This window comes from Mercenaria mercenaria, chromosome 15, assembly GCF_021730395.1.
Source record: "Mercenaria mercenaria strain notata chromosome 15, MADL_Memer_1, whole genome shotgun sequence".
Taxonomy (NCBI): domain Eukaryota; kingdom Metazoa; phylum Mollusca; class Bivalvia; order Venerida; family Veneridae; genus Mercenaria; species Mercenaria mercenaria.
The window spans coordinates 14413459-14687389 of record NC_069375.1 but is presented as its reverse complement, the minus strand read 5'-3'; the positions used below and the strand labels follow the sequence as shown (position 1 = coordinate 14687389).

General features: G+C 35.8%; 10 protein-coding genes and 3 long non-coding RNA genes across 16 annotated transcripts; 6 read left to right on the top strand and 7 right to left on the bottom strand.

The window, feature by feature from the left end:
• Positions 1–24298: 24298 nt before the first annotated feature.
• LOC123541656 (1-acyl-sn-glycerol-3-phosphate acyltransferase alpha-like) lies at positions 24299–52662 on the bottom strand. 2 transcript variants are annotated; one of them, XM_053524606.1, is made up of 6 exons: positions 52432–52662; positions 43090–43223; positions 41319–41494; positions 34739–34834; positions 31018–31090; positions 24299–26077 (listed from the first exon to the last, which is right to left on the bottom strand). In XM_053524606.1, the coding sequence occupies exons 1-6, from the start codon at positions 52644–52646 to the stop codon at positions 25905–25907; spliced, it is 867 nt and encodes a 288-aa protein (XP_053380581.1). In that variant the 5' UTR covers positions 52647–52662; the 3' UTR covers positions 24299–25904. The 2 variants fall into 2 exon arrangements, with proteins under 2 accessions (XP_053380581.1, XP_053380580.1); XM_053524605.1 differs by lacking the exon at positions 41319–41494 and adding an exon at positions 38925–39100 and having other exon boundaries at positions 52432–52654.
• Positions 52663–60520: 7858 nt separating this feature from the next.
• On the top strand, positions 60521–64592 carry LOC123547215 (uncharacterized). The gene is made up of 3 exons (XM_045334142.2): positions 60521–60706; positions 63257–63377; positions 64202–64592. Exons 2-3 carry the CDS (start codon positions 63269–63271, stop codon positions 64456–64458), a joined length of 366 nt encoding a protein of 121 aa, XP_045190077.1. The 5' UTR covers positions 60521–60706; positions 63257–63268; the 3' UTR covers positions 64459–64592.
• Positions 64593–66257: 1665 nt separating this feature from the next.
• LOC123560090 (uncharacterized) lies at positions 66258–67643 on the bottom strand. Its single transcript, XR_008367351.1, has 3 exons — positions 67492–67643; positions 66847–67126; positions 66258–66405 (listed from the first exon to the last, which is right to left on the bottom strand). It is a non-coding gene; the product is annotated as an uncharacterized LOC123560090 (long non-coding RNA).
• A 1010-nt stretch (positions 67644–68653) lies between these two features.
• Positions 68654–103277, bottom strand: LOC123547198 (neuroendocrine convertase 2-like). Its single transcript, XM_053524604.1, has 21 exons — positions 102935–103277; positions 102118–102213; positions 101317–101439; positions 100275–100403; positions 99687–99754; positions 98946–99031; positions 89476–89657; positions 87921–88142; positions 85895–85995; positions 84543–84646; positions 84117–84234; positions 83549–83832; positions 83041–83112; positions 82535–82666; positions 78605–78727; positions 77958–78089; positions 76452–76601; positions 75970–76104; positions 75598–75732; positions 72300–72431; positions 68654–71897 (listed from the first exon to the last, which is right to left on the bottom strand). The coding sequence occupies exons 1-21, from the start codon at positions 103166–103168 to the stop codon at positions 71680–71682; spliced, it is 2976 nt and encodes a 991-aa protein (XP_053380579.1). The 5' UTR covers positions 103169–103277; the 3' UTR covers positions 68654–71679.
• Positions 103278–103797: 520 nt separating this feature from the next.
• Positions 103798–138060, top strand: LOC123560080 (neuroendocrine convertase 2-like). Its single transcript, XM_045352343.2, has 21 exons — positions 103798–104151; positions 114961–115053; positions 115279–115392; positions 117045–117173; positions 117676–117743; positions 122271–122356; positions 122691–122863; positions 123844–124062; positions 124378–124478; positions 124958–125061; positions 125689–125806; positions 126854–127137; positions 127404–127475; positions 128634–128765; positions 129032–129160; positions 129453–129584; positions 129855–129992; positions 131704–131827; positions 132915–133049; positions 133510–133641; positions 134221–138060. Exons 1-17 carry the CDS (start codon positions 103894–103896, stop codon positions 129914–129916), a joined length of 2274 nt encoding a protein of 757 aa, XP_045208278.2. The 5' UTR covers positions 103798–103893; the 3' UTR covers positions 129917–129992; positions 131704–131827; positions 132915–133049; positions 133510–133641; positions 134221–138060.
• Positions 138061–140944: 2884 nt separating this feature from the next.
• LOC128548674 (uncharacterized) lies at positions 140945–145593 on the bottom strand. Its single transcript, XR_008367222.1, has 2 exons — positions 144091–145593; positions 140945–141759 (listed from the first exon to the last, which is right to left on the bottom strand). It is a non-coding gene; the product is annotated as an uncharacterized LOC128548674 (long non-coding RNA).
• A 3787-nt stretch (positions 145594–149380) lies between these two features.
• Positions 149381–162193, top strand: LOC123547188 (proprotein convertase subtilisin/kexin type 6-like). Of its 2 annotated transcripts, XM_045334100.2 has the most exons (14): positions 149381–149588; positions 149975–150073; positions 150284–150406; positions 150756–150893; positions 151293–151387; positions 151647–151735; positions 152074–152279; positions 153688–153879; positions 155771–155871; positions 156152–156261; positions 156450–156564; positions 158206–158398; positions 159003–159108; positions 159386–162193. In XM_045334100.2, exons 1-14 carry the CDS (start codon positions 149418–149420, stop codon positions 159757–159759), a joined length of 2112 nt encoding a protein of 703 aa, XP_045190035.2. In that variant the 5' UTR covers positions 149381–149417; the 3' UTR covers positions 159760–162193. The 2 variants fall into 2 exon arrangements, with proteins under 2 accessions (XP_045190035.2, XP_053380578.1); XM_053524603.1 differs by lacking the exon at positions 150756–150893.
• A 1696-nt stretch (positions 162194–163889) lies between these two features.
• On the top strand, positions 163890–187807 carry LOC128548703 (proprotein convertase subtilisin/kexin type 4-like). The gene is made up of 13 exons (XM_053524071.1): positions 163890–164221; positions 166112–166216; positions 166613–166750; positions 167163–167262; positions 169190–169295; positions 170171–170270; positions 170722–170916; positions 175071–175171; positions 176004–176110; positions 176534–176648; positions 176896–177082; positions 178235–178331; positions 187158–187807. The coding sequence occupies exons 1-13, from the start codon at positions 164003–164005 to the stop codon at positions 187340–187342; spliced, it is 1755 nt and encodes a 584-aa protein (XP_053380046.1). The 5' UTR covers positions 163890–164002; the 3' UTR covers positions 187343–187807.
• Positions 187808–198806: 10999 nt separating this feature from the next.
• On the top strand, positions 198807–202448 carry LOC123547162 (uncharacterized). The gene is made up of 2 exons (XM_045334062.2): positions 198807–199367; positions 200966–202448. The coding sequence occupies exons 1-2, from the start codon at positions 199238–199240 to the stop codon at positions 201454–201456; spliced, it is 621 nt and encodes a 206-aa protein (XP_045189997.2). The 5' UTR covers positions 198807–199237; the 3' UTR covers positions 201457–202448.
• Positions 202449–205748: 3300 nt separating this feature from the next.
• On the bottom strand, positions 205749–209185 carry LOC123547156 (uncharacterized). Its single transcript, XM_045334052.2, has 2 exons — positions 208077–209185; positions 205749–207518 (listed from the first exon to the last, which is right to left on the bottom strand). Exons 1-2 carry the CDS (start codon positions 208525–208527, stop codon positions 207004–207006), a joined length of 966 nt encoding a protein of 321 aa, XP_045189987.2. The 5' UTR covers positions 208528–209185; the 3' UTR covers positions 205749–207003.
• A 4497-nt stretch (positions 209186–213682) lies between these two features.
• Positions 213683–231653, bottom strand: LOC123547153 (proprotein convertase subtilisin/kexin type 4-like). The gene is made up of 14 exons (XM_053524602.1): positions 231336–231653; positions 229563–229661; positions 227977–228075; positions 227515–227652; positions 227152–227246; positions 226697–226785; positions 225611–225816; positions 225154–225345; positions 223077–223177; positions 222260–222366; positions 221113–221227; positions 217765–217957; positions 216876–216981; positions 213683–216376 (listed from the first exon to the last, which is right to left on the bottom strand). Exons 1-14 carry the CDS (start codon positions 231549–231551, stop codon positions 215895–215897), a joined length of 2238 nt encoding a protein of 745 aa, XP_053380577.1. The 5' UTR covers positions 231552–231653; the 3' UTR covers positions 213683–215894.
• A 3284-nt stretch (positions 231654–234937) lies between these two features.
• Positions 234938–236672, top strand: LOC123560072 (uncharacterized). The gene is made up of 3 exons (XM_045352335.2): positions 234938–235207; positions 235922–236007; positions 236493–236672. Exons 1-3 carry the CDS (start codon positions 235012–235014, stop codon positions 236670–236672), a joined length of 462 nt encoding a protein of 153 aa, XP_045208270.2. The 5' UTR covers positions 234938–235011.
• Positions 236673–247053: 10381 nt separating this feature from the next.
• On the bottom strand, positions 247054–259471 carry LOC128548917 (uncharacterized). 2 transcript variants are annotated; one of them, XR_008367350.1, is made up of 4 exons: positions 259357–259471; positions 250613–250736; positions 250239–250300; positions 247054–247858 (listed from the first exon to the last, which is right to left on the bottom strand). It is a non-coding gene; the product is annotated as an uncharacterized LOC128548917 (long non-coding RNA). The 2 variants fall into 2 exon arrangements; XR_008367349.1 differs by lacking the exon at positions 247054–247858 and having other exon boundaries at positions 249484–250300.
• Positions 259472–273931: the final 14460 nt, after the last annotated feature.

The following is a 273931-nucleotide window of genomic DNA, read 5'->3' as shown; positions in this document are numbered from 1 at the left end:
TTCCGTAAGCCAGCCATCCACTGGATGATTCCTCACATGAAGAATTCAACGTCCCGAGTGAGGAACTTATATTTAGGACAAAGTACAGCAACGTTTCTAAAAACCAGAGCTCCACTTTAAATGGGCAGAATATAATTATGTACGTCGCTTGTAAGCAGAATAGAATATGGAAGTGAAACTGGCCACCAAAACAATAATTACTTTGAATTTAGTGTTTGGGGACGGGGATGGAGTGCTCTATGGATGAAAGATACTAAGAATACCAAGAAATTTAGCAGAACGTAAAAAGGGCGGGTAACATCCCTGTAACCACAGGCGCTTGAAGCTCTATCAATAAATATAAACATACATATATACCATATCCCACCCACCTAATATACTATGAAATAGTACAGGATCTCTTTCAGAGATCTACGATCTCTTCAAGAGATCTAACCTTCGTATACTTTTTATTGATTGAGCTTCAAACACCTGTGCTGTAACCTTGACATGCGAGTCACTGACCCTAAGATCAAAAAGAGACTTCGACAAAGGATACTTCTTATTCATTGGAAACAAACAAATTACCAGACATCGAGTCAGGTCCCTTGATATTTGAGCCACTGATCCCAGAAGCGACAGGGATCTTTCTGTATTAGAAGTAGTATTGTCTTTGTGAAGGTTGTGGCTATAATAATCAATATTACAGTCCTGAAAACATTTTCAGTCTCCTGGTTACTGTGGCCTTAAACTTTGACCTGCTAACACACCCTTGTCGCCGCCTCCTCAAAGTGTGTTAAGTCAACAGTTTGAAAGTTGTAGTTGATACACATGAAAAAAAAAAAAAAACAGAAATTAGGTCAGGTCCTTGTGACCTCGACCTTTAGGCTATTGACCCCAAAATCTTTATGGATCTTCTCATAGTGATATTTTATGATGGCTGATTTCTGCCTTTTCGTGTTGTCGTGTTTTCTCGCCCTACCTAATTTGTCGAGTTCTTGTGCCAGTGGAGTGAAACCGCTAAACATTTTACGCGAAAACCCGACGGCTAGAGAGCGCCGACACGCCAAATTTATGTCGTATTTTCGTGTTGGCGGGTATAAATATGTCGTGTTGGCGTCCTCTATTTTGCCCCCCCCCCCCCCACCCACACACCCTTTCGAAGAAGGAGGGGTATATTGTTTTGAAGATGTCGGTCGGTCGGTCAGTCGGTCGGCCTGTCGGCATGTAGACCAATCCGTTTTCGGATGAAAACTCAAGAACGCTTGGGCCTAGGATCATGAAAGTTGATTTGGAAATTGGTCATCACCAGCAGACGACCCCTGTTGATTTTGAGATCAGTATGCTAAAGATCTCAAGGTCACAGTGACCCAGAACACTAGATGATGTCACATACCAAATATCAAAGCCCTAGGTCCTGTGGTTTTTGACAAGAACATTTTCCCCCCTATATGTAGTCTATGTTAACCATGTGACCCCCAGGGCAGGGCCTAATTTGAACACTCCTAGTAGAGGACAACTAGATGATGCTACACACCAAATATCAAAGACCTAGGACCTGTGGTTTCGGACAAAAAGATTTTCAATGTTTTCCCTATATAAGTCTATGTATACCATGTGACAACAAGTCGGGGCCATATTGGACTTGAACAGTCTTGGTAGAGGACCACTAGATGATGCTACATACCAAATATAAAAGCCCTATGAACTGTGGTTTTGGACAAGAAGATTTTTTAAGTTTTTCCTTTTGGTTACCATGACAACCAGAGTTCTACTTTGAATTCAATTCTTTGAACAAATTTGAAAGGGGCCATTCGGGGATCATTCCTGTGAAGTCTGAAGTAATTTTGCCCAGTGAGTTTGAAGAAGAAGATTTTTTAGTAATTGTTGGCGGACACACGACGGATGACGCACGACTGAGACGGACGACGAACATTGAGCGGTCACAAAAGCTTAAAACGTGGCATCTAGAATTTAAACGAACATTTTCTTTGACTTGACCTAGTGACCTAGTTTTTCCCCCACATGATCCAGATACTAACTTGTCCAAGAATTCATGATTACAAACATTCTGACCAAAATTTATGAAGATAGAATTAAAAAAATTTGCCGCATAGGAATTAACAAGCTTATTCTTTGATTTGATCTGGTGACCTCGCTATTGACCCAACAAGACCCAGATAAAAATTCATATGCTATCTCATGCAGACAAACATTCTGACCAAGTTTCATGCACATCAAATGAGCAAGAGTGTGTTAACACGCTTTTCCTTTGATTTAACTTGATGATCTAGTTTTTGACACTATATGACCCAGTTTCAAACTTTGCCAAGGACCAATCAAGATAAACCTTCTAATCAAGTTTCATGAAGATAAGGTCATAAATGGGGCCTCTAAGTTATTAACAAGCTTTTCCTTTGATTTGACCTGATGACCTAGTTTCGATTCAGGCCTAGAGATCATCAAGATAATCATTTTGTGCAATTTTAGAGTAATAATCCATCAAAACAGAAGAAAAACTAACTTTTGGTTTAAACTTTATTTCAGCAAGTTTGACATACATGGTATACAACAATAAATACATGAAATTAATGGATCGGAAAACAAGCTATGTAAAACTTATATAAATTCCTCTCCATATATGAAATACATGTAACTACAAATCATCAAATACCACATTGTCAGGAATCATAGCTATATGACAAATAAGAATTATATAACATAGTTGTAATGCTATCTGTTTCTACTGAATTTTGTAAAATAAAAAGGAGTGTTGCTTGAACCAAGTATATACTCACGGTACCGGGGTGCAAATCAACAGAGCAGGGCCGAATTAGGTAGTAATCCTTTTTGTTGCGAGAATGTAACGCTGAACATCAACGATTAGAGATTTATTCTGCTCGAAAGAAAGCCTATCGTTGCCATTGAGATGATTGTTTACTGACAATGGACATGGAGTATTTGAGAGAAACCTTTCACGAATTGTTTGATATTTACGACAACGAAGCAGGTAGTGATCGACAGTCGCAGTGTTTCCACAGGTGCAAAGAGCGGATTCAGTTAAAGATCTTTGGATGTCATAATTCAGAGAACTGCACCCAAGACGCAATCGAGTATATAGAATTTGTCCCTTTCTAGAGCCGCAGTTAAACAGAAGAGAAGATTTAGATAAGTTTTTGTTTAGTGCTGATTTGAAAGCTGTTAGGGTAGCTGCTTCTTTTGTCGTTTGTGGTAATGCATTCCTGTTACGGATTGTTTTGGGCAGAAATGAAGAATTGTAAGACTGTGTCCTGGAGTTTACACTTTTTATGTTTTTTAGATTGTAGCCTTCATCGTTTTTTTGATCACGACCTGGAATGAGATCAGACATGTAAGATGGAGATAGACCATAAAGCATTTTGTAGAATAAGATGAGACGATGTTTTTTCCTCTGCTCTGCGAGGGTCTCCACTTCAAATCATGTAATAGCTTCTGGATATTGCATAATTTTGTTGCACCGGTTACTATACGAGCTGCTTCGTTATGAACTGCCTCAATATCATTTTTCAGAGCTTCACTACAGTTGTCCCAGACAACATCTGAGTATTCAAGGAGAGGGCGAATGAATGAATGGAAATTTGGGTTGACCACTTTAGGTCGATTGAGAAAGTTAGTCCAAGATGTTTGTGAGTAGATACCTCTGTGATTGCTGCATTGTTCATAGATAAGATTGGATGATGCGGTTTGGAGTGTTTGCGTGAGAAGACCATTGATTCAGTCTTTGATGGATTGAAAGATACTAACCAGGACTCAGACCAAGAATGAATACTTCGGAGATCTGAATTTAAGGCAGTTGATGCCTGATTGGGATTTTCGACTATTATGTACAGACTGGTGTCGTCAGCAAAAAGACGAATGTTAGATTTGGTAATAGAGAAAATGTCGTTGATATAGGTCAAAAACAGAAGAGGACCGAGTATGGACCCTTGAGGAACACCAGCATTAATCTGAGACCAACTAGAAGAGGCGTTTGCATAGACGACACGTTGTTTACTGGACGACTGATAGGAGGAAATCCACTGAATAAGTGAACCCTTTACACCCAGTGAAGACAGTTTCTGTAAAAGTCCACGATGCCACACCCGGTCAAAGGCTTTAGAAATATCGCAGAATACTGCACGTACTTCCTTTCCTTCATCAAGGGCTCGGCAAATATCATTGTAGATAAATGTAAGTTGGTTGACGGTGGAGTCGCCCTTAATAAAACCAGATTGAAAAGTTGTGAGGAGATTGTTGTTGACAAGGTAGTTGTAAAGGTACATGTATTTATGGACACAGCGCTCCATGAGCTTGCCAAGACAGCTGAGTAGTGATATTGGACGGTGGTTAGATGGTTTTGACGGATCTGACTTTTTGAATAACGGTGTGACATTTGCAAGTTTCCAAGAATTTGGAAAGTAAGATTCCATCAATAGTTTGTTAAAAATTTGAAAAATGGTTCGGATAGTGCTGATGCGCCTTCGCGTAGAAGTTTTGGACTGACAAGGTCTGGACCACTGGCTTTTAATGGGTCTATGAGAATAAGAGCATCTTTTACATCCTGGGGAGTGACAGTAATATTAGACAAAGATGAGTTTGTTAACATTTGGCTATGCGGTAAGGGACGATTTTGGTCGCCAATGGTAGATTGTGAGCAGAAATAGTGGTTAAGAAGTTCTACTTTTCCCTGGTCTGTGGACGCTTCCATGTTGCCTTCGTATAAGGTTGGGATAGTTTTGGATGTTTGTTTGTGTGTAAGTTGTTTTGCTGTTTTGAGCCATAAAAAAATATACAATTTGGCTGAAATATTGGATGAGTTAACTTTTTCAATTAATTTATTTTGATAATCTAGTTTTGCTTTGTGTATCTGATTTGTGACCTCGTTACGTACTTGCCTAAATGTAGCCCATGATTCAACTGTCTTAGACTTTTTTGCCCTTTTATGTATTCTAATGAGTTTACGTAATTAAGTGTTTAGCCATGGGATGTTATTTGGTCGGATGGTTACTACTTTATTTGGTATAGATTCTGATGTAGCTGATAAGATACTCTCTGTAATGTCTTGAGTAACCTTTTCGAGGTCATTTCTGTCCATCAGAGTCTCCCAATTAGTTGCTTGGAGTTTTGCTCTGTAGTCATCATAGTTACCTCTGTCGTACAGCCAAATCTTACGCTTAAATGAAGTATGTTTAGGTTTGTCTAATTTTAGAACAGCAACGACTGGACAGTGAAAACGAGTGAAGTTTGGAATAAAAGGGTCAGCAACAAAGCTAGAAATGACTTGGTTCGTGTTCTTCACAAACATAAGGTCAATTAGAGAATTAGAGTGTTCAGTGAAGTGGGTAGGGATTGTTATGAGTTGTTCTGCATTGTACGATGCCATTAGATTTGTTATTTATTTGAAGTGTTGGTGTTAAGAACATTGATGTTAAGTCTCCTGTAACAAGTATGTTATCACACGACGGTTGAAGCTTGATCTATGCTTTGTTCTAAGAGAAGCAAATGGTTATTGTTGAGTCAGGTGGTCGATAGATACCTCCCAAGATATTTTTACGTTTGTTAACAATAAGTTCTAACCAAGCGCCTCAAGACCAGTAATAGCAAGATCTTACTCTTTCAGAAGCAATGATTACCCTCTCGGACTAAATGGCGACACCACCACCAATACGGTTCATTCTATCACATCGAAAGGGTGGTAGAAAGTTTGGCAAGGGTAGGTCATCAGATACAGCAGACATATTCAGCCAAGTCTCCGTGAAAACTAAAATGTCATATGATTGTGACTCGATTTCAAGGATCTCGATCTTGGGTTTCAAGCTCTGTATATTTAGATGCAAAACACTAAGACCACTGTTCAACACCTCACTGTATCCAGAAATAGATGATGTATATCTGATACTGTAGCGTCAGGGCCAGGATTGGGTTGAACATCTCCAGAGATTAAAAGAAGTACATTATATACCGAAGTTAATATCAGTAAGAAATCGCTGGTTATTACAAGCTACGGTAACAGGTAATAAGACTTCAAAATCAATGGACGGCGCGCACAATGGTTAAAGGACATACACATAATCAAGGCGGATCGAATATCATACATACTGTTATGTGCTGCGCCGCCAGACAGTAATAGACAACAGGACTACCTAGAAGGGAAATCATGCTTGTCGGTTCTAACACCCCGCCAATACCGTGAACAATACAAAGAAAACAAACGAAAAAAGAAATAAAACAAAACATGATTTGAATGATAAAACTAATCAGTATTTGAAATTCGACTAATGTTTTGAGAATAAGATATGTAGCGATTAATGGTAATAAGATTAATAATGAACTGTTAAAATTTCATCGTGCATTAAAAAATAAGAAATAGAGACTTAATGAACTTCTTTATGATTTTGAAAGATTAGTAACTAAGCGTAGCGAAATAATGTTTGATATGTTTTACGAAGTAATACATTTCTTATTTTCATGGTTTGTTAGAAACCTAGAGTACGGTATGATAAATTCAAATCGCGTGCATGCTAACATATAACGTGTCATGCAGATATAAAAAATAAACATAAACATAAGAGCCGAGTCTGCTTTTGTTAACACTAAACAGCGGCTTACTTTACAATACAAATTCTAGGTTATAAATAGTGTTGAAAGTTTGGATTGAATATGGCATAAAATAACCTTCAACAACAAAGCGCAATACGCAACACCGAAAAAAGCTCAAGCTCGACCAGGATATAATATCACAATGAATTTCGCAGAACAGTAACGGGTATTAACAAACAGTATTTTATTTAAAATAGTTCTACAAATATCTACATTGTGAAGTAAGTCTATCTTGTACTCCAGTTGCAAATTTGAAACTAATTGCGAAAATGCCGACATAAAAGTTCAAATAGATTGTCTCATATAAGAGTCGACATAAAAGTTCAAACAAATGATTTCATTTTAGAACCGACATAAAAGTTCAAGCAAATGGTCTCATTTTAGAGCCGAAATAAAAAGTTCAAGCAAATGGTCTCATTTTAGAGCCGACATAAAAGTATAAGCAAATGGTCACATATGAAAATCGACATAAAAGTTCAAGCAATGGTCTCATTTTATAGCCGACATAAAAGTTCAAGCAAATGGTCTCGTTTTAGAGCCGACATAAAAGTTCGAGCGAATGGTCTCATTTTAGAGCCGAAATAAAAAGTTCAAGCAAATGGTCTCATTTAAGAGCCGACATAAAAGTTCAAGCGAATGGTCACATATGAAAATCGACATAAAAGTTCAAGCAATGGTCTCATTTTATAGCCGACATAAAAGTTCAAGCAAATGGTTTCGTTTTAGAGCCGACATAAAAGTTCCAGCGAATGGTCTCGTTTTAGAGCAAACATAAAAGTTCAAACAAAAGGTCTCATTTTTTGCGCCAATTTTATACCTTTTAAATGGTCTAGCTCGAACTCTCGATCTGCATATATACATGCATTGTGAAGTAAATCAGTTATTTTTTTTCTGTTACGATTTCGAAGCTAACTGAGTATCATGCCTAAATAAAAGTTCAAACTAACTTTTGTTACCGTATATTTTCGGCAGTATCTCACTGCCTTCATCAGCGATGGTGTACTAATTTGCATCACGTGACGATAGAAGGTCACGTGACTGAAGGAGAGATTGTCTGGTTGTCTTAGAGCAGAAGTTGTAAAGATCTTGAAAGACAGGAAACCACCTAGAAGTAACATTGTTATCACTAACAAAGAAAGAACAGCCTTAAAAAATCATGGGAAAGATGACTCCGTGGTCATTCTTCCGGCTGATAAAGGGAGAACTACTGTAGTCCTCAATCGCTCAGATTATGTGTCTAAAATGGAGAAACTTGTGTCAGATAAAGATGCGTATGAGATGCTCAAGGGTGACCCTACGAAAACTGTTAAGAATAAACTGATCAATAAACTGAAAGACCTAAGGAAAAATGATAACATGTCAGACAACTTATATCGTAGACTTTACCCAACATCTAAAAATGTCCCCAAGTTATATGGCCTGCCAAAGATACACAAAAAAGATGCTCCACTCCGTCCCATAGTCTCAAGTATTGGTAGTGGCATGTATCCTGTAGCCAAGTACCTAGCCACCTTCATTGGCCCCTTAACAGGGAAAACAGAGCATCATATCGTGAACAGTGTAGATTTTGTGCAGAAAATTAAAGCGCTCGAGGTACCACCTGGAACGAAATTAGTGTCTTACGACGTGTCCGCATTGTTCACAAGTATACCAGTGAAAAAAGCAATGGAAGTCATCCGGGGCAGAATTAAACAAGACTCTGATTTAAATTCAAGAACTGAATTGTCAGTAGGAGCCATATGTGAATTACTTGAGACTTGTCTCAACAGTACATACTTTGTTTATAATGACCAATACTACCAGCAAAAAAGGGGGCAGCAATGGGGTCACCTGTGTCCCCCATAGTGGCCAATCTTTACATGGAGCACTTCGAGAAAGAGGCTCTTGACACAGCCAGGAACCCGCCTTCGCTATGGTTCAGGTACGTTGATGACACCATGACGAAACTACACGAGTACGACGTAGATGAAATTTTTGCAACACTTGAACCAAATAGATGAACACATCAAGTTCACGTCTGAGAGCGAGGGAGATGGAAAAATACCATTCCTAGACACGGACGATGGATCCACCAAAGTAACTGTCTACCGCAAACCAACGCATACGGATCAATATTTGAACTTTAATTCCAACCACCATCTTGAACATAAGCGATCCGTAGTCAGAACGCTTCTCAATCGTGCCGACAAACTAATGACAAATGAACAAGACAAAAAGGAAGAGGTTGCACATGTTCGAACAGCCTTGAGAGCTAATGGGTATCCAGAGTGGATGTTCTCAATTCATAAGAAAACCAAACATCAAAAAGACACTAACAAGAATAAAGGCAAAGAAAAAGCACCTAACATCGGCATGCCTTACATACGTGGTACCTCGGAGACTTTGCATAGAATCTTTAAAAAACACGGAGTCAACATGTATCATCGCCTGTACAATTCTATCAGATCCCAACTGACCAAATAAAAGACAAAACTGAAAATGAATAAATGTGGCGTTATATACTACTCAAAATGTGAAAATTGTGAACAAGACTTTGTGGGCGAAACTGGAAGAGCTTTAGACATTCGTATGAAAGAGCATATGGCTAGATTCAACTCGGCCATAGATCTATATGAACATTGTCAGCAAACTGGACATTATTTCAAACCAGAGAACACACAGGTCATAACATCTGAGGACCATCACATCAAACGACGTGTCAAGGAGGCTATTAACATCAAACAAAGGCGACCATCGCTCAACCGGGACGGGGGGCTGGAGTTACCTCCAGTTTACAGCACTCTCCTTCAGTCACGTGACCTTCTATCGTCACGTGATGCAAATTAGTACACCATCGCTGATGAAGACAGTGAGATACTGCCGAAATATACGGTAACAAAAGTTAGTTTTTCTTCTGTGTTCATGGATTATTACTCTAAAATTGACAATCCAGAAGAAGAGATCAACATTCATAGTTGCATTCACAGGAGCTAAAAAAACAGTATACCCGAGTTTGTGAGTAGTTTTTAAAAGTTGAGATTATGGGAAATTTAGATCATATCCGTAAAGGCCGAAAGCTCTGTAAATACATAAAGGCCGGATAAGGCAGAAAAATCTGCGTTCCCGACCTCGAGCTCCTGTGGTTGCATTCTGTGCAAGTTTGTATCAAATCAAAGCCACAGGTGCCAGTCCAGTCTTGGTGCTCATATGGGTGCCGCCCCAGTGCTTTTAATTAATTTATTTTTTGGAGGTGGCGGCACCCATATGAGCACCAAGACTGGACGGGCGCCTGTCCCTTACAGAAACATGAGGACCATGATGGTCCTGAATCGCTCACCTGCCCCCACATGAACTGAGTATGACGTCGTTTTGTTTCTATTATTTGACATAGTGACCTAGTTTTTGAGCTCATGTGACCTACTTCTGAACTTGACCTAGATATCATCAAGATAAAAATTCTGACCAATTTTCATGAAGATCCATTGAAAAATATGGCCTCTAGAGAGGTCAAAAGGTCTTTCTATGTTGAGACCCAGTGACCTAGTTTTTGACCGCAGTTGACCCGGTTTCAAACTTGACCTAGAAAACATCAAGATGAACATTCAGACCAACTTTCGTACAGATCCCATGAAAACTATGGCATCTAGAGTGGTCACAAGGTCTTTGTATTATTTGACCTACTGACCGCATGTGACCCAGTTACAAACTGAACCTAGATATTATCAAGATGAACATTCTGACCAATTTTCATGCAGATCCCATGAAAAATATGGCCTCTACAGAGGTCAGAATGTTTTTCTATTATTTGACTTACTGACCTAGTTTTTGACCACACGTAACCCAGTTTCGAACTTGACCTACATATCATCAAGATGAACATTCTGACCAATTTTCATACAGATCCCATGAAAAATATGACCTCCAGAGAGGTCACAAGGTTTTTATATTATTTCACCTAATGACCTAGTTTTGGACCGCACTTAAACCAGTTTCGAACTTGACCTAGATACCATCAAGGTTAACATTCTGACCAATTTTCATGAAGATCCAATGAAAAATATGGCCTCTAGGGAGGTCACAAAAATTTTATATTTTTAGACCTACTGACCTAGTTTTGGACCGCAGTTGATCCAGTTTCTAACTTGACCTAGATATCATCAAGATAAACATTCTGACCAATTTTCATACAGATCCCATGAAAAATATGGCCTCTACAGAGGTCACAATGTTTTTCTATTATTTGACTTACTGACCTAGTTTTTGACCGCACGTGACCCAGTTTCGAACTTGACCTACATATCATCAAGATGAACATTCTGACCAATCTTCATACAGATCGAGTGAAAAATATGACCTCCAGAGAGGTCACAAGGTTTTTCTATTATTTGGACCGCACGTGACCCAGTTTCAAACTTGACCTAGATATCATCAAGATGAACATTCTGACCAATTTTCATACAGATCCCCTGAAAAATATGGCCTCTACAGAGGTCACAAGGTTTTTCTATTATTTGACTATGACCTAGTTTGGATCGGACGTGACCCAGTTTCGAAACTTGATCTAAATATCATCAGACAAACATTCTGACCAATTTTCATGCAGATCCATGAAAATATGACCTCTAGAGAGGTCACAAGGATTTTCTTTTATTTGAATACTGACCTAGTTTTTGACCGCAGTTGACCAGATTCAAACTTGACCTAGTATCATCAAGATGAACATTCTGATCAATTTTCATGCAGATCCAATGAAAATACGCCTCTACAGAGGTCACAAGGTTTTTTTTATTATTTGACCTACTGACCTAGTTTTGGACCGGATGTGACCAGTTTCGAAACTTGACCTAGATTACATCAAGATGAAAATTCTGACCGTTTTCATGCAGATCCCGTGAAAAATATGACCTCCAGAGAGGTCACAAGGTTTTTCTATTATTTGGACCGCACGTGACCAGTTTCAAACTTAACTTAGATATCATCAAGTAAAAATTCTGACCAACTTTCATGAAGATCTTGTGAAAAATGTGGCCTCTAGAGAGGTCACAAGGTTTTTCTATTTTTAGACCTACTGACCTAGTTTTTGATGGCACGTGACCCAGTTTCGAACTTGATCTAGATATCATCAAGATGAACATTCTGACCAACTTTCATAAAGATCCCATTAAAAATGTGACCTCTAGAGTGGTCACAAGCAAAAGTTTACGGACGGACGGACGCACGGACGGACGGACGACGGACGCAGCGCGATCACAAAGCTCACCTTGTCACTTTTCGTCTGTGGTGAATGGATGCGGCGAATGGTCGGCGAAGATGGTTAATGAAAGTGAATGAAGTTGGGGACCATTAACTTTTCACATGCAGTGAGGTCTGCGGTGAATGGCCGCGGTGAATGATCTGCGAACAGTCTGCGGTGAATGAGCTGCGAACATTCTGTAGTGATGATCTGTGAACTGTCTGCGGTGAATGAGCTGCAAACAGTCTGCGGTGATGAGCTGGAACAGTCTGCGGTGAATGAATGCGAACAGTCTGTGGTGAATGAGCTGCGAGCTGCATGTCTGCAGAAAGTTTTCATCTTGTAGGTTCAGAAGAGACTTATTTTAAGAAAATATATAGTTGATGTATGACTAGAAATGTGTCCAAGGGACATAGATGCCCACTACATGACAAAGGACAGATCAACTTGGGAAACAATATGTTGCTATTTAAGAAAAAATGCAAAAAAGTAAAACCCTTTTATAATGTGCATATAAACATATACGCTTTCTTTAAAATGGCATTTTTCTAGGTCAGGGGCCCATACTCCTACAATACTGAATGAATCTGGACGCGAAACCCAGGTGCACAACTGCACATGCTGACCAACATTCCTGTAAACTTTGGTGATCTAGGTCAAATACTTTTGGAGCTACGCGAGGCACAACATTAAAATGCCCAATTTTTTACTAAGTCAGGGAACATAACTCCTACACGACTGAATGAATCGGGACGTGAAACCCCAGGTGCACAACTGCACATGCTGACCAACATTCCTGCAAACTTTGGTGACTCTAGGTCAGATACTTTTGGAGCTACGCGTGACACAACATTAAAACTAGAATGTGTCTGTAGGACACAGGGTGTGCCCCCCACTGGTACATTTGTCACAAATAAGGGGCAATAATTCAAATATTTGCAGTCTCAGTTTGAGGTATTAGCTCAACAAACATTTTATGAAAAGGATCATTATTCTAGACCATATACTTTTTGGCTATGGCATCACAAACAAAAATTCATTATTTTGGCTATTTCAAGGGCCATAACTCTGTATAAAAGCTAAGATTCTCAAGAAGGAATGCTAAGTGTGCAAGGTCACATCACAATAAAGACTCCAGCAAGGTTCCTGAATTTACATCTAATACTTTTTGAGCTGGCACATAATTAGGTAAAAAAGTGCATAATTAGGTGAAAAATTGCATTTTTTTGCTATTTCAGGGCCATACTTTGAAATAGGGGGTGGAGCAGCCAAGAAATTAGAGGTGTGCAGTTTATATCATGATTAAGACTTATGCAAGTTTTCAACCATTTATACTAAAAACTTTTTGAGCTAGGTGCGTCACAAGGTGAAAATGTACTTTTTTTGAACTATTTCAGGGGCCATAACTCTGAAATAGGGGGCGGACCCAAACGAAAAATAGGAGGTGCGCAAGTTCATTCATGATTAAGACTCATGCAAAGTTTCATGAATTTATATCAATACTTTTTGAGCTAGGCATGTCCAAGGTGAAATGTGCATTTTTGGACTATTTCAGGGGCAATAACTCTGAAAATAGGGGGCGGAGTCAGATGAAAATAGGAGATGCGCAAGTTCATATCATGATAAGACTCATGCAAGGTTTATGAATTTATATCAAATACTTTTTGAGTAGCATGTCACAAGGTAAAATGTGCATTTTTGACTATTTCAGGGGCCATAACTCTGAAATAGGGGGCGGAGCCAGACGGAAAAATAGGAGGTGCGCAAGATCATATCATGATAAAGACTCATGCAAGGTTTCATCAATTTATATCAAATACTTTTTGAGCTAGGCGCGTCACGAACTTCGGACGGACGGACGGACGGACAGACAGATGGACGGACGGGCGGACGCACGGACAGACGGACGGATGCACGGACAAGACCAAATCTATATGCCCCCACCACTCATGGGGGGCACAATGACCAATTTCTTACTAAGTCAGGGGCCATAGCTGCTACACGACTGAATGAATCCAGACGCCAAACCCTAGGTGCACAACTACAATGCTGACCAACATTCCTGTAAAGATTTGGACTCTACGTCAAATACTTTTGGAGCTAGTGTGCGACACAACACTAAAATGACCAATTTTTACGAAGTCAGGGGCCTTAACTCCTACACGACTGAATGAAGCGACGCGAAACCCAGGTGCACAACTACAAATACTGACCAACATCCTGTAAAGTTTTGTGACTCTATGTCAATACTTTTGGAGTAGGCACGAGACATTCCGGAAGGACGAAAGGACGGACAAGGGCAAATCTATATTATCTATCTATTTTATTCACCAAATCATGAAATTAAGTTTCTCGGTGAATAGAAAGTGAATTATGATACAATATATAAAAACCAAGTCCTGCGGTGAATAAGAAGTGAACACTGGAGTCTGCGGTGAAATATATGTTAAAAAAGAAATTTGATCGCCAATCATTCACCGGATGTGGTGAATGAACAGCGGACTGCTTGCGGTGAATTGCCTCCATTAACTTTCTATTAACTTTCTATTAGCTTCCATTCACGGAGAAGGCTTGTTCTGTAAGGGGTGCTATATGGCTGGAAAGGCCAAAATATAAATTTGCCAGATCAGGGGCAAGTAACTCTAGAACCCATGATGGAATCTAGCCAGTTTTTGAAAGGATCATATTGTGACTTAAGTTGTGTGTAAGTTGGTTAAATCAAATATAAAATGTCATTCTGTCGTATTCAACAAGGTAAAAATTACCAAATTTTGGCTCTTTTAGGATAAGTCCGGGGCGTAACTCCGGAACCTATGATTGGATCTGACAGATTAATCATGGTTTCCAAGATTTATTGTTGTTGAAAATATTTTGCAAGTTTATATAAAATCAAAACCATAAATGATGTCTCTATATGGATGGCTGCAAAAGCCAAAATAGCAAATTTTGGACCTTTAAGGGGCCATAACTCTGGAACCCATGATGGGAATTGGCCAGTTTTTGAAGGATCCGAGATATTATGCCAATACAAGTGTGTACAGTTTGATTACAATTGATTGCAAAATTTGTCTCATCGTTTTCACAAGCCAAAAATAGATATTCTGGCCTTTCAAGGGGTCATAACTCTGGAACCATGACGGGATTGGCCAGTTTTCAAAAGGAACCGAGATATTATGCCTTTACAAGTTGTGTGCAAGTTTTATGAAGTTGATTGCAATATGTGGTCTCTATCATGTTCACAAGCAAAAAATGGCAATTTTGGTCTTTAAGGGGCCATAACTCTGGAACCCATGGCGGGATCTGCCAAGTTTTCGAGGAGTTCACAAAGAAATTGTGGAGGGACGGCAATTGACGATCACAAAAAACTCACCCTGTCACTACGCGACAGTCAGCTACACAAAAACTGTCAAAAACATAGACTTATCAGATTTGGTCTTACCAAAAATGTTCTTATCATTCTAGTAAGAATAGGTTTGATATATTATGAGAAAATACATAAAATGTAGGTGAGGGTACAAAGGCAGAATGTAACTAGTTTGATAGTCGCGTTCGTCTTCCGATTATAACAAAATGGTATTTGGCTTATAACGGAATAGTCATTTTTTTTTCTAACTTACATTCTCTATGTTTTGCATATTTTTGCGTGGTGGTTATGTTTTGTTCAGTTAAGTAATTGTTGTGCACATGTCTGACTGAAGACGCCAGAACGAAAACTCAAATGTATTTGTCTGTTTTCATGTCGCGGGGTGAAAACACGAAAAGCACGATAAATAAAAGGCCCGCCAACACAACATATTCATACCGCCAACACGAAATGGCAGAATCAGCACCATTGATATTGGTTTGATAGCCGTAGCTGTTACACGTTATGACTTAAAGAGTCCAGAATCAGGATCTTCAAACAGGCATACAGGAACATAAAAGTACCAGAAGGGGGATACCATTTACCACAGATCCATTACTTTTTGTTGCCCAATGGCCATCTCCTTCAACAGCCTTAAGAACTTGCTAGACTTTGTTAACAAGTGTTAATGTCACAATTCAAGGTTCACACTATGGTAAAGCAATAATTATTCAGACAATCTTCATCCCAAACAAAAATGACTCAAGAAATAACTGACTTCTTGGACTTGATCTTGGTTTTTCTGACCTTTGTTTTGTGCAAAACATAGGACTGTCACAAGGTCATTTGTTCAAATTTTATAATAATGAGACTTACGGCATAAAAATTGTTTGTTTCCGGTATCCCAACCATACCTAAATTTTGGTCAGGACAAATGTTTTTATGGCCTTGAAGAATATTTTTTTCAAATTTTCAACAAAAGTACAAAAACGCATGTTTTATGCTTTTAAACATGGTCATTGATGTTAGAAATCAACTTACTGGTGCTCTAAAGGCAAACCCCCCTTATTTGTATTCATTTTTGACAAAAAAACAAATTCCGAAAAATCTCACTTAATAAAAAAATCCCCCCAAAAATGTTTACAAACTACCTACCCTAATTTTTTTAGCATGTTACCGGAAACAAAGAATTCTTTTTAGGCCTTACCATGTGGACAAGTATATACATACAGAATCACAGATGAAAGACTACTACTGACTGATGGATAGGAGAAAGCAAACATCTGCCTAACTCTTGTGAGAACAGGGATGACATCAAGATTTGTACTCATAAAGAAACACACAATTGCACATAATTAGATTTTTATTTATGAAATAAAACCAACAGAATCAAAAATGAAATGATGTCGCACTTTGATGCCCCTAAACATAAAATTAGCGTACACATATGTATTAATTGATAAGTGATCTTTATCACTTCTAACACTGAACTAAGCATGAAACAGTCAAAGACAAGAGAATACTCTAGCCCTGGACTGCTCACCCGAGTTTCACTGCTCAAACAGGTAGTGACGCATGAAACATTTCTTCCAAATTACTTTAAACACTGGCCTCAAAGTTCAGAGATTTTCAAAGTTTTCTATAAACCCATAATAGGAAAATATTTTCCAAACCCATAAACAGCCATGTTTTTGACACTAAGCCTAATCAAGGAATTTTTGTTTAAAAGCTTTTTTTCTAAATAGGGCAAGGAGTTTCTTAAAGAAACTTTTAAAGTTCTCACTAAATTAATATGAGAAAAAGTCACCTGTGATGGCCGTGTTTTAGTTGAATCAGATTTTTTAATGACCTAAGTACAGGCAAAGTTCCCAATTTATCAAAAGAGGGAAAAGTAACCAATCCTTCTGATGATCATGGTTTTCTGCTAAACTGGAAAAACGTTTAACAGTATTGGTAAAGGGTCACATACAGAATATTTGTGGGAAATTCTTTCAAAATCAGAACAACATTTTTGACAAGATTTTTGAAGTTACCACTATCTTCATCAAAGGAAAAGTGACCATGCCCTCTAGCTGCCATTCTATTTGACTAGCCTAAAATATTTAACTAATTTTCCCTACAGAGAAGAGTCTCCAAATGAACATATCTGTTAAACTGTTTTAAAATTGCTCAAGCACTTTTGGAACTGATACTGTTTGAAGATTTCTCTTTTACAGCTTTGTGGGCTCCTACCTGAACAACTTTGGTAGAGGACCATACAAGGCACAAGATTTGCCAAGTTTCATCAAATTCATCTTTTGTTTGTTTGGTTCAATGACGCAGTGACACAATTATTGGTAATATCATGACTTTCCAGCTTTGATGGCGGAGGAAGATCACAGCTTTCCCTTCGTGCATTATTTCATTACAGGTGGGCACCTAGGTAGAACCACTGGCCTTCATCACATGAAGAATTAAACATCCCGTGTGAGGCTCGAGCCTGCATCGGTGAGGGGTAAATGAATAGTCAATGCCCTTAACCAGTCAGCCAGAGAGGCCCCCAATAGTTTCAGATAAAATACTGTTTGAACAAAAGTCAGGATGGACAAAGGCATATAGGGAAGGAAGATGGATAGAGGTACCATGGAAGAACAAAGAGTGATCACAACGGCATAGCCTGAATACTTTATGCTCAACCGAGTTAAAACAAACAACTAATTAATGACCATTTTAACACCTATAATTTTCGAAAATGGGCATATCTGAAGTTTCTCCTGCAACATTTTTAGCTTTATGAAAAGAAAGGAAAAGTGGGGAAGAATATAACAAACTTATATGACTGCCCGTGTAACAGTACAACAGGGTTTCCCCAAAACTGAAGAACAGTGTGGCATGGAAAACCGAGCGCTAGCCATGCTGTCCAGAGGGTTGGGAAACACCTACCTTACTCAGGCAAACATGTAACGTATTTCCTTCCTACCATTATTATTGGAATATTTTCAAAGCTATTGTAAATTAAAAATCGCTGATACACTATGATGCAATAATATGATGTCAAATTATTATATGGAGGTCCTACCAAGATAGTCTTGTCTTTCCCCGCTAGGTAGGCAAGAACATATTGGTTTACAGACAATTTAGGTTCATATTTACATGAAATAACGCTACAATTATATATCTCTCATTTAATGACAAAATAATTTAGCAATGTATCACTAATCACTAAAAGAGGTGTCTAATACTGCCTTTTACTACACTGTCATGTTATGATAAAAGACAAAGAAATGCAAATATGTACATACATGTTTAAATTGCCTGCTTGTAGACTATACTACTGAATGCATGTTCAAGAACTTTTTGGCATGAGAAAATGGTCATATTCTTCTACATGCTAAATTTAATCAGTTTCCTCTTCAAAGGTTATGCCTTCATATAGACATCACTAAAGTGCTGTGAGAGGAGAGAATAGAGCAAGCTTACATGAGGAAAAAGGCCAAATACCAGTTGCTGATAGAAGAGTGCCTGCAGGAAGGACGGAATACATGGAACTTGCCTATTAGACTTGGTTGCTAAGGATTCGTGAACAAACTTTGGCTTCCTTTGTATTATAGGGGTCTTTGGATGAAAGGTCGTCAGTAAAATCTGCTGCCAGGAAGAATAAGCCTCATAATTGATGACAGAAAAGGAAATAGCAATTGTCTACGTTACCAGCCTCTGGTCAAGCATTACCACCTGATGCATCTCTTCAGCACGTTGTGGAAGACACCAAACATCAGAATGATGTGTGACTTTCATTAATTTTGGTTTTTATAGTACATCAACACAATACAGGTTATATGGTGTCAAAAGACAAATAAAATTTTTTGTTTCACATCTCATTTACAACGAAACAACAATATGACGTATGGACTCCAAACCATTATACGTGTCTACAAGAATCACAGAGATACAGCAGAAGCAAGTGTCCAGACCCTATTATTCAGCTCTTATAATCATTCAAGTGTAAGACCATGGTTCCAATTCTTTTCATATAAAAGTTTTCCCAGTACTACTTGAGACTCTGGTGGTGTTCTTTGCCAGATGTTGGAACTCAATGGCAGTGGGTTGCAACTGTATAAAGGCAATGAAAAATTTCAGAAAGACTCAAAAGAATTAAGAAGAAAATATTTTACATATTTCAACAATGACACAAGTACCAATAATGTCACTAGGTACATGCATTATGATTAATTTATTTAATTTTCGATGCATTCAGACTTTAACCTTTATCATACTGAACACAATTTATTCTGCCATTGCGACCAGTGTAGTCTGATCATGATCTGCACTGTTCCCATTCTCAGTATCTTTTTTGTATGCACCCCTTTAAACAGTTAATGGTACTGTCCAAACTGAAAAATGGATAAGTTCATTATAGAAATTTAGCAGGGTAAGGGTTAAGCAACCACTTTCTCATCATTTTACATGAAAAATTCTTGAACAAGGCATATATAAACTACGTTTTGTAGCATGAAAGCACCAAAAATCACAGATATATTTCTAACCTTCTATAACAAAGGGAACATCTTATAGCAAAACAACTGTAATACAAAACCTGTATTTTCAAAAAAGAACTGAATTCAAGCATCAGAACTGATTTAAAACGAGAAACAAACTCATTTCCCCAAGGTATTGTCAGTTACAAATGACCCAGCACAAGTATATACATTTCTAGTCACAGTATAATACAGAATAAACTGTAAAAGGTGCATAACAGCATGGTCAGAGTAAACATAAAATCCAGAATTGACAGAAGAAAAGTTGAACAATCACATAAGCAGATTCTCAGTGACCTTACGTATAGATCATTTTCATTAATTATGTTGAAAAATAGGTTGACTTGGAAATACAGTCCACCATTAATACTAAGTAACAATAAACTTTTGCGACAGTGTACATTGTTTATACATCTCTTTACTAATATCATTTAGGTTCCAAAATACAAACATTTTTTTTATCATTTTTATTGCCAACCACACAAAGGGGAGTAAATTATAACCATAACTGACTAATCTGAACCTGCTTACTGCAATGATTTTGGGAACGCAACCTAATTACTAATTGTCTACTCGTTTGTTGTTTGGTTTAGTGCTGTTTTCCAGCAGTACCGGTATTTTAGAAACGTAACAGCAAGCAGTTAAACTAATAAGTGTCCCTGGATTCTGTACAAGTACTAACATGTTCTCTAAATTTTTAACTTCCAATTTCTCCACATGAATCAGATGTGAAGGATGACTGATTACAGTCACAATGTCTTACATGTATATCTAACTGTCACAAACAACATATACCTCATCTAGAGATTGTCATTTTACTGCTTTAGAGTTAGCTAAGTAAATGTCCACAGCAACTAAACATAAAAGCTAACAAGAGTTATACGAAATGCCCCCACCCACCCCCTCTTGATGCATTCAGTAATTGCACAAGGAACAGAAATTATTTGCTCACTTTAAACAAAAGTTCTTCTGTTCTGAATCAATGTGACATAAACCTTTGACCTACTGATCTCAAAATTAACTGGGGTCATCTGCTGGTCATGATCAACATCCCTATTAAGTTTAGTGATCCTAGGCCCAAGTGTTCTCAAGGTATCGTTTGGAAAGGGTTTAACTGTTCCAGGTCAATGTGACCTTGACCTTTAGCCTACTGACCTCAAAATCTAAAGGAGTCATCTACAGGTCATTGCCAACCTCCTTATCAAGTTTCATTATCCTGGGCCGAAGTGTTCTCAAGTTATTGTCTGTAAACAGTTAAAATGTTCCGGGTCACTGTAACCTTGACCTTTGACCTACTGACCTCAAAATGAATTAAGGTCATCTGCTGGTCATGATGAACCTCTCTATCATATTTTATGACCCTTGGTCCAAGCCTTCTCAAGTTATCGTCCTGAAATTATTTAACTGTTCCTGGCCAATGTGACCTTAAACTTTGACCTGATGACCTAAAATCAGAGGCCATCTGCATGGCTCTGATAATCTGCCTTCAATCCTGTATCTAGCCCAGCGTTCTAGAGTTCCTGAAAATAATGTCTCGGTCCTACGACGACAGTAACTCAAACAAAGGGGAATTTCATCCAACCAATAACGTAAAAAAAAATTCTTATACACGGTTAACCAGGTCATGTGATCAATAATACAATCCAAACAATGGGCACTGATGTGTAACCTTCCAACATTTGACCAGCCCAAGGTCTTGGTTCATCGCAGTTGTTATAAGCCCGACGTCAAAAACAAAAACCTTTGAGAATAAAAATTTAACTATTATATAAATAACGTCATCAAAACCAATTGATATAAAAAATTTATACTCTAAGAAACCAAAAGAGACTTCGAATTAAAGTTGTTGAAATAAAGAAATATTTAAGCGTCTCACTGTTTAGGAAATTAACCCATCTTTCTTGAAAAGCAGGTAATATACAAAATATCAGTCAAATCAAGATTTGTGGTAGATACAAGTTGCAAGTTTGTTTAAAAATCGAATACATGAAAATAACGTTCTATGTACAGAAACATGTACACAAGCTAAATTTTGACCTATTCATTCCATGAACAGCTTGGAAACACCTATTTGAGCAGTTGCCCGCAAAATGTCTCATCACATATGGCAATTCAACTGATCATCAACTGTCGCACAAGTTATTGGATGGAGTATAATTAAATGAAGTCAAATGAAGTTATTAATCAATTTGTCAAAATATCATTCCTACTTACAAGGTCCATACTTGGACAATTAAGAATTGAATTATGCCTATTCCCAAAAGGAACCAAGATTTTGGTGAAACTAAAGGTTGTGCAACGTTTTGGTAAAATCTCAAAAAATACTGGCTGCGATATTGTCACGACAAGGCAAAATACAATTCTGCCTTCTATGGGACATCAAATCGGAAATCATAAAGGAATTGGATTTACAAAATGGAATTCCCAAGATCTTTGGATGAAGCAGTTAGTGGGGGCTTCGATGTGGTACAAAAAATTCAAAATCATAAATAAAGTACCATGAAACTTAGTAGCAACAATTGTCCAAAACAATTTTTGGCCTCTTTTCAGGGGCCATAATGAAATAATGGAACAGGCCACGTACTTATTGAAAGCATATTTGGAAGCCGAGATTTATGTAGATACCATTTGGCTCAACAGTTTTCGTTCTTCAATAAATTAGTGTAATGAAACCTATCGACAACAAAAATGAACGGCAATATAAGACACTTAACGCACAACTAAGGCATGAAGAGCCCTTAGGTGATGACACATAAAATCCACATGACATAACTACAGTGTGCTTCAAATTTTCTATATTTGCGCGATGTCATCTGACTGGTCATATCGATTTCCTATGCAAATTTCTGATCTGCCCAAGCGTTTTTGAGTTATCGCTGGATGCCACGTTTTAATGTTGCCTGGTTCTACTTGACATTGATTCTTTACTATACTGTCTTCATATTCAACCTGTTTTCCTTTGTTGTTTCATTGCCACTCTCCAATCTATTTAATGTCCTACCAGTGTTTTGGTTTCATCTTGTTTCCATTTAAACTTGTTCTAGTGTACATAGACTGCTGACCTACATACGATCTCAAAATCAATAAGAGTTCATCTGCATGTGATGACCAACCTTCCTAACAACTTTCATGATCCTAGGCCCAAGTGTTCTTGAGTTATCATCCGGAAACAGTTTGGTCTACATACAGACCGACCGACGTCAGCAAAACAATATATCCCTCCTTCGAAGGGAGGAATATTAAAAGAGACCTGTAACTTTTTACCTATGACCCCACATTCTAACTTCACTTCCAACCCAAAGTCATATAATAAAATTATATCACTCTAAGAAAACCTAACAGCTTTTGAACTTCAATGAATGGTAAGGTTTTCTAAATAAGACATTATATTTAAGGTCTCCACTGTCTTAGTGAAACTTCAAGCTACATCTACCTTAGAAAGCACTGGTAAAAAACAAAATATCATACATTCAAATAAACAGACAGATTAAGTTGTAAAATATCAACATCAAAATATTGTTTAAAATAAAAAAGATACATGAAAATACTGTTTCTATGGTAACAGAATTATACATTGTACACCAGCAAAACATTTATACCTATATAACATTACCCATGAAACAGCACCTTGGTTTAAATCACCTAAAACTTTGAAAGCAAGTTGCCCCAAGCAAAAATGTCTACATCACATATGTGCTAATCCAACTGATCATCCAACTGTCAGCACAATGTGTACTTGGATAGGAGTATAATTAAATGAAGTCAAACTGAAAGTTTTAATCAATTTTGTCCTTAGAAATATTCAATTCCTACTAACAAGAAAACAGTATACCTATACTATGACTAAATGTAAGATATATTGAAATGTTTTATGGAATACACTATATACCAAAAGAGCTATTCTGTCTTACTCAATGTTTTGTTTCATGAATCTAAAAGGTTTGCAATAATCTTTTTGGTAAAATCTTGCTAAAACAATACTGGCTGGTGCACAGATAAAATTGTCACCACTTAAGTACAGCAATTAAACATTTTCCTTCTACTGGAACTTATCAAAATCGGTAAGTTTTTAATATATTTACAATGATTCTGAATTTTGTTTACAAAAATCGCTTTCAGAATGTCAATGGATTCTGTTTCCGGCATACATGCACAAGCAGCTGTCTAGTGAGGGGCTTTCTGAAATGTGTACAATACCTACTTGACAAGCAGCCCTTCAACAAGCCCAGTCATAACATATAAAGTACCAATGAAACTTCATACACGTAAGCAACTATTTTTTCCAAACAATCTTACTTGACCAAATGTTAGCATGTTAATAGTGTAACAGGCTCTATAAGCAAATAAATGGAACAAAAAGGTAACCACTGTAAACAACTTATTTGAAAAGTCATATTTTGTGATGCTAGAAGACAAATTTTATGTAGCTACCCATTTCTGAGCTCCTTAACAGATTTCTCTTTTCTTCATATAACTTCAGTGGTTTCACTAACTTTTTCACAACAAAAACAAACAGTAATTTATAATGAACACTTTATATGGCACAACTTTAAGGCATAAATGAGCCTTCTTTAGTGACTGACACATAAAAATACCACATGACTAACTACATGCTGCTGCTTCCATTATTTGCCATTGTTTTCCTTATTTATTTTTGCTTTTGCTTTTTGCCATTGCTTTCCTTATCTGCCACTATGTTCCTAACTAATCTTTGATTTCCTTATTTTGCTTATTTATATTTGTTTTCTTTATTCATCTTTGCTTTCCTTATTAGCCATTGTTTTCCTTATTTATCTTTGTTTTCGTTATTTGCCATTGCTTTCCTTATTTGCCATTGGTTTCCTTATTTGCCATTGTTTCCTTATCTATCACTGTTTTCTTTATTTACCTTTTTTTTCCTTATTTATGTTTGTTTTTCTTATTTGCCACTTCTTTCCTTATTTATCTTTGTTTCTGTACCTACCACTGTTTTCTTTCTTTATCTTTGTTTTCCTTATTTATCTTTGTATTCCTTATTTACAATAATTATTGCTTACCTTATCTATCTTTGTTTCTGCATCTATCACTGTTTTCTTATTTATCTTTGTTTTCCTTATTTATGTTTGCTTTTCTAATTTATCTTTATTTCCTTATTTATCTTTGCTTTCATTATTTGCCAAGGTTTCCTCCTTTGCTTTCCTTATTTCTTTGTTTTCCTTATTTATCAAACTGAAGAAGCTGAGTTTACAGACTTTTCTGAAAATTTCAGCAAGTGACAGGGCATTTTTAAAGTTTTGAAAATGACCAATGTCATGATTACTTCAAGCTTCATAATCTTTGGAGTCAGAATGCAAGGTTGTGCAGTATTACACAAGAAGCAGTGGCACATCATATTTTTTTCAGAATTACTAAAACAAGAACATCAGTTCAGTACAGAGTTTTGTTTTCAAAAATGTTAAAATAGTGTTTTATCAATGGTTAGCAAAAAAAGGCAAATATTTTCTTAAATAACTAACAAGTCATATCCCTATATGGCTTAGACTATCTACTAAATGTTACTGTTTACGAACATAAAAATGCCCTAAAATTGACAAATGGTAGTACATAATTATGTTAATTAATCAATAAACATCACAATCGTGAGTCTGAAGTAAATTTGTAGAGTAACAGTAGTTCTAATTAAGGAGCTTAAAGTCAGAAACATGCATTATAGTATATGCATACAGTAAACATAATTTGCTGGTTTGAACACACTGAAGGAGGTAGAGCAGTATTGTCAGACATATTCATAAACACAACAAATTAGCATAAAGTCAAAGAAACAGAACAAAGTCATTCACACTGGACAAAAAAATATTTTGAAAAATGAAATAAAAAAATTCTAACCATCTGCACAGTACATAACAAGCAAAGCCTTTGAAGTATGAAGTAGAAATAACCTCCTAAAGCCAATACCCTAAACAATTAATGACTTCTTAAAAGTTTGTTACAAAGAAAATCTCCTAATTATCCAATGGTTTATTGTTTATCAACAAAATCTCTATAATTGCAACATACATTGTGAGAGCTGAGAACGAAACTATTGTATCTTGTTCTTTATTCATACAAGTTACAATAGTTTCATGCTCAGCCCACCAAATATGGTAATCTGTAACCTTTCATTAATAAATCAAGATGAGATTAAGTATGTGACATTTCTGCTCGTAGCAACTTTCAATACACAAACTAAATGATATATACTGTATCTATTATAGGAACACTATTTTGTTCCATTTGTTATTTTGCTTGCAAGTTTATTTTGTGTTGCTTCAAATGATGTTTGGTTGAATGTGTCCAGCATTTGTTTACGCACGTTTTCTGTGAGATCTGTGACGTCATTTGAAGTCAGGCCACGTGTGGACACACTTGGCAGGCAAGTGATTATGAATTTCCCTAAAAACAAGAAGAATAAAAGAATGATGGCAGCATAGCATGACACTAGACCCCTGAAAACATTTGACAGAATAATACCATCTAAAAGTCCAACAAGAGCTGTCACAGGAGACAGCGCGCCCAATTATTTCAATGCTGGATAGTAAAAATGGGCACATTGGAGTGTTTAATGACTCCAATATGGATGAAGATATTGGATAACAGCTTAAGTCTGTATCAATAATATCAAGTAATAACAGAGATAAAGTGTATCAAAACATTAAGTAAGTATAAAAGGGAGATAATTTATGGATAATTTCTGCAAGAGTAATGCACCATGTGTCATATCATGCGACAAATGATGCAGAATAATTATCTTAAATTTGAATCCAATATATTTATTAATAACTTAGATAGAGTGCAGGTGCATCACAACTTGAACCTGAAATTCAAAATAAAGTAAAAAGAGGGCACAACTCATAATATACTGGTGCTAGCATTATGGAAGTAGAAAGGGGCAAAATTCATAAAATGTTGGTGCAAGAGTTACGACTCTTGAATCTATGATGTGCATAGTGATGTGGAACAACTATTTGAAATTTCTGTCATAGTGAAAATGCATCAAAATTAACCTGAAATTTTTCTAAGTAAAAATGGGCGATAGTTCATGAGAAATTGGTGCCAGAGTTATGGACATTGTGTCATATGATGTGGACAACTATTTTAAGTCTAAATCTAATTGATACAGTAATAACTGAGACAGAGTGAAAGTGCACCAAAATTTTAACCTGAATTCTAAGTAAAAAGGGGGGATAATTCATGTAATATTGAAGCAAGAGTAATGACCCTTGTGCCATATGATGTTGGTGATGATGAGGAATAATTATTTTAAGTTTGAAACAAATCCATCTAGTAATTACAGAGATAAAGAGAAAGTGCATCAAAACTTTAACCAAGGTGCAGACATGGAAGGACGCCCACGCCGGGTTGCGTAGGACAGCTCTCCATACTTTGTACAGCTGAGCTAAAAAGGGGCATAAATATTCAACAACTTTTTAAGCATGAAACTCCCCACAAACAGCATATGTCTACTTAATGCTAATAATGTTTACCAAGTTGCTTTTGAACTTGAGAGAAACTGTGAGAGGAGTTGCTTACACAAGTTAGATGTTGTTTTAATATTTCAAAGTCCAAAAAAGGGCTATCACTCAAGTAAAGAAAACTGGACATGAAAGTCTTGAACATGCGGGCCATGAAGGCCCTGTATCGCTCACCTGATCTACTGACCTAAAGATCAAGATTAACATTCTGACCAAGTTTCATTAAGATATGGTCATACATGTGCCCTCTAAAGTGTTAACTAGCTTTTCCTTTGATTTGACCCGGTGACCTAGTTTTTGACCCAACATGACCCAGATTCGAACTTGACCTAAATGTCATCAAGATTAACATTCTAAGTTTCATTAAGATATGGTCATAAATGTGGCCTCTACAGTGTTAACTAGCTTTGCCTTTGATTTGACCTGGTGACCTAGTTTTTGATCCTACATAACACATATTCAAACTGGACCTTGAGATTATCAAGAGTAACATTCTGACCAAGTTTCATGAAGATACAGTCATAAATGTGCCCTCTACAGTGTTAAGAAGCTTTTCCTTTGATTTGACTTGGTGACCTAGTTTTTGACTGCAGATGACACAATATCGAACTCATCCAAAATTTTATTGAGGGTAACATTCTGACCCAGTGTCATTAAGATTGGGCCAAAATTGTGACCTCTAGAGTGTTAACAAGCTTTTCCTTTGATCTGACCTGGTGACCTAGTTTTTGACCCCAGATTACCCAATATCGAACCCGTCCAAGACTTGATTGAGGGTAACATTCTGACCAAGTTTCATTAAGATTGGCCAAAACTGTGACCTCTAGAGTGTTAACAAGCTTTTCCTTTGATTTGACCTGGTGACCTAGTTTTTGACCCACAGATGACCCAATATCAAACTCGTCCAAGATTTTATTGAGGGTAACATTCTGATCAACTTTCATTAAGATTGGGCCAAAACTGTGACCTCTAGAGAGTTAACAAGCTGTTCTTTGATTTGACCTAATGACCTAGTTTTTGACCTCAGATGACCCAATATCGAACCCGTCCAAGATTTTGTTGAGAGTAACATTCTGACCAAGTTTCATTCAGATTGGGCCAAAATTGTGACCTCTAGAGTGTTAACAGTCAAATTGTTGACTGACGACGACGGACACAGGGCGATCACAAAAGCTAACCTTGAGCACTTCGTGCTAAGGTGAGCTAAAAAGGGCAATAATTGGGAAAAATAATTCGACGTGGAAGTTCCTAAACAATGTTCTGATGTAACTGTAATATTTTAAAGACTGAAAAAATGGTAATCACACTAGAAACAAGAGGGTGATGATGACCCTATATCGCTCACCTATTAAACTTGGCCTTGGAATCATCAAGATAAATATTCGCACCAAGTTTCATGAAGACAGGATCATAAATGTGGCCTCTACAGTGTTAACAAGTTTTTCCTTTGATTTGAGTTGTGACCTAGTTTTTCACCCCACATGACCCAGTTTTTAACTTGGCCTAGGAATCATCAAGATAAACATTCTGACCAAGTTTCATGAAGATAGGTGGCCTCTAGGGTGTTAACATGCTTTTTCTTTGATTTGACCTGGTGACCTAGTTTTAAACCCATCATGACCCAATTACAAACTTGGACTAGAGATCATCAAGACAAACATTCTGTGCAAGTTTGTATGAAATCAAAGCATAAATGAAACCTCTATATGACTGAAAGGGCCAAAACAGAAAATTTTGCCCCTTACAGGGCCAGTAGCTCAAGAACCCATGATGAAATCGAGCCGGTTTTTGAAATGAATTGAGATCTTATTGTGACTTAAGTCAAATGTAACAAGCAGGCAAAGATGGCCATAGATCGCTCCTCTGAGAAACACACCATAACACACCATAACAGTGTAAACATGTTTGACCTAGTGATTTCATGGAAAAAAATATTCTGACCAATTATCATTAAAATTGGAGCAAAAATCTTCAGTATAAACAAGTATTTTCTTTGATTTGACCTAGTGAACTAGTTTTTGACCCAAGATGACCCATATTCAAACTTGACCTAGATTTCATCAAGGCTATCATTCTGACAAAATTTCATGAGAATCAGTTGAAAAATACAGCCTCTAATGCATACACAAGGTTTTCCTTTGATTTGACCTAGTGACCTAGTTTTTAATCCTAGACAACCCATATTCGAACTTGACCTAGATTTCATCAAGGCAACTATTCTGAAAAAAATTCATGAAAATCCAGTGTAAAATGCAGCTCTTATTGCATACACAAGGTTTTGCCTTGATTTGACCTAGTGACCTAGTTTTTGAACCCAGATGACCCATATTCGAATCTGACCTAGATTTTATCAAGGCTATCATTCTGACAAAATTTCATGAAAATCAGTTGAAAAATACAGCCTCTATCACATACATGAGGTTTTTCTTTGATTTAACCTAGTGACCTACTTTTTGACCCCAGATGACCCATAATCAAACTCAACCTAGATTTCATCAAGGCAATGCAATCATTCTAACCAAAATTTCATGAAGATCAACTGAAAAATATAGCCTCTATTGCATTTACAAAGTTTTTATTTGATTTGACCTACTGACCTACTTTTTGAACCCAGATGACCCATATTCAATCTTGACCTAGATTTCATCAATGCAATCATTCTGACCAAACTTCATGAAGATCAATTAAAAAATACAGCCTCTATCACATACACAAGGTTTTTCTTTGATTTGACCTAGTGACCTAATTTTTGATCCCAGATGACTTGTATTGGAACTCAGCCTAGATTTCATTTAGGCAATCATTCTGACCAAAATTCATGAAGATTAATTGAAAAATACAGCCTCTATCGCATACACAAAGTTTTGCTTTGATTTGACCTAGTGACCTAGTTTTTGACCCCAGATGACCCATTTTCAAACTCGGCCTAGATTTCATCAAGGTAATCATTCTGACAAAATTTAATGAAGATCAGTTGAAAAATACAGCCTCTATCGCATACACAAGCTAAATGTTGACAGACAGACAGACTGACAGACGACAGACATCGAGCAATAACAAAAACTCACCTGAACAGGTGAGCTAAAAATGTCACCTCTATCATGTTCACAAGGTAAATATTAACAAAGTGGGCTCTTTCTGGGTTTTCAGGGGCCGTAACTACAGAACCTATGATCAGACCTATTGTTGTTGAAGATATTTTGCAAGTCTGTATCAAATAAAGCCATAAATGAAGTCTCTATATGGCTACAAAAAACGAAATAGCAAATTTTTGCACTTTAAGGGGCCATAACTTTGGAACCCATGACAGGATTTCGCCAGTTTTCGTAAGGAATCGAAATAATATGCAAATACAAGTTGTGTGCAAGTTTGATTAAAATCGATTGCAAGATGTGGTCTCTATAGTGGTCACAAGCCAAAATAGCAAATTTTGGCCCTTGAAGGGGCCATAACTCTGGAACCAATCACTGGATCTGGCCAGTTTTCAAAAGGAACAGAGATATTATGCCAGTACAAGTTGTGTGCAAAATTGATTAAATTGATTGCAAAATTTGGTCTCTATCATGTTTACAAGAAATTGTGGATGACAGACAAAGGGCGATCACAAAAGTGTGACAGGTGAGCTAAAAATAGGTTGACATAAAAATTCCAAAAATATGCACATGTCCACTTCATGCTGATGCTGTATACCAGGTTTCATTTGAACTGGATGGAAACTGTAGAAGTTGAGTATACAAGAGAGTGAATGCCATTCACTGAATGGACAGACAGTTCAAACAGTATATGTCGCCCAGAGGTCCTGAACACTGGGGGCATAAATGCAAAATACATACTTTAATACTTTCACAAAAGAATACAAACCTGTAGTGAATTTTTTGTCTTTTTTATTGTAGAATTCAGAAAATGAAGAAAACACGACTGGTACCACAGGGATCTGTAACAAAGAAACAAATACATTTCTCAAACTGCAACAACTAATGAAATTATGCAAATTTAAAGCTTCACTTCTTAATATGTCTCAAAATAGCCTTGGCAATACGAAAAGAATGAGAGGCCTGCTTACTTTCTGCTTTGATATAGAAATTAAATACCAATTTCTTTCCAAAGCCTAGATGCCATCATAGAATGCCCAATTGTTATTAATGGGAAAACCAACTAAGCCTCATTTTTATAGGTTGGATACACGGGCACATTTAAATGTGTGTGGAGGCAGAAGGCACAACCACAAACTTTGGAAACTACCATGCACAACCACAGTTATAATTTGTTTACAGTTGCTTATTTTTTATGATATCCAGTTTTGCATACTTTTAAATTTATACATCTTTAAAACATCTAATCCTCTACTGAAAGAAGTTTTCTGAAGAGAGATGTCACATAGCATGTTTCCCATGGGCAATGTCATGAAAATTCAGATTTGAAATATTTGAGTGAAATTATTTTGAACTCAAGCCAGCAGTTTCTGACTAAAGCAACTATAATTTTCAATGGATGATCTAGATTTGAAGGAATCTGAAAGAGGTTCACCCAAAGAACATTTATGTAAAGTTTGGTCGAACCTGGCTTTGTGGTCAAGAGATGTTCTTTAAAATTTGGACAAATCAAGAGATGTAGTACTGACATCCCAATGATGATGATCTTTAAAATAACATGAACATCTTGTGCCAAGGTGAATGAATAAAACAAGAAGGCCAGGAACACCCTATATCACAACCCTGACTGAAATGGGTTTATGATTCCTGGTACAGCACAACTACACAATGTTTTATGCCAAACATCTATGCTTTAGACCTTCAGCTTTTAGATAAGACTTTTGAAACAAAAAATCCTGTATCAGTCTTACCATGAAGAAGTCCAAGTGACCCTCCTGGGCTGGGCCAATTCTGACCCCAAGGGGATGATAGGAAGAAATTTGGTCGGCACCCTATAATGCTTCACATCTAGTGTCTAAGCTCTGTGTTTTGCAGCTTTATTTTTTTTTTCTGATATAATCTTTGTAAAACAAGTGACCAAAGGACAGGTTCAATTTTAACCCCAGAGGCATGTTTTTAGCAAAATTGGTAGAGGACCAATATACAAGACTATCAGTCAAATATCTAAGCCCCAGGGCTTAAGGTTTCAGATAAGAAGATTTTTATATTTTTTCTTACAAACAAGTGATCTCCAGACGGAGCCAATTTTACCACAGAGGCATGATTTGAATAAATTTGTAAGAGGACTACTACACAAGCCACATGCCAAATACCTAAGCTTAGAGCATTCAGTTTTTTAGACAAGACTTTTGAAGTTTTTCCTACATACGTAAAACAAGTGAACTCTGTGGGTTGAAAATTCTGACCACAGGGACATTATTTGAATAAATCTGGTAGAAAACTACTACACAATGCTTAGAATGCAAAATATCTAAGCTTTAGGCTTTGAGGTTTCATACAAGAAGATTTAACAAGAGGACCATGATGGTCCTGAATCGCTCACCTCTTCCCACATGACCCAGTTTTGAGTATGACGTCGTTTTTTCTATTATTTGACATAGTGACCTAGTTTTTCAGCTCATGTGACCCAGTTTTGAACTTGACCTAGATATTATCAAGATAAAAATTCTGACCAATTTTCATGAAGATCCATTGAAAAATATGGTCTCTAGAGAGGTCACAAGGTTTTTCTATTATTTGACCTATTGACCTAGTTTTCGAAGGTACGTGACCCTGTTTTGACCTTTAACTAGATATCATCAAGGTGAACATTCTCACTATTTTCATGAAGATCTCATGAAAAACATGGCCTCTAGAGAGGTCACAATGTTTTTCTATCTTTATACATACTGGCCTAGTTTTTGACCGCACATGACCCAGTTTCGAAACTTGACCTAGATATCATCAAGGTGAACATTCAGATCAATTTTCATGAAGATCCATTGAAAATATGGCCTCTAGAGAGGTCAAAAGATTTTAATAATTTTAGACCTACTGACTTAGTTTTTGACCGCAGTTGACCCAGTTTCAAACTTGACCTAGATATCATCAAGATGAACATTCAGACCAACTTTCATACAGATCCCATGAAAAGTATGGCCTCTAGAGAGGTCACAAGGTTTTTTTTATTATTTGACCTACTGACCTAGTTTTTTAAGGCACGTGACCCAGTTTCAAACTTGATCTAGATATCATCAAGGTGAACATTCTGACCAATTTTTATGCAGATCCATTCACAAGTATGGCCTCTAGAGGGGTCACAAGGTTTTCCTATTTTTAGACCTACTGACCTAGTTTTTGACCGCACATGACCCTGTTTCGAACTTGACCTAGATATCATCAAGAAGAACATTCAGACCAATTTTCATACAGATCCCATGAAAAATATGGCCTTTAGAGAGGTCACAAAGTTTTTCCATTATCTGACCTACTGACCTAGTTTTTGATGGCATGTGAACCACTTTCGAACTTGACCTAGATATCATCAAGACGAACATTCAGACCAACTTTCATACAGATCCCATGAAAAATATGGCCTCTAGAGAGGTCACAAGGTTTTTCTGTTATTTGACCTACTGACCTAGTTTTTGAAGGCACGTGACCCACTTTCGAACTTGACCTAGATATCATCAAGGTGAACATTCTGACCAATTTTCATGAAGATCTCATGAAATATATGGCCTCTAGAGAGGTCACAAACTTTTTCTATTTTTAGACCTACTGACCTAGTTTTTGACCGGACGTGACCCAGTTTCAAACTTGACCTAGATATCATCAAGATGAACATTCAGACCAACTTTCATACAGATCCCATGAAAAATATGGCCTTTAGAGAGGTCACAAGGTTTTTCTATTATTTGACCTACTGACCTAGTTTTTGACGGCACGTGACCCAGTTTCGAACTTGATCTACATATCATCATGGTGAATGTTCTGATCAATTTTCATGAAGATCCATGAAAAAAATGGCCTCTAGAGAGGTCACAAGGTTTTTCTATTTTTAGACCTACTGACCTAGTTTTTTATGGCACGTGATCCAGTTTCGAACCTGACCTAGATATCATCAAGGTGAATGTTCTGACCAATTTTCATGAAGATCTTGTGAAATATATGGCCTCTAGAGAGGTCACAAGGTTTTTCTATTTTTAGACCTACTGACCTAGTTTTTTAAGGCACGTGACCCAGTTTCAAACTTGACCTAGATATCATCAAGGTGAACATTCTGAGCAATTTTCATGAAGATCTTGTGAAATATATGGCCTCTAGAGAGGTCACAAGGTTTTTCTATTTTTAGACCTACTGACCTAGTTTTTGACGGCACGTGACCCAGTTTCGAACTTGACCTAGATATCATCAAGATGAACATTCTGACCAATTTTCATAAAGATCCCATGAAAAATGTGACCTCTAGAGTGGTCACAAGCAAAAGTTTACGGACGGACTGACGGACGCACGGACGGACGCACGCACGGACGGACGACGGACGACGGACACCGCGCGATCACAAAAGCTCACCTTGTCACTTTGTGACAGGTGAGCTAAAAATCAATTCTTATGTAAGTCTATGTAAGGCAAGTGAACCCTGGGGTTGTGAAATGTTCTTATCTAACCTGTGCTTGGACAGCTAAGTGAAATGCTCCTTTTTTAAATGGCATCATGCTACCATCATGATTTCTGGTACCTTCTGGAAAAACCAACAATTTTACCTGAAATAGATACCACATATCAATTCATCATAACAAAACAAATATCAAACAGCATTTCCATTTAAATTTGGATAAGTCATTAATGAGCCGCAATATGAGAAAACAAACATAGTGGCTTTGCGACCAGCATGGATCCAGACCAGCCTGTGCATCCGCGCAGTCTGGTCAGGATTCATGCTTTTCACTAACGGTTTCTCTAATTATAACAGGCTTTGAAAGAGAACAGCATGGATCCTGACCAGACTGCACGAATGCGCAAGCTGGTCTGGATCCATACTGGTCGCAAATGCACTATGTTGGTTTTTCTCATGGTGTGGCTCATTTTTTATTAAATCTTATTAACCAATTGCAAAAAATGTTTTATCACTACATTGTAATGAGAAAAAAATGTCAGCTTACTAACTTTCAAGTCTTACTAGAAAAGGCTTAAAAGTGATTAAATTTATAAAATTTTGTAATAGATAATGAAAGTTCTAAGCTTATACACCAAAACATAAGATTCGTCAAACATAAAGAAAATTAAAAAGCTCTGAAATTTTATAACAATACATTGTGCACTGTAATCAATAAGCAAGTTTTACACCAATCTCCTTTACAGTGTTATTGACTGCGTCCACTTTTACTTCAAAAGTCTTCAACACTGAAGGTCAATGCGATCATTACCTTTGACCTTCAGACCCCAAAACAATGGAGGTGGGGTCATTTTCTGATCACAGTTTATCATCCTGAATTTTGACAGTGTAAGGTTAAACATCCTATGATATTTGACATAAGTGGGTCAAAACATTTTTCCATTATGACTGTTGATATAAATTTGTTTAACCTTTAGCCTACTAAATTTCTAAAATGCACTGGTCCTTCATTCAATTTGGGCAATAACATTTACTTTTAGAAAGGGTTTTCACTGAAAATTGACAGACTGAGTAGAGAACAGTGCAAGCTGATCTTGGTTTTGCACTTGTTGCAAAGGCAGAATCACTTGCAGGCAGCAGGCTAAAGATTAAAAACTGACTGGAAAAGTTGTCCTGCACACTCAATCAATCCTCTTTTGAAAATTATATCATTTTGTTGTCTTTCAATTCTTTAAACTTGGTGTAGTGCGTTTTATTTGACCTGGCAGGGCAGAGTTAATCTCTAGTTTATGCAAATAATGGCAATCTAAACAAGAGCTGTCACAGGAGACTGACAGCGCGCTCGACTATTTCGATGCTGGATAGTCAGAAATTAGGCACATCTGGGGAAGCTGGAACTGTCACTTAGAGTGTTTAATAACTCTAATAGTGGATGAAGATTTTAACCTGAAATTCTAAGTAAAAAGGGGGAATAATTCGTGAAATATTTGTGCTAGAGTTATGCATCTTGTGTCATTTGATGTGGGTGATGATGTTGAACAGTTATTTTAAGTTTGAATCAAATCTATTAGTAATAACAGATATAGAGTGAAAGTGCATCAAAACTTTAACCTGAAAATCTAAGTGAAAAGGGGAGATAAATCATGAAATATTGGTGTCAGTGTTATGGCCCTTATGTCAGATGATGTGAGTGATGATGAGGAATAACTATTTTAAGTTTGAATCAAGTCCATCAAGTAATTACAGAGATAAGAAAAAAAAGAGAAAGTGTATAAAAAAATTTAACCATAGTGGGGATGCGGAAGGACGCCAATGCCAGGTCAAGTAGGATAGCTCTCCTTATACTTGGTATAGTCAAGCTAAACAACGAACGAAACAGTGGTTACAGTGTAAGGTAGATGGCCAGTGAATAAGAAATCAGGTTGCCGAATATACTACATATCCTGCACAAAATGCAGTGGACTGTCGCGAAACGTCACCCCGCCAGGTCGATTGAAATAGACTAAATCATCTGCTTCCTCAGTTATATCAATAAGATATCTGATGTTCTATAGTTGTTGCATAATTTGTAGATGCTGACAGAGACAGAAGTGAGATCAGCAGCAACAACAAGTCTTTAAGAGAAACTGGCTTTTAATTAATATAATTTTGGGCATGCAGTACATGTAAGCTCTAAACTATAGAGGAATACTGTGCGTATATGATTTCTAAGGGAACAGTGCTTCTATTACTAAGTTCTAAATATGTAAGACTTATTTCTGAAACAGTACAAAGATTTCAGCTTGGAAGTGTCTTTTTTTTCTTATGCAAGTGACATGCATGCAAGTTCAGAATATATTCTGGGCTGACACAAAGTTTTACTTATCAAATACCTACTTTAAATTTGCTTTAAGGAATGTACAGGAATGTGATGGCCCTATATCACTCACCAGAGTGTCACAACTCTAACCAGTATAAAAAGAAATGTTTCTGTCAAATTACTTTGAAAACTAGCCTGCAGGTGCAGTAAAGATGATTTTGAGGTTTTCCAATGAGCCATACTGGGAAAACAAGACCCGGTGTAATGGCCTAAAGCAGTCATGTCTTTGTTTTACAAAACAAGATAGCTTTTAACAACTACAGTAGAGGGTAACTGACAGAACATTTTTGTGAAATCATTTCAAAATAAGACCAGCAGTATAGGAGATGGCATATTTTTCTTTTATAAGCTCCTGTGGCAATATTTCTTGACACATCAGAGTAATATGAATAATCTTGGTACAGAGTTAACCAGAGAAAATTTTCTGTGAAATTATGTTAAAAAAGACCAGCATTTAAGAAACAGATGTTGTTGGAAGATATTTCTATTTTCATCTTTCGGCTGCCATGTTTATTGATGAATCGGAATACTTTGAAAAGTCTTTGGGTCACCCTAAGATCATTTTGTGTAAAAATATTTTAGAATTGGACAGGTACTTCTAGATAAGATGATTTTTAATATTTCCATTATAACACATATACTGGGAAGTGGCATACACCCTTTTGGCCATAATTTTTCATGAATCCCAATAATTTGAAAGTCTTGGTACAGGACTACCAATGAAACATTTGTTTTAAAATCATTTCAGAATTGGATCAAATGTTGTTTGAAGAATTTTCAACTTTTAGTTGCAGCAGAATCGTTTGAATCACTTTGTAAAAGAACTAATCCAAATTAAATTCCAGAAATTTCTGCCTAGGGGTTTCAGAGGAAATGTCCTTTGAACAAAATGCTGGCAGGATGCCGGATGGTAAGAGATCACAAAAGCTCATCTTAAAGTATGTTGGGCTCTGGTGAGCTAGAACAACCTTTAATAGACTTTGATAATATTTTCTTTTTAATAAGTTCTCTTAAAAACTCTTTCGTTTAACAAAGCCAGCAAGGAAGTCAGGAATATAAATAACAAAATTCTAGATAATATGTTCAGTTAACATTTAAAAGAGAAGAGTACCGATACTTGAATCCAGAAATTTAATTAAAGACACTTCCTAAAATTAAAACTAACAGTTTACTTTTCAGCACAAACTCTGGACGCGGCTGCACTGTTTAGTATAAACCAACATTTAGAAAATAAGTCTTATAAAAGCATTATGTAGTAAATGTGTATCACAAAGCTTTTGTTCTCGACTGCGTAATTTGTAGTTAGTAATTAATTTCATGGTGGACGGATAGCTCAGTGGTTTGCACACTGGCCTTCCAATCCTGAAGTCGGGGATTCGATCCCCGGCAGCTACTCGGGAATTTTCAGAAATGCTTTTCAGTGTTTCCCACCCGACTAGAGGTGTACTGGTCAGGAACCCAGGCAATCCTGGCGTGTATCAGTGCTATACACTGGGCACATTAAAGAACCAGGCTGTCTATTCGAAACGAGCTAGGCTAAATTAGCCGGACAAGCCTGTATCTGATTTCTGATCTCTCTGTCGTGGGGGCTTTGTCTCACTCTGTCCCTCTGGTCAGATCGCTCTGTGTCTGTACTAGTAGAGGATGAATTATGCGCCCTGTGTGGCTGCATTTGAACTATGTAAAGCGTCTTTGAACGTGAAATCGATCATGAAAAGGGCGCTATATAAATCTGGTATAATAATAATAATAATATAATAATGAAATGCAATTTCAGCGAGACTGCTTTCACCACAAGCATTAACTTTCAACAATCATTTTCAAAATGTCACATTCCTTTTTCTGGAAGTACAATGTGACAATTTTTTGCCAAACTTACATTCCGACTTTTTATATCTCCAACAGTTTTTTTCATAGTGTCAAGAGCTTTTTCCTTGTTAAGTCGATCAATGAACACAGTTCCACATAATAAAGCTGCTAATCCAAACGGTCCGGCATATTTGAGCTCATTCTTTACCAAGCAGCAGCATCTGCTAGGCCATATCTGTGTCATACCTAGGCAGGGATACAAAATCAGGCATGCAAAGTAAATTAGCCAAGTTCAACTAAAACTGTTCACTCTTTATACCCTGGAAATTAACAATTTTACCTAACTCCGTATCATTTTCTGCTTACCATTACTTTTTCTTCAACAGTTACTGCTTTGTATGCCAAGCTTAAGCAAGAAATATGTTTGTAATTTTTCCAGGGTAGAAAGAATTCAATTTGACAGAATCTTTTCCATTTAACATGACCATTATCTAAGACTTCTCATTTTACATGTGATATTAGAGCAACTTTAGCAGTAGCCAGTTAAATAAACTGGTATAAAAAAGAAGAAACTGGTATGATATATATCATTCTATAGACCAGTTCAATTTGTGGTAAAGATTCTGTCAAGTTGTACCATACCAAACTTCCAATCAAAATAGCCACCAAACCATATTATACACCATTATAATACCAAATCGAAATTGGTTATAATATACATGTGCTGTAAGTAACATTTGACAAGAATACCAATATGGGTACTTTGTACCATATGCCAAATTAAGTAATTGTATAAATAACATTATTCTATTTTTACTACTACATATAACATGATAAATGAGCCGTGCCATGAGAAAACCAACATAGTGGGTGTGCGACCAGCATGGATCCAGACCAGCCTGTGCATCCGCGCAGTCTGGTCAGGCTCCATGCTGTTCGCTTTTAAAGCCTACTGCAATTAGAGAAACCATTAGCGAACAGCATGGATCCTGACCAGACTGCGCGGATGCGCAGGCTGATCTGGATCCATGCTGGTCGCAAACCCACTATGTTGATTTTCTCATGGCATGGCTCAAATGTTTTATGTCATCCTGGGAATAAATAATGATGCTTTTCACAATTACTCAACATTTTGTACTAATGATAAAAGGGAAGGACTGGCCAGCTGTCACCAAGTCTCCTTATTTTAATGATACCCACAATTGAAAATTCTCTATTCAAATGTTCCTTGCTTTCCTTGAATATAAATTAATAACAATAATAAAACTGTATCACAACAACAAGAGCACCGCCTTGCGGGTGCTGACGCTCATCTGATTTTTTTTGTGTAATAGAAATATTGTCCTACCCATGATTTTCTAAGTCTAAAAAGGGCCATCATTCTTGCAAAAAGCAGGATAGAGTTATGTTTCTTGATGTACAGTGTCCACTTATGATGGTGAAAAACTGTTGCAAGTTTTAAAGCAATAGCTTTGATAGTTTATGAGAAAAGTTGACTTGAACATAATACTCAACCAAGAAAATGATTTTCTAAGTCCAAAAGGGGCAATAATTATTGCAAAAATCAGGATGGAGTTACGCTGCTTGCTGTACAGGGTCAGCTTATGATGGTGAACAAGTGTTGCAAGTTTCAAAGCAATAGCTTTGATAGTTTTAAGAGAAAAAGTTGACCTAAACATAAAACTTAACCAAGAAATCTGATATTTTCTAAGTCCAAAAGGGGCCATAAATCTTGCAAAAAGCAGGATGGAGTTATGTTTCTTGCTGTACAGGGTCAACTTATGATGGTGAACAAGTGTTGCAAGTTTTAAAGCAATAGCTTTGATAGTTTAGGATAAAAGCTGACCTAAACATAAAACTTAACCAAGAAAACTGATTTTCTAAGTCCAAAAGGGGCAATAAATCTTGCAAAAAGCAAGATGGAGTTATGTTTCTTGCTGTACAGGGTCAGCTTATGATGGTGAACAAGTATTCCAAGTTTCAAAGCAATAGCTTTGACAGTTTGGGAGAAAAGTTGACCTAAACATAAAACTTAACCAAGAAATCTGATATTTTCTAAGTACAAAAGGGGCCATAAATCTTGCAAAAAGCAAGATGGAGTTATGTTTCTTGCTATACAGGGTCAGCTTATGATGGTGAACAAGTATTCCAAGTTTCAAAGCAATAGCTTTGATAGTTTAGGAGAAAAGCTGACCTAAACATAAAACTTAACCAGGCAACGCCGACGCAGACGCCGACACCGACGCTGACGCCGACGCCGACAACCGCTCAAGTGATGACAATATCTCATCATTTTTTTTCAAAAAATCAGATGAGCTAAAAATGGGTTTAAAAAAAATACCAATATTTATTGTAGTTTGACTGGAAGTTTGGTCACAAGAAATGCAGGTGGAAAGTTGGTTAGAACTTTCTATAGTAACGTATAATCCACTAGCAGCATGCCGAGAATGGCGAGATCACTTACATTTCTCTCATGAATAATCTTGGCAGTGTTTTGCATTGTGGCCAAAGCTTTTTCCCGGTTCAATCGGTCTATAAACACTGTGCCACATAAAGTAGCAGCTAGACCAAATGGCCCCGCATACTTTAAATCTTTCTTGATAAGTGCACATCCTCTTTGTGGCCATATTACAAACATCCCTAACAATAGTCAGCAATGTGTAAGGGCAATACAAGTTCTTTATTTCATTTAAAAACTTCAAGAAAGAAAGGTTCTATTATTTATGCTTAATATTTACTGAGACATCAATCCTGCTTTTAAAAATATTCAATTAATATTAAACAGTAATTCAAGTTTCAATGAAAAACTGATACATTTTTCTATAAGTTCAGTGGGATATTGCATAATTAAACAATTTGATAGTTCTTTTTCTGTCACATTCATTGTTTAATCTTGAGGTGTGTCATTGTGTGACATTTATTCTTATTTCATGACTCCTTTACAGCATCACTAATGGCCTATAAGCCAAATTGTTACATACTCATTTTTAAACTAAGTTAAGTTACAGTGGAACATCAAATACCAAACTTTTCATATCAATGATTAAATATCACATCTGGAGTTTTTTATGATTTGTGAAGTCAGTTTCATAACTGTTGCTGCATTAAAATGTTCATTAACACTGTTATTTTCAATTCTACTAAGGCTACATAATTAATCTGAATCATTTATATATAATGGTTATAACTGTAGATATATAGGGAAATTATACACTCATTCTTTTGGGAAATAATTTCGAGGTCTAAAGGCTGTGCAATATTCTTAAATATTTCCCAATACAAAGTTAAAACCTATAAAAATTGGTATAAATATTCAATAGTTCTCTTAACATGTGCATCAAAACTTTAACAAATACATGTAATTACAGTCTATTTTCAAGTTTACAAGCCAAAAATGTTATTTTCAGTAAGGCTTTCAGTCTAAAAACTGTGTATGTATAAAAGTATTATTCATGAAACACTGAATAAACCCTTACCTGGCTAATTTCTATAATGAATTGTCCGTCTTTCAATTTGGACAGTACCATTAAATGTTAAAAGGGGTGCATACCAAAAAGATACTGACTGAATGGCAAACAGTGCAGATCATGATCAGACTGCCTGGATGTGCAGGATGATCATGACCTACACTGGTTGCAAAGGCAGAACCAATCTTGTCCAGCATGATAAGGCTTAAGATAAGATCAATTTTTAAATTTTATCACATTCACAAAAATTAATTAAAACACATCAATGTAAATAGCTTATTGTGCCATAACAGAGACAGTTATTTTAAAAGACATTATGATATTCCACTAAATAAAGATTAATATGACTATAAAATTCAATTACATTTTGTAGTTGGCACTATTATATTGTATTTGAAGAACCTTAACTGTGCAGTGCTACAGATACAATGCTGAACATTCAGGCCAGACTCAAATTTAAACTAATTAAAACCATTCAAAGCATTCATAACCTTATCATGCTTGTCATGATCCTTATCATGCTTGTCATGATTGATTCTGTCTTTGTGACATGTGTAGATCATGGTGTATATTCATGCAGTCTGATCAAGATCTGCACTGTTTGCCATTCAGTCAGTATATTTTCTGGTAAGCATCCCTTTTAACATAGGTTCGATCCAAACTGGAAGACTGACCAGTTCATTATAGAAATTTAGCAGAGTAAGGGTTAAACCTGCTTGTATAACGTGTATACAATAAACAAATAATAACAAAAGGTATATGACATACCGATACAGTCGAGAGAGCTTTGATGATTGATAACAAGTATGAAAGGTTTGTCTGACTTCAGGTTTTCCTCTCCCCTCACTTCCACCTCAATACCAAATAAATTCTTCACATGATTCATTGCCCATAGAATAAACCTGTAAAACAATACAAGGGATCTGTAAATGATACAATTCAGTGGGATTTTTTTTTCTGGTCAATTTAAGGCCAAAGTTGGGCCCTTTTCCCAATTTTAACTCTAAAATTCCCAACTGAAAGTTGGATAAAATGCCTAAAAATGTGTTCATATTACACGAAAATTGGGGGGGGAAGGGGTTCTGAAATCCATTATGTTGATATTATGGTATGGTATTGGTTTTGTAATATTGTTATATTATCGTAGGAGGACCTGTTTCAGTGAATGACCTGTTTCAGTGATCTTCTGAAAATCTGCTGCCATTTCTAAGTGCAATATTTTAGGTAATCAATTATAGTAAGCTTGCTAACAGTAACATTTCAGCTTTCGATATGCTCGAAGAAAATGTTGTGCTGACAATGACAGTTTGGTGGCATTGTTATTTCCATGGTAACCCCAATTATGAGACATTTTTCTTATTACTTTTTTATGCTCTCAAATTCTGATCAAGCTCTTCGGTTATAAGGAACATTTTGATTTATTTTATGTTTTGTTGCAAATGTCATCTTGTTTTCTGTCTGATTTTTATGCAGATAGAACAGTCCAACAATTACTTTTAGGAAATATACAGCTTTGAAATCAATGATTGGCTTATATCTTTTAACTGGTAATTATAGACAATCTGAAAAATGACAACTAACTTTTGCTTCCTATACTGTTGACATGAGGTGGCCTGTGTTTCCATATTTTATCAAATGAGATAAACAGCATCTTATTGAATAATACAACACAGTATGTTTGAATATTACCAACAAAAGTGCATTATAATGCCCAGTCTTCCAAGCCCACCCCCTTATAATTTACAGAATTTTATGCCGCATAACCAGTATAACCGTTTTGCTCTGTACTTAATTATGAACAAGGCCTAACATTGTTTTTACTTGTTTTATTGTTCAGTTTGTGAAAGTAAACATTGACAAAAGGCCAATTACTGGCTAACTGGACTAGTTTAGAAATAAGGTAGGGGTCACTGAAACAGGTCCCACAGAAAATCTGTAAGGCAGATCAGGGTCGGTTGTGATAAACAGTACCAAATATTTTTGCTGAAAGATTTTCCTTCCTATTTTACATCATCTGAATTGTGGAAAGGCTACACTATAGTAATCCATAAATGAGATTAGTTCTTCTCCAAGAATTTATCTAATTCTGATAGTGATATTCTTAGGGTCACTGAAACTGGTACCTCAACGATATAATCACTTCCCCTTAAACAATGTCATTGATAGGCATGAAAATGTAAGTCTCTTGAATGTAAACATGCTGTCTACAATAGAAAGTATTATACTAAGAAGATCAATAAAAATGACGCTAAAAGTATGCCAAAAATTAATGTTTTGTACGTCAAACAGACTTTAAAACTACAGGTTTGTCTGTCGCTCAAATTACCACACCTAAAACAGTCAAAGTGGAACAAGTAAAAACAAGAGCTGTCGGAGGACTGCAACACTCGACTATTCAACAGCCTTGTCAATTGAATGAATACAAAAGTCAAAAAGGGGGCATAATTTAGTAAAAAAGCAAAACAGGGTTATGGATCCTGCATAGTACTTATCAGCTCATGACAGTGGACAAGTGTGTGAAGTTTCAATCCATTCCCATTAGTGGGTACTGAGATACCAGCTTACATATAAGAACTTAACCAAAAACTCCTAAGTTGAAAAGGGGGCATAATTTTGTAAAATGCAAAGTAGAGTTATTGACCCTTTGCACTGCATGTCAAACCATGACAGTGAACCAGTGTGTGAAGTATCAATCCTTTCCTATTAGTGGATACTGAGATACCAGCTTACATAAAAAAGCTTAACCAAAAACTGTCAAGTCTTAAAAGGGGCATAATTTTGAAAAAACAAGAGCTGTCACTATGGTGACAAATGCCCCCGCAGCACCTTGACCTTTGACCTAGTGACCTTGACCTTTGACCTGGTGACCCCGATGTCAATAGGGGTCATGTACTCAATAAGTACTATTAGCATGTGAAGTTTGAAGGTCCTGCCCGTCTCTAGATTTGCCATGGTAATAAGGCTTTTGCTATGGAATTCCATGGAGTTCCGTGGCAATTAGCATGGAAATCCATGGAATATTGAAATTTTCCATGGACATTGAATGGAACAGCAAGTCTGCCATGGATTTCCATGGATTACAGCTGAAATATTGATCAATTTCCATGGAAACAGGAGCTTTTGCCATGAAAAGTTGGACTTAGTAAAATTTTGGGATGGAAAATAGCATAGAAAATAACTTAGAAAATTTTTGTGATGGAAATTGATGGGAACTGTGGACTTAGAATTTTTGGGAGGTATTTCTTGTGAACATAGAATATTTTAATGGATTAGTATGTTTTATGACCAATAACTACAACTAACTTAATTAGATAGGTAAAACAACTAATGGAATTACAGTAAAACCTGTCTTAAGAAGCCAGCCAAGGCAGTAGGAAAAAGTGGCTGCTTATGGCAGATGGCTGCTTCATGCAGGTAATTTATAGCATTTATGACCATTTTGGGAAATGAGACACTGGCTGCCTAAGACAGGTTGGCTGCTTAATAGAGGTGACTGCTAAAGCAGGTTTTACTGTAAAACATTTATTGTAATGCAACTTGTCATATAAACTCACCTTGCAGATAGATTCATTTTGAACTAATCTTTAAACAAGAGCACCGCCTTGCGGGTGCTGACGCTCATCTGATTTTTTTTGTGTAATAGAAATATTGTCCTACCCATGATTTTCTAAGTCTAAAAAGGGCCATCATTCTTGCAAAAAGCAGGTTAGAGTTATGTTTCTTGATGTTCAGTGTCCACTTATGATGGTGAAAAACTGTTGCAAGTTTTAAAGCAATAGCTTTGATAGTTTATGAGAAAAGTTGACTTAAACATAATACTCAACCAAGAAAATTATTTTCTAAGTCCAAAAAGGGCAATAATTATTGCAAAAAGCAGGATGGAGTAATGTTGCTTGCTGTACAGGGTCAGCTTATGATGGTCAACAAGTGTTGCAAGTTTCAAAGCAATAGCTTTGATAGTTTAAGAGAAAAAATTGACCTAAACATAAAACTTAACCAAGAAATCTGATATTTTCTAAGTCCAAAAGGGGCCATAAATCTTGCAAAAAGCAGGATGGAGTTATGTTTCTTGCTGTACAGGGTCAACTTATGATGGTGAACAAGTGTTGCAAGTTTTAAAGCAATAGTTTTGATAGTTTAGGATAAAAGCTGACCAAAACATAAAACTTAACCAAGAAAACTGATTTTCTAAGTCCAAAAGGGGCAATAAATCTTGCAAAAAGCAAGATGGAGTTATGTTTCTTGATGTACAGGGTCTGCTTATGATGGTGAACAAGTATTCCAAGTTTCAAAGCAATAGCTTTGATAGTTTAGGAGAAAAGTTGACCTAAACATAAAACTTAACCAAGAAATCTGATATTTTCTAAGTACAAAAGGGGCCATAAATCTTGCAAAAAGCAAGATGGAGTTATGTTTCTTGCTATACAGGGTCAGCTTATGATGGTGAACAAGTATTCCAAGTTTCAAAGCAATAGCTTTGATAGTTTAGGAGAAAAGGTGACCTAAACATAAAACTTAACCAGGCAACGCCGACGCAGACGCCGACGCCGACAACCGCTCAAGTGATGACAATAACTCATCATTTTTTTTCAAAAAATCAGATGAGCTAAAAATTATTGAAATATCATGACTTTTTCTCCTAGAATAAGTATAGGTAAGAGGTTCTGATAACCGGGCGAAGCCCGGTTATCAGAACTTCTTACCTACTTATTGGCAAATATGTGGGGGTGAAGAAATCTGACCTTCCTATAATTAACCATGAAATTGCTGTTGTCAAACAAATTTGTGTCTTCAGAGGTATGCTGAGTGCGAATTACATCATTTATTTTGTCTGTAATTTTTGGAGCCAAACATATGTGAAAGTCTAGCAAAATGATGGACCGTTTTCAGTTTGTTTCAAAGGATTATGTTTAGGAAGAATTAAATGTTTAATTAAATATTTTCACACTTCATAATATCAGTATGTCACTTCATTCCTGTAAAGTACACCCCAATAAATTAGTTTGATAAATAAATTGCCTTTATCACCTGATTGTGGTCTTATCATGACCTTCCCAATTAAACCTGTCAGTTAAAAATTATGAAATAAGAACCGGGTTCTTACTGAATTTGTGGGGAATCATGAAGAACGCACCATTAAGAGGCAGTTTGCCAATAACACCAAAAAGAACAGCACTAACAGTAGTTACATATATGATATTACAATTCTTTACACCAAAATTCATTAAAAGTTACCTGGCCAAGGGATTCTTAATCGATTATTCAAGTAATAAATTATTTGGTTCTTTTAATCTTCTGTAGTGTACCTGTTGCTTGTCTCACAACAGGAGATTATCCCAGACTGCATGATAAGATATTGTCTGCTTTATATTTAGAAACTCATAACAAGAGATCAACCAATGAAAATAAAGTCTATGAACTACTTTTGGGGGCTGTAAATGTACCCAAAAAGTAATCCTGAACTTTTTTCTGTTTAATATCAGGGTAAACTTCAAAAATAATGAGTATGTAAATGGAATAAAATCAACCTGTGGTACAAAAATATTTTTAACATCCTAGATGTATCCTCCAATAGCTGACTGTAAATGACACATTTGCCCAAGAATATCAAAATTTCAAATCTACACAGGAAGTTCTTTGTTTGAGAGCAGGATGGAGTGGAGTTATTTTACTGTGTTTACATGCAGCTTGGAAGTTAACAATAACTAAAAGAATACACCAGGTGAGTTCATAAAATTTATTCATGATTTTCCAACAGCAATGTAGAGTACCTATAGCAATGTAACAAAACTACTAAATGGATTCAAACTGGAAGCAGGCAGCTTAGCTTTCATTGTGTTATTGATCAGGTCGGCGTGACGTCACGATTATGCAAATTACCTTGGAGGTGAAAACAGGACCTCGCAATTCGTAGCGAATTAACTAGCGGTGTGGGTTGTGATGTTTTAATTCTCAAATAAAACAAATCAAGAGTCATCATTTTATCATCTGCAGTCCTTACGCTATGGTACAATCTATATATTTTTCAAAAAAAGTAGGGTTTTTGTGATAATTGAATTTGTGGCATTTTAAAACGGTGTGGAAAAAGTGACAGATTATGTGTTGTCTGCTTTTGGCGCTACGGATCAGATATAATTAAAACAAGTTCCCAAGCTTATTCAACATTTTCTCAGTTTGCTATATATATATTAATCTAATTTAAAACTAAATATCTGAGAAGTAAACATTTTTTTATTCAACTTCTTTGCTTGAAATCGTAGCAGTTGTTTCTTTGATCTCTTTCAAGTGTCTTGATTTTTTTTTTCTTTTTAAGAAAGAACAGATCAAATAAATAGTAAATTAATTTTCTGATATTTTTATGTCTTTTTTAAATAAGCTGATTTTCTAAATGTTTTAATGCTCTGAAATAATTATATTGTTGCCATTTTCTGAAATGTACTTTGTGCGATATATTTTATTTAGTTAATGTAAAATGCTATAATGTCGAAGTACATTAAGTATGAAAGTCATTTAAATAAAGTTGAAAACTTATACTTTATTCTATATGTAATCTTATTGCAGACATTTTTTTTTTTTTGAAGAAATGTCCTTCCATCCAAAAAATAGTTTGGTGAATTAATTTTAAAGTTTCAAATGAACTAAATGTTCGGGCATGTGTATTGGTTAAAGTTTTTTTTATGTAGTAGCTCTATTAATCCCTTTGTCAATTGACATGCAAATAACAATAATGTGCATTTTCCAAATATCATAAGACCCTGAAGGCATACATCAAACGGATAAGACAGGAAATTACCATAAGGCCCCGAAGGGGTACATCAGAGGGATAAAACAAACAGGAAATCAATCTATTAAAAAATGATAGTAATTAGGAACTGGTCAAAACTGATTTTCATCAATATACCACATACTGATTGGTTTCCATAGTGATTTATGACTGGAATGAATGCTTTAATTTTGTGGTATGTGGAAGCAGTCAATTGTGACAGTCTAACAATTAACAAAAAAAATGGATATTGAAAACTACAAGATATGACTAACATTATTCTAGACAAAGCTTGCAAATTATCGTTCTCAGTTTTAAATAATTGACAAAACAGAGATCAGTATTTTTTTTAGTATTTTCGTAATTGGAAGTCATCAATTTATTGATACGTCCTGGCTTTTCGTAAAAAAGAAACTAGCATGCAGTTATTATATATATCATTTTATCTCCGCGTGTAACACAGTAGCTCTAGATGTCATATTACATTTAAAACAATTGTAACATATAAAAAACCGCTTTGTGTTATAAATGCTATTGTGATCCTGATACCCTTCGAGGGAGAAAAAAATCCCTTCTCCAGTATTTACGCATAATGTGCTATTAAGCTTTAAATTATGACACCTCTCATTAAATTTCATACGAATGAGAATTTAGGTAAGAGGTGTTGATTTGATTAAATTTGGAGTGACTGAATCACTTTTGACACCACAGTATAAGCTATATGGCTTTCAGAACTATTTTAATGGCAGGCTACTAAACAGAACGAGAAACGTGAAACGAATGGAGAAACCTAATTAGATGAAATAGATTTTCTGTTTTATTTACTTTAAAAAGACCTCCGATTTTTTAAATTATAATTTTCATCCAGTCCGTCACAAATATGAGACCTTGCAGCTTACACGGATCAATGATGAATATCACGTCTGAAACCTAAAAAAGAAAGGTTTCTTTCTCGGGAGTGATTTCTCGAACATCATGCTACATTATAAATTCACTGACTTATTAATATTGCCCAAAATTTTACTTTAAGCAAAGAAAAACAACCAGCACTAGTGAAACATGAAACGCTTTTCAATTACAATTTAGCATTTGCTGTCACCTCCGCTTGTTGCTACGCAACGCGATACGCTGAAGTGCCCGGATATCCGACCTGATCAATGCAACAAATGATTTTGCTTCATATATATTTTTGTTCATTTATTTAACAGCTTTTGTTTTGCAAAGTTCTATTGAGCAGCTGCAATTTCTAGTTTATCATGCTTTTAATTTACTAAAAGGAAAATTGGACACTTTTTAAATGAAATTATTCAATGGGTTCAATAAAATTTAAGCCAGTAGAGTTATCTCCACAGGTGGCACTGCTGTATTACAGGGTAAACAATGCTACCAGTCAGCTGACCACTGTTTACTAAGTAAATTCAGAGAATTATAATATGTGTTTTTAACCTGTTATTAAACTGGTTTATTGGTGTTGCACACATTTATGTTAAGGTAATGAAAATTATGTTTTTAGTAGAAAGAAATGTTTATGGATTATTTACTTGTTATTAATCGATGATTTTGCACTTTATTGAAAGTGTTTAACATTTTTTCGAAAATTTAGCAATAATACACATATTAAGCAGCTATTTGTTATTTAGGTACTATTACTTTTTCTTTTGAATTCTGATATATTCAACTTCCTAGTTGTTTTCAATATTAATATGATTTTTAAATTTAAAAAAAAAGGGAGAATCTTTCAGTGAAGTTGATGTCTGGTCCCTTGGCTCCAACATTAAATTACAGGGGCGTCGGAAGGTGTTTGATATTGGGGCCGCGAGGGGGGGGGGGGGGTAGGTACGGGAGGGGGCATCCCCCTCCCGTAAGGGGGGTAAGGGGGAGCTCCCCCTGAATTTTTTTTAAAACAGGATCATAAATGGCGAGTTCTGGTGCATTTTAAGGGTACTGAATCGCATCTCAAGTCTCCAGTATTTTCTTACTATTTACATGACTATAAGCAAAATAAAGTTTAATAAACTCTTATCAGAATTAATAATGTATAACGCAATACAAAGAATGCATGTATGTTTTTTTTTGTTGTTTTTTTTTGTATTTAATGTATTGAACAATAATCATTCATGCTTACATTCATTTCTTATTTTGGTTTGAAATACCATTTTTTGAGTGAAAACAATTCATGTAATTAATTCATTACATCTTAGCGATGTGATAAATCTTAACACTTACCTCTTTCATTAAATAAAAACATGATAATTATTTTTCTGAATTTTATAAGTTAATACCTTAGATCTTTGCGGCTGGGTATAGCTTAAACGTTCCATTGACTAAAGACATGCTGATTTGTTCATGTGTAATTAAGTCCAATCACGGACACGTGTATATGACTCCAATTAACACCCCCGATCGTGTTACTGTCATCACGGTAACACACTAATCTGGACAGCGTGTATTGTTTAACGCGAAGCAAAATTTAATATACTATACAAAATATTGGGTCCGCGGACCTGCGACTCCAACTTATGAATTTACAAAAAATCGTTTTTGGGAAAATTATTGGGGCCGCGGTTGCGGCCCCTGCGGCCCCACTTCCGACGCCCCTGAATTATTAAGGAGCTTACTTATGAAAATCTATGTCTAACATTTAATATAAACTGGAATGTACAAGTAAATGAAAATTGGTTATAATGTACAGATGTATGTGTTCATTTAAGAGGAGTCTTACAGAATACTAGTACATAATTATATATTTATGATGTTCAGGGAGATTATTTTAGAAAAAGATATTTTTGTTAATGTAATATCAAACTTTCCATGAAATTAAATAAAATAAAAAGTTAACATTATACACTTAAATTGTATGTAATACAAAATTTGTATGTTTTAAATGAGTGCCAAAATTCAAAAACAAATTTTTTATATAATCTTATCCAAAGCTAAAGTTAGAAATTTTGTTAAATGTGCAGGTATTTATGCTGATTAATATGTAACCCTCAATTTGCCACATCTGGAAAAAGCTGATGATAAGATATTTTTGGCCCCATTATTCATCATGATGTATAGTTTTAATTTCAGACATGTATCTTTTGAAGGGGGCTCATATTTTACAGTATATTTTTAATTTTCGACACATTTAGGATGAAAACGATCAATCTGGTCATATTTTTTGTCGCAGGTCTGATACTCGTGCCTGTGTTCCACCAGTGTCTGTGGCATTCCCAAATTGATGAAAAAAAGGCCTGGAAATAGTTTGCACTGAACCTAACTAGAATAATTTTTCTGCCCCCTTAATTACTAAAGATAAATAATGTATGCTGTGCACAATAAAAAAAACAACATTTCAGCATTACCAATGGTTGTTAACATCCCCGGGTCTGAGCCATCCATACAGACACACTACAGTCGCTATCCCGAAGATACATGCATAATAGAGTGCAAACTTTGCGTGGTACCTGAATGTACCACTTAATTCGTATAAAATTGGCAAAATAAGGAGAAATCCTATGATAAACCAGTGAAATAGTTCTAGAGCCATGTTGGCCAAAGTCCTTTTCGTCTGTATCATCAGACGCTTATTATAATGTATTGAATCAGCCGCCGCTGCGATTTGGACTGTTTTTGGTAGTGAATAGGTTTTACTGTACTATTGCAGTGAATAGATTTATCTTACCCTTCTTGTTTTTTTTTTTTTTGTTTTTTTTTTTTCTTTTTTGCTAGATTGGTGTTAATTTGAAAAATTTGGATCCATACAAGTTTTCATAATGGGCACCAGTATATGAAAATCACTAACGTTTTCGCTACCAAAATATTTTCTACAATGTACCAAATAGAAATTAAAATCTAGCTAGATCTAGAAATTTTTATAGAAATTTTTATATCGACTTCAATGAAATTTCTCACAGTCTTAAATAATAAACATAATTATGGTCTGTAATACGATGAAATAAAAGGTATAGGTCATTGTGATTTTTTCTAGATATCTGTCCATGCTTATTATTATGTAGGCCTATAGCCTACAGACATAGACAAGAAGACCTGAGAAAACTATCAGAATACGGAGCATGTCCTTCCATCTGGACAATGCACATTTATTCTCTGCATCACTAGAGCCAGGAACCCCATCATAACTAAAGTACAAGTCGAAATATTTCCTGTGGCCAGAAGTTATACAGACCAGAAATTGTTGACAGTAACTTATGGATGGATAATGTACTTGTTATTTTATTAGAGACTCGCGAATCTTGGAGAACAAAACGGCAAGTGCATGGTGATGCTTAGTCCCAACCCGTCGTGACTCTAGACGTAGGCCTAATATCAGACTGAAATGAAATGAAAGTGATAATTACGTCACGAGTTGGACTAATATCAGACTGAAATGAAATGAAAGTGATAATTACGTCACGAGTTGGACTAGGTAATGCTATACAAGGTGGTCAAAGACTATATCGACATCCAGGCCAGTACGGCTGGAACACTTTACCAGTAGCCATTGCTGAGGCCCCTGATCTGGTGGGTTATCAACCAATACTGAAATTACGGTGAGATAGAGCTTATAATGCCGGTGAAGTGAATTCCCAGGGGTCGCTGCGGTATAGTCTGATTGGTCTCAGCCCGAGGGACGGAAAGCTGTCAAGTCAATCTATAGGTTATATTTCTGTCTTTGAGCTGTCTCTATTTATATGTTTTCGTTAGTGTTTTTTTTCCTCCTTTCTTTTAAGACACTTTAGACAGCGCCAAAACTTAATGGTTTAAGTCATTGGCAGAAGTTCCGCATCGATGTCGGTAGATACACAATTTACTGAGTCTGGTTATAAGACTATTGTAGTTGGTGGAGATTTAAATCTTGGTGATGTAAACTGGCAATCTCTCACAGTTAATGCTGGGGCCACCCATGCTGAAGAAAGTGTTAAACTCCTTGATCTAGCGGATTCTTATGGATTCGAACAATTGATTCATGTACCAACTAGAATCACTGATAAAACTCGTAACATCCTTGATCTCTTGTTCATAAATAACCCATCCTTGGTTGATAATGTAAAAGTCATTCCTGGTGTTAGCGACCACTGCATTCCATTTATTGACATAACTTCAACACCTAGGATTAACTATAAAGAAAAAAGAAAGATATACTTGTTTAATAAGGCTGACTGGAATAGTTTTAAATCAGAACTGATACAATTTGACATTGAACTAAAAAACTTGTCAGATAAACTCAATGTTCAGGTCCTTTGGGAAAAGCTCACATCCAAGCTGGAGATTTTGACAAACAAATATGTGCCTACAAAATCTGTAAATGGCAAACAACATCTGCCATGGATAAATGTAGAAATAAAAAAGTTAATTAGAAAAAGGGATAGGTTGTATGCAAGGTTCAAGAAAGGTAAAGATAAGTACTTTGATAAACTTAAAAAAGTTAAAGCTCTTATACAAATGAAAACAAGGAAATCATACTGGAACTACATAAACAACATTGTATGTGACCCAACTGAGCACAAAAATGGAACCACTAAAAAGTTTTGGTGTTTTATTAAAAGTTTAAAAAATGATTCATGTGGAGTAGCTCCTCTTAGAGAAAATGGCATTTTAAAGTCTGACTCTTGTGATAAAGCAAACATACTTAATCGTCAGTTTTCATCAGTTTTTACTAAGCCAGATGCATCTGAGCTTCCAGACCTTGGTATCAGTCCCTTTCCTGACATGAGAAATATATCAGTTTCGGACAAGGGAGTCTCAAAATTGCTCAAAGGGCTAAATCCCCATAAAGCAGCTGGGCCAGATTGCATAAAACCCCGAGTCCTTAAAGAATGTGCTGATGAATTAACACCAATTTTTTCCCATATCTTCAATGAGTCCTTAAAATCTGGAACTGTACCATCTGATTGGAATCAGGCAAATGTCACTCCTGTCTTTAAGAAAGGTGAAAAATTTAAACCAAGCAATTATCGACCAGAGTCCTTGACCAGTATTGCCTGCAAAATATTAGAACATATTGTAGTCAGTAGCACTCTGGATCATCTTGATGCAAATAACATACTGGTGGACAATCAACATGGCTTTCGGGCACGCAGATCATGTGAGACCCAACTTGTGGGTTTTGTTCATGATCTGGTCACATCTGTAAAGGAAGGCCAGGTTGATGTCGCCATTATGGATTTTAGCAAAGTCTTTGATGTTGTTGACCACAGGAGACTCCTCCACAAACTGAAACATTATGGTATAACTGGTAACACTCATGACTGGATAAGAGCATTCCTACTAAACAGAACGCAGAAAGTTGTTGTTGATGGGGCTATATCATCAGAAGCCTCAGTTGAGTCTGGTGTACCCCAAGGTTCAGTTTTAGGACCTCTTTTGTTTCTTCTCTATATAAATGACCTACCCTCCAGTGTTTGTTCAAGTGTTAGGCTCTTTGCCGATGATTGCATCATCTATCGTGTAATACGCTCCGTTAGGGACCCACAGGCCCTTCAGGAAGACTTGAACAAGCTGGAGGAGTGGGAGAAGAAATGGAGGATGTCCTTCAATGTGGACAAATGTCACATCATGCACGTAACTGCTCCCAAAACTAAACCAGTCAAGACTGCTTACATTCTGCACAGCCAGCCTTTGTCCGCTGTCCAACAAGCTACTTACCTTGGTGTTGATCTTTCATCTAATCTTTCCTGGACACCACATATCAATAAAATAACAAGCAAAGCAAGTCAAAGTCTTGGTTTCATAAAACGTAATTTACATTCATCTAAACCAGAAACAAAAGAGGCAGCATACAAATCGATAGTAAGACCTTCTTTGGAGTACTGCTCATCAGTTTGGGATCCATATCATGTAAGTGATAAACAAAAACTTGAAAATGTTCAGAGAAGAGCTGCCCGTTTTGTCACTAATAACTACTCCAAAACACCGGGTACAGTAATGCAAACACTAAACCAACTTCAGTGGGAATCATTAGAGCGCAGAAGACAGATTGCACGCCTCAGTCTCTTTTACAAAATCCACTATGGACTTTTTGCTATCTCACCGCTGCAATACATGACCCCAATTACAAGACCATCCAGACACCACCATCATCTGGCTTACCACATTCAGCACACTTCAACAGATTATCTCAAATACTCTTTTTTTCCAAGGACAATAGTTGAATGGAATTTACTGCCGGTATACTTGGTCAATGCTGACTCAAACTCTGCGTTTAAGTCAGGATTGACTAGTTTGCCCCATATCCCCTAGACAGTACACATGCTTTTATCTTTTAACAGTACTAACACTCTATTTCTTCACCATGTACATAGTGATTATGCAATGTATAGGCTATTAGGGCTAAAGTAGGTTTTTTTCTTTAATGCACATATTTTTTATCACATTGTCAATGTCCAACAGGGTGGATTGAGTAGCTCTGGAGGCTTGACAATTCTTTTACTTTACTAACCCCCACGCATGGCCATTATAGTCCAGGAGGACTGTTTGCCATTACTAAAGAAGAAAAAAAAAAGAAGAAGACACTATTTTGGAATTATTTAACGTATTTAAAGTTATTTAAATACCCGAATTGTACTGCACATTCGTACTGGTTCATAAACATACCCGAATTGTACTGCACATTCTTACTGCTTCATATACATACCCGAATTGTACTGCACATTCGTACTGGTTCATATACATACCCGAATTGTACTGCACATTCGTACTGGTTCATATACATACCCGAATTGTACTGCATATTCGTATATTCGTACTGCTTCATCATTTGCATATTTGGCATTTATAATCAAATCTCTGCTATCATGACTTTTTAACTGATTATACTAGAGAACCTACATTTTTTGTTCTTTCTGAAAGTTAACAGGATCTCGAAGAATTTATAGCAATATTACAAGACTAGTGCATTAAGGGATGTGTATACTTCATGCATGAACTTAAAGAAATATTGTTGATCGTTTAAACACGTGGAAGGAGATTGTTATGAAGGGTATGGTGCCGACTGCGAACAGGAGATGGCTTTTATATTACCTCGAGCTCCCAAGACTGATAAAATATGTATCAGAGCAACTTATATAAATTCTCATAGATATAGAATAGGCGAATCAAAAAATTAAATTTTAAACATGTCAGTGCAGTCACTGACACGTGTCTGTAACAAAGATGGTGTATTTCTATGGGATCGTTTAACTTATTATAATTGTATAAATATCTTTTATATATCGGATAGGATATCGCTTTGCCCATGACTGATGTTTTACAAATCATCTATCCGTCACTGGCCCGACTTTTTTACTTTGACGATAAATGATACTGTATATGACTTCTTACATGCGGAACAATTTGTTGACAAAAATAGTTTTATCAAAATCTTGGTTCGAAGATTGAAATCGGGATGCTGATCTGCTTATTTTGCTTTTTAATATTCCTAACAGAGGTCCTTTTGTATATTTTTTTTTCATGGATTTCAAACGTTTTTAAACTGTATTAGTATTCTTTACTCTAGATAAAATATTTAGCAAGGCAATGTTATCAGGATATATTCTATATGCGTATCCCAGTATAACAATATGTCTATGTCAGTTTTTTTCTTCAGATTTCATGATTTTGGCTCGATTTGAATTTGTATGTTGGGGCACTTCCCTGTGCATGTGTTACCTCCATTTCAAAGTTGATGGTATAGGAGAGGTACTACCTGACTATACTACTTGATCTCTTACCCATACGGTACCATGAAAGTGAATACCAACCTTGGTGACCATGTGGAACACTGTTCCCCTCCTCTTAAGAAAATAAAAACCACTAATTATAATGCGAAAACAAATATGAGCCGTGCCATGAGAAAACCAACATAGTGGGTGTGCGACCAGCATGGATCCAGACCAGCCTGCGCATCTGCGCAGTCTGGTCAGGCTCCATGCTGTTCGCTTTTAAAGCCTATTGGAATTGGAGAAACTGTTAGTGAACAGCATGGATCCTGACCAGACTGCGCGGATGCGCAGGCTGGTCTGGATCCATGCTGGTCGCAAAGCCACTATGTTGGTTTTCTCATGGCACGGCTCATATACTGATCTATGATTTAGTATGTAATATTTTTTTTATTGTAACAATGTAGCTAGTGGCTTTTATTTATTCATTCAAAGTTCATTGGGTGGAGGGAGGGGAGGGAGGTAGGTAGGAGGTTCGTGGGTATCATACCATATGAGCAGAAAGACTGGACGAGCACTTGTGGTGAATATAGCGAAAACTTTCAACAAGTCACACTTAATGTTATATCAACTCCTTTAACAAATCTGTTAATTCATTGATAATAAAACATTCGTGATTTTTTTGTCAACATTTCTTTGGTTTGTATAAAAATATATTACTATAAAAGATAATAAAGAATGTTTTGTCTGCTTGCACATTGCTTTTCAAGCTTATTTTCTTTGTATAAAACAGATTAGGTGAATGTCAGGTTCAATTTCAGTTCTTTATTAAAGATATCGAATATTACACCCATGTATATATTGACTCTTAATCATAACATAATCTTCTTAATTGTCCGTTGTAAGCTACTTGATCGATTAATTTGCCCAATTTAAAGGTATTTCGACAGTTATTTTAGTACCCAGTTTTGCCTTTAACACGTTTGAAATTTCAAAAAAAAAAAAATGCATTCTTCCCAGTAGTAACAGGCCCATCTTGAAGCTCATGTAAATAAATCGCGTATTTTTTTATTCCTAGCTCTGATAACTCATTCATACAACAAATAAGTGCAGTTATGAAATTTTAGGTGCCCGCTCGTGATAAAATAATGCACGGAGGGTCACCTGGGGTCTTCCTCCACCATTAAAGCTGGAAAGTCGCCATATGACCTATCATGTGTCGGTGCGACGTTAAATCCAACAAAAAAAAAAGAATTTGAGAGAGGTCTGTGCAAGAATACAACATACCAAGTTTGACGAAGATCAACCGTTGTCTTTATGGGAAACTCTTCTCTTTTCTTTTTTTACTCTTTTTTTTTCTAATTATAGCTGAATAGCACCCACTTCCTACAATATTGAGGAGTCTGTGCACAAAATTCCTATATAAGGTTTGGAAAAAAATGATGTAGTATGTTCTTAACAATGTTTATAAAAGTGCGCAGCGGAGCAGAATTTTAGTGAGTTTCCTGAAAAAAAAATGCTGCATATAACTTAGGATGATACAGATTATTAAGCTAAAGATTCTTAACGTATAGTATCGGTTTAAGGCTCTTTTTTTCTCCATTTTTAGCTCTTGGGACACGTTTTTGCATGTGTAGAACCATTTGTAAACTTCAGACCATTTTGAAGTTCTTCCAAGCGGTCTGTGAGGATAACATTTTTACGACATACACCTATAAAATGAGCGCGGAGTCGTTCAGTAGAGATAACGGGCTACAACTCTACTGAATGCATTCAATAGTTTTCATGAAAATCATTATTTAAGCACGCGTATTCATTAGTTTTATTGATAATTTCCTATTTATTTATTTGTTGATGAATATAGCAAACGTGCTAAGCGCCAATTGTCAATGAAGTGCAGTGTTGAAAGAAAATAGTAAATTTTCATGTTTCTGCCATAAATCAACTTTGGCGCACATAAAAAAAAAACTGGTCTCTCTTCTCTCAGACTCTTCTCTCAGACCCTCGTAGTGACTTCTCGTGACGACTTTTCTTAGATATTCGTGGCAACTTTTCTCGGGTCCCCTTGGCTGCTTCTCTCAGATCCACGCGGCGGCGGATACCATCAAGAATGAGAGTGATTCATGTGAGTGTATATGTTAGTTTGTCTTGCCGCTGTAAATGTATTCACATACATGTATATGCAAAAAAAGCCTACACATTAAAAAAAATATAAAAAAAAACATTCACGAGCATGGCGCATGCAAGAAAATGTGAAAATTGTCTCACTTTGAGTTAAATTTTTAAAAAATAACAACACATTTTCTTGACGTCTTGTGACGTTACAAAGACGCACATGGCATATTAAGTTCCATTTCACTCTATTTCAATTAAAACTTGCTTGTTTCACAATCAACCTAAAACAAAACTATATAAAATCTGTGTTTGAAAATAATGTATATTCAAAACATGTAAATATTGCTCAGAATTTAGAGCCCAACGCAAATATAAACGGTTAGATGATAATTAATCAAATTACTTATGAGGTTGAATAGCGAATCATCTGCTCCCTTCCCCTACACCCCCCCCCCCCCCCCCCCGGAAAAAAAGAGAAAGAAAAAAGAGGAGAAGAAAACCCAGACAGAACTTAACAAAGGCTTAATACCTTTAAATATAAGAACCGCATTACATTGATCTTAGCTATTTTGAAACTACCAAGGACAAGAACGTTTTTATACAGACAGCCGAATTGTTTTAACTTCGGATATCGTAAATAAACTTCAACGGTTCAATTGATACCAATAGACCGAGTGCTATTGTTTTAGCAACTAGTATATTTATAGCTTTGATTAGGTTTGTTTACAGTCTGCATGTACATAAACATTAGCAGTTAAAAAAGAAGTGTTTGTTGAATTAAGATAAGAAAGATATTCATTTCTAAATGAAGTGAATTTCAATTGCTTATTTGTATTGTTGAAACTGGAATGCGTGTACGTTATCACTGAGTGGGTACGGCAACTATGTAAGTAATAATTTTCTACTTTTTTCCTCAACTATTCTTTAATTTGCAAAAAATAAAAAAAAAATAAATAAATAAAAATAAAAATAGAATGCGATACACTACATCAAGACTACTGTTCCTGTTTAAAACGTGTTAACTGCTTTTAATAATTGATAGAACACAACAGTTTAATAATTAATGCTTTATTGCTAATATATACAAAGACTTTTAAAGGCCCTCGCATTGCTTTATCACTAGCGAAGACAGCTTCTCTATAGGAAGGCGAGAAATACTGACAGTAACTGTAATATTCTGAGCTAAATTCATAAACATATTGACATCCCGAGGCAAAAATCACACAATGATAACATCTAACCAAAATTGTTTACCGGTATTTTGGAGGAAAGATAATATGTAGATACAAAGTTCGTTGTTTTTTTCTTTTAATGTAAGAACGAAATGTTTTTCATCGAATGAGCATAAAATGAATTATTGTCATGAAAATGTATGATATCGCATTCACAGATAAAAGGTATTTAGATTTTGTATACGAAACAAAATTTTCCTTTCATTCCGATGAATTTAATGATGTTTCAGTCATTTTATATTTTTTACACTGCAGAATTACCAGATACATTACACTGTAATATTTCAATATTTGAGCCGCGCCATGAGAAAATCAACATAGTGCGTTTGCGACAAGCATGGATCCAGACCAGCCTGCGCATTCGCGCAGTCTGGTCAGGATCCATGCTGTTCGCTAACAGTTTCTCTAATTCCAATAGGCTTTGAAAGCGAACAGTATGGATTCTGACCAGACTGCGCGGATGCGCAGGCTGGTCTAGATCCGTGCTGGTCGCTATGTTGATTTTCTCATGGCGCGGCTCAGTTCTATTGTATATACTCGAGATCTGTTCTCGGTAGCAGAAACACAGAGATCATATTCCTTGAATAATAGACAATGATCACTGAGCTAAAATTGGTATGAACAAAAGAAAGTGTTAGCAACAAATTTTGGAAAATAATCTGTCTTAAAGGTTGTTAATCATACGTTGGCCGCGAGACGGATTTGTTCAAGACTTAACATCTGATCATTTACACTTATTTGTAGATTTTCTGTGGTGTTTACCTTGTTGCCCAACCAAGATAGATTTGTTTTAAAAAGTATGATTGTATTATATTAAAATGTTGCTTTAATGTGACTGACAACCTTTTAATAATAGCCTTTAATATGATAAAGCTACCAACTTTGCACTCACGCAATTTGACGTCATACGCGTTTCCTGTACACTTACACTTTGCTTCTTGTTTTGTTCAGTGTAATCTTTTTAACTTTTGTGATAATCTTGTTTTAACTTTTACCAGTCTAATTATTGATACGAATTTAAGCAGTCTTTGTGTACCCATTGTGCATCAATTACACATCAAACGATGTGCGTTTTTACCGACATAGCACTGTCCCACAGTATATAGTACTGCAATACAATGCATAAAACGCATGCATAATCCAAGATTATAAGTTCAGCAATTGATATACTGTATTCGTGATATATTTGTCTCCAGTTAAAACCTAGTCGTGATTTAATCAATAGATATAAATCTTTGTTTGATAAATAAATGAAAGTTTTCAAGCCAGTCGCGATAAGATTTTAATTTTCAAATCTTAATACGGCATTATCTTCAAACAAACATTAAATCTTTCAACATGCACATGTAAAATTCGTTTGTCATTTTGTTTGCATACGTGTACCTATATTTTATAGAACCAAACTTGTTTCAAATTTAAATGAACAACGCACGAGTTCCACGAGTCTGACCAATTTTATTAAGTGTTTCCTCTGTGTCTGGAGTTCCTCCAATCTCTGTTGCTTTTTTTTCAAGTACTCGTGTATCACATTGCAGTGAGTTTAAGAAAATGTCCTTATAAATGAGCATATTGCATCGTTCATGCTGTTGCCGGTCACTGTTATCATTACATGATATCTGAGAAAATTTAAAGAAACAGTTGTGAAGATTGCTTTCTACAGACTTGTAATAAAACACCGTATTAAACGGATTGCCTATCAATAGTCAAAACTATTTACCCACGGCCTTCGGTTTGGGTGATAGTTTTGACTATTGCCCGACAAACCATTCAATAAATGTATACTAAGCTATTGGCCTTAATATTTGCTTGTTTGTAGTAACTGTATGTAATTAGATTTTTTTTTTAATTTTCACATAATGTTTGTTTGTTTATACAGTGTTTACTTGACTTGAATATAATTTACATATATTGTACGACTGAGAAGATAGCTTTCGTCTTGTGTGAAACTCTCTCCTCACATGAATGTAGATTTTTTCCAACGTAATAATGTTAGATATTTGTACCAGTGACCCATTTCCCACTTGGTGGCTCATGCTAATACAGATTAAAAAGATTAACTAAAGCATAAAAACGGCCATTAAGTTTATGAACTTAAAACGTACACAGAACATTTTTACACGTATCAGTACACTGTAAAGGTATTTTACATGGGCATCTGATAGAGAGCCATTTTGCTTATCAATGCTTGATCATTTATTTTGCAGCTGACCTTAAAAATGTCCGTGGCAGCTATAGGTACCTCTGTACAGAGGGTAGGGGGAGCTAACTCAGCCTCCACAATGCAGCAAAGAATGATGGACGCACGGCCGAACACCGGTCAAACTGGTATGTATTTGAATATAGTCATGAAAAATGTAGCAGGAAAGGAAAAACAAAAAAACTTTTCCTAAATAAAGTTACAACAATAATAATTCATTTAAAATAATCGGCAATTATACGTAAAATTGTTCTCTAAAACAAGAGAATAGTCTTTGTCGTTAAATTTCGAGTGGGGGTTGTTTCTGTGGGCAAACTCAAATGGCAAAATAAACAAAACGGGTTCAGAATGAGTGCTTTATATTATTTATTATCCTTAACAAACTTAATTAAACTGAATAAACGTCCGCCATTCGCTGTATTTACTGATTTTAGCAAAGTGTATGATTCTGTCTATAGTCTCTGGCAAAAGAGGAGCGGTGGTCTAGTGGTTAAGGTTTCGGCCGCTCAACTTAGAGGTCTTGGGTTCGAGTCCCATTGGGGTCACGACCATGACTTCTCATATGACACCAGTACTGGATTTTCCAGGAAGCGGATTCGAGAATGGTTCAAATAAGCTTAAAGCTTTCACCAGAACCGAGCTAAAATAAATTAGTATAAACTAAACTAAAAAGTGAGCAATACAGATATAGTTCTAGATCAAAGACATTCTATAATGGTACAAAGTGTTTGGTGTTACATAATTTCATTTATACCGTTATCGTTATAAGTACATTTCCTATCATACTTCGATTTCAATTCTCGTAGATAAATCAACATGGCTTGGAAAGGTGTTGCATATTTCATTACCTCTCATGAACAGACTCAATCAAACCGAGTCTGCTATTATTCTGCTTGGTTGCATTCTTTGGTTCCAAAGGATCTTTTTACAGATTTTATTGTTACCATTGCAGGGGGAACAATGTACAACAACCTATTTCGGGGGATGCCTGGTACCCCTCAGAAGCTTCCGGTCAGTAAAATACCGGATATTGTACAGAGAATGCAGCGTGAAACCAAATCCAGCAGTGCGAAGAGAGGGAAATGGTATAAAAATGAAACTTACATTGATCCCAAAACCTATTCATGGAAGAACTTAGCATTATTTAGCGACTATCAGGCACATATGTGGACAGACAACGGGGGTATTAAAACCGCCTACAAGAAATAGCTTAATTATAGTGTAGAAATATCATTTAGGGATCATTTGTACAACTTTTTTCTTTTATTTGAAAAACATACCTTTCTGTCTATAACGTGATAAGCCGAAATATTGTTTATGTTGGGAGTAAATTCTTGAAAGGATTTTAATCTCGTATTATATGACGTATGACTTCGAAGAACTCACAACATTGGGGATTGATCGCAAACGTATTGTGACTGCGTGTAAAAAAGTATACATTTACAATAAATCCTCGACATATCAATGCCATTTATAAAATGAATGTTTTTTCTTTATATGGAATAGGTTGTTAGGTTCGCGCGGGTGAAAGAGGCCATGCTTATCTAACTTCTACGACTTTTGTTTGTATTTTAGGAGTACCATAAACTCCTTCTTTCCAATGCATTAATGCAACATAGATTTCTCTACAACTTACCGGGGGATGGGAGTATATAGATCATTTTAATGCTCATTATACATTACATGCTTTCCCATATATGAGCCGTGCCATGAGAAAACCAACATAGTGTCTTTGTGACCAGCATGGATCCAGACCAGCCTGCGCATCCGCGCAGTCTGGTCAGGATCCGTGTCTGGTCAGGATCCATGCTGTTCGCTAATGGTTTCTCCAATCCTAATAGGCTTTAAAAGCGAACAGCATGGATCCTGGCACGGCTCATATCACCATTGCTTAATTCTGGATTCGTTTTCCTACATAAAAACCGTTTGTTACCACACCAGTATTGAATAAAATAGCTAAATTCTGGATTCGTTCTCCTACAGAAAAACCGTTTGTTACCACACCAGTATTGAATAAAATAGAAAAAGGAAGACGGCAATTATTGTTTATGTCATCCATTGTAATCTTCTGTAATAAAACAGGAGTTTTAATATGACTTTAAACCAGCGTTTTAATATAATTAAACAGTATTTGGTCGTGCCTAGCTCGAGTCCGTCAGATATTGCCAGCGTTATAGCTCTGACATGCAATGCACAAATCTGAAAATATTTGGTACAGAAGTTTCCTATGATGAGACAAGGCCCTAAACAACTTAACTGTTCATTTCCATCCTTGCCCTTTTCACTTCTGTCTGTCTGACAAATGGCAAGCTCGGCATAACTGGACGTTAGGTATAATCATTATCTTACAATTAATATCATTCTGAAACTTCATGGAAAAAGGGTATGTTAAATGGTACGTAGTATAGCAGATTTACTTACCATAATACTCATTACACATGCTACAATATGGAAAGAATCGAACACGAAAACGGAAAAGTCTATGACATATTGAAAATTCATTCCAATGATATATAGAAATGCGACATAAGTATACTCGGATTTCATAGCAAAATATTCCACAGTCAGACTTTTGCCAAATATAATATTAGCTCGATCTGGGATGCTGTATTCGGCTCGAGTGGATTTTTGGCAGATCGGATCTCACGAGGCGCGTAAGCGCCGAGTGTGATCCGACCTTGCAAAATCCACGAGAGCAGAATACAAATTCCCAGATCTAGCTACTGTTATAATGACCATTTTGTTATATACATCTACCTTTTAGTTTGTTGTTTTGTTATTAAACGAAATCTTTAATGATTATCGATATTAAAATGAGACTAAGTTTTAATGTGTACTATTTATAGAACTGTGTCAATTAAGACTGGCATTTAAAGGTACAATACGATTTTTTCTGCCCCTGTTCATATTTAATTGTGAAATACAGGCCGATTTCGTTTTACAGAGTTTATATAGGTATATAATAAAGTAATGTATTCAACTAAAGATAAATGAATATGTAAATTTTATTCAAGTATCTTACACGACAAAATGTGGAAACTAATTTTAACATGTAGCAAAAATATCGTATTCCACTAGCAAAGGGCAGTGTATATATATTCAAGTCAATCACAATGCGGGGCTGTGTATGTGGCAGTGTACAAATCCATTCTTCACCTTCAAAGAAAAAAAATGACGACGTAAACGATTCATAAACTGACTGATCAAGATACAGGATTTTCGATAAATATACCATGCTGTCTGGACGAAATATGAATGTTGACTGTACAATCTAATATCAGTTATAAATAGCAAAAACGTTAGAAATGTACTCAAACATTACGCCCAGGTTATCAAGATACGACTGAACTTACTGGTTCTGAAAAATGTGCTGACAACTCGCATATCTTTGAATGTGAAAGCCATCTTTCATAAATATTGCACATGTGTACGCATTTGCATAGATTGGACCCTGTTGTCACTTTGTCAATTTATTCTAGCTGCTGTGTTCACAATAAGTTTTACAAGGAAAACATGTAGGCCTGGTACAGCATAGCGAACTGGTACTAGTATTCCCATGAAAGCGAAAATGTGTGCAAAACGAGCAATACAATTTACCAAAAGTACTGGTTTTATGAAGACTTCCGTTCTTCACATCCGTTGAATCCCGTGTGTCAATAGATGGACGGGGAAAGGCATGACAACATTGAAACGGGTCTTGAGAGCGAACACGGAGCTTGAAACCGTGTTGCAAGACTTGAGGCACACGGTGTTGCTGCAGGTATTTGGGCTCTTGTTGGTTATATATGCCGACAGTGATCCAGATGCGGAGGGATTAATGTTTATCATCCCATGTGTACAATCCTTGCCGATGATAAAGTCGATTTCAGGAGTTTTTCTGTAGCAAATGAAATATACCACGTGTATAAAGCAAACATAGATCCCGCAGATTTAGTTTACTGTTGAGTTAAGAACAGAATAAGAACATTCTGTGGGTTTGAGATAATTTTTGTTGTTTTTTTTCGATCGAGCGGGTGTAACGGTATGTCAAGAATGATATATTCTTAAACCGCACACACAGTTTACTTCAGTCCGATACGGAAACAACCGAGTACTGAGATATCTGGACAAAAACATTGCACTCTGTAGACTGTAATCTTTATTTTTACCATGAACATTGATAAAGTTTAGCGAAGTAAAGCAGTCACTATATATCTGACCATCTTTAACATTTCATCGCACAGTAAATTTTCTTTTCCTTACATCGTCCTGTTGCAGGGCTCATCAAAAAGGAACGCGTCGTAAACATTGCAAATAATCCCAAGGATGAAAAATACTTTGACGTACATCACTTATATAACAAAGTACTTAATATAAACAGAATGTTTGTGTGTGTTTTGAAAGTTCAGACTAAAATGTGCTGTATTCAACCTTCAGTGAAAATATTTACAAGTAGACTTTAGATAAGAAGTTATTTATATACAATATGTAAGACTTTTATTCACTCGCTATTATATAGACATAAAAAGTTGTCGTCTGAATTACGGAAGACACGTACCTATTAGTATTTCTATGCTCTCGAGTGTCTCCCACCTAAGAGGCCTGTACTGGTTCTTGATAGGAAAGACGGCTTCGCGTGTATCAGTGCTATACACCGGGCACGTTAACCTTCACCCTGCTAAATTTCTAAAATGGACTGGTCCATTATTCAATTTAAGTGACTCCATTTATTATTCAAACGGGTGTTCACTGAAAATTTACTGACTGAATAGCGAACAGTGCAGACCATGATCAGACTGCACAGATGTGCAGGCTGATCTTGGTCTGCACTGGTCATAAATGCAGAATTACTTGCCACCAGCAGGCTAAAGGTTAAAGAACCAGGCTGTGTATTCGAAAAGAGCTATGCTAAGTTAGCCGGACAGGCCTGTATCTAAAAAGTGAGATCTGTTCTGGGGGCTTTCCCTGGTCAGATCGCTCTGTGTCTGTTCTAGTAGATGATGAATTTCGCGGCCTCTTTGGCTGCGTTTGCTATATGTAAAGCACCTTTGAACGTATTTAACATGAAAAGGGCGCTATATAAGTCTGGTAAAATAACATAATATTTCAGTATTTTCCCCGGATCTGTTATATCGGTGACAGTTTTGATATGTATAAAAATCTGATACATGTGCAAGCACCATGCATTCATTGGTATTTTATTTTGATTCACCAGGATGCGTCGATCAAAAAATTGTTCTTATAGTCTACATTTCGCGTTTCTAATTAGAAATATCGTTGAAGCCTCTTTTAGAAACGCATGAATTAATGCTGAGCCTTCTGATATCTCTTTTAATGAGTCAGACATAAAGATGAAAAGATAAAAAAACAAACAAACAAACAAACACAAAAACAACAACAATACAGCAACACACAAAAGACAAGATCATTGAATGCAAAACCTTTATTAAACAGAAAAATTTTCTGCCAGTCACATAAAAACTACACTTTTACCGGCGTACGTACGTAGAACTAAATAAAATGCGTAACACTAACATGAGTTATCAAGCACTACAACTAATCACTAGATACATATTGTATAATTATACTTCACTCTTACATTTCTTACTAATGTCAGTTTTTTTTAAATGGTTAACACTTAATACTGAAACTTCATAGACATTGTCACAGGATTAGTATTTAGATTTTACTTACAAAGTGAATCTGAACAATCAAATAATTCTTATACAGGAATAAAGACTATGCCTACAGGACACAGCTATACCAATGTCGACTTAAAGATAGTCCATGCCTACAGGACGCAGCTATACCAATGTCGACGTAAAGATAGTCAATGACTACAGGACGCAGCTGTACCATTGGCGACCAGAAGATAGTCAATGACTACAGGACGCAGCTGTACCATTGGCGACCAGAAGATAGTCAATGACTACAGGACGCAGCTGTACCAATGTCGACTTAAAGATAGTCCATGCCTACAGGACGCAGCTGTACAATTGTCGACTTAAAGATAGTCAATGACTACAGGACGCAGCTGTACCATTATCGACCAGAATATAGTCAATGACTACAGGACGCACCTATACCAATGTCGACTTCAAAGATAGTCCATGCCTACAGGACGCAGCTGTACCATTGGCGACCAGAAGATAGTAAATGAATACAGGACGCAGCTGTACCATTGTCAGCCAGAAGATAGTCCATGCCTACAGGACGCAGCTGTACCATTGTCAGCCAGAAGATAGTCCATGCCTACAGGACGCAGCTGTACCATTGTCGACCAGAAGGTAGTCAATGACTACAGGACGCAGCTGTATCATTGTCAGCCAGAAGATAGTCCATGCCTACAGGACGCAGCTGTACCATTGGCGACCAGAAGATAGTCAATGACTACAGGACGCAGCTGTACCATTGTCAGCCAGAAGATAGTCCATGCCTACAGGACGCAGCTGTACCATTGTCAGCCAGAAGATAGTCCATGCCTATAGGATGCAGCTGTACCATTGTCGACCAGAAGGGAGTCAATGACTACAGGACGCAGCTGTATCATTGTCAGCCAGAAGATAGTCCATGCCTACAGGATGCAGCTGTACCATTGTCAGCCAGAAGATAGTCAATGACTATAGGACGCAGCTGTACCATTGTCGACCAGAAGGTAGTCAATGACTACAGGACGCAGCTGTGTCATTGTCGACCAGAAGATAGTCAATGACTACTGGACGCAGCTTTGTCATTGTCGATCATCATCATATATATTGTATACAATATCATCAATATAATAAATGATATGCAAACGGCCATTCTTTTACAGAATTACAAGAAACATACATGTACAATATATCAATGCCATTTACAATCAATATCCGGTCATATTACATATTTACATAAAAAAAAGCAAAAACAAACAACCATACAAAAGAAAAAATACACAAATACACACTATAACTCAAATGTTAATTCTACTGGAAGTATCTATATAACAGCAAATAAAAGCTCACATATATTTCAGTAAACATTATGAAAAATTATTATTTAAGTTGGAAGTTAGGGGGCGACCGGGTAAATTCGGACGATTTTTAACAGTTCGAGTTTGACAGGTTGCTGTGAAGGTAATTTTGATTCGCTGCTTAACAAACCCAAGCAGTAAGGAGAAAGAATATCTGAAGATGCGATATCCAATCATATTTAGGTTTGTAACCTTAAAATGTTGTCACACAATCGATTTCATTGGCCCTGCTCTCAGTCGGCATAACTCGGACGAGGTAGGAAAATTCGGACACAATGTAGGAATAATTCGGACATAATAAAATACGTAGGAATAATTCGGACACTAAAACTGTATTTAAAAAGTAAAATTCAAACATAGATCTGAAAAATATAGATATTCATCATTATTTATATGCACTCAAACCTGTCTATAAAGACCACCCTCGGTAGAGTCTTTATTGAGAGGTGGCCTATATTCACAGGTTAAAATACACTGAAAATTTTAAAATGGGAAACAAAATATGCGGTCTTTATAGCCAGGTGGTCTTTAACAAAGGTTTGACTGTAACTGTTTTGGTCAATATCGGAAACAACATAGTACAGGGAGTCTGCACTGACCCTTAAAATTGCATGTTCGATTTTTTCTACTATAAGAAAACAGGTGTTTAAACTCGGACACTAACACTTTTGCCTTATTTTAGACAATCCTTTGATTTTGGAGGAAAACAACAGATATTATTTAGTTTTTAACATATTTATCTTCCATTTTGATTTCAAAGTTAAAAGCAATACTATGAAATCATGCCTGATACATGAATTGAATCCTCTTTGAAAAATTCCCGCTTTCAAAGATATCTTTGTTGTTCGCAGAAAGAATGAGAACTACGTCATTACCTCAGTTGTTACGTTATATCCGATGTTAAGATGTTTGGTGACTTGATTGTACTTTAACGGAGACATACCAATTTCACAAATTTAAAGAGACATAAAATAGCTTTATCGGATGTGGGAACATATAATTACAGATTTGACTTTAAAACTGTACGAATTATGTCGATGTCCGAATTTACCCGGACACTCCCCTAAAGTAAACTAATGTAATACATTAAAAAGCTGTCTATTAATACATTTATGCTTATATATCTTGTAAACTGATTACAGGGCTATATACTCTCATATATATATTTAGAGATTTGGCAGATAAAACGTGTAACAGTAGTGTTAATCCTACCGCAATTAAGAGTCTGTACTAAAGTATCGACTTACAGACCGTAGTTTCGAAACAATACAAAAACGATTTGAATTTTGCTGACCAATAGAAGACATAAAAATATTGAGTACTGGTTTTAACATGATATATTTACTACAATATTTTGTTCTGTTTAGAGAGGTGTTCGGATTAGAGGGATTCGGATTATGGAGGTTCCACTGTATTATCATAGAAAATTTCCGTAGATTTGAATACTATTTAAACAGATTATTTCGAAACTGTAAAATGTAAAGAAATTTGTCTTTCATGGTTTTAGGAGCGTATCCAGTCTTGGCTACCAGGGCTTTCTGTAGTGCTATGAGAAATACAATGCCGTTTATAGTCACTCCTGTAATAAAGCCGGCAATGACGAGTCCTGCTATTGTTCCGGCGTGCGAATTTTTATCAACAGTTTGAGCTTCAGGAGCATCGTCTGAAAGGAAAACATAATTTGTTACATTTCCAGTTATACTTTAAAGTTTTGTTGCCTCGTTACACGTAATTGTCGGCACACTTACAAATAATGAGTGGATCTTTGAAGTTCACACGTAATTTCTTGCTAAGGTACCAAATATAGTAATAATAAATACCAATCCGTAAAGATCACGACTAATTATAACTTTGAAATCTTAAATTAGTTTTGCCTTAAAACGATGAAGTTATGTATTAAGAATTACATGTATAATAATTATCTGTTCGAAGAAATGTTATTTAGTCAAGTTCATGCCATTGGATTTTAAATTTTATAGGAACTGGAAGCAATGTTTGACTAAAATTACGAGCATATCGCATCTATATAAGCGTATATAATTATGTGTACAAATATTATACAAACCCTCAATGCAATAACCACCAACTAATGTATGTCCAGCGTAACAGATGACACATATATTGAATCCGGGCAAACAGCCGGCAGAAAATGTCACACATGGAATCTCTTCATCACAGTATCCGTCAATCAAACCGTCTGAAAGAATCAAGCAGCGCCGTTACAAACCACTACATAAGAACTGACGAATTGTTTGTCTGTTTGTCATGAAATGTTCAAAATATTTAGAGAGCAAAGGTGTGGCTATGATACTTATAAGGAAGTTTGAAAAGCAATCAGTAAATTGTTGAACATATTTCTATTTTTATAACACAAACGTCATCATGTGACTCACGAAACATATACAATTCGTATACATCTTGTTAATTGTGTCGACTTTGTCTACAGTAGTCATAAGGTAAAACACAGTACCCTGTTGATGAACAATTAAAATAAATCTTGTCTACATTGTTAATAGAAAAAAACGCGGTTCCCATTAATGAAAAGTCTAAAACCTCAGGTTTAAAAACGGTATCCTGGATTTAAAATTTTAAAAACCTTGTCTACATTTTGCATAGGTAACACGGTTCCTTTGATGAAAAAATCTCAAAACTTGTCTTTAAAAAGCCATCAGGTTAAACCGTTCCGTTATGAAAATCCATACAATCTTGTCTAAAATAGCCCCAGGTTAACCGGATCCGTTGATGAAAGTCTATAAAACCATGTCTACAAGATCAGGTAAACACCGTTGTATGAAAAGTCTGTACAAACCTTGTCTACTATAGCCATCAGGTTAAACACAGTTTCCTGTTGATGAAAAGTCAATACAAACCTTGTCTACAATAGCTATCAGGTAGGACACTGTATCCTGTTTATGAAAGGTCAATACAAAACTTGTCTAAAATAGCCATCAGGTAAACACGGTATCCTGTTGATGAAAAGTCAATACAAACTTGTCTACAATAGCCATCAGGTTAAACACTGTATTCTGTCGATGAAAAGTCAATACAAACCTTGTCTACAATAGTCATCAGGTAAAACACGGTATCCTGTTGATGAAAAGTCTATACAAACCTTTTCTACTATAGCTATCACGTAGGACACGGTATCCTGTTAATGAAAGGTCAATACAGACATTGTCTACAATAGCCATCAGGTGAAACACGGTATCTTGTTGATGAAAAGTCTATACAATCATTGTCAACAATAGGCATTAGGTTAAACACGGTATCCTGTTGACGAAAGGTCAATACAGACCTTGTCTATAATAGCCGTCAGATAAAACATGGTATCCTGTTGATGAAAAGTCTATATAAACCTTGTCTACAATAGATATCAGGTAGAACACGGTATCCTGTTTATGAAAAGTCAATACAAACCTTGTCTACAATAGCCATCAGGTTAAACGAGGTATCCTGTTGTTGAAAAATCAATACAAACATTGTCTACAATAGTCATCAGGTAAAACACGGTATCCTGATGATGAAAAATCAATACAATCATTGTCTACAATAGCCATCAGGTTAAACACGGTATCCTGTTGATGAAAAGTCTATACAATCATTGTCTACAACAGCCATCAGGTTAAACACGGTATCCTGTTGATGAAAAGTCTATTAAAACCTTGTCTACAATAGCTATCAGGTAGGACACGGTATCCTGTTGATGAAAAGTCTATAAAATCATTGTCTACAATAGCCATCAGGTTAAACACGATATCCTGTTGATGAAAAGTCTATACAATCGTTGTCTACAATAGCCATCAGGTTGAACACGGTATCCTGTTGATGAAAAGTCTATATAAACCTTGTCTACAATAGATATCAGGTAGAACACGGTATCCTGTTTATGAAAAGTCAATACAAACCTTGTCTACAATAGCCATCAGGTTAAACGAGGTATCCTGTTGTTGAAAAATCAATACAAACATTGTCTACAATAGTCATCAGGTAAAACACGGTATCCTGATGATGAAAAATCAATACAATCATTGTCTACAATAGCCATCAGGTTAAACACGGTATCCTGTTGATGAAAAGTCTATACAAACCTTGTCTACAATAGCCATCAGGTTAAACACTGTATTCTGTCGATGAAAAGTCAATACAAACCTTGTCTACAATAGTCATCAGGTAAAACACGGTATCCTGTTGATGAAAAGTCTATACAAACCTTTTCTACTATAGCTATCACGTAGGACACGGTATCCTGTTAATGAAAGGTCAATACAGACATTGTCTACAATAGCCATCAGGTGAAACACGGTATCTTATTGATGAAAAGACTATACAATCATTGTCTACAATAGCCATCAGGTTAAACACGGTATCTTGTTGATGAAAAGTCTATACAATCATTGTCAACAATAGGCATCGGTTAAAAACGGTATCCTGTTGACGCAAAGGTCAATACAGACTTGTCTATATAGCCGTCAGATAAAACATGGTATCTGTTGATGAAAAGTTTATAAACCTGTCTACAATAGATATCAGGTAGAACACGGTATCCTGTTTATGAAAAGTCAATTACAAACCTTGTCTACAATAGCCATCAGGTTAAACGAGGTATCCTGTTGTTGAAAAATCAATACAAACATTGTCTACAATAGTCATCAGGTAAAACACGGTATCCTGATGATGAAAAATCAATACAATCATTGTCTACAATAGCCATCAGGTTAAACACGGTATCCTGTTGATGAAAAGTCTATACAAACCTTGTCTACAATAGCCATCAGGTAAACACGGTATCCTGTCGATGAAAAGTCAATACAAACCTTGTCTACAATAGTCATCAGGTAAAACACGGTATCCTGTTGATGAAAAGTCTATACAAACCTTGTCTACTATAGCTATCACGTAGGACACGGTATCCTGTTAATGAAAGGTCAATACAGACATTGTCTACAATAGCCATCAGGTGAAACACGGTATCCTATTGATGAAAAGACTATACAATCATTGTCTACAATAGCCATCAGGTTAAACACGGTATCTTGTTGATGAAAAGTCTATACAATCATTGTCAACAATAGGCATCAGGTTAAACACGGTATCCTGTTGACGAAAGGTCAATACAGACCTTGTCTATAATAGCCGTCAGATAAAACATGGTATCCTGTTGATGAAAAGTCTATATAAACCTTGTCTACAATAGATATCAGGTAGAACACGGTATCCTGTTTATGAAATGTCAATACAAACCCTGTCTATAATAGCCATCAGGTAAAACATGGTATCCTGTTGATGAAAAGTCTATATAAACGTTGTCTACAATAGATATCAGGTAGAACACGGTATCCTGTTTACGAAAGGTCAATACAAACCTTGTCTACAATAGCCATCAGGTAGAACACGGTATCCTGTTGATGAACAATTTATACAAACGTTTGATTGGAAATCACACCCTGTCCCGTCATTACAGACCAGACTTGTGTCACAATATCCGTCAATTACACCATCTGTAAGTAAATATTAATGTCATTTCTTTTTTAAATGAAAAACAATCAACGTGACCTACATCAAACTCATCCCATTCAGTCATATTCTACACAAATCTAATAAATAAAAATGATAAACAGAACAAATTATGTATATTTAATCTTCATTGTGATCGTATTTATTATCTCACTGCCACACATTTTAACTATGAAAATTATTCTTTAAGTATAAAATAACTGAATTGTGAAGTGTTTTACCCCGCCTGCAGTAGCCGCTCACACTGCGATATCCATTCATTGTGCACGTATTGCACGTGTTAGATTCAGGGTCACAACCACTTCCGGTAATAGTGCATGATATTTCGCTGCTACAAAATCCTCCAATTGTTCCATCTAGATATTGCATGAGAAGTGTATACATGAAGGAAATAAAAATATTGTAATTTAAATACCAGAAAAGCTCCTTTGATAAAGAACGTGTTGTTATGATGTTAAAAATTCTTTCTGCAAAACATTGTGATAAATTAGTAAACGCAACTTCACAAAATATATATAACACGGAACTAAAATTTAAAATTCCATCAGATGCGAAGTATCTGAAACTGCTGAATTATGGTGTGCGTGCTATACGACATATTTTACATATTTTCATAAATATAATTATAGTGAGAAGTATCAAATTTATGTTGCGATTTCAAATACAAAGATGAAATTATGTAGCGTAATTTGATTTGATATACCTTCGATACAAAATCCATCTAGGACACGATGGTTAACAAGATAGTAACAATCAACACAGCTATTTGAGCTAGGATCGCATGCTGCACCAGGAACGTAGATTGTAGTAAAACATGGAATCTCCTTATCGCAATAACCCCCCTGTACACTATCTGCAAAACAAAACTCTTTATCACAGTGACATTAATCGGCCTATATCATAATCATTTGATATCTTAACCACCACATATATCATAATTACGAAAAACAATCAAGAGGATCTCTGTATATTACCGCACAGTCTAGGTATACCATCTGTTAATCCTCTGTATCTGAGAAACTTCCAGTTTTAGTACTTGTCTAGTATTTGTAAAAACAAAATATCACAATAAAGATGCATCGGAGTAACCTCCAGGTATACAACCTCTAAAACAAAACATAGGCTCTCCGCATCAATGTACCCTCCATGTACACCGTAGGTAAAGCACAATATCACAGTAAACTTGCATCATAGTAACATCCAGGTATACAACCGGCAAAGCAACACACAGGATCTCTGTACCACCGTATCGACATAAAGCATTTGACGGTTGTTTCTCTGGCATAAAGATAGAACTTAATATATTCTTCCTGATGAGTTCAAGATTTAAGAATCAAATTCAAAATCGGCAAATAGTAAACTGTAACTTAAAGCGCCAGTAGGTGAAGAAGGCTCCTTGGGAAAAACTTATAACACTAAACCAGATACTTGCACGGGTATTTCACCTTTCATCCTACGAAAAAGGGTAGATAGAGGTGACTGATCGGGACTACTGCGGCATTTGGAAATTAATAAATATCATAAAGTTACAAAAGCGAAACACGGAAGAGTATAAATCAAATCATATTCTGACGTTCAAAGTTTAAAGACAAATCATTTACCATTTTACAGAGATAGTTTAAATACAATACATTTACCATTTTACAGACCAATGAAAGAAATATGATCATGACCGTCTTTGAAAAGGATCCCAGTTAGTGTAAAATTTCATTTAGCGTCGTTACCAGAGTTACTACTTCATTTAAAGAGGGATCTCTGTGGCCGAGTGGTTAAGGTTCTGATTGGGATCAGTTGCTTTTCGCTGTAGTTGGATCAAAACTTTGCTGTAGATTTCTTTTATGTGTAGAAGCCACCTAGCTGACTTCTGGAAGGTTGGTGTTTCTATCTAGGTACACGTCCTTGCCTTAAATAATCAAAACCCACCTAAATTGGAGGGTCGTAGAATGGATGAAATTGTGACGGTATGAAGTTAAACTCAGCAACAAAAGGATACATCAGTTTAAAGTTCTATTCTAACATAACGACTTTGCAATGATAAATCAAGAAAATAAAAAGTACAAGAACGTAGGTTGACCAAAGATAAAAACATTATGTACGATTATATTTTTGTACGAAAATGAATACTGACCACTCAAATTTAAGATATTTTATGTTCTAAAATAAACATGACATCTGTATCAATTAATTCAAATATATTAATTAGATTTACCTTCAATACATGAGTAACCAACTATATGATATCCATTTGTACAGCTGACACAGCGATCTGTGGCAAGATCACAGGCCACGCCTGAATCTACACAAACTGCCAAAGCATCACAGTAGCCTCCTAGCGCACCATCTAAAAGAATAGAAAATATCATAAATACAGTATCACCAAGCTTACAGACTTTCCTTTATTACAGCTGGTTAAAAAAAAATTTGGCAAAGTTTTCGATATATCTAGAATAGTAGAAACTTTTATGGGTACTGGTACGTACTGGATTTCATTCTTCCGGTAAACATCTGGTAAGGAAACACTCAATACATTACCTTTCTTACATAATTTAGACTACAACGCTTGAAATACTCTTATATACACTTAAAACTTATAAAAGCTACATTCTGCATATCGAGAAATAGTACTATTTTACGGAATATCAAATCGTCACCTCAACGTAAGTGGATAACTGCATTGGTTTAAAGAAGGACTTATTCACTTTTTGTGCTTAGGTGACGAAATGTATGTGTAGTAAAAATAATTTGTAGTACCTTGCCTTATCAATATTGCTTAAAAAGTCAATATTCTGGCAAAGTTGTGGACACAAATCTTGTACTAAATCCTCTAAAGCAATGTGAAACACTGTTCTGTTTTACCTTGTTTACATACTCCGTCAATTTCATGGTACCCAGTTCCACAACTTTCACAGACGTTTTCAGCATTGCACCAGGCGTTGTCTGTTATGCACGTTACATTCAGATCGCAATATCCGTATCCATCTATACAGTGAAATATAAATTTGAATAAGTTATTTTGTCAAAAGTGTGCACTCAAGCTTAGAATCTTTAAGAGATAATTAGAGATAATCTGTAAGCAATGAGACAGAAGAGGCTTTAATCCCCGCCAACGTGCTAAGTTTTCATTTAGGGTATAGCATATAGATGATAACTGGTCGCCAGCAAGCAAACGCACGCACGCACGCACATGGTACAGACTGGGATTTTATTTTGGACAGAAATGGGGCTTCCAACATATCTTCATACACATTTAGTTTTGATCAACCGTAAACTTTAAATAAGTAAATCAGAATGAATCAGAGTATATGGAGCTACCGAATAAAACAAACATTTTCCCGTTTTTGTCAGACTGAATATTCTAGATGCCCACTGTTTCAAGTCACAATCAGATACAAAGAAGCCGCATGCCAATAAGTAAGAACCAACCAAACATTGGTACTCAAAATCGAGCTGGGCAAAAGGGCACAGTTTAACAACTTACGGGTAGTTTTGGGCCAGCATTGGTGCATGATATGGAGCTGTAAAAATTGACACAGTTATGCGACATAAGGCAGAGCAAGTCTAAGTGGGGATAAATGTTGTTGTATTTTCTGCAAGAAGTCGAGACATTTTCTTAGTTGTAAGCACACTAGCGACATTACCGATATGATAGTTTCCACAAATGAAATAAATTCCTGTTTTCAGACATTTTGTAGGTGTACATAGCAGCATTTATTTTATACAGAAGTTATTCACAATTCTGTGCCCAGCTACAGAACAGTAAACATATTTTATAATACCGGTCATCTGAAGTTGTTCACAGTATTGTGATCAGCTACAGCACAGTTCAAGTAATTATTCAGAATCCTGTACTTAGTTACCGCACAGTTCATTCACAATAGAGTACATTTCATAATGAGGTTATTCAAAGTCATATGCTCATTTTCTGTACAGTTCACACACACGAGAGTGCATTTCATACAGAAGTTACCAGGCTGCTACAACATAGTTCACACACACCAGAGAACTTCTAATACAGAGAATACGCGGCTGTCATCGTACAGTTCACACACACTACAATACCTTTCAACAGAAGTTATCTGGCTGTGCTGCTGCAGTAAAGTTCACACATACAACAGTACCTTTCATACAGAAGTTATCCGGCTGCTGCAGTACAGTTCACACATACAACACTACCTTTCATACAGAAGTTATCCGGCTGCTGCAGTACAGTTCACACATACAACAGTACCTTTCATACAGAGGTTATCCGGCTGCTGCAGTACAGTTCACACATACAACAGTACCTTTCATACAGAGTACATTTCACGCATACAACAATACATTTCATACAGAAGTTATCCGGCAATTACAGTACAGTTGATACACACTACAATACCTTTCAAACAAAAGTTATCCGGCCGTTATAGTGCAGTTGACACACACTACAGTACCTTTCATACAGAAGTTATCCGGTCGTTACAGTGCAGTTGACACACACTACAGTACCTTTCATACAGATGTTATCCGGTCGTTACAGTGCAGTTGACACACACTACAGTACCTTTGATACAGAAGTTATCCGGTCGTTACAGTGAAGTTGACACACATTACAGTACCTTTCATACAGAAGTTATCCGGTCGTAACAGTACAGTTGACACACACTACAGTACCTTTGATACAGAAGTTGTCCGGTCGTTATAGTAATGTTCACACATACTACAGTACCTTTCACGCATACAACAATACATTTCATACAGAAGTTATCCGGCAATTACAGTACAGTTGATACATACTACAATACCTTTCAAACAAAAGTTATCCGGCCGTTATAGTGCAGTTGACACACACTACAGTACCTTTCATACAGAAGTTATCCGGTCGTTACAGTGCAGTTGACACACACTACAGTACCTTTCATACAGAAGTTATCCGGTCGTTACAGTGCAGTTAGTTATCCGGTCGTTACAGTGCAGTTAACACACACTACAGTACCTTTGATACAGAAGTTATCCGGTCGTTACAGTGAAGTTGACACACATTACAGTACCTTTCATACAGAAGTTCCGGTCGCTACAGTACAGTTGACACACACTACAGTACCTTTCATACAGAAGCTCCGGTCGTTACAGTGCTGTTGACACACACTACAGTACCTTTCATACAGAAGTTATCCAGTCGTTACAGTTACTTTAACAGTTGACACACACTACAGTACCTTCCATACAGAAGTTATCTGGTCGTTACAGTACAGTTGACACACACTACAGTACCTTTCATACAGAAGTTATCCAGTCATTACAGTGCAGTTGACACACACTAAAGTACCTTATATACAGGAGTTATCTGGTCGTTACAGTACAGTTGACACACACTACCTTTCATACAGAAGTTCCGGTCGTTACAGTGCAGTTGACACACACTACAGTACCTTTCATACAGAAGTAATCCGGTCGTTACAGTACAGTTGACACACACTACAGTACCTTTCATACAGAAGTTATCCGGTCGTTACAGTACAAATCACACATACTACAATACCTTTCTTACAGAATTTATCCGGTCGTTACAGTTCAGTTGACACACACTACAGTACCTTTCATACAGAAGTTATCTAGTCGTTACAGTACAGTTGACACACACTGCAGTACCTTTCACACAGAAGTTATCCGGTCGTTACAGTGCAGTTGACACACACTACAGTACCTTTCATATAGAAGTTATCGGGTCGTTACAGTACAGCTGACACACACTACAGTACCTTTCATACAGAAGTTATCAGGACGTAACAGTACAGTTCACACACACTAAAGTACCTTTCATACAGAAGTTATCCGGCTGTTACAGTACAGTTCACACATACTATAATACCTTTCATACAGAAGTTATCCGGCTGCTGCAGTACAGTTCACACATACTACAGTACCTTTCATACAGAAGTTTTCCGGCTGCTGCAGCACAGTTCACACATACTATTTTATCTTTCATACAGAAGTTATCCCGCTGCTACAGCACAGTTCACATATATTACAGTACCTTTCATACAAATGTTATCCGGCTGCTGCAGTACAGTTCACACATATACAGTACATTTCATACAGAAGTTATACGGCTGTTACAATACAGTTCACACACACAGCAGTACCTTTCATACAGAAGTTGTCCGGCTGTTACAGTACAGTTCACACACACAGCAGTACCTTTCATACAGAAGTTATCCGGCCGTTACAGTACAGTTCACACACACTAAAGTACTTTTCATACAGATGTTATCCGGCCTTACAGTAGAGTTTACACACACTATAGTACCTTTCATACAGAAGTTATCCGGCCGTTACAGTACAGTTCACACACACTATATTACCTTTCATACAGAAGTTATCCGGCCGTTACAGTACAGTTCACACACACTATATTACCTTTCATACAGAAGTTATCCGGCCGTTACAGTACAGTTCACACACACTATATTACCTTTCATACAGAAGTTATCCGGCTGTGACAGTACAGTTCAGACACGCTATATTACCTTTCATACAAAAGTTATCCGGCCGTTACAGTACAGTTCACACACACTATATTACGTTTCATACAGATGTTATCCGGCCGTTACAGTACAGTTCACACACACTATATTACGTTTCATACAGAAGTTATCCGGCTGTGACAGTAGAGTTCATACACACGATACTATACCTTTCGTATAGAAGTTATCCGGCTGTTACAGTATAGTTAACACACAAGATTACTTTTCGTACAGAAGTTACCTGGCTGCTACGGTACAGTTCAAACAAACTAGTCTAGAGTACCTTTCACACAGAAGTTATTTACAATCCTATGTCCAGCCACACTACAGTCTACACAGACGTTGGAATCCTGAAGACACTTTGTACCATTAGTGCAAATTACACTATCATCACAATATCCACCAATCGTCCCATCTTAGAATATAAAGGAAAATAACGATTATTGTAGTTTAGGTTTCGTTCATGTCTAATTTTTATTTTTTTGAACGATTACTATTAAATATGGTTGGTATGAACAGTTTTGATAAACGACAGAATATTTTTCATAAATTTTCAATATTTTAGGTTTTGTATTGTAAGGACTAGTGCATTAAAAACTTACAATCCGACAAAATATAACTGTTCAACGTTTCTTAACATCGTTGTTATCAAGCTATCAAATATGGCATAAACTAATCATCAAGTGTGTCACCATCAGGTTGTCACGTGTCACATTAAATAAGTTAAACTTCAACAAGTTATCAAGTGCTACATCAACAAGTTATCAAGTGTGACAAGAACAAACTTACTTTCGGGTAATCCGTCGAGAGGGTTGGTTACTGTACCATACAATGTTAGAGCCCAGCTGTATAAGTGCATCTCTATATATCAGGTTAACAATAAATGAATAAAACAAAAAATAAACATCTGTATTTATCTATTATTGTGATTCCGTCCAAACCGGCTAAAAGGCAGTATTAAAAATAATTCGAAACAAGGACTAGTGCATTAAAAACTTACAATCCGACAAATACCGCCTCTATGATACTGCAGTAGAATAGAAACAATGCTTGATCAATAAAAAAAAAAACAGTTTTGAATGACGCTTAAACCACCTTGGTGTAAAAACTTTTCATTTTGATTTTAACACTTTTGGTTCGAAACTTTGAATCTTTGAATTAATTTAATCTATTCTCAAAATGTTTAATTTCATCATTTCGACGAAATCGAACTAGATATCTTCTAAATATACTCTCAGTAACTGCTTCAGTTCATTGCACGCGGGTGATATTGAATTAATCTACACATATACTATACCATTATCACAGTTTAGGAAGTCGTCCATTCTGACAGTCCAATTTCCCGCTGGATTTTCACCCCAGTTATGGACAGACATAAAGGTCCAGTCAAATCTTCCAGTTTCATAATCTAGCTTACGCTGGCGTAGAATTCTACTATCTGTTCCTTGGGGTGAAACAATGTGGATCTCTGTATGTTCCCTCCAGTAGGCTTCACAAGATACAAATATCTGAACATGCTCCAAATACTGTATATGACAGTCGTCGACAAAATATGACGCTTCGATAGACCTTGTGCAACATCTATATATTCAAGGGGAGCTGAGCTTTCATTTATGTTTTAAGTGAAGACTGCACTATAAAGTATGTATGCATCCCATTCTTATATTAGTTCAAGCCTTGAAATATCGCCGTATCTGCACATCGTAAATACTGTTATATTTGTAAGAAAAAAAACTGTTAATGTTTTCAAAAGTATTATAATTGCGTACTTATCAATTACTACTTTAATGTGACCAGTAAAATACTACACGCATGATTAAGCTCTGCTTGTAAAATGAACGTTTGTATGAGATATATCTCCTTACTTGTTTACTTCCAACGTTCCGCTGCTGCACGATAATCTCTCTGGAACTGTCGTCCATGTGGATGCGGTTTTAACCATTCCCTCTGCGTTAACCACTCCAAATCCAAGTGTATTACTGACTGAATACAAAAAAAGTTGATTTAGATGAGATACTGAATATCAATGTCAAGACCAAATCAATTGAATATGTTATATGTTCTATGCAACCAAGGATATCCTTGTATATCTAATAAATGTGTTCTAAAATTAATTAAAAAGAAGAACCATTTATATGTTCTATGCAACCAAAGATTATCCTTAGAAGTTTGATAAATATGTTTTAAAACTACATGTAGTAAAAAATAAGAACCATTTATATGTTCTATGCAACCAAAGGATCTCTTTATAGATTTGGTAAATGTGTTTTAAAACTAATTAAAAGAAAAACCATTTTTGCCAGCAGCGTTCAAGTAGAAGTTTCCTCCAGGTACGCCAACAGAGGTTGAAGTCTCCGCTAGTAAATGCTGCACATCCCGCCACGTCAGATCAGGACTGAAACATTGGAGAATACAGTAAAACAGTAACTGTTCTAACTCTACTCATTGCTTGTCTTTGTTGTTATTTCTACAAAACATCGAAAGAAATCAATGCAAATTGAACAAACTGTTAAATAATTGTTTTATTCTGATAAAACATAACATAATTAAGATTAGGATGTATATTCATTGAGCCATAGCCAAGATAATAACGCTAAAACCAATAGTCATATAATCATTGAATACTGTGCGCACTAAGAACGTGCAGAGTTGATAAAATTCATATACATTTATTTTACAACATCATTGGTTTGCAATGTAGCATCCGTCAATAATTTCATTAAATGTTAAGTTCTATTTCAGCAGCGTCACTTATGAAACCTTATCAGTGATTTCAACGTTTTTAAAAATACATTAACTCCGATAATTTATAATTTTACTTTGCAAAACGAACAAATTTTGTTTCATTTCATACGTTAAAATTAACATGCAACAAAGAGGTTATTAAGTTTGCATCGAGGGATATTCACTCGTTCATTCGCGGGTTAGTGCCGCACAATATCTCCCATGCAGAACTCGATGATGTCTTCTAATTCTCAGCCCATGATACTGTCCACAAACATACTGAGTATTTCAAAGTTTATTAGATCTACTTGCTAAACGGCACCCAGCTCCAAGTTTACTTCTTTGTGACATTTTAAGTATACTTTACTGCCACGAATCAATAATTTACGTCCGTCTTTTATTGTTGTTATGTTTAAATACATGTTTAACATCAATAGTGTGTCCAATGTTTTTGAAATGTATCGATAATCGACAGGACTGACCACAAAAACACACACACATAAAAGTGTGGAGTTGGAACAGTTGTTAGGTACAGTGAAATAAATCGATGGAAATTATTAACTTATAGCTTAAGGTTTTTAAAGGCAAACCAAGGAATAACAAAACTTTCTAAAATCGCGTATTGTTAAGGACCTAGCTGTTCACAAATATAAATTATTGTCTTAAGCTATGTCAGTTTTTATTTGATCATATTTTGTCGAAGATCTAAGCTATTCTGTATTATCTCGGATCTGCGAGAAAATTATCTTTAATTCAATTTCCTACTTTCTTCATACTGACAATGAATTTTTCAGTGAATATAGTCTCATCTCGAATCAAAGATCAGCATTTTTAGATAGAACAATTAAATACAATTTTATGAAAAAGAGATTATAAAAAAGCCAAAGACAGGTGCCGTACGAGGGATAAACATACTTACTTTGCCTGCAATGTTAGCGCTATGATTCCCGAAAGTAACGAAACCGAAGCAGACCCTCCGCCATAGTTTTCTATACAAGTATCATTTATGGCCGTTGTAGCCTATAACAATTTTCACATATATCAGAAAACGTAGTCAGATTTAGATAAATATTATTAGGTTATTTAACATTGTTCCGTACAATACGGTGATATATTTGGACGAGTACCCAGCTGAGAAAACCATATTGGACGAGCCGCTAGGCGAGTTCAATATGGTTTTCTCAGCTGGGTACGAGTCCAAATATATCTCGTATTGTACAGTACAATGTTAAATAACCTTTTTATTCTATATCTATTTTATCTTACTATAATAATAGTTTAAATTAAAAATGTTTCACTGAATATTGTATTCCTGCCTTTTCTAGTTTTTCCCAGCTTGGTATGAGTGCAAATATATATTATACAGAACAATGTTAGACCTTAAATAACCTTTTCATTCTATATTTATTTCACTTCATACGTAATATACGTAATTCATTGAATGTTGTTTTTTGCTGCGTATCATCATTAAAAAAGTATATGGTGCAACCTGCCTACAACAGCCATTTGGCGATTTGGGTAGTAATAATACTTGGCTGAGATATTATGCCCACAAACATTGTCAGCAAGTTTGGTGAAGATCGGATGAAAACTGTTCGACTTAAAAGAGCGGACAAGGCTAAATTCCCCGTTTTTCGAGTAATTCAAGGACTATAATCAAAGAGTGCCTGGTACAATTTGGCTGGTTATCGAAATTGGCCGAGATGTAATGCCCACAAACATTCTCAGCAAGTTTGGTGAAGAGCCGACGAAAACTGAATTATAGAGCAGAAATGTTTTGGATGCTGACCGCCCGCTGCCATTTATAATCTTCTCCATTTTGTTTCTTAACCGTTAAACAAAAAATACTGAGGTAGCTATTCAGATAGTCAGGGCTGATAGCAATTTCTAGGTTTCGTCCGGAACGGCTTCTTTTAGCGACTTTTCAAATATTCCAACATCTGATGGTCCTTTTTACTGTATTTTTAAGTTTTTGATTATTAATGAACGTTTAATATTTAAATCAGATAGCATTGTTATCTCTTGAATCGTTTTTGTGTGTTGTAAACAAAAAACAACAACCCAAATTAAATCCAGATTTCAAGATGCATAATCAAACTCTGTACACAGAGCGCCAACTTCATCCGATTTACATTCGGAACATTTTCACGCGTTTCGGGCTTTATCGTATGTTTAACATGGGACTGTTGAACCGTCCAAATACAGAAAATACAGGATTTTTTGTACGCGCGTGCGTCCAAATACAGAAAATACGGGATTTTTGTACGCACGTGCATCCAAATACCGTAATATATTGTACGGTCACGTGTTGCAAATGAACGTTCGCGATTGGATAGATAAAATAGGTATAGAATAAGTATTCATATATACTAAGTGTTTGAAAATAATTTAATGTAAGACTGTTGGATTTATGTAATGAAACTGTACTATCATTAAAGTATTTACAAAATATCGTCGCTTATGCTAACGCAAAGACGAGGAGATAGAATTACTAGTCATTAAAAAAGTAAACCGTACTTAAACACGTAATTGGACAGATTCTGTACAGACGGTATATATATACTTGAACATAACATTTTAACATATCACAAGGTACATGTATGCACGTCAATTCAAACTTTTACAATCCTATTATTACAGCGAAAATAATAATTTTCGCTCGTTAAACCAGCCTGACTATTTGTAGTACACATCTTCTTGCTAGTATAACAACAATAATAACAACAACAAAAAAAAAACGACTATAAAAAATTTCGCTTTGAAGTGCAAACATAATTCTTTTATCAGAAAGAGAGTTTCAAATTTTCGCCAATCAAATCAGCTTGGATAGTTGTAGAAAACCAATTCTTGCCAAAATAACAAAACACCAACAACTGCAACAAGTAAAAAAGCATTTTACTTTGAATCGCAAACGTAATTCTTTTATCCAGAAATATGTTTCCTACCAGGTACACCTTTGTACCGTTTGGATATTCTTCTCCAGCATAGGCTGCGGTCATTACGTTTGTACATTCCTCCGCGTATGTGGCAGGACCACCCTCAGGTGCCAGGGAATTTACCCCGATTGTATACATATTGTTGACCAGTTCTACAGTATTACAATCATCGAAATACTCGCCATCGTTGCCAGCACCAAATATGAAGATTGTTCCTTTACCCCTGCGACCCTAAAAATGAACAAACCTGTGCAAACGAATGTGAAACTTATATCTAAAACTGGCTAATTCCCTTTTCTGTTCGTAGTGCTGAGAAAACACATACTAGTAGACAATTGACAAACCCTTCCTTTGTTTACTTCAAACTCAAACAATTCGGCAAACAAATTTATAGATTACTTATCACCTAATTTAAAAGACAGACACATCATTTTAATGACAAGGACACCAGAACCATTTTATCCGCACAATTTTTTAATATTTGAAACTGATAAATACCCGGAGCAATGAAGATAGCATTGAAAATACCCTCGTTAGACCAGTTCTCATTATATTTAGCTGCATACTTAAACGATCATCCCTCACTTGTAGAGTAACCTATTGCATTGCTTTTTACGTACGTATATTTGAAACACAGATATACGGGTTACGTGGTTTTGCGTTCGATCCCGGGCGGAATGAATGTTCTCTATTTGATGAAAGACATTGTGTCTTAAATCATTCGTCCTCCACGTCTGATTCATGTGGGAAAGGTGTCAATAACTTGCGGAGAACAGGTTTGTACTGGTTTAGATCCATTAACACTGGATAGATTAACTGCTCGCAGTTAAATAAATACTGTTGAAAAACGGCATTTAAGCCTTTATCAATTGCGTCTAAAATCCTAAAGTGGTCCCTGAATAGTATTCTTCTTACCGGTGTGGACCAACTCTTGAATGACCATTGCTCTCAAGTAAATAGTGACAGAATTAATCAAATTTGAAGACCACTACCACTTGGTAACAGCGATATAACCAACAAGACCACTGATCCACAGTTACACCATTGTGGTTAACAAGACCACTGGTCCACAATAAGAACATTGTGTTCAAAAAAACCCCACTGATCCCCCGTTAAAACACTGTGCTCAACAGTATAAATATAAATGTTGGCCAATTACGCATGTCAAAAGCTGGAAAATCGAAATATGACTTATAATTTACTCGTTGTTTTTGCAGGGTTCAACGTTGCACCATCACAATTATAGGTCATCTAGCTACATTCCAGTTTTGATGGTGGATGAAAGTTCAAGGTGCCCGTCCGTGTAATATTTCATCACGGATGGACACCTGGGTAGAACCAACGACCTTCCGTTAGCCTGATTGACGGCTTCCTCACATGAGGTATTCAACGCTTTACGTAAGGCTCAACCCCACATCGGTGAGAGGCAAGTGACCTTCCTTATCGGCCACGGAGGCCCTTATAATTTGTGGGTGTAACGTTAAATTCAATGACGCTGTTGTCACAGAATGTTTAGCTTATTACATTACAAAACAGTGTGATAATTCTCACAAAAAATACGAACCTCTCTGATACCTTGCGTTAGCGCTGATTTAGCTACTTCGTCCATCTCATAAAATCCTGCCCCGTGGTCTACTCCCATTCCAAAACCGTGGTTGAAAATATCTATATCATCAAGCTTGTATGTCCAAGCTAAAGCTAACCACCGTTTTGCCACGCCTGCCGCAGGTGTAAAAGCCCTGAAAACTGAAAACTAAAATAAATGACTTCTTCTGGCATCGACTATAAACTTCTACTACATTTTTGAAGGTATTATGTATTTGATAAATGCTCATGTATCTTTTTTCATTTTAAATTAGAATGGTTGGATAATAGATAGGGAATGAAAAAGAAAAGTCAAGTTCTTTAGAATAGTTGCCAACGACGTGAGGAAATTGTTGGGCAATGTTATGATTTTTGTAACTTGTAGCCAAATGCTTTGAGCAAAGTGTCTGTCAGAATAATTCGTAGCTGCCTGTTGCAAAACGGCGTTAAACCAGAAGTTGTAAATTTATACTGTATGCTTGCTTAAACAGCAGCTTAAAACAAGTTTATCTATACGCTATATTGTACGGCTTGTTAAACCTAGTTGATAAAATAATCACTGCAGTATAGAGAGAGAGAGTGGGCAAAATAATTAGGTGTTGACAGATACATGGAATTTTACACAATTTTATGAGAGTTTATCAGTTTTGGTCGCGCTTTAGCGAGAGAAAGACGAATGTTATACATACAGTATTTCAATGTTGTTTAGAGTCAATTGGTAGCTCGATTTTTTGAAGGAAATATTTGTTTCTTGATTTATTTGTTGGAGATTGGGGGGTACATTTTATTGTACATAATTGTTGAGTTGCTCGGCGAATATTTTGGTTGTTTGGGTGTTTAATCGTGGTTTTGTTTGGAAGCTGATACTTGGTTGTTGAAGGTTGGAATTGTTGGTTCTTTTGTGAATTGAAGTTTATGATTTGGCTGGTTGTTTGAATGTGTGTGTTGAAGGGTTCTTTTGTGTTTTAGAGGTGTATAAATTGATTTTCTGCAGTTTGGTGGTGTATCGTTCGAATATATATATTCCTCTGAGTTTTGCAGATTAATTGTTTGGTTTTGAATGGTTGTTGGTTGAAGCTTGTGCTGGCCGAGCAGAAGTATTGAAATACTTGCGATATTTTGTATATCACATATATCTGCGTATATGTGATAATGTTTGACGAAAAGCGGTGCAAATTTAGTTATACTTGTATACAGAATGTTTGTGGTGTGTGTTTGATCTAGGTGTAAATAGTACGTCACCATGCTTAAGAATATAATGTATATACAGTGAAAAATATACAGAAAAAACTACAAAAAAATACACACAAGAAAATACACAAGGAAACAATTAAGTGCTAGTTTCCGAGGTAAAGATTAGCTATAGTCAGGCGGTGCATACTACCTCCCTAACCGTTGGTAACGCCTCGCACCGGCCACCATCAAATCCTGACAAACTGGGGGCTCGTCCGGGATCTTTACCAAATTGGCAAATAACTAGCAAAATATTGTTTGAGTGCATGTTAAAATACTGTGTTATTTAACGTTGTTTTGAAGTACTGAAAAAGTGTTCAAACGGCGTTCAACATAGAGTTTTTCAATTGAACAGTATTAGTTGAATACTGAAAATATAATGATGGATTATGATAAATGGGTTTCGTTGGGCGAGAGATTAGGCTTAAAGGAAAATGCCTTACTTGAATACGTGCAGAAGAAAGAAGCCGAGTGTACTGAGAGGAACGAACGTAAGGAACGGCGCGACCAGGAACGTCGGCGCATAGATGCTGAAACAGAGGAAAAGAAACGTTTATTCGAGCTTGACAAATGCAAGTACATGGCAGATGAGGCCGAGAAGCAGAAGCATATAGAGCTCAAACACAGAGAGCAAGAAATTGAACTTATGCGACTGAAAATTGAAGCAGGGGCGTCAGCCGATATCAAGCCTTCTGTTGAGGCACCGCATAGCAGAGGTCTTAGGCCAAAGCTTCCAAAATTTGAAGAGAATAAAGACGACATGGATGCTTATCTTGAACGGTTTGAAAGATTTGCACGTAGCCAAGAGTGGAAAGAAGATACTTGGGCCATAAGCTTGAGTTCTTTGTTAACCGGGAAGGGTCTTGAAGTGTACACTAGTATGCCTCCGGAACAAGCGTCAGACTATCAGGCATTAAAAACAGCCGTTCTTAAAAGATACCAGCTTACGGAAGAAGGTTTTCGGGTTAAATTTAGAGAAGGTAAACCAGAGCAAGGGGAGACGGGTTTTCAATTCATGGCTCGTCTTGATAGATACTTCAGCAGATGGACGGAAATGGCGGAGGCCACAGATACGTACGACAAGTTGAAAGACTTAATTATTAGAGAGCAGTTTACTAGAACCTGTTCACCAGACTTAGCGCTTTTCCTTAAAGAAAGGAAACCTAAAAGCCGCAATGACGTCATTACTCTGGCAGAGCAGTACATAGAAGCTCACGGTGGTACGATTACGTACAGTAAGAATCCCAAATCTAATAATAACTCCAATAAATTCACACCACACCAAGTTCAGTCGCCAAGCCCAAAGCTCCCGTCCTATGATAAGGCAGTGCATTAGAAAGCAACAGAGATGGTCACATTGCGAAAGATTGCCGTGATCAAAACAGAAAACGATATGGTGCAGCAGGGATGATGTACAGAGGTCAAAACGGTAGTAGTTACCGCGATAGGCGTGATCCGTCACCAAAGAATTGGCGCATGGGGCCGACAGAAAATAAGCGTGATGGTAGACCAGGTAATGAGAAAATATCGGGCATGTGCATGTCACTTCCTCCGCAAAGCTCATACGAAGGTTGCATAGAAGAGGGGAAGCTCAAGCTAGCTAATGGGAATTCAGTTCCAGTAGTTACTAGTAGTTGTACTATTGAATCATTAGGAGGTGAAAGGCAGTTAGACTTGAAGCAGGGTTATGTCGGAGACCAAGAAGTTAAAGTACTTAGAGACACAGGGTGTGAGTTAGCATTTGTTAGAAAGAAGTTTGTTACAGAAGATCAAATGTTGAAGAAAAACTGCGTAATGATAGCAATAGATGGACATGCAAGATTAGTCCCTATGGCAAAAATTAGCATTGACACACCATACTTCAGTGGTGAAATAGAGGCCATGGTTTTAGAAACCGTAATTTGTGATTTGGTTTTAAGCAACATCAGTGGCGTGCTAAATAAACCAGATGAAAAATGGGTTGGTCGTGATGCCAGTAAGACAGAAGCAACGGACACAAATGTAGCTGCTGTAGTTACAAGGGCACAAGCAGAGAAGGAGAAGAAGCCTATGAAGCCACTTAAGGTACCTGTAATTAAAGACGATGAAATAACGGTTGAGTTGCTTAAGAAAGCACAGTCAGAGGATAAGTCATTGAACAGGTTATGGAGATACGCCGAAGAGAAAAAGATAAAGTCGACAAAAGGAGGCAATAAGTACAGATACGAGATAAGCAAAGACGTATTGTACAGGATCTTCGAGACAGTGAAGGGCGATAAGAAAGTTGAAACCAAGCAGATAGTGGTCCTGAAGATATACCAGAAGCGTGTAATGTCCTTAGCACATGAATCTATAGTGGGCGGACAACTTTCAGTCCGCAAGACTGTAGACAGAAAACAGTCAAGCTTCCATTGGCCAGGAATATCAAGCGATGTCACAAGGTTTTGTCGTTCATGCGATATTTGCCAGAAAACAGTACCGAAGGGTTAAGTTCAGAGGGTACCTCTTGGTGAGATGCCAATTATCGATGCTCCATTTCAACGGATTGCTGTTGATTTGATTGGGCCAATTTCGCCTGTTTCAGAAAAAGGAAACCGTTACATCTTGACAGTAGTTGATTATGCTACACGTTACCCTGAAGCAGTTGCTTTGCCAAGAATAGAGACAGAAAATGTTGCAGAAGCATTGCTAGACATATTCTCTAGAGTAGGTTTTCCTTCTGAAATCTTAAGTGACAGAGGTAGTCAATTTACGTCGCAACTTATGGAAGAAGTATGCAGGCTCGTGTCCCTTAAACAGATGTTTACGACACCTTACAACCCGAAATGTAACGGCCTTTGTGAGAGAATGAATGGAATTCTCAAAAGTATGCTAAAGAAAATGTGCCAAGAGAGACCAAAAGACTGGGATCGATATATATCTGCTGTATTGTTTGCATACAGGGAAGTCGCACAAGCCAGTACAGGATTTTCGCCATTCGAATTGTTATATGGTAGAACAGTGAGAGGTCCAATGCAGGCACTGAAGGAACTTTGGACAGAAAGCGAAGTTCCAGAAACCAGGAACACGTATGAATACGTGCTAGATCTACGGAACAGACTAGAAGAAACGTGCAGAATTGCAAGGGAGAGTCTCAGCAATGCACAAGTAGAATACAAACATCATTATGATAAAAAGGCAAGAGCACGAAGTCTCGAGCAAGGAGACAAAGTTTTAGTCCTCCTGCCTACATTTCACAACAAACTCATGTTGCAGTGGAAGGGTCCATTTGCAGTAGCTGAAGTTGTAAACAAATTTGATTATAAAGTGAAGATAGGCGACAGAGTAGGTGTTTACCACATAAACCTTTTGAAGAAATATGAGGAGAGAGAAGATAAGGTCTGTGCAAGTGTAGCAGTTATAGAAGCAGAGAATGAAAGTGAAACTGGTGTAGTTGACGATGAGAGTTTACTGAACTTAGTAAACACTAGTGGTACAGAGACGTACAGAGATGTTTGTGTAAATGAGCAGTTGTCTAGAGAGCAGAAAGCTGAAGTGTATGCTCTGCTTGAAGAATTTAAAGATATATTCACTGATGTACCAGGGACAACTGACCTTGAAGAACACAAGATTGATTTGACTGATGAGACACCGATACGTGTTAGGCAGTACACTATACCTTACGCAAAGAGAAAAGACGTTGAAGACGAAGTTAAGAATATGTTAGAAGCTGGAGTCATAGAACCTGCAAATTCAGATTACAACTCCCCGGTTGTTCTTGTGAAGAAGAAAGATAATACAAACCGCTTTTGCATAGACTTCAGACGCATTAATTCTTTCACGAGGTTCGACACGGAACCTATGGGTAACGTGGAGGATATTATGGCGAAGTTGAAAGAAGACAAATACTTCACAAAGATTGACCTGACCAAAGGTTATTGGCAGATACCAATAGAAGAAAAGTCGAGGCATTTGACCGCATTCTCTACTCCAGAAGGCAGTTACCAGTTCAGAAAAATGCCGTTCGGAATGGTAAATTCTGGGGCAACATTCAATCGAATGATGAGAAAGTTGTTGGCTGGCATCAAAGATGCAGATAATTATGTGGACGATGTCCTTGGACACACTATAACCTGGGAGAGACACGTAATGATGTTGAGAAATGTATTCACCAGAATACGGGAAGCAAGACTGATAGTAAAGCCATCAAAATGTATGATTGGATTTGGTAGTATTTCGTTTACTGGCCACGTTGTAGGTGACGGCATGATGCAAATGGAGGACGATAAGTTGGATAAGATACGTAGTGCTGAGAGATCAGAAACTAAGAAGCAACTTAGGTCATTCCTTGGTTTGGCGGGATACTATAGGAAATTCATCGGGTCCTTCGCAGAGATCGCCGCCCCTTTGACAGACCTTACGAAGAAAGGTCAACCAAACAAAATAGTCTGGAGGCCAGACCATAAAACCGCCTTCAGGACACTGAAGCAATTATTGACTCGTGCGCCGATATTACGTTTGCCAGACTTCTCCAAACCGTTTGTCTTGCAGTGTGATGCTTCGGATACTGGGGTTGGAGCAGCCCTTCTACAAAGGTTTGATGACGGATTGTTTTCTATTGCATATGCAAGCAAGAAGCTTTTGAAACGGGAGAAGAACTACTCCGTAATAGAGAGGGAATGCCTAGCTATGGTTTTTGGAATTAAGAAATTCCACAAGTACTTGTATGGACAACAGTTTGAACTACAAACTGATCACGCACCTTTGACCTATATTCAAAAATGTAACATTGAAAGCGGTCGAATTATGAGATGGGCCTTGTTCTTGCAGAACTACAAGTTCCGAATCGAGGCTGTCAAAGGAACAGACAACGTCTGTGCAGATTACCTGAGTAGACTGGATACCTGAGGGGTTAGTGTCAAATTATTCTTTGCATTTGGAAAACAGTTGAGTGTTTTCTTGAGTGGGGGGCTGTCAGAATAATTCGTAGCTGCCTGTTGCAAAACGGCGTTAAACCAGAAGTTGTAAATTTATACTGTATGCTAGCTTAAACAGCAGCTTAAAACAAGTTTATCTATACGCTATATTGTACGGCTTGTTAAACCTAGTTGATAAAATAATCACTGCAGTATAGAGAGAGAGAGTGGGCAAAATAATTAGGTGTTGACAGGTACATGGAATTTTACACAATTTTATGAGAGTTTATCAGTTTTGGTCGCGCTTTAGCGAGAGAAAGACGCATGTTATACATACAGTATTTCAATGTTGTTTAGAGTCAATTGGTAGCTCGATTTTTTGAAGGAAATATTTGTTTCTTGATTTATTTGTTGGAGATTGGGGGGTACATTTTATTGTACATAATTGTTGAGTTGCTGGGCGAATATTTTGGTTGTTTGGGTGTTTAATCGTGGTTTTGTTTTGAAGCTGATATTTGGTTGTTGAAGGTTGGAATTGTTGGTTCTTTTGTGAATTGAAGTTTATGATTTGGCTGGTTGTTTGAATGTGTGTGTTGAAGGGTTCTTTTGTGTTTTAGAGGTGTATAAATTGATTTTCTGCAGTTTGGTGGTGTATCGTTCGAATATATATATTCCTCTGAGTTTTGCAAATTAATTGTTTGGTTTTGAATGGTTGTTGGTTGAAGCTTGTGCTGGCCGAGCATAAGTATTGAAATACTTGCGATATTTTGTATATCATATATATCTGCGTACATGTGATAAAGTTTGACGAAAAGCGGTGCAAATTTAGTTATACTTGTATACAGAATGTTTGTGGTGTGTGTTTGATCTAGGTGTAAATAGTACGTCACCATGCTTAAGTATATAATGTATATACAGTGAAAAATATACAGAAAAAACTACAAAAAAATACACACAAGAAAATACACAAGGAAACAATTAAGTGCTAGTTTCCGAGGTAAAGATTAGCCATAGTCAGGCGGTGCATACTACCTCCCTAACCGTTGGTAACGCCTCGCACCGGCCACCATCAAATCCTGACAGTGTCAGAAAGTATAATGTTCATCATAACGATATATGTCAGTACCAGTAAGATAAAAGCATTTATGTGATTTAATTGTATACACTAATTGAGCTTCTTTCCGATCAATAGTCAAACTTGTATGTCCGAAGTCTAGTGTTTTATAATATGACGTCATAAATACATGTCCACAGATATTACATTTAGTTTCAACCGTCCACTATGTATGTTTGTTACTCCTGTGTTTTATTACTGCATTCTTTTATGTTTGCAAATACATGTGCTCTGTCGACTTTAAGGTCCGTCTCACAACTTTGATTTCATAGCGATTTGTCTCATAATATTTCGATTTTCCCTATCTTGCCTACATTATTATCATAATGAGAACATATATCATCTTTAAAAAAAGAAACACAATTTTATGTTATGGATTGATGCTGATGAGTTAAAATGATAAATCATTTAAAAATGACCAGTATTTAATATTGGTCATTGATTCTCAATTTTAACCGAGAAACATAAAAACATAAAACAGCAGGGCACACGATATGAGCCTCACCATGAGAAAACCAACATAGTGGGTTTGCGACCAGCATGGGTCCAGACTAGCCTGCGTATCCGCGTCGTCTTGTCAGGATCCATGCTGTTCGCTTTCAAAGCCTATTGCATTTAGAGCAATAGATAGCGAACAGCATGGATCCTGACCAGACTGCGCGGATAACTGCAGGGAACATGATATGAGCCTCACCATGAGAAAAACAACATAGTGGGTTTGTGTCCAGCATGGATCCAGACCAGCCTGCGTATCCGCGCAGTCTTTTCAGGATCCATGCTGTTCGCTTTCAAAGCCTATTGCATTTAGAGCAATCGATAGCGAATAGCATGGATCCTGACCAGACTGCGATGATGCGCAGGCTGGCCTGGATCCATGCTGGTCTCAAACCCACTATGTTGGTTTTCTCATGGCGCGGCTCAGTTATAACTCATATTGCTTGCGACAAATGCAGTCTTTAAACTACTTTTGATCTTCAAGAACAATACTCAAGAACAATAATCAGCGTTGTCTATAATTTTTATGTAGTTTTGAAATCGGTCGGAAACTGAACCGCAAAAAGAACGGAAAATTAGATTTTGGAGTTATTGACGAAATTGAATTCCTTTAACGTTTTGACGCATTTTTTAGCATATTTGTTTAATCAAACATAGTATTTCTGATAAATTATGGATTCAGACTCTTTTTTTTTAGTTTCTGTGAAAGGTTTTTCTTTGCTGAGAGACTATACGGTTTTATTTTCATGACAGGCATATTTTAAAGCAAAACAAAAACTTGATGAGATATTTCTCGACAATACAACAACACAACATAAACCGATTTAAGGACCCTGGTGATGTTTTGCCACTGACCGTTCCAAGGCTCGCCCCACTGTGTTTCTTTATACGGGTTAAAATCATTGATGGGAGCGTTCTTTGATTGATGGCATTTTCTCCTTAACATTTAGCCCAGCAATTGTGGTGTAAAAGAGGTGTACATAATAGATATAGAAATGTTCGTATAGTGCAAACTATCCCTAAAAGGATTCCTTCAATAAAAGCGAATATTTTCATAACAATACTACGGACGGAAACACAGAACGCTTGTAGCCTCTGTGACAACATAAGGGGGTAATCTCCCTTTAAACCTGATGACGTCATAGAGTCCCGTTACCCTAAGCTCCTGGTGCCTATGACATCACAAGATTTTCCGAATGCGTCACTCCTTCATATTTTGTGACTAGATGACACGACCATTCCTTAATTAGGAAATAGATTTTACTTTTGAGTGATATACCGGTTAATATATCACCCTTTGAAGTTCAGATGCGCAGTAATCGAATCACGAAGGCGGAAGGCCTGAGTGATTAATTACAAAGCATCTAAACGACAAAGCGTGATATATTCACCGGTATATCTCGAAAAAATGAAATATATTTCCATTCTAACACGATCGTTTCAACTAAATGAAAAATGTGTGCTGAATTATTTGACGCGCAATACTAATCGAACGCCATTTAACTGCCGTTGACGTCATAACACGCGCAAATTACATCATTTGTACGCCAGCGTGATCTAACGTGAGATTTTATCACGCCAAATTTCTTCTTTGTCTCTATGGGGCAAAATACGGATCGTGTTAGAATTAAAGATTAATATGAACATTCCATCCCTTATTCAATGCGTTACCCGCTTGGTGCGCATGATACTCTTTCCTTTGTACCTGTCCGTACTACACTACTCATTACCGACCTGCAATTGAGGCATCATATGCGACTCCAGTGATACATTGGTCATTCTTTGAGGCAGCCACTACTCCTGCTTGCCGGGTGCTGTGGCTAGGATTTAAAGTAGAGATAATAATTTTAAAACAATGTATTTGCGGAAACTATCTTTCCTGAAACTGGGTATGTATATCCACCTTAAGTAGAAAGTGGTTTTCTCTGACATCATCTTACCACACATAAACTACGCAAAGAGTTAATTCATGAATGAGAAAACATGAACATGTACTCGCTACTTTTTTGTTGGTTTTGTTGGGAGTTTCGTTTTAACGTCACAACAACACATTTACGTTCGAGGAAAGCCCCAAATGTCTCCTCGGGCATTTTGTTTTTGGCATGGACGAAATCCGTCATAGAACCATTGATCTGCACCCCAGTCGAGGTATCAAACAGGCAGCGGTAAGAGGTAACTGATTAGAAGTCAGCATTATCACTCGGTCAAGGAGGCCCGGTATCTGTGAAAAGCCAGTCTGAATAATAACCTTATTACTGTTCGTAAGCTTAAAAGGTACACTTTTGTCCGAAAGTAAGGTTTAAAAAGAGCTACTGATTATGCAGGTTTTAATTAATGCAGAAATACAATAAAACATACCGATTTATTCTAGTTTATCACATACCCAATGTAATATTTCTATCAAGCACAGTTTCACAAAGTGAGAAAGAACAAAGTAAAGATGAAATCAAAGAGCATGTAAAAACTAACACTTACCTTTCAAATGCATGCACGTACTCGGCTCCATTATCGTCGTCAACAAAATCATAACTCAGAGATGCATTCTGGGTAAACAAATCATGAATTTTAAATGTTTTGATAATTATAAAGCAATCGAATTTCATGTATTAACCTAAACATTCAGTACGTTACGCTAATGTTGTATTGACTAATTATTTATATGCTGATGTTTAAAGAGAAATATACGACTCTTTTTTATATACAATTTTATAATCGTTACGACTTAGCCTTTACCCTGCTAAATTTCTAAAATTTCAATTTCGGCAGTACCGTTTATTACTCGAAGGGGTGTTCACTGAAAATCTACTGACTGAAGAGCGAACAGTGCACACCATGAGTCTGCACTGGTCGTAAGGGCAGGATCATTTTTTGGCAGCAGGCCAAAGGTTAGAATTACGTAACTGCGTTGTGAAAAACAGACAATAACAGCACTTATGTGAAACAGCATGTACCTTTGTTCAGGAGAGTGCTTGTTCGGTGACAAATTTTGATTATTTTCTACTTTATTAGATCTATTTATGCAATAACGTTTATATGGAGAGATAACGAATGACAATGACTTACATAATTATCAACGAGATCGTAGTGGGCCGTGTCAATACCATCTCCAACTAAACCTACCACAACACCTTTGCCACTGTATCCCAATTCCCAGGCTTCGTATACCCGCATTGACGGGGTTTGGTCAGTATGCTATATAACACACACAACAGTATAAAAGGCACTGATCTCCAGATTTTGACTAAAAATGGTTTTTGCAAAACTGACGTTTGATCATGTTACGAATATTAGAACCTGAGTTTATGTTTATAAACTATTTTAAAAAATGCCAAATTAAGGATAAAAACATGCCACAGTCAGGAATCAAACCCGGTCCGCCCCAGCAACAATAACTTTCCGCAGTCTTAACCAATACACCACAAAGAAATACATACCTGCTGACTGTACAATAAAAAGATTTATAATTAAGGTAGTTTACCTCTAATACTCATTTACAAACGCTTTTCTATTTTGAATGGAAAACATATATAAAAATTACTAATTCTTATAAAATATGTTAGTAAATAAGTTTTTTCAAAGCCTTCTTAAGAAATGTACGAAATAGAAATAATTCCTAATATATCTTCTTTTGTTGTCGTACGATCTAGAAACCAAAGACTTTAAAATGTTTTGATTAAAATGTCCACTGCGGCGTGATGTATAGAATGTGTAAAAATGTTCATTTTGCAAGGCTTTCCTTGTGGCCATACCAGCACCTTTACAAGATGGCAAGAGCTTCTTGATTACATCTTAAGACAAATCTTATTTACAAAGTCTACACATCAATTAATTTAGTTTGAATACACTTTCTCTTCAAATATTCCACTTAGTCCATACGTTAATACTAGTATTTCACTTCACCATGCAATGGAAATGTAAGGTAAATCGTAAATAAAAATGGTTTCAAAATGAAATAGACAATTATAAATTATAAAAATCTTAGTGAATTTTCTATCAAAAAGGGGCTTTATGAATATGGGGCCATTCATATTACGACATCTTGTGACTGCTTAAGATATGTGAATAAACGGCATGTGTCATCAATCAGAGAAAGTCTTTTTCATACCAGATACCACTGCTTTGGCCAGAAAGAGTCTGTCACTGTGAAACTATCATCAGACCTTTTCACTCTTCCTATCGAGGAAAGCATTTGATTCGTTCCTGTTTCTTCCATCTTAAAGTCTAGCATCTGTAGAAAATGCTTTTATTAGTTGACTATATACCGTTTTATCTCTAGGTTAATGATTGTAGTTCATGTGTACATGATTTAAAACTGTATAACTATATTATATTATTTATAGGTTACCAAATAGATCCCAGTTATTTTAAAAACGTTCACCTCTATTTATCAAAATACATACTTTAATCCATGGCCATATGATGTGTACATTACATGCATCATTTGCTCCACGTGGTTCTGAGACGATCTGTGTATGAAAAGAATTGGAACAACATCGTAAGAGGCGACTAATAGGGTCTTAACATTTGGTTTTGCAGTAACTCTGTGATTCCAGCTGGTATGCAAATTTTGATTCCATACCTCATGTTTTTATTTCGATGTAAATGAGATGTGGAACCAAAATTTGTAGTCTTGTTTGGCGCCATATAACCTATACTGTGCTGGTGCGCCGTAAAACCCAAATAAATAAATAGATAAATACAGGCATCATTTTATCATTTCCCTTTATGGCAACAACAAAACTTACCGTCCACCTAAAGCTGCAACTAAGATCGGACTGGCTCTAGATTTTACACTATGAAGCATACTTTCTGTTCAAGAATTATACAAAGACTATAAACCATGCGTTATTCACATCTTCATGGAATGTTAACTTCAATAATAAATCAAAAATCTTGATATAATCACCAATTTGTCTTGTCTCTTCATTTTACTGGTAACAACTGATATCTCCTCAGCTGAGGCTCCTCTCGTATTAACGAACAGGTAGTAATCGCGAAGTATCTGAAAATATCATGACACTTATCAAAATAAATTTGAGTCGCACCATAAGAAAACCAGCATAATGCGTTTGCGACCAGCATGGATACAGGCCAGTCTGCGCATCCGCACAGCCTGGTCTGGATCCATGCTGTCCGCTAACGGTTTATCTAATTGCAATAGGCTTTAAAACGTACAGCATGTATCCTGACGACCAGACTGCGCGAATGCTGGTCGCAAATGCATTATATTAGTTTTCTCATGGGGCGGCTCATATGTTAGATATTCAATAGAATGAATTACGTTTTTATATATTTTCATACATTTTCAGTCAACCAAAAATTTTGATTACTTATTCATATTATTATACTGATACTAAAACACTTTGATATTTTCGCAAGCATATCAAGAAGGATTTTCTTGAATTTATTCTGATTTTTAAAAAATAATGCTTCGCTTTCTTCTTGTTCTAAAGAAGACAAGTACCTTACCTTACAATTCAAAGTTTGTTTGATAGGTATCTACATCTTGGTTATATGTAGACGACTCTTAGTAACTTGTTTCTTAGTCTATTTTATATACATATACTTCTAAAGAAATGCATAAACATCAAGATTCAACCTAATTAAGCATTCTCATAATTTACACTTTGTCTAATATTGTCTATAAAGTTTATTCACAAACACACAGGTAAAGTAAAATTCAGTTGATTGGTGTATTTCTGTCTTATCATTTAATGATCTACCTTTTTCTTAAACGAAAATCCATGTTGTCTGCCTAATAAAATAGCCTTTTCCTGTGGACCAGTATAATGCATCAGAAAATCGCCACTATACGCCTTTGTTTTTGGCTTCTCAATGCTTCCTTCCAATTTTCTTAATTTTGCAGTAAATCGTGTGGACATTTCCATATTTTCAGACGTAGCACAATGTCTCAAGCAAATCATACAAACAAAATTAAACATATGAAGTAATCTCATTTTATATCGATATGCAAATTACTAACGTAGAATGGAAATAACTTTAAAAATATTCCTAAAATCGTAAATTATTCAGAGCTTCGGAAGTCTCAAATCAAACTGTGTGTTAATTAAGACATTTATTATATGATCTCACAATTACTTGATTGGTTCCTATAACCCAAGGTTTTGTTTTGATTATCAAAGTCTGTTATCGGTCGTTTAGCAGCCAGGTGATTTTTCCACTTTGTCCAAACTTGCATATACCAGGCATGTTAGTGGTCTTCTATGTCAACAAATGATATTGTTTTGCTATCTTCATTGCACTTTGCACGTACTTCGACCGCTAATTGGAAACGGTTTATGTTCCCAGTTAAGTATTCGAGTCATGTAAAAGCTTAGAATGCAGGTCTGAAATGGATGAACTTAGTTGCAAACCCTCTCTGTATAAAAGGTCATTCATAACTGATACTAACGTTATAAAATGTTCCATTTGACCAAACAAAATTCAAGGTTCCTCACTGAATGACGTCTACGTGTTGCGCTGTAGTGCCGTTGTCAACTATATATAACAATGCGCTTAAAATGCCCTAGATATGCGAGCGATTTACGATCAGTCTTGTTTATGCTCAACGTAAAGCGCGGCAAAAAAACAACTTTCAAAGTGTATTTAAGTCTATCTTATCGAAACCCGTCGAAGCATCGCGATTGCATTCACTTGATTGAACATGCGTTAAAACACTTTGATGATGGCATGCTTGAACCATGTGTTACGTATTCTAGCATTGTGTGCACTTACTTCGATTTGTTATGCAGAGGAAAATTCCGCGAAGACGAAGCATGTACTAACGAAAGGTGAAAAACTGAAAAAGGCGAAAGCTTTAAACAACACACGGGAATTAACGAAGACACAGTATAGTGGAAAGTTTATTATGCATTATTCTGGTACAAAAGATTCAGCGGTCAAACTTGGCGAAAAACATGGATTCGAGTTCGTGAAAAAGGTTTGTTGCTTTAATCAGTTTTTGTCGTCTGTATTATATACTTTCTGATGACATATTCGTACTTTTAAATCAAGTTCTACGTACAAACTAGGACCATCTGTAATGGGATAGTATAGTTAATAATTCTACTTTAATTTCTGTACTTTCATAATTAACGTGCACATACAAAGACGGTCCATTCATCGCTATTGTAGCTGTACGTAATTATATATTGGATTAATTTTGATTTTTTTTTTCATGAGGGACAAAATCATTTTATACATCTTACAATATTTGTAGAGAAAGTACATAAAGTATTCTCTTCCCAATATACTGCTACAGGTTATACCAGATTCCGCGTATTTCTATATTATAATGTTTTTATGATAGTATTATAAATGATAATTTTTGTAAAAATGTAATAAAAAAGAATTTAGTTTCAATTTGTTTGTTAAATATTTCTGGGCTAGAGAAGAAATTGAAAATTATATATAATTACAACACAATATTGAAAACTGCATATCACTACAACACAATAAAAAAGGAAAACATTATCAGAAATGGAAGGAAATTCTATCCTATGTGTCAGTATAAATAAAATCTAAAAACAACCATCTCAAGAGTTGCGGTAGACGTATCTTCTTTTCTTATTTTTTTAAATTTATATTTGTTGCACATGCATATTAATGTGAGAAAACGTGCGTATGCAAGTTTGTGTGTGTGTGTGAGTGTATATGTGTGTTTTACGTTTTTGTTCAGGGGTGTAAGTGAGTGTATGAAATATTTTCTTGTGAATATATTTATATTATGAGCAAAGAGAAATAAAATATAAAAAATAACAAAAAAGTGTTGCAAAATATTCTTTAAGTATAAAGTTTTTCGCACCTTTTTGCTTGACTTATTTTTTAATTAAGAAAGAGATAGTGGTTCAGTTCTGAATCGCAGTTTCGTTCATGAAAGTGAATTTTAAGCTCTCCCCAGAACATTTATGCACATGGGCATTCCCAAAATATGTGTTCAATAGATTTGTTTTGTTTTAGCATACTTTTATTTGTTGCGATTATTCTGTGCAGATATTTATACTGAAAATGTGTATATTTTCTATCAATACTTGATGTTAGCATATTTCGGTATATTTCTTTCCATTGTAAATTTGCATTTGGACTGGTTCTTTTTTTTTGCCGTGTTCGGAGATACTCTATTATTTTTCATTTAATGTTCATACTGGCATTTATGTGTTTTCTCTACTTCGAAATGTGTTTGTTTGGTGTAACATTTCTAATATTATCCGTTTTAAGTTTTCATTTCATTCCTGTGGTATGCATCTCATTAGAGATATACTTAAGGTAATCTCCACTTAGCATACTATATAACTCTTTAATATTGTCAAATTAATACATGTGGTTGATTCTAAAATCACATAAATGTTCCAGGTAAAATATTCCCCTTTTAAACCAAAATGTGTAAAAAAGGGTTTTGTTGTTTGATTTTATCTTGCAGTTATTCCATATTATTTCCTTATTTGGGTTTATGCATTCGGGTATTAGCTCAAGTTTATTCCAGGAGTTTTTAAAAGTTTTCTTGTCATGATTTCCTTTTTATTTACTTGACACTCAAATATTTAATTTCCACCATGTTTTTCTAACTTAGATTGATATATAGATTTTATGAAAGAGCCATGTTCACTATTTGTAAGTTTCTTTAACCATGCAGCTTTTGTAGTGTATAAATATATTAAGGTCAATCATTTTCATGCCACTATTTAAGAAGTCTTTTTTCAATGTATCTCTTTTAATTTGTCTGGCTTTCCATTCCATATGAAGTCAAACAAACATTTTTTAGTTGGTTTGTTCTCATATGCAACGTCAGTCTGTTTTGTGATCAACAAAGGAGTGATATAAAACATAACAATCTTTGGTACAAATAGAATTTAACACTAACCAAAATCAAGGTTTATTCGAATAAAAGGAGATGTCTTTGGTGTGCAGCCCTATTCAAGCTTATTCATCGGCTATTAAATATTTTCTTTAGCGGATGTGTACTTAGGGGTTAGTACTCTTCTAGCTAGTTTACACAAGGTCACAGGTTGTACCTAGATGCAAGGCTATACCTGTGCCAATGTCTGGAGTGGGATATTGGGCCTTCCTACACCAACAAACGCTGGCTTTGACATAAGTTGTGACGGTGCGACTCTTATTCGTGCACATAAATAAATATATTTAATGTATATTTAATGTAGTTTAAAATATATTTCTTTGATGTAAAACGAGCAGTGACCGTTCACATTCTGTAGATTATCATGAACTAAACTTTGCTTATTACATTCATTGAACCCTAATTTATTTAGTTTTGATTTAAGATTGTCTCTTAGTCTTACTTCTTTTGACATTTTAATACTCTAACCCTTCATAGTTATGTTCCGCACATGTAGTATATTCATATTTATTTGAATTATGTTTTTCTTTTCTTTTTTTTTCATAACCATAATAACCATTTTTTATTTGTTTCTAAAGCTTTTGCAAAAGATATAACTATTTTTCTTTACAAATGCAGACTATAACCACTTTATAATCAGGCTTTTGGCGCGGAAAGTTTTGTAACAAAATGGCATGAATAATATTACGAACAAAAAAGGGTTTCATACGGTGGCACAGAGGTGACATGCACTACTCATTTTTTTTATTGCACTTCTCTTTTTTATGTCGTTCCCACGAGATACTAACTCGAGGCTTAGTATGTCGTGGTAACGAATAGAAAGTGAAGTGCAATTTCAAAAAAGTATTGCATTGAAAAAAAGAGTAGCGCAATAAAAAAAGACTAGTGTAATAAAAAAGAATAGTGCAATAAAAAAGAATAGTGCATACTAGCTATGTCGAGGGAACGACTTACTAACTCGTGGGAACGAGTTAGCTATGTCATGGGAACGACTTACTATGTCGTTCGTTCCCACGACATAGCTATCTCGTTCCCACGAGTAGTCAGCCAATCAAATTGTTTCTTATACCTGTGATCATTATGGATGACTGAGGAACAAACTTGGACACTGTGTGGTCCCAGATATGGCTGGTAAGTTTCGCCTTCTGAGTCAATCTGCATTAACTCGAGTGGGTTCGACTTCCTATTTAGTGGTAGAAACCCTTCCGTCGGGGATGCTTTGGTATGCCAATTACACTATATGTGGGCCAATATCCGGCTGGTTTTTGTCGCCTTCAGATTCAATTTGCCCGAACTTGACCTGGTGGGGATTGGACCCTAAGTCGGTTGGTATGAGCCGTTCCTTAAGGGCTTGGTTGGTATGCCGACGATATAGGCCCTCTGACACTGCATGTAGGCCGATCTCCGGCTGGTTTGAGTCGCCTTTGGTTTTAATCCACCCGTACTAGACCTAATGTGAGTTGAAGTGGGTTGGGCCCCCAGTCAGTTGGTTAGAGTCGTTCCGTCGGGAATACTCTGTTATGGGGACGGTAGAGGCCTTAAATGTCTCATATACGTACGCCCATCTCCGGCTAATTGTTGTCACCTTATATTATATTGTCCAGGTCCATTTTCGGACATCCGCCGTCGCTATACCGGAGTATCCCGAGGGAACGACTCCATTCGACGAGGGATCCGACATTCTCCAACGCTCACCAGGTCGAGTCCGGAGGGATTGACTCGGCAAAACGCAGCCAGTAATTGACCCACAGATAGTGTCTGGGTCACGTTCTGTCCTCCGCCGTCGACAATTACGAGTATTTCCGATGGAATGACTAACACCAGCCGACGAGTGGTCCCACCCTCTCCAACCGCATATTGACTGAAGGTGACAATTACAGCCGAACACGAGTCCACATATATTGTCAGGGGCCTTTCGGACCTCTGCTGTCGGTATGCAAGAGCATTCCCGACGGAACAGTTCATACCACTCGAATGGGGTTCGACCCACTTCAACCATACTAGGTCGAGTTCGGGTTGACTGACTCTAAAGGTGACAAAACCAGCCAGGTATGGTCAACATACAGAGATGTGTCGTTATGTGTCTAAGCCGTCGGCATACCAGAGTACTCCTAACGAAAAGACACATACCACGAGACTTGGGGTGCACACTCCAACTCAATCTCTATCCAGAGTTGCGTTCCTTTGCAATTCACATACACGTACTTGTGGGAGAGTAGCGGGAACAATTCCAATGGATAGAGATGGACTTCAACCTCATTAGGTCAAGTTCGGACGGAATGATTCCGAATGCGGCAAAAAAACACCTAGATCTGGGTCCACAGACAGTGTCCGTGTTTTGTCCTTAGCCGACAATATACAAGACTATTACCGACGGAATGGCTGATAATAATAGATGAAGGTTTTGACCCACTCTAAACACCACCAGACCGAGTTCGGGCGGATTGACTCTAGATGAGACAAAGACCAACAGGAGATGGGCCCACATACAGTGTCAGGGTTGACTAACTCTTGGGAACGAGATAGCTATGTCGTAGTAACGAGTTAGCTATGTCGTGGGAACGACTTATTATATCGTGGGAACGAGATAGCAAATCGTTCCCACGACATAGCTAACTCGTTCCCACGAGTTAGTAAGTCGTTCCCTCGACTTCGCTAGCATGCACTACTCTTTTTTATTGCACTATTCTTTTTTATTACATACTCTTTTTTATTGCGCTACTCTTTTTTTTCAATGCATTTTTTTTTAATTGCACTTCTCTTTTTTTATGTCGTTACCACGACTTAGTAACTCGTTACCACGACATATTAAATCGTTCCCTCGAGTTAGTATCTCGTGGGAACGACATAAAAAAGAGAAGTGCAATTAAAAAAAGAGTAGTGCATGTCACCTCTGTGCCACCGTAGTTTCATGATATGTTTTGTAAATGTTAGGCAGTAATTTAAATTTAAAACAGACAGTCGTCTAATTTTCTATTTTTTTTTCATAAATAAATGATGGGCATAGTGACGTAAAAAGACCTGAATCGCAGAGGCAGAAATGTCTGAGATGGGAGTAGGGATGGGATGATGGAACAGGGACTAAGTTACAAAACAGATTAACAAATCACTATTAATGTTGAAAATATTTTCATTGATATACAATTGGTACGTCTCCAACCAAGATATGGATGCATAAAAATTGTGAGTTATGTTTAAGTGGGGATTCTGGAGTCCTCCCCGAGAAATCTATTTTTTTTTTCAAAGACAAGATTGCGCATTTAGACTAAACCGTTGGAGCAAATCAGGTTGACATGTAGACACTACTATAAGACTAGTTACAGGTAGAGTTGAGTGTTGGGGCGACCTTCATGCGCATTTTAAAGCAACATGAAAAGTATAAAGTACTAGACGGTATAATTATAGGTAATCATGTGACAGTGTATTAGGATTCCCCTGAGAAATTTTGAATTTATACAAGAAAAAATACTGAAAAATATAAAGCCATTTCAGAAAAAAATGTAAGAAAACTAGTTTGAGAAGTGCAGAGTGTTTGCTTGAATAATTATGATATAGGTTGAAATTGGGTTGAAGGTTTGGATGTTTTAGCAAATCAAGTTAAAAAGTACACAATGGTAGTCTTGATAATTGATTTATATGTAAAAGTACATCCTACCCACGTAGATTAATGTGACTGAAACATTATCCAATATTAGTAAAATGTTGATGCATGGTGTAAGACTAATGCAATGGAGATAAACTCTGCAAAAACCAAAGTAATGTATGTTGCATCAAAACATAAAGTCAAGCAAGTATATGGCGATCCCCCAGTTATTCATTTCAGAGATGAAACTCTAGACTGCAGTACGATAGAGAAGTTACTTGGCGTTACTATTGAAAATGATTTGTCTTGGAATACACATGGTGATAATATTTTGAAAAAATGCAATTCACGTTTATACCTGTTGTCTCGCATCAAAGTATATCTTTCTGTACCTATGAGGAAAATGTTCTATAACTCTTACATACTGCCTAACTTCGATTACTGTTGTGTAATATGGGGAAGCTGTTCCAATTCATTAGAAGACAAAATTGTTAAGTTTCAAAAAAGAGCAGATCGCCTAATTCTTGATAAAGACTCCGATACCCTTCTACTGAATTATTTCGAGAAATAAACTGGATGACTTTTCCGGAGCGGGTATTTTTTCAAAAAGCAGTTTTAATGTACAAAAGTCTAAACGATCAAGCACCTATTTACCTCAGAAATTGATTTACATTCAGCTGTGATATACATGACATACATGCTCGAACCTTGAGGTCAGATTCTAATTTGCAGCTTTACCTTCCTCAACCGAAAACTGAACTATTTAAAAGACGTTTTACATATTCTGGTGCTACTATCTGGAATTCCTTACCAAGTCATATAAAAAGAGCATTATCAGTAAGGCCATTCAAATCACTATACATAGCTTGGCGCAATACACAATCATAATACTTAATATTTATCATATTGCACTTCGTATAGTTAAATAAACAAAATACTGGTATTAAATGCACTTGTCTGTCTTCTAACTGTTACAATGTACCATATAAATGTTTTAGATGTTTATGTTATGTATTGTCTTGAGGGCCTCATGGAAGATTAATGTTGTTCGTCAAATGAGTTTTCCTCGTTAAATAAAGGCTTTATTATTATTATATTAAATGGAGTAAAGGTATGAATGAGGGTTCAAATGCCATCATGATATTTGTTTTTAATTTTACATGTTAACTGGTGAATGTTAAGCCATTTCAGACACATTTATTACTAAACTTGATTTGTGATTTATCTGCAAAATTACACGATACTATTGAGTAAGTATAGATGTAAGGAAAAAATCAGATTTAGTGACTATGATTTACCTTTGCCTTTGCCATTATACAAAAACTCGCTTTGTCTCTCGGTCAGTGGAAACAAACAAGGTTAGGTTTCATTTGTCATGGAAACAATGTATGTTTTGAGCTTTTCTTAATCTGACACCTTAACAATGAGTTACAATACATATACATTTAGATATTCAAAGATATTACAGAATTATAGCCTTTAAGAAAATCTGAATAGGTGATTCACGAAATAGATTTTCTTTATAAGCGTATGGGCTAGAGCTAGTAAGGCATTTTTATGAAAACGTAGGGAATCTTTCTTCCATAACATTTTTCTGCTGTTTGTATAAAATATCAGTTTGTTCATAATATAATATCACTTAGTAGAACATATAGTGGAACTATGTTGCAAGTTGCACAATACAAAATTTAGTTTATGTAATTTTAAAGTTGTTTCAAGGATTTATTTTCAGTTATTTTAAACATTTATCTCTAATCCGGTGTGTTGTAGGATGTGTTGTAGGATGTGTTGTATATTTGCAAAATAAAATTGCGACTTTTCATGTATATAAAAAATCGATATCCTTAAACAACGCTAAATTCGGTGCAGTGAAGTTTATAGCCCTTGTTGCGTGATTGAAGAAGATATTTGTGTCTAAAATAACAGGTACTTAGGCCTAGAAAGGGATGATTTTTCCCTATGACTCGTTTAAGCTAACAAAATGCGACACCCTCTTTCATACTTAAAATGTTTTCCGCCCCATTAATAACCATTAACCTTACAAATATTACACGCTAATATGACAGCTTAAGCAATAAAGTTTCGCCCAATTAGTCTTTAATTGAAATTACAAATTTATTCCATCCCATAAAACACTTTGATGGTTTTTTATCACACGTTATTTTTGTTGTTTTCCAAACCCGATGTTAAGATAAATTGAACGCATATTTCCACAGTTGAGACATCAAAGCCAAAGTATCTAATTAACTGTAATGAAAAACCAATAAACAGGTGGATTTATGTGTTACTTTGTATTATATTATCCATGGGTAATTACGAATTGTAAATAAACATTACATTGCAAAACATGAGAGAGATACAAGCTATCCAGTATTTAAGTACATGACTTCTGTTCTTGTACCACCTGTCAGACTTCCCCACTTATCATTTTCAGACCGTTGGCAAGCCGTTTCGCCACCTATCAGAATGTTTTTTTAAAATGTTATTTTGTATGTACATGTACTAGTAAATGCATAAATTCCCCTTTCGTGATAGTTTCCAACACAATATGCTGTATAATACAGAATTCTATTAGATGGTCAGCGTAAAGAGTTTTGTTAGGTTATCTTGATATAACATAACTGACATGGTGTGTATTACCTTTACCTTTCATAAACTGTTACGCCGTATATACCTCTGGCATGAGCTATATTCGGTGGCTGACATCGCATACAGCTTACGATGACCTGTATCCGTGAGAGTGAAAGGAATACAGCTTACGATGACCTGTATCCGTGAGCGTGCAAGGAATACAGCTTACGATGACCTGTATCCGTGAGCGTGCAAGGAATACAGCTTACGTTGGCTGTATCCGTGAGCGTGCGAGGAATACAGCTTACGATGACCTGTATCCGTGAGCGTGCAAGGAATACAGCTTATGATGATCTGTATCCGTGAGCGTGCGAGGAATACAGCTTACGATGACCTGTATCCGTGAGCGTGCAAGGAATACAGCTTACGATGACCTGTATCCGTGAGCGTGCGAGGAATACAGCTTACGATGACCTGTATCCGTGAGTGTGCAAGGAATACAGCTTACGATGACCTGTATCCGTGAGCGTGCAAGGAATACAGCTTACGATGACCCGTATCCGTGAGCGTGCAAGGAATACAGCTTACGTAGGCTGTATCCGTGAGCATGCGAGGAATACAGCTTACGATGAACTGTATCCGTGAGCATGCAAGGAATACAGCTGACGATGTGCTGTATCCGTGATCGTGCAAGGAATACAGCTTACGTAGGCTGTATCCGTGAGCGTGCGAGGAATACAGCTTACGATGAGCTGTATCTGTGAGCGTGCAAGGTATACAGCTTACAATGAGCTGTATCCGTGAGCGTGCGAGGAATACAGCTGACGATGTGCTGTATCCGTGATCGTGCAAGGAATACAGCTTACGTAGGCTGTATACATTGGAAGATATTTGCTTTTCAGATAGTCTGTCGTCTTAACGTATATAGCTTACATGGTTAGTATTAACGATATTTGTGAGGATTTATTTGCTATGTCTCTGTTATTGATGTTGATGATGTTATGGTACACATAATGATGATGATGATGTTATGTTTCACATAACGATGCTGCTGATAATGTTATGTTTGACATGATAATGATGATGATGTTATGTTTCACATACGAATATGATGATGATATTCAGCATCACATAACGATGATGATTATGATGATGAAGACTATATGTTTCACATGTGGTGGCGACCTTGATGATAATGATGTTGTGTTTCATGTGTGATGATTATGATAATGATGTTATATTTCAAATAATAATGATGATGATGATGTTATATTTCACATAATGATGATGTTGATGATGTTATGTTTCACATAACTAGGATGATTTTGACGATGGCTTTATGTTTCACTTCTGTAGGTTTAGATGATTATGTTACACATTTGGTGTTTTGGTTTGAAACTATGTTTCTAACATGATAAATAAAATTATAATCATGAGTACTGGTTTAAAGATTGAAAAAAACAGTAAACTTGTTGCCATGACCCATTCTGTCGTCTGCGTGCATGCTTTACAATGTCCATTTATTGAAAGCTGCATGTTCTAAGATATGCATGTTCGAAATGTAATGCATGCCCGAAAAAACATGACCCGGGGCGGCAAAGTGCACGTCTGCCGGGACGTCTGCAGATATGCTAGCAAACATTTTGCAAATACAGTTTTGGTGATTAATATTATGACTGGTGATGACTATTAGCGGTGACGACGATGATGATGGTATCTATGCTGCTGCTCTGCTGATAAAGGTGGTGATGAACACGACGCGTATTGTGGTGCTGATAATTGTGATGATCGTTAGAAAAATAACGATGATTATGGTGGTGGTGGTGATCATGCTGCGGCACCTACTGTTGTTGTTGCTGCTGCTGATGCTGATGGGTGTAATTCCGACGAATATAATAATGATGATTATGATGATGATGTTGCTGTTGATGGTGGTGATAATGTAGTGTTCAATAATGATATTTTTGATTTTTGATAACAACCTATAAAATGAGCTCTCTCTCTCTCTCTCTCTCTCTCTCTCTCTCTCTCTCTATATATATATATATATACGGGGATATGCACCATCTTGACGTATACAGCTTACGATGAGCTGTATTCAGTGTAAGCTATACCGTATACGGTTTTATAGTCAACGAATACAGATCACATGTGAGCTTATACGGCACAAGCTCTATACGGCGTAACCAGCTGTCCGGTTACTTTGGCTTTGAAACTTTCAAGGGATTAAAGTTTAAGTTTTGCGAACAATTAAGCGGTTTCAACTCCACATTGGTCATTTATCACTAACCGTTCTGAAGTCGCACCTCTTGTATTTCCGTCTTATGCATTATAGATCTACTGGGTAAACTACTTAAATTTGTAATGATTCAAGCAGTGACGGACTAAAATGTGTACCGTGGAGGTTAACATGACACCTGCTGTAGGTTCAGCTGGAACTAGAAATAAATTGTTCCATCCATTACAGATAAGTAACCACGCAACATAGGAGACGCTTTATGCACATGTCCATGCATACGTTGCTGTAAGGTCTTGCTTCAAAAGTGCTGTGTTTCTTGAAAGGCAGCTATTCCGTATGGGCCGTTGTAGATCAGCAACTAGTTAAAAGTGCACTCTTATTTAATTGCCGTTTTAGACACATAAGTCAGTGTTTTATGAAAGCTTCTACAACCATGAACAGTCGTTGAAAATATATAAGAGAATAGGTAACTATGACAGCCAGTTATTTGTTCTACTTCCAGATCTGTAACGGATACTTCAAGTTCAAGGATACAAAAACTCCTTCTCGATCAGTCGTGAAAGTCGAACATATGATGAAAAACAGTGACAACAAGGTAACTTTTATTTTTGATTTTACCATGATACACATATTTCTGTAAAATTTGTTGTTATATTTTTCAAACGAATATATACATATTTATATATAGCATTATCGAAATCGATTTCAAATAAATCCTTGTTTAAAAGTTGCAGAATACTGCTTTAAGAAAGAACTGAAGGATTATTATAATCATTATCGTGTACAATTACTCACAATAAATTATGAAATGATTTTACAGCTGAAAAACTTCACTGAAGAAACATTGGCCCATCCGAAGGCATTATCGGTGACCCCGGAACCCTTGTTGTCCTTCAATGTGACGGATGCATACTGGTCCAGACAGTGGCATTTGGTATTATACTATGTACTTTTCAAGAAACATCTTATTGTTCATAACAACAGACGTTTTTAACCTTAGAAACTTAATGCGAAGTTGTTTCCAAACACATTTTTAAACAAGGAATCGGAATTAAACGATGAAAATTTAGGTGTGGAATACATGTGCCTTTTTGTGACATTGTTAAGACCTCCACATGTACTTTAACCTTCACCCTGCTAAATTTCTAAATTGGATTGGTCCATCATTCAATTTGGGCAGTACTACTTGTTTATCAAAGGGGTGTCTATTGAAAATTTACTGACCGAATAGCGAACAGTGCAGGCTGATCTTGGTCTGCACTGGCCGCAAAGGCAAAATCATTTGCCGCCAGCAGGCTAAAGGTTAAGCTCTACAAAGTATTCGATAACGCCTCGGTAGCTTGGTGGTAGAGCATCCGTTTCGAGTGCGGGAGGTTGTGGGTTCAATCCCCGGCCGCGTCATACCAAAGAGGTAAAAACGGTACTAGCAGCTTCCTTGCTTGGCGCTTAGCATTAAAAGAATAGTGCTAGGACTGGTCAGCCCGGTGTCAGTATAATGTGACTGGGTTGGGCATCATATACGTGTCTACACGTGAAGCAGCACTAGAAAGCGGGGCATTGTGCTCACTGATAAAAGAAGACATGGTTGTTTATATAACAGAAAGAAAAATTGTTGAAAAAGACGTTAAGCCCAAACACACACACCACCAGGTATTCCATATATTAATCGAAATTCTTCAAGCCAGACTTAATACCATTTATTTACATATTTGTTTTCCATTCCGTTTACATCATTTAATTAATCAAACAGAATTACGACATGAAGATAGAAACAGAGTATTGTGAACTCTAGAACAATTACTTTCTTCATGATAGGAGGTCATGGAAATATCACTGTATAGAATAGAAAAAGGGGAAACTCTGCAGGTTGCCCAACAGACAAAAATGAAAACGTTGAAGGCTTGGTTTGATTTAGCTTGGTCATGGACGTTAATGAAAAAGGATAATGACGTATTTTGACTATATATATATATAAGAAATGTAGCAAAGTTTAGTAGTTTCTTATTTGTATGGAACACATGAACATGTCTAAAGTATGTGTAGGATGCGTATTTGATACACAACCTTTTTAAGCGCCTAAAGGCATGCCTTTCCATGCATTATGTACGGTAAAATGCACGACGTGACGTATGTAAATTAACGCTGCCAAACTGACGTCGTGCATTGTGAACTCTATAATAATTCAACATTTTAGGGCCAACAAATTTCATGGTATCTACAGTAGCTACACCATCTGCTTTAGACAGTTCAGTAAAGTCTAACAGAGCATTTTACATTTTAAACAGAGTTTTAACTCTGAAAACTACCTATGATGCTTGATGGTATGTCAAATACTTTCTCTTATACAAACGAAACAAATTCGGACGGACTGACGGACATCCGGAAGGACAGACGTACGTGCCGAGGCAAACATTTCTCTCCCATTGTAAAAATTTGAGTTGCATAAAAATGTAAAAGCAAGATTAATATTTTAGCCTTCACTCACATCATATTAGAAATGAATGCACTGAACTGTGTGGGTACCCGAATACAGCGCTAGATGTAGTACTTTGTCATATTCTCAGTACGAACCACTGTTTGTTTCAGCAACCATCAAAAACACCATCTATGGGTGTATACGAAGCCTGGGAGAGAGGATACACGGGTAATGGAGTGGTCATGGCTATAGTAGATGACGGTATGGACACCGAGCACACGGATCTAGTGGACAATTATGTAATTCGTATTATACAATTTCTAAAATTAGATTTAAATATCTTAAAACACAAACATTTTAACAGCCCGTGTGTTGACACATTTATATAACGCATGCTGTGTTACAAATAATCGTGAAGTTTTCACTGCAGTGATGCCGCTTCCATTACAAGCCAATGCAAACTCTTAATTGTCAGTAAGGATGAGACGCAAGACTGTATTTCTGAGAAACAGTACTAATATGGTTATAAATCATTGCTTTAGGTTTCAGCATGTAGACAGATCAAACAATTATTAGTTTTGTATTTACTAGTTATATATCTTGAGGTCAAAGTGGAACTTGCAATGTGTTGTAACAAATTTTGAAACAAAGTCAATGTAAAACGCATACAAATTTAGATTAACATATATTCGAATGTGCATATGTATACATGTTATACAGTAATACCAGCGCCACTTATAAATACGAACTAAACTACTTCAATACAGGTATTATCAAAACGTAATGATGTTTTTGCTACAGGATGCTACACTGAGCCATAACTTTGTGCATGATTCGTCGGGTGGAATACACATTGAAGAAGATGACGGGTATGTGCTTATGTAACTCCATAGATTAAAAATATGACGTAATTAAAAGTTCATGGTATTCAGGTTAGGTTCCAAGGCATTCTTAAGTACAATAAAATTTGAAACAGTTGTGTCGGCCATTCAAGTTTTTTTTTAATGGAAGTTACATGCGAGGGATGTTCGAAATGAATTGCTTATTTCTATCTGGAGACTTCAAATTTCAAGTTAGCCCAAAAGGGCTCATTTCATGCCATCGAAGTACTCCCCGTGGCTAGAAATGCAAAGTTTCAGCCGATGTATCCACTTCTTGAAGGCGTCACGGTACGCTGATTTGGGCACAGTAATAAGGTACTGATGAATGGCAGATCCAAGTGCCGGTCGGGACTGGTATTTCCGCCCAGCAAGGAATGATTTCAATTTCGGAAACAAAAAGAAATCACATGGGGCAAGGTCTGGGGAATACGGGGGGTGAGGCAAAACAGTTACTTTTTCTTTCTTCCAAAACGCCGTAACTATTGCGGAGGTATGAGCGGGGGCATTGTCATGTAGAAGACGGACATGTTTAAAACCAGTGGCAGGACGTCGTTTCTGATAATACTTTTTCAGTTTCTTCAGTACTACGTCTTTGTAGTACTTTCCGGTGATGCTTTTGCCCTTTTTCACCGGCACTTTTATTGCGACTCCTTCACCAGAGAAGAAGATTGCATACAAAACCTTCTTTGCACTCAAAGAACGTTTGGCAATTATTGGGCGTTTGCTGTGTTTAGTGGCCCAGATCTTATTGCTAACCATTCTGACGGGCTCAAAATAATGGACCCAGGTTTCATCACCTGTGACGACATTGGCAAACTGCTTTTTGTCATATTTTGGAAACATTTGAAGCAGCTTTTTGGCCACTTTAACCCGTTGCCTCTTTTGCTCATCAGTCAACAGATGTGGCACCCATCTAGCAGAAATCTTTCTGACTTTCAAATGCTTCTTCAAAATAAGGTGAACCGTTGATAGTGATATGCCTACCTTTCGTGCAATATCACGAACTGTAAATCTGGCATCTCCTTCAATGATTTCCTTTATTTTGGAAACGATTTCTTTACGAGATGCAGATTTTGGCCTACCTGATTTCGGTGCATTTTTGATGGACTCTACATCAGACTCAAATTTCTTTTTCCACCGCCGAACTGTGTCATAAGACACACAAGAAGGTCCATAAGCAGTAGAAAGTTCAGTCATCAGCTGCTTCAAAGAACAACCAAGTTTTGAGCGAGCTTTGATGTAAGCCCGTATTTCATCTTTCTTGTCGACGCTTCTACCAACCATTTTCACTACAGTGGTCAATGATTGCGTGTATTCAAATGGCAAATTTTATGTCTTACGCTTAGTCTAACATGTACATTTATACACCGTTGTGTAGGTACTGAATAACCCTATAAAGGTAGGTATTGGTTTTTATCGTGCCCCACGTGGATATCGAGCTAGAGGACAATAAGCAATTCATATCGAACACTCCTCGTATGTTTTAGTCTTTAGAGGTTTCGGACACATCTCATGCTCAAAAAGGTTATATAAGATAGATGATGTATCTTACTCAATTTCTAAAATGGCTTTAAGAACATTTGTAAAATCTATGATTTGCTACCGGCAAAAAGTGCGCATTTCGTTCATCCTAACAAAGTAAAAAAAACAATAGGAAAATATGGGCGGCGGTTACCGCCAAAATTAGGAAATAAACAATCCATTCATAAACAAGTCAGTCAGTGCAATACATTTCAGTGTCGTCTACTTCAAAACTCCATCCCATCCAATATATTTACACTCAATGCATTGTATTTTGAAACCATTTAATACAAAACTTCATTCCATCCCTTTAAACATGGAGCGATGCAATGAAAAACTTGTTGCGATGCACCGTAATATGAAATCACCTAATAAAACATGAAACCATGCAGCTCAATGTGAAGCCGTTTAACACAACGTGAGTACGTGCAGTGTAATATGAAATGATTCATTACAACTTGACGCTGTCTTATGCATATTGACACCGCTTTGTGTAATTGAGAGCGGTGTATTAAAACTTGATGCCATGCAGCCCAATGTAAAGACGTGTTAAACGCAACATTAGTTCGTGCAGAGTTAATGTGAACGATTCATTAGTTTGGCGCCGTCTAATGCATACTGAAACCATGTGTGTTGATTTGGAGCTGGTATTCAAAATTTGATGCATGCAGCTAAATGTGAAACCGTTTACGATACACTAGTACGTCATTGTTAAAGGTTAATAAGACTATCAATTCATAGGTTTGACCTTTCATAAATATTGATTCTGGATCAGGTTTACATTACGTTCCTTCTATTGCCTTAACGTATGTTAGGGTTTCACCTGGCAGCTAGGTATAACATGGGGCTAAGAGTGAGGTTAGGTGCATTATTAACCGCTTTGAACTCCTCAGTGGTGGTTTTGCCACTAACAGTTCCAAGGTGGTGCCCCACTGTGTTCCTAAAACCGACCTTGTGGTAAAAATCTAACATTTAATTTTAAACATTTCCTGCGATTTATCTGGAAAAAAAAAACAAAGAAAAATATCAAACAGGGAATACCACGCACCAAAAACGCAGCCTAAAGGGACCTTATTTCGTGAAACATCTTTCTTCTCAGTTAAAGCTTTGTAAGAAGTATGCTTCGTGAAACAGACTCAGTAAAAGAAAAAATAATGACAAAATTGAGTTAATTTTTAACCTATGAAATTTATGTTTACATGTTTATGCTTTTAGACAGTATATCAAACTTACATGTACTTCACAATTTTTGTTTGTTTGTTGTTTTTTTTTTGGGGGGGGGGGGGGGGGGGTCGCGGGAGGGGGTGAGTTGTTTGATTGTTTTTGGTTTAACGCCGTTTTTCAGCAGTATTTCAGTTATGTAACGGCAGGCAGTTAATCTAACCAGTGTTCTTGGATTCTGTACCAGTACACACCTGTTCTCAGCAGGTAAATGCCAACTTCCCTACATGAATCCAAAGACCTATTATGTATATTATAGGTCTTAGATGTATCTGAGGACGAATGATGTGAGACACAATGTTTTTATCAAATCGTCACGGATAACATAGCCAAGCCCGTGCATTGGACTCGCGACCCCAAGATCCGTACATCAGCGCTCACCCTAACTGAGCCAAGCGAGAAGGTTAGAGGTGGAGAGTGGGAGGGGAGTGGCGCCGGAAAACCGTAAACCGTTTTTAAACAGTCCTTCAGTTAAGTTGGGCAGTCCGTTTCCTTGATTTCATACTAGTATTAACTTTATATCCACAAGTATCTGCTACGTTCGTTCGGATCCCCTAACAGGTCGTATGAAATCCAGGAAACTGACTTTCCAACTTAAATGAAATATTGTTTAAAAACGGAAAAAGATTCTGTCCAGCCAAAACAAAAAATAATAAAAAAATAAAAGCCTACTTTTGATAAAGCTTAACCTAAGAAGAAAGATATTTCACGGAAGTAAGGTCCCTTTTAATATTCAGATAAATCGCAGGAACAGTTTAAAATTAAATGTAAGAATAGTACTACAATGTTGGTTTTAGGACAAATTTCAAGATGTTTTTTATGTAAAACTGATCCATAATCTATAACAGGTCAAACTCGTGTTTCATTAAACAGTTTCGCATTTGGCTGCATGGCATCAAATTTTAATACGCCGCTCCAAATCACACGACATGGTTTCGGTATGCATTAGACGGCGCCAAACTTTAATGAATCGTTTACTTTACATTGCACGAACTCATGTTGCGTTAAACGTCTTCACATTGGACTGCATGACATCAAGTTATAATACAACGCTCTCAATTACACAAAGCGGTGTCAATATGCATTAAACAGCGTCAAGTTGTAGCAAATCATTTTATCTTACACTGCACGAACTCATGTTGTGTTAAGCGGGTTCACTTTGAGCTGCATGGTGTCTTGTTTTGTTGGATGATTTCATATTACGGTGAATCGCAACAAGTTTTTCAATGCATCGTCCCATGTTTAAATGGATGGAATGAAGTTTTGTATTAAATGGTTTCAAAATACAATGTGTTGAATGTAAATATATTCGACGGAATGGAGTTTTAGACTAGACGGCATTGAAATGCACTGCACTGACTGACTTGTTTATGGGTGGGTTATATATTTATTAATTTTGGCGGTAACCGCCGCCCATAGGAAAAGCCAAATGCAAGAATGCAGTTGTCCATGCAGCACACCGCAGGTATGTGTATATAAATGAATACATGTATACAACGGTTGACTACATGTACATATTAATACAAACCAGTGAAATAATAGTTACATAGAATTAACAGACACAAACAAACACGAGGAAAGAACAAAGCTGGGCACCGCTTTGAAACGATCAGAGGCAAAGTTACAACTTGAAGGTTATTACTAATTTACAGGCGCAAAAATCTAAAACACTTAAAAATCTGTTTTCCTTTCAAAAACACGAAAATCAGCTAAACATCCATAATGAAAATTATGTAATATTTGGTTATCCTTTTTATCACATTCGATGGTCAGTCATGGAACAAAGTGTGCAGGACTTGCAGCAGCTGCCAAGAACGATGCATGTGTCATAGGAGTGGCGTACGAGGCAACATTGGCGTGTATGTATAATTTCATAGTATAACGAGGTTTGTAAGAACATCATATTATATGCTACAGTGACAAAATGGAAAATGAAACAACAATGCCACACTGCTAAGATAATGATTAAATGTGAATTAACATGATAAATTTCAAAAATGTCACTTCACAGAATGATTTAAAGTAAAACACACGGTGCAGAACAAAATGTTAAGATCTATATTTGTTTCAGTTATATTTTGCACAAAATTGTCCGACAAAAGTTAATGCAATCTCCGATGACCTTTTTTTCTGCAAAACTCAAAATTGTTAAATTTTAAAACGCAGTTTCCATTCTTTTAATTTTTTTTTCAGCTTTGCGGATATTAGATGAATACTTCACAGTTTCTGTTGGCGCTGATGCTCTCACACATAACTTGGATACTATTGACATTTACAGCAATAGCTGGGGATACCCGGGTAAAGGATATGGGTTTGAACCCCTATATGACGTAGAGGAGGCCGCATTGATTCAAGGAATACGGGAGGTATTTACTTCTCCAAAAAGAGGATTTAACCTTGCATATTCTAAAGAAAATATTAATATACGAAATGCTGGAAATATCTTTTGTAGGAATTGAAGACTCGTAATGACTTTATTCATAATGTGACTGCCACATTATTTGTTACGAACAAAAGCTATACTAATTTCATGTTAAATCGATAATGGTCTTCTCATATATTTGTCAAAAGTTTGAATATCAATTAACACAACAGACAATAATATCAAATACATTTTTTCAATAACCTCCCTGTATAGCTCACACTTTGAAGACTCTTATGTAATATTTAAATTAGCCCGTTTTATCATGTTAACATGCATAGCGTCTATTTGGACAGCTGCTTTATGTGTTTTAGCACAAAATTTAAAGCTTTATGGTCTTTAAAAGAAGCATGCTACTAGCTCTGAGAAACAACAACAACAACAAAACAAAGGAGAACAACCTTCTATTGTAGTGAAAATATTTAGTTGAAATTTGTTGATTTTTGTTTTGGGTTTAACGCCGTTTTTCAACAGTATTTCAGTCATGTAACGGCTGGCAGTTAACCTAACCAGTGTTCCTGGATTCTATACCAGTACTCACCAGTCACCGCAAGTAACTCCCAACTTCCCCACATGAATTATCAGAGGTGGAGGACGAATGATTTCAGACACAATGTCTTTTATCAAATTTGTTGAACACATGACTCGATACACCAAGGTATATTTTGTTCATTTGGCCAACGCTAAGTATAAATATCTTAACGGTAAAAGTGGCATAGAAGCGTTTTACTCTTTCCTTAAACAAAAAAAAAAACGTGTGTGTGTTGTGTGTGTGTGTGTGTGTGGGAGGGGGGGGGGGGGGGGGGGGGAGGAGGAGTTCTTATACGTACACTGTTTGATGTTCCAAGTAAATCTCACGTTTAAAATCCAGTCATTCTTAATCTTATTTTTAAGTTTCTCTTAATAGTCACTATCTCATTAAAGGGCCGTAATGGTAGAGGTGCCATATATCTGTTTGCTGCCGGTAACGACGGGCAGAATTATGACGACTGTAACGCTGCAGGACATGTCAACACTATATACACAATTAGCGTTAATGCATTAAAGTCGGACGGCACTCTAGCGAGGTACTCGGAAGAATGTACAAGTATTATGGTCGCAACGTACGGAGGAGATACAGGCACCAACACGGACGGTTTGATTGTAAATGTTCTAAAGCGTTTTCCATGAAATCCGTAAGGCATCATTTAATGAAAAAATTGTCTACTTTGTCGAAGTTGTCAACTGTGCACGTTTGCGTACTGGGAATTGCATTTTGGGGAGACTGCGTTTTGTTTTTTGGAACGTGACATTCCCTGTTCGATATTTATCCTTTCTTTAAGAATGGGAAACATAAGTGCTACAGTTTATTATTATGCTTATTGCTAGGATATTGATTCATCCGAAGCAATTGTTTGAAATGCACTCGTATGCCAAAAATAAATGTTCGTCTAATGTATTTTTTCTTTTATATTTTAGGCAACAACAAAGAAAAATGATACCTGCACAGACGATTTTCTAGGGACCTCTGCTGCATGTCCCATTGCAGCAGGAATCGTCGCCCTCTCACTGCAGGCAAAGTAAGTTCTTTTATACATATATCATGTATGTATAATCGTGTTCTGTCATATTTATCATTAATTTAAACGTATTTAAATCGATCGCAGGTATTTAGGCTTTTTATAATTACTCCCGGCGACTGCGCTTGTTGAATGAAACTAATGGCCGCGCCTAATTATGTTATTGTTAAGAAAGCTGCCCAGCGGAATTCAACCCCCGGGCTCGTCCTTAACCAGTGCTTCACCATTATTAGTATATTTGTTAACCAAACAGAAGAGAAATAGGATACTATAGACCAAACTGTAGTCATGGCTGAACTTGTGGATTTGGAGCTATAAAGGTAGCATATCTGAACTAATTAGAAAATGTTTCTGCGATACATACCCCAAAATTACTTATTTAAAAGTTGCATACCAGGAAATGTTTTATCATGAAAAATATTCTTTTCCATGTTAAATTGAATCGTACTTAATAACAATGAGTCGCTTTTCCTCAACAGTCCCGACCTGACGTGGAGAGATGTCCAGCACCTTATAGCAGAGACATCAGCTTACGACGGTGTGCCAGGAGAGCTTTATCAGACAAACGGTAGAGGGAAAAACGGTACATCAACTTGTTTTGTCGGACAGTATAAACTGCTTTTGACATTTCGAAAGAGTACCATAATTATTCTAACGTGTGATTGACACTTTTTGTTTTCCTGTGAAACAAAGAGGACTGAAAACTGCACGTTATTATGTCACAATTTACTGTTTGTACCTCAAAATTATGTAAGTACATGTAAATATTCATGAAGTGCACTTCTAAATTAATAGGTACACGCGTATAACTTCATTATGTGAGTGCAGACTACTTCATGTATGTACATGCATAACTTTAATAATCGCGTAGAGCGATTTTTACAAGTGCATCGGGAAGAAATATATGTACACGTGTTATTTTACAAGTGCACGAATATGTCCCGTGCACGTTAAAGTATGCATGTTCTTTACGTACGCACCGCAAAGTAGTATTTCGAGCAAAATGGAACATCATATATTCGCTTGACATACACTTCACGTTTACTGGGTGTCAATCGTATTTGTTTATTTTACAAGGGTGTCACTCTTTCTGCACATTAATAATCATGAATCAAATTGTAAACCGTATAGAGGAAAATCATGTCCATACATATTTACAAATCTCGTCATAAACGGTATATGATGATTATTATGTTACTATGTTTTAAAGTAAGTGTGTCACATGGATTTGGCGTGATGAATGCTGATAGAATGGTTGTAGCTGCAGTAACGTGGAGCACGGTACCAGAGAAAATAGCCTGTGTTGGCGAAACACAGTCTGTGTACAAGTAAGTCTCTGAAAAAACGTGGCCAACACTGAATAATGAACCTATACGGTAACAAATTTTATTATATACCTACGTAAAGTCTGTCAAAAATACAGTTGTATTTTACAAATAAATATGAACAGACAGAAAAAATCCGTATTGTACCTTTTGTACATGTTGTCGGACTACTTCCAATTATTTTGGGTGACACACTTTTATTAATAACGCGCATTAAAACTTTACTCATATTTGTTTTAACATCCGATTGGACAAACAAGTTGATGTACCGTTTTGTATAACAAACAATTAAAAAGGCTAAGGTATATAATGAAAAGGCCATTACAAAACAGTAGCTAGATCTGGGATTTTGAATTCGGCTCTCGTGGAGTTTGTAAGGGCGGGTCACACTTGGCCCCTGCGCGCCACGTGAAAAAGACACTTGAGCCGAATGCTACTATCATAACAACCCTATCTATTACATAGCTTTATAAATTTTGTAAAAGGTACGGCTTGTATTAAACAAGTAAATACGGTAGAAAACCGCACTAAAGGACTACTTCAGCAGTTAATATTGATTCCCTGATACAGTTCTAAGAATATCGCGCACAGAAATCCAACTCGGTTCGATTTTAACATTGATAAAACTGAACATGTTTTGTTTGATATTCATTGATCAAAAATAAAACAACAAGGTCGCGGGGCCTGCACCTCGTAGGTTCCGTCTGGGCAAAATCCATTCGAGACGAATACGGCAAACAGCATACCAAATCAATGTACTAAAATAAATGTATTATATTTTTAGTCATAATAATTGAGAATTTATTTGCTACTGGTATACTTGAATCAAATGTTAGCAAAAACTTAACTGGCCCTCTTTTGGTAACAACTAAAACGCTTCGTTTTAGGATTGTATTCTTATTTAAATGTTTGAGTATTGGGTCGCATTGCGACAATTTTCAAGTCAGCTACAGCAAAGAATACATGCTTTGAACTTGCTTTGAAATGAAAACTATTGCCGTTAATTGATTTACACACATTAATAATAAGGATTATTTCTTTTCTTTAAAGATGTTGCGCAGAGTCCATTGAGGCTTCACACGATGTGCAGAACTGTCACATCAAGTACTTAGAGCATGTGCAAGTGCACGTGTCCTTTCAAGCAGTATGGCGGGAGTATATTGAGCTTCACCTTGTGTCTCCACAATGTACGGACAGTAGGATATTGCGACAGAGAAGGGCAGACTTTTACACATCGAGGGTGGATTGGACCTTTATGACTGTGTTTAACTGGGGAGAAGATCCGACAGGAAACTGGACTATCAGAATGGACGATTTTATCGCATGTGATAATGGTAAAAATGTTTTAAATGTTCTACTTTTGGCCACTGCACATTTTCTTTTCACACATTTGTTTATGGTAAAATGATTACACCTACTAACAGATAATTCATGTACGACTTTTTATGGCATAACGCAGAACATGAATAAATGCGTACAACATTTAAGGTTTTTAATCGATTCATGATATTAGGTGATATAATATATAATTTACATGTAACAATGGAATAATTTATTTGATTTTGGGTACTGTAACAAGATTTTTTCATTTATCTTGAAGTGATACACTTGTATACTTGGACTCTCACATTGCATGGAACTATTACAGACCCACAAGCCGGAGTACCAGAAAGTAAGTTTGAATTATAATATAATTATATACAAAACAGGGTGAAAAATTCTATGTGTATCATTTTAATATGGAGTATTTTAAACAAACAAAGCGCTATAGAGGAATTCAAATTTGCGTAAGGTTGATTGCATCATTTTAGAACACATTTTACACCCAATGATACCAACGCCTCTTTTACTTCAAACATGTCTAACGTTTTGGAAAATTTGCTCTGGATGTAACACAGACCAGAAGAAATCTTTATATGCCGCAGTAGAGGACATAAACAATGAATCTGCAGGTAAATAACGTGGGGATATGGGGCAGAAGAGCAATGATGGGTATAGCAGTGGTTCGAATGAGTTCAACCTTTATGCGAGCCTATATTAGTGGTAACGATTGCTTGGTTAGGTTTATTCTCAAGCTGAAAAACGGCATTAAACCCAAAACAAACAAACAAATTAATCTCAAGCATTTAACAGCAATAAATCGTCACCTCAACGCAACAAAGTCGTAACTTATGATAACTTTATAATAAGTTGAGACTTTGTTGCGTTGAGGTGACGAAATGTTGCCTGAATTTGTTCAGTCTTTAATATGAGGGTACAGTAGTAGTAAAAATTGCTTGAGTGGCTCCTGCAGTTGTAACGGTTACTTGAATGGATCTATTCTTAAGAGTATAACAGTATTATCAATTGCTTAAATAGTTCCAGCAGTAGTAACGGTTTCTTGAATGTGTCCATCCAAGGTTGTTTGAGTGGCTCCTGCAGTGGTAACGGTTGCTTGAATGGATCCATTTTCTTAACTAAGCATATAACAGCGATAACGGTTGCTTAAGTGGATCCTGCAGTGGAAACCATTGTTGAATCAGTCCGGCAGTACTGAGTAAGGGCTGCTTAAATGTAGCCGATCTCTCGTGCGAGGAAAAAAGATGTCATGCGATCGTATAACCGTGGTAGCGGTTGCTTGAATAGGTCTATTCTCTCATTTAATAAAGTTTGAATGGGTCCATTCTCTCATGTGAGGAACCTGTCTAGCATACCGAAGGCCGGTGGTTTTACCCAAATATCGCACATACAATGGCATGCAGAAAAGATTTGGACAAGTTATTAGCGAGTCATCTAAACAAGAGATAGGTCTAAATTTTAGAAATGAACACTAGAGGACATACTGTTTCAGATGGTACTCTTGGTGGACACTGTGATGCCAATGTTAACTGTCATGGTGGTATGGACTGTCTCCTAAACTACAACCTGTGTGTACATTGTAATATTTCGGATTACAGGGTTGTCAATGGCTACTGTGCTAAAGGTAGGTAATAGGTTTAATTTATAAACTTAATGAAAACTTCTACCAAAGTTTGGACATGAGTTTTGCCTAAACCACTGTAGAAATGTGATTGACAGATCTATATCAACTAATCTTCCGTGGGTTTCCATCAAGTGAATGGTTATTAAATCCCAGTCACTTCAATTTTTCACTCCGACATTACGTGTTTCTCTAAGTAATAGACAAGAGTAGAAGTATGTTTTTTAATGTTCTTCTTTATAGATTATATAGATTATATATCACTTCAGACAGAAAGACGGACGGATACTGTGATGTCAACAACATATGCGAGGATGACCAGTCTTGGTGTAATGCCAATAACTACTGTGAAGCATGCGAGACTGGTTTGCGTAGATACGACGACAATTGTTATGAGGGTCAGTAGAAGTCATGTCCTAGGTTTTCAATAAGCTTAAATATAAAAACTCTTATTCGTAATTCACTGTTATTTGACAATTACATACAATTTTCATATTGAACAGCCGAAAAAAACAAGTCTGTAACATAAATCGCAACGATTACTATTGACACTGCTATAGTTGTTATTTACAACCTGATCTAAACAGTTTGTTAATTTGCAATTCTAGTAAAATTCAATCTGCTACTAACATAATTACAATTTGATAATTGTTGCATATCTGCTGAACTGTATTCTGATTTCATCCTTAGATGGCAAATTGGGTGGATACTGCGATTTAAGTACATTCTGCACAGGGCCTAATGTGGGCTGTAATTGGTTACTCGGCCGCTGTGTAAACTGCAGCAACGGTTACCGTGTTGTAAGTGGATATTGCACAGAAGGTAGGGAAACATTTTTTTTTGTATAATATACAGATATACAGTTATTAAACTCTAAACTAACTGACCCGATCTAAATGATTATCGTACCATGTTTTTGTTACAAATACTTATGAATGGTTTTGAATCAAATCACTTGTGTTCATACACCTTTTATATTTCATTGCACAATACAATGTATGCAATGTTAAATTTAAATATGTATAATTTAACTGAAATGTGATAACAACAATCAATTATATATGAAATAAATTGTGTTACATTTCCGTTAAGATGGAACAATTAGTGGATACTGCGATACAGAGATAGCATGTAACACAGAGAGCAATCAGTAGCATGTTCTCCGAGTAACAACTTATGTGAAAGCTGATAATTATGGACAACACATTATAGACGGATTCTGTATCGATGGTAAGTGTTCCAACACATATGGACATATTATGCATCGACATTATACCATGAACGGTCAACGCGTTATAGAAGGATTCTGTATAGATGATAAGTATTCTACCATGTATGGTCAACAAGTTAAAGAAGGAGTCTGTATCGTTGGTGTTATACCATGTATGGGGTAAGTTTCCCTATATGGTAAACACAATTTATACGGATTTTGTTTCCATGGTAAGATTTCTACCATGTATGTTCAACACATTATAGAAGGATTTAGTACCGATGGTAATATTAGTTACACTGCTTCGCTCTCGCCTGATATGGATTTCCTCGACAGCGTATATCCCGTATCCTGTCACCAACAAGCAGTGTAACGATTTTATCTTGCCGACTACCCTTTACTTACATGCTATACAGTAATCAACACATTTTGTAAATTAACAAAGCTATTTACAGTGCAGACTGGAATCCTACAAATCATTAGTTTGGTCATCACTAGTTGATTTACACCAGCCATAAAATGCACTATGACCTGTGTTTTGGTTAAATCACAAAACACAAAAGCTCATTTACACAGGTTATGAACTGGTTTAGACTAGAAACACTAAACAACTTCTTGTTCCATCCCTTAGAAAGTTAACGGATATCACGTTGTCATAAATGTCTTGATACTTCGGCTTTCATCCCGTTTCCTGTTAAATCATTTATCTTGCACGTAGATTAAATGATCCTACAACAAACTGCTGAGCAACAAATATGTCAATTTCTTTATTTCACGATGATTTAACTATTTAACTTCCAAAACAAGATTTCAACGTCCGTGTATTCCATACAGAGTTATTCCGCTTTTACGGCTAACTTTTGTCAACCTTCATGAGCCTGAACTTAGATATAGAATGAAATCGGCAAGAAAACACTAAATTTACTCTCGGAAACGATACTATCGTTGGAGCTAATAAATAATCTGACTTGATTCAATTCCAACAGCAGTGTGGCAGCCATTTTGTTTTGATCAAAATTCATATCTGAAATATACTAGCAGGATATGGAATATATCCTGTCTCCACGTGACGTCTATTGACCAATAGAAATGCAAGAAACTTGTAGGAGGCAAGATAAGATGTTAACGTGCAAGGTCAACATGCAATAGATGGATTCTGTATCGTTGGTAAGTGTTATATCATGACGGTCAACACATGTTAGACGGTGGTATCGATGGTAAGTATTCCACAATGTATGATCAATTCATTATAGACAGATTCTGTATCGATGGCATGTGTTGTAGTATAGACGGATTCTGTTTCAATGGAAAGTGTTATATCATATTTGATCAATGTGTAAACACATCAACGGATTCTGCACTGATGGTATATGGTCAACATGGTGCTGACAATGTTCTTTCATTTAAAAGTGTTATATATACGTGCAATAGATATATAGATACTCAAGACGTTTTAACACTTCATATTCATACACAGTAACCATAGACCCCGTCACAAACTAAATTCTGAAAATAGTGTTTGAATATGATGTCCTATTTTACTAAACAGCTGTCCTATCTTGGAAACTGTTGGCCTTTGTATTGTATGATATCCATCAGTTCAATATATACAATAAAAATATTACTTAGCCAGATTTAATAAAGGTTTGAAATGATGTTGATATCCAGAACGGTAATTGTAAAAATGCTTGAATGCGATTTGCACGTAACATGTGATACATTTGTATTTAGACGGAACGTTGCAGTGAAACGGTGCTGTGTACGGATGGAGGTAGCGGCTGTGACCTACAGTTAAACAGGTGTGTCACATGTATTGTAGAAGGCTTCCACATCGTAGACAGTGTTTGCAGACAAGGTAATATGCCATTTGTTGAAAAGTCATAAATCTATGGAATAGTTTTTTAACTCATGGCGTGTGTCATCCGCCGTGGTTTAGGTCGACACATGACGTGTGGCAGCCACACGACAGGACGCGAGACAAAACGACACGACATACGACACAACGTGCTACATTTATGTGTGTCAAGATCTAGTCGCATTGCCGCGCGTTGTGTTGTGTACTCATCTAGGTTGTCGTACGACATGTGAAACGATTTGCGATAGTATGAAACGACAATGCCACACGACACGTGACACGACGCACGACAATGCAAAACCACGGGCAACACTTACGTCGCGATGACTTGTCGTATTGTTGCCTGTCGTATCGTGTGTCGAGCGTCGTTTCGCGTCGTATTGTCGCGTATTCGTATTCGTGTTGTCGCGTGTTGTATCACAAGTCATGGCTCGACGTAGAAGGGTAGACGGTCGATACACAACAAAACGCGCGACATACGATACGACGGGCGACAATACCACACGGCACCGCGACATTATATTGCGCGTGGTGTTGCATTGTCTTGCGTCGTGTCGAGTGTTGAGTCGCATTATCGTGCACCATGTAATGCGTCGTGTCACACATCGTGCGTCGACCTAAAACACGACATACGACACATGGCTTGAGCTAAACAGGATTCCATATAAATTGGCGTAAGTTTTGATTGCTTATATTTATTCTATGTTTTGCTATATCCTAACATTAGTGGTTATTCATATTAGTTTTGTGTAGTTGGTATTGTCTAATAAAGTTCACAGTAACTATTCTATAGACACCGGTTCAGACAGACAAATATGACACATTAATACACCTATAAGTGATAACTGTTAATGATGGCAATAGTAAGTCCTGCAACATTTACAATTACACCTTGAAATTGTCTTGTGCTAGGGGGCGTGGGCAGTGTTGCATTTACCATTACTGCTCGTGAACAGACTCAATCAAACCGAGTCTACAATTTTCACTGTTTGCATTGTTTTCGATGCTTCCGAGGGATCTACTTTCCAGATTTTATTTGATCATTCATTAGTTGCCTTTGTGTAAACATTTTGCGACTTACGAACAGATGGTGTCCTGCATGGTTATTGCAACGAGACGGTTGTATGCGAACAAAATGTTGGGTGTGACCCTGACCGGCACGTTTGTGTGGACTGTTCATCACCAGGGTATCATGTTACAGGAGACGGCTTTTGTAGACAAGGTAAGTTATGTGCTTCAATACTCCAGGAAAGACTCTCGGCGTTTTCTTTATACATTTTTAACTTTAAAGGTAGACTTTCGAATATCGCATCAATAATGATATATGTAATGAAGCAGCATTCAATCCGAACCATTAACCCTTATCATGCTGGACACGATTGATTCTGCCTTCTTCACGTCCGTGCAGTCTGATCATGATCTACACTGTTCGCCATTCAGTCAGTATCTTTTGGTAAGCACCCCTTTTAACAGTTAATGGTACTATCCAAATTGAAAGATGGACAAGTTCATTATAGAAATTTAGCAGGGTTAGGGTTAATCTGTCTTAACGTGTTTCATCCCAGAACGTTTGTCGAGAACATAAATGTTACCATTTAACTTATATAAGTATACTAGATCTATATCCATCTTTTAAAACAGAATAAAATAGAAAACTGTTCTTTACATATATGTATTGGCAGATGGGGAGGTGGATGGATACTGTGATACCAATATTGCCTTTAGACCAGAACGCTCTGGTTGATCAGCACAAAACGACATATGTGTCATTTGTTATGCAGGGTACCACCTGCACGATGGATATTGTGTTGAAGGTATGATAGAATGCGTAGCCACAGAAGGGATTACTGAATAAGATATAAAGATAGATTATTGAAAGAAATAGTAATATTACTAATTAAACTGTTTTGTTCTTTCAACACACGCACGTGCTTGCCCCCATTAAAACTGAACAAATCCCCTTTGATATATAGTAGAAATATATACGTGTGTTAACATCAGATGTTGTGTCAAATAGTGAAGTTTAATATGTATCTTAACTTCGAAATTCATACACCATGATTCGCTCATATAATACAGTATATTACATTTAAATGTGTGCTTAATTAGCTTCGTAAAATATAAATTCAAAAGTTAGTTCAGCTTTATCATGAACGCGTTTTGTTACAATTTTAATATGTTTTTTTTATCCACTACTATCAATGCTTTTAAGACACCCGCAGGTGTATGTGGCCTTCCATAATTTATAATTCTTCTACACAAAATGCTACTATACACTGTTTATCGGGTCATATTCGATGAACCAGCTATTGTAATGACTCGATGTTATAAATTAAATTTTGATTCATTTAAATTGTGTTTGCGTGTAATAAAATGCATGTCTTTTATTTCAGGTCAATACAGCAATGATGAAATAGGATCGGAAGACACAGGGCCAAGTGGCGGTATCATCGCCGGTTCGTTGTTTGGTGGAATAGCATCTGGGATAGCAATAACTGCTCCATTATTTGTTCTCATGTTGAAGAAAGTTTTGATCGCAAAAATTAATCCGATCAGCCAGAATGGTTACTGTGATTACAAGCCGCATGAGAACGGAAATAGTCATTTTAAAAACTCTCGTTAACACACTTCCTATTTGATTCTAAATTCACATTGTCAGGTATTTGGTGAACATTGGCTAATCTAATTAAGAATTCTATCTTCTGAAAACCATATCCTGTGAGTTTGAATTGATAAAAAACTTTAGACGGGGATTTTCCTTTATGAATCTCAGATATTTTGGGTAAAAACTGTTCGGAAAATCCTTGTTTTGTTCCATTAGTGGTTGAAAATTTAATTGTGGTTGAATTGTCATATGTTGCTGTGAACTCGATGAAATTATTATTTTTGCATTTCTAACGGTTTCGATAGCACATATGAAAACCATTATAACTGTGGGTCAGAAATAACAAAAACAAATACTACACTTAATATATAAGACAAAATATTACTGGTTAATAAATATGATGCTGTTGCTTGATTTTTCAATTTCGCGTGCCGTATTTAATTTAGGGACATTCTACTATGATGTGTCAACATACCCTTATTATGTTGACACAGTATAGCGTGTTGAAATAGATAAAAATAGATATTTGAATAGATATAACTGCTATTTATATCATTAACTGATTATATATGTCCTGACTGTTGGATACTGAACTATATATCTATACTTGTTTACAACACTAATATGAAGATTGTTTTAATATGGCGTGTAATGTGTTGCAATATTATATCTTCTATAATTATTGTCTATCTTTATATATTTATTCAATGTCTTGAAATACTTATTGTAAAACAGAAATATTTTTTCAATGCTTTCATATATATTTTCTCTTTTGAAATAATTATTGTAAAACTGAAAAAATCTGCAATGCGACAAAATATTTATGAAATGTTTTCAATTTATTTATTCGATCCTACAAAATATTTTTTGCAAAATAAAAATATTTATTGTATATCACGAAATATTTATTCTAAAATTTAATATTTTTATTCAATCCTACAAATTTTTGTTCGATGCAACAATAATAATTTTGTGTAAAACGTAAATATTTTTTCTATCTGCTTAAAAATATTTGTTCGAAAGAATTTTGGGTAATTCTGAGTAAATTGCTATATTGAGGCCAACTGCGGCGCATTTTATTAATACGCCCGTTTTGAAAAAACGGACGTATTATGTGCTGCCGCGTGCGTCCGTCTATTCGTCTGTCTGTCTGTCCGTCGGTCATAATTCGTGTCAGGAGCATAACTTTATAACCATTAAAGTTATTGACTTTAATCTTGGCATATAGGTAGATGGCGATGAGACGATGTGCAGAGCACTTAAACCGGCTCTGTAGGTCAAAGGTCAAGGTCACAAACTGAGCTAAAAGGTCAAAACTGACCCATCATATTTCGTGTCCGGAGCATAGCTAAATAACCATGCAAGGTATTGACTTCAAACTTGGCATGTAGGTAGGTGGCGATGAGACCATGTGCAGAGCACTTGAACCGGCTCGTAGATCAAAGGTCAAGGTCACAAATTGAGCTCAAAGATCAAATTTGTATGTTTTATTTCGTGTCCGGAGCATAACTTATTAACCATTCAAGGTATTGACTTCAAACTTGGGATGTAGGTAGGTGGTGATGAGACGATGTGCAGAGTGCATGAACCAGGGTGGTAGGTCAAAGGTCAAGGTCACAGCAAGGTCAAATCTGCCCATCATATTTCATGTCCAGAGCATAACTTGAAAACTATTAAAGGTATTGACTTGAAACTAGGAATATAGGCAGGTGTTGATGCAGACTGCAACAATCTACATTGCACCCCTCCGCCCCACCAAAAAAACTTTTTTTTTCATATACAGCCCCACCCCCAGTCTACATTGACCCCTCCCCCGCCCCAACAATTTTGTTTTTCTTTTTTTCATTTAGCTTCTTGCCATTTAGTATTATGTCACGCCCCACCCCCAACCCCCAACCCCCCACCTACCCCCACACCCCCATTTTTTTTTCATTTAGTTTCTTGCTCTTTATTAGCAAGCTGTCCCCTGTCACCAGCACCGCGCACACACACCCTTCTCCCCCTCCCCTCCCACCCCCTCACATGCCCTACCAAAAATAATTCTTTAAATATGCTTTTTCTTTAAATGTTGCCCTCCACCTCCTCTGATATAACCTTTCGGACGTTTATTGCCCCACTTGGCGGAGCTCTTCTTTGGTATATCCTCGATGATAAGATCTATACCCCCTAACGTTTTATACTGATGAAATCAGTGATAAGCATAAAAGAATTGTTCTATCATTGAGGTAATAAAATGCGCGCAGATTGGCAGCTGATATGGCCGCATGGCCGCAGAATAGGGATGTCCACAAAAAAGCAATTTACCCAGACTTCTTCTGAACAAATAGAATGAATATTTACGTTTTACACAAAATTATTATTGTTGCATCGAACAAAAATTTTGTAGGATTGAATAAAAATAAATAAATATTTTGTGACATACAATAAATATTTTTGTTTTATTGAACAAATATATTTTTTTTGCAATAAATATTTTGTAGGATTGAATAAATAATTTGAAAACATTGAATACATATTTGTCGCATTGCAGATGTTTTTTAGTTTTACAAAATATATTTCAAAAGATAGAAAAAATATATGAAAACATTGAAAAAATATTTCTGTTTTACAATAAGTATTTTAAGACATTGAATAAATATATAAAGATAGACAATAATTATAGAAGACATAATATTGCAACACATTACACGCCATATTTTAAGGTTGTAATCATAGTATTTTTCAGCGCGAACCTTTTTGGACATCGCGTGTTTTGGTCGCGCGAAATAATGAAACTTTGGTTTAAAAGGTGAAGTCCAGGCTGATTTATGACCACTTTGATTTGATTAAATTTGGTTGAAACACAAAATATTTTAATTGAATAAAATTTCAATCACGTTGGCTCTAAAATTAGACTAGATTCTCATCATAAATTTGGTTATTTGACAGATTGATAGATATAGACTAGCCACTAGACTGATAATAAAGAATTTGTCACAAAATTTTAACTTTTGTAATTTTTCTTTTATTCTAAAGTAAAAGTGACAAATTCCAGTCTATTTTGACAGAGAACTGATTGTAATATTATATTTGGACATAGGATATAAACTGGCTATATTCACGATTTCAAAAATAAAAATTACAAAAAATATATCATAATCTAGGAGCTAGTCTATGATAGATAGAACCATTTGATTTTCAAATATCTTCACCTCATGGTTTGCAAAACAATGTCATATAGTTCTTTGATTTGATGAATTGATTGGTCATGCAGCAAAGAATGACATCTTTCTGACTTAATTAAAACGACCACTAGAAATGTGTTACACTGCTTCTGAAATAAATGTACTTTGCTGACCAGAGATAAATTAGCACATTAGTTGATGATTTTAACATTTAATAAAATTGTTCTGAAACGTGATGTTATGTATGATATATTGTGTTTGCATACCATTTTCTGTGATATTTTGTCTGTGATTTTATGTATTATTCTCTTGTTTTGAAGTGACTCTCAACTAACCAGTAAATACCTATTTCCTGTTTTATAAACTAAAATGATGTCTTGTGTAGATTTGTATGATACTGTTTTCTAACATAGCATTTGTTAAATCTAATTATAAACATAAAAATAAACAGTTTTGTACTGACATTGAACATTGGTATTATTTGCTGATTTGTATGATTTGTTTGCAACGTACATGAAGTATTGAGAACTACACTGATACAGTCTCAAGCTTAACCCTTACCCTGCTAAATTTCTAGAATGAACTTTTCCATCTTTTAATTTGGACAGTACCATTAACTGTTAAAAGGGGTGCTTACCAAAAAGATACCGACTGAATGGCGAACAGTACAGATCATGATCAGACTGCACGGATGTGCAGGCTGATCTTGATCTGCACTGATCGCAAAGGCAGAATCAATCGCGTCTAGCATGATAAGGGTTAAATTAAAAATGTTCTTCTGGTATAGCGTCCATAACACCCAAATGTATAATGTCTCAGACGTACCAAGTTCAAGCCGGTGTTGAAAAATACATTGTAAAATCAGTTTCGTAAGGCAAGTATTCATAAAATCATACATAATGATTAAATAACTGGACTGAGACCTGAGAAAAACAAAACAACCCAAAAACGAAATATAGAAAGCACAAATCAAATAAAGATAAAATCATAAAATCATGCTACTATGTGTTAAAATGCCGGCGTATATATGCTCTTACTATTTAGAAAACCTTTACGAATTTATATACAACATACATGCACTTGGAAACAGAATGTGTTTACAAACACGTATGTAAATAAAAACAGGTAAGTATACACTTTCAGGACATCATTTTGTATTTTTATTCAAACTTCCATAATAGAGAAAGAATTCCATTATTCTACATGTACGACGTTTTGGCTTTAACACTGTGTTTAGCGTTTCAACGTAAACGACTAAATTTTGAATAGGATTACCGGTGAAGAAAACGAAGAAAGGCCTTGTTCATACAAAAATATTCAGACTATTCTTACGAAGACGAAGTTCTCGAATTAAGCAAAAATGCGACATTTCAAAACAGGTTTATTTTGGTAGATCCATGTCACCTATTTCAAAACACGACACGGATATCACAGTAACCAAGAGTAATGTTTATCTTGTACTGACGATAACCGATATCTTTATCAGTACAACTATGACGTTACAGTCACTTTCTCAAAACAATACGGTGGTTGTGACAGGTCAGAATTAATAGACTTTATCAATATACTTGGATATTTATCTGGGCCACAATACAATCATTATGCTGGAAAATGAAGATGCGCCTTTTAAAAGAGGAAACAGAAATAAAGAATAGGTGTGAAAAACGTATAAATGAAGTTTAGATTTTCAAATTTTTATAAAAATGGGGGAAGTTGTGTGTGTGTGTGTGTGTGTGTGCGTGTGCGTGTGCGTGTGCGTGCGTGCGTGTGTGTGTGTGTGAGGAGGGTGTGGGGATGGAAGTGGGGGGGGATTTTGAGGAATAAGTTATACTGTCAATATACAGGATAACGTATATGTAACTGGACGGCTGAAAATAGTGACACCGCCTTCGAACGGCCAGTAACTTTTGTAAAGAGAACTAGGAGTTTGACACATTTGTGCCATGACAGCCACACTTAATCAATTAAATTTTTGGACGAGACAATTTGTGTAAATGATAAATAATTCTCTGCTAACTCAAGCTTTAACATTAGTGTCAAACACGTTAGAGCAGCGAGAACTGCTGGACTAGGCAATGCGCAAGCAAAAAGACAAAAATCAACACCCTTCATTCGTTAAATACATAATGTAGGAGAAAATCATCACAGGGCAGGCCCGGCTCCAGAAATATTTGACTGGGGGTCACCAGGCTGGAACGAAGGCGTCACCGATGAGGCGCATAGCGTGGAGTGGGGGTTGGTACTGGAGAGGGCCCTCCGCTCTTGTTTGGGGTCTCCTGCTGGAAATGTTTGAATATAAGTATGAAATGATGGCCTCTGTTGCTTTTTTGTCTTAATTTTGAGATGGAGACAATCCCCTAATTTTAGAGTGTGTGGGGGGTGGGGGGGGGAGCGGGGGGGATCAGCGGGGTGTCCCCCTCGAAATTTTATAAATAGATATGAAATGGTGGCCTCTGGTGCATTTGTTCTAAATTTTGAGGTACGGATGTGGTTACTCCCCTCATTTTAGGGTGGTCAGGGGGTCTCCTTATGGAAAATGAAATGGTGGCTTCTGGTGCATTTTGGGGTCTTAGATGAGTATAAGTTAGTTTTCAGCTAACTTTGGGGCCCGGCCCCCGGCCCTGGATTCGGACCTGCGGGGCCTTACACTTAAGGCATCACAATATCAAACAGGAAAGTGTCGTGTCTAAAAGCAGAGAGATCAATAATCAAACCTACACTGCAACTGTATTCTCTTTTAATAAGTATTTAAATTTTATCAAATAATTGATTAAAATGGCTGCTTTATTTGATTGAACGTATTTTATAATTTCATCTCTTAAGTGTTTCTAGGGTACACGAACAAGTTTAAAATGTATTAAGTGTTGTTTCGTATTTGGACGAGCTGTGGCAAACATGGTTCTAACAAATATGTTGTAAGATTTAGATATCATTGATTAAAATAATCTGCTTTTGAGCAAGCTCTTGCAAGACAATAATGTTACTATACATAGGCCCAGTATGGTGTTACTCGAGGATATATCCGTCCAGGTGGTGTCAGATGACAATGTCAAAGTTGAAGTCGTCTCTTTTATCATATACATTCTAGTTTCTAAATTCCCATAAAAATTGTTAAATGTAAGTCTAAAATGTGATTCACCATTTCTGAAATATGAAAATTGTCCATTTTTAAAATATCATCAATGTATCTTGAGGTATCTGAATGACTCTCTTCCCAATTTCAGCTTAGTATTGTGACCAAAACTTCCGTGTCAAAATGAAAAATCTTGTTGGTGTGCTATAAGTTTTAACATAAATTCTACATATTTCATATAGGTATCTTCTGTTTCCCATTTAACTAAGTATGAAGACCGTTTACCATTTTAATCACGTATGTAAAGCAGTATATTGTATACAAGTGATTTTAACATTTTTGTAATACATAATACATATATACAGAACGCAATATAAATAAACATAAGAATTCGTTATGTATAAAGTATACTTCGAGGTAATATTATTCAGTCATCAACGATTAGGCCTAAAAAAAATCTTTGTTTCCGGTAACATGCTCAAACAAATTAGGGTAGGTAGGTCGGAAAATTATTTTTTTTTGGATTTTTTTTTATTAAGTGAGACTTTTCGGAAATTATTTTTGTGTCAATAAATGAATACAAATAAGGGGATTATGCCTTTAGAGCATCAGTAAGTTGATTTCTAACACCCCTGACCATGTTTTAAACATAAAAAATGTAGTTTTGCAACTTTTTAAAAAGTTGAAAAAAATATTCTCCAAGGCCATAAAAACATTTAGGGTTGGGCCAAAAATTTAGGGTAGGTCGGGCTACCGGAAACAAACAATTTTTTTACGCCTTAGTACAGTATATTATGTGTGTCACAAAATTTATGTGAAAAGAAGAAAGAACATTTCATATATTTTAAATGTCATTATTGATTTATAAACTGAGTCTTTCATGAATTATGCCACTTTCGCTATCGATAACATTAACTTTTAACTAAACTGCGAAATGTCTAAATTAAACGTTTGAAACATTCAATTCAATGATAAACAGCACTGAAATAATTTAGATAATCTGCCGGTCATCCACTTTTTTGTTAAACTGTTTCTGTTCTTTTCCTTGTGAGCATTTTGAACCATGATCGTACAAATGTTGTGACGTCATCTTAAAGAGAAGGAAAATGGAATATTCATAACATAAATAAAATAAATACAATGGTAATCATTACATACTTGTCTAAAAATAGAGTTTTGAGCTGTTGTTTCAGCATCTAAACTTCCTCTACACACAAATAACATATATACATTCACCCACGAAGTGTTGTCTAATATAAACATAAATGTTTTAACATTGAAAAACTGTCTACACTATATATGATTTCTGTGTATTTCTCCCGGTGTAACGATCAGTTTTTCCCCGGTCAGTTTTTTTCCACGGGGGTGAGTGGGGGGGGGGGGGGACGTCAGGTTGATTTCTTCCCCGGGGTAAAAAAAACCAAGTAGTTGATTCTTTCCCTGGGGAAAACGTCAACCGGTTGGCTTTTTCTCACCACCCTAGTTAGTTCCCCATTAGTTTTGTGTACAAACACGGGAGAAAAACATTCCAGTTCTACTTAGTTTTTACCCACTTTCTTTCTTTTCGCAAACAAGGGAGAAAAAATGACTAGTTCTTTTCTCCTCCTCTGTTAGTTTTTCGCCCGTACGTTTGTACACCAACAAGGGAGAAAAATCAGAGCAGTTGTTCTTTTCTCCCCTGTGGTTATTTTTTTTTCTTTTCACAAAGAAGGGAGAGAAAACAGACCTATGTCCCCCCCCCGCACCCCCAGTTAGTTCTTCACCCTCAGTTTTTGTACACAAGCAAGGGATAAAAACAAACCAGTTGGGTTTTGCCCCTTGTTATTTGTTTCCTCCTTAGTTACTGTACACAAACAAGAGAAAAAAAAACAGTTGGTTTTTCTCTCTCTCTCTCTTCTCCCCTCCCCCTCACCCCCCCCCCCACCCCGACAGTAAGTTTTTACCCGACTGTTTTCCTTTTACAAAACGAGATAAATAAACCAGTTGATTTTTTCTCTCCCTTTGTTTGTTTTTAATTTTGCCATCAATTTTTTTGTACACAACAAAGGGCGAGAAAAAACTTACCCTATAAATAGATGGGGAAGTGGAGAAGGGGAGGAAGCAGACTAGTTGGATCATTCCTCTGCCTGAAGTATGTACATACATGGTAGATACTGATATTGGTTCCTTCTCTGTTAGTACATGTTAAGCACCCTCGAACGTGTTTATCATAAAAAGGGCGCTATATAAATCTGGTATAAAATAATATATACATATGTATCATACCTGAATAATAATAGCTGCTTCTCCGCCACCCCCTACCCCACCCATCTCCTAGACAATTTGGTTCTTTCCCCCCTGGTATGTATGTATCTTCATGTCGGAATAGAAAAATGGTAAAGCGAGAAGAAACTGACTAGTTGGTTGTTTCCCTCTAGTATGTATGTATTTGCATGTCTGAATAATAGACGGTGGACGGGGAAGAAACTGAATAGCTGGTTCTTTTCCCCTAGTCCGAACGAACCTACATGTCTGAATAACAGACGTGAAAGGGGAAGAAACTGACTCATTGAATAGTTGGTTCTTCCCCCATCCCTAGTTTGTATGTATCTACATGTCTGAATAATAGACGGTGAAGGTGGAAGAAACTGACTAGTTGGTTCGTTCCCCCTAGTGTGTATGTACGTATCTACATACCTGAATGATAATGGACACTGAAGGGGGAAGAAACTGGCTAGTTGGTTCTACCCCACCCCCAGTCTTACAATCATATTAGCATGTATCTACGTACCTATATAATAATTGACAATGAATGTGAAAGATACTGACTGTAAGATATCCCCCACCCCACCAGTATGTATGTATCTACATACCTGAATAATAATGGACGGTGAAGGGGGAAGAAACTGACTTGATGGTTCTTTCCCCATCCCTAGTATGTATGAATCTACATGTCTGAATATTAATGGACGGTGAAGGGGGAAGAAACTGAATAATTGGTTCCTTCACCCTAGTGTGTATTTATCTACATACATGAATAATAATAGATATGAAAATGGGGAAGGAACTGATTAGCTGGTTCTCCCAAAGCCTCTCCCCCTTTGTATTTTGGTGCTAAAATGTTGCCCTTGGTTCATCATTCTCCTTCAGCCAATCTGTCTGATGAGATTTTACAGCTTATATATTCTCCTTTTTATGCACAAGAACTAAGGGGTGGTGTGAAATTTCCATCCTATATTGGATAAAACTCGGGGGTTGGGGACCAGCTGGAAAAAAACTGTCTGGAGAAAACTGAGCTGTTACACCGGAATTGACTGATTATGTAATTATAATATTCTGTATTTTGTTTTTAATTTTTGAAAATTCCCACCACAAAACATTAAAAATAAAACAAAACATCACTTATCACGAAAATATTGTACTCTTATCACCACTTACTTACCAAAAGACTTGAAGTATATCTGTCCAAAAAGTGAATCACCATTCTGTATATCCATTGATGTTTCTGCCTTTTCCTGTCCCACAGGGAGGCTTCTTACCACTGGCACTATTAACACAGCTATAATAGTTGTGTATACTATAACACGAGCAAATTGCAGACCCATCTCCAAAGGTAGGCGCTATATATCTCAATGAATATAGAATCACAGAAAAAGAAACAAGTATATATCCAAATAAATATATTAATTCATTATCTATCTATTTACTGCTAACCACGCTCACTTCTTTTCTCAGAGATTTGTTGTTTTAATGTTTGTTTATTTCTAAGTTTTATGTAAAAGTATAAAAGTAATTGAGATGTTGATTCAGAGCATATTTCAGTTTGAATCAACCACGACTTTGAACATAAGTCCTATTTATTGAAGAGATAAAGTCAAATTTATCATTATAACTTGTATAGATTTAAGGTAAAGGCTGACTTATGACACAAGTTAATGTAAATGTCATATAGTTTATATAAAGACACCAATATTTGTTCTAACGGCTAGGGACAATCAGAGTTTTACAAACAAATTATTCTTAATAGACTTTTGGTTATTCTTTCATAGATAGACAGTAAACATGTATTAAAATGTTATATTTCGATCTCTTCATTGTGTTAGTGTACGTTTAATTTTTCAGCTTCACTATTTCGGCTTGGGTGGTTCCAATACTCCAGCTTTAAAAGCTTTGTGTATACCCTAACCCGCTGGATATGGTGCCTGCTTTTTAATTTTGTCCTTTGGCTGTTTCTGTAATATGCAGGCTCCATAACCTCAAATCCAATCTCTAAATTCTATTTTGTTTAGTTCTGCCCATTGTTTTCTCGTTTAGGGCATAGCCATTATTTTAACTTGGGACCATACGCCGCTTTTCATGGAATGCACTCTGTGCATCATTGAAGGTTCCATATGCACCGCCGTATGAATACATCTGCAGATGTCTCTAAATAATATTCTGGTACTTATAACATGTGTAAATGTTGAGTTCTGCTCAACCCGGTGCTAGAGGGCGTGGACGGTAGCTTTTATTTCCACTATCGTCCATGAACAGGCTCAATCAACCCGAGCCTGCAACATTTTCGTTTATGTCGTGTTGGGCGACCTGTGGTTTTCCACTTTTTTATTTTATTATCACAGCAGCGTTGTTTGTGCCGAGTGGCGGCCGAGAAAAGTCTTCCCGTATGCAAGCTCCATTACATCAGGTCTCCTCTCTAAATTCCAGTTTGTATAGTTCTGCCATTGTTTTATAGTTTAGGGCACAGACATTACTTTATCTGGGGACCATGAGCCGCTTTTCAAAGAATTGCACTCTGTGCATCAATGTGCACCGCCTTATGAATACATCTGCGGATGTCTGGTACTTATAACATGTGTAAATGTTGAGTTCTACTCAATCTGGGGCTAGAGGGCGTGAACGGTTGCTTTCATTACTATTCGTTTATGCCGTGTTGGGGGACCTGTGGTTTTCCACTTTTTTCTTTTATTATCACAGCAGCGTTGTTTGTGCCGTGTGGCGGCCGAAAAAATTCAATCAGAGCTGTTATATTTCGATCTCTTCAGATAGTTCAGCACTGCATTTATACTTTTTAATTTTTCAGCTTAACTATTTCGGCTTGGGTGGTTCCAATACTCCAGCTTTAAAAGCTTTGGGTATATACCACCCTAACCCATTGGATATGGTGCCTGCTTTTTAAATTGGTCTTTCGGCTATTTCTGTGATATGACGGTGTAATGAAGTATTTCGACCCCCATAGAATAATGACCCCCCGGTCATTATTCTATAGAAAAAGTGACCCCCCCCGGTCATAGTATTATGACCTCCAGATCATAGTACTATGACTCCCCCACGTGAAGTAAAGTGAACCTCACGAAGAATATCGACTCCCATAAAAAAACGACCCCGGCCATTTGGTTAAATTTAGTGATAACTCATGTATCTAAGGCCTAATTGCTGCATTTTATGCCCCCACTCGGGGGAGGGGGGCATATAGATTTGCCCTTGTCCATCCGTCCGTCCGTCCGTCCTTCCGTTTGACCATTAGCCCCAGATACCATCACTTGACACGAAATCAGAGCATTCCGCAACGGGAAAAGGTATTCTATTTCCAGACGCTGTATCTTGGTGTATACATTTTTTTCAGGAAAATAATTCACAATACGTTCACAAAACACACCAGTGTCAATAATCCCTGCAAACTTCGGTATGAAGTAATTCTTCAGAAGAAAACTGCACAAGAAACTGCTAGCATAGAACTTAGTATTAATAGAAGTTGCAATACTTAGCAGTGGCAGTAAAGTACGGTAGCGGCAACAATAGAAAGTAGTAGTAGTAGTAGTAGTAGTAGTAGTAGTAGTAGTGGCAGTGGTAGTGGCAGTTGCAGTAGCGGCAGCAGCAGCAGCAGCAGCAGCAGCAGAGGAATAAGTGACAGCAACAACAGCAGCAGGAGAAGAAGAGGTAGATGTACAAGACGTATTAGTGGAAGCAGGTATAGTAGTAGAAGTAGTAGCAGTTGTAGTAGAAGTAGTAGTAGTAGTAGTAGTAGTAGTAGTAGTGGAAGCAGTCACTTTTTCTATAGAATAATAACCGGGGTCGTTATTCTATGAAATTCGAAGGGAGTCATCTTTAGGGAGTCAGTATTTTACTTGGAGGGGTCAGTTTTTCTATAGAATAATGACCGGGGGTCGTTATTCTGTAAAGTTTTCAAAGGGAGTCAGTTTTTTATAAGGGAAGTCAATATTTTACAGGAAAGGAGTCACATTTTCTATAGAATAATGACCGGGGGCGTTATTCTATGGGGGTCGAAATACTTCATTACACCTGCTTCCTAAATAACCTTAGATCCCCTCTCTTAATTCCGGTTTGTTTAGTTCTGTCCATTGTTTTCTTGTTTAGGCCATACGCCGCTTTTCATAGAATCGCACTCTGTGCATCATTGAAGGTTCCATGTGCACCGCCGTATGAATACATTTGCGAATGTCTCTAAATTATATTCTGGTACTTATAACATGTGTACGGGGACTCCATGGCCGAGTGGTTAAGGTCGCTAACTTGAAACCACTTGCCTATCACCGCTGTGGGTTCGAAAAAAGGACAAATATCAAACAGGGAAAGTCATGTTCCAAAAACGTAGCTTCCCCCAAAACGAAACCCACAGCACGCATACTTGCATACTACACGCACACACAAAGCAAACACACGAGGACGAAGCGAACAAATACAGAAACACAGTGGGGCACCGCCTTTGAACGGTCAGTGGCAAAAACACCACTCGGGAGCTTAAACCGGTTTATGGTGCAAACAACCTCACTCTTACCCCCGCCGAGCTTCACTCGGGGCGTTGAATTCTTCATGTGAGGAAGCCATCCAGCTGTAATATGAAAGGTCGTGATGTAATAATGCATGGAGGGGCACCTGGGGTCTTCATCCGTCATCAAAGCTGGAAAGTCGCCATATGACCTATAATTGGGTCGGTGCGACGTTAAACCCAACGAAAAAAAAAATACATGTGTAAATGTTGAGTTCTGTTCAACCCGTGGCTAGTAGCTTGCATTTACACTACCGTCCATGAACAGGTTCAATCAAACCGAGCCTGCAACATTCTCGTTTAAGTCGTGTTGGACGACCTGTGGTTTTCCACATTTATATTTTAGTATACGCATTTTAAACTAGTGATAAGATAATAAGGTAAGATAATGTTCAGTTTGTTCGATATAATCAAAAATGTACACTATATTGTTTAAAAATCAGAAGTATTATCTTTCTTGGAGTGTCTGATATTGTAAATAAAAACAGATATTTTTAAAACAGTTACAGTCTATAACCATAGCAAATTATGAAGAAAAAAATATATATATATATTTCAAGTATTTCATTGCCTTATGGCCGTATACCTTTATGAAGCTATTTTGATTCTATTGTTATTACTATTACTGGTTTAAACATACATGCATTTTACTGCATACCAATTTATATAATACTTACATCTCAGATAAAATACTTAACAACGGTATATGCAAAAGGGATGGGTAACAAGTTCTCTCAACATTATTACATGCCCTCCCCTTAACAAATTTCACTACGTGAGATTCAGCTACAAAATGTGTTATTCATAAAGCTAGGCAACATTTTATATTGTTGAAGTGAAAAGAAGAGGGAAAGAGGGAAGAAAAGATAGTAAGACGATAGAGTACAACATATTCTTTATATTTGGCGTGATACTGATAATTTAATTATTGCTTTGTAGATTTTTATTGGTGGTCATGTTGTGGCAGAACTAAATCTAGTTGAGTCGGGACACAAAAGTCACTGTAGTATTTCAATTCTCAAAACGCTTTGTATCTTTGATAATTTTTTGAACACTAAAAATGTTAATATTATCATCTGCTGATAAAGAAGAGTTCTCAAAAAGTAAATATTCTGTGCTTAAAGGGTGATAGTCCTTGGCTGACTGACACATAACTATTCTTTGATTTATAAAGTTAGGACACTGAAAAAGATAGTGCTCACATGAAATTGTGTTTTATAGCTGTGCCCTCATGATATAATTCCTTCGCATTTAAACCCCAAACAATGATTTTATTCAACGACAAATCACTGTTTGGGATATATTGTTTCTTATTATAAGTACCCAAAAGCAGGGTAGTAGACAAAGCAACTCAGTGCAAGAAGTATCTCGAAGCTACCTACCATTGAGTCTACCACCAATCCCGTAATACACAATCAAATAGGAACCAAAAAAAGAGTTTAATTTCAAACGTGGGATGCGTTTAAAATATAGTTGGTCATGACCGTTTTTAATGGAATCACGGTATCGTTTACAGAATGCAACGGAAAACGCCCAAGAATCAAATTAGGTTTGAAAAAGTAAAACGTTTCCCCGTACCTTCAATCGTTATATTTCGATCTCTTCAGATCGTTCAGCACGACATTTATATTGTGTTAGTGCACTGTTTAATTTCTAAGCTTGACCATTTAGGCTCAGATCCAATATCTAAATTCCAGTTTGTTTAGTTCTGCTCATTGTTTTAACTTGGGACCATACGCCGCTTTTCAAGAAGGTTTCATGTGCACCGCCGTATGAATACATCAGCGGATGTCTCTAAATTATATTCTAGTACTTATAACATGTGTAAATGTTGAGTTCTGCATTTTCACTACCCGGCGAGCGTGGAATTCCACTACATGTATTTAAAAATAAACCTCCGGGTAGGCTGGATTTCCAAAATTCTATTTTTAGAGTTATACCTCATTTCAGTTTAGTTCGGTTAACTGCGTACAGAGGTAGTAATGGATATCAGGATTAAAATGACAATTTTTACTTTAATATTAACATTAAGTTTAATGACAGATGAAATATACACTAAAGTCGGAGTAAAATATGTGTTAAGAATAAAAAGGAATGAAACACGTACATTGTGTCAACAATTGTTACCACATAACTTGACACTGCGTAATAAGGTAAACTCTATTTATCTGTATATATTATGTACATAATTTAAACTTAAGTATTTTCATCCACGTCTAAGATTTAGGAGAATATTACAGTTCATAAATTCTGTTGTCAAATGTCATTTTAAGAATTAGCATTAGACAGATAATCATGAAATACGTAACGGATAGCTTTTTTCATAACCTAAATTTCCCTACTTCCTGTTACTTAAAATCAATAAAGTGGGTCAACAGTGTTGTTTACTAATAAAATAGACTGGCCCGGTTTATACGTTGGTCAGGGCTACGGATATGCGATATGTATTGTATTTTGTAATTATATTTGAGCATGGATCACCTTCAGATTGGAACCGTCTCCATGTTTACAATTGATGATGAGTACGTTTATTTTTCAGATTACACCATCAACTTATATATTTGAATACACCGGTTTTAGAAAAAAATCTACGTTACATCGGACGATATCAAAAATCAAAAAGCTTTACAAAAGTAAGGTAAGGTTTACCTGAAAATATCAATTGTTTTCAGATGTCTTGATGTCTTTGTTTGGTTTCTTACCTGGAATTCGAAATCAAGATATTTCAATGTAGGCATTTTATAGGTATGTAGGATTAATATATAAAATGCGTTGCATTAATATAATTGCACAATGTCATTTAGAAAGCACATTCGTTCTCTATGTATATTCTTATTTTGTGTTTTAGATAACAGCTCTGGAACGTGTTCGGGAATATAAAAACACACTGAAGCCTGGGAACACATTGAAACATCGGGATCCAGACTGGGGATTAATCGATAAAAACGTCTTTTCAGATAACATATTAAATGTATATGTAAATTAGATTTATAACATTATTAGTTCAATTTATTGATGTACTTAGTTTTACTTCCTTTTGCCTATAGAATTATTGTCTGCGTAGCAGTATGAAAGGGGAAGCGGCCAGTCTGTAAGACGGATTAGTTCTAATACTGAAAAAGCATGATACACAAAATAAATAAATGAATAAATAAATAAAAAAAAGTCATATCTTCTTTTCCTCACGTAATGTTTGGTGTAAATGAGCAAAATATTTGTACTCATTTGCCGTGTTGAATGATCACTTTTATTCTTAAAAGTAACTCAGTAGAATAGATAAAAATAATTCAATCCAAATTTAAAGTTTATATAATTTACAGCCCAACCTTGTGTGCGACCGTTACTATGGGATGGGCGTTCACAAAGCTTGGGCAAGAGGATACACAGGGTCCAATGTCACTATTGCTATAACAGATGTCGGAATAAACACAGAGCTTCTAGACCTAAAGAACAATTTGGTATTGTTTCATATGTATTAAACGTCTCTTTTTAGTTATTTTTCATTGTTGACTTTTTTTTACATATTTATTTGCCTTTTATAGAATTATTTGAGTGGACTAGCTTGACCTTATAAACGCGTTCAATGGTGGCAGCATGTTGTAATTTTCTTATCATCTATCTATCGACAAAAAGGTCTACAGTAATATTGCAGGGCACCCACACATTTGTGTTTCACTGGATGTTATTCTTTTATGCATTTTGTTATTGCTTTATGCATTTTGTTATTGCTTTATGCATTTTGTTTTTGTTAATATTTACATTCCTGTGGTTATGCATTGTTTCTTTCTTAGCTTTTTATTGTGTTCTTTTTTTCCTTAGTTTTCTATTGTATTCCTTTTCCCTTTATGGTACTTAAGAATACAAATCTGAGTTACAACTTTATAGACGACAGTTCAAATGTTACACCAGAATATTACCACAACCTTCAAAAGAAATCATCGCATTTTACGGAGTATGTATTTGTGTAAATCTAGTTATCACTTAAAGGTTGTTTAACATAAAATAAGTTAAGTTTTTAAAACATTTATACACTTAATAGTATTTACTTCAACTAACTAAGGTTAAGGTAAATTAACTATTTAGATGCAATTAAGCAAAATGAACATTATGTTTTAAGTAATGATTATAGTCATTGAATCGAAAAAATGTTTTACATATAAGGTACAAATTGTAACATGCCCACGGTCTTTAACAATGTATTTGTGTTTCAGTCATGGAAATAAAGTCGCAAGCATAATTGCAGCTACAAAAGGAAATGGTATATGTAGTGCTGGAATTGCGCACAATTCGACAATAATAGGTAAACATTAATTTAAATACCAGTTATCTACGTAAAAATAAAGAAAATGTAGTGCTTGTCAGCGTAACAAACCATAATATCAGGATGTCCTCTATCTGCATGCAGTACAGATTTTAAAGTTATATTAAAGGATACATCTTTTGATACATGATTTGAATCACAACACTATGTGATGTTTAAAAGACTCGGACTGATTCGTTCATCCAGGATAACTGTTAATTTGTTACATATCGAAACTGACTTATATGTTGCAGATCAAAATACAGTTAGATTGTCTACATATATGTTTTATTTGATAGTATTAGATATATCTACATTATTTGTCACCTATTCACCAGCACTGAAGATCTACAAGGTAAAGCTTTTCAACAACCATATCCCTGTGCTAGAGCCGAGTCATTGGACATGTTCTGATATTATTGCAAGAGCACTTGTGTACAACCTGGATACAATTGATATTTTTGCTAATGCGTGGGCACCAACAAAACCATTTGACACGTTAGATTTAGCTACTCGAGATGCAGTTAGTTACGGGGCAAAGCATGTAAGTCATACAATTGTTTATTCGTATTTTCTATAGCAGAGTTTTCGGTTTTAATTATCACTTCAAACATTGCAGAATCTGTTCGTCTCTTGTTTCTTTGAAACCCTCTTTAAAATTCATGGGTCTAAGACATTTTCATTTCTGAATTTATTTTCCCCATTTTATGTCAAAAGATACTATGGGAAATATAATTGGAAAATCGTTATAAATGCCATAAACTGATTTATGACATTGAAAACATATAATAATTATGTCCCCTTACAAGTAAATTTCTACACCAATGTACGTAGCAAGGTACATAATGCAAGTCATAAGATAACAGGAATATAGCAAATACGTAAGGTAGACAGTAGCGCGCTGCTGTACAGCGGTCATGCGAAGAAAATATTAACGGTTAATAGTACACACCACCTTGCTTGTAATCTCCAGTGTTTTGTTTGCTTTTGTCTGCTTTGAGTTAGCACCGTTATCAACAGTATTTCAGGAATGTAACGACAGGTAGTGAACTTATTATAATAAGCACTTTTCCTGGATTCTGTTCAAATACTTAAATGTTCTCCACAAGTATCTGCCTACGTCCCTACATGTGTCAGAGATGGAGGAGGAACGATATCAGACACATTGTCTTTTATCAGTTATTATGGAGAACAAACGCCTCGTACGGGGATCAAACCCTGTGATCCAAAAAGCTACACAATCTAAAATGAAATCTACATTTATAATTATATGAAAATGACACAAACAATTAGCCAAAATCTCCCATCAACCACTTTCAAATATCTGCCGAGCGATATTTACTTTTAGTATAAGGCCTCGGCAACATCATAGCAAATTTATCTTTATGCCGATCTGTCACTGTTTACAGAATACTAATCGAGTATGTTGTATATTGTTTAAGCAATAACACATCACAAACAGTGGTGTTTCGTAGAATCAAGCCAAATCAGTCGTTCACACGCGCCCTGGTGATAATTAATTCCCATCTTAATTCTTAACAATGACTATATTCAAAAGAAAATCACTTTTTGCGATGTATTATTTTGATTCAAACATAGTATCAACTTTGAAGGATTATTATGGACATCCTTGACAACATCCACAGACAATTTGCCTGCTTTTGTAAAATTCTTTTCCAGCGCGCCGCCATAACGCTTGGCGTAATGACGTAATAATTGTTATGTAAAAACAGTGTTTTTGTTGCAAAATAGGAAAATCGATTAGGTCGTGATATAATTCAAAAGACCCTACATTTTTATTCCAAGTTCCGTCTTTTAGGATCATAAGATGAAATAAAGTCGTTAGTCACTAACACATCAATAGACACCATAATTAAAAAAAAAAGACAAAAACATGATGTGATTGTAATAAAAATAACGTATTAAACGAATCTTACTCTCTTTTTGTATAGGGTCGACATGGTTTAGGTACTATACACGTTGTACCCTCAGGACCACCTGGAAATGAGTTGTCAAACAACGTCTACACTATAACAGTTAACAGCATAGGGAGAAACGGAGCAGTACCTGACTACACGTATACAGATGCCAGTGTTCTTACGTCAGGGCTAGGAGAGGGAAATAATCTTACTTCTTCTTCAATGGTAATGTTTACAAACACGTTGTTGACTTTTTCAATAAGATTAATCGCGGTTTCAGTTTCGAATACAAAAAAAAAACAAGAAAAAAAAAACAAGAAAGAATATCCAACAGGTAAAGCCACGTTCCAAAAACGCAGCCTCCCCAAAGACACACACGAACAGCACTCGCACACTACACACACACACACACACACACAAAATAAACACACAAGGACAAAACAAACAGATACAGGAACACAGTGGGGCACCGCCTTGGAACGGTCAGTGGCAAAACCACCACTGGGGAGTTTAAACCGGTTTATGGTGCACCTAACCTCACTCTTACCCCCACCATGTTCCAAAGTCACAAGACAGTGTAAATAAAAGTTATCCCCTCCAGGTGAAACCCTAACATACGTAAAGGCAACAGAAGGCATGAAATGTAAAACACAAAAATGGTCTTGTATATATGTATATAAAAATGCAATTCTTAAGAACCTAAAACGTATGTACTCAATGCCTTTGCAGAAGACAGAGCAACAAGGGAAACACCCTTAAGGGCCCGACGAAACGGGCCAGAAGACGGAAATCATAATAGCTCAGTCATGGTGGGATTTAAGAACTACTAGTCATAGCGTCCTCCACCTGTTCCGTCAGACACAATATATCAATGAGGAAAGCGTAGCGTCCAACTGTAAAAGGGCTGAACACCAAACATGCGGTGTATCTCAAAACAGTTGGGTCATAACCTCATACAAAGTCGCGTTTGTAGGGCTTCACACAAAACTGTTTTTATAGTCAGCATATCATAAATAAATAGTGACAGATTAAACCTTAGATAAGTAGCAAACTTTAATACTTTATAATATAGCTAATATATCTTAAGATAATATTGTATTTGTTTAGTAAACGAAGCTATTAAAACCTTAATAGATGCATTTTTAATACTAGTTTGGCTATAAATGTTTACAAAAAAAAACAAACCGAAATCGAAGTGTGAACGTTCTAATATTTCACAACGAATGCATGCAAGGACGACATCTTGTAATATTTACGTATCTGAGTATGATGACCATAAGCGACCAACCGAATGTTATGAACTCTGGAAAACTCCCCCTTAAAACATCATTCGGGTTACGTTTGTTGATAGACTTAGCTACGGAATCTGTTATCGACTCAGTGATGCCAGTGTGAAATTTTACAGTTTTAAAAGATGTGTATTTTTGTTCAGAACTAGTCAACATTGATTTTATTTGTCGATTTCAATTTACAGCTGTAAAACGATTTTAAAATAGTTCGAATTGGCAAATAAGGAACAGATCTGAAAAAACTTACAAAATAAATGACTTACTAGTAAGTAACGAACACTGTGGAATGTGTTTACAATATAGCAGTTGTAACTGTTACAACATAGATACTTTTGCATCAGAAAATGTTCTTCTTTGTCATGAGAACATGTTACAATTTTGTAATTAATTCCTTTACACTTATCAGCTTCAAATGTATTTTAAATAGCTTTGCTTTTACATGCGCTTTTATAACTGCATTAGATGCTTAACTATTACACTTGTTTATGTAAATTTCAGTTATATAACGCCAAAATGCATTAAAGACTTACAATACTCGCGTTGTTCTTAAAAAAAATACAGATGTAATTTTGAGACATGCCAGTCTTTCATCTGAAACATGTTGCTGAAATAAACCGGGTGTGTTTGTTTTATGCCTGAAAATTGTTACAGTATTTCCTGTTACAAGACTTTAACAGCTTTCAAAATACAGGCCCTATACAGACGTTCTGCAGATACGTGCAAGAGAACAGAAGTAATTATCGTCGTTTTTACCATAATTGAGAGAAATGCCCGCAATTTTAAACTATATTATAAATTGAAATAGATCGCTTTGTTTTATCGAACAGGTCACTACCACTCTTAGAAACAGATGCATTACTGGTTTTAATGGCGTTTCTGCTGCTACAGCTCAAGTGACAGCACTGATTGGACTAGCTCTAGGGGCAAAGTAAGTTTAATGAAGTTGTTGCCAAAACATAAGCTTCAATTCCATTAAAGAACAGACAAGGTACAGTTTTAATGGCATGCAGCATAAATTTGTGTCGGGAGTTTAATCTCTCCTTTAAGTTTAACTTATTACACATAGGTTTCATATTTCTTTTTATATGATCTAAACAATCGTTTTTCTTTCAATTTCTGGAACATGACTCGAATATATTTCGTGAAGCAGTCTACTTAAATGGTTTATAATGATGTTGATGATGCAGATGCATGTACTTTGATTTCAGTAAAAACCTGTCATTGAGAGACGTTCAACATCTGCTTGTTCATACATCCGACTATAAGCAACTACGCAAGGAGAAAATTGCATTCCAAAGCAATGCCGCTGGCATACACTGTAAGTGTTTGTTTTATATAAATATATGTGAAATTAAACTTTGATGAAATAAACCATTCCATTCATATTTAAATTTATGATCTGAATACAATTCATTTAGTTATTTCAAGGGATAATTATATAAAACTCGCGTGAAGTAGATTTTTTTAATATTTTATTATCTTTCTATATTTTGTTACTTTTTGTAGTTCATGGGGTGTTTGGTTTTGGTCTAGTGAATGCTGACAAACTAATTTCACAAGCACTCATCCAAACTCCAACACCAAAGTTACGAACAACGACTCTATACACATACATTACTAGGTACACCAAATATTAACTAGTTTTTCCTGTCCTTTAGGTAATTTCATATTATTGTTACCACATGAAAAAGATTTCTGACGCTCAAATATATAGTTGTAGTTGTTAATTATTTGTTCGAAAACTAAACATAGAATATTCATAACGTCGTTTTTAGCTCGACTATACGAAGTATAAGGAGAGCTATCCTACTCGACCCGGCTTCGGCGTCGGCGTCGGCGTCTTTCCGCGTCCCCACCTTGGTTAAAGTTTTTTTTACACTTTCTCTTTTTTCAATTTATCTCTGTAATTACTCGATGGATTTGATTCAAACTTGAAATACTTATTCCTCATCATCATCCACATCATCTGACATAAGGGACATAACTCTGGCACCAATATTTCATGAATTATCCCCCTTTTTCACTTAGATTTTCAGGTTAAAGTTTTGATGCACTTTCACTCTATCTCTGTTATTACTGAATGGATTTGATTCAAACTTAAAATAGTTGTTCAACATCATCACCCACATCATATGACCCAAGGTGCATAACTCTGGCACCATTTTTTCATGAATTATTCCCCCTTTTTACTTAGAATTGCAGGTTAAAGTTTTGGTGCACTTTCACTCTACCTCTGTTATTACTGAATGGATTTGATTCAAACTTAAAATAGTTGTTCAGCATCATCACCCACATCATATGACACAAGATGCATAACTCTGGCACAATTTTTCATGAATTATTCCCCTTTTTACTTAGAATTTCAGGTTAAAGTTTTATGCACTTTCACTCTATCTCTGTTATTACTGAATGGATCTGATTCAAACTTAAACAATTGTTCAACATCATTACCCTTATCATATGACACAAGGTGCATAACTCTGGGACCAATTTTTCATGAATTATATCCTCATTTTACTTAGAATGTTTGGTTAAAGTTTTGATGCACTTTCACTCTGTCTCTGCTATTACGGAATAGATTTGATTCAAGCTTAAAATAATTGTTCAACATCATCACCCACACCATATGACGCAAGGTGCATAACTCTGGCACCAATTTTTCATTAATTATTCCCCCCTTTTTACTTAGAATTTTAGGTTAAAGTTTTGATGCACTTTCACTCTGTCTCTGTTATTACTGAATGGATTTTATTCAAACTTAAAACAGTTGTTCAACATCATCACCCACACCATATGACACAAGGTGCATAACTCTGGTGCCAATATTTAATGAATTATGCCCCTTTTTGCTTAGGATATACTTATATAGTGTTTTGATACATTTTATCTTTACCTCTCTTATTACTTTAAGTTGGTATATTTGACATAGACTCAGGCGTTTGTGCAATATCTTCATCCACAATTGGAGTCATTAAATACTCCAGTGACAGCTCTAGTTTCCTCAGATGTGCCCAGTTTCACTATCCAGCATCGAAATAGTCGAGCGCGCTGTCTCCTGTGACAGCTCTTGTTTATGGTTAAAATTATGTATTCACGTTCTTTCGCCTCCTGTATTCTATGCCCAGAGCGACAAGCATTATTGCAAATGTTAAAAGTATTCTGTTTCTCCAATCTTTCAAACCCTAATAAGAATAATATTTAGAGCATGTCAGTAAAACATATCAGAACAGAGTTAGATTTCATGTGCTTTTACTTTCTACAGAACACCCTCAGTCCGTACACAAACTTTCGAATTTTGTCATAGTTGTGACAAGACGAAAAGCCAAACTTGCCTTGCAAAGATGGAACACATCATGGTAAAAATGAACCTAAAATCAAGTTCAGGTGAAATCAAAATGGCGATAAAATCACCTGGCGGAACAACATCAGTCTTGATGTATTTTCAACCCAAACGGGTAAGTCTTCTTTGGATAAATTGTTACGAAGTGCTGGTGCTTAAAGCTCGTCTTACACCCTGGGGTGTAAGATGACTCACGTGGTGCAATTTATAAATGTATGCATAAATTTATACGCTACTTTATCTAAACAGTGCTTAAAAGAAACACATTCGTTTCATTCTAAATCTTATATTTTTGAAGAATATGGTATGCAAGAAAAATCAATCAACGGCTGAAGGTGCGGATGGAAGTATCTGGCTCTCGGAAGCGCCTCGTAACTACCTCAACAGTTACCCTTCAGCCAGATATTTCCATCCGCACCTTTAACCTGTCAAAATTCTTATATTATTTCAGTTATTTAACAAATATCAACAGATACTATCGGAAACATTTACAAACCTTCTGCATCATTTTCAACTTATTTCAAATTTTCAAATATGCATTTGGCTCTAATATATCTTTAAATACATGCATACTGCCATGTCGACATGCAATGTTTATATATTTTATGGGTAACATAATATTTATAAAACATTGAAAAATATAAAACATTATAAAAACTTGCATAAGTATAAAAATTGTATTTATAGTTGTACTAATGATATTTGTTATATTGCGGTAGGGCAAGCCGGTGGCTGTGAGCAAATTGCGACTGGTGTCTGTACATTTCTGGGATGAGATAGCGTTTGGTCCTTGGGTTCTATATGTTCAGGATAGACATTCTGCAAGTAAGAAGCTTTATCAAAACCCCCATGGACCTGTGTTAATAGCGACTGGCCGGTTTGGACCTACACTTAATAGTTGAAACCAAAGAAATCCCTGTTGTGCTTAAAATTTGCTTATGAAACAACACTTTTAAATACCTTATCTGTATACAAATAATATATGATGTTAGACAAACTTATGGTCTTATCACACACACTGTACCTTCAAATAATTACATTTTAGTACAGATACAGGCACAAAACTCAAAAGTTTATTAAAATTTATCTTTTTTTTCCGTAGATGAAACAAATTTAAGTCAGCTGTCTGTAACACTTTATGGAACAGCTGCTCCAGCAATAGCACGGTTTCAACAACAGTACAGTGATATATGTACAGTAAACACCACTAGAGGAAAGGATGTTGTAACAACAAGTCAAACACTCATGACAAGTGCTCCACATAAATCTCCAAAAACTACAAAGAACACAAAGCCTAGTTCCGATGTAAATGTTAAAGTTGTACTGCCGGTATTAATGGTTTTAGTCTTGTTTCTGTTTATTCTGTATAAACGATACAATATGTCAGTTATGTCACTTCTGTCATATTGTCCTACAAGAACGCGAAGTGTCTCTAGCTATACAAATGTGTTATCAGAAATACAAGAAAATTTATAAAGTGGTCTGATACATTCACAACTGAAATGGGATAATGATAATCCAATCTTATTTGTTAATGACTTATATAGAATGTTGTTACATCTTAACTTTTCAAGTTCGGGTTTTCACTTAGAAAAGATAGTGTCCCTCTTTCTCTGTGCTGTCAACAATATTATTACGCATATTTTTTAAAAAAATTTAAAAGCTTGAAAATTGATTACGTTAGTTCGCATGTAACACATAAATTAATAATTAATTAATTAATTATTAATTAAGTGTTGCTTATAATTACTTATCTTATTAATCAACAACAAAAGCCACTAAAATTTGTTTCATTAAATGACGGATATATCGATGAAATGAAATATAGCTTTATTCTATCTCACTTACATCGTTTTGCACGTTTTGTCTCATTTTCACCCAGGCAAATAGTAAGGTTTGAACTGTGTTAAAATGAAGCTCACCTTTCGTATTATTAATTAATATAAAGATTTTTCTATATTATGTATTCACGACCTGAGCTCGATGATTCTTTATTTGCTTTTTTTAGTAAAACCACAATCCATGTTCACATCTTTTGTTTTTGTTTGGGTAGGGAGGGGGCGCAGGGGGTGTAACAAGTGTTCGAAGTTCAAATTCTTTTACTCTGAGCTCACAGTTTAATGCATGAAAAATGTAAAGTACATTGTGCTATCAACTCGTAAAGAATATTGAACAACTATGTTTCATATATCTTGCTATTTTAAAACCAGACCAACTTAAAAATCCACAACATGTGATAAAGTAAAGTAAAAAAATGTACATATATATAAAGAAAAAATAAACAACATTACATGAGTTACATAATATTTGCCTACCGGTTTCGTTTATTACTCATCAGGGCAAATAATACAATATGGCGTCATAAAATGTGTAATGGGTAAGCAACGTCATTTTTGCGTACACATGTGTACACAACGTAAATATTGTGACGTTATCAGTTTTGGTTAAGTCTCTGTTTAGATATCAATGAAATGGCGTTCTCTAGACAACCTAGCTGAAAAATCATGACTGTGATATTTGTAAAAGAAATATTGAAAATTTTAGGACGATGTTTGAGCATATATCTAAATAAGTACTTAAAGGCAATTGTCTTGTTGGTGGGTCTCTTATTTGTTGGTTATGTACTTTTCTTTTATTTCTGAGTTTATCTCCTGTTTGACCAATATAAAATTCATTACATCTATTACAAACTAGTACATATAATACATTTTGAACAGTGCAGTCCATACTTTCTTTAACATGAAATATTTTACTTTTTAAACTGAAAGAAGACCCTTCAATTATCCAGATACATAAACTACATCTAGGGTCATTGTATTTTTGTACTGATGGAGAAGTTCTGTTTTCATTATATTCAGATTTAATAAGAGGTCTTTGTAAATTCGGAAGCTGTCTTTTACATTTTATTATTTTTGTGTCGTATATTATTCTTTTCATAGTATCATCATTTTATTAAAGCAATACAAATTCATGAAGTATTTATTTAAGCCTACAAAATAATAAATGTGAAAACATTATACCATATATTTCTACATATAATCCTACAACAGGGAGCGATTTGGGATATTAAAGAGTAACTTGGATATTTTTTCCACTCAGTCTTTTTATTATTTGAATGCGTTTTGACATCACATGTGAAAACTTTTTAGATGAAGCTTTATTCTTTGTTATATCTATCACAGTCGAAAACTTATAAATTTCACATTGTCATTATCACTAAGAGCTATGGCCGAATGGTTAAAGTCGCTGATTTCGAATTATTTTCTCCTCATTCATTCGGTTCGAAACATCGCTTGAGGTATAGACAGTTTTATGTGAAGAAGCCTCCACGTCGCTTGCGATAAGTCGTTGTTCTACCCAGATAGAATCCTGAAATAATTGGCTTAAAGGGCACAGAGGATCTTCCTCCCAAATTCGACAAATGACCCGTAATTGTTTCGGTGTGACGTTATGTTAAATTCAATTAAAAATACTTGAAACCCTGATCTCTTTCTGTGTTTACTGATCTTAATATTAAGCACTTGACACTTTTATCTTATCAATTTAGACACAAGAATCAGTTTTTTCTAATGCACCTTGATTTTGGTTCCAATATTTTCCGGGTTCTGTGTATATGTGAAATACGTTTCTTTCCTTACAGTTAATACATCGTACGCCTTAAAGATTGCTTACAATCGTTTTTACTTTCACCCTAATCATTTCTATTTGGAATATAAGAAAGATAATAAAAATCGAAACGTTTTTCATTGTAATAAAACAAAATTGAAAGCAAGACTGTTGCAGTATATTTGTTATTCCAGTATCGTCCGTTGTGCCAAGATATATACCTTCTGTATGTTTATGTTTATATTATTGTCATTGTTAGCTTTGCCATTTATACAAAAAAAATCAAAAAAAAAAAAATCACAAAGTGAGTTAAAACTACAGTTTATTCTCGTTTATTCCTTTATGACATTTCTTAAATTATTTGTACATGTATTTTTTATAATTGTTGTTTGTTTTGATACTCTTTCTTTGTGACAATCAATAAAAGTCCACTTTTCTATATGAATTGTCTTTTCTTCAACCATTTCTGTCTAGTGAAATCAATTTTCATTTGCTCCGACTTTATGATATTTTATTGACGATATGAGTCCATTCATATTTCCTGATTGACCATATTTGAACGTTTTATGTTAAACGAGAATGATTTTGATCTTATTATCTTAATTTAACGTAAGAAAGTGATTGGCGAACCGCATTGCACTGATGAAACTGGCGCGTTAATCCCACAATTCCCGAACATTGCATGATTTTGATAGCTAAGTGCACGAATAATATGTGATAATTGAGCTTGAACTTTTCAGAGTTTTGATTTTTTTCTGTAAGAAAACAAAGTCTATCAATTTTAGGCTCAACAGGGAGACCCGAGACCTACGGATCTTGGGGTCGTGAGTTTCATCCATGGGCGGAGGGGGGGGGGGGGGGGGGGGGGGGGTGAGGAGCGTATGTTCTCCGTGTCGACTTGATAGAAGACATTGTGTCTAACATCATTCGCCCTCCATCCCTGATTCATGTGGGGAAGTTGGCAGTTTCTTGCGGAGAACAGGTTTGTACTGGTACTGAATCCAGGAGCACTGGTTTGGTTAATTGCCCGCAGCTATACAAACAAACAATAAGCACAATAGTTTCTCCCGTCTGTAGCAAGCTGCAGCCATTTTCATGCCAGATGTTTTCTTGTTAGATGTTCAGCTTTAGAAACGAACCATTTATGATTATTTTAATCCCTAATACAGCATTCTTTGAGTAGATCTAAAAGATATGACCGACACGAAAGTAGGTATCTCATGTGTGTTTGTTATGTTCTGCCGTACTGTCCCGTACTGAAAATATTCTGAAAAAGTTGTCCCCCTTTGAAAATGAATGCCATTTGTAAAGAAATAAAAATAAACAATTGCTGAAAACTGTGTTCCACTTAATTATGTGAAATTTCAACACTCGCATGCAATTGCAAATGAATCAAAACTAAAATGTGTAACAGTCCTTTGAAAATGGTGAGTGTTTGAAGGCGTTTGACTGCCCGGAAGTGGGTCCCATTTAGGCGGTCTTTTTTTCGGAATTCAATGTTTATATTAGTATACTGACACTTGTTTTGTTGTTTTTGTCATGATAGCGTGTATATTACTTATATTACTCTACAAAACAAGTGTCAGTATACTAATACAAGCATTGAATTCTGAAAAAAGAACTGTTTAAACAGGCCCCACTTCCAGACAGTCAAGCGCTTTTAAAAACTCACCATTTTCAAGGAACTGTTACACATGTTTGTTTTGATGCATTTGTAATAGCGTGCGAGTGTTGAAATTTCACATAACTAGGTGGAACACAGTTTTCAGCAATTGTTTATTTTTATTTCTTTACAAATGGCATTCATTTTCAAAGGGGGACAACTTTTTCAGAATATTTTCACATAACTAGGTGGAACACAGTTTTCGGCGATTGTTTATTTTTATTTCTTTACAAATGGCATTCATTTTCAAAGGGGGACAACTTTTTCAGAATATTTTCAGTACGGGAGAGTACGGCAGAACATGTAATGGTCAGGTAAAATATTGGTAACGATGTTGTTCGTTTATAAAATATCTCTGTGTTTTGGTGATATACTCCTAAACCTTAATGTCATGTCGTGTATGCTATTTATATTATTTACTGGGTTTCCTACACTCGTTTACTTTCGCTTATGTCGTGTTGGGCGACAAGAATGGATATGCTTTTAAAATATGTTTTCAACGCGACAAAATTCGTTTTAGGTGTACTCATTTTTATCAATACAGTCAATTTGACAAAAGAAAATATTATTACCTCACGGAATTCTCAATATGTGTTTAAAGTTGGACAAGAAAATAAATTTATGTTATTCAGGAGATTATTAGATCATGACTTTATACTGCGTCATCAGGTAAATCTTATGTTTGTAGGATATTATCTTTATATGAATTATATTAAACAAAACAATATTGATAACAAGAACAAGTATCAGATAGGGGACATAAAGTAACGATTAATTTGAATCAACTTAAAGTTTTCAACATGTAAGAGATTTAGTATCGCAAACTGTGTGTTTTGTCATTATGTTATTTGGGAGGACATATTGTAACAGTATCTGCACACCTCCGTTTATAAATAATACCTTCGTCACTGTAATAAACTCGTACTTGATATAGTGTATTTATAATTGTACTTCTTTCAGATTACACCTTCAACTTACATTTTTGAGTACGTCGGTTCACGAAAACGCCACACAATATCTGATGTGAAAAAACTTTAGCGCACTAAGGTATAATTTTTCGTGATGATGAATAACGATTTCTTAATTACTAACATGAATCGCATCACTGGCAGCTTATTAACATTGCATACAATAACCAATTATGTTGAAAGAATAGCGCCTGCTTTGTTTGTTTTAACATACGTTGTTTGAGTCCTACATGTATATAACATATGCAGAATATAGACATCTACGTCATATCCAATGTTTCTGTTATTTATCCAACGGTTGTAATCTTTTATGTACACTGTCTTGAAAACTTGAAACATGATAGGGTCACTGGTTTAAGTCCCTAATTGTGCTTTTGCCACTGTCCGTTTAAAGTGTTGTTCCTTTATGTCCCTTTATTTGTCTGTTCGTCCTCGTTCTTTAAATGATCTACGATGTCTTTGTATTTTGTTTATATATAACTCATGTTCATACCCATACATATGCTGATACAGAGTGTAGGAAACTGTACTTTTGGAACGTGTATTTTTCTATTTGATATATATCCTGGATTGTTTTAAAAGATATTTTATTGACAGTAATGCCTGATAGCATGCATTTCCACTGCCGTCCATAATAGGCTCAATCAAACCTAGCCTGCAACAGCTTCAGTTTTTTTTTTTCGTGTTAGACGACCTTTGTATCATTTTGTTGTCAATCAAGTTCCAAGTTTATTTACCACTAACTTGCAATATTCTTCCCTTTAACAGTTAACTATATAGTTTAAACAGAAAAGTTGCAAATATAAGCAATTAAGCATCATAATAGTGACCATACATTGTTTACTAATAGCAAATTAGGAAAGGGTATCAGTATGGAACATTATTTAGTCCCTCAAGTGTTTAACTATTTTGAATAACACTATTAGTTGCTATCATGGATGATAATTTTTAATAAAATTGGTCCAAAATATCAATTACGTCATTGATTAAGAGCAGTATATGGTTTGACATGTGCAAAATTGTCCAGTCCACTTACAGCAACAGTTTATACTTTAATTTTTACTTCACTACTACTCCTTGTGTCTCATGATTGTTATAAGCATTGCATATTTCGATGAATAACGACAAACATACGCTCTTGTCTAATACATGCTCAGATTAACACTATGGTCAAGTAGTGAAATTGCACGCGCAATCTACGTTTGATTAATTAAAAACGTCGTAAATCGAAAAATCTTTCAACATTGGACACTGAACATTAAAGCATAGCTAAAACTGTTTGTTTTCAAAGCTAAAGATCAGAATTAGCTCGACAGCATCATATAATATGAAATTATAAATTAAAATCAGGAACTGTATTTTTAATGGAAGGCGTATTACAATTTAACGTGGCAGCGTCTTCTTTCCGTTCTATTTACATGTTAAAAACCGATATGCTGAAATTTTTTATATTCTGTTTTTTATTCCTGATATTCATGGATAGCAAAGCACTTTTTGTATCAAGTTACTTTAAAGTGCATATATAAGGAAATAATGTATAAACGGACACAAAACAGCATACAATTCTTATGATAATCGTTTGATTTTTAAGATAATTGCAGTTGAAAAAGTAAGAGTCTATGAGGATACGCTTAAACCGGAAGCAACAATGAAAGTAAAAAATACACACAACTTCGCTAGAGACAGGAACAACTCTGTAAGTTTTGTTTAAAAATAGGAATATATAAGTTGCCACTGTTTTACATAAAACAGCTAAAAAGAAAACAACAAACAATGATAAAACAGTCAAAAATAAATCAGTAAACACCCCTGCAAATACCTAAAACATTAAAGAAAACGTTGGCAATTTAAGTTTAATGCCTCATAAATGGCATCAAACCATTTCTATAGCTTTTTATTTTTGTGTTGTTTAATGCCATTCAGACACAACTGTAGATCAAAAGTTGAAATAGTATCTTTCCACATTTTTACGGTCAGTGAAGACCTTCGGTTCCTCCCGTTTTACATTAATTTTGGGAAGGATAGATAATAACTGTTGGTGTTTGGTTGCGTTTTAATAATTAATTTTGAAATTTATTCGTTTTTTTTCTAGCACAATTTGGAAAATGGAAATTACTATGGAATGGGCATTCCAAAAGCATGGTCACGTGGCTACAATGGAGAAGGAGTCACTATTGCCGTAACAGATGTTGGAGTTAATACAGATCTTCTCGATTTAAAGGACAATATTGTAAGTTATGTATATACTGTAACCACACATAATTTGTCAAATATTCTTTTTTTTTTTTTTTTTTTTTTTGTTGATAATTTGCCTTCCTTAAACAATGTGATTCTATATAGCTTTATTCTACAAAAAAATATAGAGAAAAGTGGAAACTTCACAGTTCGCTCAGCAGAACAAAAACGAAAATGTTGCAGGCTCGGTTTGATTGAGCCTGTTCATGGACGGTAGTGGAAATGCATGCTACCGTCCACGCCCTCTAGCCCCGGGTTGAGCAGAACTGAATATTTACACATGCTAAAAGTACAAAAAGCAATTTAGAGACATCCACAGATGTATTCAAACGGCAGTGAACATGGAATAAACACTTTAAAACACGTTTAAATGTTATGTACATGTAATATCTCCTTTCTGGTTATAGAACACTGAGTTAAGTTATAACTTCGTAAAAGGAACGACAGATGTTACTCCGGAATTCTTCCACAATCTTCAGGAAAAAAACATCACCCAGCTCTTACTGAGTAAGCAGACTATTTATCTTATTTTGAACGAAAAGCTTTTTGTTTATATCGACAATATTATCTTACTAAATAATTGTTATTGTTAGTGCCTATATAACTGAAAAAATGCACACTATAGCTTCTTGAAATCACATAGAAAAAATCTGGAAGCATGTGTAATTAAGCTATTTTTGAAGAGGAGAATATTCTAATCTTCCATCTAAATATTTCGACATCAAGAAGCCACATGTTTGAAAAATAATTATTTGGCATATTTATTTAACTTCAAAGGTATTGGTTATTCTCATATCACGGTTATTTTTGCAAAGAGAAATGCAGACTTGTTTCCCCTTACATTTGCGCTTCCCCGTTTTTTGTTGTTTTTTTGGCATCCCCTCTTACCCGTTCTTTTTGGCATCATCTCCCCCTTTATTATGAGTTAGTTTCCGTGCCCCCACCCACCTCTTTATTTTGGCTGCCGAATCTGGAATACTAAGGCGGTACACTATTGTTTTTTCCTGCTTATAGGTGTGCGTTTTTGTGCGTGTGTGCCTAAAACGGTGCCATGCCTACAGTGTTCTTGTATCTTATTTGTCTATTTTTCTGTTAGTTAGTTGGGTGTGGTTGTGTGGTTGTCTTTGGTGCATGAATGTCTGCGCTATTGTTGTTTACGTTGTAGTGTATCTGTGATTAAGGAACGTAGCATTCCCTTTGTGTATTCATCCTTGTTCTACTTTTCCAGTCAACCTTTACCCCTTTCCTCCTTTCTACTCCTTGCCACCTCCTCTCCCTCTACCTATGTTTGGCATAAATTTATGATTATGTACTTGTTAGATTTTTGAAGCAACCCGTCTGTAATATTTTTCCGTTACAACTTCTTTTTGTTGTGGGCCTGCTTTGCAAACGCATGGCTCTGAGGCTGTGTGTTTAGTGCTCTGTGCTTCCGAGAGATCTACCCTGACCTATTATCGTTTCTAATATTTTGCAGCGGTATATAGTTCGGTGACCGTCAATACCCCTGGAAACCAGGTGTTTCTGTAAATTAAGCTGTCTTGATTTTCTATCAAATCAAACCAAATTATGAAAAAATCTTTGTGGTTGCCATAGCAATCATAATTATGTAAATATCTTCATTATTGTACCTACTTAGGTGAAAAATGATGACCATATTTTAAAGTTTGACTCTAATTTGCACAGTAGTTTAAGAGAAGATGTTTTAAGCAACTGCATATGTACAAATGGATGGATAGATAACAGAACAATACCATTCGCCTTATCTTTGACCAAGGCGAGCTAAAATGAATGCATCTTTACATTTCGGTCATGGGAACAGAGTTGCAAGTATCGTTGCAGCTAAAAAAGGAAACGGCTTATGTAGTTCTGGCATATCGTATAAATCAAAAGTTGTAGGTAATGACGTATTAAATATTCACGTTACGAACACGCAGACTAATGAAAGTGTACAAAATTTTTGAGTGTCATTCTTTCAGTTTCCGACTAATAGTTGGTTGGTGTTTAATATTGTTTTATATGAATACATGTCATAGTGATAAATATTATACATGGAGGAAACAAAAACAATTAACAGTTGTCAAAAATGCAATCGTTATGAGCAGAAAGTAGAATCAAGCATCTATGCTATATTGATTTTTTTCATCTCGAAGCAAGATCATAGTTAAAATACCAATATAAGTTTAAACTTGATCTAGCATGAAACGAATAGAAAGTATGATTTATGAAGTATCTTTTAATGTGGATTGACGTTTATGTTTCTGAACCGTTTTAATAGATTGAAGCCTGAAAATAATATATGCCTTTGTATTGAAACTAGTGTGTGTGTGTGTGTGAATATAGCTTTACTTTAAAGGCAGTCCAGAAGTCATTCTCAAATCTTCTTTTACGTCAAATGAGGAATAAGTTTCATTGCTTTCAGTACCCATTTTTGCAGTGTTAAAGATTTATCAGGTGAAATTGTTCAACGACCAAATCCCAATATTAGAGCCAAGTCATTGGACGGCGTCAGATATAATATCGCGGGCACTTGTACATGCGTCCACAGACACTTGGGGCTCGGACCTCCACACACCCCATTCTCCTCCGCCCCTGGTTAAGTTTAGCCAATATATTTTAGCATGTATTGAGCATAGATGACGATCATCAAGTTTAGCCAATATATTTTAACATGTATTGAGCATAGACGACGATCATAAAACGCATTTTGTAACAATTCAGCGTGTTTTTAAAAAATGCATTTTTACCATCAATGCTCTCAAAATTACAAGATATGAAACATCGCACGACCACTAGGGAAACAATAGCCAGTTAAACGTTTAAATGAACCCCTACCAATGAATCACTGGTATCAATCGTCAGATCTGTTACCATTCTGTCAAATGACACCGGTCCCGACAACTGTCATTTGTATTCCAACGAGAAATCAAGAAATGAGTTAAATCAATCTATCTAAATTCTATGGAACACTTCCTTGCGAATAGATCCCTGCTTTGAACTGCGCATATCGTTGCCGGGTACCAAAATTGATACCGTTTCGACTGCATTATACCGGATTATCGCTTCAGCACGTGTTACACGAGGTTTGTTTACATAAAGAAATGATGATCTGGTTTAACATAGCCGTAAGAGTAACAATTTTGGTTCCCGGTTTATGACTGCGCTACACAAAGCGAGGGTCCAGCGCAAGCAAGTGTTCCCATTGTTCGTGCGATGTTTCATATCTTGTAGTATTGAGAGCATTGATGGTAAAAATATATTTTTTAAAAACACGCTGAAATGTTACAAAATGCGTTTTATGATCGTCATATATGCTTAATACATGGTGAAATGCTAAAATATATTGGCTAAACTTAACCAGGGGCGGAGGAGAATGGGGTGTGTGGAGGTCCGAGCCCCAAGTGTCTGTGCATGCGTCAGATGATATAGATATATATGCAAATGCCTGGGCTCCTACTAAACCCTTCGACAAACTAGATCTAGCTACTAGAGATGCAATTGTAGACAGTGCGGAGAATGTTAGTCATTTGTTTGTATGATATGGGTTATACTAATTTTAGAGTTGTTACAGACAGCAGTAAACTTTTTATTCCGTGCGTATACTAATTTTTTCGCAACGTACTCTCATGAATCAGAAGTAGAGGATCCTATTGATATCTAATAAATATACTAATTTTTCTTCTCGACTTTTCTCTACGTCATGAGTATCCGGTAGGTCAGACACACAACTATGTACTTCACTGATTTCTAATTCTGGCTACCTGATTAAATTAAGGTCTTACAAATGATGACCGGAAATATGAAAGTGGTAGCTCAGAATTACACAATGAACCGTCAATAGATTTTGTTGTAAATACTAAAAGTTTGAATATTAACACAGTCTTTTTAGAAGTTTTGTTTAGTATAGTTTACCTCATCGAATCAAAGCATTAAAAAGAAATGCAAAAAATTAACAAGTTTTTTTTTCAGGGCCGGCATGGTTTGGGTACTATACATGTGGTACCCTCAGGCCCACCTGGAAATGGACTAGCGAACAGTATCCACACTATTACTGTTAACAGTATGGGAAGACATGGAACAATTTCCACGTACTCTTATGATATAGATGCAAGTGTTCTCACGTCTGGATTAGGAGATGGGCAAAATTTAACGGCATATTCTATGGTAATATTTTTCTGTCAAATTGACATATCCTTAAAAACAAAAAAAAATATTGTTACTCTATACGTTTCTATGGTAAAGTGCATCTACGACGGCAGACTAAAGACTAACTGATTGTTGTAGATAATTAATAGAGCAGTCATTTCTCACAATGTTATTCATTAAATGGTTCTGAAATATATGAGAAAGAAGGAATTTATTTTTACGTACCCTTTATGAGTTCCGCTTTGCGACGGAAAACTTCTTAAAATATGTTTCAAATGTTTTTGTAAGTGAGATGCTGCCTCCTGTAGTATGGAGTATATTGAGAATTAAACAACACTAAACCATACTGGATCTGTTGGAATGTTTGCTCCATGTAGCTTCCAAAGTCATACAATTAAAGTACTGTAAGCATATTGAACATCCACAATTTCAACTAAATTTTCTAATGTTCTTTATTTTCATGAAATAAAGAGGCCTAGTTAAAATAAGCGATTCAAAATTAATAGCGGGCCTATTCATGTTACCAGTATTTTGATAGGTTCGGAATAAGGTAATCTTATATAGAGAACTTGCAAGGCCATAACGTATGTTTGAATTTTGACATATAACTACTAAACCGTTTAACAATTTAAAGGCCAAGTTGTGTGAACTTAGATATCCAGACAATTATTTTGCTTATTTTGCATAATTCATGTATGTATATTGTGAACTAACGCAGTGGCCTGTTCTTTTAACACAGATGATCACCCAGTGTCGAAATTCTGGCTTTAGATTAGGCCATGTTCTCATTTCTTTGAATGTTTTAGGTCTATGTCCATCTGATCGTGCACCGTCTGTTGTCATCATCATTTGGTTTGTTAACACTGTAGAGTTCAAAAGTTTTGCTCATTCTTAATGACACTTGATCAGACTGTCTTCTTCAATGAAGTATCAATATATGAATCAATACTGTATCATTTGGCGTCAAAAATGAGGCCACTAGGTTACATTGTAAATAATATAGCCTTGGTCACATTTTATGCCCCCCGAAGGTGGACATAATAAATCGCAATGTCCGTCCGTGTGTCAGTGCATGCGTGCGTCCCTATGTCCGTGTAAATTGTTGTCCGGGCTGTAACTTTACCATCCATAAAGGGACTTTGAAATAACTTGGCATAAATGTTCACCGTAATAAGACGGCGTGTCATGCGCAAGACCCAGACCCCTAGGTCAAAGGTCAATGTCACACTTAGAAGTCAAATGTTAACAGGGTCTGTTTGGTGTCCAGTTCATAACTCTGCCATTCGTCAAGGGATTTTAAAATTACTTGACATAAATTTTCCCCATAATGAGACGGCGTGCCGTGCGCATGATCCAGAGCCCTAGCTGTCAAAGTCACACTTAGAGGTTAAAGGTTAACATGGTATGTTTCTTGTCCAGTCCATAATTCTGCCATCGGCGAAGATATTTTAAAATTACTTGGCATAAATGTTTCCTATATTGAGATGATGTATCATGCGCAAGACCCTGACCCCTAGCTTTAAGGTCAAGGTCACACTTAGAAATCAAAGGTAAACAGGGTCTGTATCCTGTCCGGTCAATAACTCAGCCATTCTTTTAGGGATTTTAAAATTACTTGGCACAAACGTTCCCTGTAATGGGTTGATGTGTCATGCGCAAGACCTTGAGACCTAGCTCCAAGGTCATTGTAACCTTTGGAGAACATTTTTATTGTTTTTGTCTATTCACAAATTGATTCATACCTAAACTATTCTTGCATCCCTGGGCACGCTTCGGGGGCATTTGTCACTAACAGTGACAGCTCTTGTTGATATGTAAAATGGTCAAGATGTGTTTTTATGAAATCTAAAACCGGAAGTTTGAAACTGGGTCTTCGATATTAGAAAACCAGGCCACTTCATCAGTTATCAGAAAACATGTGTCCGAAATTGCATTAAAAATCTTTGAGAAGATCCCTCATTTTGTTGCTAATCCACTGTCCATCCCCACATCAGTTTACGCGTGTACATCTTTATTACCCACACCTACTATTCTCAGCATAAGTCGAGGGTTCAACGCAATAAGGGCGTATCTACATATGATTATTATATGTAGATACGCCCTTATTGCGTTGAACCCTCGAAGTAGCTTATATACATATCATTTAACGAACAGAACTGCAGTCAAATATATGGCGTAAGGTTTTATTTTAACACATCTAATTTCTCTAATGTAGGGATAGCGCATGTTTTTCGTGTTGTAACATCTGCAGAATCCCGAGGGATTGGTCGGTGCCCGAGCCCGGTAGGGCAACAACTCCCGAGGGATTCTGAAGATGTTATAACACGAAAAGAACATGCGCTAACACCATTCTAGCATAACACGCGTAAAAACCAAATAAATGAATATAGTGTTCTTCAACGTCATTAAATTTCCATGAAATGCGCGGGAATGTCTACGTTGTTTTTTTTTCACGTTCACGTCATTACCATTTGAATTTTCCGTTTTGGGGCCGTAATACGTTTACGCTTTCCACGAAACATGCAAATACAAAAAGGTGTTTTAACAGCACGTGAGCGCGAGAATCTCACTGTTCTCTCTTGTTAAAACACCCCCATAAAGTGACAATAACGACAGTTTTATGCTAGAATATAGGGATAATACACGTTTTTCGTGTATTAACGTCTACAGAAGACCGCGGGAATGTTTGTGACCGAGACCGAAAGTCGAGGTCACAAACATATCCCAAGGGCTTCTGCCGACGTCAATACACAAGAGAAACGTGTAGTGCCGCTATTCTTGCATAAAAATCATGACACGACGACTAAATGTATTGTTTTCATATTATTGTAATGACTTAACGATTCCAGTACATTTTTACTTACCATTCTGTTGTTTTTGGAAACGGTAAACGTGTTCTAAATATTCATAACCGGGGCCCACATATCAACAATTCTACCAAAAGCATCAAAAGGTTTTTGAGCATTTTTTTTATTTCTCGTTGTTACAAATATGACATTACCCATAGTTTTGCATATTACTTAAAAAATTGATAAACAGGAACACAACTTTAAGAATAATAACTTTACATACGAATTATTTTGAGTATGAACACATTTAGAGTACAGATGAGTACGAAGGTAGTGATGAGCTTTCAAGGTTTATTATATGAATTCTGCGAAAAATCAGGTAAAAACATACCGACTGAAACTTAGTATGATTTTAAAAACGAATAATGGCAAAAGTTACGCGCGATACTTATTCATTCACGTTTATTTTACAACAACTGAACCGACGCTTTGTAAAGGGAGTAAACTCTAAGGGAAGCGAGTGCGTATATTGTTGTGGGCAGGACGTGTGGGGTAAGAAACTGATACAGCAAAACACACTACGGATTACATTTATCTTAAATGCTACACGAAAGGTTATTATGGAAGACACAAGACTCAGATGCCAAATATCAGTCTGCGCAGAAATACATATTTACATCCCTGGCAAAGCATTTCAAAAATAAAAATCATGTATTAACAGCATGTAAATTACCTTGTTTGCCAACGATTTTTCTCCCGTTAATACATGGGCGGATCTAGTGAAAAAAAGGTAGCTTTTTATGCAAAAATGTAGGGAAAACGCATGTCTTTTCGAGTTATAACATCTGCAGTATACCGAGGAATAGGTTGGTACCCGAGCCTGGTAGGACGAGGGTACCAACGATTCTCGAGGGATTCTGAAGATGTTAAAGCACGAAATGAACATGTGCTAACGCTACTCTAGCATAAAATGCGTAAAAACCAAGGCAATGAACATATTGTCCCTCAACGTCATTAAATTTCCATGAAATGCGCGATAAAGTAGGGCGTTTTTTTCACGTTGACGTCATTTCCTTTTGAATTATCCTTTTTGGGACTGTAATACGTTTACGCTTTGCAAAGGAACGCGCATATATAAAAAGGTGTTATAACAGCACGTGAGCGCTAGAATCTCTTTGTAAACACATGTTTTCTTTCGTGTTAAAACACCCCTGAAAATGAAAATAACAGCAGTTTTATGCTAGAATTTCTATCTGTACGAGTAGGCAGACAGCTTACTGCGATCAAAAGAAGTGGTCATTTTTTCTCCTGATTATTTTTACTTTTAGTCAGCTTTTCAACCATTTAGTTATCCTTTAAGTGTGTACCTATATTTTAACACAGGTGACAACAACACTGAAGAATAAATGCATTACTGGTTTCAAAGGTGTGTCAGCCGCGACAACTCAAATATCAGCAATAATTGGACTTGCCATTCAGGCAAAGTAAGTCTTAATCTATGAAAAGTAGATTTAGTCTTTAAGTAAATGGGTACAAATAGCAGTTTGTAAACTAAGTTATGCTATCAATTTCATCAAAAGTAGATGATAAGTTATCATATGGCATGATTTTTGAATAGGTAATACTTAAATGTTAACTAGATATGTACATAGATATGTACATTACTCACAAAAGGAGAGACTCTTAGAGGTCAGTATGTAGTTTTATTGACGGGCATTCCAATCATGATAATAATGCATGACTGGTCCAAAATACTGTCCTCAAGATAAGTCTATTACTGTTCTTATATATATTTACGATTTAATTTGAAAATGAATCAGTTTGGGTTAATTGTAATTTCAACATCATTATCGTTATTATGCCAGTAAGGCGTTTTATCCATAAAAAAACGTAAACTTGCTTGAAAACGTATCATTATTCTTGTACGTTTTCGCCACAATATCTTAAAACACTTTCGGATAGACCGATAAAATATAAAACTGTAAAATTGTGAATTCTAGTTTTACAGATGCTTATCAGACCTTTAAAAAAAAGGGGTTTTCGAAATTGTTGCAGTCATAAACGCACCGAAAGCAATGCACACGTTTTTGTTATTTGTTGTGTACAATTGACATTGAGGTTTCATAGTTTCCAGCATTTCTAGGTTAAGTGTAAACTGGTGTTACTATCCTTAAATTATTACCTTGCTTGAACTGTTTCTAGACGGATTTTCACGTCACAACAAAGAACATTGAATAAAATTCTAGTCTATATTTATTTCAACCAAAAGGTAGATCAGATCGTATTTCAATGTTTAATTATATGCAATGATTTCAGCCCAAATATTTCGTTTCGTGATGTGCAACATCTTATCGTGCAAGCATCAGAGTACAAAAGCCTCGAAGAGTCGATTTCATTCACACCCAACGGAGCTGGCAGACACTGTAGGTTTTATTACGCGTTTTAATTTAGTATATGTTTCTAAATGCTTTGTGTTCTGGGACTAAGAGTGATGGATTGTGTTTCATAAACTGTTTAAATCTCTCCAGTTGTGTTCTGCCAATCATCGTTCAAAGGCAATGCACCTTTTAGTTCACATATTATTTTGTCCATCTTCGCTGTAAAGAGGTTTTACTTTATGTATTTTATGCATTATGAATTCTACATCAGCGAGGTTTTGAGCCCAAAGCGGTTAGGGGCAAGTCATTCGAAGCCTTTGACCTTAACCAATTGATAAACAAATTATATATGTATAAATGAACAGTTATGTACAGGTCAATAGTTATTTTTGTGTGTTTTTTTGGTATAACACTCGTCATGAAGATGTATTTCACAAAGATGTTTATCTGTAAGTTTCGATTTCACAGTTCACAAGATGTTCGGATTTGGACTTCTGAACGCAGACAGAATCGTTATGTTAGCTGAAAGACACAGTCCGGTTCCTGAGCTTTTTTCCAAGACACTCGATTCTTTCAGAAAAAGGTAGAAACTTTATTGATCATTCAAGAGGAAAATATGTATATACTTCCTCACAGAACATTTAATTATCCTACTGTCCTAACTCAGAAAAGCTGTTAATTTTCCCTTTTTGAGCATCGTTCATATATTGTTAATAATTTAAACAGCAACCTGTTAAAGGCAGTTATTTTAAGACAAAATTTAAGAGTATGATTTTCATGTAAGGCACGATATTCTTTATTGGATTAGAGTGGAGATTATTATATTTCAGATCATCTGAAACTCAGACTTATGATGTGTGTTATACTTGTGATATGTTTAGCAGGCACAATTGCTTGGCGAGTATAGAGCATGTTGTTTTGGAAATGAATAAAGGAGGTGTTCCAGAGCATACATATATCGCCTTAAAGTCACCGCAAGGAACGACATCAGTTTTGCTGGACTTGAAACATAACCAGGTATTTTATTTTCTTATAACTCATTAGGAATGCAGGGATTTATATAACAATAGTAACAATAGACTTCAGTTCGTCCGCCCGTTTTTAGAAAAATAAGAAAATGAATATTGATTATTGGTCTAACTTTTCATAGATACTACTGTAAAAGCAGAATTTTCGTGATGGTTTAATTTTCGGTATATTTGCGAAGCCCTCCATCTCGAAAAAATCAATCCTCGCGTAAATATTCAGTATGACTGAAATTCAAGTATGATACAATTTTTTCAATTTTGCCAACATACTAAAAATTTCAAATTCGCAAAATTTTGACACAGCGAAAATATATGCTTTTACAGTAACTGAAGGATTTTTGGTAGAAATTATTAACTGCGACATTTAGTTGCACGAAAGGGATCCGACAGGTTTTTTTTCCAGCTTTTTGTATCAGAATTATAACTTTTTTCCCAAAATATTAATTATTTGTATTCCTGTTGGCTCAGCACTTTATATAGCTATTCTAGTTTCTGGTTCAGATTCTTAGAAATCGAGATACCGAGTTTTAACACTGTCTTTAAAATGGGTTCATAGATACAGGGTCTCTCTGACTAACTCCTTACTCACTGTATTAAAGATTCTTTCAGACTTGCACATTTGATCAATATTAATGGATATAAGTTTTACCTAAAATGCATGTTTTTTATTAGACCACTTTTCTTCATTACTGGCCCTTTAAATAAACATAATACCCTAACCTTGGGGAATAGTTTATGGAGTTCGTCCAACTTAATTCACGTCAATAAAGATGATTTAAACTGATGTAAAGAATGAACATTTGTTTTTGTTCAGAACTTTTTGCCATTTGTTCGGGTATTGTACGATGAGCCACGGTAAAGCAGAAATATGCCACATGAAGGCCTTGGTTGTTTTTATTCAGATGTGTCTAATAATTATTTTGATGACAATCGTGCTGATAATGCATTCATCCGTGTAGGAATGAACCGCATGCCATGCGGAACTTTGACGTCACAATTAATGGCATAATACTTACAGGTTCACGTATCGGAGTTGTAGTGTATCACATAGAGAACATTGTTTGATACCTTCTTTGTTGAACTGAAAAACATGCTAGAACTGTGTTTTGAAGTCTGTTAAAATATTTCTGTTTTGGTGCAGGGTCCGAGCGTAAGGAAATTGAAACTGACATCTGTACACTTCTGGGATGAGATAGCGTTTGGTACCTGGCGACTGTATGTCACAAATAATCATTCATGTAAGTACACACTTTATGTTTGAATATAGAACAGAGAAGCTGCTTTATCTGAAGTTTTGGCACAAGATATGATACTTCCAGATAGGTAGATAACAAGAGCTGTCACAGGAGACAGCGCGCTCGACTATTTCGATGCTGGATAGTGAAACTGGGCACATCTGAGGAAACTAGAGCTCTCACTGGAGTGTTTAATGACTCCAATTGTGGATGAAGATATTGCACAATAGCCTGAGCCTGTGTCAAAAATATCAACGTAAAGTAATAAGAGAAGTAGAGATAAAATGTATCAAAACACTATATAAGTATATCCTAAGCAAAAAGGGGCATAATTCATTAAATATTGGTGCCAGAGTTATGCACCTTGTGTCATATGGTGTGGGTGATGATGTTGAGCAACTATTTTAAGTTTGAATCAAATTGCATCAAAACTTTTATCTAAAATTCTAAGTAAAAAGGGGGAATAATTAATGAAAAATTGGTGCCAGAGTTATGCACCTTGTGTCATATGGTGTGGGTGATGATGTTGAACAACTATTTTAAGTTTGAATCAAATCCATTCAGTAATAACAGAGACAGAGTGAAAGTGCATCAAAACTTTAACCTAATATTCTAAGTAAAAAAGGGGAATAATTAATGAAAAATTGGTGCCAGAGTTATGCACCTTGCGTCATATGGTGTGGGTGATGATGTTGAACAACTATTTTAAGTTTGAATCAAATCCATTCAGTAATAGCAGAGACAGAGCGAAAGTGCATCAAAACTTTAACCTAAAATTCTAAGTAAAAAGGGGAAATAATTCATGAAAAATTGGTCCCAGAGTTATGCACCTTGTGTCATATAATAAGGGTAATGATGCTGAACAATTGTTCAAGTTTGAATCAGATCCATTCAATAACTGAGATAGAGTGAAAGTGCATAAAACTTGAACCTGAAATTCTAAGTAAAAAGGTGAATAATTCATGAAAAATTGTGCCAGAGTTATGCATCTTGTGTCATATGATGTGGGTGATGATGCTGAACAAATATTTTAAGTTTGAATCAAATCCATTCAGTAATTACAGAGGTAGAGTGAAAGTGCACCAAAACTTTAACCCGAAATTCTAAGTCAAAAGGGGGAATAATTCATGAAAAAATTGTGCCAGAGTTATGCACCTTGTGTCATATGATGTGGATGATGATGTTGAACAACTATTTTAAGCTTGAATCAAATCCATTCAGTAATAACAGAGATAGAGTGAAAGTGCATCAAAACTTTAACCTGAAAACCTAAGTGAAAAGGGGGGATAATTCATGGAATATTGGTGCCAGAGTTATGGCCCTTATGTCAGATGATGTGGATGATGATGAGGAATAAGTATTTCAAGTTTGAAACAAATCCATCAAGTAATTACAGAGATAAGTTGTAAAGAGAGAAAGTGTAAAAAAAATTTAACCAAGGTGGGGACGCGGAAAGACGCCGACGCCGACGCCGACGCTGGGGCGAGTAGGATAGCTCTCCTTATACTTCATATAGTCGAGCTAAAAACTATCAAAATTCATGCATTTAAAAGGGTGTCCTTGCATCCCGTTCATGTTAAGATTATTTTACAGTTCGTTTCTTATACACCGGCAAACATCATTTATTCTGATATTTCTGTCACGAAAAGCTTGTATTTGAACATATTCATAATTAATAATTTAAACATCGTGATGCCTTAAATTTTCTTGACATTAAGTACTTCTAATTTAGAATTTAAATTTCTGTTGAAATCCCATATTAAGTTTCAGTACTACCATTCTTACCAGGGTAAATTCTACAATTCTCGCCAGCGCTTTTCGGCAAATTTTATTTCATTAGTTGCATTGTTAATGATTATAATAGAGCTTTGTACGGAATCCTGTTCGTGCCACTTCAATTCTCGCCTCACCAACACGATAATTATCGCATTGTCGCCTTGTCCAAAAACAAAAACATATATATATATATGCGAGATTAAATAGTCACGTGGTCATGTAATAGTAAGACATGGACTTTTAGCTCTCTCAAATGATTTGATGACATTTAGGAACGGGAATGCATAATTTTTTGTTCTGGATGGATTATTATAAGTGTTTGCTTCCATGTCTGATAACCAAAACTTGTCAAAATCCCAACGTAAAAAAAAACAGAAACGTGCTGAAAAATGGAAGGCTAGCGGGTCACCAGAATTGGGAAATGGTGTCCATTACACACCTGTACTTAGCTCGGGGGCATTAGGCGTGACGAATGCGCAGGATTATGTACAAACTGTTTTGATGAGTAGCAATACACCTGTGATGAATTTGAATAGTCAATACCCGTTCGGAATGCAAACATCTCTATTGGGGCCTGGTATGTTTCCCACGACACTACAACCTATTCATATGTGGGCAACCACTATAATAGAGGATTTGAAACAATTAAAACTGTACTCCCGAAAACAGATCAGATTGATCAGTCTGTGAAAACTATTACTTTGAAAATTTCGGAAATGGAAACTAAACTTACAAAGTTAGAAATTAAAACACTGAACGTGGAAAAATCGATTACATTTGTGAGTGATGAGTTCGAGCTCCAGAAATTGGATATCAAACGATATAAAGAGGAATTAGGAAGGCGCAAAAACAGTTTGATGATATGAAACAGTCGCTTAAGGGCTATCAACAGCGGGATGAAATGCAAAATGATGAACTCTTAGAGTTAGAAAATAGAACTATAAAGGACAACCTTATTTTCTATTGGTTAAAGGAACCGACACCGCCAAAACATGGGGAAACCCCGGAAGTTGATGACTGTGAGAAATTGTTTATGGATCTACTTAAGGATACCTTGAAAATAGATCGAACGGATATTGAATTCAACAGAATTCACCGACTTGGCAGTAATCGTGCTAAAAAACCACGCCCGATTGTCATAAACTTTCAACGGTCGGCGGACCGAGAGGAAATCCGAGTGAAATCCTATGATGAGGACGTTAAGAAGTTACTCAAAGAAAGGGCATCGGGGTCCAAAGGCCGCAAGAATATCTTGATGCGAGACAAGCACTTACAGAGTCTGCGAAGGAAGAAGAGAAATTTGGAAAGAGCACCCGTAATGTTGGAAATAAACTGTATGTTGACGATAAGTTGACTAAGAAATTTGTTGATGGGAAAGTTTTCATTTATGATTAGAGATTAATAGCATCTTTTTAGCTCATCATTTACATCATTTTACGTAAATACTTTCTCCGTAGAACATTATCACTTTGTAAGCTGTGAATACGTAAATACTTTCTCTGTAAAACATTATCATTTAGTAAGCTGTGAGTCATATGTTCTTACATTACATGATTGTTGTCATTGTATTGGCTATAAGTGAGTATTTGTCATTTTATGCCAAATGAAGTATATGTTATGTTATGTTATGTTAATAATCCTCGCGAGCTTTTTGAGACGATAATTATCGTCTTAATTTTCGCAAGCCTTTCTTAATGCTCGTATCGGGAAATTGAATTTCCGCCTAAATAATGATACATAGTTGCGAGAATTAATAAAACCGCGCATTGTTGCACTATCGCTTGGGATAAAATTTCTGGATATCCTTTCCGGGTGTTATGTATCAGTACACCGAAACAGATTTCTAATGACAGTCCCTGTCCTTTTTAACGGTGTAACAGAAATTTTCATCCACAGTGCTATAGTAAGAAATAATCCCTAACACCGGGCGACAATGCGAGGTTTTACTAATTCTCTCAACTATGTATCATTATTTAAGCGGAATTTTAATTTCCCGATGCGAGAATTAAGAAAGACATGTGAAAACTAAAACGATGATTATCGCCTTAAAAACTTCGCTTATTATTGAGCAACATAAACGTCAGGCGAATGCAGTTTCCCATGGGAACAAAGTCTGTACCCCTTACCACAGATTTATTCATATATTGTAATAAAATACGTTTTTCCTCGTATAGCGGATACTCACACTGGATAACCGGCTATCCTGACGCCCGCTGGAAATGTAACTAAGCTGTAAATCGGTAGGTAAAGTTTTTTATTTATTTCTATTAAAACGAAGCTAGTTCTTGCAAATCAACTTGACAGTTTTGTCAAGGAATGACCATGGCTTACATTTGCAATTTATGGGCCAAATACGATCGTTACGTTTTGAGATATTCGCTAACAATTTCTTCAGTTTGAAAAAATCGAGCAAAAATCCGAAGTTTTGCGCAAATTATTTTGTTTATGAACAACCTATGAAAACTTTTATCATCTGGTTTAACAGATGTGTCCTTTCGGAACACCTGTGTAAAGTTTCCAGGTTCTACGTTATTCCTGAAAAAGAATATTAGCCGTTAAATAGGCATGGTCGAAAAAAAAGACGGCCGCTACTGCTGTCGTTGAACTCGGATGTTAACATATATAGACTATCCATTAACTCCGATGATTTTGAATACTTTTGTATGTAAAAAGTATTACTGGCAGTGATTTGACGGAAACGTAAATATTTTTAAAAATGGCACTTTCATTCCAAGAGGCTTTAGGACTATATTCCTTCACACCCGGGCTGAATTTTAACCTAGTTCACGCGTTCTTGCCATTTTTCCGCCATGCGAAAGCCAACCATATATTTTTGCAGTTACACCGAAGCAATATAATACATATTGCCATTTTGCCAGCTTTTGATGGTGAAGGAAAACCACTACAGGTGCATCCGGGCTACTACAGAAAGTAATTTCACCTCGGGTTTTGCAGGTACAAATTATTGCTTCTGGTCGTCAGTCCTTCGAATTTTGTTTGAATAATTCAGTATCTTTAATGAATCTCAAATACCCGTTCTTGTTTGAAAAGTGTTCTTAGTGCGGTGCTTGAAAGATGTATAATCTTATTTGCTCACACATAATTATTTAATGGCTCCTAATGTAAATCTGCCATTTTGTTTTATTCATAGATACATTTTCAACAACTACCAATTTATTCATGGTCTAAAACTGCAAGTTGTTGATGTATAGAGGCAAACGGTTGAAAACGATTGTTTCAGATCTAAATAAGTAGAACTTTGCAAAATCTCACATGACTGTAAATCAGTTATTTCTTAACATGGCAGCCACATGTGGCTTTAATCAACATATAACAAGGTAGATCGAAACTCTTCTTTGCTTGTTTACGATCTTACACAGTCAGCTATCAAACAAAACCGCATGAAAATAAAAGTTCTACTATACGACACAATATATTTGAAATTTTGCCTATGCATGTAGGAATTGCCAGTCGGACACAAAATACTTATTTATAGCTCTGTGTTAAAGATTTGTATTGTTATACTATCATTGGAGGTGGTCATTAATGAATGGGCCTCACTAATACTTGTACCATCGGTAACACATGTTTGAAGTTTAAAAATCAATACTTAAAAATCAGTCCATGCATGTAGAATCAGAGCCCGGACAAGACACTGCGGGCGGGCGGGCGGACGGACGGATGAAAGGAACAAAGCAACTTTTAGACCTTAAACCAAAAGGACAATGATAATGAAATCAACCAGACTTACTCGACATGGCAATAAGGACCATACATAAGTATATACAAACTGTTTACTAACTGCAAGTATACACATTTTACACAAATGAAAGACGAAAGAAATCACAAAACACAGACAGACTAAACAGATACAAAATATACATAAAGAAGAGACACTACGGGCATATAACATGTCTACAAGACAAGTTTTTTTTTTTTACTTTTGTACAGCTGTATTCTCGACAGCCGACAGTTGACTTCAACGACTGCCTTTTTCAAATACAGCGGCCGTTTTCGACAGTCTATTTTTCTCGACCATGCCTATTTAACGGTTAATATACTTTTTCAGGAATAACGTAGAACACGGAATCTTCATACATGTGTTCCGAAAGGACATATCTGTTAAATCAGATGATAAAAGTTTTCATAGGTTGTTCATAAACAAAACAATTTGCGCAAAACTTTGGATTTTTTACTCGATTTTCCAAACTGAAGAAATTGTTAGCGTATATCTCAAAACACGACGATCGTTTTTGGCTCAGAAATTGTAAATTCAAGCCATTGTCATTCCTTGACAAAACTGTCAAGTTGATTTGCAAGAATTGGCTTCGTTTTAATAGAAATAAATGAAAAATGTTACCTACCGATATACAGCTGGGTTACATTTCCAGTTGGCGTCAGGATAGCCGGTTATCCAGTGTGGAAACGTAATAGTATTTTAAAGACCCTTCCGCGAGAAGGTATATCGAAACCTGATTTTATGGAAATATTATTAACATACTTCTATATATGTTTTTCAAGTTATGAAACGTTTTATTGAGAGGTTATAATCCGACTGTTTGGTGTTCAAACCATTTACAATTTGGCGTAACGCTTTCTACTTTGGTTGTGTCTGACGGAACAGATGAAGGGTCAATGATAGGCAGTTATGACATCCTATTTAAAAATCTTGCATTTTAACGACCTTTTCGCATAGAATGATTGTTTTAAAATCCAACAAAAGAATAACTTTAGCTCATAAATTGTTTCATATAAATATCAAATACACAATGTGCATTTATAGAACTGGATGCAGAAGCAGTTGGTTTTTATGTGAACAAACGATAAGGCTAGTCCAGTTAGTGTAGAACATGGGGTGAGTTACTAATGTTTTTTTACTGAATGTCAATGTACGACTTTCTGCAATTATTCACACATTTAGTTGCCCCGCTCAGAGATACATAACATTGCTATAGTAATAATAACTAGCGTGTTATTTTTGATTTTGTAAATTTGCTTCTGAGAATGTGTAAAAGATATGTGGAGCTATGTATGTTTAAGAAATGTATAAAAACATTGAAAAATAAGAATGTCGCCGAACTTTCCGAACATCCTCGTAAAGGTAAAATATTACACTGTAGAGTGTTTTCATGAAAATACATATGTCTCCCAACACTTGCCAATCAGAAATGGTAAAATGCCACAAATCAAGGACCATACCTCCAGGGAAAGTAACTAAACCATAACATTTCGATCTACACAACTAGACTTGACAGTGGTAACTCCTTTAGTTTAGTGGAATTCCAACTAATGGTATGGAGTAGTAGCACAAATATCAGATTATTTTATGAAAATCATTTAATCAGAACATGAAGATGATATGTACAATTACGCCCCACATAAATCATCATAAATGAGGTTTTGGGAAATACAGCCTGTTTTTATACAGTAAGTAGTGTAAACACGTTAAAATATGACAAACAAAGGGCCATAACCCTGCTGAAAATGTCACTGAACCTGAACATGCCATATCTAGGCTTAGCACTAATAACTCTTGTAAGGTTTGGTGGAAATTAGCCCGTTATTGTAATAAGAAGATGTCAAAATAGATGTCAAAATATCATAAAATTAGACCAAAAAAAGGACATAACCCACCGCTCATTTGCATATTAAGACTTGGCATTGATCGGCTTCTGTAAGGTTTAATGGAAATATGCACTATTATATAACAGAAGCGGCCAAAACATCATATTGACGAATAAAGGGTCACTACTCTGCTGAAAATCACTAAATTTAAAGATGCTTGGGATATGCACACCAAGACTTGGTAGTGATCACTTTTGTGAAGTTTGGTGTAATTCTTAAATTAGGTACCAAGGATTAGTTGCGCGGACGGTTTTCACAGTGTTATTTTATAATAAAGTGTCATATGACAAAACCTTTAGTGTTATAATTTCTCCAAATAAATAATTAAACCTGCGATGATACTGGTATTGAGATCATTTATGATTCTGAAGTACATGTCAATCAAAAAGCACATACCTCGTGCAGTAACAAACAAATACACAAGCGATATTATTAGAGACTTACCCGAGGCCCGCCTTACACAAGGGAAACAATCTGTTTACAGAGTGAAGTTGTTGAGTGAACACTATTACTAGTATCAGTCATAGTCCTGCCAATTTGGAATGTTACCTGCTATACAGGAAAACACAGCCGTGCATCTAACACTCCTGAAATTCTTCTTTTTGATTTTCTAATATGTTTAGGTATTTGTCCATACTTTGACGCATGTATAATCAGATGGGTAGCAGAGATTGTTTTCTTTCCAGCAATAACTTTCTCAACATATTTTACCTTGTGAAACCCTGTGGGTTTTAGCTTTAAAAAGGTCTGTTTGTTTACAAATTTTACCAAAAAAAAAATTGTCACACTCTCCCAAGGGCATTAAATGATTTGATCCTTAAATACTTTTCTTTTCAAACTGCTGAGCGTTGTTGTAATTATGCAAGATTATTTCATGCCTAGAAGTAAACGATGCATGATTTGTATGAGATAATGTGTACATAGTTACCTTAGCCTACAATGAAGTTTTAGCGGAGTTGCCTCCATTCTTTCCAAATTTATCATATTGTGTACTTTGATGCAGTTAGCTACACATATAATCTAAAATAGGCTGTGCCTACTTGAAGTTTGTATTTTTAATTCCAATGTCTAAGGATAGGTGTAAGTGATTGTATAAATTTAAGTTTGCAGAGTTACATGCACAGTTTAATTTATATTTCGCAAGAATAATGAATGACTGATCTTATTAATAACCGAAAATGCTATATAGTTGTAAAGTTAACTTGAATGTACTATATTCGAAAACGATACAGCGTCCTCTTCCATCTAAAATATTACTTTTAAGTACGTATTGCCTTGTTGAAAAATCTACGACATACAATGTATATTTCTTTAGATTCTTACGTATTGCTTAAGCAGCTGAGTAAACATTAGCCTAACCTTTGACATAACTATCGACATATTGGAACAATCAATTGTTTTTATTGTTTACATTATTTTATTTTATAGCCCAAACAGACATCGGAAGAACCTCATTAACCCTGTATGGTACGGCAAACGCGGACGTCCCACCAAGTATACAGCTTCCTGAAGTTATTTGCGAAAATTATACTAACATTGGTAATGGCTCTCACATTGCGAGAACAACGAACAATATAACTACAGCAGATACATCATACGAGACCCTTTTTTAACTGTTGTTAATAGTCTTACCTTTTTCGGTTGTGTTTGATGTAATAATGAATGTGTGCATTTTGAAATTACGCAAAAGCCACAGAAATAAAAAGTATTATTACTAAACAAGTGCTGTAGGACCGCATAATAAATGTCTATCTGTACACATAGCAATGTTGAGTTATTTGTGGTATAAGGATGAATAATAATTTTGTTCTGACCTTTAAAAAACAACTGTAGCTTTATGTGAGCAAAAAGCTCATGGTATGGTTCATAGGAACTGCACATGTGCATACATAATTATGGCACTTCGTGAACTAATTGTTAACATGTTTCTCATATTGCGATAAAGTTCTGTGAAATGAGCTGTTTCTGGTCTTACACAACGCTTTGTACAAACAGATGTCATGATTTTTATCATATCGATAATCGGCACGGAATAATTTTTGTGTGAGAGTGTAGATGGAGGTGATGAAGGGGGAGGGGGGGGGAAGGGGTAATAATGTTCATAACGTTAACTATTTAGAAAAATACATTTGATCTTTTACACATTTGAACTAAAACATTTTAAGAATCGTGCGCAAGTTAAAGTTCCTTTTAATTAGAAATACCTTTTGCACTGTCCAGATGCTGCAAGTGTAATACCATAGCATCGGCGTCCAGCAGATGTCACATCGACGTCTCGTTAGCGGGTAATAACATCAAATAACGCGAATGTAACGTTAACGCCACGATCCTTGCAGTGAAAATTTATTTATCACATTTATTCACATCATGAAACACGTTCATGTTTTTTACTAATTGTAGGCTGGTAATCAGGTTGAAACTATGATCATTTTAATTTTTTTGTTTATTGTTTTCGAGAAAATGGAATACGTAAATGAAAGAAAACCAAAATATAAACATTATTATATGTCCTTTTTAAAATATTTGCAGAATTTGTCACAGCAGTTTTCTTTCCTTTGATTTCATGACGAAATCACGCAAATAACATTCCAGTCCTGACTGACAATATTGTAAATGATTTTGATTTTTAGAATTATATGGACACTGGAATGTTTTTCACAGTTATGTTTTGTTATTGTTCCTTTTATCTGTCCATTTTTGTTACAAATTTCCTGTTTCTTAAAGAACCCATTGACTAACAGAGCAACAGGCCAGAAGACAAACATAAAAGCAGCTAGAATCCTATTACTTTCAAGAACTGCATAATATGGAGACTTCTACTTGTCCTGTCAAACACACTTACGTCTCACTTTTTATAAAATGTTAACAATTTATAACTCCATCACAATCCCAAAGGGCTAAAGCACAATACTTAAGTCCCCTTTTCAGTCGTATTTTTTTCCATCTTAAGAGGACCGACTGCCTATATATTCTTCCGCCAATCGTATTCAATTTAATCGTTTACTGATATACAAAAACGTATGTCTTTTGCTAGCTTTTTCAATTGTTATGAATGTATATTGCCATTTTTGTATACACAAATTGATTAGATATTTGAACACTGATTTTCAGACCCAATGCTTCATTCAAGACATTTACAGACTTAGAAATTAATTCAACCTGATGGACATTCATAGTACTTTTCTGGAATTTGGTCGTTTCCCGTTTACAGAATTTCGGGCCCTAGACTCAAGATGTGTTTGAAATTTACATTTGTTACGTCTAGGGGTAACTGTGGCTTATTACTTAAAAACTAAAGGTAACAGAAAAACAAATCTGCAGCTGTTAACAATGACAACGTTCATTTTGAAAATTAACAATTCAAATACCTTGAAAAGGATAACTTGCCGTAAAGTCAAATTATAACATATGAGAAAAGCCCAAATCCTGTCCGGGTCAAATTTTAATCCAGATAGTATTAATTCTAAAATTCCCACACAATCTAAATTTAATTCAGCATATCCAAGGAATATATAGAGGATATTTATTTGTTTATTGTTAAAGAGTAAGGTCGAAATGTATTTCACCGAGTCAACACCATATGCAATATTTTCATGAGTGCCCTAGCCACGAATGAAAATTTAAATTATGTTGTTCACGAGTGAGATATAGGAGTATGGCGAATAAGGAGGGTGAGGGAACACAATAACATTTTCCTGCTTCAGAAAGTCTTGTACAATAGACGCCTTGTGCGATGACGCATTGTCATGTAGCAATCTGACATTGGCCAAACCAGTTGCGGGTCTTCGATTTTTGAAATATTTCTTCAGTTTTCGAAGAACTTTAGTCTTGTAAAACTTCGCATTTACGGATTTGCTTTTAGGTGCAGCAACCTGAATGGCAGGACCCCGAGTTGTGAAGAATATTGCATACTTTACCTTCTTGACATTCATGGTCCGCTTTGCAATGCACGGTCTTTTGCCAGACCTTGTTTCGACCAGAAAGGTATTTTTTGAGCCTTGGGAACAAAAAGAAGTCACACGGGGCAAGGTCAGGCGAATTAGGAGGGTGAGGGAACACAATAACATTTTCCTGATTCAGAACCCACTGTGTTCCTTTGTTTGTTCGTTTTGTCCTCGTGTGTTGGCTTTGTGTGTGCGCGCGTGTATGTGTATGTGTGTTTATGGTGTGCACGTTTGCGTGCTGTGTGTTTCGTTTTGGAGAGGCTGCGATTTTGGTACGTGGCATTCCCTGTTTGATATTTGTCTTTGATTTTGTTGCCCATATTTTGTTCTGAATCTTTCGTTTGGGCTAAAAAGAGTGAACTCATGTCTCGTCATCAGTGACGACATTAAATTTTGCGAAAGACCGTGCATTGTAATTTGGAAACTGTTTAGGCAACAATTTTGCGCATTCCCCGCGTGCCTTTTTCTGCTCATCTGTCAACAGACAGAGAATCCATCTAGCACAGATCTTTCTCATTTTTAAATTACGTTTCAGAATTGTATGAGCTGCTCCTAATGCGATCCCAACCATACTAGCGGTGTATCTTGCATCAGTAGCAACTATTTCTTTCATTCTAGCAACCATCTTGTCAGACGTTGCTGTTTTCGGCGGACGGCCATGTGGTGCATCTTCTGTTGAAACTAACCCACATTTGAATTTCTTGAACCAACGAATAACTGTCGAAAAAGACATTTCATTATGCTCATAAACAGAACATATTTCATCAAAAATGTCTTTACACCCTATGCCAAGAATACAACGATTCTTAACATAGGACCGTATTTCGACGGCGTACGCTGACCTTCTTCCAACCATTTTTGTATTAGTATACACGAGCAGGCAATGTTTAGCAAGCGATAGACACAGCTTAAGTGAATAATCTTAATTTTTCTCGTGATTTTTGCATTATTGAGCGAGATAACGTTCTAGATGCATTCATATTTGAACAATCCTCGTATTTCTCTGAGACTATAAAATAAGAATCCACTTTACTTTTTAAAGATAAGATTTTTAAATCTAGAATGTTAATGTATATCCATCAAATGTTAAATGTCCAAACTGGTAATTTTGTAATTACTTATTACAGGAACTTTTTCAAAAAGATCTTATTTAGGTTCTACCTGTCTTCAAACATCCTTTAATTTAAGCAACATGGAAGGTTCCAGCACGTTCATGTCTCACCAAGAATATTAAGAAGATTCTGGAAAAATCCAGAATAATTCAGACTTTAAAATAATATAAACACCCTGATATCATCTGGAAAACCATTGAATATAAATAACTTATTGGCATACATGATGTCTCAATACAAGGATGTTTTATAAAGAATGATAAAGTAAAGTAAATGAAGGAACGGCATGTACATAACGCATTATACCAGCCACAAGCTAATGTTGTATTTGTGAAGTCTTGTCTGACATGGAGGCTGTGTTTGCCAACCTTCATTAAATGTTTTGTGTGTAACTGGAATCGATTGGTTCAATTGGGAGCATAATGAAAATGTGATCAAATGCAACAAACAAATCGACAGTTTAAACAAGTAAGAACTCCGATAATCACTGTTGAAACAAAAGAGAACTCCGATAATCACAGTCGTTTGACAACCTCTGTTTAGAGAACGCCATTAATCACTGTTTAAACAACGGATCACTTTATACGAGATAACACTTTGACAATAACGAAACAACAGGGAATCCGACAATTAAGGGTGTACCCCGCCCGCTTAGCTCTTTAGGGAGAGCGTCGGTCAACGGATCACGGGGTCGCGAGTTTGATTCCCGGGCGGCGCGTATGTTTTCCGTGGCGATTTGATAAAAGACGTTGTGTCTGAAATCATTCGTCCTCCACCTCTGATAATTCATGTGGGGAAGTTGGCAGTTACTTGCGAGAAAAAGGTTTGTACTGGTACAGAATGCAGGGACACTGGTTAGGTTAACTGCCCACCGTTACATGACTGAAATACTGTTGAAAAACGGCGTTAAACCCAAAACAACAAACAAACTGGGCGACAATCACTTAAATATTTTGAATAACCTTGACAGACACTGTTTGAACAAGGAGAACTCCGACCATCATTTTTAATAACATAGAACTACGGCAATCACTGTTCCGTAATATACTCACATGCATTAATTATGAAGTTTTTTATCAGTACACACGACTTGTCTCTGGTATGTTCTGTTTACGCGGATATGTGCGTGACAAATCCCGTTAGGTGTAGCTGTCAAGTATTTGCATTTTCTATACACACAATAGTATTTTGAATGTTCAAGTACCGCTGGCAATTTTTCGGTACGATAACTAGTGAGGTCAATTCAAGGATCTATCGACCTTAAAAAATGATATCGACGAGGGCTGATAAAGTTCATATTTTCCTTGGAACAAATTGTGCACCCCTTGTCGCAGATTTGTTTTTTTATTGTTATGAAAGAGACTTTATGTTGAGCCTCTCTCCAGATACGCAGGCAGATATTATAACGGCATTTAATAATACATCACGCTATCTAGATGATATTCTTAATATGGATAATCCGTTTTTTGGTCAATTGGTGGGTACTATTTATCCTAGGGAGCTTCAGTTAATTAAAACTAACAATTCGAATACTGATGCTTCATTTTTAGATTTACATCTCTCTATTTATGACAATTTTATACATACCAAAATTTATGATAAGAGGGATGATTTTAATTTTAGTATTGTAAATTTTCCCCATTTGGATGGCGATGTACCTCAGGCTACATCTTATGGGGTATATATTTCTCAATTAATTCGGTTTGCCAGAGCGTGTAGTCATGTCAAGCATTTCAATGAACGTAATCAATATATTACAAGTAAACTTCTTCAGCAAGGCTACCGTTATTACAAATTGCGTAAATATTTTACTAAATTTTATTATCGTAATTCTGATTTAGTTATAAAATTCAAAAGTAATTTAAAGACGCTTCTGTGAGAAGGTATTTCTAAACCCGTTTTTTTATGGGGATGTGGTTTACAAACTTCGTAAGATCTTGGGTCATGGTAATTTTCCAAATGTATTTGAAAAGATTATCAAACGTTTTATTAAAAGAGGTTACGACCCAACTGTTTTGAGATATACCACATGTTTAGTGTTAAAAAAAAACAAAGAAAAATATCAAACAGGGAATGCCACGCACCAAAAACGTAGCCTCCTCAAAACGAAACCCCCAGCACGCAGACGCGTGCACCACACACACATACACACACACACGCACACACACAAAGCCAACACATAAGGACATAACGAACAACACACACGCACACAAAGCCAACACATAAGACGAAACGAACAAACAAAGGAACACAGTGGGGCACCGCCTTGGAACGGTCAGTGGCAAAAACACCACTGGGGAGCTTAAACCCGTTTACAGTTGGACACTACGCTTCCCTCTTTGATTGCGTCTGACGGAAGAGGGGGAGGACTCTATGATGAGCAGTTTTTAAATCCTACCAGGACTAACTGTTTTGATATTTGTCTTCAGGCCTGTTTCGTCGGGCCCTTAAGGGTGTTTCTCTTGTTGCTCTGTCTTCTGAAAAGGCATTGAGTACATACGTTTTTGGTTCTTAAGGTTTGCTTTTTATATATTTATACACGAGCATTTTTGTGTTTTACATGGCATGCCTTTTTGTTTCCATTACGTGTGTTAGAGATTCACCTGGAGGGGATTACTTATATTTACACTGTCCCATGTCTTTGGAATATGGTGGGGGTAAGAGTGAGGTTTAGTGCGCATCATAAACCGGTTTAAGCTCCCCAGTGGTGTTTTTGCCACTGACCGTTCCAAGGCGGTGCCCCACTGTGTTCCTTTGTTTGTTCGTTTTGTCCTTGTGTGTTGACATTGTGTGCGCGCGTGTGTGTATGCTTATTGTTCGTCTTGTCCTTATGTGTTGGCTTTGAGTGTGTGTGTGTGTTGTTCGTTTTGTCCTGATGTGTAAGCATTGAGTGTGTGTGTGTGGTGCACGCGTTTGCGTGCTGGGGGGTTCGTTTTGAGGAGGCTGCGCTTTTGGTGCGTGGCTTTCCCTGTTTGATATTTTTCTTTGTTTTTCAGTACTGCTGAAGGTGTGATTCGTTGAAACGATCGAAGGGCAGTGTCATACCATCAAGGCATATACTTGCCTAAGCTCTTTAAGTCGTGAACTGAGTACTGTTAAAATCTTTTTGCCAGAAACGATCAACTCATTCTTTACATCATCATTTAAATCAGATATCTCATGTACATCTCTTTCAGTTGCTTTTTCAAGAGTGTTTGAAAGCCCCTTTATTAGTCCAATATTATCATCCAATTGTTCCATTCTTTCTGTTACTGTTGGGTGTCCCTCGTCACCCCACAAATCTATATCGCCATACCGTTTGTGTTGTTTTACTATGTTGATCTTTTTACTATCAACACATAGCTTGAATGTTTTCCTCAAACCAATATCATCTTTCTTGACCAGCATTATCATATCCTCTATTAATCCTGGACGACTTTGTTTCAGTTTTTTAGCCAAATGTGATTCTTCCAAACAAGTCAGTGATGGCACAGCGAAATTGATAACAGAATCTTCTGGTTTGATATCCCCCTTTAGTTCCTGGCCTCGGTTTTTCCAACCTGACATAAATTTGAGGAACTTCCCTTTGAACAGCTTTAATCCAATCCGCCAAAATGTTTCACTTCTTCTGAGTATCTCATGTTTCGGGTACTGTCCACGGAAAACCATTCTACCACATCAGCAAATAACAAAACAAAAAAAAAAAAACAATATTCGATAAGGGAATTTTTCGTTCTGCGAGTAATGTTGTAAATTTTATGTACATTTCCATCTGATTTTCCGATTTAAGATAGTCTAAAACATCAGGGATCTTTTGAATAATATTTTCAATTGCAAACGTATCAGATTCTTCACATGAGTCTGTACCCAGGACACAACAAGGGTCTGTTTGCGTTGAAGATGTTGATTCTAGTAAATTCATATTTTCGAAAGCGAGTTGCATATTATTTTCATCTTCATCTGAACTTCCAATATCCTCAGATTCTTCTAGCACTTTGTGAACATCTTTCACTGGTGTTTTAAGCTCCCCAGTGGTGTTTTTGCCACTGACCGTTCCAAGGCGGTGCCCCAGTGTGTTCCTTTGTTTGTTCGTTTTGTCCTTGTGTGTTGACTATGGGGATGTGATTTACAAACTTCGTAAGATCTTGGGTCATGGTAATTTTCCATTGTATTTGGAAAGATTATCAAACGTTTTATTAAAAGAGGTTACGACCCAACTGTTTTGAGACGTACCGCATGTTTAGTGTTCAACCCGTTTACAGTTGGACACTACGCTTTCCTCTTTGATTGCGTCTGACGGAAGAGGGGGAGGACTCTATGATAAGCAGTTTTTAAATCCTACCAGGACTGAACTGTTTTGATATTTGTCTTCTGGCCTGTTTCGTCGGGCCCTTAAGTGTGTTTCTCTTGTTGCTCTGTCTTCTGAAAAGGCATTGAGTACATACGTTTTTGGTTCTTAAGGTTTGTTTTTATATATTTATACACGAGCATTTTTGTGTTTTACATGCAATGCCTTTTTGTTTCCATTACGTGTGTAAGAGATTCACCTGGAGGGGATTACTTTTATTTACACTGTCCCATGTCTTTGGAACATGGTGGGGGTAAGAGTGAGGTTAGGTGCGCACCATAAACCGGTTTAAGCTCCCCAGTGGTGTTTTTGCCACTGACCGTTCCAAGGCGGTGCCCCACTGTGTTCCTTTGTTTGTTCGTTTTGTCCTTATGTGTGGGCTTTGTGTGCGTGTGTGTTGTTCGTTTTGTCCTTATGTGTTGGCTTTGAGTGTGTGTGTGTGTGTGTGTGTGTGTGGTGCACGCGTCTGCGTGCTGGGGGTTTCGTTTTGGGGAGGCTGCGTTTTTGGTGCGTGGCATTCCCTGTTTGATATTTTTATGCCCCCGAAGGGAGGCATATAGTTTTTGAACCGTCTGTCAGTCTGTAAACCACATCCCCATAAAAAACGGGTTTAGAAATACCTTCTCGCAGAAGTGTCTTTAAATTACTATTGAATTTTGAAACTAAATCAGAATTACGATAATAAAATTTAGTAAAATATTTACGCAATTTGTAATAACGGTAGCCTTGCTGAAGAAGTTTAATTGTAATATATTGATTACGTTCATTGAAATGCTTGACATGATTACACGCTCTGGCAAACCGAATTAATTGAGAAATATATACCCCATAAGATGTAGCCTGAGGTAGATCCCCATCCAAATGGGGAAAATTTACAATACTAAAATTAAAATCATCCCTCTTGTCATAAATTTTGGTATGTATAATATTGTCATAAATAGAGAGATGTAAATCTAAAAATGAAGCATCAGTATCCGAATTGTTATTTTTAATTAACTGAAGCTCTCTAGCATAAACAGTACCCACCAAATGACCAAAAAACGGATTATCCATATCAAACCGAGCCTGCAACATTTTCGTTTTTGTCGTGTTGAGCGACCTGTGAAGTTTCCACTTTCTGTATTTCAGAATCACCGGCAAGAAACGTACAGTAGGACTATTTTACACCCTGTCTTTAAATCTTGTTTTTATGTTCAAAATCGTTCATTCATATAATAAATAACCATAATACCTTTTGCTATTTATCAATTGCAGCGGTACAAACTCAAAACTCCATGTTCAACCAATCTAAACTTAATAAAACCCAGTTTTCTCTCGTGTGTAGTGCTGATCTCGTTCTAGCCTGCGGCGAGTTTCGTGAATTTTATTGTCTTAATGCTAAAACTGATAATGTTGCGTATGAAAGATCAGCAATAAGGTTTGTTGGTTACAATATACATACAGATTAACTTACTTATCATTCAACAGTATCCTCATGAACACGAATTTATAACTCTACTGTCTCGACGTAAAATGGCTGACACTGAAATCCGGTCGCAAGATCCGGTTGGGGTTCTGTTAGTTTATATACTGTGAATCAATGCGAATTTTTTATCATTGATTACGGGATTGTGTCTAGACCAATGACAATGACTTTATTTATACTTTGATTTTATAACAATATACAATTATTGCCTTCTTGTGTGGTCAACATCATGATCTGTCAACGTTTAAGGAAGTGATATCACTATTCCATTTAAGGTCGATAAATCCTCATAACGACCAAACCTTAAAGCCAACAATTGTTATATCTTTATTTCCAAGTACTCATATGTTGCACGAAAATCAAATCACTAACGTTTAGTCATTTCGCCAGTGTTTTTAGGGTACGAAGTCACCTTTTGATGACGTCATAATTGCACTAGGTCAATACGTGTTTCTGCTTCCGCCTACGAGTCAACTTTGATAAGATCATTGACAATAACTAGATCTATAACTATAAATTTTTATAATGATTTACAATATAGGTCAAGTCATAGTGACAGGGTCACTATTGGTGCCTTTGTACGATGGTATACTTTATTAGCATAATTGTATATATTTCAAGATTTTCATTTTCTGCTCACATAATTATTCTTGGATTGCAGAAACTATATGTACAGCTGGAAATTCAATAGATCTTTAATTTGTTTATTCACGTATTATTTAAAAGGAACGTTTACAAGGGGAGGGGGAGGGGTGATATAAAAATATACTAACAACAAACATGACAATAAAAGTAACGTGAAGAACAAATTGTTGAATTTAGGGACAGCGTCTTAGATATTTGTCTTCTGGCCTGTTTCGTCGGGCCCTTAAGGGTGTTTCTCTTGTTGCTCTGTCTTCTGAAAAGGCATTGAGTACATACGTTTTTGGTTCTTAAGGTTTGCTTTTTATATATTTATACACGAGCATTTTTGTGTTTTACATGCCATGCCTTTTTGTTTCCATTACGTGTGTTAGAGATTCACCTGGAGGGGATTACTTATATTTACACTGTCCCATGTCTTTGGAACATGGTGGGGTTAAGAGTGAGGTTGGGTGCGCACCCCAGTGGTGTTTTTGCCACTGACCGTTCCAAGGCGGTGACCCACTGTGTTCCTTTGTTTGTTCGTTTTGTCCTTGTGTGTTGACTTTGTGTGCGCGCGTGTGTGTATGCTTATTCTCGTCTTGTCCTTATGTGTTGGCTTTGGGTGTGTGTGTGTGTGTGTGTGTTGTTCGTTTTGTCCTGATGTGTAAGCTTTGAGTGTGTGTGTGGTGCACGCGTTTGCGTGCTGGGGGGTTCGTTTTGAGAAGGCTGCGCTTTTGGTGCGTGGCACTCCCTGTTTGATATTTTTCTTTGTTTTTAGAACAGTCAGTTACCTTGGTTAAAGGAACTGGGAGTGTTTGGAGTGTGGGAGGATGGGAGTGGGTGAGGTACGGTGGAGAAAACATATGTTTTGCATATTTGAGACTATAGTGAGGCTATTACCCTAAAATTTAATTGAAGTTAAAATAACATGCCGTGTTACTTGCAGATAAAATATAATGCGGCGACTACATCGTGATTCTTTCTCAAAATCATATATTTAGATAAACAAGATTAACAAATATATGTAGGAAATAGCAATCTGTTTTAACTAATATAGTTTAGTTAATAGACAGTGAAAACAACAAACGCAAACAAAACAAATTTTAGGGAGGGTGTTGTGTTTTGTAGCTTCGAAATAATGCATTGGCTTTTCACAATATTTAGGTTTTGTAGACTGGTTTACGGCAGTCGTGGCTCAGGGTAATGTTTCAAAAAGGTCTTAATTCTTTCAAGAGAGAATACTGCATTCTAAATATAGTATAAAAAAACTAAAAATAGACATAAATTTCATAGTTTCATAGTATATCACCCCAATGTGCGACAACGGATGTACTAGTCATTTCCTTGTCAAATGTGTTTGAGAAGTTATGTCACTTTTAAGATATGGCAGTTGTAAACTCGTGACCGCTTAACTCTAAACCTACGTCTACCGCCCGCTAATCAGTGTTATTGTTTCTTAATCTAGAAGAAAACCCAAACAAATCTGCGTATACACGGAGAAAGTCAGCATGAAATCGGTATAAACAATGGTTGCATCACAGGAAAGCCTAGTACATACTTTGGGCGTTAAGACTGTCTCAATTTAGATGTTTATAACGTACGCATTGCACTTACGTCTTAACTGTCACTGTACGGAACTGACCCGTCAGTTGTAAAGGTATTAAACTAGACCTCGGTTCTCTATTACCGTCACAAAGTCGTGTCATTGTCAGGGATAAACTGTCAAATGCTATCAGTAAAATTAAAATTTTAATTTTAAGTTTAAATTCTTATATTTTCTACAAATTGCGTTCAAAAACTGGATCAAAATTTGAATGCGGTGTTTTGAACTGATTAATTTTAAAAAATAATTTCATTGCCGGCTGGAATTTCATCCTTATGCATTGAAGATTATAAAGATGTAGACGTTTGAATCTTCACACGAGTGTTTTTGAGAAATCGTTCAGTTGAGAACAAAAAACGGTTCTTCTATGCTTGCGGAAAATACTGATTTTTACATTTGGTTAAAAAATAGGCAGAAAAATAAAGTATCATAAATGAACAAAATGACAACCGTGTCCCTGTATCACTGGATATTGTTGACCGTCATGATGGGAATCACGTCGGAAATAAAAGCGATGCCGTTGGCGGATAATGCCGACCACGACTTGAACCCTTTGATATCTCGTGAGTATTTTGAAATAACTTTGTACACGTTTGCATAGGATTTTATTCAATTCTTCATGTCATGTCAAATAATACTCTAGTCTTTGTTTAAAAATTAAGACAGAGAAAATTTAATAGTCTCTATTAGATGTGCAACATAAAAGTAATATGTTTTAATAAGCAAATGCTATGAAAGCAATTTCATGTAAACATTCATTGTTCTGTTATATTCAAACTAAAAGCTATATTGCCTTTGCAATAGTATGTGATCAGATATGCTCGTAAGTACAAAGTGAAATTAAAGTATAACGAAAATATCTCCGTCAGTAACGTCAGTAACAATACAAATACACGTTTTTACATTAGAGATAAATGTACTAAATTATTAATTCTAACGTAAAACAAATTTTCAGATACATGTAGAATAATTTTTACATGAGCAGCACTTTTCTATGGTTACATACGCATTTATTTAATCCGTTGCATTTACTGAAGGTTATGGTCTCTGCACCTATATTTCACTGAAAACTATAGCTGTCTAAAATGTTTAAATAATTGTAGCTATTTTATTTTATTTTACTGTTTCAAAAGCCTATGCAAGTACAATTAAACGTTACTTTACATTGTTTGTGCATTTAATGCATGTCGCAGTGATCCGATATACATATGCTATAAAAAAAGAAACTCTGAACATCGTTGGACGTAAAAAATTACTGTTAAAGCTATACAAGTCCAATATGGCACTGTAGTAAATAATGTATAGAGAGTAAGCACATTTTAAATGAAAACAAACTTTAAAATTTTGGAATCATAAGTCAACCACTGAGTGTGAAAATAGCTTTGGAAAACTACATACGAAGATTAAAACTAGAAGAGTTTCTTCGTAAAGAACTTCGTCAAGATTAGAACCCTCGGCATTAATTTACAAAGGCAATAGAATGTATAGAATATCTAACAAACTGATCTTTGTGAATACATCAAAAAATAAGTACGAAATAATAAATTGTGAAAAGTTTTGATTGAACATTTGCTACTGGCCCTTCGAACATCTGACAGTTCTCACACGCTATTTCCTGTCTAAAAAGTCAGACATCAGCTGTTGGTTCCCTTCAGGGAGCGGTCACAATGAGGATAATTTCCATTTATGATGATCAGACACAATCACTTTATTACAATGGAATATGTTGGTGAAATATACATGGCAATTTCACAGTGACATTTTTTAATATTTTTCATAACGAGTTAGAGAAAAGAGAGAACAATCAAATATATATTTTCACTGGTGTCATTTGAGAATTGAAAAATCAGGCCATTAAATAATCTTTTTTCGTAACCAAAAGATAATTCTTTTGAATCGTGACCACACCACACGTGAAACATTTTCACTCGGTGAAAGTTGATTTAGGAAAGTCTGCATTTTCATCCAATATATAAATTCTTCAAATGATAGGGTCTAATTCGGATGAAAGTATACATTTAGAAACATCAATTCGAATATAATGTTGAAAGAAAGTATATTATCCATTGTATGGTTGTCATCATTATCGTTCCATAATTTGCTCTGTATATATATTCTTGATGAATCCCATAGTTTAATTGGTATATTATTATTTTTTCAGGTGAGACTGTCATGGTGCCACGCACGGAGATCCAAGAGGGTCAGTTAGAACTCGAAGTTCGTGACAAAAGGCATATTCAAGACTCTAACGAAACACCTGAAATACTTATCAATAAAACCCAAAGTAATGAAACATCTTTTGAGGACTACGAAAAAGAATACCTTATAAATCTGAACATGGAATTATTAGAGCAGTTTTTACATTATGATAGTTATTTAAAACATTTGAAGGAGGATAATTCTTCAAATAAGGACGGATCCACTACAGCTAGTTCAGCAGTGCCGCCAGATCCACCAACGCCTTTGCCGCATTCTGGGGACCACACAACACCAGACGTTCGCGTAGATAATCGCATCCTTGAACAAAAGATTTCAGAGCTGAGAGGAATGTCGGTGAATCAGTTGGAAAGTGTGTTTCACAGTCTTCACAGAGCAGCAAAAGACGGCGTAGAAGACCCTGGCATAACAAGCTTGTGTTGTAATATCGGCTAACTTTCCCGTGCAAACGCGTGCTATAATATCAGTTGACTTCACGTGCAAGCTCGTGCTACGTAAATGTGCAAGCTTGTGCTATAATAAGAGCAACTTCAATACTGGTTAACTTTCAGTTGTTACCTTATACTGTAATATGAACAAACAAGTCTATGCCTCAAATACATTTAAGATGTTTTAGCTTTCCTAAATAAAGTATATAGAAACAGGAAATAAACGTTGTGTACTGGTATACAGGAAAATGGCGCGAAAAAGGGTAGTCGCAGAATGGCTGATTCAAACAGTTCTTAGTATTTTTGCTCTGTAGAGATATTTTCCGTATTGTCCTTTAGGCAGCATTTTCATAATGAAATGATAGCATGACAGAATTTGACATGGAGACTTAGGCCGTACATCGCTACTTCTATTCGAGGTCTCATGTTTAGCTGATTTTACAGTTTGTGTTTTTGACTGAAAATATTTTTCTTACATCAAGCATGATTGATTTTCATTCAGCACTGACAATATTCTTCAAGAAAATTTAAGTTCATACCTATTATATTGTATTAAATAAAAAAGATGACACCGCTTGTTATATGCATAAGTAAACATGTTTGTCCTTGTCGCATTTCCATTAATTTCTATTGTCTCAGAAATATATCTGCTATTCTTCCATTGGATGTCGTGACCAGAGACGTCTTCTATAAGGAATACAGCAGTATTGCTAAACTCTGCGAACGTATCTTGTTTTAAAGCATTTTACAAACGGGTTGGACATAATGTCTCACATTGTGTAAATTATAACTAGTGTAGCTATGCTTCACATTAAACATTTCTCGTAGAATTAGACATACATTGAATGTTTTTAGATACTAACGACGCTTCCCTTTGCGGGAATAGATCTATATGATTGTACGTAATATATTATAGTATATGATTCACATAATGAACTTATTTATTTATATGTACAAATGCATGCTTTTGTTTTCCGAAAAAATAAATTTGTTATTATATTTAGCTTTTGTTAATAGAAAGCCGTACAACATATTTAAGTTTGATTGTACTGATGTTTGAACAAACCTTATTTTATAACTTGAACCTGTCCAGCCCCCACTCCCTCTAAAAGAATCAATGAGCTCAGTATCACGATACTTACTGAAATATATAGAAAACACTGACGCGGATTGCAGTGTTTGAATACATGATGTCGTCAGATAAGGAAATGTGGTTTTATAATACTTGCAAATTGATCACTGTATAATATAATGAGTAACACTAGAAACTTGCAAGTAAATACTAAACGAAGGGATGTCTTATCTAAATATGCATATCTTTCGAGAAGCACTATTCAGTATTTAGTTAGAGTATTACAGTATAGTTTTCAAGAAATAAAGGTCATTGACTGTAAGAGGTGAATAAAAAGCAATGCAAGTTTTAACCTTAAGTACATTTTTTCTGTAAGTGATTTCTTTAAACAACGAATATTTGTCAAATAAAATGTTTCAGACCCTAATCAAAGATGGTAAAAATTCTACACGATGTTCACGTGTCATGAAACACGCAGGTTTCCTCAATTTTCCTATCATCTGAATACATTCTGAAAGTATCGACGGCATCATATTTTACGAAACTTTTAAGATATTTTAGTTAAAATGAAAGAAATTGGTTTTCTTTGTAAAATTTACGAAAAAGACTGGCAGATTTTGTGGATCAAACAGCATGCAAGATGATCCCCGGGGAGCATAAAACGCAATCGAACGATTTAATGAGGTAGTCTGTTGAAAAGTGCTACACCCCAACGCAATGAAAAACGACAAAACCACGATAGTGGGAGAAAGAACAAAGTTTCCGGCATGCGCACGCATTTTCATTCCCAAGCCAGACTCAATCTACTTCCGTTGGTTGAAAACATGAGAACTACATTTTTTCATCATCGGCAAATTTTGAATATTTTGAAGAAGCATTTAAATCGAAGGTTGTGGGAAATTTGGTGACTGTATACTAGTATGTGAAGAATTTCAAATAGGAGAAACAACGGTCAAATCACGGCGGATAGTCAACACGGCGGCTACACGTACAGCCACAGAGAATTGCAAAATCCTACACTTGTATACCCTTCACACATAGTGGTGGGGTAAAGGTAATGGCTAGAGAATGTTTATTATGACATGAAAACATACAAAAAAAAACTAATGTTGGGAGCAGAAAGTCATGAGTACCAGTTCAACCTGATTCAGCGTAGAAAGCTAGAAACAAGAAATACATTATCATTACTTCATTTAATTTACTACAAATAAGTTTATGTATAGTATTTTCTCATAGACACTCGCGCTCAGCGACAGATGTTGACATATTATTCTTCTGAAGGTAATTAGAACGGATTCCATATATCAAATCACATATCTTGACATTTAAGAAGAATATTAAGCCATTTTGCTTCAAAATAATGGACAAAATGGCAACAGCTGCCTATATAATAGGCTTAATCCTTTTCATAAATCTAAACATCACGCGGTGTGTTGCACAAAAATGCATTCCAACACACTTTACTACCGTTGAATGACTATACACACTAGCTGTGATACCTTGTCGCAAGGACATTTATTATAGTATATAGTTCTTGTATAGGTTAGCGACCACCTATAATTTCCCCATAGACCTATATCTAAATATTTCGACGTATACCGACTCCACAAAATATGATTTAATTTTGTGTGGAACTGTCAGAGATTAATAGATATATAATTGTCCCTGTTAAGACAGATGTGCTCGGCATTGAAAATCGACCTACGTTGGTATAAACAATGCATACTACAAATAATTTCATGACTTTCCGGCTCTTAAAGGCGAAACAAACAGACAGAATGAACGCTTTTATAGCAAATTTTCCTCTGTCTTTAGCGGCATCCTGTATTTTGACTCCTCTTCGTGATGGACAACATTTAAAAATCTGCGGTAAAGTTTATCATACGTGTCCGTACCATGGTCACTTTGGAGGGCCAGAATGTCGTTGTAGAAGTACCGACTGACTTGAAACTTGCCTCTTTAAATAAACGTCCAATGTAAACATTTGAATTCTTCTGTATTCCATCAGATTTATTATATAATACGACTGTGCATGCACTAGAAAAAATTTTATTTGGAAGTCGCAATGAAAAAAAAAATACTACGACTCAGTAATAATAAAGATAGAGATGGAGTGTATAACATATCAAATAAGTATAAAAGGGACATAATTCATGGAACATTTCTACACCATATGTCATATCATGATCCTAATAATGTGGAACTACTGTTGAAGTTTAAATCAAGTTTATCTAATACAGAGATAGAGCAAAAGTGCATCACGACTTGAACCTGATAATCTTAGTAAAAGGGGGCAGATTTCATAACATACTGATGCCTGCGTTATGGACATCGTGCCATAATAATGTGGGTGATGATGTGGAACAATCAAGTTTGAATCAAATCCATTCAGTAACAACAGAGATATGGTGAAAACACATCAAAATTAAACTTAGATTTTAAGTAAAAACGGGACATAAATCATTAAACATTTGCACCAGATTTATTGACCTTGAACCTTATGATAAGGAAGATAATGTGGAAGATTTATTTGAATCAAACTCATTAAGTAACTACAAAGATATAGTAAAAGTGCAACAAAATCAACATGACATTATAGGTAAAAGGTGAGTATAATTCATGAAACATTGTAATAATGGTGTGATAACTATGACCGTTATGTCATATGATGTCGGCAATGCCTTTTGGCAAATCAAATTATTTTGAACTTTTGGTAGACGATTTCAGTGAAGTTATTTAAATGCAAGTTGTTCATACAATCTGTTCTACCTTGCCTGACACTTGGCAGGTGAAAAAAAAACAGTGATGTAGACTTTCTATATTGTGTGTGGCAAAAGACATATTAATGTAGTGGTATTAGTAATAATAAATGATGATGATGATGATAATGATATTAATAATAATAATAATAATAGAAATAATAACGATAATAATAAGTAGAGTTTTCCAGTTTCTGGCCCCATACAACTCTTAAGGTTTTCCATGTCTGTTGCACTAAAACATTTGGGAATGAAGTTGCCCCCCTTTTTTGCACCATACAATGGTAAAGTTGTTCATCCAATCTGTTCTACCTAGTTTGACACTCGGCAGGTGCCAAAAAAAACAACAGTGCATTGTGTGGGGCAAAAGACATATTAATATAGTGATAATAGTAATAATAACTGATGATGATGATGATGATGATGATGATGATATTAAGTTGTTCATCCAATCTGTTCTACCTAGCCTGACACTGGGCAGGTGCCAAAAAAACAGTGATGTAGACTTTCTGTATTGTGTGTGGCAAAAGTCAGTATGCCGGGCAAAAAACCCAAAGTTGGAGTATGCACAAAATATTTTTGCATGAATGGGTTCTACAAGATGTACCTTCACAGAAACTGGATGATGCAATTTTGTCAGGAAAGCAGGTCATGTTCAGAAAAAATGGTTTGTTTTACAAGTGAAAGCCAGATACCTTTCACTTGTGAAGACCAGAACTTACATTTCTACCCTAAAATCGCATAATGGCGGACACAAATAGTCCTCAGTTTTTTTGCTCTGTAGAGCTATTTTCCTTATTTTCTTTGCATTTTTTTTTTGCTAAAATCACATGACAGATCTATGATTGACATGTAGGTAGCATTTTCATAATGAAATAACAACCTGACAAAATTGTTCATGGAAACTTAGATCATACACCACTAGTATAATTTTGGGTCTCATTTTTTAGCTGATTTTGCAGTTTGTGTGTTTGACTGAAATTATTTTTCTTGCATCAAACATGACCCCCACTTTTCTTTTGATTTTTCTTTAGCACTAACAATATTCTTCAAGAAAATGTAGGTTACAGACATTTAAAATGGGTCCTGGTGTGTGCTGCGGCCATTGGAAATAGGTCAATTTTATACAGAATAAAGAACAAAAACTATTTAGTGTGTTATAACGACTACGAAAGATATCTCTTACATTGAAGCAAACAATTGCCCTTTATGTACTCAATAAAGTGTCTTATCAAATTCTAATTATGTCGTTTTATGTTATCACCATACAATTATCGGCAAGTTATTCAGAGATTATAACGTACTGAATATGTAAATTTATATTACATATTATATAGACACATAGCCCGCTCGCTTAGCTCAATAGGAAGAGCGCAGATCTACGGATCTCGGGGTCATTAGTTCGAGCCCTGGGCGAGGTGTATGTTCTCCGTGACGATTTGATAAAAAAACATTGTCTGTAATCATTCGTCCTCCACCTCTGATTCATGATTATGTGGGGAAGTTGGCAGGTACTTGCGGAGAACAGGTTTGTACTGGTACAGAATCCAGGAACACTGGTTAGGTTAACTGCCCGTCGTTACATAACTGAAATGCTGTTGAAAAACGGCGTTAAACCCAAAACACACAAACACACATAAATAGATATATTTCAAACGAAACAAAAGTTGCCAAACGACTATAGAAGTATTCATCCGGTAGGTATCAATATGGTGTACTTTATCTATCCGATAGGACAACAGAGATTTGCTATTCCCATATCAACCTGTCCTTTTTCAGCCGCTGTTGTTAGGTTTCCAAATATGTGAGTTAATTGTGACATGTTCATTTGGTTTAATTGTCTCATTTTCTCTTCAATAATGATTGGGTCCACACGACTTTGTGAGGCAGTTGTTACCTCTGTGTATGGTAGTGCAGTTGAACTAACCAGTTTCCCCGGATTCCCTGTCGTTTGAGAGGACGATTTACTTGTATTGAACAAATCGTGCTTGTCTGTGTGGTTTCGAAAACTTTCAAAGTGCAAAAACTGTTCAAGCCAATTCTTGATTCCACCGAGTATAAATAAACGCTCATATTCTTCAAACGGGGTCTTATTGTCATTACCTGTGAAATTGAAAGAGACATTTTCCATCTGTTCAATGTTTTCTTTCGCCGAGGAAGCATTTTGTTTGTGTAATTTCGTTCCAGGTTTATCTGCACTAAGCGGCGAGTGGTCTTCTTGGACATGTGAAGCACCATCTGTCAAACAAACATAATTATATTTGGATAATTTAAATCAAAATATCTTAAAATAGAAAATATCATTTTTTACAGAAGCTAGCTGTGACTTTGGAGTTTGTTTAGTTCTGCCCATTGTTTTCTCGTTTGCGGCAAACACATTATTTCATCTGGGGACTAACGCCGTTTTCATGGAATTACACGTCACAATACGTGTATCATTGAAGGTTCCATGTGTACCGCCGTTTGAAAACATCTGCGGATGTCTATAAATTGCTTTTTGTACTTTTAGCATGTGTAAATGTTGAGGGGCTAGAGGGCGTGGACGGTAGCATGCATTTCCACTACCGCCGATAAACAGGCTCTATCAAACCGAGCCTGCAACATTTTCGTTTTTGTCGTGTAGCTTCCACCTTTTCTATTTTGAAATTTTCTAAATGTGTAAAAACGTTTATAGTTGTTTAAACACATGTAGCAAACATCAAAAAGATTATATTTTTTAATATACCTTTATCGTGGGCAGCTTGTACTAAGTTCGAAAATTAGTTAACTCGTGCTTTTTTGATCACTTTAACTTACCAGATACATCAGCGGCTACCGGCTGGAGACTGGTATCTGGTAAAAACTGGTTAAAGTTGTCATTACTGGCTTTGTCTCTGGGAATTAGCGTCTTTATATATCCTCTTTCGATTTTCATATTGCGAAGCAAGTTGTCGTGGCCCCGTGTATTTAAGTCATTGGTATATCTAACGGTGTCTTCCTGGTAAATTGAAGATGTGTCGTTTGACCCGAGGTTGGAATCACCAGTCTTCCCATGGTTCAGGCTCAGAAAGACGTCGACAAAAACACCATGAGAGTAACTGGTGTGATCTAGAGTATCTTTCGTTCCCGGCTTATTATCATGTTTAATGTAACCGTCTTTCTGGTAAATGACTTCGAAAGTGTGTTGTAATTTTTCACTGCAGACTAAGAGTTCAATTCCTATAGCTCCAATACAAAACATAAACCAGAAAGTACACAAATATTTCATGGTTATTTATTAGTGTCCTGTACATCCCAAGACATAAGAATATCATTCCAACACAGCCTTTTAGATGATTAATAAGAGTTTCATATTTAGAATTTAATCACCAAACCTTGAACTTAATATTATTCTTTTGATCAGCCGCGTGTTATTCATGACGCTTCACTCGATAAGAGAGACATGAGAGACATCTGTCCTTTTATCTTAACTGTAAGGCAATACAGAGTGCAATACTAAACCGTAAGTCAAGTAGAATAGCTTTCAAAATTCAACTCCAGCAAAGCTATTTATCGTACCAGTTTGATATCAATAAATCAACTGTTCATAAAAAATATTGCGATAACGATTACATGTATAACAGGACTGTGCATTGTACGTTGTTGCAGACACAATTACTCTGTTCATTTTTCTATATTCCATTTTATTAATTTTTAAAACATTGTATTGTGTTGTGTTAGGTCTGGAAGTAACCATTTTCGTCACAATCCATGTGAATATATCAACATTTTAAGCGATGAAATTGATATAATGCGATAATAAATCACATACCAACAGGGCTAAAAACCGTTTTATATAACTGGTATTGCTTTTAAAATAAAACGGGTAATGGTATCTGCATTTCTGATAATATTCATGAAGTCAATCTGTAAATTCTGACAGCCAGGTGCTGCACTAAACTGTTTTGAAGTTGCACATGAGGCAGTGGTCAAATGACTTGCAATCATATCTTACTGTGGAGATACATGGTTATATAAACAAATTACACTACACCAAAATGACGAGAAACTGCATATATATTTTCAATATCTTTATTACAAGTCAATTGTTTTGGTAAAAATCTAATACAACTCTCTTACTAAAAAAACATTAATAATACTATTGTTTGTATGGCATTTTAAACATTGTGAAACTTTGTTCGCCCTCTGTACAACATTTCATTGTAATGTTATTATTCCATTTGACATATAAATTAGAGAGATGCCAAAACTATATTTAGTTCGAACTTTCTAAATATTTTTTGTTACAACAGCTTTACAAATTGTATAGCATTAAATCATAAAATAATGTTATGTACAATTTACCTAACTGCAAACTATAATGTTAGCATAAAACTAGAATCAACTCTTCCGACTAAGACAATTACAAAATACATGGAATCATTGCGCCAGGCTAAGCATATATGGCTTCATCAACCTAGTAAATATTTGTGGCCAAACCTATAATAAATGGCCTCATGATGCCAAACTCAGCACGCAAGGCCTCATGGTGCTAAACCAAGCAGATATGGGATCAAACCTTGCATATATGGCAATATGGTGCTAAACCTAGCAAAAATGACATCATAGTTAATAATCCAGCATACAGGACATCATGATGCTAAACCTAGCATGCACGGTCTCAAGGTGCCAAACCTTGCATACATGGCACCATGACACCAAAGTAAGAACACATGTCACCTTGGTGCAAAACCAAGCAAGCACGGCATCATGGTGCCTTACCTTGCATATATGATATCATAGTGATAATCCTAGCATACATGACAACATTGTGACAAACCTAGTATACATGGCATCATAATGCCTACCCTTGCATATATGGTATCATAGTGGTTAACCTAGCATACATGAAATCATTGTGACAAGCCTAGTATACACGGCATTATGGTGCCAAACCAAGAATGCATGGTATCATGGTGCCAAATCTAGCCTAGCATATATGACCTACACAATATTAAAATCACGCAATAAAACTTATAAAATCAACAATTATATCAAAACACAACATTGCTTCGTAAAAACCCTTCAAACGTCAACTGACTAAAGTGACTTTAGTCTAAATTTCACTGTTCGGTTTGAAAACATAGTTTTACATAAGTATTGATAGGCGAGATAGTTAAGAAAACGTATAGTTTTGATAAAAGAAAGGAAACAGGATAATATTCGACCAGATCAGCCAGCAAATGAACATATTCCTTATTATGTCACATCCGAACACGGGTTATCTTAGAAACCCGTGTCACTTTCACGCAAAAAGTTAATCTCTAATCTTTCGGTTACTTTCGCTGTGTAACCGATATTTTCAAGACTGTACTGATGTAAGGTTGCCACCGGAGGGTATGCAGGTGCATTATACGACAGCATTTCTATGAACAACGCAAGTATGGTCTTCAAAGAACAAATAAAACTAGTATAAAACAAAACAAACTGCATACAAGAGGGCCATGATGGCCCTATATCGCTCACCTGTTATCATTGCACTTGAGGACAAGAAGGTCCTCAGTAAAAATATTTAAGTCCAAAGGACAGGGACAACAAAGGGAAGAAATTTAACCAAAAAGAAAAAACAATTCTTACAAGGTACAGATATGTCAAAATGCACCTAAAAATTGGAGGTACCATCCATGTTGTACCACAGAAAGGTGGTCTCGGTTTTTTCCTACGGCCAATAATAAAAAAGTTACTAAAAATAAGCTATTTATAGTAACGTAAAAGGGAAGTAATTAAAAAAAAAATATTGTAAGTGAACAAAAGAAGGTAGCCTGGCTCCCTGGCTGCATGGTTATTTTTATATAAATACTGGAAACATTTTATAAGAAAATTTTAGGCCTCTAAAATAGCATAATTTTATCTGATGGCTGAACCATACATGTTCGGAGCCAGGGGCAATAAAAAATCTCAATGTAGAAACACCCTTCTGGAGTTACTTCCCTCTTAATGAAGAAAACTGATATATGTAAATAAGAACAAACATAGGGACGGGAGCCAGTCTAAAAAGAAGGCTCTGCCAAATAAATCTGTTGACATAAATGAAATTTCAGATCAGTATCTTCATTAGTTACAGAGATATACCCATTTTAATTTGAAATAAAGGGAGGTAATTTGACATAAAATCAGTCCATAGTTAACTACCCTGATTGTCTCAGTCCAACTAATGACAATAATGAAATTTCAAATAAGTCCTATAAGTACTTACTGATATAAATCCATTTTGATTACAATCAGGGGAGGTAATCAGATATAAAATAACTCTGGAACCTACGATTGGATCTGATTTGTCATGGAATCTTAGATTTATTGTTGTTGAAGATATTTTGGAAGTTTGTATCAAATAAAACCATAAATGAAGTCTCTATATGGCTGCAAAAGCCAAAATAGCCAATTTTGGACCTTTAAGGGGCCATAACTCTGGAACCCATGATGGAATTTGGCCAGTTCAAGAAAGGAACCAAGACCTTGTGGTGATTCAAGTTGTGTGCAAGTTTGGTTAAAATCAAATCATAAATGAAGCTGCTATTGTGCAGACAAGGTCAAAATAGCTAATTTTGGCCCTTTCAGGGGCCATAACTCTGGAAGCAATTATGGGATCTAGCCGGTTCAAGAAAGGAACTGAGATCTTATGGTGACACAAGTTTTGTGCAAGTTTGATTAAATTCAAATCATAAATGAAGCTGCTATTGTGCAGACAAGGTCAAAATAGCTAATTTTGGCCCTTTCAGGGGCCATAACTCTAGAACCAATAAAGGAATCTGGCCAGTTCAAGAAAGGAACCAAGATCTTATGGTGATACAAGTTGTGTGCAAGTTTGGTTAAAATAAAATCATAAATGAAGCTGCTATTGTGCAGACAAGGTCAAAATAGCTAATTCTGGCCCTTTCAGGGGCCATAACTCTGGAACCCATAATGGATTCTGGCCAGTTCAAGAAAGGTACCAAGATCTTATGGTGATACAAGTTGTGTGCAAGTTTGGTTAAAATAAAATCATAAATAAAGCTGCTATTGCGCAGACAAGGTCAAAATAGCTAATTTTGGCCCCTTCAGGGGCCATAACTCTGAAACCCATAATGGGATCTGGCCAGTTCAAGAAAGGAACCGAGATCTTATGGTGATACAAGTTGTGTGCAAGTTTGGTTAAAATAAAATCATAAATGAAACCATTATCGTGCAGATAAGAAATTGTTGACGCACGCACGCACGGACGCATGGACGACGGACGAAGGGTGATCACAAAAGCTCACCTTGTCACTATGTGACAGGTGAGCTAATAAAATACAGCAAACATGATATAATAATTATAGAAACAAGTGTCAACCCTGCCGAAATTCATTTTGCATATCAGTTAATCCATTCTATTAATGAAATCTGTAAAAAGATCCTTTGGACCAAGAAGAATAATAGCAGACTCAGTTTGATAGTCTGTTCATTAGAGGTAATGAAATGTGCAAAACTTCTCACGACCCCTAGCACAGGCTTAAGCGGAAGTCTACTATACACATGTTGAATGGACTCCATGATCTGAAAGGACCAGAAAATATACACCACTGAAAAATTATTAAGCATTTAGAACATTCTTACAGGGTAATGATCGTACGAATATGATTTGATGCAGCTCCAATGGGTACAAATGACCGATGCTTGAATATTTGATGATAAACAGACTAAAGTTGACAGGTATGTTATCTCATTGCATCGATTTTCAACAAAGCATTTATAATTCAATACAACAGGAACTGTATCCATATTTAGTGCAAATACGAAAAAATTGCTAAACACTCTTTAACCCTTTTTCTCTAAACATTTATTTTAAAATGTCTGGCCTATAGATCAACATAAGCAATGAGTACTCATAATTATAAACTATTTCTTTAAAGCCGTTAGTGTATGAGCAGCAAACTTTCCACTTAGACATCGATCATTTTCGTACGTGACGAACACTTTAATGATTTTTCTACATACTTGAAAAACTACTTTAGGGATTTCATGAAATAAGATTGCACAGAACGCAATTACTTGGTGTTCAGAGAAGTTAGCTAAAGGTACAAACAGATAAAAGTATTTTAAAAAACATGACATAAATCTAGAGGTTTATCCTAATAAACATTTTCTGATTGTCAGTGAAGAAATCCAATAGTTTGAACTAAAATGTACCCTTGAAAGAGATCATAATGCCTCGATATATTACCTGAGCAACTGATATAGTTTCAGTTCATCACATGAGAGCTTATAAAATCATCATAAATCCGATAATAATCTTAACATCAACCTCATAAACTGTCAATGAAATTACATGAATTCCCCCAAACACACACACAAACAAGGGAAAAACAAATTCCCTGCTAGTTTTATCCGTATGGCCTATAGTTTTACAACATGTTCATAATCAGTTTATCGAATTTCAAGGGAGACAACACTTTTAAAAAAGGTTCCAGTGTAATAAAAATTTGTCCTGCTTTTACAACAGTCTGTATTCTTTACAAGAAGAGGCATAAAATTTATTTTCCTGCAAGTTACGCTTAAACTGAAAGTACTTTCCAATCAAACAATTAAAAAAATGCGCGGATGAAAATATCAACTTATGGAACAGTATTATTCAACATAAACATTTTAACATATTTATGATTACATGAAGAAGTTATAAACATTCGAAAAGATGATAAAAGAAAATGGATTAAGGTGTAAGCAGAGAAATATGGAAGAAGGGAACATAATGTTCATCAAATGAAAATATATATCTTTATATGAAAAGCATAATTAACTGAATTTCAAAACCTGAAATACATTAAAATCGTATGGTAGCACTGATCATGTTCCGTGATATTTTATATTATATTGTTATACTTTAGTGTTGCCGTCGTCTAGAATTAAACGTATCTCTTAGATACCGGTCAAAAATATATAAATAGCTGTGGTCAACAGATACTTTCATGTAGACTATTGTAATGACACTGAGGTAGCTGTTCTAACAATGATGCAATGACTCCGATCCACTTACAGATACAGCCATCCTTTTTGCGACCAGCACGCATCCGCGCAGTCTGCTCAGGATCCATGTTGGTCGCTAATCATTTCTCTAATTGCAATAGCCCTTGAAAACGAACAACTTGGATCCTGACAAGACTTCGCGGATGCGCAGGCTAGTCTCGATCCATGCTGGTCGCAAATGCACTATGGTGGTTTTCTCATGGCACGGCTAAAATAGTAGATATATTACTTAACCACGAAATTCAATTACATATTAATATCGTACAGGTCTCGATACAAGATAAAATCTAAAACACACATGTCTTAATATATCTAAAACAGTAATGCAGATAATAAATTACTACAATCATCATTTAACTTGCCCTGATATCTAAACATTGGAAGACGAAAGACATTTTGGGAAACAAAAATACAAAGCAATCAATTTTCTCAAGCCAGATAATATACAGTAGAAACAATAGTTAATTCATAACACAGTCAACAAAATAGTTTGAAAAATACCTAAATTAATGCCATTTACACGTCACACTCTAACAATGAACATTTAATTTATGCATAATATGCTTAAGATAAATGAGGTATAAAACATGAATGTATAAATATGGTAAAATGATTCCATTAAAGCTCTTGTACACTGATATATGCACGTGCCAAATACCTTTTGTATCTTTACTTGTTTGAAACGGGGCGTATCACAGTCTGAGGTTCCGACTAGATGATATTGTAAACACAAATTAGTCGCTTTTAAGGAGATAAAAAATGCCCTTAGCTGAGACAATGCACGATCTAACGTTATTTTACCAACATATTTATAAGAATGTGCCGGTAAGGTGAATGAAAGATATGTCTTTCTTAACATGGGCTAGATGCCTTAAATCTACTGCCAATAGGCACATATCTGCAACAAATTTGGTATAGTGGCTTCTTTTCTTCTCATTACAATTTGATAGTTTAGTGAAGTGTATTTGTATATTTAGGTTTACTTTATGATAAAAATACGTTTTAGATCATAGACACGTCCATTACGTAACAACACAACCTAAAAACAAATGTTTTCATAAAATGCCATGGTATAATAGTAATAGAATACTGCATCAACATTCCTCTTCACAATACAGATTTTGTCAAGGTAATTCTATTAAGTAGTTGCTTTACAACAAGTTATGAAATGTTACTATAAATTGTTGAGTCTTTTTTCTCCCCCAGGCTTCGAATATATCCCGTACTGTTTGTCTTGTGTAGATAAATATTTCTGAACGCTGAATAAAAAACCTTGAGCAAAATTTTGTTGAATTGGATATAACGCAATCAAAATGAACATTCTGCCATAGAAAGTATCTACAGATATTATTCATCTAACAGATCACTATATAACTCACTCCAGGCCTTAAAAATGCTCTTTTGATTGTGGTTTAAGAATTCCATTAGCATCTTGCAACAACTAGAAGCAATACTAGTTTGAGTTATTTTGATGATCATATGATACTTTATCTGGTTTAAGTCTTCCTCTTCACCATCAATATCTTCAGCCGGGCTCTCTTGTACTGGCTTCTGTCGAAGAAAGATTTCACCTGCCAGAGGAGGCAGGAGTCATTTTGAAGGTTATATGATATTTCATGTCTTATTTAATTCTTCCTCTTCCCCTTCTATATCTTCAGTTAAATCTTCAGATGCGCTCTCACTTCTCGACTTCTCTCGTAGCAGGCTTACCTGCCGATGGAGGCGGGTGTCATTAACACGCCGAGGAGAGACGGGGTCCGGTTTCTTTGTCTTTTTCTTAGCGGGCTTTCCGAACGAAGAAACAGGTCCATGAGTACCACCTCTCATAAAAATGAACACTAATATTCCACACATTATAACTATACCCACAGGTAAAATAACGATTACTGCTATATTTGTCTTGTGTTCTTCAACAGTGTTAGCAGTTTTCGTTGGAGAAGATTCCAATGGTGTTGTTTTAACAGCAGCAGTACGAATGTTTTCAGCTGACTTGTCACTTTTACACAGAGTTTTAACGGACCCATGTCCGGTATTAGTAATGGACCTATTATGAGTTCCATATAGTATTAATGAACTAGTATTCAAGCGTATGTCACCTGAAAAAAATACAAGATACTCATAAGCTTGTTTTATGCATTCACAAGAAGCACAATGTCAATGTTTTAGTGCTCTATTTACGCAAAATGTTCAAGAAATAAACAAAACCTATATACATATATTAGATAACCTGTGTCAGATACACTACTGAAATCATTGGAAAGTAAATAATGACGAAGAATAAAATGATATTGCTTAACCTTTACCATGATTGATTTCTAAAATGAACTTGTTCATCTTTCAGTTTGGATAATACCATTAACTGTTAAAAGGGGTGCTTACCAAAAAGATACTAACTGAATAGCAAACAGTGCAGATCAAGATCAGACTGCACAAATGTGCAGGCTTATCATGCTCTACACTGGTCGGAAAGGCAGAATCAGTCGTTTTCAGCATAAGGGTTAAATGTAATAAACGTCCTGTTGTCGTAGACCTTTTAATATGTTCTAATTCTGAAGTAGTAACTTAGAATGGTAGCATTTTGTATTTTCTACTTACTGCCCGACAGCTTGGACTCAACGGTTAATATCCAGATTCCAAAAGGAATTTCGTCCCAAAAACTCACAGACACCAGTTTTGCCTCTTTATAAGTGGTTGAAGTACCCTACAGAGAGTAAGACAAAAATGCAAAAAAATATTGAAGGCCTAAATCTGTGGTAAATGTTATATTTAGAAATAATTAGAAATCCATATATTGTATAATGATCTCAAAATCAAACGTTGTCAGTGTATTAAGTAGTCATTTATTTATCATTTCATTTCATTTCATGTCTACACATATCAAATAATTAAATATAATCTTCTGACCTCCAGATCGTACAACAACAAAAACAAGAGCTGTCACTATTAGTGACAAATGCCCCCGAAGCGTGCCCAAGAATGATACAGTTGTCTGCGCAAAATAAATAAAAAAATAAATAATGACATTGACCTTGACACGAGACTTAGTTACTGGCAGATTATTTGTTATTGAAACACATGATAATTTGTTGAGTTGTTTGTACTAATTCTTCCATTAAAGAGTATACAGGAGGTATACTGCCTTAATTATAAAGCTTTATTTTCAACAGTCGTTAAGTAAGAATTCCTCTGTGTAGTATTGGTCGCGAAAGTAGGAAATATTTTATTGCCGAGGCAGCCAAAGTTCGATTCTCGACTCGGGACAGTTTTTTCTTCTTCTTGATTTCGCATTTTTAAGATAGGTAAGAAACAAAAATGAACGTTCAAATGTTCATACTGTGACCAAACTTCAAATTTAAAGAAAGATCATTTTTAGCCAAAATCTGGAGTCCGGTCCCTTTAACTATCAAATCGTCGCATGAAATTATGAATACATGAAATACATTTCTGTATGAGCAGTGGCACGCTTTCATGTATTTAAAAATACCTGGCTTTTCTGAAAGTCCATCACAACAGAACGAGTGCCACTGGGAGATATCAGCTCCATAAATATATCATCTGTGGGTGTACCGATTTCCACCAATACAGACACATGCTCTATGGTAGTCAAACAATGCTGACCTCTCAAAATATCACAGCTACTACAAAACTTCACTGTTCTTGTGAAGGCATTGACAACTCTGAAACAAATGAAACTAGAGCTATCACTAAAGATGATACGTATTTCAACTTAAAACCTTGTTTTAAAATGTTGCCTTTTCTTTGCACTACCCATGGTAATTCAAGTTTTACACTACACATGGTAATTCAATGTCATTTAATTCCCCGGAGTTGGTTCTTGTTCTCTTTATTTCACTTTGTCGCAACTAGAAATATATCGTTATAATATATTATAGTTGTCAAAAATGCATAAGGGTAAGGACAAGAAAGAAGATAACTTTATTATTATTCAAGACAGATTTCTTGTGCTATTCAGTTGATACTTTTCAATTTGTCATTGTATCATGCAACATTGAATGTCCTTTGGTGAGTTTAACGTAATTATCTAACATGATAAAAACACATGAACAATAAAGTAAAACAAGATACAATGTTCTAATGTTGTATGGTTCTCTGCTTTCTATTTTATACCGTTGCCATTATTCTTGTGCTTTCCGACCCTCTTATTAAAATGCATCATTATATCATTTTAAGTCAAACTTCCTTTTCTTAATTTTCTTAATTTGAACAAGAGGACCATGATGGTCCTGAATCGCTCACCTCTTCCAACATGACCCAGTTTTGAGTATGACGTCGTTTTTTCTATTATTTGACATAGTGACCTAGTTTTTGAGCTCGTGACCCAGTTTTGAACTTGACCTAGATATTATCAAGATAAAAAATCTGACCAATTTTCATGAAGATCCATTGAAAAATATGGTCTCTAGAGAGGTCACAAGGTTTTTCTATTATTTGACCTATTGACCTAGTTTTCGAAGGTACGTGACCCTGTTTTGAACTTTACCTAGATATCATCAAGGTGAACATTCTCACTGATTTTCATGAATATCTCATGAAAAATATGGCCTCTAGAGAGGTCACAAGGTTTTTCTATTTTTATACCTACTGGCCTAGTTTTTGACCGCACGTGACCCAGTTTCGAAACTGACCTAGACATCATCAAGGTGAACATTCAGATCAATTTTCATGAAGATCCATTGAAAAATATGGCCTCTAGAGAGGTCAAAAGATTTTAATAATTTTAGACCTACTGACCTAGTTTTTGACCGCAGTTGACCCAGTTTTAAACTTCAACCTAGATATCATCAAGCTGAACATTCAGACCAACTTTCATACAGATCCCATGAAAAGTATGGCCTCTAGAGAGGTCACAAGGTTTTTTATTATTTGACCTACTGACCTAGTTTTTTATGGCACGTGACCCAGTTTCAAACTTGACCTAGATATCATCAAGGTGAACATTCTGACTAATTTTTATGGAGATACATTCACAAGTATGGCCTCTAGAGAGGTCACAAGGCTTTTCTATTTTTAGACCTACTGACCTAGTTTTTGACCGCACATGACCCTGTTTCGAACTTGACCAAGATATCATCAAGATGATCATTCAGACCAATTTTCATACAGATTCAATGAAAAATATGGCCTTTAGAGAGGTCACAAGGTTTTTTCTATTATTTGACCTACTGACCTAGTTTTTTAAGGCACGTGACCCAGTTTCGACCTTGACCTAGATATCATCAAGATGAAAATTCAGACCAACTTTCATACAGATCCCATGAAAAATATGGCCTCTTGAGAGGTCACAAGGATTTTCTATTATTTGACCTACTGTCCTTTTTTTTTATGGCACGTGACCCACTTTCGAACTTGACCTAGATATCATCAAGATGAACATTCTGACCAATTTTCGTGAAGATCTCGTGAAACATATGGCCTCTAGAGAGGTCACAAGGTTTTTTCTATTTTTAGACCTATTGACCTAGTTTTTGACTGCACGTGACCCAGTTTCGAACCTGACCTAGATATCATCAAGATGAACATTCAGACCAACTTTCATACAGATCCCATGAAAAATATGGCCTTTAGAGAGGTCACAATGTTTTTCTATTATTTGACCTACTGACCTAGTTTTTGACGGCACGTGACCCAGTTTCGAATTTGACCTATATATCATCAAGGTGAACGTTCTGACCAATTTTCATGAAGATCTTGCGAAATATATGGCCTCTAGAGAGGTCACAAGGTTTTTCTATTTTTAGACCTAATGACCTTGTTTTTGATGGCAGTTGACCCAGTTTCGAACATGACCTAGATATCATCAAGATAAACATTCAGACCAACTTTCATACAGATCCCATGAAAACTATGGCCTTTAGAGAGGTCACAAGGTTTTTCTATTATTTTACCTACTGACCTAGTTTTTGATGGCACGTGACCCAGTTTCGAACATGACCTAGATATCATGAAGGTGAACGTTCTGACCAATTTTTATGAAGATCTTGTGAAATATATGGCCTTTAGAGAGGTCACAAGGTTTTTCTATTTTTAGACCTACTGACCTAGTTTTTGATGGCACGTGACCCAGTTTCGAACATGACCTAGATATCATCAAGGTGAACATTCTGACCAATTTTCATGAAGATCTTGTGAAATATATGGCCTCTAGAGAGGTCACAAGGTTTTTCTATTTTTAGATCTACTGACCTAGTTTTTGATGGCACGTGACCCAGTTTCGAAACTGACCTAGATATCATCAAGATGAACATTCTGACCAACTTTCATAAAGATCCCATGAAAAATGTGACCTCTAGAGTGGTCACAAGCAAAAGTTTACGGACGGACGCACGCACGCACGCACGGACGACGGACGACGGACACCGCGCGATCACAAAAGCTCACCTTGTCACTTTGTGACAGGTGAGCTAAAAAACCAAAGCAAAGTTACTCGGATCTAAACATTCTCTCACCGGAAACTATAGGTGTATCCAGTTACATTATGGCTATTCATTATCCAATATATTTCTGCTACATATTATAATAATGAACACTCAACTACAAACATATATCCCAGACATTTAGCACATAACCAGGTGCATATGGCAATTTGTAGAAGATGGAACGGGATTTCAAACGAAGTATAAACCATATAATAAATTATACTAAGAGTACGTGGTGTTGGTATATACAACAAAGTTATATGTAAGTATGTTGTCATTTGTGTCATCAAGCGTATATAAACCTGATGCAACATATACGCCGTGCTTTCTAAAATTACATATAACTAAACAGGGCGTTACTGTTTGAACGATTTCACTCTGTGTACTGAACTTACTTTGGTTCATATGGCTGAAGTTTTGTCTCAATCAGTGATGAGACTGGTGTATTCTTTTCTGATAACGAAACAAATTTGTCCGCGTTAAGCAATCCAAAGCCAAACATCTCGTGGACTATATAAAGAAAAGGTTATTTATGTTTATAATAAAACTGAAACCACTAGCACATGTATATCAATTAGAATTCAATGCGTTACGCTATACTGTCCTGTACAGAAATTTAAGTATTTTATATCTAATTGTGATATATTGCGAAACCTGCCACTTTACAGTAAATTTACATTCTGTATATTGTAGACAATTAAAGTATCATTTTACATATGCTCTAGTTCAATATATTCGTCAAATGTTAAAGTATTCTATGATACAGGTGTAATATGTAAATCAACTTTTAGTTTACGTCTAAAGCGTTGTATTTCATATGTACACATCAATCAAGAAATATGTTAAAGTAACAGTCTCACATAACACATACCGAGAGGTTTTGTACTTAATATTTAGCACAATATTTAAGTTTTAGCAAGAAATATCAGATTTTAAGTTCTGTATCATTACACTAGTGTCCAGAGGTAAGACTTTAATACCATTTTTTATCAGTCTGTAAGTTTGTCTATTTGTTTGTCCGTCTCTACTGAAGATATTATCGTTATTTCTGTCATTTTAGAATACCTAGTATTTATCTGTTTTACGTAGATCTTAATTTTCACACATTAGTTAGCTCGACGTGATTTAATGTTATTTACTAACCTCTGTATATTTCAGGTGGGACAAGTTTATCTTTGTATAGCATTCTTATCTTTACAATTTCACTTGGGAACAACCACTTGCTATCCGGTCATTAATTTATCAATACCATAAATTATATCTGATATTTACATTTTGGTAAAGAAAATGACATGTACCAACTGAAATATTTCACGAAATACTCCAAGATAACCTTTGGGTAAATAATACACCAATTCCGTCACATTGGCTATTTAAGATACACTTAGTCACAAAATTGGTCAACAGTCCAATGACAAATGAGTATTGAGACAACAAACTGATTGTCAGATATTGAATAGCTAGTACAAAAGTAGCAAAGTGTAAACGTATATATATTTAAACAGGGACAATAATTTTTTCCCCCATTTTACATATACTTACAGTAGAGACCGGCACCATTTCTTTTAAATGTCGCAGCCACTTTGATGCCTCTTGTACCCGAAGCTTTCACCAATAAATGTTGAATATCTCTTACTGACAGGCTGGGGCTGTAAATACAGGTATATGATATCAAAAGTAAGCCATTGTTCAAAACATCTTTTTATAACGCTCAATAAATATTACCAAGTACCTTATGATTTAATATCGTATCTGGTTTGGACGTTAAGATTTAAGATAAACAAATTAAGATATCGTTCACATTTGAGATAAAAATACAACAGGTACGATGTGAAAACAAAGATATATATTCACGATATCATATATTGTAAGTTTTTGACAGTTTAAGTGTGCGTTTGTTCATTACATTAAGCCCTCCATGTGTCTAAAAGATAACTCGCATTATTACTTTAGAATAGAAGGGCTAGGTAACAATTATTATTAAATCTAAGATCAATCTATATAACAACTTAAAAATAGTGACAAAGCCTTGTAGAAGTGGTAACAGTATCAAAACACGACCATGTCGAGGTTACAAATGCGACTCAAGAACACCGTGATATCATGAATATATAGTGTAGATTTAAAACTGAAGCAATGCTTGTTATTGATATGTCTACTGCTAAGCACCTTGGAACATGTGGAACGCACATAAAACACGAAATGTATAAAATGTGACATCTTTATGAATAAAACAAATACACATTAACACAGATTAAATGGCATTATCAAAACGAGTATTCATACATGATCGATTAACGAAAACATGACAAAATGCTAGGTAACAAATATTTTCTCAACTAAAATGAATTGAACGTACTTTGCCTCAAGACCTAGTCCAATTATTCCAGCAACTTGGGCAACAGCTGCAGAGTAACCTTTAAAACTCGAGATACATTTGTTGTAATGTGATGTTGTTATCTGAAAAAGTAAAAGTATAATTATATTTTCACTACTCTCCTTAAGATGGGTCAATCTCACCTTAGGAAAATGTGGCCTTTTTGTAGAGATTTCAAAAGAAAAATATGTTTCACGAATAGAAATAGCAGTTGAAGAAATCTTTCTAATACAGTAAAGCTGCGGTGATCTTATTGATAAGGCTCCTGGCCCGCAGTCGGGAAGTCGAAGGTTCAACCTGTCTAAAGAGACGGGACTTGGTACTGATGGTGAGCCGTCAGCTAGTAAAATACTGGTTACCGATTGCCTTTTCTGCCTGGTGCCTGACATTAACAAATAGGAATCGGAAAGTAACGCTATTTAATATATGTAGGTTTCTCATAAGCCAACATGGCTTGCCCTTTCAGTAGGGGTGACACTATAATAAACAAACGCTTTACTATTTACTTTACTTACAGTAACATCAAACTATCTATATCCAGCCTTTCAGCTCAACAATTAACAAATTAATGAAACTAATACAGAAGGGTATGAACAAACATGTTTTCAACATGTTTACAGCTAGTACTGCTGACAGATGTTCATGATAAGGACTTAATTGTTTATTCAGTGAAAAATGTAAGATATGGTGAAAGACGTTTTGATCTTTCATATAAAATGAACAGGTTTTCTCTTGTCATTCTTAATTCTTTTTAATCAATTTTTCGACGTCCCGCACCTGTTAAAATATGTTTGACAAAATTACCTTATATCTTACACTAGTAATGAAATAGTTCGCCGAAAATAAATTTAATAATATGCAATATTTCAATCAATGTCTAAGCAATACACTCAATAAATGGCTCAATATAATTTATTTTCTGAAAACACACTGTTACATATAAACATTGGAATGTAATGGTGATATGACAGTACGACAGTCCAACTAAGAACTTGACCTTGCGTCTGACCCTGTTTGGTGAGCTTAACTAAAGTTATTTAAAGGCTTTTATATGGTTTGCTTTGACGGCCCTTTTTCGTAACAATATGAACAAGTTTGAGAGCAGAGTAATACAAGAATGCTGTAGACCAAGTTTTGAGAAGATTCATCAATTGTTTAATGAAAAGAAGGCATTTAAAGTCTTTCTGTTTCCAGCGCTGGTGGCCTCTAAGACGTCAACCGGAACTATATGAACAAATCTGAGCTAGGTTTATGAAAGAATGCTGCAGATCAGATTTGGTTCAGATCTACAAGTGCTTCATGAGAAGAAGTATTCTATTGTTTAGGTCTGACAGCCTATAATCTAAAAGGGCCAAGCTAAACCGTTTATATTGAGAGGTGTATGCTAGGATGCTTCTGACCAAGTTTAATGTAATTGTGACTGGTAATTTTAGACGAGATCAGTAAACATAATGACGATGGATGACCACAGCCGGACTATCCACCTAAACCAGCAGCTAACTTGTTACTATACAATCTAAGATAGATCAAATTAAAAAAAAGTACCTTTTGGTGCAATTCTAACGGCTTACGGTCAAATACCATATTAACATTCTTGCTTTATATCAGACTAGTAGATTTGTTTTACGCACAACGGTATAAATAACAAGTATCATTATAACTGCCCTCCGTTCCATAAACAAAACATTACGTTACGCTACCGACAATAAAACTAAACCGGAACACTGCATTAGCGTTCGCCCTAAAATAGTTTACCGGCGTAGTAATCTCGTGTTTTTGTTCGCCTTAAAATGTTTTCATTTTACCGACGTAGTAATCTCGTGTTTTGTTTAAACTTGGTTTTAAATGACCAAAATGTATTTCGACGTCTGAAAGGCATTATTAAAGAAGGATTGAATCACATACTGTATATATGCATTAGCTGGCAATGTTAAGTTAGCATGCTACTTATGGTGAAACAAATAGAAGTCTCACTGCCACTCGTCTCAACACTCGTCTACTAACATAATAAAGTCCGCTAATGTATATTTAATTGTTATATAAAATATATTAGACTTACCACACTCGAAGAAGTAAGACTATTTCCGTCTCCAAGACCAGAAGTGAGTACGCTTGCATCCTTTACAGAACCACTGTGAACAGTTCCATTTACACCAAACATACCAACAGCAATAGTGTGAATATTGTTGGAGAGCAGGTTGCCTGTGGGACCTGCAGGTACTATGTACACAGCTCCTAACCCGTGCCTTCCCTGTAGTCATAAAGGACTTCCTTGGAACAAAGCATAAATTGGTAAGGACTAAAACAGCCTTCGATCCTTTTACCACACTAGATTTTGAAATATTTTAAGTGAAACAAATGCTTACGTGTATAAATGTGTCTATAAAAATAATTTGTTTACATATTTTCAAAATACCAATTCTTCAGAGTTTAAGTTTAAACCCTACTGATTTGTGTGCAGGCATTTTCAAATGTACGGGAAAAAAATCAAAGTTCTGTGAAATATTATTGAATACCATTTTGGCACCATGTGCTATCGCTTCTCTTGTAGCAAGATCGAGAGAATCAAATGGTGCTGATGGTGTCCACGCGTTGACGTATATATCTATGTCATCCAGTCGATGTGTAAGTGCTTTAGAGACAATGTCAGATGCAGTTAAATGTCTTAGTATAGGTGTATGTGGTGGTTGAGCAACCATACGCACCGCAAACATCTTTATTCCTGTCATTAAAAGCAACGATATTCAAATAACTATTACTAAAGACTGATGTAAAACTTTAAAGAATGTTTTACATACACTGTATATATAAGAGACGTTGACTGAATTATAGGTCATATAGCAATTTTCCAGCTTTGATTGTGGGGGAAGACACCAGGTGTACCTCCGTGCATTAATTCATCACGGGCGGGCACATGGGTAGAACCACCGACCTTCCGTCAGCAAGCTTGATAGCTTCCTCAAATGAAAAGTTCAAGGCCCCGAGTGAGGCTACAAACTAAATGTTTTACATGAAAAGAAAGCAAACATCGTAAAGGACAATAGTATATTTGCTGGTTGAACCCTGCAGCGTTAATGTCATGTTATTTGATAATATAATCACTTCTCAGGTGTAAGATGAGTGACAGCGCCTATCCGCAAACACGAGTCACTGACCTTTCGGTGACGATGTCTCTACTTTTAACTTGTTTTTGTCCGAACCGTTTACATGTATATCTTTTATGTACATGCATGTTGTATTGTATCGTTATCCCACACACTTTTATTATACTTACTTCACAAGTAATTATAATAAATTTCTTTGAAAGTGTATATTAAGATTGGTAAACGAAGCTTCCGTCCACGGTATCTTTCTAGAACAGCATATTATTGTCAGTAGCTATAGCTGCTTTAAATGTTCTCAATTCTTTCTGGGCTTCTATTATTACATTTTGTCTCTAGAAGCAAAAGTACCGTAAAGTCAAAGCGTGAAAGTATAAAGAAGGTTACAGACAATTCCTCTTTCATCCCAGTATAAAAAAGTCAATAGTTCTACCTTAGTAACCTGTATTGTTTTTTGTTTTTGTTTTTCAGTTAGATTAATTGACATCGCCGCTGACTTACCTACTACACTGCTGTCGTATGAGATTCCAGCACTACAGATACCATTGCCTCTTTCAGCTGCTAGAATTCCGGCAACTCTGTTTCCATGACTGAAATAAGTGACAAGATTGATTTCTGTTACGGCTATAAATATACTCGTACAAACGTATATATGCTATTTGACGAGTACTGTTTACGACAATGAAGTAAGTTCAAGCCTGACAGAATATCCCATGGGATTTTTCTAATTGACAAAATGAGTACTAAGATAAACAAACACTTTGAATAGAAACTAGCCTTATAATTTAGTGTACAAGAATACTTACACCTTGTTATAATGTAATAAAGTACAGTTTGATAATATCAAAATATATGACATAACATTTGTTGTATTAGAAAATATGTCAGTTTTAAATAACATGCATCAGAATGATATTTATAAAAAAAAACACAATGTAAACGGCGTCAAGCCTTACTCGGTAAATAGCAACGCTTTCTTCTGGCTGCGCTTGAAGACTTCAGGTGTTACATCTGACTTGTCAGAAACAAAGTTGAAACTAAGATTCGGGTTCTAAAAGAAATGAAAAATATATCAGTGCTTGTATACATTTTAGAAACATATTAAATGTGCTTCGGATTTTATTACTTTGGAATATTTTACATGTTTTATATCAAGTAAACCGAAGCAAATCGATGCAAATCGAAGCAAATAAGAAATAACAACTTCTCAGTCTCATTTTAACATTTAAACATGTTAAAAGCCATTTCATTTTTTTTTTTTTGTATTTAATATGTTAAACAAAAAGTAGAACATTACATATACAAACATTTTATCTTACCGTATTTTTCCGCAAATCCAAAAGTTGTTCTTCTATTCCTACACCGGTAACAGCAAAGGTGACCCCTTTACCGCTATGCCCACGTGACCATACTTTTGAAATGTCCATACCATAGTTATGCTCAATGTTTATATTTGACTGCAAGATTGACACATACTCATAGTTAGCTGATACCTCAAGTAAGCAGCATAAAAACTGATCGACAATATAAAGGATGATGCGAACTAACGATCTGATTGTGCTGGATCCATCAACATGATCAAAATATGGATGTTCACTATAGATAGATACTTTAAAATTCGTACAAATACATGATTCATTCATAGAAATCGATAAGGAAAAATCGCAATGATCACCTGCGTTCGAGATATTTGACTAAGACTTCTTGTTTTCATTAATTACATGTATTTCAAAAACAAGTACAACTTAATAAAGGGATGATAGCAGCCGAATATAACTTACTAAATGTACGTTTTCAAATGCATCTATATTGGTACCTTTTCCCGGGTCCCATGGTTGCAATGCATTTTGATACATTCTTACTGGCTCTGCATCAATTATCTGTAAGAGGTTTTAAAGATGAATACTACCATTTCAATAGTGTCTTCCGATGAGTGTTTAAAAAATAAATAGGTGATACTTTAAATGCAGTAAATTAAAATTTCGACACACAAAATCCAAATTCCGAAATACGCAAATCAAATGTGCGACTTAACTTGTTCGAAATTTCAACTTATTTGTTTTTAATGTCGATTCAATACTTTGCCTCCCTATCCGCAAAATTTGGATGTCCGTCCGTCTGTCAAAGGTCAAAACTGTTGATAAATATGTTGTTTTTTTTCATTACTTCAACGAGCTTGTAAGCCATTTTATTGACTCTTACTGACTCTCAGATAGTTAACATACTAAAGTATTGACACATCTTCTTGTACGTTCTTGTTATGTGAGTTCTAAATATGTAACAGGTATCTGCATATATCACCCTAAATACATCCATATACGTTCTTCCCTGGCCTCAAGAATTACTTTAAATTTCAAACAGTAGTCCGAATATAAACCATATGTTTATGTATATTATGTGTATATTTTTCGGTCACAAGGGTCCGATCCAGGTCGAAATCGTCCAAGATATAGACAAAATATTTGAACGCTGCCCGGTCACCCAAGATAATCCGGATTATTCCCCTCCTTCAGTGTTTTCCAGTCGATCCTGGTCTCGAACAGTATCCAGGGCCTAAACCTACATGTTCGTATGGTTTACTGGTATACCTTCTTCCTCTAGGGGTCAGAATTATGTCAAAACATTGTTATAATAATGATATTTTTAAAGTGCGAACACTACCCGGCCATCTTCTGTGACCATTTGAGGCTAACTACATTACCAGATTTTAACCAATTCCTGTGTACACATCTATGTTCGTATACAGTAAATTAAAAGCACAAATTTCGAGTTCAGTAGAAACTGTGAGTAAAAATGTGGAATTTAGAGTTATAAACGTAAGTCGAAATTTCGTGTTAGTATGAGTTACTGAAGTCGAAATGACAAGGTGATTAGTTAGTATGTCGAGATTTCGATTAAGTTAGTCAAACATTCTTGCTAGTGTGTCGAAATGTCAGGCAAGTACGTCGAAATTTCGAGTTTATTCACCTGGCAATAATGCTCTAATGAACCAGTATGTTTAATAAACCGCCATAAACGTTTTTGACGCAGCGAACATTTCAACGGAGCGTCATACTATACGGTTTTCCTTGACAACGCCAGGTAAAATGAACATTTCTTTTCCGACACGGTTACGTATGAAAGGAAGCACTATTACCGCAAACTGCTCTTTGGAGTTATAAATGTCATAGAAAATTGACTTCAATAATATAATATATTATATGTCTGATATATCAAAACTACAAATGATGATTAAAATGAAATTGATAATTATGGCATACGCACAAAACATATTATCATTCATCAACATTTTTCTGTTGTGAAGAAAATATGGGTCATATTTATTCTTTAGCGACAAAAGGTGAAACCTTCACAATTAAAATGTTACCTCATTTAGAAACACATCTAATACTGTTTGGCAAGCTTCTTGTAATGTCTTGTTGCCTTGGTAACTTATATATTCGAATATATATGTTGAAGGTGTAATCTGAAATTGAAAATTCATTTTCTGATAAACATCTGTCTTTGTAGGGTCTGAGTTATAAATGTTGTCAGGTAATTATTATACAGTGGCACAAAATAATCTTTCTTTGAGGGCTCAGTGCGAAACTATTGTAACTACGAACAAGGTACAATAGTTTCGCACCGAGTCCATGGCTTGTTATCTTGAAGTTAGTAATTTTGGTTGCGCAGGCGGCAGTCAAGGTTATACCATTACATGAATTTTCGTTACACCTTGACTAAAGAAAGCAACAGAATGTCAGAACAACAGAACAAAATAAAAACCTTTTACCGATACCACACGCTAATCTATCAAAACTCAAGTTTTCAGGAAATATCAATGTCAAGGAGCACAAAATATTAATCAAATGCAAATTATTAATGAATAGCATATTTAGCAGTTATCTCACGTATATACAGCTATTCAGTTACGATATGAAAGAGAATGATGATAAAATATAACCAGGTACACAGTGTGCTATAAATTCTATACCCTAGTTTTATTGATAATACTGACTTTAAATAATGTATTGGAAAAATCACATTAAAAACTGACACGAATGCAAACGACCTGTTTTCCTGCACTAATTAAAGTAAAAAACCTGTTAATATATGAAAAGACTCGTAATTACGCGGTAATATTATATTTTCCTTTTTCTCTTCATCCTTTGTACAGATTTACCAGGAGGACCTTAATTAAAACGAGATAATAATATGTTAACATACATTCAATGTGTTGAAACAGTGGTTTTGTCTAAGCGTGTTAAAATAGACAAACGTTCACCTCTTTTAAATATTTGGTATCAGTAGCATTGTATCATACCACTGACCTGAATGCTGGACATGTATTCATAAACCTCAAACAATTGATCGTATAACGCATATTATTGATTCGGTAAAAATGTGTCATATTTACGCGTAGCGCACAATAAACAATTTAATTAACTAATCGATTAATAGCTTTAATTTGAATAGTATGCGGTTTCAATCAGATGTTTACTTCTTCGTTACTTTATGATCTAAGGTAACATATTTCGTAGTTTAATATTCACCAGTCGAGTAATATATGCATAACGTGTGCTATTTCTTGTTTGTAATTTACTGGTGCTTAATTATTCATAGCAAAGTCTTTCACTCGCAATAAGTTATGCTTATCCTCTGATCACTCATTTATCAAAGTTTACTAAAGTATATCATGTATACAGTATTATTGCTACTTTTTAAAGTCTGCATATCAGTACTGCTAATGTATTTTGCAGCATTTACTATATTTACGAAAGCGTTGTGTAGTAAGAGAAAGGATGAAGTGATATAAATAAGAAGATAGAATCTAATATACATCACAAAGCTACGTTCTTGATGTAGAGATGATGGGTGGAATGCCGACAGGTATCTAAATCCTCCGTGCACCTTATATTTAACAGTAACAAAACGCGCTAAGACAAAAATATATAGCCTAATTGTCGAGATAAAAAATATCTAGTTGAATATATAACGTCTTTGTCAATGTTTGCATATTGAATCGATTTAATAACTTGAAAATATGCTGTACCGACAATGTAAGTAAAGTAGGAAGGTATGTCAGATAATTATACGAGTATGCCTAATTCAATATATATAAAAAAACTCTAACCGCCCTATTTCAGCCTTCTATACTTACCTCATGTAGCAAACTAAAGTCGTACTTCTGTAAGAGTGTAAACAAAGCCTGCTTATTTGTAGTGTTTACTGTAATCACGGCCCTATTAAGTCTTTCAAAATCATTTTCGGCTAACGCTAAACAAGAATTCAAAATTACAATAAAAATAAGCAATATAATCCACACAGGCATATGCTTATTATCCGTCAAATATCCGCTAATAAACTTTCCTCTCATGTTTCTGTTTATAACGTTATAAGTATGCTAGCAAAACAGCCGTTACACACTACTCTGTATTATCAATATCCCGCCAGTGAAGTTCGTGACCTCAATCGGCCTTGAAAATGAAATGTATACACACATGCGCAGAATAAAGTGTGTCAAATGTTATAAATAGAAATTATATCGATTACGGAAAATACACAAGTGTTAAAAATAGAAATAACGGATAATAACGATAACATGAATTACTTTTATTTGTGCACCTTTTTAAGTTAAATTATATTCAAATTCAAAAGATAAAAGCAAAAATAAAAGATATGTTAAATCATTACGTTAACCGAAGTCACAATCTTATCGAATTAGTATTTGAACAGGTGGCGTGCTGTAAATTCAGATACTGTGAAATTGTCTGATTAATGTTTGGCCTACCTCATAGCAGTAATAGTATTTGCGATATTGACATACCCATATTAAGGAGGTTATAGATCGTTCCAAGGCAATATGTCCCGTCATACAACTTGCTACTTGTCAATTTCCTTTCTCTTAGCTACCCGGCCTTTTTTTTACCAATCCAACCCCATTCCCCCATTTTTAAATCGTCTTTAAAGTGAGACGAACAGAGCTTTATTTAATTAGCTATATATGCACCCATTAGGTAACGACTTTTTATCCATACTATATACACGTTGGGTTTTATACATGAAACTATTCACGTTTTCCATCGTCTGCTAACTATTTTTGTCTCCAGTTCCCGGGTAGTTATTTTACCGCGTTTCTTCTTGCAATTCACGATTTTCTCATGTTTTCAGGGCACTCTTTAAGTGATTGATAACTGATAATTCTTCACTCGAGGTTGAATATTTGACAGCATAACAAGTATTTTGAGTATTTGTTTATTCCCTCCCACCCAGTTCTAGAGAGATTATTCAGGCCAGACATTACGGCTTCTTTAAGTTCTTATAGAAAATTAAGGTTCACAATTACGTATCTTAAACGTATATCCATATATTTATGGGTTTGTAAGCATAAACAGTTGCTACTGAGTAAATAGTCGATCATTTATTAGAACATTAAAGGCAGATATACATTTAACATTTGGTTTTGCTGAATTTAATTTAAGAATATTTTGATTCTTCATGCCAGATGATATCTACATTTAGAAAAGTAACGTCCACAAGTACGCATTTAATTTTGTATCTATATATTTTATGTTGTGTGTTATTCTTTCGTTATCAAATGGAAATTGTCGTTATCCTTTATTGAGCTAGTTTTCATTACATTTTGAATTTTATGTCGTTACTGATGAACACCGAAACATGTTTAACAAATAGATGTAAATAGAAATATTAGTATTAGTTTTGTTTTGGATATTTTTGTTCTAACTCGAAAGAATGTTCTGTTTTACACGCTATACAATTTTTGTTTTTTGATTTAGTTGTTGTTCAAAGAAGCTGAGAGAGACCTGAGTGGCCATCTTATATGCTGTTTAACTATTCTAGATTAAATGAATTCAAGTTAGTACATCGGGCTATAACAGAAAATACATGTTTACCGTTAAGATTTTCATGAACATCTGATTGTATTTTGCCCTAATTTTTTTATAGTATGTTTTCAGGCCGAGTGGTGTACAAAGATAAGATAACCGCAATTACCACACTTCAACATGTACCAACATGGTGAAACTTCACTCATTTATAACTTAGTCCGTAATTTCAAGATGCAAAGTTATAAATACGCCGCCAATATCGTAGGGTAATTTTAATAGCAGTAGATGTAAATCTCTGTTTTACTTAATATACTGTCGAAATGTCTGCTTCATTTTGCATGTAAAATCATTATTATTAAACCCAACATTATTTTGACATCCGATCCAAGAAAATACAAAGACACTCATGTAGGCAAGACGTCTATGAGATAATCCTGAGAAAAATGAGGAGAAAGGGGTGACAGTGAGCAAATTGTATTTATTTAGATATGATCAATTAATGTATATTTTGAATAATTACAATCTTTTCTTTAAATGTCGTTTTCACTAGCATACAACAATAGGTGAAAATGCCGTTACCTCTCATTGTTGATATGCGAAGGAGTGCCTAACTAGCAGTACGATTACTACAAGAGAGATAACCATCTGAATACAAATTCCAGACGTATCATAGCAGTAAGTCCCCATGTGAGTAGATATACGAAATGTAAATGAGCCGCTCCGTGAGAAATCTACTACATGTAGTTTAATACACCAGTCAACGTGCGCGTTTCACTGGTCACAGTTCCTGATTTAAAATAAACTAATTCAGAACAATACAGTTGCAAAATGCAGATGAAAATGGGGTTATGTTTTTTTTAAATGTTCACATGGATTTGTCAGACATGGAACCTAATTTGCGACCAGCATGGATCCAGACCAGACTGCGCATGCTGTTCGCTTACGGTTTCTCTAATTGCAATAGGCTAGTCGCAAATGCACTATGTTGGTTTTCTCATGGCGCGGCTTATTATATCGGTTATTACAATACTGAAAACTGAGGGAACAATGAGCAGCATTAAAAAAAATTACATAATCATGACCAAAATGTTTGTTTTTTTTGGGGTTTTAAGTTTGAAGGTGAAGGTCATATGAGGGTCAATTTCATTTATATAAAAGGGCAGTTTGTATTCTTTTGTGAAGAAATATATACATATTTTGCAAAAGATACTGAATATATTTCGCAAATAAAACTGAAATAACAGAAATCTTATGTCCGAACTAACTGGAAATTAGATACATAACATTGGCCTGAACTACTTACACAAATATTCATGAGCCGGTAAAGAAACTAGTGTATTTCCTAGCCCCCTCTCCCCTCCCCCGTCTCATTTCATGCAGAATATATTCTAGCAGCGCAAAAGACTTAATAAAGTACAATTTCTACACAAATAGCGCAAAAATGAGAAAATTACAACTTTTTTGAACGAATTACTGACCTTAATCTTAGGAAACTTATGAGTTTGATATAATTACGCATCACTGCTCGAGCATTTTGAACATCCCCTTTTAGGGACGACGTTAAACAAAATAACAATCCCATAAATCCTTACAATGGTATCTTTTGGCCTACAGCAAAATATTTGTTTCTTCACGCTTTGTTTATATTTCTTCAATTTAAGTTCAGATTTAGATTAGGTTAGCGACGCACGACTAGCAAATGATCCTCTTGTAAGCAAACACTTTCATTTGCGAGGTTTCAATTTCTTTCGTCAGTTACAGATTGTCATTGAAAAGAACTGGGCTCTACTTCTACCTTAATAAAATCAATCCACTTGTTCTGGAATAATCTTACTGTTGAAATTTAACAAAGGAAATCGATATGAACATCATTGTGTATAATGAAATTAATCAATTTTTCTTCTTTTCGCTTTTATTTCTCAGTTTTCAAACAGCTTTAACAATTGTTTTTACGAAGTTTGGGCGAAATTTGATATTTGATGGTTTTCAATGTGTGGCAGACAACCTCGTTTTTCAAGCAGAAAATGTTTCAACATCTCTGGCGTGCACAAAGATTTGCAAAAAAAAATATATTCAGTGTGTGATGTCATACTCCATCAACCGGATCTACTCACTTGTATCGGCTGTGCTGGAATTTACCATTTCGCTGAAGTCCTACCTGGCTCCACCTACTTTGCACGGTCCAGTAAGTTAAGAGACGGTCTGCGTCTTTTCTTATTTTATTCACATTCAGTGATTTCATTTTATTCTGTCGGAATAAAACTTTATGATTTATACCAAAACACCAAATCAGATATCTTCCGGGATATTTCATGTACGATTCTTGGATATCAAATGTAAAGATAAATGTAATTTTTTATCTGCACTTTGGATTTGGATTTTGACAGAAACAACTATCACAAAGTCCTCAGGAATAACATTTTCATATTTATGATTTCATTTACGTTACTTTTTTAACTTAAAATGAATATTTCTGTTATTTAAACAAAATGGTGCGGACTTGCCGCATTGTGAACCAGATCCAGCAGTTACACAGTTTTACTGACGCTTGCTCGGTGAGTGGCCATTATGAATTGTCATAACCGAACTGAACATTTTATCTTGGTGTTGAGGACAACGCGACTACTTATATAACATCAGTTTTGAATTGTTTAGAATTATGTCTCCTCAAAAATTCGCCTGACAAATACGATAGCTTGAAAATCAGCCACAGAATTTTGAAGTAAATAGGCTCAGACTTTACAAATACCAACTGTAGTTCGAAACTCACACGCGGACTTTTAAAGTAAATAGGCAAATTATTTATTGCGTCTTCAACTTACTGTTATTTGAAATTTTTAAGTAATTTGGCCAGGAATGTAAATGATTGTTGAATTCATTGGAAAATGTTTCCTTACAGCTGGAAAAGGCCACCAAGACTGGATTGGTCACGGAAACAGCTATTATTACTTCAGTCCGGATAAGAAAAACTGGAACGACTCTTTGGTATGGTTTTAATTTAATATTAAACAAGAACTCCATAATCTTTTTATTTTAAATAACCAATGAAACAGAAGTGAGAACATTCTGGAGTCTCAATTTTGCGCAATATGAAAAAAGTCTCACACTTTCTAAAAGTTTATGTATCGACATTAGAAAACTATTTGTCCATTATCGAGTATATTTATGACTTGATGAACCTAATATACATATACACATTGAAAGCGCTTCACAGTAATGAAATAAAATAAAAATGAGCTTGTAGCGTTATATGTCATGAAAAAAAACAAAAAAAAAACAACTAACTTTTATATATAATGCTTCTTTGTATTAGTATTTTTGTTTTATTTCGTTTTTATCTGATCCAAAATTAGACATATTTGAATGCTTTTTTTAAGAGTTTAACCGTTTAGTAGTTGTCACTGAAAACGAGATAGATCTAATATAATTAGATCATAAAGTTAAACCTAAATTTGACGTAATGTTTACAGGCGGCATGTAGAAAATTGGGCAGTGATCTTGCCGAGGTAAATGATGCTACAGAAAAAAAGTTCTTGGTGCTTAACAACAATGATAGACGTAAGCATAAAGTTTTCTTATCCCAGCTTATAATAAAATGTTTGAAATCAGGACTAGAATATTATATACCTTATTTTACAGTCAACAGATAAAAAATGAATTACTTTAGTTACATGAGTTATATCTAATTCTTCAATTACGCGGTTAAAGAAAATTGAGATTGTTATAACACAAGTGCTTTTGATATCAATCTTGTGAGATATTGCTGTAAGATGGATTTACTATTGGTAACAATTGCTATTGGTGACAGTTGCTATTGATAACAATAGTATCATGCGACGCTTTCCAGAATTATTACTGGCCCATTCATTCCTCAGCATCATTTTATATTTTGGTAACTTTTTGTAAGTTGTGGTTCTTGCTGTGTTTTAAGATTTGTTAATAAGATATCAAGCCAGCTTGAAATATATTCATATGAATTTAAAAGAAGGTAACTTTTACTTTTTTCCTCCAAGTGGTGCGTAACCACCAATATTTAGTATAGAAGAATGTAACTGACAGCAATACAACATACAGCGAATAACATTTCTTCAGGATATTGGATCGGGCTGATGGACAAGGAAAGGAATGGCACATATGTCTGGATATCATCCGGACAGAGTCCTACTTTCACTTCTTGGAGCCCGGAGAACCTTCTAACGGGAATCCCGAATACTGTGGTTCGTACCATAGAAAAGACCACAACTACACGTGGAACAACCACAATTGTTTATATGAAAAGCATTACATTTGCGAACGTACATTTCCTGAGTTCTGAAAACAACCTTGTTTTAAGTTCAATGTGGGTTTTCGGTCACTATCACACCACAGTTTCAAACATTGTTACGTTTTGCCGTAGTTTTGAAGTCGTCACCTTATTGTTATACTGAGTGTTGTCTTTTACATTTTAAGAAGAAAAAAACACCGAGGTCTTAACATCAGTCATTTCGGCTTTGAAATATAAAAACAAAACAGGTTGAAGTTGTTCATAAAATTTTCTTGATATTTTAAGGCATTTTAATTGAATAGTTTAAGGGCAATTTAATTTTTTAATTTGGAGATAGCTCAAAGATAAAAAGTTGTTTTCACTATTAAAATGTGATTGGACATAGCTTACAATATCATTAGAACTAACTTTTAGTTTTCAGTTTTGCAACTGTTTATGATCACAGATGTATAGATGTTTTTTTATTTAACCATTCCAGCACAATCAGCTGCAGATTTTTCAGTATAACTGGATAACTGTTTAAACCAAGAAAGTGTTTGCTATCTGATAAATGGCTCATCATGTTCAAATGCACTTAAAAGGTATACGTTACCGGGTCAAAGACACGTTTGACACGTTGTGTAAAATGGATCAGAACTAAATTTTCATTTTGAATTGTATGTTGTGTATCAAGATATTTCCTTTCTTCCTTATATCCTTCTCTGATTCATTTATTCAATAAAAAGTTCTACATATTTTTGAGTTTTACATTCTTTCAAGCTTTCATGTAATCTGAGTAATCATATGTAATTATGATTACATTGACTGTATTTATAAACAGGAGTAATCATATGTAAAGTCTGTTCCATTCCAAAGGTTTACCCCAACTTTGGAGTCATATGACAAAACTACGACAATTACCGGCAAAGTAAACATGGTTTGATAAACTAAAAAAAAGTCACCCTCGAGAAATTTAACGATTTTTTTCTGCTTTGCCAAATATCCAAATAAATGACAAATTTATATTTTCAACGGCAGTCTCCCATTGTAATTTCTTGTCGCCATTGGAGTTTGCTCTCTAAATTTGAAGTATTGAGGGAAAATTCTCGTGAATTTTATCGGGAGCGACTCAAAACTCATTTCGTTCACAATTCCCTACAAGTGAATGCATGAGTGAAATGAAATTTTGTGTTTAAAAAAAACATGTTATTTAGATCTAGAAAAAATGTAAATTGACTCACTTTTAACCTATCAAAGTTGTAAACACTCCAAAATTCTTCCAAGTCTTCAATAGCTCTATCCAATCCTCAATGAATCAGTTGTAAACAAACAAGCTCTTTTACACATCGATGAAATTCAGGCATCAATCGCACCATGCCCTTGAAACGATGACTTGTTCAATTTAACATCATTTCCAAACGCATGGTTCAAAGATAACCTGTATTTTAGCATCCTTAATGAAGTATTTACAGTCCGCCACATATCCAATTTCTTTCACAATGAACACAATATTCACCCTATCGAGTCCCGGTTGTGTATGCTTCTTTTTCTTTGAAAGAAACTTATGACGTATGAGATAAATGACGTAGTATTGCTGGCACTATGCAGATTTATATGAGGCGCACAAGGGAAAATTTACATAGGTGTACAATCAGCCGATAGAAGATAGAAATCTTGACGTGTGTTATGCTACACACTGGTTATTCGGGTACCTACTCGTGTGAGCGATACCGCCCTCGTGTGATTAATGTACATGTTGGTGAACAGGAAATTCACACCTATGACAGGTAATTATTCCGTATTTTACTGAAGATTTGAAAAGGTTTAGTATTAAATGTGTAAGATCATACCTTAACTATATCCATGTCAAATATCTATCTCATATGATCTGAATAACTGTGAAAAAAATACGGTTTTTTGTCGGGGAAATAAAGATATTTTAAGGCGATGGTGAAAGCGAAATCGGATCGTGAACCCATTCTCTGTTTTTATTAAATTATTATTATTATCTTTATTATGCCAGATTTACATTTGACTTAAATAACTGGTAAAAAGTCCAGAGAGCAGTCATAGAACGTAAAATATTGTTATTCATAACCGCCGATTTCAATTATAAAAAAATATCCCCGAACTATCATTTATCAACTTTTATTGTCCATCAGAGCTACGATGTCCAGAAACAGATTTAAACATTTAGGCCTACAAACTATTTTCAAATCATTCATGAATAATTGACGCTAATGCAAGCTGAAACTTGTTTTCTTTCCGTTAAAGTTTTGCTTTAGTCTTACATTACTCCAGTCAGGGTTTTTTTTAACAAAGGTTTGATATTTTTCTTTTTGTTTCTAATCATTATTTTTATATATCCTATATTCCTGTTGAATTTGCAGTCTGGAGTATGCTTTTAAATTCCACAAAGGTAAGAGCGCAATCGTCGCAAGTGTTACGTAACTTCAGATTTTTTTTCTGGATTTAACGAGCACAGATTAATTATTGTCTCTGGCACAAAGTCTTGTTAATAAGGTCCACGGAGACAGATTGATAATTCTTTTCTTTTCGGTCGGTGCTCACACGTGGTAACATTTGGCACAGTGTACGAGGCGCGCGATCGAAGAAATATGATAGAATGATCAAAATGATAAGCAAAAGTGTAACATAGGCGTAGGAGCAGCGGGACCTGAAGGCACCCGGTGTACAGCATGTATTTTGCCCCCACCCCCCCCCCCCCCCCCCCCCCCCCCCCATCGTTTCCCGCACTTTTAATTAAAACAAGAGTTTTTTTTCCTAGAATTAACAGAAAAAGCCCATTTGAGAGAGCATTTATATAAGAATTTAGACTAAATTCAGGGGTGTAAAAAAAATTTTCACATCACTCGCCCTGCAGGACTAATAGCCAGTAATATCTACTCGCCCTTAGTGAACAGCCACTCGCCCTAATAATTGACACTTTTAATACTGTCACTTTTATAAAAGGAGTATTATGTACAATAGTATTATTTCCCGAAAAATATTTATTTTGAAAAGTGTCTAAAAAATTTGGACACAATAACCATCGTCCATCCACCCGTGTTGAAAGAGATGAAAAAAAAAACGTTAAAGATTATCGGTAATTATTCAGTTGATAAACTAAGTAATTGCCCTTGTTTTCATGATCAATTTACACCCCCTCAAAGAGCTAAAAGAAGTGTGTCAGTATCTTGACATCTGAAGTGGAGATCAGAGCGGTATTTTTGCTCGAGATTGTCATGGCATTACGTCATGTTTTTTCGCGCCATGTGACACATCACTGTCTGATCGTACCGCATCGGTTCTTAAAAGTAGTCAATCACATTAATTTTGAGGAACATTTTCTGACATTTTTCACATTTTTCAGTATTTATATATTCTGTTAGAGATTTATTTAAGGAACGAAAAGACCCATTACATAAAGTTAGATACCTATTGGAAATGTATGATTTATTACTTCTTAAGAAATTTTGTAATTATCTCCCTTTAATACAAAAGCGTTTAAAACGTGGATTATTTCTTTTAATTTCAATATAATTTCTAGTTTTACATTTGCATTTGATATATATTGGAATATTACAACTATCTGAAACAAAAGGCAAGTTTTGAAACAAAGTGTAGCTTTGGAATTGATTTATTTAAATCTATCTGGGTTGCGCAACCAAGATAGACAAAGGGAGGTAATAATAATTTTATAAACTTGTATTTCTTATGAATTTGGCAAGATATGTTCTTGTCAATGCAAATCTTTTACAACTCTAATACAGTAGTGCTTATATTCATAACATTCCTTAGGCAATGTATGTTGGTTGGGCAACCAGGATAGGAAAATCATAGTTTAAAAATTCTTCCAGTGAAAATCTGATGTGTATTAAGAACTTGATAAACACAAATAAGTGTAAATTATCAGTTGGTAAAGTTTTTAAAAAATCTGAAAGTTGACCAAAATCTGATTAACCACCTTTAAAATTGCTGAGAAATAGAAATCAATAAAAAGTTTCTTCTTTAATTTGTTATCAAAAGCGAATGTGCTATATCCCGTATAAAAGGTAAATGTCTCAAACGATAGTTACTATAGCGGATATCCTACCTCTGTGACCTATTTGCCCTCAAGGAATTTACATTATTGTTTGACAAAAAAAAACTTTTAAATTGTTGGTAAAAAAATACATGTACAAAGATTCATTTAAAACTTAATAAAAACCGCAATGACATCACATTGCTTTATTTTAAAATCGCATTTCTATTTACGTTCACGAGGTCACGTAACCTATTCTGCCGCACTAACAGAAATCTGTTTGCCAAAAATCGTTTTACTCTATGTATTGTAATTGCTGCCGCTTTTTCATTATTTAAGATTTTTTTATTCTGTTTTTTGTTCTTTCTGGTCAAAAGTCTGAATTTTATGCCCAGAGTATTCATCATTTATTTACTTTTCGAAAGAAATAAGTAACTAAGATCGCGCTGTTTGAATTTTTACAAATGATTATATGAAAATTCGACCGTTTTTATAGAATTTTGCCTACATTTCTGTCGATATCTTATTAAAATCATTATAGAATTCAAATGGTATTATTTCTCAAGAGGTGTTGAAAACTTGAAGCGAAAATGTTAAAAAATGAATGCACTACGCACGGTTTTTGTGTACGTGTCGATGTAAATTAGATATTTAATACGACAGGTCGCACGTGCTTGTGGAATGGAAAATTACCGGAATGACGTTTTGATATCTTTACGATTCGCGGGTAAATTCCAGTCAATCCAGGTAGCGACTGAACCATCTCAAAGTTTGTTGAGGTTTTGGAGTTGTAATTTCTGAATTTTGGTAAAGTAAGGACGTAAAAGACCACTCGCCCGATCGGTCGAGTATACAGCGAGGTCCACTCGTCCTACTCAGACTTTAACTCACCAATGCGAGCGGGCGAGTGGAATTTTACACCCTGTCAGTAAAACGTTAATTGTTACCTTTGAAAAAGAGGCCATTGTCCGTTCTACATTTTTTATCCACAGTGGTGACTAAAGGAGTTTACATGCAACATAAATATGGAGTCTTAAATAAAAAATTTGTTTACGTTATTACTTTTCTGTATGTTTTCCGTCACTGGTCCAATATAAAAATTTGGCCTTTCAGTGGAACATTTACATAAACTGATATTTCTTTATAAATTAGATCTGGGTCCTAAATATAACTAAAAAATACAGAAATGTTAACAAAATTATTTAGGAAAACCCATATTTGTATTTCTAAACGGTCAAGATAGTTTTTGTAACTATGAACGTATTTCAACGCAAATATTTCGAGTAGAAGACATCTAACCATTTTATGTTTAAAACATTTTTTTTCCTTGTCCTGTCCGTTCAGATTAACGTGACGTGATTGAAAGGGAATATCCTGACGGACTGCGAAGTTTAGTTTCCACTTTTATTAATTAAATCCATAAAAATACTTCCGGGAGGTAATATCTATCTAGGTCACATCCACAGAAGTCAAGTTATATTATAATTTTCCGGTCTAACAACAGAAAACATAATATAAGAAGAATACCCATGTGTTATTAAAATATCGAGACGCTCGCACGCACATTTGTTTTTAGAATGCCATTGATTTTTGTGTTTGTTTCTTTCTATTTTCTTATTTATTTATTTATTTATTCATGTTGAGGTGGCCTGACATGAATTCCCCAAGAATTAGCATAATACGATAACAAACACAGTATTTTCAAATATTAACTCGGGCGTTTTAATTTTGAGTTGACCCCTAGTTTGTTGCGCTACGGACGCCGCCATATTGGAAAGTCGACGTAACGTCATATAGCATTACGGCCTATGGGGAAAAAAGAAAAATCCAAGATTATATCTTTAAAATACACTTTATTGAAAAAATGAAAAAAAGGTCTAGAGATATTGATGTATGGTATATAAATATGTTTTTTGGACGATTTTATCGATACTGATAATTCAGAAACGAGGTAAACGTAATAGGTGGAACAGACTTTAATTGATTACATTTGAAAAGGCAATGTAATTGTCAATAATCGATGACATTTCCTATGTTATTATGCACAGGTCTGCCATCATTTGATTTCTTGAAAGTTCGTGGCTTTTAAACACTCTTTCCACTGAAAATGTTACCCCTGTTATGTCAAAAAGTGAACAAATACCATTTTGAACTACAGAAAATTTTCTTCGCAAAAGAAGAAGTAGATATAAAAACATGAATATATCCCCGTATGATATATTGACAACTTTAAGGTTTTTTATCAAAGAAAGAAGTTATTTAATATACATAACATTTATTTGAAGTCAACCTATAGTTTGTTCCCCACAGCCCGGTCCGAAATCTAAACGAAAACTATTGTTTTAGTCAAAAATTGATATCTGCGGCACGTGAATGTTAAACATTGAATTACATACACAGTATGTTTTGTATTTGGATAGAAAGAAAAATAGTCTATTTTCGTATTAACAACATTTGTGTTATAATAGCAAGTGCGGTCCTTTGCTGAGATAGCACGCGCGATCTGACGACATTCACACAAAATGTTCAAGATTGGAGACTAAAGTAAACGTTAAGAAATACCTAAAACTATTTTTCTCTGATGTTGAAGATAAAATGTATCAATCAATATGATTTTTTCCCTTTGATTTAACAATATTTCAGATAAAAAAGGAACTGTATCTATATTAGATATAAAACAAGGTTGAATATCCAACACGGAATGACATGTTCCAAAAACGCTGCCTCCCCAGATCGCAAGCGGACATGAGCACGACCAACAGAAATACACGCACAAGCACGCACGCACTCTCGCGCGCGTATACAAAGCAACGACACGAGGACAAAACGAACACTTAAAGGAACCCAGTTGGGTACGCTTTGGAACAATCAGTGGCAAAAACACAACCGGGGTGCTAAAACCAGTTTCTGGTGCGCACTTAGCCTCACCCTTACCCCAGCACACCCCCCCCCCCCCCCCCCCCGCCATTGTTCCAAACTCACGGGACAGTATAATTAAAAGAGTTCCCCGCCAGGTGAATCCCTAACACACCACACACATAATGCATGTAAAACACAGAAATGGTCTTGTATATTTATATGAAGAAAGAAAACCTTATGAAACTGAAAATGCCTTTGCAGGAGACAGAACATCAAAAAAAAAAACAAAACAAAAAAACACCCTTAAAGGTCCGACGAAACACGTCAGAAGGCAGAAATCAAAAGAAACACCATTAAAGGTCAGACAAAACAAGTCAGAAGGCAAAAATCACAAGAAACACCATTAAAGGCCCGACGAAACAAGTCAGAAGGCAGAAATCAAAACAGTTCAGTCCCGATCATAGAATTCTTCCTCTCTTCCATCAGACATAACCACAGAGGAAAGTGTAGCGCTCAACACTAAATATGTATTTGCATCTTTTGCAGAAACACAAGTGCTTATGCGCGAAATTTGATAAGGATAAATTAAAATGTACATTCGTCTGCGGTATATGTAATCGGCAAAAATACAACAGTTATTTCTAATTTTGCCTAATATGTGACTTCAATGACAGGATCGTGCATAAGTGAGCCCCTTTCTTTCTTAATTCTGCTGTTGTGTTTTAAAAAAATTCTTAACGTTAGAAAAAATTCGATCGTACATCCTGAATTAATACTTCACCAGCACTAATCTGTTTTCTGCTAGTAATCACACGAATTAGGCGTACTGGACAAATTAAAAATTGACCAAGGACAACATATTCTCACCCGGAGATAAATCTAGGACCCATCGATCCGTACATTTGCGTTATTCTAATTGATACTAAAAGTGGAGATCAAAGAAAACTGTGATACAAAATTTTTATATATATATAGTTCCAAACGGAAATGGTAAAGACAAAAATAATCTTCAAACTAAGTTACTTCATAAATTATTGAACCTGTAAAAAGAAGCGGGATAGACAAATGAACAAAAATAATTTTCAAAAACTGACTCCAGAAATTCCGTGATATCTTAATATATCCCATAGCGTATGCCGAACAAGACGTATAACGACAATAGCGCGAAAATTAGTGTCTATACCAGTTTATTATGGAAATCCGTGGCGACACGCTTTTTGCTATTTGCGTTTCATTATTTGCTTTTTGCGTTTTGCGCTTTTTGCCATTTGCTATTATGACTTTGCTATATTGGCAATGAAATACTAGTACACATCAACTAAAAGCTATTTGTAAAGACATCTACACGTGTTTTTAAAATATGGAATCAATGAGATCTTAAACTGAGACAGAGAAATCAATTTTATTATTTATTGAAAATCATGTGTGATATGTCTTTTGCTATCTACTTTTATACGCCCATGAAACGGACGTATTTATTTTATTGGAACACCTGCGGCGGCGGGCAACGTCCACTAAAGTTGTCCGCTTTCGGACTTGAGCAGTTCTTATCCAATATCCACTAACTTGGTCACACTGTTTATAGGATAATGTCTCGGTCAAGTTCGATAATCAGCTGGATTGTCCTAGTGGCTCTCCATTTTCAGCCATTGAATGACTCAAAATTGCGAACATTGACAGTGTCCTCTCTCTAACTTGAGCACCTCTTATCCAAAGTTCACCAAACTCGGTCACAATGTGTATGAGTATAATTTCTCGGCAAAGTTTGATAACCAGCTGAATCCTCCAAGTCTTTCTGATGTTATGGTCCTTGAATTACTTAAAATTGTGCAAACTGACAGTGTCTGCTCCCTAACTTAAGCAGTTCTTATCCAATGTTCTCTAAATTTGGTCACGATATTGATGGACATAATGTCTCAGACAAGGTCGATAGCCAGCCGAATACTCACTGTCACTTTTGAGTTATGACGATTGAATTACTTAAAATTGCGAAAATTTACATGGTTCACTTAATAACTTTTAAAATCAGTTTTTATCCGATGTACAACAAACTTTGTCAGAATGTCTATTGGCATATTCCTCTTCTTCTTTGTTAGCCCTACACTTTCAGACAAGTAATCTATTGGCATATTATCTTTGCCAAGTGTGATAGCCAGCCAGATAGTCTTTGTAACTCTTGCAGGTGCCGGGCCTATTTTGTGACTGTTTGCCATTCTTGTTGTTGTTTCTCTTTTAAATGCATCTTATGCACACGTTTCTGCTAAATATTCTTTAAGCAGCCCCGACTTACGAATAGTCCAAATACGTTCACTTTAATGCGTTTAGTTACATGAATCTTTATACAGATAATGTATGCCAGTTCCAATTAATACTTTACATATGTCGACTTGCATCTGACCGGAAGCTGCCCGTTGAAAACATGCATTGTGAACTTAGAGCGTTGGCCATCTCGAGAGCCGCAGGTAGCTGACAACAAAGTTTATCGTTTCAGCAATCTATTGCTTTAAATATATGCAACAAGGGATCAAATGAATTAAGTGTAAAATAACAGCTGTGTGAAGTTGGCTAAACAAACGACATACTACATTGAGTTTACGTAGCTATCTAAAGTACAGATGCAGACGTTTGATTTCCACACACTTTTATTATATCAAAATGGTTCTATGTAACCACAATTTATTCCTTTAATGAAATGGTCATTTTACTTGATGTGCAAAAACAAACTTAATATTGATAATGACAAATTGGAGGTCCTATAATACGATTCGTTAAAGTTCATGATGTTATTGCAATTCTTCGTTAGACTGGTGAGTATAAAGACCCCGTTTGGTCAGTCTGCCATTAAACAGTGAGGCTGGCAAAAGAAGGCATTTTCTTTCATTTTCATAGAAGTATGAGTCTAACAAAACAAATCTGAATTTTAATCTAATGTCAATAGTCTCAACTAATCTGTAAAAAGATCCTTTGGAAGAAAAGAATGCAACCAAGCAGAATAATAGAAGACTCGGGTTGATTGTGTTCACGAGAGGTAATGAAATATGCAACACCTCTCACGCTTAAGCAATGGAATGGTCTCCATGATCCAAAAGGAACACTGAATCCAAGTACGGGGAGACTTTTTACAGCCACCACACGGCACTTCAAGATTGCTGATGTGATAGCTAACAAAAGTCCCAATCAAATTCCTGCAATATTTGAAGCATCATTACAGCAATAAACTCGGGTTTTTCAAATTTAATTACGGCCATATTCACAATATTAAATAGTATCAATCTTTTACATATTTAAAGCTGATTTCTGCGTAAACTGCAACTGCTATTTCGGGTTCGTACATTTACCCATACGACTGACACAACAAAAAAATAGACATAATGACTTAAGGATCTTAAGGACATTCCGTATTTTAGTTGAAAATCTTTGTTCTAAATAGTTTTAAATTCGTACGATCAAATATTTTTTTAAGTAAAGTTCAAGGCAAAGGACACACGGAAATGAAAACTTTGTAAGATTGTTTTTGACATTTTATTTATATCCCTTCAGTACAGGTTCCAATCAGACATGTTATTGTTAACATAGCAGACAACTAGACTGTTTTCTGAAAGACAATCGTTATGAAATATACCAGTATTCTCTTTGGGTTCAATCACGGAATAGAGCAAACGTAAGTCAGACTGATTCTGGCGCTTATGAAACATTGTCGTACGGGTTACCTGAAAATAAAAAAAAATTATTAGACCATATTTGAACAGCCACTCATTATATCTCGATATTGTTTCTTTGATACTAATGGTATTTGTTTCCGGGTTTAATCTTTCTTGCTAATCAGTATTTCCGGTATGTATCATGTAGGGGGTAGTAAACGCTATAAATGTATCTGTATGCTGTACCCGTATTTTTCAACTTCTCAACATGAGGCGGAGGACGAACGATTTAAGACACGATGCAGAAAGTATGTCTCGCCATAGATTCAAACTCACGACCTCACCAAGATCCATAGATCTGCTTTTTCCGAATTGATAAAACAGCTAGAATTCAGTGAGAATTTTTTCAAGAGATTTTTTGTTCTCAACGGAAATGGTTTAGACAAGCAGGGAAATATAACCCTGCAAAATAAAATGCTCCAGAAATAAAGATTTGCTAATGGCATTTATTGATTTGTTGGGAAAGAAACTAAAATGTCCGGAAGTTATACCATTAGTTTCTGACTTGAATTTTTGAAAGTTGATAAATTAATCATTATGTTTTCCTAATATACTCAGTAACAATCTATTTCAAGAGGTGTTGATGAGTAACTTGAATAAGATATTTGTTGAAATATAAGTATTTGAGACGCTTCTAATTTTTTTTTTTATGACATATATAGCTCATCCTGTATATGTCTAAGTGTTCTGGATCGGTGTCAACTTGTAGCAGTGAGCGCTATGTCCAACTTAATAGTGCTGCTTCGCTGATGCTGAGCGCCAAGCGAGAGAAGCTACTTGTACCATTTTTCACGTCTTTGGTATTTCGTGGCCAGGGAGCGAACACACGACCTTCGACACTCAGAGCGGGCGCTCTGCCACTACTAGGAGCTCATACAGTTGTAATCTGTAGCATTTTTGACGGTAGAGTACAAGATGACTACATAGTGTAGTTAATACATGTATTTCGTATTAATCAATACTATTAGGTTATATAACAATGTTCTGTACAAAACAGAGATATATTTGGACGAGTACCCAGCTGAGAAAACGATATTGGACGAGCCGCCTGGCGAGTGCAATATGGTTTTCTCAGCTGGGTCCCAGTCCAAACATATCGCGTATTGTATAGTACTATGGTAAATAACCTTTTTTTCTACATCTATTTTATTTTAGTTTAAATAAAAATAATTCACTGAATATTGTATTTCTGCCTTTCCTGTGTTCAAGACACATAATCAAATTCTTTAAATAGAGCGCCTACTCCAGGGCCGGATCCAGAAATTTTTGACTGGGGGGCACCAGTCTTGAACGAAGACATCAACGCCGAGGCGCAAGGTTTTCGAGGGGGTGCCTTTGCCCATGTTAGGTAGGGATTCAGGGGTCAGGTGCGGATCAGATTGACTCCCCCTGTAATTTTTTGAAGTACATGCATACAATGGTGGCCTCTGGTGCATTTTAGGTCTAAATTTTAAGGTATTGGAGGAGTATGATACTCCCGTCTTGATTCGGGGGTCAGATCTCCCCCTGGAAAATTTTGAACTACAGGTATAAAATGGTGGCCTCTGGTGCATTTCTGGGTCTAAATTTTGAGGGGCAACTTTGATGAGTACAAGTCACTTCTCGGCCAACTGGGGGGGGGGGGGGGGGGGGGGGGGGGGGGGGGGGAGCACGGGCCCACTAGGCCGGGCCCTGGATCCGGGCCTCTACTCCATCCGATTTACATTCGAAACATTTTCACGCGTTTCGGGCTTTATCGTATGTTTAACATTGGACTGTTGAACTTTCCGAATATACAGAATTTTTGTACGCGCGTGCGTCCAATGGTGTCGGCCCGGTACAATTTCTCCGTCTTTGCTGTATAGTAAAACAAGCATTTTTGGACATGGATTGTGAATTTCACAAAAAAAACTGCAGCATTGACAGCTCTGTATTTCTGAAGAGTAATACTATCCCAGTCAATATATCACAGAAAAACACCACCATCAACGATGAACTTTTTTGCTACACATCAAAGTATCTAGTCCATGTTTAAATTTCCCACTGACATCTGTCATGGCCACCAGTCTGGTGTAGTTTTTTAATCCTTCCGCACAGAAATGTATTCCCAAAAAACACACATAAAACAACTGTTAAAGACATCAGAAATGACAAAAAAGATACACAGTATCAATAAATACATTTGGAATATAACATGTCAAAGTAGGGATAGCGTTATATTGGGAACTTCAAATTTCAAAGAACTACTTTCTAGGATACAACGACCCGGAAGTACTTCTATACCGGGGTGACACCCAATACGGTAATATATTGTACGGTCACGTGTTGCAAATAAACGTTCACGATTGGATAAATAAAATAGATATAGAATAATTCCATATATCACAGTCTATACATATATCGTTATTACATCATCACAATTCCATATCGTAACTATGTACTCTCAAGTCGGAAGAGACTCCAAACTCGGATCTGAAAGTATATAAAGTATCATAACTGTCATGATATAACCATATATTATAAATATCAACTTATAACATATACATATCTTATACATGTACATTATAAATAAAGGATTTAAATCATACATGTATACCATACTTAAAACATTCTATATAAGTCATGACTAATAATTCATATAACAAAGGTAGCCGTGTATAGTGGTACATACAGTTCAGACAGCTTACTTGTAAAACTGTCATAATACAAAATGGTTCCATTCTATTCATTTACCTATATGTAATAAACATAAAATATACATGTGTGTCAACATCAATAACATACCCTGTTTAATGGAACAGCACCCACATACGCAAATACAACTCTGCATCGTCGTCCATACTGTGGTCTGTTAGCTGTAAAAACCAAAACCATCCAGTGACATGCAGTTATTTCAGAACAACCGTCGCTGAAACACAAAACAAACAAAGCCAATGATAACAAGCGAAATCATTGTAAAACAATAGCAACCAAGACATGGACAGATACTGACCATTGCATCCATATCATAATATATCAAACACTTTAATTCTAAAACTTAAACTTTCTGCAGCTCAACTTTTACAACAGAGCTGTTTTCACAAGTCACCCAAAAGAGCTGGAACTTAAAAAAGAACCAGCTGAATTTAGTAACAAGCTTCCCTAATATTCCAAAGGAAATATTCCTGACTTTAAAAATACACAAATACCAACAGAGTTATCTAAAATATAGAATAGTCTAACATTCAGCTCTTCTACACAGTAAGCTCAGTGTAAGCATTAGAAATATACGACTTAAACAAATCTTAAGCGGGGGAAAATTAAACAATTCCTGCTTACAAAATGCTATTTGGTATGGTTATTGAAATGGCTTGGTGAATGGTCTAAAAGTCGTTTAAGTTGAGCTGCCCTTGCAAAGTAGCAAGTGCTATCATCAAGCTTTAAATGGTTGATCATATTCCGCCTCCCTTAATGAATTTAATTTAACTGCTAGGAGACCTTCTTAAAGAATATCATAAACAAAAGACCATCAAAGAAATACACGTAACTTCGTGAAAATTCATACAACTCCACCAGGGCGGCAATATGCACAAATTGTTTTACTACACTCCATACCAATGCATTGCTGGGAAGTGCGAACAATGGTTTTGGAAGATATGGTCTAAGAAGTTTTAAGTGACTCGCTGACAAAAATGCAAACAAGTCAAAATGACGATATCTTAATGCGTCTTTTTTAATGTTGGTATTAAAGTTCAGTTTTACTCAAGCTAATAAAAAACATTACCTCTATACTTTCCAAGTGTATAGGATTTTAAATCGTAGTAAAACATAACAGTTAAATCCTTAATATTCGTAGAGGACTGTACGCGGATATCATGCTTTTCCAAACCTTAATATTTGTAGAGGACTGAAGGCGGATATCATGGTTGTATCTATCCTTAATATTCATAAAGGTCTGTACGCGGATATCACGGCTGTATCAAACCTTAATATTCGTAAAGGACTGTACGCGGATATCAAGGTTGTATCAAACCTTAATATTCGTAGAGGACTGTACGCGGATATCACGGTTGTATCAAACCTTAATATTCGTAGAGGACTGTACGCGGATATCACGGTTGTATCAAACCTTAATATCCGTAGAGGACTGTACGCGGATATCAAGGTTGTATCAAACCTTAATATCCGTAGAGGACTGTACGGGGATATCAAGGTTGTATCAAACCTTAATATCCGTAGAGGACTGTACGCGGATATCACGGTTGTATCAAACCTTAATATTCGTAGATGACTGTACGCGGATATCACGGTTGTATCAAACCTTAATATCCGTAGAGTACGCGGATATCACGGTTGTATCAAACCTTAATATCCGTAGAGGACTGTACGCGGATATCAAGGTTGTATCAACCTTAATATTCGTAGAGGACTGTACGCGGATATCACGGTTGTATCAAACCTTAATATTCGTAGAGGACTGAACGCGGATATCAAGGTTGTATCAAGCCTTAGTATCCGTAGAGGACTGTACGCGGATAACATGATTGTATCAAACCTTAATATTCGTAGAGGACTGTACGCGGATATCACGGTTGTATCAAACCTTAATATCCGTAGAGGACTGTACGCGGATATCAAGGTTGTATCAAACCTCAATATCCGCAGAGGACTGTACGCGAATATCACGGTTGTATCAAACTTTAATATTCGTAGAGGACTGTACGCGGATATCACGGTTGTATCAAACCTTAATATCCGTAGAGTACGCGGATATCACGGTTGTATCAAACCTTAATATCCGTAGAGGACTGTACGCGGATATCAAGGTTGTATCAACCTTAATATTCGTAGAGGACTGTACGCGGATATCATGGTTGTATCAAACCTTAGTATCCGTAGAGGACTGTACGCGGATATCATGGTTGTATCAAGCCTTAATATTCGTCGAGGACTGTACGCGGATATCACGGTTGTATCAAACCTTAATATTCGTAGAGGACTGTACGCGGATATCACGGTTGTATCAAACCTTGATATTCGTAGAGGACTGTACGCGGATATCACGGTTGTATCAAACCTTAATATTCGTAGAGGACTGTACGCGGATATCACGGTTGTATCAAACCTTGATATTCGTAGAGGACTGTACGCGGATATCACGGTTGTATCAAACCTTGATATTCGTAGAGGACTGTACGCGGATATCACGGTTGTATCAAACCTTGATATTCGTAGAGGACTGTACGCGGATATCACGGTTGTATCAAACCTTAGTATTCGAAGAGGACTGTACGCGGATATCACGGCCTTTTGTATCGATATCCTTTAATATCCGTAGAGGACTGTACGCGGATATCACGGTTGTATCAAACCTTAATATCCGTAGAGGACTGTACGCGGATATCACGGTTGCATCAAACCTTAATATTCGTAGAGGACTGTACGCGGATATCACGGTTGTATGAAACCTTAATATTCGTAGAGGACTGTACGCGAATATCACGGTTGTATCAAACCTTAATATTTTGTAGAGGACTGAAGGCGGAAACCATGGTTGTATCAAGCCTTAATATTCGTAGAGGACTGTACGCGGTTATCACGGTTGTAGCAAACCTTAATATTCGTAGAGGACTGTACGCGGATATCACGGTTATATATAACCTTAATATTCGTAGAGGACTGTTCGCGGATATCACGGTTGTATCAAACCTTAATATTCGTAGAGGACTGTACGCGGATATCACGGTTGTATCAAACCTTAATATTCGTAGAGGACTGTACGCGGATATCACGGTTGTATCAAACCTTAATATTCGTTGAGGACTGAAGGCGGATACCATGGTTGTATCAAACCTTAATATTCGTAGAGGACTGTACGCGGATATCACGGTTGTATCAAACCTTAATATACGTAGAGGACTGTACGCGGATATCATGGTTGTATCATACCATACAAACGATTCTCATCCATTATATCTTCTAAAGTTGAAATGCGCGAATTCATATCCTGAGTAAAGCGTATGCCCATGACATTTTATCATTTTTGGTTGCGGTTTTAAAGTTAAAGTTAAAGTGTATTTCTGACAATCATAGCATCTTTATTTTATTCCGAATCACATCCAAAGGATGTTCATGTGCTACACAAAATAGTCCCATTCATGAACAATGCGGATGAATTATCAATGAACAAGCAGTTCTTATTCAACCTGTATCCACTCTTACTGACCATTTAGATTATATAAGATGTATCAATGATAAGTTATTCCATCACAAGCTGCGTCAGGCAGAGTTCATCTTAGATATGAGGCACATGAAATTTGTATTTGTTTTTCATTCATGTATATTCATAGACTGGCATTTAAACAGAAAATAAATCTACCAAAAATCCCACAACCATCAGACATTTCAAGGCTTTAATTAGATCTGGGAAAATAAGAACCAAATGTAATCAATTACAAAAAAAATGCTTCTTTATAGGTCATGAATTACAATGTGATTATAGGTTTAATTGATAACGGTAATCATTTTACCAATGTAATCATGATTACTTTAATTACTTTATATATCTATAAAGTTTTGATATTAACTTATGTCTGCATCAGTCTGGTACAGGATAGATCTTTAACCTTTTATATACTCCTAAAAGTCTCTTCCAACAGCGAATGCGAAACAATAAATATTAAAGTCCAGGGCTCAGTTCTAGGGTTAGTCTGGTAACCCTAAACGTTTACTGAAAATAATCGTAATTAATCGAATGCTAAACAATGGCAGTAATCATGAAGTAATCGATTACTAAAATAATCATTTATATAACAAATCACTTTTCAAGTTGTAAAAATGCAATAAATGCAAGTTTTTTCTGACCTTATCCTTCTTCGGGTATGGGTTAAAAAGGTGTTTGAATTCAAGTTGACAGAAAATAAGCGAGAACATTTTTTTTTAAATAAACAGATGGAGGAAACAACACAACCACCAACTTTTATCTAAAGTATACGAAAAATTCTTTCAAATATTTTTACATAAAGATCTTTATGCTATCATTTAGAAACTTTTCTAATTGTTGTCATCTCTGGTAATTCCACAGATGATGGAACGAAAACCCGACATTGAAATGAAGAATGAAACATTTCGTACCAAATATAATATTTCAAGGTTTTCGAAAAATCTAGCGACAACGGATTGTGCTTTTTCTACAGAATTAGCTGTATATATTAAGCAACGATTTAGAAAACAAGCTACAATTTGCAGTTAAGAAAAGATAAAAAGAACAAGAGAGCAATGAAACCCTGAGTTTCTGGTCCCAAAAGTCACACATCTGACTTTGACTTTTAGAACTGGTATTGATAAAGATTGGTGAATATCATGCAGTTCATGAGAACAAGCCACACGTCCTGCTCCATTCAGAAAACACGACCCAACTGACCTGCCGTTATCATTTACAAAATCTTCCATCACAGGTAGATGTGTCTATGAGAAAGCTCGCGCGCAATGTGCTTTCCCGTTAACGTATAAAGTAATTAAGACAATTAGTGATACCGGCCTACGGAAAGAACTAGTGTCCCCGTTAATGCAGCAATTGACTTATATACTACATATAATGTTGTAAACTGTTTCTGTTATTGTATAAAATGATATAATGTTCCAGCAGCTGTTGTCTTGATATGTAATGTGTAATTTGCATCCTGTAGGATTTTTAAGTGAATCTCCTCAGACTATTCCTCGCAATATCAAACAACGGACCGTGCTTAGTCATGCTTACATACATATTTGTTATCATAAAACATATATATTTGTTATCAAAAAAATTTTCATAAAACAAATTTTCGTTCCGAACTTTTGTTAACATAATATTATCACATTATGCTATGTATATCTCATATTTCTTACATTATGACATATTTCAATATGCTACTTCGTTTACCTGATACTTTAAGTATTGTCTTACATTTTAACAAAAAAATGATATATTCTAATACACTCTGAATCTATTTCATTGCCCGACATTTTCTTAAAAAACAGATATATTTCAATACTCTCAGTGTGTATGATTATACTTTCAAAAAACATGATAAATATCATAAATTGAATTTGAATGCAGATGTTCTCGTAAGAGAAACTCGCTAGAACTGATTTCTATACAACGCCTCTCGTATAAATAGACATTTACGGATTAAGTCTACGTGGACTGTGGACACCTAAGGCGATAGATTTTTCAAGGGGACCGTCTCAACATAGTTTAATTATATTATGCGCGATATGAAAAAGAGTTTATAACGGCAATAGGGTTATTATATCATCACTATGCGGTAGGAGATATAAAAAGTAGAGCTATTACACTCGCTCCGGCGTCGGCGTCGGCGTCTCCTTGGTTTAAAATGTTTGATAAAGTTAAATATATCTGTTATTGTCAAAGCTATTGACTTGAAACTTAAAATACTTATTTACTATCAAGGTCTACACAAGGAAGAAATTTTTACAGAATTCTGCCCCTTTTTAATTTAGCATTTTTGGTTATAGTTTTTGATAAAGTCAAGTATCTCTGTTACTATCAAAGCTATTGACTTGAAAATTATAATAGTTATTTACTATCGAAGTCTTCACCAGGAGAAATAACCCCATAACTCTGATTGAATTTTGATAGAATTATGCCCCTTTTAACTTATAATTTTTGGTTAAAGTTTGTGATAAAGTCAAATATCTCTGTTACTATCAAAGCTATTGACTTGAAACTTAAAACAGTTATTTACTATCAAAGTCTACACAAGGAAGAACACTCCCCATAACTCTGATTTGAATTTTTACAAAATTATTCCCCTTTTAATGAAGAATTTTCTGTTAAATTTTATTATAAACTTTTAAGTCAAATATCTTTGTTACTATCAAAGCTACTGACTTGAAACTTAAAATAATTATTTGCTATCGAAGTCTTCACCAGGACAAACATTCTGCGTTACTCTGATTTGAATTTTGATAGAATTATGCCCCTTTTAAACTTAGAATTTTTGGTTATTTTTTTTGATAAAGTCAAATATCTCTGTTACTATCAAAGCTATTAACTTGAAACTTAAATACTTATTTACTATCGAAGTCTACACAAGGAAAATCAATCCCTATAACTCTGATTTGAATTTTTACAGAATTATGCCCCTTTTTAATTAAGAATTTTCTGTCAATTTTTTTTGATCAAGTCAAATATCTTTGTTACTATCGAAGCTATTGACTTGAAACTTATATGACCTTTGACCCTTAGTGTGACCTTGACCTTGTATCTAGCCATCCAAAACATGCACTCTGCACGTCGACTCGATGTGGTGGTCATTTGTGTAATGTTTCTTTAAAATCCCTCATACAGATCAAGAGTCACAGAGCGGACACGAAACAAAGTCATATGACCTTGACCTCGAAGTGTGACCTTGACCATAAAGCAAGCCACCTGATACAGGCGCTCTGCACGTCCTCTTGATGTGGATAACATATGTTTCAAGTTTGTTTAAAATCCTTCAAGGAGCGGAGTCGACACGAAATTGTTAACGGACAGACGGACAGACAAACAAACAGACAGCCAGATGAACACCTGTGGTATCCCAAAATACGTCCCTTCTGGCGTATAATAACAACAAAGGAATGGAGATGCAAGGTATTACGTTTCCTACAGTTTTCACAATGTTTTACCTGCTGACCTACATTTTGATCCCAACTTACACAGTTTAGATTTTTTTTCATGTTGGACGACGACGACGATGGAATACGGATACATTGCGATCAGACTAGCTCATCTTTTCAACTTTGTCGCAGATGCGCAACTTATAATATTGAAGAACATTTCAAGAAAGTGTTATGACGCTAGATCAAACACATTTTGCGATATGTATAACAAATATTTTCTTTGGCGAACAGACGGACGGACAGACAAATCCAAATATTATCCTGTGCAGTGACATATTAAGCCAGACCTCACCATCATTATAGGAATGTTTTCCTACCAAACATAAATTAAAATTATCATGTTGAGACGGTCCCCTTGAAAAATCGACCGTCTTAGGTGTTCACAGTCCACGTAGACTTAATCCGTAAATGTCTAATACCCATACATGAATGCACATGTATGCTTGAATGCGTATCAAACCGTAAAAACCGGTTTATGTAATCCGTTACAGATAGACAAAGGTTCTCCGCTATACAATGTAACGCGGAGAACCAGTAATTCTTCGTTGACGTTTTCTCACAGTGTATAACTGTATTCTGGCATTGCAGTAATTCAAGAAATGTACATACGCTCAATCGAGTTGCTGTTTTGTTCGTATGTACTAACTGACAAGACTTTGTAATTATTAATATTTGATTTTCTAGGATTTCGCCAGAGTTCTCGGCAGACCAAAACAGGTGTGTCAAGTTTTCATTAGCTTTATCACCATGTCTTTTCACTTTTGTTTTTAAAACACTCAGGCATGCTGTTAACAATTTAGATAAAGCGGCCATAGTAGCTCAGTGGTAGATTGTCCGCGTTGAGTACGGTAGATCGGGTGGAGGGGGAGGGGGGCGGGAGAGAGAGAGAGGAGACGGGGTCCATCCCCGGCCACGTCATACCAAAGACGTGGTGAAAAATGGTATTGGAAGCTCCCTTGCTTGGCACTCAGCATTTAATGGGTTGAACCAGGAAGTAAAATAAGCACAGGTAAATATTTGTTAGATAGCTAGTTTGTCGCACAAATTTTTTTTTGCCCATATTGTCTGTTGATCAAATGCGATGTTAAAGAAATATGATACTATAAAAAACCTCTATTAAAGATAAAAGTCACATAACGACCCAATAGCAGCAGAATGTACCCCCTCCCTATAGCACATATAGACATGGGAATCTACATTGTGAAATTATGCACAATCTCATTGACAAACTAAAATATTATAAACACACATTGAAAGCAATACAAACCATTACAAAGCAAAATAATTTAAACATAAACGCTTCGATAAGAATAATGTCAAAATAACCACGATTTGAATACTAGAATGAAATATAAAGGTTGCTCAGTCAGAATGGAAATTTTAAGCAGCGGTTAATGAATATGAACTGTTTGCGTTGTTTGTCCTTCCAAAGGCACATCTATGACATGGTTTGGAGTATTTCAAGGAAACATGGCCGAATTTTTAATTGCTTAAGGATGACCCAATCTGTAAATGTCTGAATAAGACAAGATTTATGAAACTTTAACGTGTATATTGTGAGGCATGATGCCTCACGACCTCGTTTCATGCAATGGTCTTGCACTGCTTTTACGGCCTATCAGTAGTTATTATTTTATTATTTCAAAATTGTTAGGCTATCTGTCAACTACACTTTAATCACAGTTCATTGTTCTGTAACCTTTCTATGCACCGACAGATAACCAGATGCATTATTAAATTGTTGTTTACTTAACTACATTCCAAAATATTAAGTCACGTGTTTGTTTCAGTTAGTGAAACTTTAAACTGTAGCTTTCGCAGGGATTCTTTACAAAACTACGCAATGTCTGTCTGAATTATTCAACAGTTCAATCAACAATTACCTGCTGTATTAAATTAAATCGATGTTTTCATGTAATATCCATTGTTGACTTTGTAAAGCTTCATAAAAGTTTGTCAGTTGAAATTTTGACAGTTGTCAACCATCTTGGATTTTTGTACGTATGCACCGGGTAACTAAATCTCTGTTTAGACGGACCGAGATCGCTTCATTTTCTGCAGAAATTATTAGTTTTTTTATTGTCAAGTATTTGATATTTAATACTTGGCATGTAGTGATGATTAGCAGCGTTCTAGGTTGTTTCATTTTTATAATTTGTCCGACTTTAGCTGTTTTGTTTTGTTTAGAGGTTAAGCTCCGCCCTATTTGCATATATGGAAATGTTCGTATTCCGAATGACGTCATGGTCGGGAGAAGTAAGTTCGTAGCCTCAACTCGGTTACGGATCTTTCCGGGTATTTTCGACCTTGGCTTTATTCAGATTTGGTACTACATCCTCATTTGCATACCATGCATACCAAAAAGTTAATTATTGGAACGCAAGAATCATCACTTTGTCTCCGTCTCTCGTACATACAGGCTGTAATTTCGGTCGCACTCAGATCTTTTATTTTTTTTTACTTCAAAACTTGTACCAAAATTGTTCAAACTTTGAAACATCAAGGTACTTATTACTAGTAAATTATACAGTTATATTTGTTAACTTTTGCCGATACTTCATAACCGATTTTTATTTTAGTCTTAATAAATAATTATTGTTAAGGCTCCTGAGAAAATAAAAAGTTGTTTGAAGCCGAAAGGAACATTGTCAGTAGTTTATTTAACAGTTTATTTAACTTTGAAATAATTTTGAACTCGGGCGCTACTAGCCTTTATATTTGGGCGCTACCAGCCTTGCCTTAGGCGCTACCAGTCTAAAGAGTGGCGACCAGACCCTAGTTTTTTCAACTTATTGATTACCTCAAATAAATAAAACAAGTAAACCCATATAGTATTGGAATTGGAGGACTTAGTTCCCTGACTGTAGGCCCTTTGCCCTTGGTCTGTTTATTTACATTTTACCACACCCAAGTACAGCACCTCGGGGGCACTACAAAATTTGGTGGCAGCTTAGCAGGATAAAGAACCACACCTCAGCATAACCAGTGACCTTATTAACTACTACCGGTATCAATCGATAAGCGAGTGTGACATTATAAACATTTGTAAACTTGACCTAGATATTTACTACAGTGAAGAGTGTATTGATTGTTAAACCACCCTAGTATACTGAGGAGTCGAGGACTTTATTTACAAAAGCCAAGGCTGATTTATTTGTGGAGACTGCAGCCTTATTTTTTTAAATAAAATATTGTACATGTATAATCTAAAATAAAAATTTAGATTTCAGTCCAGGTTTAATGTAATATATAGCAACTTAAGGCTGTTTCCAAGCCTGGGTGAGTAAGAAAGTCAGTAGATAGGAGTAGTTTAGACTTTGTTAAAAATTTAGTACAAAGCTAGTATAACCACCAGTGACTTGTTTTGTTGTGAAAGTCACCTCCAGACTTTGTAAGGGTCATTACCAGACCTTACCTTGGGTAAAGTCGCTACCAGACTTTGGTAAGAGTTTTTTTGTGTTGTTTTGTTGGCGCGTTGAGCTTGGTGTACTTTGTTCTTGGTACATTTATTAGAGCCGTGCCCTGCCGCTTATTAAATATCTAGACAACCATTCTATTGAATAGTGTAGCCGTCTCCAGGCTAGTATTGTGACCGGTACCAGGTCAGGGTATAGCGCTAAAGCCATTCCCAGGCTTCGGTAACAAATTTATTTCATTAATACTAGTAACTGTACCATCCTAACCTAAGTGTGAAACAGCTGTTTCCAGGCTGTTAAGAAAACCAGTCCTTAGAGCCAGTTAAATTGCTGACTGCTACCAAGTTAGCTTTAAAGAATATTGTTAAACTTGATTAATACAAATACATTTGTACATATATATATTTGTGAAAAAATAAAGTGCTAAAACCTGCAATATTTAAATTCTGTAAATATTCTGTATTTTAGAGTAAACATATCATTTTGTGTGTGTGTGTTGTTAAATAAAACAAACTTAGTTACAGTCCATGATGGGAACCACTAGGGAACTTACTATGGACCCAGCTGATATGCCATCCACTGAAGCACAGCATGTCATAGACCATGATTACCTACCCAGTACCCAGGTTCAAAACCTAACCAGATATACCTTATCTACCCAGACTTCTACCACCGACAGTACTCTATCGAACGCCAGGGAGACGGAGGCAACGTCAAGGTCAAGATTACGGTCAATGGACTGCGGTGATATGTATGAAGACAACTGGGTACCAGGCGGCAGACAGTCGGTGGTATTTGGCACGCCTTCCGGTGAGGTGACCTGGCGCAGGCGCACAGGGGAGGACAGAGTTTCAGAAGACCAGGATTTTATCCATCCTAGCAAGTCTTGCATCATATCCAGCGGAGAAGCCATGGCCCCGGGGGTCAGGAAAGCCTTGCAAGGTGTTGAAGATATTTTTTACCAAGTTTTTGTACGTCAAATTATAGCGCATATGCATCCCGTGCACATGTATCCGGTATGATTCCGGGTGATATGATTAATAGTCCTGGTCAAGACCAGGTGTGGACCCACTGGATGAACCTTTGACGGTATATCAGGATGTGAGGAGTCGAGTTACTGTAGGGGCCAGTACAGAACGGCTCCTTGGTCCCCGTGATACTCGTGTTGATGCAGACTTCAATGCTTTTTACCTAGGACTAGGGATGTTGGAAGGTCATTGTCTTCAGACATGCCATCCGAACCTTTACAGTACCCAGTACAAACCCCAATTATGACATGTATGACTACTAATCCATCAAGCAACATTAAACCCCCCACTTATGACGGTACTTCTGACCTTATTTGACACAGTTTGAAATGACAAGTGACCTAAATAATTGTACCAGTGATAAGAAGGCTCTCCAGTTAGCCGTTAATCTGCGGGGCAATGCCACTGACACTGAACTATTAAATGATATCCCCTTGTGCAGAAGGAGAGACTATGGCCTTATAGAAGCACATCTAGTAGAACGGTTCCAGCCAAAAAATCAGAGAATATTACATGTACTAAATTAAGGGAACGCATTCGAAATCGCAATGAGTCTTTAGATGACCTAGCAAATGACATAAAGAAACTAGTTAGACTAGCATACCCAGATCTAGACATGAACTGTAGGGAAGAGATGGCCCTTGAATATTTTGCAGAGGCCCTAAATGACGAGCAATTACGCAGAGACCTGACAGTAGGAGGTCCCAAAACAATGTCCGAGGCCCTCAGATTAGCAGTAGAATCTGAATTAAATTATACAAGACGAAGTTCTTATTCCCGTATGGTCCTAAATGAACCATTAGATGGCATATTGCAGAGAGTAGACGAGTTGGAGAGACGTTCAGAAACTCAATGTATCAGAGAATAACCCAAATTGAAAACGAACAGGGTAAGAGTGAAACCAGAAATAACAGGTCAGATAAACCTGGTAGCAGAATACCACCACGGAAACCCAAATCAGGTGTATGCTTTGGTTGTGGACTACCAGGTCACTATAAAAGCGATTGCCCTCAGTTAAAGGATCCCAGGAATCTTCCTTATAACAGATTCCACAATCCACAATATAGAGGTACCCAAGAGTATAGAAATCAATACCAGAACAAAAGTAGTCAAGATACTAGGCCTCAGAATCAGGGAAACGGTTATTAGCTGAGGGAGAGATCCGACCTTCAGCTATATTAAATCTTTCACAAGGATTGATAATTGATAAACCAAGGGAGACAATTCCGTCGACCTTAAACCATACAAATACTATGAGTGGACTAAGGGAGGCAAATCCTATAATCTTAAACACTTCAATTCAAAGTAGACAATTAGGTACATATTTCATGCCATTGAACATTAATGATTTATCATTATATGCACTTTTAGACACTGGCAGTTCAGTGAGCATATTAAGACTTAAGAATTGGAAATTGATACCACAAGACAAAATACCACCTCTCCTTACTACAACTTCTGTTTTCAGAGGTGCAGATGGGGGAAAAATATCCAGTTTTGGCTTTGTGACATTAAAATTTAGTATTGATGGTATACAATTTGAGCATGATTTTTTGGTTGCAGATGTTAATGCCCCATGTATTACTGGATGGGACTTTATGCACAAACATAGTTTGACCTTAAATATGGGAAATGGTGAGGTCCAGTGTAAAGGCCAAATTGTAGACTGTATAAAAGAACAAAATCTACCAGTGGTTTACAGAATTAGAGCCATTGAGACAATGAAATTACCGCCATACAGTGAAACTGTTATACAGGGAACCTTTGGAAAAGAATTGCCACATTTCCAAACAGGTTCAACTGACAATTATGAAGAGAGACTACTCCAGGAAGGTGTTATGGTAGCCAAAGCCCTTGTAGATATAGGAAGTGGAAATGTACCTTTGCGGCTAATAAATTTAAATGGAAAACCAGTTACTATATGGAAATCAATGAATATTGCTACTTGTTCAACTGTATTACCTGAAGATCACCCTGGAGAAACTGGGAAAATAAACAGAGTCAGTGTTGGTCCCATAGAAAACATGATTTTACCAGAGCACATAAAACCTGTAATGGACGAATGTAGATCAAACCTTAACCCTATGGAGCAAAAGCGTGTTGAGGAATTATTGGTCAAATATCAACACACATTTAGCAAATCTAAATCAGATTTAGGAAATACAGACCTAGATAAACACAAGATAAATACGGGTCTGGCACCACCAATCAAGCAGCAGCCGAGACGACTACCACAAAAGGTACAGGAGGAGGTTAATAGTGAGGTAGACAGATTACTCGAAGCCGGGCTAATTGAAGAGAGTAATGACCCATGGGCTGCACCCATTTTACCAGTTCGAAAGTCTGATAATTCAATTCGACTGGCCATTGACTATAGGAGATTAAACTCTGTGACCCTTAAAGACAGTTACCCACTGCCAAGAATACAGGATTGTTTAGACTGCCTTAAAGGTGCAAAATATTATAGTTCTTTAGACTGCTCTTCCGGTTTCCATCAAATACAGATGGATCCCGATGACATGGATAAAACCAGTTTCGTGTGCCAGAAAGGCCAATACTGTTTCAAAGTTTTAAGTTTCGGCCTTACCAATGCTGTAGCTACTTTTCAGCGATTAATGGAATGCATAATGTCAGGCCTTCAGTATCAGACAATATTCATATATGTTGATGATATTTTGGTTTTCACAACAGACTTTGAGACACATATTACTGAATTAGAGGAAGTATTCAGAAGACTTGAAAGGGCCATGTTAAAAATAATGCCTAAGAAGGTTCATCTATTTCAGATAAAATTACATTTTCTTGGCCATATAGTGGATCAAAATGGAATATCTCCTAATGATGAAAAGGTCAAGGCCGTTTAAGATTGGCCTGTACCAAAGAGTGCTAAACAAGTTTCCTCATTTTTAGGGCTTGTTTCATACTACCGTAGACTAATAAAGGGTTTTGCAAATATTGCCCAGCCTTTACACCAGTTAACCGGTAAAGACAGAATATTTATTGGGACTGATAACTGTCAGCAGGCTTTTGACAAATTGAAAAGAGCACTGACAGAGGCACCCAATGGCGATTCTATTCGAGTCATTGCATATTACAGTCGTACTTTAAATCACGCCGAGCGTCAATTTTGTGTGACCCGCAGAGAACTTTTAGCCATTGTCGATTCAGTTAACCATTTCCATAATTACTTGTACGGTGTACATTTTTTGATACGTACAGATCATTCGGCTCTGTCATGGGCCTTGAAATTCAGAACACCTATGGGACAGATGAGTAGGTGGATAAACACACTTCGTCTTTATGATTTTGAAGTGGAACATAGAAGTGGAATTCGTCATGGAAACGCAGATGCATTGTCCCGGAGACCATGTGGTACTTGCAAACACTGTGAAAAACAAGAACACCTGGATAAAGAAACAGAGCAAGATTCAAATCAATGTATCGGATCTCGTGTTGCTGGGATTGCCAGTCAGCCTTACCTTGAATGTATTCAGAGTCTGCATGAGAGAGAACGGAATGGTTTAACAGGAAAGAATCAGAGTGAAGTTACAGATGACCAACCAAGGACCCTGGAAGGTGATCTGTTGATAAATGTTACCGAGATGCAAATTGAAGGTTCCAATAAGAATTCTGACCCCCTGAGGAATACTGTAAGACCGCTTGAGGATTCACAAGAGGTGGATTGGTCGACAATCCAACAGGAAGATCCCAACATAGGTCCTTTAAAGTCATTTCTAGCTAAACAAGAAAGGCCAATTACTGAAGAAATTTCTCATTTAAGTAGTGAATTTAAAACGTATTACTCACAGTAACCCAGTTAACAGTTACACAACAATGTTGTGTATAGGTTACACACCAAAAAATTAGGAGAGAAACAGTCACAGATAATAGTTCCATATTGTCCCAGAGAAACCGTGTTGAGATACATACATGATCACAAAACATCAGGCCACATGGGCGAAAAACGATTTTACCAGAGATTAAAACGTAATTTTTACTGGGTAAACTGTAAAGATGATGTAGTTCATCACTGTAGATCATGTGTACAGTGCCAAGGTAGACAAATGCCTTCTAGAGCTGCCAAGGCACCGCTGAAATCAACTGTAACTGGCGTGCCCTTAGAAAAGGTCGGGATAGATATTATAGGTCCTTTGCCAATTTCCAGTAAAGGGAATAAATACATACTGTCTGTACAGTGCAACTTTACTAAATGTGTAGAAATGTACTCATTGCCGGATATGACTGTTGGGACTATTGTAACAATTTAGTTAACGAATTCATTTCAAGATATGGTCTAATGACTAAAATAGTGACTGACTGACCAAGGCCGAATCAAAGTTATTCCAAGAATTATGTAAACAATTGGATATTGTTAAACTTAGATCCTCAGCTTTTCACCCAGAGACCTGTGGTCTCATAGAGACAATGAACCGCAGTATTGAAGACATGTTAAGTAAATATATATCAGTAAACCAGAAAGACTGGGATGAATAAATACCAATTTTACTTTTATCATACAGATCATCAGTTCATGCCAGTATTGGTAAGACGCCTTACCAAATGATGTTCGGACATGATCCGAAATTACCTATGGATATAAATGGTTATGGTTTAAAGAGAGCGATGAGTACTCCTCTGATGAATATGTAAGACACCTCCAAGAGTATTTAAGAAAATGTCATGACCAAGCTCGCCATAGCATGCTATTAGCAGCAAAACAACAGAAAAATACATATGATACTAGACTGAAGTTGATTCCATACAAACAAGATGACCTTGTTTGGGCAAAAGTGTTTACAAAACACGAAGGCCGGTCCCCAAAACTGAGTTTCCGTTGGACAGGTCCTTTCAAAGTGATGAAAGTCATTTCCACCTTAGTTATACAAATAAAAAATGTAAAGACTGGCAAACTATTAAATGTTCATCACAACCGGTTAAAACCTTACAATGAGTAAGATGTAATGAATAGATAAATAAACAGTACAGAAAATGACTACTTTTTTTTAAGGTGGTTTCACCTTTGCATGTTGTCTTCAAAATCTGTATTACTGTATGTTGTATACAATTTGGAGACCTACTGGTCACTTGTAAGCCTTATTATTATTACGTGTTTTTATCATATTTCATTGTTGTATAAAAATTACAATGATTCTGTTATTATAGCAAGTATGACAAACAATGGAAGCCGAAAAAAATAATGTCTCGCTTCCAGAGACAATGTATTAGATATACAAGTATTATCATAGTAATGTCTCGCTACCAGAGGCATAAACCACAGACCCAAACTGTATCATTATACAAATGACCACATTTGAGGTGACACATAACAAGTGCCATTTTATTTTTTTTCTACAGGGCTCCAAGAAAAAAAGAAATTCCACAACTACCGCATATACTGAATATTTCCACACGATTATTGATTATCCGGCTTAGTTTAAGGATAACCATACCGTACTCATGTATTATGCAGATATACCGTACCATATCACGTTGATTTACCGTGCTATACCATACCGATTTACCGTGTCGTACCTATACAGCCAAATACAGCTTTATTTATACTTTTTGTATGGATATATACATTAATGGTTGAGCTGTAGAATTTTTGTAAAATACAGAGACTAACCAGCAGAATTGTATAAATAAACAGTTATTCCTAAAAAATAGTTAATGATAAAAATAATGGAAGAGTATAATTATATCGGAAACTCGAACCAGCCGATATAGTAAATACCATATTCATGATTTTTAATAAATAAATTTATGTGCTTAGTTAAAATTGCATGCACCTAATGGGTTTGCCCATTTTTTCCTTTATTTCCAGAATGTCTAAACGGTCAGCAAGTGGATCGGTCCTTCGTTGTAAACAGTGCCGAATTACTTATGACACCATGGACCAGCTTGTTAGACATAAGGACGACAGACATGGACCACAAGTGGTTTGCACGGTTACCGGGTGTAACTTCGTTATCCCCAAAAAGAGGACCGACGTCCAGAGGAGGCACCTCGTGACAAAACACCAGTATGAACAGGGAGTCCCTTTGGAGGTGGTACGGAAAGTCTTCCAACCATACTTCGAGGAGGCCGAGACGCCTATACCGAATGTCTCTGTAAGGTCCACCATTTACAGGCAAACACCCTTGGAAGACTTACAGCAGGCAGGCTTCAGGGTGCCACATACAGAGCATTCGGTTGCTACAGCAAGCATTACTGGCAACCCGGACCAGCCAGTTACCTTACCAGGACAACCGACGACCGACAGGACCAGGCCCACGGACCAATTTGACACCTTGGAAGACCAGACAACGATACAAGAGGACATTGAAGAATTCCTGTCAGGAATGGACCGACCAGAGACGCCAGCACCACTTAGGACGACACCATTAGAACGACATGACACTCTACCTAACCTGGAGTTGGACTGGACCTTTCCAAACCCAAGACTGTCCAGGCCGGTTAGGTATGAGGACGCTACTACGACACCAAAGGACGACGACCAGAAGGATACGACAAACCAGAAGGACCAGGAGGACCAGCCGACGACGCCAGACGTTCCCTCTTCAGCAGGTTTTAGTTTAGTTAGTAATTCTTGTGTAAAAGATATACCACTTGACCCTCGACATGACGGACAGACGTCGGAGTTTCAGACATTCCCTAGACCGAGACCTGAAGAGACTACGGTCATAGACGGAATGGACGTACGACAGAGACCAGAGTTTCCGCCTAAGAAGGTGCATGCTAGGTCTGCGCTTGACCCTAGACTTCTGTTTAGGGATGCACCCTTAGACTTCTTAACGGGAGCTATGGCCAGACTTGCGGCACAGCACAGACTTGACGGACTTAGACGTGCTGGGCTAGACGACGTGGACGTGTCCTTTGAGGCACAGGACTTGACTGTCACCAGACTGGAAAAGGTCACACTACCAGACGGACGCACACTGACCTTACGTACGACATGTACTTTGTCAGATGAGCTTCGGGTTAGTAGGACAGCACAGAGGCAGACGACCGAACAGTCTGAGACTGAGGTACAGACAGAGGACATAGACTTGAACAGTACTGTACCGACATTACGGGACTTGGAGGGTCTGTTAGACAATTTTTAAGTGTATTTTTTTTGTGGCACTGGGTTGTTGTTACTTTTCTCAAACATTTTTTTTTAACTCTTTAAATAGTATACTAGTGTTTTCAAGAAATGCTATTCTTGGTTTCAGCATTCAGTGCGGTAACAATTGGTTAATGGTAGAAATTTTTGGTAAATGTTTACCTTTGAGATAATAAAGTAATAAGTTTAACTCCGGTATTTTAACTTTTATAACTTGAAAGTAGATTTTTTTTACTATGTCACTTCATTTAGCACTTAGTACGGTCAGCCAGTGACTAAGTAATCATTTGATAATTGTTTTTATATTCCATTTAAATTTAAACATTTGGTACATTTCAAGTTCAACTGTTGAATATCACGGAGCCCTGGAATAATTAAGTACTATTACAATTGTTGTTTATTGTTAAGAAGGCTGTTATTATTGTTATACATTTTATTGCTCAATTGTTGCTCAGGTAAACTCCCATGTACTTGTCCGAAATGTTGTTTATTACTCAGTATAGTACTGCCTATAATATGTGATGGCATGTTGGTTATAGGTTCGAATTTAGGTGTCTATATAAATTATTTCAGTACTTATGAATGTTGTTAATGGTACATATGAAATTCTTTAAATGCATAGCATAAATGTAGCATCTATGAAATTTTATTAAATTGATTATATACTTGAGAATTGATTAATTGGGAATCTGTAAATGCAACCTGTGCATGTGTGTTCTACCATGTTAAAGCAATTAAAGTGCAAATGTATTAAAGTAATTGAAACCAGTACTTTGTAATGGCAGTACAGAGATTTCGAACCATATTGTTTAATGTAAATGATTATATTGCTGTATCTATAGGTTACCGGTGCATACTTGTTAATTGTTTTTAATGTATGTTGTTAATTAGTATGATTCGCATCACTATTTGCCGCAAAGTAATTATTATTGTTGTACTTCATGTCACAGGCTGTATTTTTTTTTTTAATTTCGAGGACGAAATTTTGTCAGTAGGGAGGGTATTGTGAGGCATGATGCCTCACGACCTCGTTTCATGCAATGATCTTGCACTGCTTTTACGGCCTATCAGTAGTTTTTATTTTATTATTTCAAAATTGTTAGGCTATCTGTCAACTACACTTTAATCACAGTTCATTGTTCTGTAACCTTTCGATGCACTGACAGATAACCAGATGCATTATTAAATTGTTGTTTACTTAACTACATTCCAAAATATTAAGTCACGTGTTTGTTTCAGTTAGTGAAACTTTTAACTGTAGCTTTCGCAGGGATTCTTTACAAAACTACGCCATGTCTGTCTGAATTATTCAACTGTTCAATCAACAATTACCTGCTGTATTAAATTAAATCGAAGTTTTCATGTAATGTCCATTGTTGACTTTGTAAAGCTTCATAAAAGTTTATGTCACTTGAAATTTTGACAGTTGTCAACCATCTTGGATTTTTGTACGTATGCACCGGGTAACTAAATCTCTGTTTAGACGGACCGAGATCGATTCATTTTCTGCAGAAATAATTAGTGTTTTTATTGTCAAGTATTTGATATTTAATACTTGGCATGTAGTGATGATTCGCAGCGTTCTAGGTTGTTTCATTTTTATAATTTGTCCGACTTTAGCTGTTTTGATTTTGTTTAGAGGTTAAACTCCGCCCTATTTGCATATATGGAAATGTTCGTATTCCGAATGACGTCATGGTCGGCCGAAGTAAGTTCCTAGCATCAACTCAATTACGGATCTTTCCGGGTATTTCCGACCTTGGCCTTATTTAAATTTGGTACTACATCCTCATTTGCATACCATGCATACCAAAATAGTTAATTATTGGAACGCAAGAATCATCACTTTGTCTCTCGTACAAACAGGCTGTAATTTCGGTCGCTCTCAGATCTTTCAATTTTTTTTACTTCAAAACTTGTACAAAAATTGTTCAAACTTTGAAACATCAAGGTACTTATTACTAGTAAATTATACAGTTATATTTGTTAGCTGTATTTGGCTGTTTTTCTCTTAGAAAAAACTCTTCGTGACTTTTGCCGATAGTTCATAACCGATTTTTATTTTAGTCTTAATTAATAATTATTGTTAAGGCTCCTCAGAAAATAAAAAGTTGTTTGAAGCCGAAAGGAACATTGTCAGTAGTTTATTTAACAGTTTATTTAACTTTGAAATAATTTTGAACTCGGGCGCTACCAGCCTTTATATTTGGGCGCTACCATCCTTGCCTTAGGCGCTACCAGTCTAAAGGGTGGCGACCAGACCCTAGTTTTTTCAACTTATTGATTACCCCAAATAAATAAAACAAGTAAACCCATATAGTATTGGAATTGGAGGACTTAGTCCCCTGACTGTAGGCCCTTTGCCCTTGGTCTGTTTATTTACATTTTATCACACCCAAGTACAGCACCGCGGGGGCACTACAATGCTTATTAGGCAAAGCTGTTTGGGAGAAAAGGCTTCAAGTTTCAAGTTTATTGAATAAGTTCTCAGTTTGTTTACATACAAAAACATGTGATAAATACAAGATTTCACAAAAACATTACGTATAGTCACGCAATTACGAGGGCAACACATTGACATTGTTCTAATAGAGGAAAGTATTTATAGATATTCAAACATCATTACAAGGTTAAAATAGGTCAGATTATGTCATTCAAAGAAGCGTGTCGCTAAGTGTAATTGAAGTAGACACATGTGCTTGCTTGACCATTTATTCGTAACGGGATAACCATTTATTTATAACGGGATTACACGTGAGGAATTAAAGAGATAAACGCTTATAATGATCTTACTACGTTATTTAAGAAGAATTTAATGATATATAAAATTGCAACCAAAAATGTGGAAGTAAGATTCTTCATATTAAGTGCAACATATTCTGTGTAGTGTACAGACGTAAAGTGTTCTTAATTCTTGAAATGGATTTAAAGTGTACTGCTGGGACAAGAGTCATGGTTGTGGTTAATTTGTGAGTATTTTAGACTTTTATAATAAAAATTTAAACTAACATATTTAAAATATACATATGATTTAAATAAATTGGTAACCAATGGTGCAGATTTGTACTTTAGGCTATGTGCATTTTCATGGACATCTGATTTATTTGTAAAAATTGCTTAATAAGGTAATGCCCTGTACAGTACAGTTGGTTGTCAAGTACAGTGCCATATTATTCAATATGCTCTTAGTAATTTAAAGAGCATATTCTATGGGAGTACAGTACTGAGTAGAAAGTGTTTGCCTGCAAATGTAACAGCTCTTAAAGGAAACGAAAAGTAAGAGCAGTACCAGTGCAAACTGTTTATACATATTAAATATGGTAGGTCAGTATTTGTGTGCCCTCGGTGCTTAAACGGTTTATAAATATAATTAAAATTAAAACAACTTCCAGCATAAATACTAAAGTAATATTATGCCATATTTATGTGGATTGTTGTAAACCATGTGTTTTTAACATGATGTCTATAGCATTTATGCTGTTAGTAACGATTTTTAACATGATGCAGAGGTCTAAATATAGCATAATAATTATTGAAGCATTTACACTATAAATAGATATAGCATGGTAATAATTCATGTATCAAAATACATAATGTAGTGTGATTAGATCTATCAAACATAGAATATAATGATTCTAATATATATAGCATAATAATAATTCTAGTATGACTGTGGTAGATAAACATAGCATTATAATGAATCATAACTAGATCGGATCTATTAATGTATAAAACAACAACAAAAAAACAAAACAAAAAAAAGTATTAAATGATTAAAATTAGTGTAAATATGGTTAACAAACACAACATAAAGGTGTAAATGAACACAACTTAAAAAGGATATTTAAAGTATTAGTTAACACAATAATAATTTTAATATACTAACATAGCAATTTATTAACGATTTAATATTAAACAAAGAGAGATATTCATATATTAAATGAAATATAAAATTTGTCTTGGTTATTGTTATATGTTTTTATAATAGTATCCAAACAATTTCCATATAGGGGCAGATCTAGTCTATTCGCATGGATTGAGCTCTTTGTCAAAATGAAAGGAAAAAAATAGAGCAATCCTGAGGTCATATTATTGATATAATGTAAGTAAGCTAGATTTATTGAGATATTCTTGCAAAAAGTATTTTAAAGCTATAACATTTTCACATAAAACTGGAATAGTGTAGAAATATATGCATTTAGCTATTATAATGTTTAATTATGGCAGCCTGAAAAATGTTAAAATTATAAATAACTCAATAGCCTTAATATTATCAGTATGAATTCATACTCAGGCTGAACAATGATTTCTTAAATGTTTTGAAATGGTGGTCAGGCATACGAATATAGTCTTAATAGCAATGTACATAGTTATAATAAGCAATCATTTATGGATATCTGTAGCTACCATTATTACATTACATTGTTTTCCTTTAGGCATTATTTTTCATAGTTTTCATAATAATATCCAAAGATTTACATAGTCTAAGAAGTTCAGTTTTATTTTCACTATTCAAAAGCTGGGAGAATTAGATAGTATTTGTGTTCCGGTAATAATATTGTTTAATAAAAATTTGTCTATGCTCTTTAAAAGAGGGGCAACAGAGTAAATAATGATATTCATCTCCAATTTCATTAAGTCCACATAGGCCACATTTCCTATCAGCTAATGGTATTCCTGTCCATCTACCAATTTCCACTGGTAATCTAAGGTTTCTGGTTCTAAAAGCTGTAATAATGTTACAAAAATAATTTGGAAGCAAATAAAAATATTTATTTATTCCAAAATTGTTCTTAAATAGTCTGAAATTGACACTACTAGTAGATTTTGTTGTAATATCATTCCGTTCTTGTAAATATTGATCACTTGATTTCTGCTTAAAGGCTAAAGGAAACCATTTTCTATTCAT

What these genes read in the sequence shown, in the direction of transcription:
- LOC123541656 (XM_053524606.1), bottom strand. Translation starts at nt 52,646, where the DNA reads ATGATACAGACGAAAAGGACTTTGGCCAACATGGCTCTAGAACTATTT. An exon ending in AGATTATTCATGAGAGAAAT is followed by an intron (nt 34,835 to 41,318) that starts GTAAGTGATCTC and finishes TATCTATTTCAG; the next exon opens with GTAAAATTGTTGGTTTTTCC. An exon ending in AGACAAAAAATTCACTACAG is followed by an intron (nt 26,078 to 31,017) that starts GTTTGTATTCTT and finishes TCTTGTTTTTAG; the next exon opens with GGAAATTCATAATCACTTGC.
- LOC123547215 (XM_045334142.2), top strand. Translation starts at nt 63,269, where the DNA reads ATGTCCGTGGCAGCTATAGGTACCTCTGTACAGAGGGTAGGGGGAGCT. An exon ending in GCCGAACACCGGTCAAACTG is followed by an intron (nt 63,378 to 64,201) that starts GTATGTATTTGA and finishes TTACCATTGCAG; the next exon opens with GGGGAACAATGTACAACAAC.
- LOC123547198 (XM_053524604.1), bottom strand. Translation starts at nt 103,168, where the DNA reads ATGAGATTACTTCATATGTTTAATTTTGTTTGTATGATTTGCTTGAGA. An exon ending in GGAACGTTGGAAGTAAACAA is followed by an intron (nt 83,833 to 84,116) that starts GTAAGGAGATAT and finishes TTGAATATATAG; the next exon opens with ATGTTGCACAAGGTCTATCG. An exon ending in TGGTTACTCATGTATTGAAG is followed by an intron (nt 76,602 to 77,957) that starts GTAAATCTAATT and finishes TTTGTTTTGCAG; the next exon opens with ATAGTGTACAGGGGGGTTAT.
- LOC123560080 (XM_045352343.2), top strand. Translation starts at nt 103,894, where the DNA reads ATGATGGCATGCTTGAACCATGTGTTACGTATTCTAGCATTGTGTGCA. An exon ending in GCCCTCTCACTGCAGGCAAA is followed by an intron (nt 124,479 to 124,957) that starts GTAAGTTCTTTT and finishes TTTCCTCAACAG; the next exon opens with TCCCGACCTGACGTGGAGAG. An exon ending in TTTTATCGCATGTGATAATG is followed by an intron (nt 127,138 to 127,403) that starts GTAAAAATGTTT and finishes TTTATCTTGAAG; the next exon opens with TGATACACTTGTATACTTGG.
- LOC123547188 (XM_045334100.2), top strand. Translation starts at nt 149,418, where the DNA reads ATGGATATCAGGATTAAAATGACAATTTTTACTTTAATATTAACATTA. An exon ending in TAGACCTAAAGAACAATTTG is followed by an intron (nt 150,894 to 151,292) that starts GTATTGTTTCAT and finishes ATGGTACTTAAG; the next exon opens with AATACAAATCTGAGTTACAA. An exon ending in TGTATTTTCAACCCAAACGG is followed by an intron (nt 158,399 to 159,002) that starts GTAAGTCTTCTT and finishes ATATTGCGGTAG; the next exon opens with GGCAAGCCGGTGGCTGTGAG.
- LOC128548703 (XM_053524071.1), top strand. Translation starts at nt 164,003, where the DNA reads ATGTCGTGTTGGGCGACAAGAATGGATATGCTTTTAAAATATGTTTTC. An exon ending in TCGATTTAAAGGACAATATT is followed by an intron (nt 166,751 to 167,162) that starts GTAAGTTATGTA and finishes TTCTGGTTATAG; the next exon opens with AACACTGAGTTAAGTTATAA. An exon ending in CTCGATTCTTTCAGAAAAAG is followed by an intron (nt 176,649 to 176,895) that starts GTAGAAACTTTA and finishes ATTATATTTCAG; the next exon opens with ATCATCTGAAACTCAGACTT.
- LOC123547162 (XM_045334062.2), top strand. Translation starts at nt 199,238, where the DNA reads ATGAACAAAATGACAACCGTGTCCCTGTATCACTGGATATTGTTGACC. An exon ending in CTTGAACCCTTTGATATCTC is followed by an intron (nt 199,368 to 200,965) that starts GTGAGTATTTTG and finishes TTATTTTTTCAG; the next exon opens with GTGAGACTGTCATGGTGCCA.
- LOC123547156 (XM_045334052.2), bottom strand. Translation starts at nt 208,527, where the DNA reads ATGAAATATTTGTGTACTTTCTGGTTTATGTTTTGTATTGGAGCTATA. An exon ending in GGTAGCCGCTGATGTATCTG is followed by an intron (nt 207,519 to 208,076) that starts GTAAGTTAAAGT and finishes TTTGTTTGACAG; the next exon opens with ATGGTGCTTCACATGTCCAA.
- LOC123547153 (XM_053524602.1), bottom strand. Translation starts at nt 231,551, where the DNA reads ATGAGAGGAAAGTTTATTAGCGGATATTTGACGGATAATAAGCATATG. An exon ending in ACTTTAGTTTGCTACATGAG is followed by an intron (nt 229,662 to 231,335) that starts GTAAGTATAGAA and finishes TTTCAATTTCAG; the next exon opens with ATTACACCTTCAACATATAT. An exon ending in ATACGACAGCAGTGTAGTAG is followed by an intron (nt 225,817 to 226,696) that starts GTAAGTCAGCGG and finishes TTTTAATGACAG; the next exon opens with GAATAAAGATGTTTGCGGTG.
- LOC123560072 (XM_045352335.2), top strand. Translation starts at nt 235,012, where the DNA reads ATGTGTGGCAGACAACCTCGTTTTTCAAGCAGAAAATGTTTCAACATC. An exon ending in CACCTACTTTGCACGGTCCA is followed by an intron (nt 235,208 to 235,921) that starts GTAAGTTAAGAG and finishes GTTTCCTTACAG; the next exon opens with CTGGAAAAGGCCACCAAGAC. An exon ending in AAAACTGGAACGACTCTTTG is followed by an intron (nt 236,008 to 236,492) that starts GTATGGTTTTAA and finishes TAATGTTTACAG; the next exon opens with GCGGCATGTAGAAAATTGGG.